The following is a 288,358-nucleotide window of genomic DNA, read 5'->3' on the forward strand; positions in this document are numbered from 1 at the left end:
CCTTTCCAGACATTTATGGGCTACGATGGGGCAGACGTAACTGTGAACAGCAAATTACACAGAGGTGTAACCCATACGTCCCACTTTGGAAGGTCTTATCTGTGAATATGTCACAGTACTGCATACCACTGCATCACCACCCTTCAACACACACACACACACACACACACACACACACACACACGTACTTGTTCTCACGCAATCTTTCTATTACCCACAAGGTCAATGACAGGCTTCTTTTACCTTTTTATACATAATCTTCAGTGCACACTCCATAAGGGACATTCATCAGTATCTGACATTTATTTGACAAGCTGAATTCAGCTGCTCTTCATGACACACCATCCCCAATGATTCATCAAAGCTGCCCGTTTCCCAAAGTGAATCGTGTCCCCAGGTAGTCAGTGTCACACATTCTGCTACCACCACCCATACCAATTCCTAGATTCCTTTTTTTATTCCTGTAAGGTGCAGGCTTTTTGAAATAAAATGTTGCCTAGAAAGAATAAACATGAGACTAAATTCAATTCATGAAGATTATTTAACACACGAACTTTTCCAAAAGAAGACTATTCGTATGCAGCTTCAACAACATGTTTCTTTTTAAACATTCTTAAAAGCAGTATTAAGAACTACTATCGGTAAGTTTTGTTCACAAAGAAAAATATTCCATTATATCTCTACATAAAATCCTGTCCATATGAAAACCAAGAATCAAGATGCAAAGGGATGGACAAACTATCCAGTGGTTCTCAAAGTGTGTGCCAAGCATCCCTGCAACCTTTCAGGGGACCCACAAGGTCAAAGCTCTTTTGATAATAATACCAAGATGTTATTCACCTTTGTAAATTTCACTGTGCATGTATGGTGATATTTCCCAAAGGCTATATGACCTGTGATATTGCAGTCATCTCATTTGACTGAATGCAGAAGCAGATGTGAGGATCCAGCTCTCTACTCTTGGGCCAGACCTAAGAGATTTGTAAAAACAGAACACATTGCTATTCTTCTCCCTCTTTATTTTTGTTTTGGAAAAGACAGTTATTTTTCATAAAAGTATATTACTTATGTTGATGAAATGGTTTATTATTGTTATGTTAAATGAATTAAGTAAATATTAAAAAATTTTCCCAGTTTTAATTTTTAATAGAGTAAATATTGGTAGATACAACCTACACTTTAAAAAGCTCTTTGAGGTCATTGATCATTTTTAAGAGCGTAGGTTTCCTGAGACCAAAAAGTTTGAGAAGGGCTGAACTATACAAATAGGTGGGTACATTACTGTCAATTTGGAAACATTCTCTGCTCCAAAACATTTTTCAAAACAATGTTTCAAAAAGATGTGTTCAGTGACTCAGAGAGGAGTTTTCCATGTAGAAGCCTCTTGACTGGCTATCAGCTGGCTGCACCTGCACTAGTTTCCACCCCACTTTATCTCTAACATCCTCTATAGCTCCCTTTAGGTCAACAACGTAGAAGGGGCGTTGGGGGCCCTTCAGTCCCCCAGTGAGTGATGCTTGGAAAAGGCTTGCTCTGGGTCCTGAAGCTTTAGCTGTTTAAGCAAATGCCACCAAAGGGGTTTCACCTCTGTCTGACTATCTAAACCTCATCCTGTTTGAGCTCTCCTGGGACTAAAAGCAGCCGTCCAAAATATGTATCTGATTTCTGATTGCATAAGAATTACCTGGGACACATTTTAAATGTAAAGGTTCCAGGCCCCAATCCAGACCTAAGGAATCAAAAGCACAGGGCTGAGAGGAGCACGTCAGTTCTCTTTGACAATCACTCCCCGTGATCCTTGGCATACAGTCTCCAGGAGACCACTGTTGAGGTGCAGGGCACCCAGAAAAGAGAGGAGGGTCCCTGGTGAGGGCATCCCCTCCACACAGGAGCGCAAAGCAGGTGGCATGTGCCTTGAGATACAGGGAAGCCCTTGGCTGGGGCAGCTCCCAACACCTGCCAGTGAAGTCAGGCCAGGGTGGGGCGCCCAGGCACACGCGGGCCCAGCAAGGAGAGGAGAGGCGGGTGCCGCAGAGCCTTGTGGGGAGTATTTGGGTTCAACATGGTGACTGATGGAGAAGAAGAGAAAGAAAGGGAGATGAAGAGGGAGGTTCCAGAAGTGAGGGCCCAAGAATGCTGAACTATCATTTTCCACCCGCAATTTTGCTTAGAGCCAGCCCTAAGCTTTGGTGTAGTCAAAAGCCAATGCAAACTTAGTAAGTCCCCAAAAGTCTGGCTCTGATGAAGACTCAGAAAGTATAAACAGAGAGAATTTTAAAAGCCGGAAAGAGTGATCACATAAATAAGACCTAAAAAGATCATGTAAATAGGCACTAAAGTGAGCCTGGAAAAAATCAGATCTAAATGAAAGCCTTTTCACCTACAGAGGGTGTTTGAAAGAAGAAAGCCCGTGTCTCCATATTCTTCCATCTCGGGGTGCAGGAAGCAGGAGGCAGAGGAAGAAGATGCTCAGCCTGGTTATTTACCATTACCCTTTGCTGGGCACGTTATAAAAAAACCCATTCAGAAATGACCCAAGAGTATTTATGGCCTTTATTAATCTTTTCTTGGCTGTTAGTGCCTCAAATTAGAGTCAGTGAAGCTTCAGTGCAAAATAGTTTGAGGTATAGCCAGGGGCTAAATCCTAACCCTCTCTGATCTTTCCAGTTGTCCTCAATTCAAGTTTCTTTCAAAGAAGCGTTCGACCTGGCATCTCTTTCCTTGGCTCTTTCTGTACCTGAATGACCTGAGAACATTAGGCCATTCACATATTGATGGTTTTTAAGATAAGCTTGCATTTCAGCAAAGGCCTAATGAATTTGGGAGGGACGGTGAACAGGGTAAAATCTGACTTATTGGGATGATTTTTGGTTGCCTGAATACTTTCAACCTTCACTTATTTTTATTGCACCAACAAGATTGGACCATTCTAGCCAGTCTTACCCAAGTTTTGCAGCACAGTTACAAGTTGAAATCTGTGTGGCAAAGAGCACTTTTTGTACCATAGGCAGCTTTGATAACAAGCAGGGGTAGGAGGAGGTCAGTTTAGTCCAACCCATAGTGTCTTTGCAAAGCTCTTTGCTTTCTTTGCCTCAACCTTCCCCATTCTCAAGATAAGATAGGAAAAGAAAGGAAAAGAAAACAACTACTTACCTTGTACAGGTCTTTCAGAAGATGGACTGCAGGATTATAGAATGCCTAATGAAATGCATAATTCCTTCTTCGTTGCCTTAGTGCTGAGAAAGAAGTCCCTTGCTCATTTTTGGAAGATAGAATATGCTTTCGATTACATCAGTTCTATTTAGTAAATAACCTTTCCTGTGCTTTCAGCAGTAGATACTCTGAAAGCATTCTGAGACATCTTCCGTAAACACTTTTTTTCTTTCCAAATCAATTCTTAGCATGCTTCACATATCTGTAAGACATCACTACTTTTGTAAAAGTATGCAACACTAGTGATCCAGAGGGTCAGAACCATCCGTGCCTCACTTGAGGCCGAATTACTTTTTATCTCTCTTTTTATCTTTCCCCTCCCATCTCAAAGGATCTTTCGCATGGTAGGTCCTCATGGAATAGCAAAGGACTGTGCACCAGTGCCGTATATAGTGACCTAGTTGAATGTGACCTGAGGATGAACTCTTCTGGGTTATTCAGAGTTCTCTCCAGATTTCACATCACATGCTCAAGGCGAGTGCGGTCCACAGCGTAACAGGGATCCTAGCCTATGTCCACTGCGGGGAGGTAGGGAGGGACCCTGGGGCACCGTGAAGTGGTCTGCACTCCACAAGGGCTCATCCACGTAGACACCGTGGGGCAAGGAGCACGTGAGAACTCTATGTCTGTCTCTCTTGAGATCACCCTAGAATTAGTTATATCTTCTCCCAGATTTTTTTTTTTTTTAAAGGAGACTCATTCTCTTTTTTTTTTTTATAATTTGTTTATTTATTTATTTATTTATTCTTGGCTATGTTGGGTCTTCGTTTCTGTGCGAGGGCTTTCTCTAGTTGCGGCAAGCGGGGGCCACTCCTCATCGCGGTGCGCGGGCCTCTCACCGTCGCGGCCTCTCTTGTTGCGGAGCACAGGCTCCAGACGCGCAGGCTCAGTAGCCGTGGCTCACGGGCCCAGCTGCTCCGCGGCATGTGGGATCCTCCCAGACCAGGGCTCGAACTCGTGTCCCCTGCATTGGCAGGCGGACTCTCAGCCGCTGCGCCACCAGGGAAGCCCCTCTCCCAGACTTTTAACATCTAATAACATTTTTTCTCTAAAATTTTAGTTTTTAATTGTTTCTTTATATCTTATATTTTATTATTTTTCTAGCCATGCATTAACTTATTCACTCACTCAACAAATAAATATCTATTGAGTACCTACCCTGTTGTGAGATGCGGAATCTGTTCATTTCTTTACAGCTAGTATATATTTGATTCAGGCAGGATTCTGGACCTATGTTTGTATTTTATTTGCATATTTACTTATTTTTCTATTTGTGAGTTTATAATTTGCTTGAGGGTAGAAGCTATATTTTACTTACCTTTGTATCTGCAGATCTAATAGATAGTAAGTGCTCAATAAACACTGAAATAATGTTAAACAAATCACATCAACTTCCATAATGAAATTGAGGCAAATTATAATTAAAACGTGTCTCATCAACATAAAACTCAAAGTATCAGTAAAATCTTGCAGGAGAAATGGAGAAGAGCATTAACCTATAGCTAATGCAAATTAGATTGTAAATTAGACTCTAAGCTTCCTGATAGCCAAGGTTAAAGAAAAATTTGCCAAGATACGTCAGAAATTGGGCTTGTAGATTCAAAGATGTTGGGTCCTAGATTTTTATATATTTTAGATACTAATAAACATTTTATTATTATTTTATTACATTTCTGAAATTTTCCGATTATAACTATACATTTTTCTTGAGATAATTAACATTAATTCCATAGAAAAATTACTTTTTTGTTTTTACATACACTAGGTACCTGAAAAAAATGGAAAACATCAAATAATCTTATGACAAAATAAAAGTTAATCTTTTCCAAAATGAAACTTCCTTAGCCTTTTTCATTAGAAATGATCAGATTAGTTATTTCACTCTTTTTGAGATTACGAAGTTTACACATAAAATGTGCCAAAAGTAAATCAAAAGCCTACCCCAATCCTCTACCAATGAAACCTACCTAAGACAAGATCAAAATACCTGGAGCAGTCAGGTGGGCGAATCCCTAGAGTGAACATGGGCATCAGGTCTGAGGCATTTTCAGCAAGCAGTACTGTACCTGAGTAAATAGAGCCACTTATGAAGACTCAAATGGGGAAAATAGCTAAACATTTCGATTAACTAAGAGCTCTGATCGCTGATTAAGAACGGGCAGTCATGTTGTTTTTCCTATTATTTCTTTGAGCCTCTTGAACACTTCAGAGTCAGAGACGGGCTCCAGGATCACTGACTGTCCTGTGCTCCTAGGGGGTCACTAACTCTATTAAGCCTCAGTTTCTTAACCTGCAAAACGAAGATCATAATACCTCCCTCATGAGATTATTGTAGGAATCAATGCAAATAGGTGGGATTATGTATGTGAACAAACTCTACAAACTGTAGAGATACAACTTTGGTCCTGTAGATTCCAGTATTAACATGAGTTAGTTTGTGAGTTGGGAAGTGGTTGATTTCTTATAATGACCCAAGTGTGATTAGTCAAATTCATGTAAGTGTAACTAATTTCATCTACTGCTAAAAACACTGAATTTTTTTTTGCTCCATAAATGTATACATTTTTAAAAAATCTGTTGAGTTCAGTGGTTCAAATAAATCTGTATTGCAGTACTGATTACAGAATTTGATTTTATTTAAAAGCCCTCTTTCTGTGAGAAACATGAATACACAGTGGGTAGCTATAGATTTAATGCGTATTTATGTGTTATCATCACACAGGATTGTTCTATGTGTGATGAAGTTCTGCTCCTTTTTTCCAGAACATTCTTTTCTTGGTTTTATTTACATTTTGCCTTGATAAGCATGTTTATATCATTTAATAATTCAAGTGATTACACCATGCTTTTGAGGTTTTTATGAGGAAAATTGGAGTATATACTTATGTTTTTAAGTGAATTGATTTGACTATCTTCAAAGCAAAACAAAACAAAAACCCTGGCTCTCACTAACTTTTTAAATAGCTACATCGACTTGTCTAGAAGCAATCAATCAGCAACAATCACATTTCAGATAAACCTCAGAGCTAAGATGTCACCAAGGTGATTGGAAGGAAATAATCGGCCTCAGTGGGCAAACAAAAAGGAACCTGTTAAGTGAAGGCAAAGATCACAAAGCAGCCCATCCGTCCCCTTGGGCTACATAGCAAAGGAATGCTGGTGAGAGTGGGAGAAATACTGCAGGAGGAACCACAATGTCCCTTCCAGATCTGCCATGCTGGCCCTCGGGAAGAACAAGAGAGCAGTTCCAACCCGGCGGAGGCACAAACTGGGACAGGGCATGAAGGACTGGAGAGTACCCGGTGGCAGGCAGGCAGACAGGCAGGCAGGCAGGGGAATGAAGAATCACCTTCCTCAGAATCCCCAAACAGGCCCTGCCACCACAGGGGAACAAGCACAGCAGTCGTGGTATCCGGACACCAAGACTATAAACTCTGTTCAAGGCTCTTTCCCTCCCAAGCACCCACTGCCCTCTTTTGTTGATGACTCTCTACAGGGCAAGGGATAGAGTGATTAACACCCTCCTGACCCCTCATTTCACTCCTTGATGCTCTTCCAGTGAGGGAGTAATAGCTGGGATTACAAAGATTTATTTTTTGTGCTATTTCATTTTCTTTAATCTACTTGCTTGTGTCCAACAAAAACCCTACACACCCATATGGAAAAAACTACATAACTACATACATAATTTCTCTTTCTACATATATGACCAAAGTGTGAGCCAGTTCCTTCCAGATGAATGAAGAAGGCAGAGATTAATAATAGTGCCTAAACACATGTGCAGCCTGGTGTCCAGGCTGCATGTATTCAGATGTTTATGTTTCTTCACTGAGTTGTAAATTTTAATGCACTGTAAATTGCACAGGGTATTTATCTGGCAACGGCAAAAGAAAAAAAAACACATCATTTATGGTGTTTCACAAAATCTCAGTCCCACTGTTTATAAAGATCACAAGTTTATGAATGGCAACTAGAGATTCCTAAGGAATTACCTTATTATAAGTAGAACTCATCTGTGACTCTTCAACAATATTGATTTAATAAGAGTATATATTTTTGGTTCCAGGAGTCACTGAAGTGCTAATCTTATGTGATTAATACACTATCAAAGTGTTAGTTTGATGGAGACAGTAGTGTGTATAAATATTTTATTTGTTCTCCAGCTTTTCCCAGTTAGGGCCGTGTAATGGGTTTGAGAGGAAATGAAGTGTGTCACTACTAGCCAGGGGCATGAAAGATCTTGAGCAGTTCTCCAGTCTCTCTAAATCTGCAGGGTTGACAGAAGAGTAAGAGGTGAAGACTTGACATTGAAGCAGCCTACATTGCAAATCACTGCACTGAGCGTCTCCCAGACCCAAGTGGATATTATGTGAGTGAAATATAAACGTTTACCATGTTAAAATGCTGAGATTTGGGAGATGTTTGTTACTGCAGCACAGCCTGCCCTGACTAATATAGAGAATAAGAATGGATTTCAGTCTTGAAGGTTAAATAAAAATCTAGAGTTAGATGTGTTTAGTCTTTTAATTAAAGGCTTAGTAGGATACAGCAAGAATTGACAAACTTTTTCTGTAAAGGACCAAACAGTAAATATTTTAGGCTTTGAGAGACAGAAAGTCTCTCCACGATTACTCAGCTCTGCCACTGGAGCACAGAAGCAGGTGTGACAAAGCATAATGTGCATGGCTATGTTCCAATAATTCTTTGTTCAGAAAAACAAGAAATGGCCAGGATTTGGTGCATAGTTCCTGGCCCCTGTGTTAGAGAATCTATTTTAAATGGAATTATGTTGAGTACTTGGAATACGAGGTTCCTGGGCCTACCTTAACAAAGTACCACAAACTGGGTGGCTTAAAATAACAGATATTTATTCTCTCACAGTTCTGGAAGCTAGAAGCCTAAGCCAAGGTGTTGGCAGAGTTGGTTCCTTATGAGGGTTCCAAGGGACAATCTGTTCCATGGCTGTCTTCTAGAGTCTGATTGTTGCTGACAATCCTCGACATTCCTTGGCTTGTTGGATGACATCACTCCAATATCTGCCTCTGTCTTCATGTTGCCATCTTCTCTCTGTATGTCTCCCTTATAAGGAGGCCAGTTATATTGGATTAAGGGCCCACCTTAAGGGCCCTTAATCCAATGTGAGGGCCCACCTTACATCTCTTAATGAATTATATCTTCAACGACTCTATTTCCAAATAAAGTCACATTCTGAGGAACTGGGGGTTAGGATTTCAACAAATCTTTTTGGGGTGCACAATTCAACCCATAGCATTTGGTTACTTAAAGAACACTTTTCTCTTAGTAACTTGACAATGATACAAGTGAATTTTAAATAAGTTCGTAGGCCTTACCTTTACTCAGAGAGATCAATTCATGAACTATTTTGACAAGGTTGAAATCTTAGGTATCTAATAGAGCAATTAAAAGAAAAACCACGCTCATAATTAAAATAATAAATAGAACGTTGTAATGAACATTTATAATTCAGTACTATTTTACAGGCTTCTACTTTTTCCAAATCATTGATTGATGCTTAAGATGAGAAAATTAGATTTGATTTACATACTTTATTTCTTGGGACTATCATTAAAGCACAGGATTGATGAAATGATTATTCCTTGGAGTCTGAATGCAGACATCTATAAGGATTTATTAAAGACAAAAACCACAATTTCCTTGGCAGGTTTTGGAACCCTAAAATGTGAAAAAGCAGCACACAGTTAAGTAATCAAGTAAGTGCTTTAGATGTACGTACAAGGAGTTCAGAAGAAGGAGGGACCACCAAGGCCTAGGAAGGGGGTGCCCTCTGAGGGATGAGAGTTTGGATAGACTGGCAGGGAGCATCTGATATGAGCAAGGGCATAAAATGATGTAGCTTATGGGGGAGGATCAGCCTGATTTGAGGCAGCAGGGACTTGTAGAGAAATAACATTAGTTATAACTGCAAAGAGTCATCAAAACTGATATAACAGACCCTGAATGTCAGCCTAAGGAGAGTTCAGATTACATTCATGAGTAATAGGTCTCTGAGCGATAAGTTTCTGAACAAATAATCAAAGCTGTGTGGTGTAGTCCACAAGATAAACAAAGCAATGGATTGATGAGGAATTAGCTAGGCATTATCTAGGAACGTCTAGGCATTATGAAAAAGAGATGGTAAACACTGTGGCAGGATCATCAAGAATGGTTCATAAGAGTTTGATGGGTCTTGATGATTAGACTTCTGAGAGAAAACCATGAAGCAGAAAAAGATAAGTCAATGCAATCTCAAGAGGAAGGAAGGGAGGAAAAAAAAAAAACGGGAGGAAGCTGATGTAAACACGAGGAAGGAAAACAGGTCAAATTCTAGCTAATTACTATTAGAATGAAGACCAATTCACTAGTTCTACTCTAATTAGTCAAGATAGGATAAGATATGCACGGTTACATATAACCCCCATATTTCAATAGCTTAGCGCAACGAAGATTTATTTCTTGTTCATGTTGTATATCCAGTGTTTACTGGAAGGGAACTCTGTCCCACAGATCCATTCAGATGACGAATAATGGGCATTTCACCATCTCGTGATGCTGCTTTCTCAACGTGGAGCCACATGAGGGGAAGAAAGAGTGTGGACAGTTTCCACCACTCTTAACTGCCTTCAGTTCATTTGCCAGAACTAGTCACATAGCCCCAGCGCAATTGAAAGAGAGGATGGAAAAGGCACAGAAGCTCAGGTAACATATGATAAGTATTACCATCTCTACTGCGTTATTGTTTTCCCTTCTACTTCAAAAATAAATTGTTGTCTGTGAGTTTCTGTTCTGATTTTGCCTTTGGTAAATTGAATCTATTTCTTTCCACACATTTCCACTAACTAACCACCAGGAAATCTTGTATATTCTTAACCATAACTGTAACAAAGGGCTTTACTTTCACAATCGTTCTGAACTACAGAGATATAGACAAAAGCAGAATGTTAAAATCTGCTAATTGTTTTTCCCTGCTGCCTGAAAGAGAACCACATGAAGAGCACGGTTACCCGGGAGTTTGGTAGAGTCAGAGACTAACATCTGACTCGTCAGAGAATAACAGAGACTAACTTGACTCATTCTCTAGGAAAGAGGCTATGGCTAAAGAGGGGAGCCCTGGGCTGCCAGAGTAAAGAGGACTGTCACAGGAGGGGTTTGCCTATAGAGAGAAAGTTATGTGTGTGTGTCCTGTAGACAGATGTGGAACCTACAGAAGGTCAAGCTGTGGGTTATCTTTAAAAGGATTCTGCCTAAGAGCATGTCTTGCCAGGGACAAGATAATCTTAGCATGATAGAGGCTGGAAACAAATCATCAGATGCAGGAGCTGAGGGAAGGGCCTGACAGCAAGTAGCCAGTTAGAAAAGCCATCACCTGGCTGAGAACTGGTGAGTGATCCTCAGAGATAGGTGGGGATTGGCAGGGAGCAGGGAGTCTCCAATAAATCCCAAAGAACAACCCTTAAGTGATAGAGTCAGCATTTGGTGTCTATGAGAGCTAGAGGTCACAGAGATGACCAGAGTACTAAGCAAGTACGACTTTCATGCCCCATCCTCTCCTGGCGCTGACCTTGGAGGGGCCCCAAACAGCAGCAAGGAGACAGAGGCCAAAAGCAAATGAGAAGACGCTGACAACACCTTTACACTGCATATTGTAAGAAGTTCTAGTCAAATAATGAATCCTTGTGAATTGTTTTTGTTGGCGATAGGTTTGATGGGGGATTATGTTTTTAGGAATTTAAAGTATGGGTAATCAGTAATCCATTAATTCAAAACTGTTTAATTGAGTTCCTATAACTGAGAACGTGCAGTACCTACAAGCTGCTATAGGATGTACAGAAGACCCTCATCCTACTTTTTCAAGTTTTTTACATATTAGTGAAAGAAACAGACAAAAAAGTAATCTTAAGACAATGTGATTAGTGCTGAAAAAGAAGAAGAAAGACTGCAATATTAGAGCCGAGACTAAGGGCATTTTATCTATCTGAAAGGATCTAGAAAGCTTCCCTAGAAGGTGATACTTAATCTGATATTTAATGTGTTTATTTAACCATTAACCAGAAGGTTGAAAGAATGGAAGTTATTCTCAGAGGCAAAAACAACTTAACACAAAGGCATGAAACAGGAGAACCCAACTTGCTCAGAAAACTGCAGATTTAGCAGTGTGGTTATAGTACTAAGTACCATTGGATGGTGGTGGGGAACTCGTCTGGAGCTTATTCAGAGCCCATGTGACATGGTAAGGAATTTAGGGATATCTTTTAAGCCATTGAACATTGTTAAAGATTTGGTCTTGCTCTTTTTTTACATATATGCTTTTAAAAGTAGACAGTAGTGGAAGATTTTTTAAAATTATCTATAATTTCACTATCCAGAAAGGACTACTTAAATATATTCTAGAGTATTTTCTTGTATTATTTACATATTTAAAATTTTTTATCCTATTTCAATTTTGTAGCCTGTATTTTTTACTTACTATTATACTGTGATTATCTTCCAGGGTCACTGAATAATTTTTGACAACCTGATCCCTGATCTGTGACAAGTATTACAAGAAATGATTCCACTATTTTTTATTTCACCATTCCTTTACTGTTAACAGTTGGGTTGTTTCAAATGCTTTGCAATTACCGTCCAAGTATTTAAATCTTTCAGTGCATTTTTTTTATGCTTTTAAGATAGAGTCCAGTACATTGAATTGCTAGATCAAAAAGAATAAACTCGAGGGCGGCCGCCGCGAGCGTGGGACAAGCGTGGACCGCAGCGCGGCGGTGCGACTCCTTCCCCGGCCCTCCTCCCCGCCCCAGGCGAGGGCACCGTGTGGTGGCGGCGGCAGCAGCAGGGCCAGCGAGGCCGGAGGAGGCGGCCGTGCCCAGGCATGGTGGTCTGGGGCAACGCGGAAGCCGTGTGGATGAAAGGCTCTTGGTGCTCCAGCCAGGCATCAGGGCTGTGCCTCTGAGGTGGGAGAGCCAACTTCAGGACACTGGTCCACAAGAGACCTCCCAGCTCCACGTAATACCAAACGGCGAAAATCCCTCAGAGATCTCCATCTCAACATCAAGACCCAGCTTCACTCAACGACCAGCAAGCTACAGTGCTGGACACCCTATGCCAAACAACTAGCAAGACAGGAACACAGCCCCATCCATTAGCAGAGAGGCTGCCTAAAATCATAATAAGGCCACAGACACCCCAAAATACACCACCAGACGTGGATGTGCCCACCAGAAAGACAAGATCCAGCCTCATCCACCAGAACACAGGCACTAGTTCCCTCCACCAGGAAGCCTACACAACCCACTGAACCAACCTTAGCCACTGGGGACAGATACCAAAAACAACGGGAACTACGAACCTGCAGCCTGTGAAAAGGAGACCCCAAACACAGTAAGATAAGCAAAATGAGAAGACAGAAAAACACACAGCAGATGAAGGAGCAGGGTCAAAACACACCAGACCTAACAAATGAAGAGGAAATAGGTAGTCTACCTGAAAAAGAATTCAGAATAATGATAGTAAGGATGATCCAAAATCTTGGAAATAGAATAGACAAAATGCAAGAAACATTTCACAAGGACGTAGAAGAACTAAAGAGGAACCAAGCAACGATGAAAAACACAATAAATGAAATTTAAAATACTCTAGATGGGATCAATAGCAGAATAACTGAGGCAGAAGAACGGATAAGTGACCTGGAAGATAAAATGGTGGAAATAACTACTGCAGAGCAGGATAAAGAAAAAAGAATGAAAAGAACTGAGGACAGTCTCAGAGACCTCTGGGACAACATTAAACGCACCAACATTCGAATTATAGGGGTCCCAGAAGAAGAGAAAAAGAAAGGGACTGAGAAAATATTTGAAGAGATTATAGTTGAAAACTTCTCTAATATGGGAAAGGAAATAGTTAATCAAGTCCTGGAAGCACAGAGAGTCCCATACAGGATAAATCCAAGCAGAAACACACCAAGACACATATTAATCAAACTGTCAAAAATTAAATATAAAGAAAACATATTAAAAGCAGCAAGGGAAAAACAACAAATAGCACACAAGGTCATCCCCATAAGGTTAACAGCTGATCTTTCAGCAGAAACTCTGCAAGCCAGAAGGGAGTGGCAGGATATACTTAAAGTGATGAAGGAGAAAAACCTACAACCAAGATTAATCTACCCAGCAAGGATCTCATTCAGATTTGATGGAGAAATTAAAACCTTTACAGACAAGCAAAAGCTGAGAGAGTTCAGCACCACCAAACCAGCTTTACAACAAATGCTAAAGGAACTTCTCTGGGCAAGAAACACAAGAGAAGGAAAACACCTACAATAACAAACCCAAAACATTTAAGAAAATGGGAATAGGAACATACATATCAATAATTACCTTAAATGTAAATGGATTAAATGCTCCCACCAAAAGACACAGACTGGCTGAATGGATACAAAAACAAGACCCATATATATGCTGTCTACAAGAGACCCACTTCAGACCTAGGGACACATACAGACTGAAAGTGAGGGGATGGAAAAAGATATTCCATGCAAATGGAAATCAAAAGAAAGCTGGAGTAGCAATTCTCATATCAGACAAATAGACTTTAAAATAAAGACTATTACAAGAGACAAAGAAGGACACTATATAATGATCAAGGGATCTATCCAAGAGGAAGGTATAACAATTGTAAATATTTATGCACCCAACATAGGAGCACCTCAATACATAAGGCAAATACTAACAGCCATAAAAGGGGAAATCGACAGCAACACAATCATAGTAGGGGACTTTAACAGCCCACTTTCACCAATGGACAGATCATCCAAAATGAAAATAAATAAGGAAACACAAGCTTTAAATGATACATTAAACAAGATGGACTTAATTGATATTTATAGGACATTCCACCCAAACACAACAGAATACACATTTTTCTCAATTGCTCATGGAATATTCTCCAGGATAGATCATATCTTGGGTCACAAATCAAGCCTTGGTAAATTTAAGAAAATTGAAATCGTATGAAGTATCTTTTCCGACCACAACGCTATGAGACTAGATATCAATTACAGGAAAAGATCTGTAAAAAATACAAACACATGGAGGCTACACAATACACTACTTAATAACGAAGTGATCACTGAAGAAATCAAAGGGGAAATCAAAAAATACCTAGAGACAAATGACAATGGAGACATGATGACCCAAAACCTATGGGATGCAGCAAAAGCAGTGCTAAGAGGGAAGTTTATAGCAATACAAGCCTACCTCAAGAAACAGGAAACATCTCGAATAAACAATCTAACCTTGCACATGAAGCAATTAGAGAAAGAAGAACAAAAAAACCCCAAAGCTAGCAGAAGGAAAGAAATCATAAAGATCAGATCAGAAATAAATGAAAAAGAAATGAAGGAAACACTAGCAAAAATCAATGAAACTAAAAGCTGGTTCTTTGAGAAGATAAACAAAATTGATAAACCATTAGCCAGACTCATCAAGAGAAAAAGGGAGAAGACTCAAATCAATAGAATTAGAAATGAAAAAGGAGAAGTAACCACTGACACCGCAGAAATACAAAGGATCATGAGAGATTACTACAAGCAACTCTATGCCAATAAAATGGACAACCTGGAAGAAATGGACAGATTCTTAGAAATGCACAACCTGCCGAGACTGAACCAGGAAGAAATAGAAAATATGAACAGACCAATCACAAGCACTGAAATTGAAACTGTGATTAAAAATCTTCCAACACACAAAAGCCCAGGACCAGATGGCTTCACAGGCGAATTCTATCAAACATTTAGAGAAGAGCTAACACCTATCCTTCTCAAACTCTTCCAAAATATTGCAGAGGGAGGAACACTCCCAAACTCATTCTACAAGGCCACCATCACCCTGATACCAAAACCAGGCAAAGATGTCACAAAGAAAGAAAACTACAGGCCAATATCACTGATGAACATAGATGCAAAAATCCTCAACAAAATACTAGCAAACAGAATCCAACAGCACATTAAAAGGATCATACACCATGATCAAGTGGGGTTTATTCCAGGAATGCAAGGATTATTCAATATACGCAAATCAATCAACGTGATACACCATATTAACAAATTGAAGGAGAAAAACCATATGATCATCTCAATAGATGCAGAGAAAGCTTTTGACAAAATTCAACACCCATTTATGATAAAAGCCCTGCAGAAAGTAGGCATAGAGGGAACTTTCCTCAACATAATAAAGGCCATATATGACAAACCCACAGCCAACATTGTCCTCAATGGTGAAAAACTGAAACCATTTCCACTAAGATCAGGAACAAGACAAGGTTGCCCACTCTCACCACTATTATTCAACATAGTTTTGGAAGTGTTAGCCACAGCAATCAGAGAAGAAAAAGAAATAAAAGGAATCCAAATCGGAAAAGAAGAAGTAAAGCTGTCACTGTTTGCAGATGACATGATACTATACATAGAGAATCCTAAAGATGCTACCAGAAAACTACTAGAGCTAATCAATGAATTTGGTAAAGTAGCAGGATACAAAATTAATGCACAGAAATCTCTTGCATTTCTATACACTAATGACGAAAAATCTGAAAGTGAAATTAAGGAAACACTTCCATTTACCATTGCAACAAAAAGAATAAAATATCTAGGAATAAACCTACCTAAGGAGACAAAAGACCTGTATGCAGAAAATTATAAGACTCTGATGAAAGAAATTAAAGATGATACAAATAGATGGAGAGATATACCATGTTCTTGGATTGGAAGAATCAACATTGTGAAAATGACTCTACTACCCAAAGCAATCTACAGATTCAATGCAATCCCTATCAAACTACCACTGGCATTTTTCACAGAACTAGAACAAAAAATTTCACAATTTGTATGGAAACACAAAAGACCCCGAATAGCCAAAGCAATCTTGAGAACGAAAAATGGAGCTGGAGGAATCAGGCTCCCTGACGTCAGACTTTATTACAAAGCTACAGTAATCAAGACAGTTTGGTACTGGCAGAAAAACAGAAATATAGATCAATGGAACAGGATAGAAAGCCCAGAGATAAACCCACGCACATATGGTCACCTTATCTTTGATAAAGGAGGCAAGCATATACAGTGGAGAAAAGACAGCCTCTTCAATAAGTGGTGCTGGGAAAATTGGACAGATACATGTAAAAGTATGAAATTAGAACACTCCCTAACACCATACACAAAAATAAACTCAAAATGGATTAAAGACCTAAGTGTAAGGCCAGACACTATCAAACTCTTAGAGGAAAACATAGGCAGAACACTGTATGACATAAATCACAGCAAGATCCTTTTTGACCCAGCTCCTAGAGAAATGGAAATAAAAACACAAATAAACAAATGGGACCTAATGAAACTTAAAAGCTTTTGCACAGCAAAGGAAACCATAAACAAGACCAAAAGACAACCCTCAGAATGGGAGAAAATATTTGCAAATGAAGCAACTGATAAAGAATTAATCTCCAAGATTTACAAGCAGCTCATGCAGCTCAATAACAAAAAAACGAACAACCCAATCCAAAAATGGGCAGAAGACCTAAATAGACATTTCTCCAAAGAAGATATACAGATTGCCAACAGACACATGAAAGAATGCTCAACATTATTAATCATTAGAGAAATGCAAATCAAAACTACAATGAGATATCATCTCACACCGGTCAGAATGACCATCATCAAAAAATCTAGAAACAATAAATGCTGGAGAGGGTGTGGAGGAAAGGGAACACTCTTGCACTGTTGGTGGGAATGTAAATTGATACAGCCACTATGGAGAACAGTATGGAGGTTCCTTAAAAAACTACAAATAGAACTACCATACGACGCAGCAATCCCACTACTGGGCATATACCCTGAGAAAACCATAATTCAAAAAGATTCATGTACCACAATGTTCATTGCAGCTCTATTTACAATAGCCAGGACATGGAAGCAACCTAAGTGTCCATCATCGGATGGATGGATAAAGAAGATGTGGCACATATATACAATGGAATATTACTCAGCCATAAAAAGAAATGAAATGGAGGTATTTGTAATGAGGTGGTGGAGTTAGAGTCTGTCATACAGAGTGAAGTAAGTCAGAAAGAGAAAAACAAATACAGTATGCTAACACATATATATGGAATCTAAGGAAAAAAAAAGGTCATGAAGAACCTAGTGGCAAGACGGGAATAAAGACACAGACCTACTAGAGAATGGACTTGAGGATATGGGGAGGGGGAGGGGTGAGATGTGACAGGGTGAGAGAGTGTCATGGACATATATACACTACCAAATGTAAAATAGATAGCTAGTGGGAAGCAGCCGCATAGCACAGGGAGATCAGCTCGGTGCTTTGTGACCACCTAGAGGGGTGGGATAGGGAGGGTGGGAGGGAGGGAGATGCAAGAGGGAAGAGATATGGGAACATATGTATATGTATAACTGATTCACTTTGTTATAAAGCAGAAACTAACACACCATTGTAAAGCAATTATACTTCAATAAAGATGTTTAAAAAAACAAAAAAAAGAATAAACTCCTTTGAAGCTATTTTTTTATACATTTCTAGATTAATTTCCACAAAAATTTTGCTAATTTACACTCTCATCCCTTGTTCAGTAACAGTGTAAAATAGTCTCTGCTTCTTTATAGGTTTATCAGTGGGACAAATTATTTGCTTTTATAAATAATCTTTGCTGTATTTTTTAATAAAATAAAATCTTAATAAACTTTTTATAAATGATCTTTGGTAAATAACTTTTGTTTGATTTTTTAATAAAAGTTCACCGAAGAAGTGTTGGGAAATATAGAAAAATGCAAAGAAGAAAAGTTACGTAATTTTAATTCTATTTCTTATAATTAAGGACTGGTAACATCTTGGTATATAGACTTCCAGTTTCTTTTCTTTTTTTTTTTTTTTTTTTGAGTATAGTTGATTTACAATGTTGTGTTAGTTTCAGGTGTACAGAAAAGTGAATCAGTTATACATATACATATATCCACTCTTTTTTAGATTCTTTTCCCATATAGGCTATTACTGAGTATTGAGTAGAGTTCTCTGTGCTATACAGTAGGTTCTTATTAGTTATCTATTTTATATGTAGTAGTGTGTATATGTCAATCCCAATCTCCCAGTTTATCCCTCCCCCTCTTGCCCCCTGGTAACCATAAGTTTATTTTCTACATCTGTGACTCTACTTCTGTTTTGTAAATAAGTTCATTTGTACCTTTTTTTTAGATTCCAGATATAAGCGACGTCATATGATATTTGTCTTTCTCTGTCTGACTTACGTCACTTAGTATGATAATCCCTAGGTCCATCCATGTTGCTGCAAATGACATTATTTTGTTCTTTTTATGGCTGAGTAATATTCCATTGTATATATGTAACTCTCTCTCCCTCTAAGTATATTTAACAAAATTGAGATCTTACTTATTTGGACTAACTTATATTTTGTCTTTTGCATACAATACTGTAGAGCAAGTGGTGTATCAGTTCATTAATTAGGCTTGGCTTTCAAGAGCTGCATAACATTCCCTTACACGAATGGGCCCTTATAAATCATCATTCTTGTATTGGAAGTTAGGTTGGTTCTAATCTTTCATCCTCACATAAGTATCCTTGTGCATACATCTCTGGGCATACCTTGAATTAATTTTTTAAGATCAATTGCTAAAAATGAAAATGTTGAGTAAAAGATTGGAACATTTTTAATGATTTTTAATTCACTTGGCAAAGTTTCTTTCCAAAAAAGATGTTCCCATAATTAGTGAATGAGAGGTCTTGCATCACAATATTTGAGGGTTAACAACATTTAAATTGTCCTTATTTGACATATAAAAATGGCTTTTTATTTTAATTTGCCTTTCTTTGATTATTTATAACATTAAATATCATTTTAGGTCTTTATGGACAATTTTTTTTTTCTTATTTTGAAGATTTGGTGCCATTCTTTGGCACCAAAGATTTGGTGAACATTCTTATGGATGTTCAAAGTCTTTTTATGTACCTTTAAGAACATTAACCATTTATCTGTAATATTTTTTCATATAGTCCTTTTTTCACTCTGTTTTCATATTGCTGAGTTTTTGGATTTTATTTGCATCTTCATTGGTTGGAATACATCTTTAAGTAGGTTTATCAGGACACTTACAGGGGCACTTTCTAAGCCTTTGCATAACTAAAATATCCCTTCTGTTGCCATCACATGTGAATGACATCTTGTTAGGATATAGAATTCTTGGACCACAACCTTTTTCCCTCACTAATCTATAGCTATTGTCTTCTGATACACAGCATAGCGGAGAAAAATTATGAGGTTGGCCTTTGGATATATGATGGTTAATTTTATATGTCAACTTGACTGGGCAGTGGAGCACCCAGATATTTGGTCAAACATTATTCTGGGTGTTTCTGTGATGATATTTTTGGATGAGATTAACATTTAAATCAGTAGACTGGATACTCTCATGTGTATGGGCCCCATCCGATGGTTTGAAGGCTTGAATAAAACAAAAAGGCTGACTTTCCCCTGAGTAAGAGAGAATTCTTCTGCCTGACTGCCTTAAAAGTGAAACATCAGCTGTCCTGGAGACTGGTCACCACCCTAATCATGTGAGCTACATCCTTAGAATAAGTCTGTTTATATATATACATCTTATTTGTTCTTTTTCTCTGGGGAACACTGATTAATGCAGTATGTTACCTGGACTTTTTTCTTCTGCTTTCATACTGATGGCATTGTTGTCTTTATCTATGAAATTTTTTAAATGTTATCATTACATATCTAGGTGTGGGTCTTTTTCATTCTGTTTGGAACACAAAATGATCCTAATACACAAGACCCTGAAGGTGCTCCCATGTAATAGCTGTTCTTTGTGGCATATAGTACAAGGAAGGTCATCTGCTAGGAGAAAGGAGGAAGGTGGTGAGGATGTTAAATTCTGTGATTCAATGCTATGCCTTTAAAGTACACTTCCTACTCTCGGTGTCTGTCAACCCATTCATGCTGGCTGGAATCCAACTATTCTCCTAGCTTAGTGTGGACCTTCCACTGTTTTGATTCAGATGTGACCTAGGTCCAACTCTCCAATCTGAACCTCCAGCCCTTCACATTTAGCAATTATTTATTATTAGTTTTTTATGTATTTAAGTCTCTTTACCCAGATAAGCACAGGAATGATCTTATATGCACCTTTCATTTAGTAGGCTTTTGATATTTGTTCTCTGATTTAAATTGAAAAGACCAACAAATATTACACACACTGCAAAAATATTCTGTTGAATATTTTTAAAATCTCTACCCTTTTTGGGCCACTGTTGATGATAATCAAACTTATGCTTTAGGCTGATCATCAGGCTTTGTCCTTTAAAAATGTATATATTACAAATATGTATATGGATTTGTTATAGACAAGAAGAACACAAAAATAAAAATCTTGTTGGAAAATGTACCTATTCTAATGTAAATGTTTTCAAAGTGATTTTGTTAGGGATATAAGGGAGCATATAATTAGTTCATTGATACTAAAATTCCACAGTTGAAGATTTCTGTACGATTACCTACAACTTCACTTAACAATAAATAGTTAGACTTACTAGGTGTCAGGCACTGTGGTATGTGAAATTTATCATCAGTTTTATCCATATAAATTTTTAAGTTCATGGCACAAAACCATGCTACCTATATAATACATAATAAAACTCACATATTCCTGAATTTAACTTAGTGTTCTATCAGTTACAATAAAATTGCTGACTTACATAAATGATATTATGCTTCAAGATTAATAGTTGCTTAAGTGGCTACAATCAGTATAACTCAACTCATCTAAACTGCATTTTGTAGTCTATCCTCATTTTGTTAGGGTTGCTTCTGTACACTTATTTCTCTCATATCATGTACAGTATAATCCATAGGTAGGTGTGTGCACACATCCATACATATCCACACTTCCTGAAAAAACCTGGGGTCTGATGTGATTCTATAGCTCTCAACATTCTGTTCACCCACAGTACCTTATGTTCCAGAGAGGTTGTGTTTCCTCATATTTAACTCATTTTCTTATGTCTCCAACTTCTACCTCACTCCTGAGGGTCTTCAGGCAGCATCTGTCTGTTTCCCACCCATGTACTTTATTCAATCATCAGTCATTCAAACAGTCTGTCAACAAATATTTCCCACAAGCTCCGTACCATAGTACTGGGTCTAGAGAAATCAGTAAGGCTTAGTCTTTTCTCCCAAGAACATCGTGGTTTAGTATCATTCAGGGGGCCATTTTCTACTGTCCAAGATGTCAGTGGGCTTGAGGCAATGGATGATCTGATCCTTGAAAAATTGTAATAGCTCCATTCGGTAAAAAAAGGAAAGGAAAGATAAGAGGGTACATTAACTAAAACAATGGGTTTTTAATTGATGGAATCTGAGTCTTAGGGGAGAAGGGAAGAAAAGTGTAAAAGGAGGTGGTTGGTCTTGTGCTTGGGAAAAAAAGGTGAAAAAATCTGGCAGTCCAGGGAGACTTCTACACAGTAAAGCAGTCTCTGAATCCTGAGGCTGGAACTAGAAAGTAAATAGACGAAGCATCGAGCAACACCTCCACACTCCAGTCATTCCAATTAATAGGCTTTCAATAAATCCAGCTGGACCAGACCCGAGATTATTCTTCCAGGAGGAGCAAGGGGAGAGCTGCATATGGAAATAAGCACCATTTCTTCTGACACCCCAGTATCCCCATCACTCTAAAACAACCCATGGATTAACCTGAAGTCCTCCCGTAAGTAAGAGTGGTATTTCAGGATAACAAATGGTATAAACACCCTGCTTGTGAAAAAAAAATTTTTTACACCCACCATTTTGTTATCCTAATATCATATATTGGACAGGTCCTTCATTATAAATTTGGAGTTAAGAGACTTAAAGAAAACCCAGTGTTAGAAAGCTACTTGTACTTAAGTGGAAATTGTCGGTAACAGAGCCCCACTTGTTTACATGGGACGTGGGAATGAGACACAATGGAAACAAAAGGTCAAAGAACTTGGATCTTCATGGCTCCAAAAGCCAACTCTGCCCACATCACAGTTTGGTCCCCACGCTGTCATCTGTGAATTGCATATGGACGTGTAGAAGCTGGGTCTGAAGTATTTTAAATCTAGTCCTAGACGCTTATTGAAAATATTGTTGAAGAAAGTGTGTTACTCTGCTCACCCTACAATAACAAAGTTCCGTAGAATAGGCGGCTCAAACAACAAGAATTTATTTCTCACAGCTCGAGAGGTTAGGAGGCCAAGATCAAGGTTCCAGCCAATTTGGTTTCTGGTGAGAACTCCCTTCCTGGCTTGCAGATGGCCACCTGCTCGGTGAGTCCTCACATGGCTGAGAGAGAGAGAGAGAGAGAGAGAGATCTTCCTCTCCTTATAAGGCCACCATTCCCATCAAATTAGGACCCCACCGTATGCCCTCATTTAACATTAACCACCTCCCTAAAGCCTTCTCTCCAAATCCAGTTACACTGGGAGTTAGATCTTCAACATAAGAATTTTAGGGGAAGACAATTCAGTCCGTAGCAGGTTGTATAATACCTTACCATAATTTTGTTTTTGTAACTACATTACTCTTAATTTTCTTAAAATAGCTTCAAGTTTGCAAGAAAACTAATGCATGACTATTTAAATAGTACCTAGCAGTCAGAATAACACTAAGTGTTGTAAGCTCCCAGCAACACAGATAATTTTATTGAGCAGCTGCCCGCTTACCCTAATTCATTGAAATCCCAAACCTAAAAATATGCCTCATTTTCTGAAGCTTAGGTAATACACAAGCTCCTTTAAAAAAAACTCACACAATTCAGTATATACTTAAATTTTTTCTAACGTTATTTAAATATTTATAGTATATGTAAGTATAAATATGTACATAAAAGTACATGTAAGTCCCTAGGGTTTATATCTTGAATCCATCTATAAAATTAGAAAAATGTAGTAATTAAATAGAAATGAAAAATGCATCAATAAAATTAAAATTGAAATACTTTTGCTAAGTTGCATGTGCTGTTATGCTAAATCACTGCTTTAACATGATTGTATGACTAACTGCTATGGCACAAGATTGCTTTTTTCCCTGATTTTGAAGGTTTTGATGGCTTTATATTTTATAAGTACTTATTTATAAATCATTTTATTATATTTATATAATAAATATGTACATTTCATAGATAATAAAATTGTACATAATTAAACATTTACATTTTATTATAAAAACTAAAGTACAATTTATATCATAGATCTGTATCTTATAGTTTTTAAAAAAATTATAAAATACCACGGCATATAAAACCAATTAAAATTATCCAAACATCTAAAACTCAGAGACCAACCCAGTTTAGTGTATTTCTTTTTTCTCTTTAAATGCATGATTCTGGAAGGAGGAAGTGGGAAAGCAGTTCAATCTATGTGTGAATTTTACATAACACCCTATACTTTTGGCTAGAGTGACCAACCGCCCCAGTTTGCCTGGGACTGAGTGGTTTCCTGGGAGATGGGACTTTCAGCCCTAAAATCAAGGCAGTCCTAAGCAAACTGGACAGTTGATCACCCTACTTTCAGCCTTATATCTTATTCCCTGCCTTCTTCATACCTTAATCTGTATGTACTTTAGGTTGTAGCTGCTTCTGCCTTCCATCATCAGTCAGCGCTCTTCATACAATTTTCCAAATTTTGTTGAAATATCTTAACTTCAATGTTGCCCCTTTATTCTGTTTTTGAAGGTGTTTTATCCCAACTCCGTTACTGCCATTTTAATAGGCTCTCAGGTGAGCTCTGTCCACCATCTTGAACCAGAAGGTGCTAGATTCTTTCAAGTTTTACATTGTAGATTGTTGGTGACTCTGTCCTAGCCCCACTTCTTAAGAAACCTTCCTATGTACAACTTGGACTTCACTTGCCCTGAATGCATCATCTATGGCCTGTCTTCAGTTGCTTTTAACAATCAAAGCAGAACTACTTGGCTCTAATGTGGTCCTAAATATAAATAGAAACACTAGGTTAACATAGGATGTTTGGTTATTAAAAAAGTCATCCAGATGTTATTGAATAGTCACTTTTTAGACTATCATTAAAATAAACACATATAAAAATATAACACTCATAGAAAAAATCACTTGAACCACCAAGACTATATATCCAGATTCAGGAATGATTTCTCATAGGTAATTTTAACCCTGCATGTATATTCATATTTACAGGGAGCACCATTTTAAAATATGGAAAAATTATGATAGTGAATTAGGTTTTATTTTAAAATGTTAGAATCTTGGCAAGTCCTTTTTCATATAAATTGTTTAAGGTTCACTCACTTAGGTCTATAGAAGAGAAAATTTCTAAGAAACATTCTAAACAAGATTATATGAAAAAAAATGTAGAATGTTCACCTGATTTCTCAGCCCCAGGATTTTAATTCTTAGGTCAAAATTTTTTTCCTTTTAGGACTTGAAATAGTCTCCTCCTGAATATGTTCAATTAACTGTGGCCTATCAGCTCTAGCTCTTTTAAGGATCTATACTCCATCAACAGGTAAACTGTTTTTACAGATGTTTTTATTCTAACTTAATTTCTCATTTCAAATGTGAAGTGGATCAAAAATAAGATACCGTAAGATTTATAGGACTCATTTCAGAAGGTCATTTAGACATACTCTGGGGACTAGTCTTCTTTCACCATGAGTGAAAATGTATGTGTTTGAATCAGTTCTTCATCACCCTCCACAACTCGTCTTGGTTGATTCCTCAAAATAAAAGTATCTGTTTTTTGTCGCAAGTTTATTTCTTTTGTTATGAATGTTTTGACTTTGTTGGATTGAAAGTAAAGACATCTTCTGAGAAATATTTTTGCCCTTGATAACTAAGAAAAAGAGTTCAGTAAAAATTCAAACATGAAAAATTAGTACATTTTCTAAAAAAGTTTTATCGTAATGTCTTCTGCAGTATGAAGATCATCTTTGAGGATGCTAGTGCTTCTTCCATGGTAAGACTTTTTGTTTCATGATTAGTTAAGAAATAAACCCGTCAATGTTTTGTGAGATGGCAATTTTATAGATCTCTTTTTCAATCAGACAATTCAGAAATAATTTCTAGTTGCTTAAATCACTCAGGCGCATACTTCCCACGTCTCTTAATTTAATATCTATGAACATCTTGAATCAAGGTAAAAGAATGTGCCTAATTCATGTCCCCAGAGTGTGGTCTTGGTTATAATCATTCTACACACTGATCTCCATTTAAATATTTGATTATAAATGAAGATAAAATATATATCAAGTACAAATGGAAGGAGAAAAAAATTTAGAAGGGCAACTATGGAGGTCTGAAATGGAAGAAGTAGTTGCTTTGAAGATAATTTGTGAGATTACTGTAGATGCATGAAGTTTTTTAACTTCGCTTGGGTTCCTATGTTCTTCTTCCCACAGAATAAGAATCCTACTCACCAGCTTTGCTTAGCTCATCAAAGCCCAAGGCAGTGACTCAATTTGCCATTTCCTAGGGCTTGTTCTAGCCAAGGCAAGGGTGAAGTGTGTTCAGAGTCTGAATAAAGATTCAATAATTAACAAATACAATGCTTAGCAATTCAATCCTTCTATAGACACAAGAGCTCGACAGAGTGTCACCAACGTGTGAGTTCAGTTCCAAGTTGATTGCTTGGAAATATTTGCCTGCAGAATTAACATATGTAGAATTTAGGTTTATTGTACAACATACATACATTGTATTACTAATGAACCTTAGACCCTGACCATCACACGTGACATTGTTTTACAGAAAAAGAAGCCCATGTTTCAGTTCCCAAGGTGGCACGTCTTTCCCACTGCCATCTTGACGATGAGGGCAAACTCCTCCTCTTCTCCGGTCTAGCACTGGGCTGCTCAAAGAAAAACCAAGACTCTGAGGGATCAGTAACACAGACATCTCAAATCTCCATTACAGAGAGGAGACAAAACACTGAAGGGGTTTGATGATCGGTTTTCAACATGTGGCATATAATTGTCAATTTTCAGGCTTACAAACAAGTGGTTTTCCAGGAGGCTTAATAGTCTGTTCATCTCAACTTTAGAAATTTCAGTTCCTGTGACTGAAATACAGTCACAAAAGACAAAATATTGATGACGTTCATAACAGAAAGAAGTAAAATCCTTCCTTTACATCTACTTCATGTAATAAGATCTATAAACTTCAATAACCTCTGAGGACTTGGCTGTATCCATAATTGTAGAAATTAGACATGGTAATAGAACAGTTGGTTCTTCCATTTTCCAGAGGCTGTCTTAACACCACATGAGTATTGTGTCTTATTTTCCTGGCCTTTGGCCATAATATATACACAAGCCATGCTGACCAAATGTCTCACTTTTTTAGCCGGATGGTTTTACTTGTATATCAGTAGTGGGGGAAAAAAGTGAGTTAATGCTTCTTCTTAGCAGTTACCTGACATTACATTTCCTGTCCTTTCTAAACCCTCCTGTGATATATACACAATATTAAAATTTTAAATCCTAACATTTATAATTCTTCTCTTCTAGTAATTTGCTTCTCTCCTTTGGCAACTTAATCACCAGGGGCCTGGATTTTCTTATTTGTAAAATGAGGGAATTATACCAAATAATATCCAAGAGTTTTTCTAACCGAGAAAGTCCGTAGTACTACTTACGTTTATACTAGAATTGAACAAATACATAAATATATTGTGGATAATGAGAGCGAGGTTTTTCACTTTTGGAGAAAAAGAAAAGTTACAAATAAGTAAAGGAAAGAAAAGAATAGACTCTGTGGTGCTGGATTGAACTGAAGGTGTTAGTATGAATTCATGGTTTTTAATATATATACTGATGGATAGACAAAGAAATATAGATATGTGCACATGCATAGGTTAGTATACAGACATATTTCCCAGCTCTGTCTGCTGAGAGGGCCTAGAAGCAATGACAACCCAGTAGCAATTAGCATACCTAGAGCTCAGATATTGGTTCTAAATACTATCTTCTAATAAAAGGAACCAAGCCTCCTTGCAGAAAATATTGATTCCAGGCCTGTGGCAGTGAACGTATAAGACATGCTCAGAACATCTTGTGGTGCCAAAAAGTAAAGATGTGCTTAAAAAATGATGGGGCCGTGTCAGAAGAACACAGGAGCCAATTTGGAGGAGCTCCCAATGGCCGAAGCTGGAATAATTTGAGTGACAAAATATATAATAATAGTATCAAGTTATAACCCATAGACTAAAATAAATATCCACAAGTCCATACTTACATCAACCAATCAATCAATAGTGGAGAAGAGACTACTCTTCTTTACAGTAGAATTCCAATTAATTAATATGAAAGAAATGAGGTAGATAGAATACAACCAACTTAGGCAAACACAAGAGCCATGGAAGAATACTAAAATGAGTGGGCAGAATTATGATGAGAAATTGAGATGAATATTTACATAGCCTTAAAGTATCTCCCAACAAGATAATTATTAATTAAAAAGAGAAAAATCTTAATTTTGCAGTGGAGAAAGCAGCAAATACCACCTTAATCAAGTGGTCAAAGTTAACGTCATCAGTAATAAGACATATCCACAACATGTACTCCCTGATATGATTCATTGAGAAGGGCATAAATCACTTCTCCATTCTCTCCAAAGATATATAAATAACCCCGATCTAATCCTGAGAAAATATCAGATGAATATGAATTAAGAGGTATTCGAAAAAATGACCAGTACCTTTCAAAAATGTCAAGGTCATGAAAAACAAAGATTGGGAAATTGTTACAGACTGAAGAAGATTAAGGAGACATGACAATTAAATGACATGTTGATTTCAGGATTGACTCCTGGACCCCAAACTGACATGAGTGGAAAAACTGGTGAGATTTGAATAAGGCTTATGAAGTAGTTCATTGTACTGTATCAGTGTTATTTCCTCCTTTCAATAATTGTACTATGGTTATGTAAAATGCTTATAGAAGCTGGACAAAGGTATTGATATATAGAAACTCTTTGCAAATTTTTTGTAAGTCTGAAATCATTCTAATTTTAAAAGCTAGAAAAATGACACAGTTGTAGAAGTTTACAGATTTTAAATGATAATGACATTCATTTAACAAATATTTATTGAATGACCTCTCAGTGCCAAACACCATACTAAGAGACATTTAAAGATGCAAAGTACACACTCATGCACACACATGTATATATTTCCACTTATTTTAAGTAATTCTTAATCACCAATATTAAGACAAGAATTCTTATTTTTCCAGAAATTAGGACAAAACATCTCTAATTATAATGACGGTATTATGACAAGAGTAATAAAGAATAAACATATTTCAAATTAATCTACAAATTCTATGTGTTTCAAGTAAAAAAAATCCCAACAGAATTTTATGGAGATTCATAAGCTAATTCTAAAGTTCATCCAGAAGATAAAATATGCAAGAATATCTAAGGAAATTTTAATAACTTGCTCTAACAAATATAAAAACAAACTTCAGGGCTTCCCTGGTGGCGCAGTGGTTAAGAATCCGCCTGCCAATGCAGGGGACACGGGTTCGATCCCTGGTCCGGGAAGATCCCACATTCTGTGGAGCAACTAAGCCCATGCGCCACAACTCCTGAGCCTGTGCTCTAGAGCCCGTGAGCCACAACTACTGAGCCCGTGTGCTGCAACTACTGAAGCCCACACGCCTAGAGCCTGTGCTCCGCAATGAGAAGCCACCGCAATGAGAAGCCCGCACACCACAACGAAAGAGTAGCCCCCGCTCGCCGCAACTAGAGAAAGCCCGCGCACAGCAACAAAGACCCAACACAGCCAAAAAAAAAAAAAAAAAAATTAGTAGTAATTAAAGTGGTGTGATAAGAAGTGATGTGACAAGAAGAGATCAATGGACACGATAAAAGACCAGAACCAGACTCATCCATCCATGAGAATGTGGTGTATGAAACTGATGATATTTTAATCTGGTGAAGAAAAGGCTATTTAGTCAGTAATTTCCACTGGGTTATTAGAATCCTTTTGGGAAAAAATTAGTCTTATTTATTCATTCAACAAATATTTAAATGCCTACATGTTTTAGAAATAGGAATTAGTTCTCTGAGCAACTTCATGTACAAAAATAGATTTCCAGAGTTAATAAAGAGTTAACTTTTTTAATCTATAAAAATATTAATATAAAATATGAGAGAAGACCTTTCTACACAGGATAGAAAATCTATATGCCATAAAGGGAAAATTTGAAAGATTTAATTTCATAAAACTTAAAATTTTTGCATGATAAAAGATACCATAAACAAACTAAAGAATTGGGACAGGCTAGAAAACATTTACATGTATAAAAATGATGAATTAAAATATAAAATATATCAAGTTCCAATAAGTAAACAAAAAGACAACTCAATAGAAAAGTGGGAAAAGAATATGACTGGCAATTTACAAAAAAAAGATAATGGCAAAAATATATGCTCAACCCCTTAAATAAAGATATTAATAAAAATGTAAACAATAATGGTTTATCTTCACAAAATTGGCAAATAGTTTTGAAGACTATTAATACCCAGTGTTGATGGTTAGATAGATGTGAAGTCAAGAACTCACATAGACCGTTGGTGTAATGAAATGCCCATATCTTTTGACTCAACAATTTAATTTCTATGAACCTATCAAAAATAAATGTGTACAGAAGAAACATGTATACAAAAGAACATTTGAATTATTTGTAACAGCAAAACCTTTGGAAACTGTCGTAACATCCTTTAAAAGGGGAATGGTTAAAAAATAATAGAACACGCAGACATTGAAATACTTTCCAGTTATTAAAAAAGAATGAGGTAGTGTTGATGTATAAACATGAAAATATCTTCAAGACATTTTATGTGTAGCAGCAGGTTGCATAGCAATCGATAAAGAGTATGATAGAGGATAGATGGATAGATAGATAGATGAAAGAGAATTTACATATTTTACCTGTAGCAGTTTCATATAATTCTTGGTTTGAATTTCTACATTGGGAATATATTCATTTATGACATATGTAGCTAAAAATATAAAGTGAAAAAATAAGCTTCCATAAGATTTAGAGCAGCTTAATGTAAATATACTTATTTTGTCCAACTTTTAAGGTCACACTTAAAAGAAAAAAAAATGGGCCAGAAGTAGAATATTCAACCAAAAATATGTATTCCTGAGATTAACCTAAGCATAGATTTTCTTAGTAAAGGTTGGGAATGTGAATGATTTCCTCCTAAACACAACTCATTGAGCTATAGGTCAGGTAAGTTGTTGGAAGGAATATTTTTGCATCTTTATTTCAGAGGATGAGATCAGGAAGGAGGTCAGGAATCTCCCCAGCTATAGTTAATAGCCTAGCTGTTCACACAGTATACTCTGGGGACCAGTACAGCCTCACTCTTAGAGTTCACTAAATTAGAATGGTAACAGCAAAACAAACTTACTCATTTGAATGTATTTCTTATACTTAATGGAAATAAATGTTAGGATGAATAAAGAAGGAAGAAAAAAGATATAAGGTCTACAAAGCCAGGTGTAAAAAAAACTATTGGGTAATATGAAAGAGAGTAAGACTATACAACCAAAACAAAGTTAGAGGAGATACTTGAGAAGCTGCGAATGAATGATGAAGCTATGAGTTACACCATTTTAAAACAATTGTTTGAGTTCTGATAATGTAAGTAAACCTATGGAGGAAATATAGAAACATAATTTTCCAGCCATCAACCAGTTGTTCCAAACCAGAAACTAGAGGTCATTTTTGATATTTCCCCTCTCTCACTGCCACATCCAATTCATTACTACAAGAAAAATAATCCCATCAATTCAACATCCAAAATAGCTTTCAAATCTCCCCTCTGTGTTCTACCTTCAGTGCCATCACCCTGGTGTCACCACTGTCCAGGACAACTGCAATGACCTCTTAACCATTCCCCAGCCTGCACTCCTGTCCTACCAACCCATCCACATAGCAACTAGGGTGATCCTTTAAAAACTTAAATAGTCCTGTCCCTTTCTGTTTAGGACTCCTTACCTACCAGGGCTGCCCTGCTGTGACCTTCAAGACAGCAGATACTTGCCATGCTCCCCTCCCCCACCCATCCATCTTCATTGTAAGTCTCTCTTCTTGTTCACTAAGCCAGTCTTGCTTCCTTTCTCTCCCTGCGTCCCTCTTCAGGGCCCTCATGCTCTCCTTCCCCAAATTGTTGCCTGATTGATTACTTCTCACCATTCAAGCCGCAACTTAAACGATATTTACCAACAGATGTTTCCCTGACCACACAATGTAAAATAACCCCCCCCTCCACCATTTTGGCCTCTGATCTTTTTCTTCACAGTGCTTACAGAAATGTGTAATTATATGTTCATTCAAATACATGCCTGTTTAATGTACATATTCCCCACCATATAGATTCAAAGAGGGCAGGAACTATGTCTACCTCATTCACTTCTATATTCCCAGTGCCTCACTTAGTACCTGGCATGCAGTGTGTGTTCAATAAATGACTAGGTAAACAAGCCAGCGTAATCATGTCCGGACATATTTTGAAGGGATGGAAATACCAAAGAAGATGAAGATTGATAGAAATAATTATTATTTGTGTGATTTAAAGATAGAAATGATACAGGAATAGATACAGTCTCCTCTAGGGAAGGCAAATGGCTGCCCAGAGAGTGTGTGAGGAGCTCAATGTAGCCGCCATGTCTGCTTCTCACTTACTGGGTCTAGAAATAATTTTATCAGTGCACCCATGGTGATTAACAACTGACTCATACTGAGTAAACCATGTCAGATTTATGTGTACATTACAAAGCCAACTCATTAACTTACAGTAGAAAGTATCACCATCAAGTTAACCTGACTCTCAACCCTTGTTTAGCTCTGTCCATCACTCTCCATAGGAGAGAGTCAGGTAGCTAAATTATATCCAGATGATAACTGCAGCTCAGAAAAGATTCCTGGCCACAAATAACTTATGCTACAGAGGCACCATCACCATCGTCTTAGGCCTGAATTCTTACAACAGTCTCCTGTTCTCTGTACGTCCCCCTCTCCAATCTATGAAGCACACAGCAGCAAAAGTGTTCCATTTAAAACATACATCCAGTCACCTCACTTCTCTATTCAAAACCCTTCAGTGGTTCTCCATTACATTAGAAGGAAATCCAGCCCCCTACTCATGGTTTACAAGGCTCTGTGTGATCTGGGCCCTGCCACCTCCCCAGTCTCATCAGCAGCCCCTTTCCCACACTCTGGATGCCCCAGTACACTCATGTGCTTTCAGACTGAGAGACGGAATATACAAATGGATAACAGCCAGACCGTGTATAAAAATAGAACTCTGACCCACAGCCTGCAGTAACCAGCCCAGGAAGCCAGCCTGCTATCTGTAAGTCAGACTGGTAGGAAGTCAGACCACTCTCTGGATCAGAACAACTGATCCAGGAAACCAAACAATAATCCCTCAACAGGCAGACCAAAACAACCAAGACTTGTTAATAACTGATAGCCTTTGAATCTCTGCCAAAATATAAGTGACAATGGCTGACTGCCTCGCTATAGCCAGCTCTGAATAAATGGCCTTCGCTTGTTGTCTTTTGGTTGGTCTTTGTTTATTTCCACAAGACGCTTCACTGTGACAAGCTGCTTCCTCCCTTGGATGCTTTCTAATCCTGCTCCGTCTGCCTGGAATGCTTCCTCAAACCTTCACGTGGACGATCCCTTCCTGTTTTCTAGATTTCAACTTATGTATTGAAGATGCCCTCCCTGACCACTCTTTATGCACACCCCTATCCCAGCCTCTCTTTTGCTTCCCTTACAGCACTTAGCACAACTTGCAATAATTTTGTTTGTCTTTTCAGTTTACTTCTTTTCTACCTGTCACCCTTACTAGGATGAAGCTTTATGAAAATAGAGACTGTCTGTCTCCTGTTTACTCTGACCCTTGAGGACCTAAACTAAAACCCCCAAAATACCAGGTACCGAAGAAATACGTTGAATGACTGAATGGGTAAATAAATGATCACACGCCTAAAGTAAATGGAGACCCAGTGTAAGGAACAACTGTGCCTAGCCACCCACTGAAATAACTAGATGTTAGATGAGTCTGTGATGCTGCAGGTTTGCCAGGCTCTTTCATGGACCAGCTTTGGGGCTGGAAGTTGGTTTCCCTTAGACCTGCCTTGATATGGAAAATCCCACTTCAGCGAGGTGGATGAGGGAGGGGCATGGCCCAAAGATACATGGCTGGCTCACAATCTCACAAAGTCTATGAACTTTGAACATCTGAGTTACACACCTCTAGCCATCAAATATTAGATCCCCCAGGCCTTCCCAGAATCCAGCCCTTAATGTCAGCTGCTTCTATTCAAGTTGCTGAGACAACAATTGGAATTTGGTGACTTAACAAACCACCGGCCTTGTCCTCAAAGGTGTCATCAAATTGAATTATTGGCCACAACTTCATTGTAGCCAAGCCTATCAGTCAGGGTTTATCAGATAAACAGAACCCACAGGAAAGACAGAGCTAGGGATAGGGATAGGGATAGGGGTAGAGATGATAGAGGTAGAGGATAGTAGAGATAGAGATGTAGAGATGTGGATGATATGTAGAGATAGATGGATGTGTAAAGTGGTTTAATTTTAGCAGGTGTGGGAACTGGCAAGTCCACAATCTACAGGCAGGCCAGCAGTCTGGAAACTCAGGCAGAATTTCTGTTTGAGTCTTAAAGCAGAATTTCTTCCTCTCTAGGAAACCTCCCCTTTTCCTCTTAAGGCCTTCAAAGGATTGGATGAGGCTCACCCACTGTATGGAGGGTAATCTACTTAGAGTCAACTCATTGTGCATGTTAATCACATCTACAAAACACCTTCATAGCAACATCCAGACTAGTGATTGACCAGACAACTGGGCACCATAGCCTAGCCACAGGGACACAAAATTGACCTTCACCCCAAGGGTTCAACTTAAACCCCTCATTTTTAAAATAAGAGAATGTCATTCCTCTACTTAAAACTGTCTCAGGCTTCCTACCACCCTCAGCTTAAATTCCCAGTTCTCTACCATGATGGAAAGGCTCAGCCGGTTATGATTCAGGCCCACCTCTCTGGCCTGGTCTCCTGCTGCCCTATTCATCACTGTTCTACAGTCACTCTGTTCTCCTTTCAGTACCTCAGTCATACCAACCTCTCTCCTGCCTCAGAACCCTTGCAAGTGTTCTTCCTTCGCCCGGAATGCCTGCTCTCCTGCCTTCTCTGTGGTGAACTCATTCTAGAATTCGGGTCTCAGCTATCTGTTCTCTCCTCAGAGAAGCCTTCTTTGACCACCTACGTATCACATGCTTATCTCCTTCATCAGCTGATCACTATCTGTAATCACTATTTATTCACTTGTCTATACCTAAATCAGTGATTCTCCACCCTAGGCAAATTTGCTTGGCAATGTCTGGAGATATTTTTTTTAAACATACTCTATTTTTTTTAATGGACTTTGTTTTTTAGAGCAGTTTTAGGTTCACAGCAAAATTGAGTGAAAAGCTCAGAGACTTCCCACATACCCCACACCTCCACATGTGCACAGCCTCTTGTAGGATCAGGATCCCCCACCTGAGTGGTACATTTGTTACAATCAATGAACCTACACTGACACATCATTATCACTCAAAGTCCATAGTTTACATTAAGGTCCACTCTTGGTGTGGTACGTTCTGTGAGTTTGGACAAAGGTATAATATGTATCCACTGTACATATGATCCACAGTATCATGCAGAACAGTTTCACTGCCTTAAAAATCCTTTGTGCCCCACAAATTTATCCCTCCTCCTACATAATCTCTGGAAACCACTGAACTTTTTACTGTCTCCATAGTTTTACCTTTTCCAGAATGTCATATAGTTGGAATCATACAGTATATAGCCTTTTCAGATTGGCTTCTTTCACTTGGTAATATTCATTTAAGGTTCCTCCATGTCTTTTAATGGCCTGATAGCTGATTTTTTTTTTTTAGCATTGAGTACTATTCCATTGTCTGGATGAACCAGAGTTTATCGATTCGCCTAACAAAGGCCATCTTGGTTACTTCCAAGTTTTGGCAATTATGAATAAAGCTGCTATAAACAACCATGTGCAGGTTTTTATGTGGACGGATGTTTTCAACCTATTTAGGTAAATATATACCAAGGAACATGATGGCTGGATCGTATGGTAAAAGTATAGTTAGGTTTTTTTTTAAACATCAAACTGTCTTCCAAAGTGACTGTATCATGTTGCACTCCCACCAGCAATGAATGAGAGTTCCGGTTGCTCCATATTCTCATCAGCATTTGGTGTTGTCAGCGTTTTGGATTTTGACCATTCTAATAGGTTGTAGTGGTATCTCATTGTCATTTTAATTTGTAATTTCCTAGTGCAATATGGTGCTGAGCATCTTTTCATATGCGTATCTGCCATCTGTATATCTTCTCTGGTGAGGTGTCTGCCCAGGTCTTTTGCCCATTTTTTAATTGGGTAGTTTGTTTTCTTATTGTTGAGTTTTAAGAGTTCTTTGCATATTTTGGATAACAGTTTTATCAGAGATGTCTTTTGTAAATATTTTCTCCCAATATATATGTAGCTTGTGTTTTCATTCTCTAGATCTGAAGACATTTTTGGCCATCACAACTTGGGGCTGCTTCTGGCATCTAGTGAGTAGAGTCCAGGGGTGCTATTAAATGTCCTACAATGCACAAGACAGCCCTCCAAAGCAAAGAATTATCCAGTCCAACATGTTAATAGTGCTGAGATGGAGAAACTCTGAACTAGATAATTTCTTGGTTGAGATAGATGGTGACTGTTGAAATTGGTAAGCTCCATGAAGGTAGGAACTTTGTTTTATGTTTTTCATCTCCGTGTCCCAACATTTCTCTCAATGAACATTTGATGAAGTCTTTGTAGGGTTTTGAGCACAGGAGAGATGTGAACTTGCCTCGCTTTTAAAGGATCACTCCAGTTGCTGGATTGAGAAAATACTCTAGGGGAGCAAAAACAGAAGCAGTGAGATTGGTTTGGAGGTTATTGAGTAATTCAGGCGAGAAATGATGGTACCTCAACTTTGGGGGTAGCCGTGGAGGTGGTGAGAAGTGGTAAGAATCTGAATGTCTTTTGCAGATAGAGCCGAAAATACTTTCTGAACAATCAGATGTAGGGAGTGAAAGAAGAAATGGAGTCTATTATCAGCTAAGATGGGAAGACTGAGAGGGAGCGGGTTTGTGGCAAAGATCAGTTCATGTTTGGATATGTTGATGTTGATGTCTTTATTAGACATCCAAGTAGTGATGTCAAGTAGGCATTTGTTATAACAAATCTCTGGAAATATGCTGTGGGAGCCATCAACATGTAGAGGGTGAAGCCATGACACTAGATGAGATAAACAAAAGTGTGAGTGTGAATAGGAGACAGAGGCAAGGGCTGAGCCCCTGGGACACCCCAACTGGAAGAGGCCTGGAGAAGAGGAGGAACCAGCAAAGGAGAAGAAGACAGAGCAATTAGGAGCATGGAAGGAATAAACAAGAGATTGTGGAGTCCTGGAAAGCAAGTGAGGAAAGCGTATCAGGATGGAGTTATCTACAGTGTCAAATGCTGGTGAGACATCAAGTCGAAAGAGCCCCAAGAACTGACCATTGTATTTAGCAACGTGGAGGCCCCTGGTGACCTCGACAGGAGGAATTTCAGTGGGGTTGTGGGATGAAAGCCTGGTTGGATGTGTAACGAGGGAACTGGAGGAGAGGAATGGAAGACAGCAAGTAACAATAACTCAAAGAGTTTTGCTGCAAAGGGGAGCAAACAAACAGGACCATAGATAAGAGAGGAGGTGAAGAGGGAGCTTTTGTCAGGGAGAAGAAATTACAGCAGAGTAACCCAGTGGAAGGGGGAAATGATGTTGGAAGAGAGAGAAGAGAGACTTGCTGGAGTAGATCAGAGCAGATGGGATTTAGTGCAGGAGAAGAACGACCATCTTTACAGAGGAGTTTGGCTAGTTCAGCTGTGGTGAAGGGCAGTAACACTGCAGAAATGTGCTGCCTGTAACACTTGATGTACTGCTGTGATGCTGTCGAAGGGCTGGCTGCCTTTACAGGGTCAGAGCAGGCAGAAGTAAATGTTGTTGTGGAACTTGTCCTTTGGTAACTTCAAATGCTCCTTTGTTGATGTGTTCAGAGGTCTGTTCCGTAGGCAACCTTTTCCTTCATGAGAAGGCAAAGGGCACATATGTTTTCACCTTGACTGTCTCCGAAAGACAGACACCACAGGGGCATTTGAAGCAATCAGCTAGGACCCTCTCTGTGTTTGGTTTCTAAGCTACTTCTATTCCATTTCCATGCTACCAAGCTCCTGCCCTTGGTCTTCATCTCAAATTTTGGTCATCTTTTGGCCCTTCAGAATTGGCACTTGGATCCTGTTTCCCTGGTTGGATTTCAATACTGCCTACTAACCTTGGCCAGGACTCCTCTCCATAGCAACTAGCTCCTGAGAGTTGCATGACCTGCACTATTTCCAGCTCTTTCAGGCCCAGCCCCTGACTTTCTTGGCTAATGTACTGGCCTGGATCTCCTCCGTCATCCCTCAAAAGGAAATAGATACATTCAGTGATAGCTGGGATGTTGTGGTAAAACACAAATTCAGGACAGCAGAGTAAATTACCACTGATAAAGAAATAAGTGTATAATTGTTTAGCAGAATGTAGCCCAGGCTCATTAATCAATAACAGATGAAAGCATCTTACTGATGAAACAAATCACATGAGATGCTGTGATAGGCGGAATTCCAAGATGGTCCCCCAGATTTCTCCCTCTCTCCCCAGTGTACGTACCCCAGCATAATCCTTGGAACTGTGAAGATGATGGATTTTACTCCCATGATGAGGTCATGTTATATGGCACAATTGACTTCACAAAGGGAGATCATCAAGATGGCATTGACCCAGTCACATGAGCCCTTTAAAAGCAGACAGTTTTCCTCAGCAGGTCTCAGAAGAAGAGTCAGAGAATAGAAACACAAGAAAGAGTCCATGGACATGCTGTTGCTGACTTGAAGATGGAGGGGGCCTTATTTCAGAACTGCAGGCAGCTACTAGGAACTGTGTGTGACCCCCCAGCTGACAGCCAGCAAGGAAGTAGAGACCTCAGTTATAAAACCACAGGAAATGAATTCTGTCAACACTAAGAATGAACCTGAAAGCAGATTTTTACCCAGAGCCTCCAAATGGGAACTCACTCTGGCTGACACCTTGATTTCAGCCTTCTGAGACCCGGAGCAGAGAACCTAGTTATGCCATGCTGTACTTTTGAACTACAGTCTGTGAGCTAATAATTGGGTATTGTTTTAAGCCTCTAAATTTGTGATAATTTGTTACATACACAGCAATAGAAAACATACAGATGCCGTTGGCTGATAGCAAGGGGTGCTTGGCAATTAGGCCATAGAATGCCCTCCCAGACAAGGTGGGTAGCCTGTAGAAAGTAGCTACAGAATATCCCTGCAGCCTCTGGGAAAGGCAGATTCCACCTTTTGCCCTCTACTCCAAACCCTCAGTCTCTGTGGTCCTATTTCCCTAGTTAACAGCCCCCCCTCTACCTTAGCTCCTCTGACTATTAGCCGAGATGGACATTTTATGTGTTTGGGCTTTGGTTTCTCACGTGGAGGCTGCTACTCCTTGAGTCGCTCTTGATTCTGCACTTTTCACACCAGGACTAGACTAGTCCCTTACCTGCAACAACCAACCCGCTCCTGCCACTTCCCAACCCAGGACCAGGCTAATGTTCTTAGAACTCTGAATCCCAATCTGTACCGAGCATACTGGGTTCCTGTTTGGGGGTGGGGGAGATGGGTGGGACTGGTCAAGGCTTAGTTTTATGTAAGGAAAACGCTGCAGATATGCAGTACCCTTGCAAAGCTGGAACTTCTGCTCCGGTTTTTGAATTAGGCTCCCCTCTTCCTTACTTTAAAAGGAATTAATACCAACAGCATTGATGTGAGAGCCCAAAATGATGATATTGGATGTTGCAAATTCACATTTTTTTCTCTTTACCTTAGATGTCTGATGTTTTGAAATGACAGAAATTCTTTAAGTTCCATGTCTAGAAATAGACCTTTAGATATTTATAAAATACAAAAGTTGTAGGGTCTTTTCATTCCCACTGGGCTATGCTAGAAATAGGCCCAGTGGAGAAGCCTGTAGATTATAGGTAGAGCAGCTGACAGTGCTGACCCGAGGCAATGGCATAGCAAGGCACTCACTACTGCCAAGATCAGCCAGGTATGAAGAAGGGGCAGGTGGAGCCTGGGCAGGAAACACCCGCAGTCACAAGAAGACAGCGCCTCCATCTGTGATATTGTATGAGTGGGTAAGGGAGGCCAGGGCTGGATGAAGGCCTGGCAGGAGGAACGAGAATAGCAGTAGCATGCCTAATTGCTGTCCAATGCTGAGAGCCACTGAGCTGGCTTACCAGGGTCCAACAACATAGGGGGGCTGGAAAGATTGGGGACCACGGAACAGTTGAGAAAAACCACAGGAAGTTAGGGTGGGGAACTTCATATAATTATTGAGTTTCTACATCTTACCAAGTATCATCACAGGTTCTTTGCATAGGCATTTTCTTCTCAACCACCTTATAAGATTAGGTACCATCATTTCAATTTTACAGATGCAGAAATAGAGATGACTCAGAATGGATAAATGACTTATCTTTGCTCACATCCCTAGTAAAGTGACAGAGTTAGAATTAGAATTCATGTGACTTCAGTTGGCATAACCTTGTCTTGCTGTTTCCTGATGGCTCCTCCATTGTTTAACAGAGGCAGCCCTGAATCCATGACAATTATACTAATTCTATTCAGTAAAGTTTCTTGAGTGCCTACTACATACCAGGCACTATACACAATGCTAGAGATATCTGCTTCTCTTTGCTCTGTCATCCATGGTCTAGTGGGCACTCATTATAGAGAAGGACTAATGGTGAACAGGGATTTTTTTGAGCTCTAGAATATGGCAGCAGCAATAAAGACACATCCAGCATACCGAGCGCCACTGTGCTTCAGGCACCGTGTTAAATACCAGAAATGCCAAAGGCAATGAAACAGTACTCTTGGTTTATGACTATGCTAGTTTCCTTGTTGTCTTGCTCTGGGGGACAGCCTTTACAAACTTGAGAATGGTCTTAAATGGTCTCAAAATCTTTAAAGGAGGTATCCTGAGGACTTGTTCCCCTCTAAAAGTGAAAGTAGATGAATTGGCCTGAATGGGATCAGTGAAAATAAGCCAAGAGATTTCCAGTAAATACAGGACTGGAGAGTTTGGGCAAGATCCAAGCTCAAAAAACCTCTGTCAGAGTCATATTAATCAAACAAACAAAAATTAAATTCAAAGAAAAAATATTAAAAGCAGCAAGAGAAAAGCAAAAATTAACATACAAGGGAATCCCCATAAGGTTATCAGCTGATTTCTCAGCAGAAACTCTACAGGCCAGAAGGGAGTGGCAGGATACATTCAAAGTGATGAAAGGGAAAAACCTACAACCAAGATTATTCTACCCAGCAAGGATCTCATTCAGATTCAATGGAGAAATCAAAAGCTTTACAGACAAGCAAAAGCTACGATAATTCAGCACCACCAAACCAGCTTTACAGCAAATGCTAAAGGAACTTCTCTAAGCAGGAAACACAAGAGAAGAAAAAGACCCACAAAAAGAAACACAAAACAATTAAGAAAATGGTAATAGGAATATACATATCAATAATAACCTTGAATGTAAATGGATTAAATACTCCAACCAAAAGACACAGACTGGCTGAATGGATACAAAAACAAGACCCATATATATGCTGTCTACAAGAAACCCACTTCAGACCTAGGGACACATACAGACTGAAAGTGAAGGGATGGAAAATGATATTCCATGCAAATGGAAATCAAAAGGAAGCTAGAGTAGCAATACTCGTATCAGATAAAATAGACTTTAAAATAAAGACTGTTACAAGAGATAAAGAAGAACACTACATAATGATCAAGGGATCAATCCAAGAAGGAAGATATAACAATTATAAATGTTTATGCACCCAACATAGGAGCACCTCAATACATAAGGCAAATGCTATAAAGGGGAAAACGACAGTAACACAATAATAGTGGGGAAATTTAACACCCCACTTACTCCAATAGACAGATCATCCAGACAGAAAATAAATAAGGAAACACAAGCTTTAAATGACACAATAGGCCAGATGCAGTGCACACCAAACATTCTCCAGAATAGATCACATCTTGGGTCACAAAGCAAGCCTCAGAAAATTTAAGAAAATTGAAATCATATCAAGCATCTTTTCTGACCACAACGCTATGAAACTGGAAATCAGTTACAGGAAAAAAACTGTAAAAACCATAAATACATTGAGGCTAAACAGTGTGCTACTAAATAACCAAGAGATCACTGAAGAAATCAAAGAAGAAGTAAAAAAATACATAGAAACAAGTGACAATGAAAACACAATGACCCAAAACCTATGGGACGCAGCAAAAGCAGTTCTAAGAGGGAAGTTTATAGCAATTCAAGCTCACCTCAAGAAACAAGAAAATTCTCAAATAAACAATCTAAGCCTACACCTAAAGCAACTAGAGAAAAAAGAACAAAGAAAACCCAAAGTCAGTAGAAGGAAAGAAATCATAAATATCAGAGCAGAAATAAATGAAAGAGACAAAGAAAACTATAGCAAAGATCAATACAACTAAAAGCTGGTTCTTTGAGAAGATAAACAAAATTGATAAATCCTTAGCCAGATTCATAAGAAAAAAAGGGAGAGCATGCAAATCAATAAAATTAGAAATGAAAAAGGAGAAAACACAACCACAGAAATACAAAGGATTATAAGAGACTACTACAAACAACTATATGCCAATTAACATGGACAACCATGAAGAAATGGACAAATTCTTGGAAAGGTGCAATTTTCCAAGACTGAACCAGGAAGAATTAGAAAATATAAACAGACCTATCACAAGTAATGAAATTGAAACTGTAATTAAAAATCTTCCAACAAACAAAAGTCCAGGACCAGATGGCTTCACAGGCAAATTCTATCAAACATTTAGAGAAGAGCTAACACCTATCCTTCTCAAACTGTTCCAAAAAATTGCAGAGGGAGGAACACTCCCAAATTCATTCTACAAAGCCACCATCACCCTGATACCAAAACCAGGAAAAGATATCACAAAAAAAGAAAATTATAGACCAATATCACTGATGAACATAGATTCAAAAATCCTGAACAAAATACTAACGAACAGAATCCAATAACGTTTTAAAAGGATCATGATGGATCCTTAATCACCATGATCAAGTAGGATTTATCCCAAGGATGCAAGGATTCTTCAATATACTCAAATCAATCAATGTGATACACATATTAACAAACTGAAGAATAAAAACCATATGATCATCTCAATAGATGCAGAAAAATCTTTTGACAAAATTCAACACCCATTTATGATTAAAAACTCTCCAGAAAATGGGCATAGAGGGAACCTACCTCAACATAATAAAGGCCATATACAACAAACCCATAACAAACATCATTCTCAATGGTGAAAAACTGAAAGCATTTCCACTAAGATCAGGAACTAGACAAGGATGTCCACTCTTTCCACTCTTATTCAACATAGTTTTGGAAGTCCTAGCCACAGCAATTAGAGAAGAAAAAGAAATAAAAGGAATACAAATTGGAAAAGAAGTAAAACTGTCACTGTTTGCAGATGACATGACACTATACATAGAAAATCCTAAAGATGCCACAAGAAAACTACTAGAGCTAATCAATGAATTTGGTAAGGTTGCAGAATACAAAATTAATGCACAGAAATCTCTTGCATTCCTATACACTAAAAATGAAAAATCAGAAAGAGAAATTAAGGAAACAATCCCATTTACCATCGCAACAAAAAGAATGAAATACCTAGGAATAAACCTACCTAAGGAGGAGAAAGACTTGTACTCAGAAAACTATAAAACACTGATGAAAAAAATCAAAGATGACATAAACAGATGGAGAAATATGCCATGTTCTTGGATGGGAAGAATCAATATTGTGAAAATGACTATACTACCCAAAGCAATCTACGGATTCAATACAATCCCTATCAAACTACCAATGGCATTCTTCACAGAATTAGAACAAAAAATTTTACAATTCGTATGGAAACACAAAAGACTCCGAATAGCCAAAGCAATCTTGAGAAAGTAAAACAGAGCTGGAGGAATCAGGCTCCCTGGCTTCAAACTATACTACAAAGCTACAGTAATCAAGACCATATGGTACTGGCACAAAAACAGAAATATAGATCAATGGTACTGGATAGAAAGCCCAGAGATAAACCCACGCACATATGGTCAACTAATTTACAACAAAGGAGGCAAGGACATACAGTGGAGAAAAGACAACTTCTTCAATAAGTGGTGCTGGGAAAACTGGACAGCTAGAATGAAATTAGAACACTACCTAACACCTTACAGAAAAATAAACTCCAAATGGATTAAAGACCTAAATGTAAGACCAAACACTATAAAACTCTTAGAGGAAAATATAGGAAAAACACTGTTTGACATAAACCACAGCAAGATTTTTTTTGACCCACCTCCCAGAGTAATGGAAATAAAAACAAAAATAAACAAATGGGACCTAATGAAACTTAAAAGCTTTTGCACAGCAAAGGAAACCATAAACAAGATGAAAAGACAACCCTCAGAATGGGTGAAAATATTTGCAAATGAAACAACGGACAAAGGATTAATCTCTAAAATATACAAACAGCTCATGGAGCTCAATATCAAAAAAACAATTAAATTAAAAAATGGGTGGAAGACCTAAATAGCCATTTCAGCAAAGAAGACATACAGATGGTCAAGAGGCACATGAAAAGATGCTCAACATCACTAATTATTAGAGAAATGCAAATCAAAACTACAATGAGGTATCACCTCACACTGGTCAGAATGGCCATTATCAAAAAATCTACAAACAACAAATGCTGGAAAGGGTGTGGTGAAAAGGGAACCCTCCTGCACTGTTGGTGGGAATGTAAATTGATACAGCCACTATGGAGAACAGTATGGAGGTTCCTTAAAAAACTAAAATAGAACTACCATATGACCCAGCAATCCCACTACTGGGCATATACCCTGAGAAAACCATAATTCAAAAAGAGGCATGTACCACAATGTTCATTGCAGCACTATTTACAATAGCCGGGACATGGAAGCAACCTAAGTGTCCATTGACAGATGAATGGATAAAGAAGATGTGGCACATATATACGGTGGAATATTACTCAGCCATAAAGAGAAATGAAATTGAATTATTTGTAGTGAGGTGGATGGACCTAGAGTCTGTCATACAGAGTGAAGTAAGTCAGAAAGAGAAAACCAAATACCGTATACTTACACATATATATGGAATCTAAAAAAAAAATGGTACTGATGAACCTGTGGCAGGGCAGGAATAAAGACGCAGACATAGAGAATGGACTTGAGCACACGCGGTGGGGGGAGGGGGAAGCTGGGGTGAAGTGAGAGTAGCATCGACATATATACAATACCAAATGTAAAATAGGAAGCAGCAGCATAGCACAGGGAGATCAGCTTGGTGCTTTGCGATGACCTAGAGAGGTGGGATAAGGAGGGTGGGAGGGAGGCTCAAGAGGGAGGGGATATGGGGATATATGTATGCATATGGCTGATTCATTTTGCTGTACAACAGAAACTAACACAGTATTGTGAAGCAATTATACACTGATAAAGATCTATTAAAAAGAAAAGACACATGTACCCCAATGTTCATTGCAGCAGTATTTACAATAGCCAGGACATGGAAACAACCTAAATGCCCATCAACAGATGAATGGATAAAGAAGATGTGGTACATATGTATAATGGAATATTATTCAGCCATAAAAAGAAATGAAGTTGGGTCATTTGCAGAGATGTGGATGGACCTAGAGTCTGTCATACAGAGTAAAGTAAGCCAGAAAGAGAAAAACAAATATCATATATTAACACATATATGTGGAATCCAGAAAAATAGTACTGATGAACTTATTTGCAGGGCAGGAATAGAAAGGCAGACGTAGAGAATGGACGTATGGACGTGTGGACACGGAGGGGAAAGGGAGGGTGGGATGAATTGGGAGATTAGGTTTGACATAAATACACTACCACGTGGAAAATAGATAGCTAGTGGGAACCTGCTGTATAGCACAGGGAGCTCAGCTCCGTGCTCTGTGATGGCCTAGTTGGGTGGGATGGGGAAGGGGAGGGAGGTCCAAGAGGGAGGGGATGTGTGTATGCATATGGCTGATTCATTTCGCTGCGCGGCAGACACTAACACAACATTGTAAAGCAATTATACTTCAATTAAAAAAAAAATCAGGGAAAGAATAGGATTGTAACTGTGAAAGCTGGAAACTTATCAGTATACCCAGTTTGCACAAAGGCGTTAAACGAGAAGATGGTCTGACTAGAGCTTAACAACAAAATATTATAATAAAGATCATTTTGTTAGTGTTAATGTAATACAGCCAACTGAGGCAGAGATTTAAGTCATTTAGAGAGATATAAACCACTGGGATACAAAGATGATTTTTTTCCTGGTCCATAAGAAGTCTCTCTTAAAATTACCCCACTTTTAAAATTTCTAATTCCATGTACCTCAGCAATGTTTGATTAATATTTTGACTTTAGTATCAGAAGTTGGGGTCTGGATTCTAGACAGTTTATTAAATTGGAAGTCAACTTAGGAAAAATCCTACAAGATGCTAAAATTTAGGCATAGTTGTATCCCAGGGTCTGGTCCCTAGATTTAAAAGAGTGGTAAAGAAATTAGATTTTGAAGCTAAGGACCAGAACCTGGGGAAAGGGGACAATGTCCAGTATTACCATCATCGAAGAGATTGTTCGGCCCCTTTCTATGAAAGCATTGTGACTTTGCCAATTGCAAAAAGCCCTAAGAGAACATTCTTTGAGAGTGGGCATACTAGTAAATAGGTCATGACTGAAATAACTCCTTCCTTAGCCACGTTAACTTTTTAGAGTATCATGAGGCTTCTCACCCTGGGAACTACAAAGAGTACAGCTCCTAGACTACGCTTGTTGATTTTGTATGACATCTTCTTTTTTACAACGGTCTTTCTTCTTAGAGAATTGGCTTTCCCCATCCTTGAATTTGCAATCAGAAAATTGAATCTGCCCCCGTGGAGCTGAAATCAGTTATCTGTGTTGATTGGCAAAGCCTCTGAATTACGTTTTTCTTGTAACTTCCTGTCCCTATTGGAAGCCTGCTGTTTAGAGGCAGTGTTTATATTAGAAACAAATGCTTTGATGTCTTTGGCAGGGAGTAAAGCTTTCTTACTGGCTAGAGTCCAAAATGAAGTGGCATTTTGGGGGACATGGATTCTAAAAATAAGGATGCTCTAAATATGTCTTGTAGATTTAAGTGATGAAGTAGATGCCCTCCACATAAGAGCAACAGGCTGTGGATTCATTTGATAGATAAAACATCTAAATGATGAATGATAGAGCTTATCAACATTACACTTTTAAAAAATATTTTATTTTTAATTGTGGTTAAAAATGCATAATATAGGGCTTCCCTGGTGGCGCAGTGGTTGAGAATCCGCCTGCCAATGCAGGGGACACGGGTTCAAGCCCTGGTCTGGGAAGATCCCACATGCCGCGGAGCAACTAGGCCCGTGAGCCACAATTACTGAGCCTGCGCGTCTGGAGCCTGTGCTCCGCAACAAGAGAGGCCTGCGCACCGCGATGAAGAGTGGCCTCCACTTGCCACAACTAGAGAAAGCCCTCGCACAGAAACGAAGACCCAACACAACCAAAAATAAATAAATAAATAATCCTACACATTTAAAAAAATAAAAAAAAAAACAAGTTCCTTGGGCAGAATCAAGGTTTCAGTAGATATTTGGGGAAAAAAAGCATAATATAAAGTTTATCATCTTACCCATTTTTTAAGTATACCGTTCAGTAGTGTTAAGTACATTCACATTGCTGTACAACCAATCTCCCCGACTTTTTCATCTGGCAAATCTGAAATTCTGTATTCATTGAACAATAGTTTTCCATTTCTCCTCCCCTGGTTCCTGGCCACCTCCATTCTGCTTTCTGCTTCTATGAATTTGACTTCTTTAGATTCTTCATATAAGTAGAATAAGTAGAATCACACAGTCTCTGTCTTTTTGTGATTGTCTAAATATGCTTTTAATAATAACCCCAGTCCCTAACACCAGTTCCTCAACTGCACATTCCTTCAGTTGAGAAGCAGCCGAACACTTTATTTTGTCATCATGATAATAGTTAACATGTACGTGAGTGTGCCGGTCAGTGTGCTAAGAGCTTCATATTTGAGATCTCTGTTGGTCCTCACAACAGCTCTGAGAGGTTAATACTAGGATTAGTTCCATGTTAGAGATGAAGACACAGGACTAGAGCAGTTAGGCAACTGGCCCAGTGTCATACAGGGAGCAAGTGTTCAAGTCGGCATTCACGGCCCAGTGGTCAGAGCCCTGAGCTTAGTCACTAGACCACACTGCTTCTCCCCAGTGTCTGTCATTTGCCAGGGATGCAATGGTCTTCTCTGCCGAATCCCTTATCTTTTTCCTTCCAGACAGGACAGGCGTTTCTTAGATGAGTACCCTTGTTAAGCTAACATCCAATTTTGCAATGACTTCCAAGTAGTCGTCATAATCCTAAGATTTTTGTGAGGAAGGTTATTATCCTCAATGTACCTGAGCTCATCTGCATCTGCAGTGATCAGTTCCTGGGCTCCTGACAGCTTCTCTTAGCTGGTCTGCTGGAGACTTTCTCAGATGCCCAAACTGTGCCAGCTTGCCCAGCTGGCATGCAAGGCAGCTGGAAATATTGGGGATGTAACACCCCCGGGGGAAACTCAACCACTCAGGGGTGGGAATAAGGGGATAAATTACTTCTCCCCCTGCACTCTTTTCTTGCTCGATCTCTCCCTTTCACCTTACCCTCATTTGTACCTTCTGCAATGACTCTGTAAATAACCCCCAATTTCTTATCTCAGCTGTGCTGGGGAACCCAAACTAAGACATTTGACAAACATGAAAGTGGAATTGCAAGCCAGCTACTGCCCAGTTCGTTGTTTTTGCTGTTGTTGTTTTTAACCGAATTGTATCCTCATACCAGATGTTTGTTGGAGTATCAAGGGATGGACAGCCTTGACAATGGGACATTGGGCAAATATGACTCTGAGATAATTCACCAGAGTATGGAAGTACTGGGATTGAAAAGGAACTGGCCAGCCTTGTACAATAGGCCCTGGTAAACAGAACAGACACTGTGAAATTTTAAACCACAAACAGCATAAATTAAATTGGAACTAAGGTGTATGTGTCATTGTTGGCTCTTTACAGAATAAATGAAATGCAAGCTGAACAAATCTAAAGTGCATCTTGTTTCCTCTCTTTCTGAAAGCCACCCATGGGTTTCTGTTCATTGGTACTAAGAGCACCATAAGTGGTTATACAATGTATTTCCCATGTGTACTACTACTGAGCTAAACAAAGCATTCAAGGGAAAATAAAACAGTAAATGTATGTTAAAAATGATTTTATTAAAGAAATATTTCACTTCATTAAACCACAATGAACTCATCAGAAAATCATGAAAACATTATTTTGTTACACTCCAATACAGCTGGTTCTAGTCTAAATGATTAATTATTTATAAGTTAATCCATCATAAACAATCAAGCAAATACCCTGTTGCACACTTACCTTTAATAAGCAGTCATGTGCAATTCACCCTACAGAAACATGGCATCCAAAACTTTATGTAGGATGAGAGGGGACATGCTTTCTTGTTTCAGGAATCCTGTATATAATCTATGCTAAACACAGGAAGTTTGGCTCAAGAAACTCACAAGCGACTCAACTACTCAAACCAAATACAATAAAGTGATTCCAGAATGATATTTAGTGCTTTTGTTTTCTCAAAATAAGTTTATTTCAAGGGGGAAATATGAACAATGGAACAAAGGCAACGAAAATTAAAATAAGGGATGGGGACTTCCCTGGTGGTGCAGTGGTTGAGAATCCGCCTGCCAATGCAGGGGACACGGGTTTGATCCCTGGTCCAGGAAGATCCCACATGCAGCGGAGCAGCAAAGCCCGTGCGCCACAACTACTGAGCCTGCGCTCTAGAGCTCGCGAGCCACAACTACTGAGCCCATGCACCACAGCTACTGAAGCCCGTGTGCCTAGAGCCTGTGCTCCGCAGCAAGAGAAGCCACTGCAATGAGAAAAGCCCGTGCACCACCATGAAGAGTAGCCCCCACTCGCCACAACTAGAGAAAGCCCTCGCGCAGCAACGAAGATGCGACGCAGCCAGAAATAAATAAATAATTAATTAATGAAAATAAATGATGGTTCCAAGTGATAATGAAAGTTTTAAAAAAAAGAGTCAAAATTAGATGGAAAATTACCACAGCCTCACTTGCACTGAGAAATTCCACTTAATCTCTTTCTGCCATGACAATAATGGAGGAAAAAGAATGATGGAAGAAGAATGGGATTAATGAAAAGATAAAAGGTAAAATTAAAACAAATGATTCTCTTTCTGTCCATGAAAACGAATCAACAACAACAACAAAGCTTTGAGAAAGAAGAGAGTTAGGAGTTTCTAATTTAGTTTGGAATGTTTCCATTGGAATGAAGTCAGAAATATTCATTTTGTTTGGCTACACTCTTACCTATCTCTAGGTGTGTCTGTCTCATCTATTTTTAGAACAGAAGATTCTTGAGCCCAAGGATTATAATTTACTTATTATATGTTAACAGAGAAATTTGGTATATAAATCTAGAAGCAATTCTCTTTGCCCTAACCTAGAGTTATTGATTAGTTTTTGCCCTCTTATGCATAGTGCTGAGTAATTATTGGAATGAATGTGTTTGAGATCGTCGATGGTCTGAACACATCCCAACTTGAGGGGGCACCATCCACAGGCTAGGATGACATTGTGGGGTGTTACCTGCCAGTGAATGTGGCCATGTGGCCTACAGTGTAGCAGAGGAGAGCTCACTAGAGCACCAGAAAGAGTCCCGTAGAACGGAACTCTGCACAGCGGTTAGGGAACAAGCCGTACATAGAGACCAGTTTCGTTGATCTTTGAGTATTGACATTTTAAATCCTTGACCTTTATAAAAAACATAATGTGAAAGTGTTTGAATGCTTAAATACATTATGTAGTATATAATGAACCCTTTTAAAGGTATATAAATATTATTTCAGCTCACAAAACGTTTATTGTTTTGTGTTTAAGGCAATGCATAAGCATTGGACAAACAAAAATGGGAATTAGGCTTTTTCTCAGTGATCCTACACTCCAATGGAGAAGACATAGTATCAGTCTTTTATGGAAAGTAGTAGATAACGATATGTATATAGAAAACAAGTTAAAAATAGTCCAGAGGTTAGAGTTGAGGTACAAAAGAGAGAAAGATCTAGAAGGACTCTGGGTTTCTAGTCCAAGTTTCTGTGTAGATTGTGGAGCCATTTGCTGAGAAGGGAATGGGAACGCTCCACAAGGAACAAGAATTTAGGGGATGATAACGAGCTTATTTGTGAGTTGTTGTCAATGACAACGAAGATAGTGTGGGATATATGGCCCTGAGAGTGGCCCTAAAATTGAAAAAGTCACTGATGTTAGCATGCATTTTGGGCATTTGACTTACTGTTATAAAATGAAATGTAGTCATTCAAACACCACACACACACAGTCACACACAGTCACACATTACTCCTGTCCAAAGGACATTGTGTCTGTAGTTCAGTGCAGGTGGCTGTTTGTCCTCTCAGAGTACGAAGCAGCTGTTCTAACTTCTGTGTCTTCATCGAAGGTTGTCATCTCCTCTGTGGTCAGAGTACCGTCTATTTACTGCTCCCCGACCACATTTAAGTTGCTGCCAGGGCTAGCTAAAGTAACCACTTATCTCTTCAGCTCTCTACTGAGTCATCTTTTTTCTTGACCTGCTTCTCACCAAATCTTCAGTAATGTTTCTTGGCCTCCGAGCTAACGCACAAACCAATACACATAGGTTTTTCTCAATATCACCATCAACCACAGTGCTCCAGGGGACCTGTCACAGCAACAGGGCTCTTGCTCTGCTCAGCGGGTTGAGAGTTGCAAGTTGTGAGTGCTCAGCCCCTGGCTCTTGCCTCCAGGGAGGGTGGGCTGGGGGTTTTGTCCTGGCCATTCCCAATTTCAGTCACTTCTGAAGTCTGGAGTTTTCAAATGCCTCAACTTCTGAAACATGCAACTTTTGTTACATGTTATTTCTGAATTTGATGGTTTTACTAAAGGCAAGCATGTTCAAATATAAAAGTTATTTTTTACCTTAGCTTCTGCCAAGAAGTTCTTGAAAGGATGATTTTTCATGCCATAATAAATCTGGAAAAAACAGTGAGTAGCTACTACCTTAGTCTCACATTATGAAGGGACTTGTGAACTGAGTTCAGGAGGCTGGACTGTATTCTGAAGGCAAAGAAAAGCCCCAAAAGGTTTTGGATAGAAAATGACAGAGTCTTCCTCTTTCCCTTGTTCCTCTCCCCCCAAGATACAAGAAGCAGGTTTAAGAAATTTCACTCTGAGAAGGAAAAACTGTTCTCTGGCCTCCACTGATTTTCTGAAAGTGGCTTCAGTGTGCCCTTGGTTTCTGTAGAGTCAAGAGGATAACCACTCGGAATGAGTGTAAGACTAGCTCACATTGTTTTTGTTTCATCCACACTAGAACATTCCCTGAGTGCACTATGGTCATCCACTTCCATTTTTCCACTTCCTGTGTGCCTTTCTCCCTCCTAGTGGGCATGTGATACCTTATTCTTTTACCACACAGCTCAACTACGGCCCTTTAGAAAGCATTCTCCCTTTCCCTCATCCGAGTTGTCGTATCATTGACAAGATATCTCCATTATAGTTCTTATCGTACGGGATCGTGGTTATTGTGTGTGACCGTCACGTGGACAGGGAGACCTGCCCTATGTACCCCCAGAAACCAGCAAGGGCTCTGACGCTTCATAGATTCAATAAGCATTTGTGGAATGGGATGGAACTAATTGAATTAATTAAGGGTAACTTGGCCAGTGTTCTTCTTTCTTCAAACCTGTCAATCCCCTGTGGGGGAAAGTGTTATCACCGGCATTACCAGACCAGTGACGGTGGACAATGAAATACCAGAGAGGCGTACTCCAACTCCCTACATCTCAGCAGTTGTACACCCTACAATATACCAAAGGATATACAGTAAAAAGAGAAAACCAAGGGAAGGAATCAGTGATTTACAGAAAGCAAATATCAGGAAAAGAAATAAACGTAGATGAAAGGAAAAGGAAAATAATTACTGGCATGCTACTATTTATTCCAGCTCAGGTCCTGTCTTTTTCCAAAACTTGCCCTTTAGTTTTTGTTTGAGGATCTTTCTGATACATATCACAAGACAACTCTTGGTTAGGCCAGGCCTTCCCTCTGCCATCAGACACACCTCTCCTGGCCAAGCCTGGACAGCACAGTAACGAGTTTGGTTGGTGTACACCTGTTCTTGCTTCAATTCTCAGTCTCTGATTGTCTTTCTCTACATGTTCCTGAATTGCATTTTCTGTCATTCTCTCTATGTGACTTTGTCCATTTCCTCTTCAATTTCGATGTGTTGTTTTGTATATGATAATGGGCTTTCTTTATTTCAAATTGACTAATTGGAAAACTCAGAATTTTCTATACATCATTTTTGAATAATGAGTTCAAGCATCTTTATACAGGGTTTACCAATTACTTTATACATGTTGCTCAAGAAATAATGTGTTCATCAAAGAAAAAGGTAGATATGTGAGGTGATGCTGTGTTAATTAAGTCAATGGGAGGAATCCTTTCACAATGTATATGTATGTCAGATCATCATATTGCACACTTTAAGTATCTTACAGTTTTGTCCATTATACCTCAATAAAGCTGGGGAAAAATAATTAGTAAAATAATATCTCAAGTAATTTATATATATATATATATATATATTTTTTTTTTTTTTTTTATGGCTGTGTTGGGTCTTTGTTTCTGTGCGAGGGCTTTCTCTAGTTGTGGCAAGTGGGGGCCACTCTTCATTGCGGTTCCCGGGCCTCTCACTGTGGCGGCCTCTCTTGTGGAGCACAGGCTCCAGATGCGCAGGCTCAGTAATTGTGGGTCACAGGCCTAGCTGCTCTGTGGCATGTGGGATCTTCCCAGACCAGGGCTCGAACCCGTGTCCCCTGCATTGGCAGGCAGATTCTCAACCACTGCGCCACCAGGGAAGCCCTCAAGTAATTTAAAGTTTTAAAGGCAACATACCTTTATTTTTTTAAGAGATAATTGTAATCTATTATGATACAATAGATCTAAAGATATATTAAGATCTTTAAAAATTCTTACGTTTGTCGTTAGTTTAGATAGACAAATAGATGAATATAGATATGATCAAATGATCAAACTGGAGAACAAGTAATCTATATGAAGTAATTGTTCATTTTTAATTGATGTGTTTTCTTCTGAATTTTATGATCTATATTCAATATTATATTATGATATGAATTATAACTTGTCATATAGGTGGCAAAAATTTTTCCCATCTGAAATTTGCCTTATAACTATGAATGGCATACTTGACTTACAGTTATTTATAATGCTTGTGTTATTTAACTGATGAATACTATTCTTTACTGGCTTGCCTTTATGTCATAGGGAAGGCTTTGCCATGAAGCTGTAAGCTTCAGCCTCCTCACTTATATATGCGTCCTTTTCAGAGTTCTGGAAGGGAACCTAATAATATGTTAACATGGTCATAAAACTTTTCAAAAATCAAATGCATTAATCATATTCAGTCTCTTTTCACTCTCATTTCCTCTCCATTACATACACTAAACTTCATGTCAAAATGCAGTCATAGAGACGATATACATTTAGGAATCCAACCAAGGAAAGTTGAGTTCCGGACACATTGAGCTCAGCAGGACTCAATGTGCTTATGTGGTTTGCTCTCATTTCTCAGCATAGTTTTGTTACTGCTACTGTGTCTCTGTAGGAATGGCTTCCAGGAATAGGCACAACATGTTTGAAATGTACAGAGCCAGGAACGAGTCTGTGGAACATCCTTCCATGTAAAATGATAAGCACCGAGTTTGGTTCTCAGCAGTGCCCGGTCATAACAGAAAATTTCTCCTGGTAATGTGTATAAATAATTAAAAATTGATAATGCAGAATATGTAATTTTAAGAGTCCAGGCAATAAAATTATGTGTTGCATATTTCTATATGATATCAATAGAAATTATTCTGACATTAAGAAGCAAATTGTAATTTTAAAAACTCAGTTAATATTAAAAACATCATTCACTAACACAAAGAAATAGAAGTAGTGAATAAGCCCTAGGATTGTTCCTGTTAAGGAAGAGAAGTGAATAATATTAACAAATTGGAAAAAAGATTTATGTTTTTTGCTGTTTCTATAGGAAATACTAACATTAAGAAGATAACATAATATGACACCACAATGCCATCAAGTACAATTGGTTAAATGAGTGTAACCAATTCAAAAAGTGTTTTTAGATTATACCCTACAGAAAAAAACTTGAAATATCCCATGCCTTCCAATTTATATATGAAATAAACTTGTTAAATGTTTTCCCAAATTCAACAATACTAAAAATTTGCATGATGTTATCCATTATGAGTTATGAAGCTAAAAGAAATTTTTCTAACCTATCAATTTAAGGAAAGCGCTCTGATCGGCCATGATGAAAAGACTGGATTATCTTTTTCTTCTTTCTTTAGAAAATGATATTTTAAAAGTTATTGGCATATGAAGAGGCAATACAACCCAAAAAATGTAAGAGAAAGGTGTTACAGACTGTGTCAAGCAGTTAATTAATAAAAATCTTACTTTTTTCCAGATTTTGTGATGTCTATGGTATTTATCAATTTTGCTTTCTTGTTCATACAGGTATTCATTTTTGTTCCTAATTTTGCATTCACATTTTTACATTATTTTGTTTAATGAAAACTCTAAAATTGATTAAGCTTGAAGCATCACAAAACTTGGATACAACCTCTGTATCATGCGTGGAGAATTCTTCTTGACTATAAACATGATTTTCTATATTCAAAACCTTTAATCTATCAGGAATTTATTTTCGATTATGGTACGGGGTGGGAAATTTGTCTTTTTTTCAAAACGGTTAACCAGTTGTTTCAACATCATTTTAAAATAATATGTATTTTTTTCCTGTTGCTAACAAAAGTCACTTTAGCATATGTTAAATTCTTAAGTACGCTTGAAATTCTAGGATTCTTATTCTGTTCATTGTTCTTTCATTCCAGTACCACTGTTTTAATTATTATATTTTGATAATTTATTTTGAAAAATATGAGAGAAAATCTCATCTCTTTCTTAGTTTTCAAAACTTTCTTGGTTATTACAGTTTGTTTATTTTTCTAGTTGAATTTTGAAAACACTCAAGTCATGTGTTATAAAAAGTTCATTATAATTCTGATAAATTTGTAATTAATTCAGCAAAAACTGATATCTTAATATTGAGTCTTCTTATCTGGGAGCATTATTTTTTGTAGTTGTCCATGTTCCTTGGAAAATGTTGTAAATGTTTTCCTGTGGATCCTATGTATTTCTAATTAAGTATATATCTAGATGATTTACTCTTGTTGTTGCTGTTGTGAAGGGCTCTCTGCTTGGTTATTGTTGGTTATTATTGGAAAACTGTTTCGTAATTAATATGTCTGTGTGTGTGTGTGTTGTAAATGACCATTTTACTGAACTTTCTTGTTTATTTAGAGAATTTTCCAGCTGCAAACATTGATATCAATGATACTCTTTCATCTGAATATTTTACAATTTTTTTAGCTTTTCTATTATATTGGGTAAGATTCCAGCATCACAAAGTAGTAATAAACTGTTTACATCAAGTATTTGTGACTTCTATAGGAATGCTTCTGAAACAGAGAGATAGACAGAGAAAGAGAGAGATCCATCTAAGTATCTGTGTATCTGTGTATATGTTTGTATATGTATGTATGTATATTCACACATATGTATGAAATGTTGAAGGAATTATTTTTTTCTAGTTTCCTTAAATACTTTATCAACCATGGATGTTGAACTAAACTGGGCACTTTTGGAGGATATCTTTTGATATAATCATTTTATTTTTATCATTTGCATCTATTACGTTAATAGATTTCTTGCTAAACCATCCTAAGAATAAACCCTACTATGGTAGTAATTTGTTGTTCTTTTAATACATCTGGATTGATGATATTTTATTTAGAATTTTTTCTCCTCTATAATCATAAGTGAAATTTAGCTGTAGTTTTCTTTCATTGTGATAATTTTATCAGGTTTGGGTATAAGGTTAAAATAAACTGGGAAGATTTCCATCTTTCTTTATTCTCTGGGATATTTTAAATTGCAGAAGAACTCTATAATTTCAGAGTCTAAAATAACATCTATAAAATCATCTGGTTTTGGCAAATTTGGGGGCTAATTATCATCTTTTTCAATTTTATTCATGGTGGATCTTCAACATATTGAGCCAATTTTGGTTATTTATATATTCCATGCTGACAATGTATTTCATCATGATATTCTAACTGACCTGCATAAAGTTTTATAAAGTGTCTCCCAATGTTTTGTCCATGTACCCTATCAATTAAAAATATTTCAGTAAGCACCACAACTTACCTATTTAAGAATTGTATATATTTACCACTTTACTCATGGATTACATTCATTATAAAACAAACTTGGTAATAGAAAAATTTAAAGGGTAAGATAAAGGTGAAATAAACTATTTTGAAATAATTTTCACTTTTTTAGCTCCATAAAAGAATTAAAAAAAAAAACCCTCTTTGCTCCTCTAAAATAGTTCCTTTTTTCCCCAGCTTTTTTGAAATATAATTGACATATAACATTGTGTAAATTTAAGGTGTACAAGTGTTGATTTGACACACTTATATATTGCAAAATTATTAGGTAACATCTCCATCCCATCACAGAATTACCATTTTTTTTTTTGTGGTGAGAACATTTAAGATCTCACTTAATGGGCTTCCCTGGTGGCGCAGTGGTTAAGAATCCGCCTGCCAATGCAGGGGACACGGGTTTGAGCCCTGGTCCGGGAAGAACCCACATGCTACAGAGCAACTAAGCCCGTGAGCCACAACTACTGAGCCCGCGAGCCACAACTACTGAGCCCACGTGCCACAACTACTGAAGCCCGTGTGCCTAGAGCCCGTGCTCCGCAACAAGAGAAGCCACCGCAATGAGAAGCCCTCGCACAGCAACGAAGAGTAGCCCCCGCTCGCCGCAACTAGAGAAAGCCCACACACAGCAACAAAGACCCAACACAGCCTAAATAAATAAATAAATAAATAAATAAATCTATTTAAAAAAAAAGATCTCACTTAACAACTTTCAAATATATGATGCAGTATTATTTGCTATAACCGCAATGCTGTACATTAGCTCCCTAGAATTATTCATCTTACAACTAGAAGTTTGCACTCTTGGTCCAACACGTCCCCATTTCCTCTACCACCACCCCCAGCCCCCAGCATAAAGTAGGCTTAATATCTTAGTACAAGTTATGTGATTAAATAGACTTTTTTAAAAAAATCTTGATTTAACACTTTGTGATACAGTGATCAAATATCTTTATTCTAAATTCAATTTATTTTGATATTTATTTTTAAAAAGCTGTCCTAGCTACAAAGATACCTCACAGAATCACATCGGTCCAAATTGGAAAAAAATAAGTACATCATTGGCAAGCTTACTAAATCATTATATTCATCTTTTTGAATTAATTATATACAATTATATAGGTATTGGTTAAAATATTAGGAAATGTTCACCTCTCCTGAAACCAATCAGTTGGTCTTTTAAAATAATCAGAAGTTGTTGAATTTTTATATTTTTAACAAATGAATTTACAAACCACTGGGACTGTATATTTTGAATATTTTAAAGCACGTTAGGTCATTTTGTGTCCAGGTTTTGAGAGTATGCAGATATAAGAAATATTATAAGTAACAAATTCTGTTTTCAGCAACAAAATTACATAATGGTAGAAACATTTCCAAACATTGATTCTACAAAATGCTGTCTCCATTGCAGAAATTTCTTTCAAAAGCAGTCACTTTCTATTTCCTTGTAAAGACATCATCATGTTTACTTTTGAGTGGTAGATTGTGCTAATATGTTTTTCAGTGACTTTTGAGTTGCTACAACTGATGGCCATTTACCTTTGCAGAAATGGTCAGCGAATTTGGAATACTTGTCTCAATAAAGGAAACATGCATGATTTACTGATAGTTTAAATCTGTGTTCTCAAATTTAAATCTCAGGTGTCCTCTAAGAGGAAGTGAAATCCCACCAGTTTTTAGGTTGACATCTTATAGTTTCCATCAAAAGTTCATAAATTTGCAAATATATGATTTGTGGCATTTGGTAACTATCAACATTTTAAAAATAAAACAAATCACATCATATGTAATGGCATCCGAATAGCATAATAATTTGATATCTACCACCATCCATTTTTTAAAAATATATGAATCAACCCAATCAAAAAATGGGCAGAAGACCTAAATAGACATTTCTCCAAAGAAGACATACAGATGGCCAATAGGCACATGAAAAGATGCTCCACATCGCTAATTATTGGAGAAATGCAAATCAAAGCTACAATGAGGTATCACCTCAACACCGGTCAGAATGGCCATCATCAAAAACTCTACAAATAATAAATAAATGCTGGAGGGGGTATGGAGAAAAGGGAACCCTCTTACACTGTTGATGGGAATGTAAATTGGTGCAGCCACTGTGCGAAACAGTATGGAGGTTCCTAAAAAACTAAAAAGAGAGCTACCATATATGATCCCCAATCCCACTCCTGGACATATATTTGGAAAAAAGGAAAACTCTAAGTCAAAAAGATATATGCACCCCAATGTTCATAGCAGCACTATTTATAATAGCCAAGACATGGACACAACCCAAGTGCCCATCAACAGACAATTGGTTTAAGAAGATGTGCCATATATATATATGTATATATATATATATACATATATATATAATGGAATATTACTCAGCCATAAAAAAGAATGAAAAATTACCATTTACAGCAACATGGATGGACCTACAGAATACCATACTAAGTGAAGTAAGTCAGACAGAGAAAAACAAATATATGATACCACTTATATGTGGAATCTAAAAAGTAATACAAATGAATCTATATACAAAACAGAAACAGACTCACAGACATAGAAAACAAAGTTTACCAAAGGGGAAAAGGAAGGGGGGAGGGACAAATTAGGAGTATGGGATTTACAGATACAAACTACTGTACATAAAATAGATAAGCAACAAGGATTTACTGCATAACACAGGGAACTATATTCTATATCTTGTAAAAACCTATAATGGAAAATAATACAAAATATATACATAAATTTTCTTCATACATGTCTGAATCACTTTGCTGTACACCTGAAACTAACACAATACTGTAAATCAACTGTACTTCAATTTAAAAAAATACGAATCATCTTATTTAACAATGGGAAATTGTACTTCATCATTTTTCTCCCTATATTACTATCCTCCTTCCACTACCTCCTCCCCCAGAGCATTTATTTTAATATATGTTTATTTTTGAAACTCTATGTTAATCACCATTATTTTCTCCAATAAAGAATATGCATATAAATTGAATGTTTAATTTTGTAATTACCTGTGAACATAAGGCTCTAAGTGTTAATTGCCTCTTGGATAGAGCTATCATTACAATTGTTAGTAGTACATAATTGGTCAGAACAACTTAACTATATTACAAATTTCCATAAATAATCATTAAACAAAATTTTTTTAATTACTGGGATAAAACTCTTAATGGCATGAATGAGGTTGGGTTATTTTCATGTATCCATGGATAAATATTGCCTATGGCTTGAATGAGACAGGGCTTACATCAGTTCTACTCATGTGTTTCATGTTTCTGTATGTGAGCCCTGAGAAACCTTGTTCATATAAATAGATAGGAATGGAGGTTTTGTTAGTGCAATGCTGCTCAATTTATTTAACCACTTCTGGATCATATGCCAAAAAATCACCTACTGATGAAATTACTTCTAATTATCTTTTGATGATTCTAATTCATTCTTCAACTTTGTTGAAAGCAAAGAATGGATATGTTACCCAGTCATTAGAATTCATTCACTTAAGCTTTATTGAGATCTACCAAATGATGATTATATTAGTCAGCCTTTGCTGTGTAACCAGCAAAGTCTTAGTGGCATATAACGAAAAGCAGTTATTTCTCTCCCTGGCAAGTATGTAGGTCAATGGGGACAACTCTGGTTCACGCAGGGGGTCAATTCTGGTCTGTTCCGTGTTTCTCCTCCTGGAATCCAGTATGAAGGCACAGTGGGCATGACCTCCTCATGTCAGTGGTCAGAAGCAGGTGGTGCATCTTAAACCCTAGGCTCAGAGTTGGCACACTGCCCCTTCTGCCCACATTCCACTGGCCAAAGAAAATCAGGTGACCATGAATATTATTATCATGGATGCCTGGGGTAGAGGAGTGAATGTTTGCTAACCAATAATCTAGTCTACCACACCTCTTAGCTGCTTCTTTATTGTTGTTTGTTTTTATATTGGGTTTAATTTTTGCTTTGTGGTAACTTTGCTCAAAACAATATATTAAAACGTGTTGGTAGATTAAGAAAAGCATGAGGCAGGCTTCTGAGATGCTGGTAAATGCTCTGTTTTTTTACTCAGGTGGTAGATACACAGATGAGTTTGCTTGGTGATAATTCACTGAACTGTACATTCATGATTCGTGTACCTTTTCTGTAAGTATGTTATACTTCAAATAAAAGCTCATTTTAAAAAAAGGAGATGAGACAAACAAATTCTCTTTTATTTTGAAATCTTTTCCAGTGCAAGAGTTTTATAAGGATCTTTTAAAATTTACCACAAGCTTTAAATATGTATTTTATTAATGTCTTTAGAGCTGTAGATTTAAGACATTCAACCTATGGAAAATGTCTGCTCTGAAACCTAATTAGCTAAGTCATTTCTCATTTTCAAATCTATCAACTAAATCAGATTTACCTTGCGTCAGAAAAACACTCACTGCATTTTTCAGTTCAAAGAAATATGCTAATATTTATTTCAAAGAGTGTTATTTAAAAACCACTGTGAAATAAATTCTGAAACACATTTTGTAATACAGTTTACTAAAAGTGATTAAGGTTATAATTGTGTAGATTCAATATGATGAATTTATCTGCTTTATAAGTTAAAAAGCAAGAATAAATCTGTACACTATTTTTTATATTTTAATATCTAATAATGCAGTGCAATGTATAGCTAAAATGATGTTATTGTGAAGGGAGAAATATAATAAAAACATGGTATTTATTAAATGTGTGCATACATGTAAGGAATTTGACATTTCACTTTTGGAATAATTAACTAAAAATCATGTGTAAAAATACAAAAATAGCTTTATTAATTTTGTTCACCTCATGAGCAAACATTTTCTACATTTAATGAAAGAAGTTTTATATACTCCTAAAAGTTAATTATTCTAGCAACTATCCTATTAATTTGAAATTTAATAAGAGGTAGAAAAAAGTAAACAATTTAGACGATGAAAAAGTATTTTTAGGGCATGAGTTGATAAAACAAGTTTTAATCAATAATTGAATAATATATACCAAGTCTAAAAAGAAGAAAATACAGTATAACTTGAAAAATTTGGACCCCAGTTACTTCAAAAGCAAATAGTAGTATCAATCTATGTTGTTCTTTGAATATGCTTCTCTTTCCAGTCAATGACACATCCTAGGGATGGGTGTTGGGAGCAGCTGAAGAAAATTGCTTGTGTTTAAATAAATGAAAGAAAAAAGAAACAGTCATTGTAGCATCCATATGTCTAGTCAATGTCCCCTTTGCTTTGTCCACACTAAACTCTCCCTCAGGGTGCAACGCACTTCGTGACAATCCTTGTGAGAAGTAAGGAGGGAGGTTGTAAAAGGAAATAAGCCTCACTTCCCTCTCCCTGAAAGGCTGGGTTTCAGAACAGCCTACCAAGGGCAAAAAACTCTTGTTTTCAATACACCAGCTGTGTATGCGAGAGGGAAAGACTAGCAGCCCTATGGACTTTTATTCATCCATGGACTAATCATAAAAGGAGGCTTTCAAGAAAATGGTATTTCCAGAAGTCCCTTGGTGTGGTGCCCTGAAGTTTCCTTTCATTATGGGACAATACACCACCATGCTGAAGTTCAGGAGGGCTGAGGGGTAAATCTCCCATGGTAGTGTTAGTGCTGTTCACTGAACGTGTCCAGGCTCTTTACCTTCTAGGCTCATGGTAGACTCAGTGAGACCAATGGACTAGTTCTGCCTACTGCACTGTAAAGGGAAATGATGTATGTCCTTTCCAGGCTGGAGCATTAAGTCTACTGCAAGACCCTCCAGAGCTATCTTTTCCTTCTGCCAGGATGATTGGCAACCTTCCATCCAATGACTACCTGGGTCACAGAGTAAGAACAACATGATACAAAGACCCAAAACTTCCCTGGTTGAATGTACAGCGTACATGAGAAATAAACATCTCTGTTTTAAGCCACTGAAATTCTGCGGTGGCTTGTTTCCCAGAGCGTCCTGACCAATTCAACTTTCTTTTGTAATGTAGGACAAAGCTCTTTTGAAAGGGGAGATAAGAAAGAAGAGAATCCATATTATACTAATGAAGAAGATATATCAAAGTTGTGCTCTGCATATTGAGTCCTTTAAACTATTCACATTGTATGCCCTTTTTAAAAGATAGACCATCAGTTAATAAAACACATATTTTAAATACTTTTCCAAAAGGTAATTGGGGAATCTCTATGGAAAACAAAAGACATTCATGATAATTCCTCATCTCATTTCAGAGAATTCTGAAGATTCTATTATTTTAAATAATCTAGTCTGAACCCCACTTAGCTAAGCATATATTAACCAGGTTTGTGCCAGTACACTGAAAGTGAAGAAAAACCAAAGGCAGCAATGTCAACACCTCAGCATAGTGAAATCCTCACCTCCGCTCTCGCCTACCAAGAAGACACAGGCCTGACATACATATAAAGTGAGGATCCTCTGTTATATACTACTTTCAGCATTAGGAAAGTTTATTTTCATTTTTTTAGATAAAATACCTAAAATTAGATTTTCCGATATTTTATTTGCAGAACACTATGGATCATTCTTAAGGATACATCCACATCACACGAGAGAAAACTGAGAGTATTCACTCCTAAATTCAAATTAAATCTCTTTTAATCTGTAGTTAAGTATTCTCTATCATTACTAATTTTAGGCATTTGTAACTTTGTTCTTGTTTTTCTTAATTGACTTGGTCAGGTACTTATTAATTCTTTTGGACTATTTAGGAAATGGTCTTTTGTATTGATCAATTTTCTTTTTTTATTTATTATTACACTTTTATATTTAATAATTATTTGGTATTCCTTTTCTTAAGTTTATTTTATTGTGATATTAGCTTCTTTTTAAAAAAATTTATTTATCTATTTTATTTATTTTTGGCTGTGTGGGGTGTTCGTTGCTGCGTGTGGGCTTTCTCTAGTTGTGGTGAGCTATATTAGCTTCTTGAGTTAAACACTTTTTTAGTTTCATTTTTTCTGGTTTAGTGATCAAAATATATTTAGGACTTCATTTACAAGATGAATGAGTTCTGAGGCTCCACTGTGCTCTACACTTGAAATTTCCTAAGAGAGTAGATCTTAAGTGTTCTCACCACCCACATGAAAAAATGGAAACTATGTTGGGTGATGGATGTGTTAATAAGCATGATTGGGTAATCATTTCACAATGTATACACATAGCAAATCATCACATTCGAAACCTTAAATACAATTTTTATTGGTCAATTATACCCCAGTAAATCTGCAGGGAAAGCATTTAAGATGATTATATTTTCACTTAGAGTATAGCTTTCATTGTATTGGTAATATATGTTTTCCATATGGTCAATGTCTAATTATATTCATAATGTTTAAATCTGTAATTATATAGTGCATTTGATTTCTTTTTTTTTTTTTTTTTTTTTTTAATTATTTTTGGCTGCGTTGGGTCTTCGTTGCTGCACACGGGCTTTCTCTAGTTGCGGCGAGCGGGGGCTACTCTTCGCTGCGCTGCATGGGCCTCTCATTGCGGTGGCCTCCCCTGCTGCAGAGCGCGGGCTCTAGGCATGCAGGCTTCAGTAGCTGTGGCTCACGGGCTCAGTAGTTGTGGCTTGCGGGATCTAGAGCGCAGGATCAGTAGTTGTGGCGCACGGGCCCAGTTGCTCCGCGGCATATGGGATCCTCCCGGACCAGGGCTCAAACCCGTGTCCCCTGCATTGGCAGGCGGAGTCCCAACCACTGCACCACCAGGGAAGTCCCTGATTTCTTTTTTTTGACTCAAATGATATTTAGATAGGTGTTTTAATACTTTCAATTAGTTGGACTTAGAGAAAGAAGGAGGATTTTGGCTTTTATTTTCAATTTTAAATCTTTGGTTGCATTTATAGCACTATGATAAAAAAAATCTATCTGTACCATTCTGCTTTGGGGAGTTTATTAAGATTGTTTTCAGTTATTGGTTTGGGAAACTGCTTGTCGTGGGTTTGGTGGGAAGGGTCCTGGATTTTGTATTTAATCTCTAGTCCTCTCTTACTAGGTCTAGGAAGGGCATAATTCTTAACAAAAAAACTCTCATGATCAATAGCAAATTAGCTTTACTATAATTTCTTGAGATCACCCTCAAAGAAAACTTCCATTCCCAAAAGAAACACAATCAGCAATGGGAAAATGGGTTCTTCTGCTTCTTGGAACAGGACAGGATAGCCCCTGATTTCCTTGGAATCGTCGCTCTGGCAATTGGCTGAGAAGCCAAGAAAAACAGCAGTGTGGACATCCTTCCTGTGTGCCAGGTTGTTTTGTTTTTACCTTGGAGCCAGGGGGGTTGGGGGGTGGAGAAATGGGGTTAATTCTTGATGACTGGTACCACAGACCTGACGGTACTACTTAGTCATCTCACCCACCTGTAGATAATGCCTTCCCACCTATGACCAGAGTCAGACTGGCCTGGCCTGGAAGGTAATACAGCCTACACATGGCATGAAGATTCTCAAAATCAGTTTTGCTAAAGGAAACAAAAATACAAGCTTTCCAAACACACCTACTCAAAAATTCTATGAACTTAGTATAAAAAGAAACATTTATTTTATTTTTTAAATCTATTTTGTACCAGTAGGAAGTAGGTAACGGAGATCCTTGGTTACCTACCATCCAGCCTGGGGGAAAGAGCATTGACTCAACAAGCCCAGGGTTTCTCTCCTACCAGATCACTACAGGGACCCGATTCACCATAATTGATATAAATGTCCTGCCATTCTGTGGGCACTAGAAAAGCAGGGACACACTCTTTCTAAGGGACAGGTTTTATTTATATCCATTAAACCATCATTACTAATGATATTATTAGGTTCTTCATATTTATTCTTACATCATTGCCTACTTGATGTTATTGCTTTCCTCAACTCAAAGACTGAGTTGAGAATTTTCATTACAACAGTAATAAAGCTCATTGCAAAAGTTAAATAAGAGATCATAGAAAATGAAACGTCTTTACCCCCGCCCCTCCCCTCCTATCCTCCTGCAGTATTAACTCAACGTTAGAAATTTGGGGGTATGCTCTTCCACATTTCTCTTCTAACAAATACATACAAACAAGTATCAAGGTTTTTTAAATGGAATCATGCTATAGATATGAATCCCACAATTTTCTTTGAAGTTAAAATTTTCTAATATTCTTTATGTGTATAACATGCAGTGCTATTTAGCTTAGCATATAAATGTTTGACTAAAATTTTCATTGTATCAGTATAAAATAATTTATTTGAATCTCACCTTATGCTTAACATCTTAAATTGATATTTTTGAATAGTTTTATTGACACATAATTACATATCATAAAGTTCATCTGTTTTAATATACAATTTAATGAATTTTAGTATGTTTACCGAGTTGTGCAACCATCTCTAAAACGTGACTTTAAAACATTGCCATCATCTGAAAAACAAACCTCATGCCATCATTCCCCCTTCCCATCCCCAGTCTTGAGCAATTACTAATGTAGCTTCTGTTTCGAATTGTTTGCCTTTTTTTGGACGTTTCATATAAATGGGATCATACAATTTGTATGGCTTCTTTGAACGTAATGTTTCTGAAGGTTATCCATATTGTAGCTTTTATCAGTACTTTATGCCTTTTTTATTGCCAAATAGTAGTTCTTATATTGATCTTTGCCTAGCATACATTTACCATTTTATTTTTACCCCCAGTAAAATCCTTGTGTTTTAGGTGTCTTGTAAACAGTAAAAGATTACATTGTCTTTTATCAAATTTGAGAATCTTTGTATTTTTTTCTTTTTAACAAACCGGTTTAATCCACTCACATTTTTATTTTGATACTAATAGAATTTCACTTGTTTCTGTCATCTTGTTTAATGTTTTCTGCTTTATATCTGATATCTTCCATTTTTCTTTTTCTGGAATATTTCTCTTGAACTTTTCATTTTTATTTAATTTTGTTTTTCGCCCCTGCTTAACATTTGGAAAATATATAAACTACTTTAATTCTATGAGTAGTTTCTTTAAAGATGAACTTACATTTCTCCATGTTCATGAGTGAGATTAACCTGTAATTTTTTGCTCATTTTGTTTTGTTTTGGATCGAGGTTGTTTTGGCCTTATAAAATGAGGAATATTCCCTTTTTCTATTCTTTTTAAAATTTTGGTAAAATTAATGTCTTTTTTTTCCCCTAAATGATTGGGAGTTTTCTTTACGGGAAGGCTTTTAATTATGGATTCAATTTCCTTAATAGAAAAAGGATTGCAAAGGTGTTCTATTTCTTCTTCTATTTCATATTTTCTCTAGGAATTTGTCTGTTTCATCTACATTTTCAAAAGTATTGGGATAATGTTTTTCTTAACATTTTTACAATCACTGACATTTTTCAGGATTAAATTAATAATTTTATCTTTTTTTTACTTGACATTGGTTATTTCTCCCTTCTCTCTTTTATTCTTGATCAAAGAACTAGCTTTTGGATTTCTTGATTTTCTTTATAGTATTTTTTATCATTAATATCTCCTCTTTTATTATTGCACTACTTTTTTTTTTTTAGCAAAAGGTTAAATTTAAATATAAGAAGATTCTGAAAATAAGGGCCCCATAACATTAGAGAATAAATAATACATTTTACAAATTCAATTATCCTGGAAATTCTAGGGAGAGGCTCTGGAGATGGAGTGAGAGTGACATTGGGAAGGTAAGGACAGGGAGGGACAAGAACACCTTCAAGGGAAGTCTGTGGAGCCCATGGAGCCCTGGGATCACGGGCCAGGCTGCTTGCTGTACATTCCCCTCAGCCCACCCCACATCAGGCCTGTTTGGTGTGAGCTCATCTCTTGCAGTGCATCTCCATTCGGAGAGGCTCCAGGAGGGCAGGACTCTATCCAGCAATTTGGAACTCTGCTTGGATTTCTTCAGTGACCTTTGGGATTTGGGCCATTAGGGAACAGTTGTGAAATCCTGAAGCTGAAGAGTGATGACTGGGTCCAGTGTTGCATTGGACACACTGGGATCCAAAGGCTTTTATTTAGCTTTGGGGCAAGACCCAACCCAAATCTGTCTTTGGAAAGAAGATTCACCTTCCCTTATCATTCATTCACAGTTAAACAGTCCAGTACAGCTGGGGCAGAGCAGGGGAAATAGAGTTTGGGATAGCCTAGACGTATTTTATCTACTTCCACAAGAGTAGGTTCTTGTCCTTCTACCAAAGGTTAAACAAAAACGAGCTTGATTAAAGCAAGGTTCTTTAAAAGCCACATCTTCCAACCCTAGAATCAGTCAACTGAGTGTCCTTTTCACTGGAGAAAGGAAAGGGCAGGGATATGATCTTTGTGTTTGCACAGTTACCAAAAAAGTCTTCTTCATGACCTCTATGACTATTACTGCTCAACTCCACCTCCTTTTGTATTTTTTTTCCTGTAACTTACCTTTTCTTTTTCTAACTTCTTAAGGTAGATGTTTAGCTCATTGATTTCAGCCTTTCTTATTTCTAATTAATGTATGTAAAGCCGTAAAACTCTTTCTAAATATAGCATTAACTTCATCCCACAAGTTTGATACATAGTATTTTATTTTCATTGTGGTGTCTTCTTTGATCCATGTGTTACATAGATTTGTATTTCTTAATTTCTTAGTTTCCAAACACGCAAGTTTTTTCTGTTTATCTTTTTGGGTTGTGTTACCACTTAACTGCCCTGAGTTAGAGAAAATTCACTGTGTGATTTCAATCCAAGTGTCTCAAGTCTTACTTAATGGCCCACTAGATCGTCAAGTTTTGCATATGTTCCACGTGTTTAAAATGAATGTGTGTTCTTAGTCATTTGATCCCAGTGTTTCATATGTGTTCATCAGGTCAAATTTTCGATTGTGTTGCTCACATTTTCTATATTCTTGCGGACTTTTAGTCTGCTTGTTCTATCCGGCATTGAGAGACATGCTAAAATCTCTGAGTACACTGGAAGATTTGCCTGTTTTTCCTTACAGTTCTGCCAATTTTGCTTTATATATTTTGGAGCAATATTGGGTATATGTCTGCTTAAATTTTTTTGTATCTTCCCTGTTAATTGAAATTTTATCATTAAAGTGCATCTCTTCATATCTAGTAAAGAGATTAGACTTTGCCTTAAAGTCTCATTTGACTGATATCAATCTAGGGACACTAGTTTTTTGCACTGACAGTTTATATAGTGTATCTTTTTCTATCCTCTTATCTCCAACCATTATATACACTTATGTTTTAGATGTGTTTTGTCTAAGCAGCTGAGTGTTACATTTTTATTCAGTTTAACATCTTTACCTTTTAATTGGATCATTTAGTCCATCTCCATTTGGTGTAATTACTAATATATTCTTTTAAATCTACTGTCTTATTGAGTGCTTTATTAGTTGTCCTATCTACTTTATGTTCCTTTTTAGCCTCCATTTTTAAAGTTCTTTTGGACTAATTATTTTTATTCTTTGGTTTTTCCGCTACTAGTTTGGAAGCAGTACACTCATTAATTATTCTTTTAGGGATTGGCCTAGAGGTTAGAGCAGTCATTCTTGACTTATCAAAGTCTAATACTAATTTATAACTTTTATTCTTTTTCAGGAAAATACAAGAACATTACAACACTTTCATTTTATTTGTCCTGTTCTCAGACTCTTCCCTTTTTATTACTACCTGCTCTTATTTTAATAGATGTGATGTCTCTCAGATCATACTGAGAATATAGAGCAGAGATTTTTAAAATAGCCTTTTGTTTCTTGCAGTAAATAAAGAAGTTGGTAAGGAAGAAAGGAGACTTGCTCGTCTCAAATTCATCCCCTTTTCTGAACCTCCAAGTCTTTTCGTATGTCTGGTGATTTGTTGCTGTTTCTTTTTAGCTCTTCCTTATAGAGGAAGGTCTTTTTATTTGCCCAGTATTGGTAGTCGAGATGGGTTTTATTGGAAGCTCTGTGTGTTGCTTTGGTAGATTGTATAAAAAATGGAAGCAACTATTTCTCTCACTGAGTACACAGCCTTTTGCTATATGACTTTTCACCTTCTCCTATCAAGGTTTGGAGTCTATCTATCTCCCTACCTCTCAATTTGGGCTGGCCTTTGACTTTCTTTGACAAGCAAAATATGGCAGGGTCATGTACCAATTCCAAGCCAGGGCCTCAAGAGGTTTTGTGCATTTTGGTTCTTTCTCTTGAATTTGGCAGAACCACCAAATAAAGAGCCAGCTAGCCTGCTGGAGGATGAGAGGCCACGTGAGGACCAGGAGGCATCACAGCTGAGGCCTTCCTAAATCAACCAGCCTCAGCCAGCCCAGCAGCTGACAGTACCTATAAGTGAACCCAGCCAAGACCAGAATAACCACCTAGATAAACCAGCCAAACTGCCAACCTGCAGAATTGTGGGCTAAAGAAATATTTTAAGTTACTAAATTTTGGGGTGGTTTGTTATGCAGCAAAAGCTAACAGGCATAAATCCCTATTCAAACCTTTTAGACTCAGAAGAAAGGAGGAAAAAAAAGTTTGGATTTATTTTCTCATGTTTTAATTTGGAGACTTAGGCATCCAGCAGTCTGTCAGGTAGGGAGGTGGTCATGTGGATGGGGAGTTTCAGTGACCTGCTACGACTACATGGTGCTAGGTGATGAATAAACCATGGTAGGCCTTATCCTCAACTAGCAGTAATCAAGTGGTAATCAGGAGAAAGTCAATGGGCCAGAGGGCTGTTTCTATAGCATTGTGGCCTCTGAGAAAGCCCATGCCCCTCCATGTAAACGTCCATAGCATGAACTAATACATCTATTTGATTTGACCTATTGTGCTAGCAAGATCAAGGGAATGTAAGAGCATGGGACCTCCAAACAAAGAACAAAAAAATAGGAGAAACTTTCAAATGATGATTCTTTGTACTGCAAGCCCCTTAAGCCTGAGTTACCTCTACAATGCAATCCAGTAGAAAAGTCTGACAAAAGTTTGGAGCCACTCACTCAAGCCAAGAAGTTTTATTGAATGCCTAATACTTGTGGTATAGTTTTAAGAGCTAGAAAAATAATCATAGCAAATCAGATATTTCCTCAATATGGCCTCAGTGAGGGCTTTCCTCAAGGAAAAAGTGGGTTAGTAGGGAGTAAGGCAAGTATTTTAATATGGTAATATTTTAATATTGGTAATATTATTTTAATAATGTTTTAATAATGGTACTACATCCTCAGAATTGATGGGTACCATCTGGAGGTGTGAATTCCACAGGAATTCAGTGGAAAGTAGGGATCAGTTGATGATTCATCAAGGGGGAGTCATCTGATCTTGAAGGAAAAGCAAGATTTGGATTAAGAAATGACTTCAGCGAGGGGTGGGAGGAGATAGAGGCTATTTCAGCATTGGGAAGGACATCAGCCCAGACACTGAAGAAGGAACCTTAAATCAGAGTCCATAGATCTTATATTTAGGAGGCAACGTGAAGGTTGACAGAAGACCAAGCAGGAAGTGAAAAACTAGCTATGTGACCCAACAAAGTCGCTAAGTCTTGGTTTCCATTTTCTCTCCTGTGAAATTCAGGTGTTAAAGTTGATGTCTAAAATTCCTGCCAATTCTAAAATTCTGAAGGGCTTGGAACAAAACACCGTTGTATTTTAAGTCATTAGAGAGTTGTAGTCATAGTTTCACTTTCACAGCCTATTGTTGGTCACATTCTTAATTTATTTAACATCAAATCCTCATTTGAGAATGCAATAGCTAATTATAACACTAAAATGATGGAAAATACGATTTGCCTTGCAACAATATATTCTGACAGGAGCTCTAGGACGGCCTTATGGTAAACAAAACACAAACTTTGTGCATTAAAAATGTGTACAGTAGAAATTGGAAAATGTGTGAGAGGGAACTGAATTGTTAGATATATCTATAAAATAAGGATTAAAGGCTCTAGGAAGAAAAAAACGATTAAAAAAATAAAATGATACCGTAAGTGTAAAAATGAGACTGATTATAGAAAGAGGAATTAGAAAAGGAAATGAAATTTTTGTTGAAATTTGATTATGCTAAAAAGGAAGCTTCAGAGCTTGTTAATCATGTTTAGTTTTGTCTGAATAAGAATAAAAGCAGATACAGCCACTATGGCGAACAGTATGGAGGTTCCTTAAAAAACTAAAAATAGAACTACCATACGACCCAGCAATCCCACTAATGGGCATATACCCTGAGAAAACCATAATTCAAAAATAGTCATGTACCACAATGTTCATTGCAGCTCTATTTACAATAGCCAGGACATGGAAGCAACCTAAGTGTCCATCGACAGATGAATGGATAAAGAAGATGTGGCACATATATACAATGGAATATTACTCAGCCATAAAAAGAAATGAAATTGAGTTATTTATAGTGAATTGGATGGACCTAGAGTCTGTCATACAGAGTGAAGTCAGTCAGAAAGAGAAAAACAAATACCGTATGCTAACACATATATATGGAATCTAAAAAAAAAAAATGGTTATGAAGAACCTAGGGGCAGGACAGGAATAAAGACACAGACGTAGAGAATGGACTTGAGGACACGGGGGTGGGGGGGAAGGGTAAGCTGGGATGAAGTGAGAAAGTGGCATGGACTTATATACACTACCAAATGTAAAATAGATAGCTAGTGGGAAGCAGCCGCATAGCACCAGGAGATCAGCTCAGTGCTTTGTGACCACGTAGAGGGGTGGGATAGGGAGGGTGGGAGGGAGATGCAAGAGAGAGAAGATATGGGGATATATGTATATGTATAACTGGTTCACTTTGTTACAAAGCAGAAACTAACACACCATTGTAAAGCAATTATAAAGATGTTAAAAAAAAAAGAATAAAAGCAGAAAGAAGTGGAACTCTGAAGTTACACTGATTAAGAACTGAGATATACTTGCATGCATAAGGATTTAATAATCTACCCTGACTGCAGTAGTGTATAAAATCATAAAAATATATTCAAACATTATTTTCAGTACATATAATTTTAAACATTTAAAAAGTATTTTGATGGTATTCTGATACCTCTAAAGGTGTAATTAAATCTCCATTTACCTTCAAGTGCAAAACTTTTATGGTTTAGCTAAAATAGTGGTCATCATCCAGATTGTCTCTAGACACCATCCCTAGGTATATTAAATAATAGAGTCCACATGTATATTAAAATAAAGTAGGATACAGTTTGACATGTTCCTGAACTCCTTCCTGAACCCTGACCTTTTTTCAATAGACTTGGAAGTCTGTTATTTAAAGCATCTCAAGTTAAAATGCTGTCATTTTCCATTAAAAAGTAGGTTATTGATTTTTCTTCCTTCTTCACCCACTGTCACTGACCCATATCCTGTTAAGAGCAAAAGAGCTGTGGCATCAGATGGAGGGTAAGGGTAGTAGAAAGTCTCTGGAAATTCTGTGCTGAAAAAAATGGATCGATGAACATGTACTAGGGTAGAGGATAAAATTCCTAAGACTGAATAACCTAGCATTTCATTCAGACACAAGTTAAACATTACACAAAGGAGCTGGTCTTTTTTTTTTCCCCAAAATCAGACATACAGTTTCTCGGTTCTAAAGCATATTTGTGTCTGCTAGCAGACAAGTACAGGTAATTGCCTCCAGGTGTTTGCCTGCAGGAAGTTACTGAAATTCAGTGCTAGTAATGTCAGTTTCCTCAGCAGCAAAAACTAACCTGCAGGAACCTCGTAGGCACAGGTATATTTTAGAGTAGCAATGCCAGCCGGTTTAAAGGCCATAGACCCAGAAGGCCCAGTGTAACAGGGAACAAATTAACTAAAACAAGATTCAGGGCATATTTTTAAACTATTATCAAAACTTTAAGATTTAAAAAAATACGTTCTTGGTTTTAAAAAAGTTTGTAAACTTGTTTCTTTTTCGTAAATTTTTACTCATTTATGCTAACTGCGTAGTAGATTCCCCCCACCCACAGGAAATTACAAGAATATATGTTTCTTTAAGTTCTGTTTTTGTGAAAGCTCATGTTAAAAAATAATTCATTATTAAAAACTAATCTGGATCTTTATTCCACTGTGAATAGATACCCTATGGTATTTAATTTATCTATTTTTTATTGAAGTATAGGTGATTTATAATATTATATTAGTTTCGAGTGTACAACATAGTGATTCAGTGTTTTCATAGATTGTACTCCACTTAAGGTTTTTACAAAATAATGGCTATATTTCCCTGTGCTGTACAATATATCCTTATTGTTTATTTATTTTAAACATCATAGTTAATCCTATACCCCATCTTGCTCCTCCCCCAGATAAACCATTAGCATTTAGCTCATTTCCTCCACTCAAATGACGATAACATTTTGAAAGGCACAAATCTATGAAGACAGAATAAACAAGAATGACGACAACAGGAACAAAAATTTGGAAGCTGGGAACAGATCTGAGAAAGCTAAATTCTAAGTCAGCTACGGGAAAAGTTGAGAAGTAGCCTGATTTGGGGGAAATTTTTTCAAATAAAGATCCAGGAATGGGCATCATTAGGTACCTCTGGAAGTTCTGTTGCAAGTGAGGTTGTTTAAGGAGGAGCTGGACCTCCAGATCCCCTCCCTTGTTCCATGCAACGGGTCAACTGCCAACCCCAGCAGATGACCGGAGAAAATGATTTCCTGGAGACAGACATGCAGAGGGTACAGTCCTAAAAACAGCAGGATTGAGCTTACATACTGAGTGCTAGGATTTCCTTCTCCTTTTCTGGTCTGAAACGCTGGTGGACACGCACACACACATGCACATTCATCCAGGCAGGTGATTGAAGTCTTCTCTAGAGAATTTGACCAGCCTAAGAGAAAAGGTCTGAAAATACTGACACTGAGGGCTCCACCAGGAAGAGCAAAGCCAGGTCAGCATACAATGAAGTCCCTGGTGAATAAACACTAGTCACACACTCATCTATTGAGCTTTCAGTTTGCAGTCCTTGTGTGAACGTCCAGACAAGGATCACCAGGATCTAATTCTCCTATGAGAGAGACTGAAACAAATCATCAGCAATGGGAGAGACCGCGGGGAGAATAAAACTGGAAAACTAATGTTAATACACTCAGAGAGAAGCTATAGCATGTAGAAGACAAGAAAAAGATGCTATTTTATAAATTTATTTATTTTATTTATTTATTTTTGGCGGCGTTGGGTCTTCATTGCTGCATGCAGGCTTCCTCTAGTTGCAGCGAGCGGGGGCTACTCTTCGTTGTGGTGCGTGGGCTTCTCATTGCAGTGGCTTCTCTTGTTGCAGAGCACAGGCTCTAGGTGCGTGGGCTTCAGTAGTTGTGTCATGTGGGCTCAGTAGTTGTGGCTCACAGGCTCTAGAGCGCAGACTCAGTAGTTGTGGCCCATGGGCTTAGTTGCTCCGCAGCATGTGGGATCTTCCTGGACCAGGGCTCAAACCCGTGTCCCCTGCATTGGCAGGCAGATTCTTAACCACTGTGCCACCAGGGAAGCCCAAAGATGCTATTTTAGAAAAAGAATATTTGGGGGATAAAGAGCCTGTAGAAATTAAAAACAGAATTGTGGAAATAAAAAATTCAATAGAAGAATTGGAAGATAAGGTAGAGGAAATCTTCCAGAAGTGGAGCCAAAATGGGAAGTAGAGGATGAAAGATAGGAAAACTAGAGGGCACGTCCAGGAGGTCAAACACCTGTCTGATAGGAGTTCCACAGAGAAAACTGAGCAAATAGAGAAGAGACGACGCCCAATGAAATAACTCAATACTTCCCCAAACACAAGGACATGTGATTTTAGATCAAAATAAACCCAGCACCAGAGATAATAATAAACCTACACTAAGATACATCATTGTGAAATTTCAGAACTCTAGAGACACAAAATATACCAAGAGCTTCTAGAAAGAAGAGATTTCATAAGAAGAATCGAGATTCAGAATGGCAGGACATTTCTCAACAGTAATGCTCGAAGCTAGAAGACAATGAATTAATGCCTTCAAAATTCTGAGCGAAAATCGTTTCCATCCTAGAATTCTTATCCTGACAAATTATAAATTAAGTGTGAAGGTAGAATAATGACATTCTCAGATGTTCCAAGTCTCAAAAAGTTTTGTTTTTTATGAATCCTTTCTTAGGAAGCCCCCTGGAGGGTGGGCACCACCCAAATAAGGCAGTCAACTAAGAGGAAGTCAAGAGATCCAGGAGATGGTGCCCCAGTTGAGAAACCAGGGGAAGGCAATCCCCAGGATGATGGTAGAGGGGATCCCCCAGGAAAACAGTGACACGTCAGGCCTCGGGGTCACTCTTCAGAACACAAGTCAAGAAGCTCCAGGACAGAGCTAGTCACTAAGACCAAATTAATACTGTACTGAGAAAGTTTGAATGTATTAAGGTGGCATTTACCCATCTTAGAATGAATTAACAAATACAAAGCAAATGCACAAATTAGGCAATTATTTTCACCAGGGAAATAAAAAGAGAAAGCATTGTAGTATGTGGTATGGTTTAGCTGTGAATAGTGTTCATAATAACACACGTAGTCATGTGATAATGTATCTGTAAACACTTTTGGTCCAAGCAAAATGATAATCTCTGTGGGGCAAAAGGGGGGTGGCCATTGTAACCGTTCGTGCTGCAGGATAGAGAGAGTGGTGGTGACAGAGATAAAGGCTCATGTTTCAGAGTGAGAAGTCAATAGATAAGTCTAAATTGAAAGGTCAAAAATTAACAATGTGCATTCATTACTTATAGTTACAAATGTCAATATTAAAGAATTGGCCAAAAGGATTGAGAATATTTGTGTCTAAGGAGTGGGAAAATATGAGAATGGAGATGATAGAAATCTGCTTTTTTTCATAACATGCGTTATAATATTTGACTTTTTAAACTTTAAACTTTGATGAAAAATTGTACATTAATTTAAAAAAAAGTTCAGGTTAAAAAATATACTCCAGAAATCTTTGAGTGAATTATTCCTGGAGATGTGGCTAAAGTGGATCGTTTATCTGACGAAGACCATACCTCCCTACTTCTTAATTCATTCATACAGTGATGCTGTGAATGAACATTTGTTGAATGACTGCTTGTGCAAAGTACCATGTGAGATACCATGGAAAACGTAAATAGGAAGGAATACTACATGATTTCCTTCCTCATGTTGCTTGAAAACAATAGGAAAGATGTGAAACATGTTTTTACATGTTTATATGAATAAATGAAAAAAAGACTAGTGTGGTGGTAGGGGAACTACATGTGATGGTATAAAAGAAACAGATTGGGACATTTTCCTGTTGGATGTGGCAATTTGAGTTGAACACTGAGCAAAGAGGTAGACCAGATAATACTAACATGAGCAAAATCATAAAGAAAGGAAATGTTTCAGCCAGTTGGGATGGTTGCAAATTACTCAATATAATGAGAACAAAGAATGACAGTGTTAACTCCAAGAGAGCAGGGACTTGTGGGTCTTGTTCATCACTGTATTCTCAACACCTAGAACATTGCCTGGCATAGAATAGATACCCAATAAACATTTGCCCAATGAGTGGCTTGGTAGGATTGGAAAGAAAAATTAAGAGTTGGTAACGGAGGGCCTTGAGGCCATGTTAAGAAATTTAGACTGTGTGGGAAAAGAAAATATTTGAAGAGAAGATTTTCAGAGTTCTAATTTTGATGGCTGAATTCAGGATAAATTGGAAACATGAGAGATGTCAGGTTAGTTGGGAAGAAATGAGAAATAAAGGACTAAATAATATACATTAGCCACTAAAGTAGAAGGAAAGAAACAGTTATTGAAGAAGCTTGCCGTGATTTTATGTATATATACTAAGTCTGGGGTTAGAAAATCTGAGTTTAAAACTTGTCTCTGTCATTTAATGTGTGTGAAAATCCTGACAAGTCACAGAAATTCTTTTATGAATATCAGTTTCCTTATTAGTAAAATCAGAAATTAAAAAAAAATCCTTTACCTGTTGTCTAAAGGGTATCAGGTAACTTTCAAGGATATCTAAATATTGGGCTGGCCAAAAAGTTCATTCAGGTTTTTTCCGTAAGATGCTATGGAAAAACCCGAATGAATTTTTTGACCAACGCAATACATTAAGGCAGGATAAATTGAGTGGGACAAAGGAAGAGAAAACCTTAAGAGTGGAAACAGGATATTCACAGGGTTGAGAAATTGAGTCTAAGCAAAGCTTTTTTGAATCTAGGAGGTATTTGAGCAGATGTGTAGCGGAAGAGCAGGAAAGCTATAGAATAAATAGGCGGGAAACTGATGGGTGGAGCCCTGGAAGAGATCAAAGGAAGCACAGTCAGTGGGCCAGCAGATTGACCTTAAGTAGAGAATAGATTCCATTTCCTCAGGACCAGGAATGCAGAAAAGCAGGAGAAGGTGGAGTCACAAAGATTGTGGAGTATCAGGGGTTAAGGGACTTCCCACTTAGTGATCTTAACTTTCTCCACCAAGCTAGTCGAGGGCTTCTGCTAAAAGCAAGATAAATGGGTGGCTCAGGGTAGGAGTTAAGAGTTGGAGAGGAGCAGGAAAGTTTCCAGTCCTGAGAGGCAAGATATAGAGCCAGCTGTGGGAAGGACTGTCAAGTATAATTTCACCAAGCTCGTTGAGACCAAAGAACCAAATTAATATTCAGGCATACCTCGTTGTATTGTGCTTCGCAGATATTGTGTTTCTCACAACTTGAAGGTTTGTGGCAGCCCTGAGTGGTTCAAGTCCATCGGTGCCATTTTTCCAACAGTATTCTCTCCCTTGTGTCTCTGTGTCACATTTTCATAATTCTCACAATATTTCAAACTTTTTCATTTTTATTATGTCTTATGGTAATCTGTGATCAGTGATCTTTGATGTTACTATTGTAATTGTTCTGGCACTTTTTAGCAATAAAATATTTTAAAATTAAGGTATGTATTTCTTTTTAGACATAATGCTATTATTGCACATGTAATAGCCGACAGTATAGAGGAAACATAACTTTTATATGCACTGGGAAACCAAAAATTCGTGTGACTCGCTTTATTACGCTGGTCTGGCCCTGAACCCGCAGTAACTCTGAGGTACGTATGCATTGCAGTTACAGTTTATATAACATATTATGCTTTTTGAACAGATTTTTTAAAAAACATATTATCTCACTAGTCTTTATATGCTATCACTATACTATAAAATAAGGAAATTGAAGCTGAGAAAAAAATAACTTGCCCAAGACGACATGGGCAAGTAGGTTCTTGTATCACATTAAAAGAATTTTAAGAATCATATTTGGTCACTAGTGGGAAGAAATCACTTTATTTAAGTTATGAAATAGGTGTTGTTAGTTGGATAGCTCCTTGGTCAGTGCGAAAGTTGAAAGCTTCACAGAGCTGAGATAAAGTCAAGATTGCCCCAAATATATGAGGGGGGGGTTAGTATTATACAATGTATATGTTTGCAATGAATGAACACAAACTTCTAACAATTGGACAGAAAAAAGTTTTGTTTTGAAAGAGACCATACTAAAACCAACTAGGTACTAAATATATGTAGGATTTCATGTTTGCACAGAAATCTTACTGTCATCTTTCTACTTTGCAGTGCTTCTGTGGTTAATCACACCTTGAGGAAAGGAGATGTTGAAAGCAGTGGCGCTTAATGTTAACTTACTCATACTTGAATCATAGTTAAATTGGAGTAAAGGAAGGTGTGTTTCACCTAAGTTTAGAAAGATTTGCAAACAAGTAAAAAAAGAAGAAGAAGAAGAAATTCTCTTTTGGAGAACAGGAAGCCTTTCTGGATCTCAGCTGAGAGTAAAAAAGTGAAAACCTGGATAAATTAACAAGACAGAGAAAAGTACTGTGCTCTTTCTTTAAAAGACATTAGGGGATAGATTGCATTGAGAAGGTAAGAGTTTTATGTACAGTTCTTACAACATTTATTAGAACCCATCACATTTTAAAAATACTAAAACTATTAATTTTTTACAGCACTTTTAGGTTTACCAGAGTGTTCCTTCTCCTCCCAGCCTCATTTTCCTCTCTTATTAACATTTTGCATTGGCTGGTACATTTGCTACAATTGACAGGCTAATATTGATATACTATTATTAATTAAAGTCCATGGTTTACACTCGAGTTCACTCCTTGTGTTGTACCGTTCTGTGGAACCCATAGCTTTTTAATCTACCATTTTTAATTGTATTAAAGCAAGTCTAAGAAGGTGAGGCTCATGATTAAAGATTATTATCACAAAGTACCTGATTAGAAAATTCACCAGTCTTTGAAGTAGAACCAACAAAACTGTAGATTCTTTACACTAGAGTGGACTTTAGTGAGCTCATCCAGCACAGTCACTTCACAGGTAAAAACTAAAACCCAATGAGGCATCAATGTTGATGATGAAAGTCGCTACCTACCTATGTTTCACACACACACACACACACACACACACACACACACAAAGTATTGGACCCAAAAAGTAATAGCCTGTGGATCTCATTTCCCTGTAAGGATGCTTCATGGATAACATCGAGTCCGTTATTAATTAATTAATAAGGAAGACTAAAGGGGGGGCGGTATGTGGAATTATAAGAGTTGTCTATTCTAAACAATTTAGACCGGAAGATAGAAACCTAAGAAAAGTTAAACAACGGCACTTAGTGTTGCAGACGTGATTAACTACCTAATTGAGAGTATGCCAATTTTATATGAGTCTATTGGCCCGTCTCATTGAGTGGTCACAGGAAGGCTACAGTTCAGCTGGATCTTAGAGAATGGGTAGGGTCTGGATGAGCAAAGGGGAGGAAGGCAGGCACTCCTTGTAGTGACAGTGATTGGAAACAGGGAAAAAAGGAAGCATCAGACTTATTGCAGAAACAGCAAGTGGAACCATTTAGCTGAAATGAAGACTTTATTTAGGGAAGCAGCTGATGATAATGCTGGAAATGCACACTGTGGTTTGAAAGCCAGCTCGGAATATGGGCTTCATCTTGTAGTTAGAGGGGAGCTACTGGGTTTCTTTAGTCAAGGAGTTACATGATCAAAGCATTATTTTTAGGAGATAATTAGTGCCTGATTAAGTGAAGCTGGGAATGTTTGGACTCTAGCCCTGTCTTTGCCAAGTTGTTTTCATGATGGACAACTGTGTTCTTTCCCCAGACTCCAGTGTTAACATTGGCAACACTGGAGTACCACTGAATTAATCTACTATTGAGAGGCTTCTTATTAAACGTAATATAGGCTGTACTTGCTTTTCATCTTTAGCAATCTTTTGAAGAAAAGAGTGAGCAAAAAAATTTTTTAATGTATCACAGTGGACCTCTACATCTTAGGATGATAATGATGAAATCCCAAGTCTTCTAAATGTGGGGGGAAAGGGAGTTAGTATTGGGAAAACAGGCAGGAGGGTGTTGGTTAAGAGAAAATTGAGGGAATTCGAAAATGTGGTTGGAAATGATGTCAAAATTGTGGGTTATGGGTGGTTGTAAAGAGATAATTCTGATTTTAATTAGTCAGAGGATCTATATTCGAGAAGCCTGATGTCAGGCCAAAACAAACTAGAAGAAAAAGAGAGATTGTGCAGTAATCTTCATCCAAAGAATTCAGTGCACTTGTAAATATTAACAGGAGTAATTGTAATTGAATTTAAGAGGGCAAATGTCCAATTCACAGACTTCGTAGAACCTAAAAATAATATTGTCCTGGGTTTAAGAATAAGCCATTCACTTCAAATTCAGAAGCAAAGAAGAGGAGCAGTAGAATGGCAAGTAGTTACAAGTATGGAAATAAATGCTTACTTAAAAAGGAATCCAATTATGTACTATGTAAGCGAAGAAAGAAAGGAGGATACAGTGAAGAGACATGGAAGAATAACATAAAAGACATTACACACTGTGAAGGATAAAGAGAAGGAACTATTTAGATAGATACTTTTGTAGAAGTGGATACATCCAGATTACTTAATAAGCACTCATTGCTCTTTTGTAAAGCATCCCTAGAAAGTAGGTTATGATTATCACCCATTTTACAGATGAGGACACTGTAAAATGCCCCTTAAAGCTTTAGCACATTAATCTTAGGTTGCCGATTGGCAAAGCGTCTAAATAGCAATTTGGCCATGATCAGAAACACTAATATTTCTTTCCATTATCTGGGATCTTTAGTTTAACCTAGAAGAATGGTTCCTTTGATTTATCTGCTACACAACTGGTCAGTATCCCATGATGACATCTCAGTACTACCATATATTTTAGATTACCAGAAAAATCAAGCAAGCTTCAAGGATATCTTAGTAGCAAGAAATCCATACTCATGATTATCTGCTAATATTTCTGCAGCATCCCAGAATTTCTTTTGTAAGTACTGCCCAAATTTATTCTGGCTTTCTTTGAATTTGTGAAAACAGACACAAATGAAATATTTTCTTGTGATTTGTTGCAGGGTAGGAGCTTGGCCTTTTGGGAATATGAATCACAGACCACTGTCATAAAATAACTTGCGTTTGGAAACTTTTTTGAATAATAACTGGTTTTGGACAAGACTTTTTTTTCCTAAATAAGAAAATGCAAAGTTTCTTAATAAGAAATTTCATCAGAGATTTGAGTGAAAAAAGAAATGTGTGATTTTGTTTTAATGGTACCAAAATGGATACAAGATCATCAGATGCTCAGAATAGATACTTGTAAGGAATGATTATTGTGACAGTAAAAAAATATATTTTTGAAGAAAATTCAGAAGCTAACCACCTTCCTTCCCCCAAACAGACTTTAGGGTAATAGAAAACTATGCCTTTAGAATATGACAAATAAGAGAAGAGCTACTGTTAGGGAAATGTCTGATTTACCTTTCTGGAAATCATTTTATTTGTTCCACAGGGGTGGACCATGGAACTTTCTGAGAGAGCAGGCTTACGAAACTGTTGTGTGATCAGAGCTCAGGGAGGGACTGCTTTGACTCTCTTGTTACTACGTGAGGGATAGAATCTTGCAACCAGAAGGTTCCACAACAGTTGGGAACGACAGTTGTATGAGTAGCAAGTGGAAGACAAATGTGTGTCGTGTTACTCCTGCTCGGAGACTACATACCACGACTGTGCCAAGATTTCCTGCTTGCATCAGTATTTTTTATAATTACCGAACCTCGTGTGGACGTAATCCACGAGTAGCAAAAAATCTTACAAATAATATCTACACCTTCTTTAGGTTGGGCACTCTGTCAGGCCGATATTCACACACACACACACACACACACACACACACAGCCTTATTTAGATGACTTATTATAGCCCTTGTTCCATTTCCTATCTTCCACTATAAGTTAAGCTCCACCTCCTCCTGCAGAATTAAAAGAGCGGAAATTTAAAAAGCATGTTAAAGTTTACCATGAACTGTTACTGTCCTCTTATTAGTGGCTAACTCTTGTCGTTCATTTCCTTGCTGATCACTTATCTGGGTACTAATATTATTTTTGTTCTCCTTGGCTTTTATACAGTCAGTTCTGCCTATTGCTCTTTCCCTGACTTGTCCCAATGTGGACTTTGACTCTTGATTCCTGGGCCCCGCTGCACTGATACCCATAGACATTTCGGCATAACAGGAACTACTATGAAAAGAAGATACTGATAAACTCCAAACTGTAAATTAAACCATGAGCGTTTACGAACAAAATTAAACGAAATAGTATAGAGTAGTACAGCACTGAGTTTAGGGGGAAGGAAAAAAAAGGATAGGTTTAAGAATTGTTCACCAGAAGCAATTCAGTTGCAAAACTTCATCCAAGGAGCAGGCATGTAGAGAAAACTTTTTAGAGCCCGACGACGTATGTAGAAAGCCAGAACCTGGTGAGTTTGGGAGCTGATAAGATTTGGGGTGGCAGAGATGGTAGTGTAGCAGGTAAGTATACATTGGCAGTGGACACGTGTTGGAGAAAGAGGGCGCCTTAAAGCTGGTAGGGTTGGAGTTGTGGTGCTGGCAGTTTATTTACAGGAAGAAAAGGTTACTTATAATCAATGACATCCAAGGGAAACTTGAACTGCTTAAACACTGTGTTGAATCCTGTCCTGTAGCCTGGCCCCCATACCTAGTGTACCCCTGTGTTGATGCTGAAATTCCATAATTATAGATATAACCCCCATTACAATGAAAATATGCCAGGAATAACCTAATAACCTGGCATATTTTGAACCTGAGATATAAAATATATTTTTTAAACCTGAAAAAATATATATATATTGAACGTGAAATCAGGTTCTACTAGATAGACCATCAAGGTGGGAATTAAATCTCAAAGAGGAGAAAGGGAACTTGGAAAAAAACACTGTCTGCTGCAGAACTGTGTTTAGGCGCCACGTGCTCTCCCTGCGCCGCGACGGCTCCAGGTGAGAGTGTAAAGGAAGCTCAGACTGACTAGGAGGCAGCAGGTGCGGGGCTTCAGGAGGTGGTCTGCGCTGCACATGGTGGGAGTCCCTGTAAGGCCAGATGTGATTGTACCTTGGACACGTTACTTAACCTCTCTAAGCCTGAGTTCCTTTATCAGTGAGGTGTGGGTAACAACACCTTGCAGCTGCCAGTTATTACTTTTAAAATAACCTTTATTTGAGAATATTTTAGATCTACAGAAAATTTATCAAGGCTGTACAGAGAGCTCTTGCATACCTGCATCCAGTTTCATCCATTGATAACATTTTTTTTATATTACTATGGTACCTTTGATCAAAAACAAGAAAATTCCATCAGTGCATTACTATCAACTAAACTCCAGCCTTTATTTGGATGTTACCAAATTTCTCCATTAATGACCTCTCTCTATTCCAGGATCCCATCCAGGGCACCATGTTCCATTTAGTTATCAGGCCTCCCCAGTCTCCAGAGACTCTTTTCAATATTTATAAGGTAATTAATGTTAAAGAACACTTAGTAGAGTGCTGGGCATGCAATAAGGAATTGGTCAACACTCACATATATATATTTATAACTATATGACAGGCACTATTCTAAACACTTTAGAAATACCAACTCATCTAATCCTCGTGATAATTCCATGAAGACTCCAGTTATATCCACTTCACAGATGCGTAAACCGAGGTTCGGGAAGGTCAAATCCATCGCCCAAGATTATGCATCTGGCACAGCTGGGATTCAGTTCAGGCTGGCTGGCTTCCAAGTTCATGCTTTTAATCTTAGGTTGCCTTTCTCCACAAATGCTTAATACACACTGCCCATTAGTAGTAAATCCTGGAACTGGTGACTTCTCTCCAGTGTAGTAGGGGTATTGCTAACTAGTTGTTTTCTCCCCTCCATTCCTCACTAAGAATATGTTTGTTTCCACATTGTTAGATCATGGATAAGGTTGTATTGTTTTAATTGAATGCTGTTGGCTCTTTCTAGTGTTCCCTAGTATGCACTTGTCAACAATGCTTATGAGGAATTCTTTCAGGAACCACAAGTATCACCTCTATCAATCACTTCCAGTACTTTTTCGCCTCTTTAACAGATAGGACACCAAATAATACTCATTAAACTCTTCTACTAGTTGGCATTGAACTAGGTGCTTTTAAATGGAGTTAGAGACTAAGTTCCTTGTAATAGTGTATCCTGTAAGGTTAATGGTATCAATATCGGCATTAATATGAATTAAGTCATTGTTCTTAAACCTCGACATGGTTACATTTAAAGTCATTTTCTCTTCTCCCCCTCAAGCATCACACCCTACCAACTTCCCCACTTTCATCACACAATCTACCAGGTTCTCAAAACTTGAAACAGTGGACTTTTTTTTTTTTTTCATTCCCTTTTTTTCTTTGTTCCAGAGAGGTACAACGTTATAGAGTTATTGTAATGTTTTTCAGAAAATATGATCTTTAAGCTTTAGCATCTCAGTATTCTCTGGGTTCCAATCACAGCACTACCACTTACTAGCTCTATGGCTGCAGGCAGATTATTTAGCATTTCTAAGCCTCTCTTCATCTGTGGTATGGGTTTACGGGGGGGCGGGGGGTGGGGGGGTGGGGGGGGGAGTAAATGAGTTTATACAGGAAAGCCTGGTAAATCATAAACTCTCAATAACTGTCAATTACTACCACCACCATTACTGCTCTATTCCTCCTGCCGCTGATATAAATACTACTATAACAACTTCTGCAATATAAATGCTATTTACTATTACTGCCCATACAAATGCTACTATTACTGCCCATGCAAATGCTACTATTACTATTTTTGCTGATACAGACACTACAGACAGTCCTGGACTGTATATTTTTTCACTATACAATGGTGCAAAAGCAAGATTCAATAAAAATCATACTTCTAAGTTTTTATTTTATTTTATTTTGATCTTTTCCCAGGCTAGCAATTTGCATGACTATGATACTGGGCAGTGGCCCCAAACCACATCTCCCAGGCAGCCACACCATCCAGAGGGTAAAGAACCAAACACATACAACTATTCAGTTTTTCACTTTCAATACAGTATTCAGTAAATTACATGAGCTATCCAACATTTTATTTTAAAATAGGCTTTGTGTTAGATAATTTTGCCCAACTGTAAGCTAATGTAAGTGTTCTGAGCACATTTAAGGTAGGCTAGGCTAAGCTCTGATGTTCAGCAGGTTAGGTGTATTAAATGCATTTTTGCCTTACGATATTTTCAACTTGTGATGGGTTTACTGGGCGTAACAGTACTGTAAATCAAGGAAGATCTGTGCTATCACTATTTCTGCTGATACAAATACTACTATTACTACTACTGCCAATAAAAATACTACTATGACAGATCCTAAATCCATCAGTAACAATAACTTTCCTTAAAAACATCAGTCTCAGTCCAGATGTCTCCAAATGACATGCAGTATCATGTCTTAATTCCTTCTTAAGGATGGCCAAGAAGGCTTTTCCCAGCCCATTCTGTCTTCACAGCTCACTACTAGAGAACCCATTCTTCCTGTTTGGCTGGGACTGGAGAGGTGAATGCCTCTCATCTGGGTATAGTTATTCATGGCCTCCCACTTCCTCTCAAAAGTGCCCTGGTTTGGAGGCTGCAGTTATATGGCCACCCTTCTTTTTTTCCACATTTACTTTGACTTTCTGCTCTAGCCAGAAAAACCATCACACACAGTTTACTTGCTCTCTCACCTTCAAGCTATTTCCCTTACCTGGAATGCTATTCTCAGACTATTGCCAAATCACGAACTTTCTCTCCTTCAAAATCCTACTCAGAACTCACCCTCAGTATGGAACTTTCTCTGATAATCCTGCCTTCCACCCAATCCAGAAAGCTCTCAGCAATCATGTAAGTAACTGTATAACTTTAATTGGCTCTGTTTATAAGTTGCTTCTTGTATCTTTTCCCCTCTAGGTATTTTTCCATGTGTTTATTCTGTCTCCATTAATTTGTAAACTCCCAGAGGGCAAGGTCTGAACACAGGTTGGTGTTGGCATAAAGTGGATGGACAGTTAGGGCTGAGTGTTAGACTGTGCATTATTTCTTGATTACTGATCTGTTAAAAAAAAAAAGAAAAAAAAAAAAGCATGCTTTGTTAGTGCTTTGTTTGTGATGGTCCTGAGCCTGCTAATCTAATGTAAAAATATATCCAGTTTCTGCTAGTGTCCAGTTAAGGAAGATAAAATCAACAGTTACAAGCTTTCCATAAAGGGAGGGGGAGGGTGCTGGGAGATTCTGACCTGTAAGAATGGTATACGAAAGGCATGTTATTACGGAATTTGTTTTCTTCAGAGGTATCTTGTCTCTTCAGGGCTGCAGGTCTAAGAAGGGAAATAATATTTACTTTCAAAACAGATCTAAAAACCAAACAAAGCTTCAGAAAACGTACAGTACCACCTTGTTGTAAGTTTGTGCTGAGTGGAGGGAAAATGAATCTAACTGAGAAGGCCTCTTTTCTGTGTGTCTAACAGAAAATGCCACATGGTCCAGCGCTCCAGGATTACTAGATAGGCGGATTGTTCATTTCAGTCCAGGTAACAAAGGGAAGCGGGGCAAATGCTCCCTTCTCGCTGCGGGGCTAAGAAGTGGGAATACTTTACCGTGACCACCTGCTTCCCTCTCTTCAACCCAGCACGTAAAGTGCCAAATATCTGTGTATCATTCTCGGCGCGGAGCCCACGGTATAAACCCAATGTAGGCGGTGCACCAGATAACATCAAAGCCCCAGGCAGGGGCCAGAAAAGGGGGGGGCAAAAGCAGCCGAGGGAATGAAGCGCCTCCCCCTAGCATTTCCTCTCACGCCCACTTCCAACCTAGGAGGCTTTTGGTTTCTGCTTTTGTTGTTTTTAAAATTAAAAGTTAAACCCAGGAAGCTTTGGATCAGAGTTTGGCGTGGCAGTTCGGGTAAGTTTTCCCTCGGCTCTTTTGTCTGGCGTCTGGCTGGGGAACAGCCCGGGCGTGGGGCACAGTTGGCAGAGCGTGCGGGGCAGGTTTTGTCGCCGGGTCGCCCCGAGGAGGAGGGGATTCGGCCGGTGGACGGGAAAGCCCAGCGCGCGCGGAGGGCGGAGGGCGGAGGGCGGAGGGCGGAGGGGAGGGACGGGCGGCGGCGTGACCCGGCCGCCAGCTGGGAGGAACCTCCGGGATCTCCGCGTGGCGGAGGCGCTGCCGGGCCGCGCGCTGGGCGGAGGGCCGGGGCCGCGGGGCCGCGCCAGGGGGGAGCCCGAGCCGGGCGGGCCCGGCGGCCGCGTGGGAACAGGGGCAGGGGGCGCGCGGGCGGCGGCGCGGAGCCCCGTGGACGCGGCGGGATGGCGGGGTCCCCCGACGAAGCCCCGCGGAGGACTTGTGCTGGCCCCTAACTGCCCTGCGAGGAAAATGTGTGCGGAGCCTCTCTGTGACGCTGCCCTCGCGTGAACCCCGCTCCCCGAGAGCGCTCACACGGCCGGGAAGGTGCAGCCGGAGAGGAAGGGGGCCCTAGGAGCCCCCTCTTTTTTTTTTTTCTTTTTCAGAGTACGGTCACCTACCCCTAGTGCTGCAGAATTTTTGACAGTTCAAACTGCTGTTTACCATTCCCATTTATCTTGTGGTTAAAAAAAAAAAAAAAGCTTTTCCCCACATTCCGTTTATAAGATACAATTTGAGAAATTGTATTCAATTTGCCACAAAATAATTAAAGCCGAAACTAGCTACTTTATAGTTTAGTTGGATTCCCCTACATTCTGATAACTAGGAAGTTAGAATTGTAGGCAGAATTAGGAAAAGAAATTGCACTTGGAAAATTCGGAACTTGAAAATGGGAAAATGTTCGGTATTGTACATATTTCAAAAAAAGATTAATATTAATTTGATGCTCAAGATAGTTAAATTGTGGATAGTCTATTTAAGAAAAAAGTTCTTTAACAAATTGAAATGACAAAATTAATCTATTACAACTCCAAATTGCATGTTTAATTTGTTAGAGAGTTCACAGCAATGCCAAATCCCATATAAACCTTGTGTTCACACTATGTATTTGTTATGGTAACAACTATTGGGTTAAAAATGTATTCAGTTAGCATTTTTGACTTAGCAGGTGACACAGAGTAGAGTCAGTTATCATCAGCCTACCTTAATCTTTATCGTCTGACAGATTAGGTGTACTTTCACATGTAAATGGATTTTTAAAAAATTATTTATTTATTTATTTTTAACATCTTATTGGAGTATAATTGCTTTACAGTGTTGTGTTAGTTTCTGCTGTATAACAAAGTGAATCAGCTATACATATACATATATCCCAATATCCCCTCCCTCTTGTGTCTCCCTCCCACCCTCCCTATCCCACCCCTCTAGGTGGTCACAAATCACCGAGCTGATCTCCCTGTGCTATGCGGCTGCTTCCCACTATGTGTTTTTTTTTTTTTTTAATTCAAGTTGTAAAGTTACATTTACATACGTTTTGTGATTGCAGTCCATTAGGTGTCATTTAATTTCATACCAGAGTTGATTTTATCACATCGAAAATGAAAAAAATTGCATTATTTCATTGCAAGGTTGGAAGCATAGTGTGCTAAACATTATTTCAAATTTAGGCAGTTGTTGGCTGATCTTCGCTTTTATGACCAAATCTACTTTTTAATGGGCATATTCCCCCCTTTACATGACATTATTTTTGCTTACAAGCTCGCCATTATTGAGTATTCCATTTTTAATCATTCGCATTCTGGTGCATTAAGCTTTTCTTAGCTCAAATGAGCTAGAGGTAGGATTTCCTCAGGGGAATTTTAGGGGTCAACCCTAGGAGGAAAAACCTAGATCTCTTTATGGAAGCCCCAGGGAACAAAACAATTCAAGTTTGCGCAGATGGCCAGCAGAGTGGGTGTACGGTCGTTCAGCATTTTTATTCCTTAAAAGGGGAAAGCACTTTGGTTTTTATATGAGAATTTTTTCTGCATCAAAATTTTTGTTTCACCTTATTCCTCCCAAGTTCAGCGTGGCTCCTTAAACCAGTCATTTGTGCCTGCTTGTTTAGGTGTACATGTGGAATTTCTGAGCCCCAAACTTCTAACCTTCTTTATTTAGGTCTAACCCTGAAAACCTTCATCATTACCCTGGTCCAGCCCCTCCTGATTTCTTTTCCATAGATTTCCACTCCTTGCTTCCTCTGTTGATTTCTAGCAGCCAGGGTCAAACTCTGGTTTATGGTAATTACTCCCTCTTCCCCCTTTCTCTCCTCCTTGCGACCCTGCGGCCAGGTCGCTGCCCAGCCCCGCAAGCCCCTTTTCCTGACCCCAAAGAGCCCTCTCCTCCCTGCCCCAAGCTGTCAGGCGGACCGGCAAGGGTTAACTGCGCTCGCTGCTCCGGCTCTGGGAACCACCAGCGGGCATTGCAGTGGCCTCTGGAATAACCTTGGCTTTCCTCAATCTTTTAATAGAACATCCGCCACCAAAAAGTAGTTTCAGTTCAGGGTTAAAAATATGTCCCCTTCCACCCTTCAACCCAACACCCCGCCCCCCTCCCGTTTTTTTATAAAGTTGTTTTTCAAAGTTAATGAGTTTCAAGTTTCACAATGACTTTCCCCTTCCCTCCACGCGTTGCTGAGGAAACCCCCTTGGGGTCCCCCCGCACCCTGGCCCGCCCTTCTCCCTCTCCCCTCCCCCTTTCGGCCCGGGCGGGGGGCGGGGCTGGGAGACCCCGTGACGTCACCGGGCCGGCCCACATCCTGCTTTAAAAAGTAAAGAGACGGTAAAGAGAAACTATCGCCCCGCCCGTCCCCGCCTCTCTTCCCGGACCAACCGCCCCCAACTGCGCGACCCGGCCAGGCCTTCCCTGGGCCGCGTGACCGGCGGGCCCGCCCCTCCGCCCACGCCGGGCGCCAGTCCCCGAACCGGCGCGACCCCGGGCTCCCGCCCCTCGCGTCCCTAACCCCGCCCCTTCCCCCCTCGGGCCGCACCGCCCCCTCCTTCCGCCCCCCCTCCCGTCCCTGCGGCGGTCGGGCGGGGCTGAGCCGCGGGCAGGCTGCGGGGGGAGGCGCGGTCCCGGGCCCGCCCCGCCAGGGAGACCCGGGACTCCGGGCTCCAAGCGAGCCCGGACCCGGGGCACCCACCCTACCCCTACCCCTACCCCACGGCAGGGCTGGGCAAGCGGCGACGCCAGTCCCGCTGGGCCTCCGCCCCCGGGGTGACCCCGCCCCTCCCCCCGCAAAGCCCCCGCCTCGGTCCCCGCCGGGGGACGCCCCCTCCCCCGCCCCCGCGTCGCAGCCCACGGCCTCCCCGCCTCCCGCCCCCGGGGATCCCCTGCTGCCCCGCCTACCCGCGGGAAAGCCTCCGACCTTCGCCCTCCCTACCCCGCGCCGCCCGGCCCGCGCTCCTCCCGTCGCCCCTAAAGACTCTAAACGTGCCCTACTCTGCCCCGGGGAGAGGTAAAGCCCGCGCCTGCCCTCCTCGCCCCAGACCCCGGGGTCCCCCCGCCCCGCCCCGCCTCCCGCGGTGCGCGCTCCCGGCCTCGCCGCTCGGCCCCCCGGACGCCCCCTCCCCGGCGGCAGCGGTCATGCCGCGGCCCCGGGCGCCGGCGAGCGCTGCCGCCTCTCCCGCTCGGCGCTTGCGGCCCCCGCCCGCGCGCCCCGCGCTCGCCCCCCCGCCCCCCGGCCGGCTCCCCTGTTTAATATTTCAGCGCTGGGTGGTGAGAGTGCCAGTCGCCGGCCTTTAGTGTGGCTGCTGCTGGGGGCGGCGGCGGCGGCGGCGGGGAGGGGGACGGAGCCGGGGGGACCGGGAGCAGCAGCCGGAGGAGGCTATGTTTGTGTTTGGGGTTGTCAAGTGAAGGAGGGATCCCAGGCGCCGCCGCCGCGCGGGGGTCGAGGAGATTTCGAGCTGCGGCCGCCGCCATCAGCAGCGCAGCTCCAGGGCCGGCTGCAGCGGCAGCGGCCCCGCCGGGCGTCCTGGCAGCAGGTTCGGCGCGGGCTCCGCGGCGGGGGCGCTGCAGCTGGGAGGGCGGCGGGGGACCGGCGTGGGGGGCGGGCAGGACCACATCCCTCTCCGCGGGCGGGGGGCGTGCGGGCGCGCGTGTGTGTGCGTGTGTGTGCAACCGCAGACCTTGCAGAGGGGATGGCTGCGTGCGGGAGACACTTGCCACTTCTGGGCGCCCTCGCCGCGCGCGAGCGGCCCGAGCTGCGGTCCTGCGAGCCGAGCAGGTACGGAGGAACCCAGCCTCCCCGCCCGCGTTCCAGCCGCAGACGCATTTTGCAAGAGGGTGGGGGGTGAGGGAGGCCAGGCCTCGGCTTCCCAACCTCCCGGCTTTGTGGCTTGCTTTTCCTTTCGTTCTTTGCTCTAAGTGCCTGTTTACTCCCAGCCACCTGGGTAGTTTCTTTCCGGGTTGGGAGTACGCGCCTGCAGCAGTTGGGAAGAGGGCGGTGGGTTTGGGCGCGGGTCGGCTCCGGCTCGCCTTGGGGTCGGGCTGGCAAAGGAGTTGCTGCTGGAGAGGGGAGGGGGCGACGGCGGAGCTGGCGGCGAGGAGGAGTCTCAGGGCTGCCGCGCTCGCCTCGCCTCGCCTCGCCTCGTCCTCCTCCTCCTCCTCCTCCTCCTGCTCTCCGCATTCACTCTGGGCTCCTTCCTGAGCTGGCACTTCCATTCCCCCCTCCTCCTGGCATGCGAAGCGCTTTGTTCAGTGCAGCGTTGCAGAGGGGTTTTCCCAGGCTCCGCCCTCCACATTCATTCATGTTTTTTCTCCTTGCAACTGTCTTTACGCTTTTTGATCGTGTCATGTTTTTGCTCCATGTAGTATTTATTTCTTTCCCGTAAAGGAACGGTTCATCACTCGTCTTCATCGCTACAACGCTGCGGTCGTTGGAAAGACTCACTCCCCCCTACAAGGATTTAAACATGGGATGGACAGCTAGGGACAGTGGGTAGGCAGAGAACAGGGTAGCGGAAAGCTGTTACTGATTGGGAATTTGCATATTTTATGTGCAGGCTCCGGATCTTGTGGTGTCACGTGATTGAATTACAGTCGGAGTTGTCGCTTTAAAAACTTCTAAATATCGTGACCTTTTAAAAGCGTTAAGTTGGGAGTTAAGCCTTCATACAGTTTATTTGGCCCTGACGTCTCTACATTCTCTCTTGAATCGGAAGCTCCGTCAGTTGGATGGTGGATGTTTTTCGTGCAGGGAGTTGGGGAACTATATCTTTTATAGATCATTTAGCACAGTGCTAGATGAAGTACATGGTATTGAACCTTCATATTTCATATTCTTCACCATGCAGTTAAAAACTTGCAAATATTTTTTATGCAGTGCCCACATGCAGCCTTATCGGGGTTAAAATACTGAAGTTAATCATAGCCTTCTTTCCTTCTGCTGCTTCTCTGCTGTATTGAAACCATAAATTTCTAAAACCTTATACTGGTTATTAGATACAGCCCTATGGTCCCATATAGGCATTCTTAAGGAGGATTAATATTTGATATTTCCATGTGCCAGGCAGTGAGCAAAGCACCTGCATTGTTTAGTTCTTACAACCCAGTGAGGTGGATACTATTTCCTAGTTTTACAGTTGGGAAATCTGATCTTCAGAGAGGTTAAGTACCTTGAACAAAGCCACACAGTAAGCCTTGAACCCAGTGTGATTTGACACCGAAATATGTAGTCATGACTTGTTGTGCTATACAGCCTCTTGAATAAAACCCCCAGAGAAGGTACTATTTCCAGCCAGGAAATAAGCGTTGAGAGTACCTGAGTCAGGTGGTGCCACATTTCTTAGTTGTTGGCCGTGGGCAGGTTCCTTAACCTCTTTCTGTCTTAATTTTCTTATCTTTAAAATGGATAAATGATAGCTACCTAAGCAGTTATCATTAGGATTAAATTAGGTAATGTGCAGGAAGTACATAGGCACACAGTAGGTGCTCTTGTTTTTTTCTGTAGTACTGGATGTTTTAAAAGTATTAAAGCATTCCTATTCCATTCTTGTGTCTTTGCTTAGTGATTAAACATAATTTCATGTTTAACATCATCATCATGGGCTATGCTTATCAGCCTTATTGCAGGAAGTTAAAACTAAGATTTTGTAGCTCAAGGATCCTTGAGGATCTCATGGGGGAAAGAGATGGTTAAGTTTTGGATTGTTACTATTTTGACACATTGTATTTCAAATAGCTGTTTTTAAAATGTGTATGTCAGGACAGGGTTATGCTGCAGTAACAAATAACTCCTAAACCTCAGTGCTTAAAACAACAAAGATCTCCTTTATGTTTCTGCTCCGTGATCACGTTGGGTTGGCGGGAGCTCAGCTCTGTGTTGTCAGACTCACTGTCTAGAACTGTGCCTGTTTCATGGCAGAGGAAGAAGAGCACTGGGGGCATCTTGCTTTGATAACTAAATGCTCCACCCTGGAAGCGATGCCTGTTTCTTCCACTCACAGGTAATTAGCCAGAACTGGTCACGCATTCTAGCTAAACAGAGGAAGGGAGAAAGAACAGTCCTAAAGGAGCCTAGAAGAGAGAACTGGAGTAATTGGGGAACAGCCTCAAAAGCAACCACATGTATTAACTGAATTAACTCAGTAAGACAAAATGAATGAGACATGGTCCATGCCCTAAAGAATTTATAAATGGGCAGACTTGTACTATATACAGCAAAACCCTTTTATAGCCTGATGTTGTACTTTAATTGTACCTGGAAACGTTGCTTTAAAACAGAATTCACTGAATTTTTTCACTCTCTTTTGATAAAGGTACAGTGATTTTTTTTTTTCCCCTGTGTTTTTCACGGGAAAGCCCAGATAGTGGCAATATGATATGTCCTACATCTAATTAAAAGTTAGTAGGTAATCTTTTGCAGTGGCCTTCAGCTTGATTAGATTAGTTGAGATTTTGTTGAGTTTAGATTAGTGCTGTATTAAGCCATAACTTTTGAAGTGTCTTTTTCGTTTGAAGGTAGTAAAAGGTAGTGAAATGTGACTTTTTTTTTTTCTTTTTCAGCACATGGATTAATTGATGGACATTGGGTTTATGGAGCTACCTTTTTGTGACCTGCTCTTCCTACAGTTTCTAAGAAGAAAAAGGGGCCCCTGAATCAAAGAAGATGCCTCGAACTAAACAGATTCATCCCAGAAACCTAAGAGGTAAGGCTCTGCATTAGATAGAAGTAGGGTTTACAATCAGTCTTTAATCAAGTATCTCATTGGTGGCAGGAATGGCAGCTTGTTAGATGGTGACCCTGCTCCATGGTCCGGCGGCTCCAGGACCCCTGTTCTGTTTCTCTGGTTCACTTCCTCTTGCCCTGCACAATTTCTGTCTCTCAGGAGATGCTTTGTAAATATTTGTTGAATGAATTAATTGAATCTGACAAAACTACAATGCCTTCCCAACCATTAGTGTGGGTATTAAAGTCTGAGATTCACTGTCTCTTAACAGGCACCTTGTTTGGAGTGAGGAATCTGAAATAAATGGTTGGATATTCTTTGCCGGCTGGATCACCGAATCCAGGGTGAATTATTTTTCACCCCTCCCCCATACTTCTTTTGAGATTTATTTTTGTACCAGTCTGTACATTAGATTAACAAGAAGTGAAGACAATTGTAGTTGACATTAACTCAGACCATTGTTTGCAGAACTACTCAGGAAATAGGTATACTGATTTATTTTCCATAGGGAAGCAATTGGTTAAAAATGTATATGTATATAATATACATTTCATATAAAACAAAAAAATATGAGCATTTCCTCTTAAATGTGAAGAGATATTTTAATATTAGGAAAGTCAACTTTTTTTAGCTTATTGTTTTAAAAGATTTGTATTATTCTAATGTGCTTTATCCACTGGGAACGGTAATTATCTTTTATATTTAACTTAGTAGATAAAAGTGTGTAGCAGTGTTAAGCAAAGAACTGTTAAAGCAAATAATTCCAAACTGAGTAAAGTATCTTTTGAAATATTTACAATTACAGAAAAAATATTCTCAAGCACACGCAAGGCAAGAAATGACTTAAAAATCAGACAAATTTAATTGAAAATGTTGCTTGGTGAAATAATTTGGCCAGTCCCTGTAAGGTGGTAAGTGAAAATGTGGCCAATTACGTGGCCTACTTGAATCTGCAAACAGTGCTCATTTCCTGCCTAAGCATACTAGAACTCTCTGCTGGCACAGGTGGATGCCTCAGCCTGAGTTCAAATTGATGATTTTAGTACCGGTGTTCAATGAGATGAGGATTTAGATGGAGTGCGTTAAGTGTCGTATGTCGAAGTCTGATTTTCAGGGTCACGTAGAAAATATTGGAAACTGACTGTATTTGCCTGTCTCTTTTACTAGAATCTGAGCCCCCGAAGTCAGGACTTTCTCTCATTTACTTCTATAGGCAATGCCTGCATGCTCACAGCCAGCTGAGGCGGGCCTTTGGAGTCCTGGGCTCAGCTTTTATAGCTCGTCTGTCCAGAGAGGGCGCCCTGTTCCGATGCACCCACGTGCTCAAGGGCAGCCTTGGGGCTGGCAGGGGCCCTAGCCCAGCACAACTCCTGGCAGCTGATTAGGAGCCCAGATACTCACTGAAAGAATGAATGCATGATTGATCTGAAAGTATCATTCATTAGGTCATAAACATTAAATGTTTTTCATATTTAAAATATATCCTTTATTGTATTCTAGGTAACATGGCTATCCAGAGAAATGCAGATTTTTAGGCCATAGACTTTTCCTTTCTGTATCAAATAAATGTACAACTCAGCAGGTATTTGTTTTTTGTTTTTATGAATTTATTTATATTTAATTTTGGCTGCGTTGGGTCTTCGTTGCTGCGCGTGGGCTTTCCCTAGTTGCGGCGAGCGGGGGCTACTCTTCGTTGCGGTGCGTGGGCTTCTCATTGCAGTGGCTTCTCTTGTTGCGGAGCACGGGCTCTAGGTGCATGGGCTTCAGTAGTTGTGGCTCGCGGGCTCTAGAGCGCAGGCTCAGTAGTTGTGGCGCACGGGCTTAGTTGCTCCGCGGCATGTGGGATCTTCCCAGACCGGGGCTCGAACCCGTGTCCTCTGCATTGGCAGGTGGATTCCCAGTCACTGTGCCACCAGGGAAGTCCAGCAGGTATTTGGTGAACGCCCTCCTGTGCTGCCGTTCCATGTGGCAGGGATGAAATGATAATCAGACGTGGACGCTGCAAAGAGAATGTAGTGAGGGAAGAGCAGACGTTTAGAGATTATGCTGGAGTTTGGGGATCATGTTAATTCCAGTTTTGCAGGGGCTGGTTTGGAGAGGGGCAGGGTGGGAAGGAAAGATAACATCTGAACTGGGTTCTTAAGGCTGGAAGATTACCCAGGAAGCTGACAAGACAGGATGAGTGCATTTCATCCTGGGGTAGGAGCTTGTGAAGCAACTTGGGGAATCCAAGCTCCTCTAAGTTACCACCCATGACCAGAGCATCAGAAGCTCTACTCAGGGGGGAAACGAGGGAGGGAGGGAGGAGATTGGAGTGGGAGAATTTGGAGGAGTCAGATTATAAAGATCACGAAATCTGGGTCTAAATTTAGTATGCAAAGTGAAAAGTTTTAATAGGAAAACTTGCTTGTTTTCTGAAATTAAGATGTTTTGAAAGTTTTTGAAGAGAACTTGTGATAAATTGGGTTCTGGCCCATTGGTGAGAGTCTAAAAAGTTGCTTGACTAAGGCAGTTATGAACTCTCAGCCACTAAAGAAAGGATCAAAGTAGATTAGCACAAGATGACAAAAGCGACTTTGCTAAAGCCATGTGGGCGGATGGGCAGATTCGCCAGGCACAGGGGAGGGGGGACTTCATGGAAGGGGTGGTGTCTGAGCCAGTTAGCTCACTCAGCTGAGAAGGGTGAGGACCAAGCTGTTCCCATTGGGAAAACCCAAGTAAGCAAAGGACAAAGGCAAGAACACCTTTACAATTTCCTCTTACCTTCTAAAAATGTATGAGGACTCTATCCCTAGGCACAATTCGGGGGTTAAAGTAAGCAGGGAAACAACAGCTACTAAAATGAATTTTTTACCATTTACTGTTGTCCCTTGAACAGCAAGTTTTGAACTGCATAGGTCCATGTATATGTGGATGTTTTTCAACCACAGGTTGGGTGAATCCTCAGAAGCTCAACCCCTGGATACGGAGGGCCTTAGGCCGTTTTATTTAAGGGACTTGGGCGTCCGTGGATGTTGGTATCCATGGGGGTCCAGAACCAACACCCCGTGGATACCGAGGGACGACTGTATTTTGTATCTCAGTTGTGTGATGCAGTTGGAGTATCATGTTTGCTTGGCTTTACCTGTGACCCACTGCTTTGTCTTGTAGAAGAGCTATCTCATAAAGTTAGCTCTGCCGTGGGGAGAGACACAGTCAGAAGACCAGCTCTGTGTGCTGTCATCTTAGGGGTTTCCATTAAACATGTTGCCTCTTTTTAGTCTTCCTTAGAAAATAGCCTGTGAAGTATTTGTCTTGTGCTTGGTCATCAAGTCAATAATTAAAGCTTTATACTTAAATCTGAAATCATATGTTTATTATGCTTCCATGGCATGTGGAAGGATTGGGGGAACATATGTATACACGCACGTGTGTGTGTGTGTGTGTGTGTGTGTGTGTGTATTCATGTGTTAAAGTATTATACAAGTGTAGAAAAAATACATACAGGCTTCTATCATGGAGGAGCATACAAAGTTAGTACGGATTTAAGTTAGGCACGCAGGCTGTGCTCCCATAAGGAGATGGAGTTTACACCTCTCTGATGCTAGAGGTTCTTTAGTGGAAAAGCATGAGAGGAACTGGTATGTCAAGGGCAGGACACGAATTTGGGGCATAACTGAGTCAGAGTTAGATCTGATGGGTGACTTGTACAGTTTGTGAGAGTGAGGTTTGCTGAGTTCTGGTCTCTTCACCCTTGGTCACCTAAACCAGGTAGAACCTTTGTCTTTGGTGCCCACCTGCACACTGTGGGTGGGTAGCGTCTAACAGTGGCATTTCCTTTGTGAGGTTGAATAGGAATTTCTGAAGAGCACGAGAGCAGCGCTTGGTGTTCAGAAGAAAGGCTTTATGTGTTGTCCTAGGTTCCCCGGAGAGGGGCTCTTGGCCACCGTGCGGCAAACTCCAGGGCCAGCTCCACGTGTGGTCTTGATGAGCGTGCAGCAGGGTGGCACCTTCCTCCCCAGGAGGCATTCCCTACCTGTCGCCTCCTTCCCAGGTCTTTGCTGGGACTCTTGGGTAACGTGGAATGGAGGAACTGGGGACTTGCAGGGGTTCCATCTGTCATTTTAAGACAAAGGGCTGTTTTTGTGCTTTGCCATTCGTCACTGTGAAAGTTGCAAAGCTTTGGAAAAAAAAGAAAATGGGTGTTACCTATTTTGGGTTGTATTTGGGCCTAGGGTTTCAAAGATTCATTGGCTTTAGGATTGGAAATCAGTGTGGAAAATACTAAGTATTAACCTTTGCAAAACGTATTTTGAGAATTTGGTGTGGCTGTTTTTCATTTTTATTGGTTGAGTGCATTTGGCTCTGAACACATTGTGAAAGACGAGAGCTCTTTTCCCCTCTGAGAGCCAGCTTTATTATAATGTGAGAAGTAACACTTGGGAGGGTGATCAGAGCATAGCCGAGATCCACACGTGGGGTCTGTGGATGCCCATCGCCTTAGAAGATGAGGTCCAAAGGCGTGAATTTAGCTGGGACACACTTACCTCGCTCTGGCCTTCTTGTTCTACTGTGTATCTGATGGATAGTCATTTGCCATTTCAGGAGCTCAGCGTGCAAGCCCAGCACTTCTGTGTTGCTCTTCTTTCTGGAAAGTATCTCTTCCCCCTCCTCGCTTCTACTCTGTTTTCTTACTCTGTGTGGGAGGTGTGTCTGCCAAAGAAGATTTCACCACTTCTTTGACTTTTTTCCCCTTTCCTCCTCTCTTCTCCCCCTGTACCCTGCCCCCCCGCCCCCCCTGCCCCCGTATACAGTGGGCTTCTGTTGCTTGTGTCCACAGGTGCCTTATTGTCCTTTGTTATTGCATCATGATTATTCTACAGATCTATCATCTTAGCTGGATATAAATTATGTCACAAGAGACTGTTTTAGTCTTCGATCTGTGCTCAACAAAATAACATTCGTGTTAGCTTTTTAGCCAACTAGAGGGTTAAAGATGATTTGTACTCATGAAATTTGTTTACATTTTTGAACCTTAAGTAGCAAATGCTTCTTATGATATTTGGTTGCCTCTGATTAAGAAACCTATTCTAATATAAAGTTTGAATCGCCTTAAACAGATAAACCAAGTAGTTATTATTAACTTTTGTTTTATGTGAGGTTTTGCCGTTGGATTCCTAGAGTCGATCCCTTTGGTACATTTAGTTAATATAATGGTAAAGAGTTGGGCTTTATGCTGTCACGGACTAGCTGTGTGGCCTTGGGCAAGCTGGGAGTGTTGGTTTCCTCGTCTGTAAAATAGAGACAATGTGTGAAGATTAGATGATATGGCAAGTGTAGGCAGTTGGGACAATCTGACACTGGATAGACACTCAATCCAGAGACCTGTTTGTTACTTTTGGTAAAAAACTGGTTTATGTCCAACTCTTGAGTTACATGTTCTTTGCAAACAGAGGACACCGAGGAATACCTCTGTGAAGCCTTTAACTGCGTTTTGATAGCTGCATAAAGGAAGCTGCCTCTGTGCTCGGCATTGATTACTGATATGCCTTCTAGTCCTGACTCCTCAAGGCTTGGGATTTGGAAGAGAGAGGTCAGTGCGGACGGTCATTTGGGGAGGAAAATTCTTAGCCAATTAGCGGCGCTGCCACTCAACTCTTTCAAACCTTGCCTCATAATTTTGACAGTGTTGAAGGAAGTAAAACATGTTATTTGTTCTGTCTGCATGGAGTTCTCAGGAAACTGATTGTGAGGTCTTCTATTGTATTATAATTGAACTGTTGTTAAAAATGTTGACATCACTGTCACGTGGGATAGAAGTGACGTGCTCTGGTCATCGCTATATGGTACCGTCTCTCCATCCCCTGGCCCCTCCTGTGTGAGACCCCAGGAACCCAGCTGGGATTTCAGAAGTAATCTCATTAATGTGGATATTTTCATTTGCTATCAGTGTATGAACCTACTCCAGTGATTGTTTTGTAAAATCTTACTGTGAATATAATTTTATGTTTTCTTGTTATGTGGGGATTATCTCGTTGAGCTTATCTGTAGAATAGGTTTAATTTTGATGATTTTCAGATGGAATTCCAGCTGCTTATGCATTGCTTTTCACATTTGAATGTTAGGTTAGCACAGCCTTAAGATTTGAGAAGTTAGAAATTTTGTTGGGAGAACCATCCCATGTGTTACAAAAAAAAAATTCTATATATGACTGTAGCTAGAAATAAAGTAAGTAATAAATTAAAATATAGTTTTGATGACAAAGGTGAAAAAGCAGTTGCAGTTATTAGGAACTATTGTGTAAGTAGCTGATATTATTTAGTTTGACGAGGATGAAAATAGAAGAATAGACTTAATATAGCAAGCCTCCGTTTTTTTTTTTTTATTCCAGATAATTGTTTTTTGGCTCCTGTTGAGAGCTTATCTGATGCTTTTTGAATGCTTATTAACATTAACCAAATGCTTTTTTCTTTTTAAAAGCAAATACAAAATGTAATAATATGATTAATCAGAGTAATGACTTTATTTTAGAACATCTTTGCAGAAAATATGTTCTGATGAGGTATAATTTTATCTTACCATAGACTAGAAAAATACATAATATGCATAAAACCCCTGGTCACATGCATAGGTGTTAAAGCTGCACATTTTAGAATGCAGTGTAACGTGAGTAAGTCTGGGCTAAAGTTGACTCTTGTGTTATCTGAAAAAATATTTTATAAATAAATTAAGTGCCTTATTTTTTCATTTATATATTGAATTCTTTTAAAATATTTAAACAGTATTTTTTGCATATTAATAATGTGCCAATTACAAATGATGCAAAGCTGTTCTTGTAAAGCACTGGATATTTGTAATACTGTTAGCCGTCTTTCACTATAGCACAAAAACGTATCACCAGTTAGGGTCCTTTCTTCTCAGTACTCAAATCGTTATGTTAGAAGGAAGTTCTTTTTGACCATTAGGCTTAGAGCTTATACTTGGTGCAATATTGCATTAACTTTGACCTTTTTTAAAATACCTTTAAAATGAAGACTTTTCAGAAGGTTCTTAGACATTTTCTATAATGAATTTTGTTCTAGAAAATATTCTGAGGCTGTGCTGCCATGCAAAAATATTCAAAAAATATATAGTGATCACAAAATAGTTGGCTACTGTGTAATTAACTAGAAGAGCAGTCACAAAATGTGAGGTGGAACCATAGTAGTTTAAGAGTTATGCCCGCTTAATTGATACAAAACTTGATTTTTTATTGTACTTAGGTGTTCACGTGTGTATATTATTTGTGTGTGCTTATATGATTAGAGTATGAATTTGCTTAAACATATTTACAGGTTTGTATTTTGAAGTGTACTTATTTATATGTGCTTATCTTCCAACTCTTTCAGATTCTCCAGTGAAGAAAAAGATACAGTCAGCGTGTAGCTGCTTAATGTTACAGTATCCAAATAGAAGTTGATTAAGCATATTGCTACAATGGGGCAGTGTTTGATAGTTTAAAAATCAATAAAAATGAACTGAGCTGCTACACAGGGACCTGGAAGGTGGTTTAACAGTGCCAAGGAGTTCTCTCTCCAGTTGCTAGTCTCTCATACGCTTCTCCAAGAGAATTATCCAAGTTTTACAGCTGGGAAGGATGGACCTTTGAGGTATTTAGTTCATCTTCCTCATTTTACAGATCAGAAAGTTGGGCAGAGACATTTAGGTGAATTGATCTTGAGCAGCTTATTTGTGTCTTGTTCAAGATGATGTTTGTGGAATAGTCTTTAAAATCTTTTCTTATCATATTGCTTCCCATAGTTACAGTTTGCTGTGGGCCGGTAGCAAGAGGGAGGTTGTGCTGTATCATTTTTATGATGATAAAAATGATAAATAATAAATAACATATTATTTTATTAAATAAATAAATAAATAAATAAAATAAAATGATAAATGATAAAATGATAAAAATGATGATGACGAGCTAGCCTGTTCACAGGTCTGTGTACTAGGCTGTATTCAAAGCGCTTTTTACATGTTTGTTTGTTTAATCCTTACAACCATGTGAAATGGCTGCTGTTACTGCTCGCATTTCATGGACGTGGGACTGAGGCACAGAGAAGTTGCTGGTTGCCCAGAGTCCCACAGCTAGGAGTTTCCAGTGCCTTTGCTCTTAACTATCATGGTTATGCTTGTTCACGTTGATAGCAGAAAGAGCTTTCCTGACTAGAGTAAGAGCTTAGAAATGCTCTCCATCCCAGTTACAAAATAAAGCTTGTCAAGCTTAGCAAATAGAGCTGAGGTTACTCAGCAGGTCAGAATTTGAAGGACCTTTTTCCCCCCTCTAACTCTTTAACTGTTGGAAATCCATTTCGGAGTTGTGTACGTAGACTGTAGTCCAAGTTGGATTTGCTATTGCAAACAATCAAGGGAATTTCCAAGCTCTTCAAGAGAGAAAGTATAGTTGTTCCATCAGAGATGTTTACTTACATGATTTGCTTAGTAAGATGTAGTTGAAAGTAAAGATGTCTTGCTTAAGGTGGAGAGTGGCAGTATTTAAACGGGAGTTTCAGCATAAAGGTTGAAATTTCGGACATAAATGCTTAGAAACTACTTCTGGGAAAATTAATGACAACATTAAAATTCTAAGTAAAATAAAGAACAAAACATTTTATATTTTTTTCTCATGCAGTAGGTACAGAAGAATATAGAAAAGATGTACTATTTTAGATATATGTGGACCTATATCCAGATTGCAGATGGAGGTAAAAGGCAAATGAAGAACCAGTTTTAGGGGTGAGAGATCAGGGTTAGGAGATTTTATTAGTCTTTCATTTTAGCAGTGAACAATAAACCTTGTTACCCTCCTTCAGAGAGTTTTAGAACACATGAAAAAGATCTAAGGGCAATATAAAGCAACACGTATATAATTTCAGATGAATATGATACAAGCAGTATGGAATTCTCAAAGGGAAAATGGAGCAAAAGAAAAATCTGAGGGGGATAAAAGCAATCAGAATATACTTTTTGGAGAAGTTAACTTTGTTCTCCTTGAAAACCTAAAGGAGGCAGAGATTTGAGATGGGTTTTAGAGAAGAGAAGGATAGATTGACAGAGAAAGTCAGTTTTGAGGCTTTTGCAGAAGAACGAATGGGGGGAAATGATACAGAAGTGGTTGTTGGTCTAGTTTGCCTGATTAGAGTGGATTTCTCACTGAACTTGAAACTTTAATGAAGAAGAAGAGAGGAAACTTTTTAGATTTGATATGTGTAGTTCCTATTTATGATAATTGTACAATTACCAAGTTGAGTTCTTTTATACTAAGTTGAATATTTACAGAAGGCTAGGGACAATTTTATAACACTTTGAAATTAAAAAAACAACCTCTCCACAGAGAGTCTTTAGAGCAGTGAGTCTCTTCTGTATGATGCTGTAATGATGGATACATGTCACTCTACATTTGTCCAGACCCATAGATTGCACACCAAGAGTGAGCCTTAGTGTAAACTGTGGACTCTGGGTGATGTGATGTGTACGTTTGTCCTCTGTAACAAATGTACCATCTGGTGGAGACTGATGCTGGGGGGGTAGCCTGAGCATGTGTGGGGATATATGCGAGATCTCTGTACATTCTGCTTAATTTTGCTGTGAACCTAAAACTGCTCCAAAAAAGTGTATTTAAAAAAAAATAAACGCCTCCACCTAGATCCATATGATTTGTTGATATCCAGGAGATAGGGTGATAGGTTAAAAGAATGAGTCTCTCTCTCTCTCTCTCTCTCTCTCTCCCCGCCTGCTTCTCTCTCTCTTTTATTTCAGAAAATTATCTTCATGCACACGAACAAACCAGCAAAAACTAATATGTGACCTCGAGCAAATAACTTGAATTTCGTGTCTTCACTGAGAACACGGCATGGGAGTAGGCAGGGGTCGGGGGCAGGGTGATGTTGATCTGTAGTTTCCTTTTTAGCTGTAAACAGCTGTTATTGCAGCCAGGGGTCAGCAAGCTACAGTCCAGTGGTCAAATCCAGCCTTCCACCTGTTTTTGTAAACGTTGTTGCTGGAACAGCGCCATGCCCATTCATTTACATGTTGTCTGACTGCTTTCCTGCTACGAAAGCGAGGAGCTGCAAATGGCTGAACAAGGCCTAGAATATTTACCGTCTAACACTTTACAGGAAGCGTTTGCTGACCCCTGTCCAGGAAAGAGGAGAAGTAGATTATTTATTTATAAACCGCTTTCTGTTTGGGAGTAAGTCCGAAAGCTCCATCTTTCCGTAGAGTTCTGTAGGAGTGCATCACAGGGGGACCCAGGGCTGCTGCATGAGCATGTCAGGGTCTGCCGCCTCACATCTGTTTGGGAAGGAGTCCCCTTGCTTGTGGTTCTAAGGTGAAGAGAGCCTTAGAGGCTGAGTTGGTCTTGCCAGAAAATTTCTGTTGTTTTTGATGTTCTGATGCCAAGATCGTGGGTCCCCACCCAAAAGGCCTGGGTCGTCAGGGAGGGAGCCAGCTGCTGTGTCAGATAGAGCACCGTCCTTTCTCTGATTGTGTTGTTCCCCTTAGTCACCACTGTATTTAACTCACAGGGTAGAAAAACACCATAAGCAACGATCTCCAGTGCTGGACATCTTGTGAAGGATTGTTCCGCAGAGAAACAGAGCGGTCTGTGAGAGGAGGGCCTTCTGAAAAATGGGCTTGAAAAGGCAGTCCTGCCACTTGTGAGTGGACCTAGGGATGGGACAGGTCGTCTGAGCAATGACTGTACTAACACATGAGGCATTGCACTTTGTGCTTGGGTGTTTGAGAACATGATTAATACCTGGTGGGTCTGAATTCTCCGTATTCCCTACAACACCTTCTCTAATCTCCAAGTGATTCTTTATTTCTGTTGGTTTGGGATAGCGAGTAGGATGAGGGTGAATAGAGGAAATGGTATTTTTGTGTTCTGGTTTCATTTCACTTTATTTTGCTTACGTTTATATACTCTATGTTAAAGGATAGGCTCGATTGAGTTCATAATAACTATTTGAGTAGTTTGAGAAATGCTTTTGAAAGCACTGTCAATTCTCCACAAACACATTGGAACCTTAGTCTCTTTACTTTGGTACCGGCTGATGTTAGCACATGGCTCAAAAATGGTCTGAGAATCGGGAACTGTTAACGCGTTGCCTTTCTCGGTGAAAGGAAGAGCCTGTAGGGTCGTGAAGTGACCCAGAAGCCTCTGTCTGGAGTTCTGCAGGCCCTGCTGTGATGCGTGGGACACACTGTGGAGTTCAACAGCTCTGCCCCTGTCTTCTGGGAAATTTATAGTTGAAGACATTTGAAGACCATAATGGCTTACACATGCAAGTTCAGACAGCTGTGCAAACATCTGATGAGTGAATATGTAAGTAATACTCAATTAACATACATAAGCAGATGTGTGACTATGTGACAAGGGTTAAATGCATCATTTGGCCTCTTATTTGTTGATAGTTTAAGTTGATTTGTTGTGTTTTGATGAAATTAATGCCACATGAGTGATAAGTTACATGCGTAGCATTCACACTAACATCCTGGATGAGCCAGAGTTTGCATTGTTTGTATTTGATGCTCTTTCCTGGAAAGGGTGCCTTTGTCAGTCTCCAGACAGTAGTTTATAATTGCCTCAGTCAAACCACTATACAATATTTTTTTTTTTTACAGATTTGTTAAGATATAATTTACATGCAGTGAAATCCACCCACTGTAAGTGTACAGTTCAGTGATATTTGGTACATTTATAGAGTTGTGCAACCCTGACCACAATCCAGTTATAGAACATGTCCATCCTACCCCCCAAATTTCCCTGAGCTTTTAGTAGTCAATCCTTGCTCCCATTCCTGGCCCCAGGTAGCTCCTGGTCTGCTTTCTGGCTAAATCTTTACGTTTGCCTTTTCTGGACATTTCATATGATGGGATCATGCAATTTACAGACTTTTATGTCTAGCTTCATTCAACTAGCATGAAGTGTTTGAATTTCACGTGTATCTGGTTTTTTGTTACCTTTTATTGCTAAGTAATATTCTGTTGTACGACTAGATCACATTTGATTTACCCGTTCACCAGTTGGTTTTCATTTTTTAGTTATTGTGAATAATGTTGCTGTAAGCAGTCATCCCCAAGTCTGCAGTTAGCTGGAGTTTCTCTAAATGCCACTTAGGTCAAGTTGGTAACATGTTTTACCTGATACAATTATCTCCGATTCCAGCTCTCTTAGGGTTGCTGTTTGCGTAGTATATCTTTCCCTGTCCTTTTACTTTGAACCTTTCTTTGGCTTGTTGAACCTAAGATATGTCTCTTGTGGACATGTTGTTGGAATTGCTTTTTTATCCAGTCTGACAATTTGTCTTCTGAGTGTGGTGTTTATTCCATTTACATTAATGTAATAATTGTTACTGATGGATTTAAGTCTGCCATTTTGTTATTTCTTTTTTGTTTGTCTCATAATCTTGTTTTTCTCTATGTCACTGTCTTCTTTTGTGTTAAATATTTTTTAGTGTACAATTTTGATTTCTCTGTTGCTTTTATTGTTGTTGTTATTATCATTTTGAGTCCATTTCTTTGACCAAGTCATTTGGTTGTTTTAGAGATTATAATATGCATCTTAATGTATCACTGTCTACTTGAGAATCATGCTAACTGAACAATGGTAACTTTGTTCCAGTTTGTCTCTTTCTTTCCCTTTATGCTATTTTTGTCATATATGTGTGATCCCTGTATGTTATAAACCCAGCTATACAGTGTTAAATTATGGCTTTATACAATCTTCTATGTTTTAAAGAATTTAAGGGAAGAAATGAGAAAAAAAAGAATGTAAGAAACAAGAAAAAAATATTAATAGAGTCTTATTTACCACTTCCAGCAATCTTTGTTTCTTCTTGGGGATTTGAGTTATTGTCTGTGTCATTTCCATTCAACCTGAAGGACTCATATAGCGTCTTTGTAAGGCGGATCTTCTAGCAATAAATTTATCTTTTCGAAAAGTCATGGGATGTCTTTTTTTCTCATTCCGTTTTGAAGAGTGGTTTTCTGGTTATAGAATTCTTGGCTGGTAGCTCCCCTTCCCCCCAGCACTCTGGACATCCCACGGCCTTCGGTCTTCCATTGTTTCTGATGAGAAATCAGATGTTTATTGTGTTGGTTTTCTCTGCATGATGTATTATTTTTTGCTTGCTGTTTTCAAGTTTTTCTCTTTGTTTTTGGCTTTCAGCAGCTTGAGTACTATGTGTTTAGGTGTGGATCTCTTTGTGTTTATCCTATTTGGAGTTTTGTTGAACTTCTTGGATGTGAAGATTAATTGTTTTTTTTTTTTTTTTAAATCAAATTTGGGAAGTTTTAGGCCATTAGTTCTTCAAATATTTTTTCCACCCCTTTGTCTTCTCCCATTACAAATATGTTGGTAAGCTTGATGTTGTTTCACAGGTCTCTGAGGCTCTGTTTATTTTTCTTTGATCTTTTTTCTGTGTTCCTCAGATTGGTTAATTTCCTTTGAGCTATCATCAGCTGTACTGATTTTTTCTTATACTAGCTCAAATTTGCTGTTGAACCCCTCTAGTAAATTTTTCATTTCATTTATTGTACTTTTCAATGCCAGAATTTCCATTTGGTTCCCTTTTTTTTTTTTTTTTTTTTTACAATTTATATCTCTTATTTTGAGATTCTCTATTTGTTGAGTTATAATACTTTAATTTTTTTTTAAATTAATTAATTAATTAATTTTTGGCTGTGTTGGGTCTTCGTTTCTGTGCGAGTGCTTTCTCTAGTTGCAGCAAGTGGGGGCCACTCTTCATCGCCGCGCGCAGGCCTCTCACTATCGCTGGCTCTCTTGTTGGGAGCACAGGCTCCAGACGCGCAGGCTCAGTAGTTGTGGCTCACGGGCCTAGTTGCTCCGCGGCATGTGGGATCTTCCCAGACCAGGGCTCGAACCCATGACCCCTGCATTGGCAGGCAGATTCTCAACCACCGCGCCACCAGGGAAGCCCAATACTTTAATTCTTTAAACATGATTTCCTTCAGTTCTTTGAATGTATATTTCATATAATAGCTACTCTGAAGTCTTGACCAGTTAAATCCAACATTTGGGGATAGTAGGGATAGTTTTTATTGACTGCTTTTTTTTTTTTCCCCTGAGTATGGGTCTTGCTTTCTTGTTTCTTTTCATGTCTCCAAGTTTTTTGTTGAATATCTTACATTTCAGACAATAGATTGTAGCAACTCTGGATTCTAATTCTTGTCTTCTCAGGAGTTGTTATTTCCCTAGTGGTTTGTTTAGTGACTTGCCTGCAGTCAATCTGCCAAAGCTTCTCTCCCACATTGTGTGACTGCTGGTGCCTCTGTTCAGCTTGTTTTTTTGTTTCTTTTCTTGTTATTACTTTTAAGCCCAGCTCCCCAGGGGTCACCCTTGAGGCAGCATAGTTTTGTGTTCAGCCAAACACTTAGCAGAGGTCGACCTAGAGTCAGGAAAGCTTTTGCTCTCTGCGGATGGATCCGTGTGTGGGCAGGGAGCACCTTCAGATTTCAGGCAATTATCCTCTCGGCCCGGCTTTTACTTTCAGCCAGACCCCCTCGCATCTTTGTGTGTGTAGGTGCCAGCAGGGGATGTGGGGCAGGGGGAGGATGTGTCCACTCTGGCATCTGCGATGTGTGTGCAGGATCTCTGGTCAGCCTGGGACGTCTGTGGAGAGTTTCCTCACCTCCCAGAACTCCCCGTGAAATCCTGGCTGGTCTGCTGGTCTCTTCCTTGACCCACCTTGACCTCAGCCTCAGGCTAGCTGAGCCTCAGGCCTTTGTGTTCTCTTGCTAATGGCATCACCTCCTTAGCTGACAGTGCCCGTATCTAGTGAGCCTCGCCTGCAGTGGCTTTGAAGCTGTTGGTTTTCTCAACTGACCCCCCCCTTGGCTAAACTGTTGCATCCATAGGAGCTGAGGGCAGGGGGACAGGAGCGGCCCGGAGCAGAACGGCCGTGGGCTTGCATTGTGCTGGTCTTACCTGAAGTTCAGTGCTTTTCACGAAGAAGCATTTCTGTTTGTGTATGGCTTTCATTGACTACCAGAGTGCTGAACTGGTTGTTTTGAGTTTTGTCTTGCTTCAAAAGTTGTGTTTAGGAGGAGAATTTATCGACCTCCTCATTTTGCTGGCACTGCATTTCCTCTGGAGGTGTTCTAAGTGTCCCCCTGTGTCAGGCCCTGCCCTGGGCACTGGGCAAGTCACACAATGTGTTTTAACCAGCTTCTACTTGACTGCTCATAGAGACCCAGCTAGTTGGCTGAAAATCTAACCAGCTTCTACTTGACTGCTCATAGAGACCCAGCTAGTTGGCTGAAAATCTAACTGCTTTTTAAAAGACAGAAAAAGGGAGATGATTGTGTTTTTAGGATACTATTGCAGTCATTATTCATATTTTAAATCCATACTACTCATATAAATATTAGCCCACTGATAACTTTTATATCAAAGCTTCTATCACTGAAAGTGTGGTTTAGTGGGGGGGATAAAAAGCAAGAGCTTTCAAGTTTGGGGCTGTGAAATTGGATTGACTCCTGATTCTATCACTTACTAGGTCCATGAGTTACAGAATGTTGTTTAATCCCTCTGAGCCTATGTTTCCTCACCTTAAATTGTGGCTCATTGTACCTAGCTGATGAGTTCTTGTGAAGATTAAATATGATACAGATGGAAGGTCTGGTGCGGAGCAGGGGTCCAGTCAGCGTTACTGCTCCTGCCCAACAGGTTTGTGCTTGGGAGTGTAGTTTGGGTGGGTTTTTCTTTATCACATTATCTGCTTCTTGCTTTACTTAGCTTTGCTTCTTAAGTTTTCTTCTCCTTTTATTGAATAATTTTGGTATTTATATGGTAATTGAAATGTACAATATATTTTTTTCAGAGTGCATTTTGGTTGAATGCTCTTTCCAGATATCGAAATGTTCCCAGTGTTTCATAGTGATTTCCTTTCTAAAATCTAAACTTTATGTGTCTATAAGTGACCGTGAAACTTTTTACAGCCGCTTTATTGTGAATGAGCTCATATATATATAGATATACATACACACATACATACATATATATGTATATATCAGCTTGTCTTGTGGGGAGGTCTATAAAATGAAAGAAAGTAGATCATTATCTAGACATTCTCAGGACATGATTGGAAAGGGCAAAACAAGGTCTCTAGTAGAGAGTATCAAAGACCTTTACAGAGAAATTTTCTTGGATCTTGCTGGATCAGAGGTCACTCTGTTCAACCTCAGAGGCTCTGTCCTGTGACATTTTTGTTAATATGGAGGAAGTGGTGACTTTGGTTACATCAGGTTTTAGTGTCGTCTTTGGTTTTAGAGAGGATGTGATTGGACTGTGGCATATCCAGATCCTCTTAATAGTAGCCATACTTTCATGTGATTCACAGAACCGAGAAGTTAACAATTCCTCTTGCTTAACATTCAGCTTAGCTCTGACGGAGTACCTTATGCCAGAATATTTTGTAATGCTTTTTATTAAATTTTTTAAAATTAAATTTCTAGACACTGCCTCTTCTTAGAATTCTTTAATTTTCTTCTGAAGAATGTTGGTTATGGATCATGTGTTTATCAAGAGTAATTCTTGAAAATAAACTACTTGGATAACTATAAATTTTTCAATATTGACTTTGCAGAATTTAGAAATACAGGCAATCAGGATTCAGAGCTCCCTCATTGTAACGTGAAGGCAGGGAGTCGCTGGTCACAGGGTGGACGGGGTCAGGCAGACACTGTACGGGTAGTGCCCTCCCACTGACAGACGCAGCCGTGTGCTGTCTGGAATGAGTTCTGATTTAACAACCCATACGTGCCTGTGACATACGTGATACAGCCCAAGTTCTAGAGTTAAATAATGGACTGTGTAAACATGAAATGGTCCTTTAGCATCCGCATCTGTTGCAGGGGTAAAGGACAGAGTGATATATTCATGTCGCTCCTGTTAAACACTGATACAAACGTGTCTCTGGAGACAGGTCTATAAAAATGATTACTTTTTTTTTCCCTTCAGGCTTTAGAAACCATATTTTTGGCAACAGTGTCTGTGATAAAAATTTTAGAAGAGTTTTATTAAATGAAGTAAAAGTTTAGACTTTCTGTTCTGTGTAGATTGGATGTTCTGTCCTGTGTGCTCAGTGAACATTTGATGAATAGGCGTGCAAGGTGCTGGCCCGTTGAGCACTGTGGCGGGTTCCAGAGGGACCCTGGCCTGTAGGACCCAGCCCCCATGGCTCAAGAGGAGCGGCAGGACCGGCCCCCAGTTGTGCAGACAGGTGCAAAGTGGTCAGTGCCATGGGCCCCTGGAGCTGCTGGGGGAGCCTGGGAAGGGAGGCAGTGCTTTCTGGTTCAGAGGGGACGCTACCCCCAAACCCCAAGAATTCCCTTTACCTCCTGTGTCCAGATTGAACTAATTCTCCAAGCCCCTTTTAGTGCATAAAACCTGCATACATACATATATACATATACACACATATATATGTATATAAATATATATGTGTGTATGTGTGTGTGTGTATATATATATATATATATATATATTTTTTTTTAATTTCCTTTCATTGTGGGAGCCTGAAAGAGAGGAAAGAGGAATTCAGTGGTGAGAGACTTGGTTAAGGAGAATAGCTTGGACGCTTGGTGTGGTTTCTCCACTTGATGGGCCAGGCTGCATGTGGCGTCTGACATGACATGTATGTCACTGGAAAAGCCCTGTAAGTGCAGGATCTCAACAAAAATACCCTGGAAAAACAACTCGATACCGTTTGTGTGAATCAAGCCCTTGGTACCAAATGTATGAAGAACTACTGACACCTCATGGATGTGGATATTATTTTTTTCAGTTGCATAAAGAGTGTGTGTGTGTGTAGCAGAGTCTATCTGTGTGTGACACTGTGGCCCTGGCTCAGATTGATCTGTGAGTTTAATCAGTGACAATGAAGGCAGTTCAGTATATTCCCAAGTAATTTGAAAAATAAATAAATTGTAGTATATTTGTTCAGTGGAATCACAGCTTAATCTTTCCAAGAGTATCCAGATTTGTTCTACAGAATTCTGCCTAGAGGAGAAAGTAGAGACAAAGTAGTATTTAAATAATGCCTTACCCTTTTCAAATGTATGGGCATGATTGCAATCATGCTTTCTTTCCTTCCTTTTTAATGAAATAATAAGAACAGTTCAGAGAAGTAGAGTGTTAGGACCCATTTACAGGTAAATCTAGGAGACTGTAATTTCAGTGGAAAATTACATACAGCACATTTTGCTTTTCATGTATCCCTTGCTCTGTGGACTCGTGTGTATATCAGCAAAGTGGGTGTTAAAACCTATTTCTAAAGTGCATCTTATTTTCTGACATTTACAATTTTGGAATTATTCTTCGTACACACATAAATGCATATACACAAACAGAGAAGGATCATTTAAAAATGATGTTGGGTTTAACTGAGAAGGTGCTTGGGAGGGAAGGTACTGAAACTTCACCCCACAAGTCAACATTTAAAAGAGTGGACATGTAGAAAATCAAAATATATTAAAAAAAAAAAAGTAGGAAATGTAGAAGAACATGGCAGACCTCTGGAGAGATTACAGTCTCAGATTTGAAGAGTTAGAATTCAAATAAAAAGCATGACAGATATAAAAGTATAAAATATTTATCTCAGAGCTGATAGACAAAGTTAATGTTAAAGGTAGCTTATTCTAATACGTAAGAAACTATGATAGGTAAATGGACAAAGGAAACTAGAAATGATAAAGTAATATCTGGAAAAGTTACTCTCAGTAATAAAATGTGAAAATGGGATAGAGATAATTTTTATTTACCAATGCATTTGGTATTTAAAAAAAATAACACCTAGGTCTCCTGAGGTTGTGTGGAACAGGTGTAATCATTTGCTGTTGGTGACGTGGAGTAGGTTTCAGGGGTGCAGATGAAGGTGTGATGTGCAGCTCGTGGGGGATGCGTACATATGCAGAAACCGTCTTGTCTCCAGGGTGAATTTAACAGTGAGGAGCGGTGCAGAGGGCACGCAGTGGGTGGGGAGGACCGGGCCAAGGAGGGTGTGTATATGTCGTGAGGGTTGGAAAGGACTGCCTCACTTTCACCTCCCAGCTCCTTCTTCTTTCTGAGTATAGCGTGAGCAACCTGTCTTGTTAGTGGTGCCCCATGCTCCTAAGTGTTGGAACTTCTGGTTGTCTGGCTATTTGCTAAATACCGTGAAGTGCACAGAATCAAAATATACTCGTCCGTGTAAGTTTCTTTGTGTATTTACTGTTGCGGTCATTCCTATATTGAGCCCTGATAATTTTCTTGAGACTGTACATGAATCAGTGGCAAAAATTAGATCTTCTGACTCCTGATTCCCTTTAGCCGTTTATTGCTGAGTAATCGGTTATAGCTAAATCAAAACATATTTGTGGATCATGTGGTTTTAAGTGGTTGGGAAACAAGTTTTATTGGATATTATAGGAAGGAATTTTGTGTACGCAATAGGCAGTGAGTGTTTCACTGTTTTTTAAAAAATATTCTTCAACATTAATATCTAATATGTTCTGACATTTACTGTTTTCCTTTTTCTTTTTTTAAAAGTGTCCTATATAGAAAAAATTAAGGAACATGATATATCTCTTAGGCGTTAATGTCGGGCAACTTCATTATGTTTTAATGATTTGAGCTATTGATGTCCTTTCTGTTGAAGGCAAATAGCAATAGTTATTACGTGCTCTGTTAGAGCTTATATAACATCTTCATAAAGAAGCATAAAGATATTATAATTTCTCAAATGAATTTTTTAAATATTTGATATAATTGGTTTCTTTTTTTTATTAACCTATGTGTTCTATGCATTTAAGAGCATTCTGAGAAGAAGTCTATAGATTTTACTAGACTGCAAGTTGTATACAGCACACAAAAAACGTTAAGAACTCCCCACCCCTTAATCCCTCAAATCTCAAAGCCAGGAACAGAAGGGACCAGGATGAACTATAGAAATTAACAAATAGAGTTTTGAATCTCTACTCTGCCTTTTATGACCCTCATCATGTGGATGATACATTTAACTTTTGAGCTTCATTCTCTGCATTACAAAATGGGTATGATACATACATCACAAGTTTTGATAAGGATTAAAACAGATGCCGTATGTAATATACCTGGCAGGGTAACTGGCACATAGAAGAAATGTTGTTACCTTTGGTCCTAACTCTTACCAGAAACGAGCTGTGTGTCCTTGGGCAAATTCCTTATCATTTCTGGGTCTTTGTTATGTATTATTCTAAACTAAATGGATTTAGACTTGTCTTTTTCTACTTCAACTAAAAAAGTTATGAGATTATTTTGAAATTCAGGGTTGCCTTTTTCAAATTGGAATGATGTACATGTCTCTGTGTGACACCCCTAATGGGAAGAAGACACATCTTTCTTTTGTTGATTAAAGACAGGTGAGCATTATTTTTCGCTTCTATACCACCTGGCTTTTCTTTACCAGTTTTCTTTCATTAGATGTTTGCCAGTCACCTTTGGTTGAAACCATGCCTGTTGCCTCAAATACCAGCTAGAGCGATATGGAGGTTATCCTGGTAAACAAGCCTGTCTTTGGGGTGGGTTGTAGGAATCCCACTTCAGTTCCAACAACCATACCCTTGCAATTTGGGACTGGTCACCCTCTCTCCCTTATCTTCATTTCCAATAGCTCTTTAGGCCTTCTTTTTTCCTTTGGCTCCAAGTTGGTAAAAAGGCCATAGGATCGGTTGATTGTGGGTGGGTGGAAGGCTGGCATAAGCTTATGATAAAGTAGGAGTATACAGTCAGGGTCCTTGATTGCAAAGGTTAGAAGCACATTCCAAGTCAGTGAAGGAATTCATTGGAAGGATATTGGATTGCGCACATAATCACCCACACAAGTGGATAGCTGTGTTTAAAAGACAGGTGGGAAGCTGTGTGTGCAGCCAGAACCTGCAGGGTCGCGGCAAGGAGCAGCGTGACGAGGTTGCTACGCAGGGCACTCCTGGACCCTGGACAGAGCCTGGTGGGGAGACCCTGTGAATGAGCGCCCCAACGGGTGCAGCGTCCAGGAGCCCATGGTGGGCTCCTGCAGCCCGAGTTAGGGAGGCAAGGCACCTGGCCCTGTAGCCCTGGAGAGGGGAGGGAGGACCTCACCCATTGGTGGATTCCCCAACCATGGGGTGAGGATTCAGATGCTGGGCAGCTAAGGGGAGGTACAGACATAAAGAAAGATGAATGTTTTCTACTGCTGGAAGCAGCGGTTGTTGAAAGTGCCTCTGATTTGTGTGTTTGAGTCTGTACCTGCTCTGAGTATGCATGCACGTGCCTGCTTTCGGAGAGGAGAGGACCCACGGCTTTCATCGGAGTCCTAAAAGGGCCTTTGATCCAAGAGCCACCAAGAAACACTCTATAATAAAGAGATTTAATGTGTTTGAATCTTTGCTTTTCCACCAGGTGGTGCAAATCTTTTATGATGTTCACAGAAGTTAAATCTTCTTACAAGACAAGAAAATTTTTAAATTAAATCATTTTCTTTCTTTAAGACCTTAGTTCTACCACATAATGAAGGATCGTTGATCTGATTCTTGCCTTCTTTCTGTCTTTCATGGAGAAATAAGTGGATTTATATAACTTTTTAAATGCTGGCCATTGCTTTAAATTTTCCATAGATTTTTGAGACTGTAACACACTATTTTGTTTTGTTCTTTCTAGGAAAAAAAAATATGAAAACTGGGAAAAAGTAGTAATAAATTCAATATACGGATTGTTTCATGCTCTTTAAGAAGCCAGAAACACTCAATTTTTATAACTTTTTGCTTGACAGAAAATGTGTATGATTTAAATTTTTGAAGATTAAAGGGTATCTTAACAGACATGTCACACTTTAACTGTCTTGTAATGTGGCTGAAATGACAAGTAGGATTGTAATCAGCACAGGAGGGAACGCTGCTGAACGGGGAGGCCCCTTGATTTGATCTTCCATCAGTGTGGCGTAGAAAGAAGGTGGGGGGTAGGTCGCGGTCTGCAAAGTGTAAATATTTCATTCTCAGGGTAAAGACAAGCAAGAGTGGATTTTCAGTTTGAATATGTTTAAGGTTGTCTTAGAAACTTGGAAAACTTTCAGTTTGGACATGTTTTGAATATTTTGGGGAAAAGTATTTGAATATAGTTACTAAATTTAAGTGTTATATAGACTTGCCATTAACAGAGTTGCTTAAGATATACACTGAGATTAATTTTTAATAGTTCAGAGGTAGTTTACCATTTGAATTTGATTATTTGATAGTTTAGATGTTTATACCAACAGCGAGCTAGTAACGGTTTTAATTGATATCTAACAACAGGTGAAAGAGTCCAAGCCAACTGGGTGGCCTCAAGGTCTGTGCTGTGTGTCTCAAGTTTAGATGAGAACTCATTAAATATGCTCTTTTTTGATATTATTATATTTGTAACTCTACTCATTTGGCATGATCAGTGTTTCTCAATTTTCATTATTGCCCCCAGTTTATGGACCTTTTCATGAGCTGGTCAACACACCAACCAACATGGATAATGTTTTTCTAACGGAAAATATATTTGAATTTCTTTTTTTTTTTAATTTTTGAATTTTGTTTTTTTATACAACGGGTCCTTATTAGTCATCAGTTTTATACACATCAGTGTATACGTGTCAATCCAAATCTCCTAGTTCAGCACACCACCACCCCCTGCTCTTTTCCCCCATTGGTGTCCATACTTTTGTTCTCTACATCTGTGTCTCAATTTCTGCCCTGCAAACCGGTTCATCTGTAACATTTTTCTAGGTTCCACATACATGCATTAATATACAGTATTTGTTTTTCTCTTTCTGACTTACTTCACTCTGTATAACAGTCTCTAGATCCATCCACGTCTCAACAAATGACCCAATTTCGTTCCTTTTTATGGCTGAGTAATATTCCATTGTATATACGTACCACATCTTCTTTATCCATTCATCTGTTGATGGGCATTTAGGTTGCTTCCATGACCTGGCTATTGTAAATAGTGCTGCAGTGAACATTGGGGTGCATGTGTCTTTTTGAATTATGGTTTTCTCTGGGTATATGCCCAGTAGTGGGATTGCTGGATCATATGGTAGTTCTATTTTTAGATTTTTAAGGAACATCCATACTGTTCTCCATAGTGGCTGTATCAATTTACATTCCCACCAACAGTGCAAGAGGGTTCCCTTTTCTCCACACCCTCTCCAGCATTTGTTGTTTGTAGATTTTCTGATGATGCCCATTCTAATTGGTGTGAGGTGATACCTCATTGTAGTTTTGATTTGCATTTCTCTAATAATTAGTGGGGTTGAGCAGCTTTTCATGTGCTTCTTGGCCATCTGTATGTCTTCTTTGGAGAAATGTCTATCTAGGTCTTCTGCCCTTTTTGGATTGGGTTGGTTGTTTTTTTAATATTGAGCTGCATGAGCTGTTTATATATTTTGGAGATTAATCCTTTGTCCATTGATTCGTTTGCAAATATTTTCTCCCATTCTGAGGGTTGTCTTTTCATCTTATTTATGGTTTCCTTTACTGTGCAAAAGCTTTTAAGTTTCATTAGGTCCCATTTGTTTATTTTTGTTTTTATTTCCATTACTCTAGGAGGTGGATCAAAAAAGATCTTGCTGTGATTTATGTCAAAGAGTGTTCTTCCTATGTTTTCCTCTAAGAGTTTTATAATGTCCAGTCTTACATTTAGGTCTCTAATCCATTTTGAGTTTATTTTTGAGTATGGTGTTAGGGAGTGTTCTAATTTCATTCTTTTACATGTAGCTCTCCAGTTTTCCCAGCACCACTTATTGAAGAGACTGTCTTTTCTCCATTGTGTATCCTTGCCTCCTTTGTCATAGATTAGTTGCCCATAGGTGCGTGGGTTTATCTCTGGGCTTTCTATCTTGTTCCATTGATCTATGTTTCTGTTTTTGTGCCAGTACCATATTGTCTTGATTACTGTAGCTTTGTAGTATAGTCCGAAGTCACGGAGTCTGATTCCTCCAGCTCCGTTTTTTTCCCTCAAGACTGCTTTGGCTATTCGGGTTCTTTTGTGTCTCCATACAAATTTTAAGATTTTTTTGTTCTAGTTCCGTAAAAAATGCCATTGGTAATTTGATAGGGATTGCATTGAATCTGTAGATTGCTTTGGGTAGTACAGTCATTTTCACAATATTGATTCTTCCAATCTAAGAACATGGTATATCTCTCCATCTGTTGGTATCATCTTTAATTTCTCTCATCAGTGTCTTATAGTTTTCTGCATACAGGTCTTTTGTCTCCTTAGGTAGGTTTATTCCTAGGTATTTTATTCTTTTTGTTGCAGTGGTAAGTGGGAGTGTTTCCTTAATTTCTCTTTCAGATTTTTCATCATTAGTGTATAGGAATGCAAGAGATTTCTGTGCATTAATTTTGTATCCTGCAACTTTACCAAATTCATTGATGAGCTCTAGTAGTTTTCTGGTAGCATCTTTAGGATTCTCTATGTATAGTATCAGGTCATCTGCAAACAGTGACAGTTTTACTCCTTCTTTTCCAATTTGTATTCCTTTTATTTCTTTTTCTTCTCTGATTGCCGTGGCTAGGACTTCCAAAACCATGTTGAATAATAGTGGTGAGAGTGGACATCCTTGTCTTGTTCCTGATCTTAGAGGAAATGCTTTCAGTTTTTCACCATTGAGAATGATGTTTGCTGTGGGTTTGTCATATATGGCCTTTATTATGTTGAGGTAGGTTCTCTCTATGCCCACTTTCTGGAGAGTGTTTATCATAAATGGGTGTTGAATTTTGTCAGAAGCTTTTTCTACATCTAATGAGATGATCATATGGTTTTTATTCTTCAATTTGTTAATATGGTGTAATATTCTTCAATTTGTTAATTTGTTAATATGGTGCGCCACATTGATTGATTTGCATATATTGAAGAATCCTTGCATCCGTGGGATAAATCCCACTTGATCATGGTGTATGATCCTTTTAATGTGTTGTTGGATTCTGTTTGCTAGTATTTTGTTGAGGATTTTTGCATCTACATTCATCAGTAATATTGGTCTGTAATTTTCTTTTTTTGTAGTATCTTTGTCAAGTTTTGGTATCAGGGTGATGGTGGCTTCATAGAATGAGTTTGGGAGTGTTCCTTCCTCTGCAATTTTTTGGAAGAGTTTAAAAAGATGGGTGTTAGCTCTTCTGTAAATGTTTGATAGAATTCACCTGTGAAGCCATCTGGTCCTGGACTTCTGTTTGTTGGAAGATTTTTAATCACAGTTTTGATTTCATTACTTGTGATTGGTCTGTTCATATTTTCTATTTCTTCCTGATTCAGTCTTGGAAGGTTACAGCTTTCTAAGAATTTGTCCATTTCTTCCAGGTTCTCCATTTTATTGGCATAGAGTTGCTTGTAGTAGTCTCTTATGATGCTTTGTATTTCTGCGGTGTCCATTGTAACTTCTCCTTTTTCAATTCTAATTTTAGTGATTTGAGTCTTCTCCCTCTTTTAATTCATGAGTCTAGCTAAAGGTTTATCAATTTTCTTTATCTTCTCAAAGAACCAGCTTTTAGTTTTATTGATCTTTGCTATTGTTTTCTTTGTTTCTATTTCATTTATTTCTGCTCTGATCTTTATGATTTCTTTCCTTCTGCTAACTTTGGGTTTTGTTTGTTCTTCTTTCTCTAGTTCCTTTAGGCGTAAGGTTGGATTGTTTATTTGAGATTTTTCTTGTTTCTTGAGGTAGGCTTGTATTGCTATAAACTTCGCTCTTAGAACTGCTTTTGCTGCATCCCATAGGTTTTGGATCGTCGTGTTTTCATTGTCATTTGTCTCTAGGTATTTTTTGATTTCCTCTTTGATTTCTTCAGTGATCTCTTGGTTATTTAGGAACCGTATTGTTTAGCTTCCAAGTGTTTGTGGTTTTTTACGTTTTTTTCCCTGTAACTGATTTCTAATCTCAGAGCGTTGTGGTCGGAAAAGATGCTTGATATGATTTCAGTTTTCTTAAATTTACCGAGGCTTGATTTGTGACCCAAGATATGATCTATCCTGGAGAATGTTCAGTGTGCACTTGAGAAGAAAGTGTAATCTGCCGTTTTTGGATGGAATGTCCTATAAATATCAATTAAATCTATCTGGTCTATTGTGTCATTTAAAGCCTCTGTTTCTTTATTTATTTTCATTTTGGATGATCTGTCCATTGGTGTAAGTAAGGTGTTAAAGTCCCCCACTATTACTGTGTTACTGTCGATTTCCAGTTTTATAGCTGTTAGCAGTTGCCTTATGTATTGAGGTGCTCCTATGTTGGGTGCATATATATTTATAATTGTTATATCTTCTTCTTGGATTGATCCCTTGATCATTATGTAGTGTCCTTCCTTGTCTCTTGTAACATTCTTTATTTGAAAGTCTATTTTATCTGATATGAGTGTTGCTACTCCAGCTTTCTTTTGATTTCCATTTGCATGGAATATCTTTTTCCATCCCTTCACTTTCAGTCTGTATGTGTCCCTAGGTCTGAAGTGGGTCTCTTGTAGACAGCATATAAATGGGTCTTGTTTTTGTATCCATTCAGCGAGCCTGTGTCTTTTGGTTGGAGCATTTAATCCGTTCACGTTCAAGGTAATTATCAATATGTATGTTCCTGTGACCATTTTCTTAATTGTTTTGGGTTTGTTTTCGTAGGTCCTTTTCTTCTCTTGTGTTTCCCACTTAGAGAAGTTCCTTTAGCATTTGTCGTAGAGCTGGTTTGGTGGTGCTGAATTCTCTTAGCTTTTGCTTGTCTGTAAAGCTTTTGATTTCTCCATCAAATCTGAATGAGATCCTTGCTGGGTAGAGTAATCTTGGTTGTAGGTTCTTCCCTTTCATCACTTAAGTATATCATGCCACTCCCTTCTGGCTTGTAGAGTTTCTGCTGAGAAATCAGCTGTTAACCTTATGGGAGTTCCCTTGTATGTTATTTGTCATTTTTCCCTTGCTGCTTTCAATAATTTTTCTTTGTCTTTAATTTTTGCCAGTTTGATTACTATGTGTCTTGGCGTGTTTCTCCTTGGGTTTATCCTGTATGGGACTCTCTGCGCTTCCTGGACTTGGATGGCTATTTCCTTTCCCATGTTAGGGAAGTGTTCGACTATAATGTCTTCAAATATTTTCTCAGGCCCTTTCTCTCTCTCTTCTCCTTCTCGGACCCCTATAATGCGAACGTTGTTGCATTTAATGTTGTCCCAGAGGTCTCTTAGGCTGTCTTCATTTCTTTTCATTCTTTTTTCTTTAGTCTGTTCCACAGCAGTGAATTCCACCATTCTGTCTTCCAGCTCACTTATCCATTCTTCTGCCTCAGTTATTCTGCTATTGATTCCTTCTAGTGTAGTTTTCATTTCAGTTATTGTATTGTCCATCTCTGTTTGTTCTTTAATTCTTCTAGGTCTTTGTTAAACATTTCTTGCATATTCTTGATCTTTGCTTCCATTCTTTTTCTGATGTCCTGGATCACCTTCACTGTCATTATTCTGAATTATTTTTCTGGAAGGTTGCCTATCTCCACTTCATTTAGTTGTTTTTCTGGGGTTTTATCTTGTTCCTTCATCTGGTACATAGCCCTGTGCCTTTTCATCTTGTCTGTCTTTCTGTGAATGTGGTTTTTGTTCCTCAGGCTGCAGGATTGTAGTTCTTCTTGCTTCTGCTGTCTGCCCTCTGGTGGCTGAGGCTATCTAAGAGGCTTGTGCAAGTTTCCTGATGGGAGGGACTCTATATTTGAATTTCTAAACAAAAAGATTTTCAGTTGAACTTTGAAACTGTGGCATTTTAATTAGGGCCTCAGTGGGGGCACCAAAGTGTACCTCCGGAAGCTTGAGCCCCCCAGCCCCGCTAGCGGCCCCTCAGACCACACATCTCTGACTCCAGACAGTGGAGTTTCAGTTGCCCTGTCCACACCCCCCTCCTCCCTCCAAGCAGACTGGACACATCCCTCCTGTGCCGTCGTTCTGGAGCCTCCGCTCTGATGCCTACCTGTCAGCGTCTATGGAGCGTTTATTTTCTGGTTCTAGGGCTTCTGTGGCTATTTAGGAGAGTTGTCAGGAACTAGACTAGAGACGTCACCAGGTTGATGAGACATTGTGTGGCTCTTGGCACACTCATCTCTGTTCCTAACCCTGGTCGTCCCCTGAGCATTTTTATACCTACCGTTGCTCAGAAGTTAGATTGTGTGAATATGTGTGTGTGGATCCAAATAAATTCGTCATCCGTCTTAGACAAGCAGCTTGGTCCCTGGTCCTGGGAGGGTCCCTTGAATTGCCTGGTAGAGGGAGGAGCAGGAGATTTGCTCCACATTAGAATTGGTTCCTGACAGGTTCGATTAATCTGGAAGGAAGGTGGAGCATGTTTGAATCGATTTGACATGTTAAGGGAGATTTGTTTGGTTTGTATACTTCCTTTAATGTGTCATGAATTGGGCGCACTTTTCAAGGTGCTGTCAGAGTGGAAAGGTGGCCTAGGGGTACTGTGCTGTCAACTCCAGAAGTCCGTGGGGATGGTGCCCCCTGGGGTTGTGCAGCAGGCAGGGACTGGAACTAGCCCCTTAATTTCTTCAGTAAATTCATGTTGTGTTAATGCTTGGTAAGGGAGTGTGTCCCGTGGTCAGTGGAGATTGACCCACCTGAGCATCAGAGGGTGTGTTCATAGCGTGTAAACACCTTTTTATCCCCTCTCAAACAACAACTAAACATGCATTATGATTTTTACAGTGCATGCCTATTAAATGCTTTCTGTAACACCTGTAGTGCTGCAAACATCCCTAATAAAAATTTGATGGTAACATTTGCAGAAATTGGGAAGCCCTGCTTTATAGTTGTCTGTTAAATTCTACTAATTTGAAATCCGGCAGTTAATTGTATTCTTAATACTTGATGTTTCTTTTTATAAATGAATGTGATTTTTCAAAAGAATGTTAAGTATCTTTTGTGAAACATTGACCCAAGAGATGAAATACATATAGTAATTTAAATTACCCAGAATTCACTAGGAGAAGATTTTTAGAAATAATTGTAGCCATATAGAAACTAGAAAAATTTTTCCTTGGTTGCCCTGAGTATCTGAACTACTTCTGTAGATTTTATAGACTTCTGGATTGTGTTAAATTTTTAAAAATGTACTTTCAAACACCTAGGTATTCTAAACTTGAGTAGTAGTTTAAAAATTAACCATGTGGTAATAATATTTTGTGTATGTTGTTAGGGATGGTGGCCAACATTTATTGAGTTTACTGTATTTCTAGACCTGACCTAATCTTATTACCTCATTCAATCCTACAAGAAATTTTTGTAGCAAGTTCGTACTTGCTTGTCACCATTTGAGAAAGAGGAAAACTGAGGTGCTTAGGAGGAAGAAGGCACAGGCCCCAGAGGGCCTGAGTGGCAGAGCAGAGACAGGAGGTAGAGTTCTGGTCCGTCCTACCCAAGGCCTTGTCCCTCATCTTACTGCTGCCACACTTCTAAGTGCATAAAATGCTATTCAGATACTTCTTGCAATAATATATAAATGACATAGTAGTGACATAACTCTGAATGCCTATGAGATACGTGTACGTCTTATAAGATTTAAGTTTGGGGACGTGCTGGTGTACAGTATACCCCTCGTCCAGTGATGTACCAGGATGGCAAGAGACAGTGCAGCTTTAAACAATTGGAGGCACTTTGCCAAGATCATTGTCAAAGGAATCAGGGAGCTGCACAGTTGGCCAGTGGGTGCAGCCGGGTTTAGGGAGGCCTCCCTGGGAGAGAGAAGGAGGTGGGTCGTGTTGCTGCCCGCGCCGTGCGGGCGCTGTGCGGGCGCTGTGCTGAGGAGGCAGGCTCTTCCCAGCCCTGGGCAGTGGCGGTAACCTGTCCCAGGTCCCTCAGGCGCCGGGCGGGCGGGATTGTTAGAGACGAAGGCGTCTCCCCCAGACCTCTTTTCTCCATCTGTCACGTTGCTGATCGCTGTTGCCCAGGCCGCCCTTCCCTCACTCTGCTTTGGGTGCGGTGTCTGAGGGCGTGTTTCCTTCTGTTTCCACCCCTAAGTTCATGGAGCTGTGGGTCCTTCCACGCGGGCCGCCTCACTCCTGTGGATGCACCGAGGAGGCAGCATTTTAACTTGCTCTCTCCACCTGCAGCCAAGGGAAACTCGGAGTTGTCTCAGTGAGCCAGCCGGGAAAGAGTTTCAGACGCTGTCTTAGGTTCATTGCACCTGAGTAACTGAGCAGTTCGTGTAGTTGGGGGTATGGTAGAGACCCTCTGAGTTTATCCCTGAACCCGGCTTACCCTTCACGTTCCCATTTAGGAGTCATGATACACCTGGGACCTCCTTTTCTTACCAGCTGTTGTGCCCATGGCTGTATTAAGCCTTTCCCAGGCTCTCTGTTAAGCAGGCACCCCCATTTGGGGCAGTTATTTGTTTCCCTTAAAAGTCACGAATTCTGGGTACCTCGGGGTCCACTGGTGAGGGCAGGTGGGCTGTGCAGAGCGTGTGGCTAGCCGTGGAAGGCACCTCAACACTATTCCTGAAAAGAGCATATTACAGAGGCCCAAGAGTCCACATTTTTCCACTTCTTTCCATAAGGGTATGAAAATTTGCTTTAATAAAGAATTATGATCATACTTTTCTGAACTTTGTCACCCAGACATTAAATGAGCATTTAGTACTTGGAAGAGGTGGCTTATATTCCCAATACTTCCTCTCTCTACAGACAGCTCTTGGCCTACTTCCAACCGGAAATGTCCACCATCCCTCCCAAAATTCCTACTGTTTTTTTCTTAGTCGTCAAGATGTTACTTGTGATTCACAGCATGTTTCAAAACATGCATCTGAATCTGTTATTTATGGAACCTGGATACCCTCTCTATCTGAAAAGTCAATATGCAGGGTCCAAAATAGAATGCTTATTTTTCAAAATATCTTTCCGGTTGAGTTGAAGAACTCTAGAAGTTAAAAACAGATTTTTCTCCTTTCTAATATTATTTAAATAAAAATGTCCCCAGTCTTTGAGAAACCGGCACCCGGGGTTGCTTTGTGATGCTTTCTTCCCAGGTACTGGGAACGTTGTGTTAGTTTCAGGTGTACAGCGAAGTGATTTAGTTATATATATATATATATTCAGTTATGTATATTCAGTTATATATATATATATATACACACACACACACACACATATATTTATATTCTTTTTTAGATTCTTTTCTCTCCTAGGTTGTTGCAAAATATTGAATATAGTTCCCTGCTTGGGAACATTTTTGTATTATTTTCTCAGCAGTAGTCTGTCTGCTCAGTTCAAACCAGAATCAAGCCTTGAAGTGTTTATGTGATGCCTACTGGCTGCTTACTGCATTTTAACAAGAATGTCAGTAAAAGGATGTTAAAATAGCTGTCCATTGTGTTTAAGATTCTGGATTCGAACATATAGCCAACTCCTGGTTGTCCTTGTCCAAAGGAGGATGGCAGAGGTGAGAATACAAAAAAAGGTGCGTGTGGCTCGGGGCGGGTGATTCTCTCAAAACCATTTATAACCATAGCATTCATTATGGGGTTAGATTAGCAAATAATAGGAGCACCCTTGAAACAGATGCTAAAATATAGGAATCTTTTCATTATTTGGATGTTGGGGATTCATGACGCTTATCATGGCAGAATCCATTTGTCTTTAAGGTGAAAGGCGATTTTGGTGCACGCCCCTCACCGTGAGCAGCGGCTCTCTTTGTCCCCTCCCCCTCCCCCCCCCAGATTCCCATGGTGGGCGGGTCATCACCCTGGGGAAGAGGAGCCAGTGGTATCTGAGGTCCTCAGGCAGCTGTGGGGTGACCGTGCTCATTTTATGTCTTTGGAGGAGCGTGTGTAAGGCTTTTCACAGACCATGATGTCGGTTGCTCTGCCTGAATTGCTTCTCTTTCACTGACTATAGACTATTAAAAATCTAGTAAGTGCTTTGTGATACATAAACTTCACCCAGTTCTCTGTTAAAAAAAATCAACACACGTAGCTAAAGAAGATATTTTTCTGTCTGCTCCCTCGGGTAAGAAATACCACTTATATGTAGGGGAAAAAAAAAAAAAAAAGATGGAAGTAGGATTTACAGATGACTTGGGGTTATTTAAAAACAAATTAAATTTGTTGTTGTCTAACTAAGAAGTATATACTTTCCCGGCAAGTTTGAGTAGTTCTATTGAATAAACTTCCTTTTTCTAGCATGCCCTATTTGGGATTTCAACAATTTTTATTATGTAATGAGGGAACATTTCTTTTGTGAAATTTTGCTTCCTTTTTAACATGTAACTGTTATAATGAGAAAACTGAAATTTGATGACCTGGTTTGTGACATTAAGATGGGGGCGTAAACTCAGGCATTCGTTGGGAGGATGCTCACGATTGGGTGTCGCTGGGTGTAGTGAGCTCCCTGGTGTAGGGCGTAGGTCAGGACACCCTCAGTGTCTGTGGCCTTGTAGCTCCTGAGAAACCTGAAGCCTCCTGTCCCATCAGCTTACCTGGGCCTCTCGCCTCTAACCTGTGCGAACAGTGACCCCATTATCTGCCCTGAACGCAGGGCGCCTGGTCCACCAGCCCAGGGGGAGCAGCCCTGTCTTCAGGAATCTCCAGGCTTGGATCCCTGTTTCCCCCACTTACTGTCCGAGTGATAGATACGCCTTAGCATCCTCATGTGTGAAGGGGAAGGGTCCTGCCCGCCACGGGTGCGGGTTGAACACTACAGTTCCTCAAAGGAGCCGGCACAATGAGTGGGTGAGTATTCGCTGAATCTGAATTGCCTCCCTCCCTCCCTCCCCTTTTCCCTTTGGGTTGAGCTGCATGTCCCAGCGCTCAGGCCGTCCCACTTTCTTCCCCTCCACCAGCCTCACTGCAGTGCCCTCACCTCACACCCTCTGGCCGGGCAGGGCTACGTGCTTCATCCGACAGACTGTGTTCCTTCAGTTTCTCCAGTCTCTGCTCGTCCTTCTCCTCCGTCCGCTGTGCTCCTGCCCTTGGGCTCCAGCGGCTGAAATGCTCTGCTGATGACCCCCAGACGCGGTGGAAGGTGGAGTCTCTGGGAGCCACAGGCTGGGTGCTGGGTGTGTTCATCGCTGCCGGGCTGGCCATTGTTCCCAGGCCTGTTCGGTAGACTCTGTGTGTGTGTACACACACAAGTTACACGTATATAGTGTAAGACAAAAATCATGACTGTAGGGTTTTTATTTATCCTCTTTGATCTTAGGTCTATATCTCCTTTCTCTCACAAGGAGAAACCTGATTCTCAATGACTCCTGGAATGGTAGAATTACATACTTGCTTTATCCCACGATATACCCAGGATAGTTTCAGAATAATGACGCCAACACCACCATCAACATGTTTTTGCATTTTCCTTTTTCCTTAGGGTACCTATCACTAGGGGTATGTCGTTGATGTATTGTCTCTTGATATCGCTGGTTCCTCTGTGTATGGTTATGCCACAACTCAGTACATCCTGAAATTTATTTGTCGCATTTTGTCTTTGAATTTTGGGGATGGTTTTATTTTAAAATTTTCTTTTGTAATTACATAAAACATTTACGTGGTTCCCAAGTGTAATCTAGAAAACAAGCTACTACTGTCAAAGAAGTTCAGCTCTCATCTGTGTCCTCCCCCTGCAGTAAGTAGCCATTCAAAAATATTCTGGTTTGTTCTTCCATTTTTGTCTTTACTGTGTGTATATTATAAAATTTATAAGTAAAATATGAAAATGTAGGTATATACGTGTGTACGCTGACCCATGCTTTGTATTTCCAAAGGAGAGGAAACGAGCCTAGTTACACTTTACATGTTAACACGCAGACTGTAACCATTTTTGGTTCTGTCTGTCTATCTGTCTGTTTTTCCTGCAGGAAGGGAGGATGTGGGGGAGGAGTGCATGAGTCCGTATTTTTGAAGTCACCTCATTAGAGGGACCGAAGCCTTTATTTGTTGTTGTTCGTTTTTAGCCTTCCTAACCCTTCCCGAGTGGCTCTTTCTTTCCTGTGGTTCGCTTCTCTTTCCATCACTACCCTTGCCCATAATTACACTTCGGCAGCCTCGGGAGAGAACCTCTGTGGCTTTCTGAAAATTGTCCTTTTTTATAAACTTGCCCAGATGAGTTATAGGAGGAACTGCCCTCTCTGCTTTGCAAATGAGTTCAGATCCCACGTGGGGGGGACTTGCCGGTGAGCGTAGCGTGTGTGGTCAGCCAGCCCCGCCCTGGGGGCCCGCACAGCTGTTCCTCGCTTGGGAAGCAACCTCTGGGGTTAGGACACGTTTGGAAACTCTACCTGCCAGGTGTGCAGCGCGCTTGAGTAAACCACTGTCTTCTTTTTTTTTTTTTTTTAACAAGAAGAACATTTATTTATTTCATGTGGAGGTAAAGGTATATAAAAGATGACTAAAAAGATTTGCTAGAAGTTAAAAAGACAGCTCAGAAAAGCAAAATCTAAATAAAACATACAAACACAAACTAGGAAAAATGTCATCAATCTGAGCTATACATAATAGGTCTAAATTTCTTTTAAAATACAAATACGGCAGTGCTTTATATCAAAGATGTAAAATCTATCAACTGCTTTCAGATAATAAGCCATAAATGCAAGTGAGCACCAACTATTTACGTTAACAATTTGCTCTATATTTGTTACCTTTTCAAATGTTTATATAATATATATGCATCATATCAATTAAAATAAATAAAATATTTTAAAATGAAATCATGGATAACAATCTATTAAATATTACCTATACAACAGAAAGAACAACGTAAACAGAAAATGAAAGGTAATTCTTAATAAAGTAATACTGATCATAAACCCACTTAAGAGAATTCTGATTATTAATTATTATTATTATTATTATTATTATTCTGATTATTACGATTATTTAATCATACTACTTATAACAGAAAAATAATCAAGAACTTGAACCTGATACAAACTAAACCACATTTTAAGTAAAGGACAGCGAAGGCAGAGAATGGAGTGGGCATTTGGGGCTCTAATAGAGTACTAGGATTCAGAAAAAAATTTGTCATATATTTGTGCCAGTACCATACTGTCTTGATTACTGTAGCTTTGTAATATAGTCCAAAGTCAGGGAGTCTGATTCCTCCAGCTCTGTTTTTCTTTCTCAAGATTGCTTTGGCTATTTGGGGTCTTTCGTGTTTCCGTACAAATTGTGAACTTTTTTGTTCTAGTTCTGTGAAAAATGCCACTGGTAGTTTGATAGGGATTACATTGAATCGGTAGATTGCTTTGGGTAGTATAGTCATTTTCACAATGTTGATTCTTCCAATCCAAGAACAAGGTATATCTCTCCATCTGTTTGTATCATCTTTAATTTCTTTCATCAGTGTCTTATAGTTTTCTACATACAGGTCTTTTGTCTCCTTAGGTAGGTTTATTCCTAGGTATTTTATTCTTTTTGTTGCAGTGGTAAATGGGAGAGTTTCCTTCTTTTCTCTTTCAGATTTTTCATCGTTAGTGTATACAAATGCAAGAGATTTCTGTGCATTAATTTTGTATCCTGCTGCTTTACCAGATTCACTGATTAGCTCTAGTAGTTTTCTGGTAGCATCTTTAGGAGTCTCTATGTATAGTATCATGTCATCTGCAAACAGTGACAGTTCTACTTTTTCTTTTCTGATTTGGATTCCTTTTATTTCTTTTTCATCTCTGATTGCTGTGGCTAAAACTCCCAAAACTATGTTGAATAATAGTGGTGAGAGTGGGCAACCTTGTCTTGTTCCTGATCTTAGTGGAAATGGTTTCAGTTTTTCACCAATGAGAACGATGTTGGCTGTGGGTTTGTCATATATGGCCTTTATTATGTTGAGGTAAGTTCCCTCTGTGCCTGCTTTCTGGAGAGTGTTTATCATAAATGGGTGTTGAATTTTGTTGAAAGCTTTTTCTGCATCTATTGAGATTATCATATGGTTTTTATCCTTCCATTTGTTAGTATGGTGTATCCCATTGATTGATTTGCATATATTGAAGAATCCTTGCATTCCTGGGATAAACCCCACTTGATCCTGGTGTATGATCCTTTTAATGTGCTGCTGGATTCTGTTTGCTAGTATTTTGTTGAGCATTTTTGCATCTATGTTCATCAGTGATATTGGCCTGTAATTTTCTTTTTTTGTAGTATCTTTGTCTGGTTTTGGTATCAGGGTGATGGTGGCCTCATAGAATGATTCCGGGAGTGCTCCTCCCTCTGCTATATTTTGGAAGAGTTTGAGAAGTATAAGTGTTAGCTCTTCTCTAAATGTTTGATAGAATTCGCCTGTGAAGCCATCTGGTCCTGGGCTTTTGTTTGTTGGAAGATTTTTAATCACACTTTCAATTTCAGTGCTTGTGATTGGTCTGTTTATATTTTCCATTTCTTCCTGATTCAGTCTTGGAAGGTTGTGCTTTTCTAAGAATTGTCCATTTCTTCCACGTTGTCCATTTTATTGGCATAAAGATGCTTGTAGTAATCTCTCATGATCCTTTGTATTTCTGCAGTGTCAGTTGTTACTTCTCTTTTTTCATTTCTAATTCTGTTGATTTGAGTCTTCTCCCTTTTTTTCTTGATGAGTCTGGCTAATGGTTTATCAATTTTGTTTATCTTCTCAAAGAACCAGCTTTTAGTTTTATTGATCTTTGCTATCGTTTCCTTCATTTCTTTTTCATTTATTTCTGATCTGATCTTTATGATTTCTTTCCTTCTGCTAAGTTTGGTTTTTTTTGTTCTTCTTTCTCTAATTGCTTTAGATGTAAGGTTAGGTTGTTTATTTGAGATTTTTCTTGTTTCTTGTGGTAGGATTGTATTGCTGTAAACTTCCCTCTTAGAACAAAGCACTGTCTTCTGATGGTAACAAAACCACGGCGTATCCATTCAGATTATGAATGTGTTTGTTTATTCTTTTCCTTTAGATTTTGTTTTGCCTAGTGAGGACACTGGTCTGAGTAATGAAATGTGTCTGACCAGGAGCACCCAAAGTGGACAGATACATATTTAAAGGGATAGCTTTGTGTAGCGTGATGTAATATTTGTTGATTTTTATGAATACTTTTTAACTTCCTGAAACATCATTTTAAAAAATTAATGTTCTAAATATACTGCCCGTGGTACATCAGATAGTTTCAATATTGTCCAACCCTTACGCTTGTGAAGTTATTTGACAGTTTATAAACTGTGTATTTGAGAGGAAGGGAGGAAGAGCTGACTGACGTCGATTGCCCTTCCCCTCGGTGGCTGGTATGTTACATCAGTTATCTCGTGCAGGAATTAAAACCATCTTGTGAGGCAGATGGTACTATTTAATTTTGGGGTTTTGGTTTTAGTTTGGTTTTTTGATGGAAAAGCTGAGGTGTGGGGCCGGGTGTAGAGTTGCTTGCCTGGTGTCACACAGCCTGTGGGTGGCAGAGCCAGGATGGAGCCTCAGTTTGTCTGAAAACAAAACCCTTACTATTCCCACGGCACACTGTTGCCTCAGCTTTCCTTTCTTGTCCTAAAATGAGACCCAAGAATCTCATTTCACCAGATTAAGATTACGTAACTGCTTGTTAGGTAGAAATTTAGTTGACGTAACAGTTGTTAAAAACCATGGTTAGGAAATGTTAGCAAATGGTTAGGAAATGTTACATGAAGACTTGGCACAAATACTCAAACAGTAGTTTCTTGGAGTGAGAGGTGGGGATTCTCATTTTAAAAATAATATTTAAAATAATATTTAAAATAATCTAGTTTTTAAAGTAATTTGATTTTCATTATTGGAAAAGCTGTATAGTTCCTATAATTAGGCCACGTGCCTATTATACTTCACAGCTATAATTTTTCCCTAGATCACAAGACTTTCTGTGCAACTGCTTTAATTCACATACCCATTTTGGGGAAAATCTAAAAGGATATGTGCCTCAAGTATATGGCGTTTTAGAATACTGATTTGCCTGCGATGAGATACAAAAGTACTATAAATACTTTCTAATGTGCTAGGTTTTTTGTGTGTGGATTGGAATTTTCTATGGCAGGTCTAGTCAGATTTTATTTTCTGCTCTTTAAACATTGAGATCTCCTGATACCAATTTATGGTTTATTTAAAAGAAGAGAGTGAGGGTTTCACCTGGTCAAGTCAGAAGATAAAGTTTACCAAGGGTAAAAATAAGAGAAATAACATAGAAATGTGTTATAAGCTCTGGAAAAAAAAAGATTATCATAGGAAAACATTCTTAATTATGAACTCACCCAAATGTTTGGATATAACAGAAAACATAAATAGATGCTGCAAATCTTGGGGCAAGAGACCAATAGAAATGTTCTCAGACCCTGGGGAGATGTTCTAATTCCCTGTAGGGAATTCTCAGACTATTACAGCTCTAGGTAAGGGCTTAACTGAAACTAGTGTGTTGGCAGTAGGGGGATGAGTGTGAGGGTTATGTACTGCTTCAGCCAGGATACGTTTGGAGAGAAAATAAAACACCAGTTTTCCTTTCCCAGTTTTACCAAACCCCAAACAAAACAAGAGATGACATAAGAACATAAGAGATAAAGACACACAGCTCTGTTATGTGGTGGCTTCCCATTCTTTTCCAAAATAAATACTATTATGATGATATGTGGATGCATAGTGCTGATTCCATATTTAAGGTTATTTTTTTTCAGGGAAGAATCTCACAAGTAGGGTAACAGAAGGAGAGTGTACATTTTCATCATTCCCCATTAGAAATAAGAGCTACATCTTGGTAAAATCAGAAAAAATGGGTTATCTTTCTTTCTGCATTGCAAGAAGAGTCTACTATACTTGAAAGCTAATAGCTTTCAAACTCTTAGAGCTCTTAGCTCTCAGCAGCAAGTATAAAGTGTCTGCTCTGTATTCAGTTAACTTTAATCTGATGCTCCTTTACTCAGTTGTGATGCCAGTGTGAGGTATCTTAGAGTATTATATATTTGGTTCACACATTTGACTGATGACTCTGTAAATAATTAGATTGATACCAGTGTTTCTGCTGTGGAAATCAAGATAGGAAGAACAGAACGTAGTCCATCTTTCTCTTTCCCTCTGTAGGTAGAGTTAGCAAAAAATATTATTTGTTGATATGTTTATTGCTGAAAATTTGAAAGATCCACATACAAAAATTGTAGTCACTCATAATTGTATCATCTAGAAATAACTACTAACAATCTGATATATTTCATATGTGTATTTGTATACATGTATCTAGACTCTATACATGCACATTTACACACGTATGCTATGAACATATAATTATATATGTGTAACTTTTAAAACACAGTTAGGATCACATAGTATGTATTCTGTGGTGCTCCCCTTTAATGGTATCTGTCGCTAGTATTTCTCGATGTCATCAGTATTCCTTTTAGACATTGTTTCAAATGGTATCATGATATTGCATCATATTACTTTGCCATAATTAACATTCTCTTGCTGTTCTATGGTTGGTTTATTTCCATTTAATCTAACCATTATTGTGGAACCTCTTTTTTCACTTTTCTAATTGACATGGTTTCATGACATAGCATATTATTTGATCAAAAATGTCTTGCTTCTTGTTCATTAAAAAGTTCATTAAAAAGTTCATAAAAAAAGTTCTTGAGCATTTGAGAAGCTGATTCAGGACTGTAATATTCCATTTCTGTATTTATCCTGCAGTAATTTTAAGAAAAATACTTTGTATTTTAAATACCTGTTTTAGAAACTTATCTTTATAAGTTTCAGTTTGATCTATTGTACTTTCATCCACTCGTTCATGAAATACAGATTGAGTGTCTTCATGCCAAGTGGTCAGACTACAGTGCAAAACTAGATGGACAAGGTTCCTGTTCTTGTAGAGCTTATTGCCTGGTGGGAAAGTATAGTATGAAATAATTACCTAAGTTATTATAGAATTACAGTTGTAATAAATGTTACAGACCAAAAGTCACAGTGGGCTATTAGAACATACACTTGAGGAATCTGAACTGGAAAGAAAAGAGAATTCTTCAATTAAAATTATTCTTATTAATTTTATTATCTTTTATTTTTTTATTTTTTAATTTTATTTTTGGCTGTGTTGGGTCTTTGTTTCTGTGCGAGGGCTTTCTCTAGTTGCGGCGAGCGGGGGCCACTCTTCATCGCGGTGCGCGGGCCTCTCACTGTCGCGGCCTCTCTTGTTGCGGAGCACAGGCTCCAGACGCGCAGGCTCAGTAGTTGTGGCTCACGGGCCCAGTTGCTCCGCGGCATGTGGGATCTTCCCAGACCAGGGCTCGAACCCGTGTCCCCTGCACTGGCAGGCAGATTCTCAACCACTGCGCCACCAGGGAAGCCCAATTTTATTATCTTTTGTGGCTTCTGTTTAAAATAGAAAACCTCTTGATTTGAGGAGCTGCCACAAACCAGAGGATACAATGCAGACACTTTATGTGTTTTCCTCTCACCAAATACCCAGTCTGGGGGAGAAGAAATCATTAATCCTTCTGGTTGCGTATTTGACTTCTGATCTGGAATATTCTCTGAGTTAGCAAACTTAAGGGTATAAGTTGAATTCTTTCAGCCAGCATTGTGGTTTTGAAGTATGAGATTTCATCATCATGATTAAAAAGCGTTGACCTGCTTACAAAGTAAATTAAACACAAAATGAGCAAAATGACCTAGATAAACACGTACCCAAGGTGAGGATCCGATTAAACCAGTGCTGTTTATAAAGGTAATGCAGTGAGACGTGGAGGTCTCAGTACATCTTTTAGGGGAACTGTGCCTCTTGGAATACTCATGGAAAGAATGACTTAACATTTGGTTCTTTTATTATAAATTTGATTGCTCAGCAATTTAGTTAACAGAAGTCATGTATTGGATTAGAAAGGCTGTGGGAGGTTCTAGGGATCCAGATTAGATTTAACCTCCATCTTGTGCAAAAATTGGAAGAGAAGCTGAGACCTAGAGTGATTAGTTAATGAAGAGCCAGAGTGACGAATACAGAGCAGAAAATAAATTTAAATGCCCTCAGATTTATTTGGAGGTAAAACAGGATAAATATACTGCCAGTAGGGTAACTGGGCAACGTGGGAAGATTTGAGGAGGAAGAAAGTGTCTTGAATTTAAACTTCCCATGTTGTACGGAACCTTGCACGGAAGGAGTGTGATATTCTTAAAAGTAATAAGATCAATGTACTTAAATCCCCATGTTTCCTTCACTGAAATGCTCATCTGTTAACATCTTGCCACATTTGCCTTATCTCTCTCTCTATGTACTATTTTTGGTTTTGCTTGTGGTACATTTGAAAGTACATTGAAACTATCTGTCTTTGTGAGTTGACTTTGAATATGGCCACTTTACTGAATTCTTACTCGTTCTTACAATTCAGTTGCTTTTCTTGGTTCTTCTCATTAGATTATCATATCAGCTGCAAAGAAACGATTTTGTTTCTTCCTTTACAATTTTCATGCCTCTTTAAAATTTCTTTTCTTATTTTATTGAATTGTCCAGGACCGCTAGTCAAAGTAGTAAATAGTATCACTGATAAAATTCTGACTTAGATGGGAATGCTTCCGATAGTCTGCAGTTAAATACAGTGGTTGCAGTTAGCTTCTTGTGCATATTATTTATGAAGTTTCAGAAATTGTCTTCTAATTATAACTTTCTGGGCCTTTTCGTAGGAATTGATATGCAATTTTAGCACTGTTTTGACTTCTGTGGTGATATTTTTCCTTACTATTTCTGTGTAGTGAATTGTAGGGATAGATTTTTCTGATATCAAGCTATCTGATATCAAGCTATGTTACTGAGATAAATCCAACTTGGTGTGATGATCTTTTGATCATTTAATATATTTTGGTGCTACTTTACTTTAATTAGATCAGTGAATATAGATGCTGTTGTGACTAGTGAAATACAGATCCATTTAAGAGTTGCTTTTGTATATTTTTATCATTGATAAGATTCCAACATCAACCAGATAGTAAAAGTATAACTACGATCACTGGGAGAACTACAGAATTTTTTGTTAAAAAGAGGTCCTCACACTCGAAATGGTTGGGAATCAGTAATCTAAGAACTTAAAAGCAGGTCTCATGCTCACCCTTGCCCTCCTCATCCTGGTAGTTTTGCTTATGAGTCTGTTGTCTAGAAGATGGTCTTAAAGTTAATCTGCACATCCTACAATCTCAGAGATAAAAGGGATTTTAAGAGGTTATCTCAGTTATCTTTTCTAAGTAGATTAGAATTGTGAATATGAAATTTATTTTTGGAGGATGGGAGGGGTGTTGGTATTTCTTCAGAATCCTTCCTAACAATCAATAGTCATTACATAGTAGTTGTAAAATGTGAAGAATATTAGGTTTTGAGTTAATAACTCCCTGAAGCCCGAATGTTGGATTGTCATGTCTTTTTAGTGTGGGAAGGAAGGAATCCAGATCATCAGATATATTCTCACAGCTATTGTGTCTGTTTTTAAAAATGCCTCCGTATCTCTGCAATGTCTAGGTATATTCCTTTCCCCTTTTTACAGAATCTATAAGCCAAATGCGTGGATTGTAGAAAGAAGATTATTTAAAACCAAAATGCTGCTGTAACGTAGGGGGTTTTGATCTGGGAGCATGTGCTAGTTGTCAGTATTGCTGGTGAGTTGGAAAACGTTGTGTAAAATTTTCGTTTACTGCATTTATAAAGTGCTTACAAGTAATTCTGAAAATTTTAGTTTTTTGAAAATAGCGTTCTCCCAGTCCTGTGTTTAGTGAAATACAGATAGTCAAGAGAAGGTGAAAGAAAGCAATTGGTGACGTAAATTACATTTTAGGCCCACTTGCAAGTTGGCTGGCTCTTTTGAAATTGCTTCTCAAATAAAATTCTAGGATCATTGCTCTTAATAGCTGAAAGGAACCTGGAAAGTATTTTTTCAAAATATTTTGGGACATTTCTGATGGAGCAAATATTTTGTTAGATGTTAAGTTTATAAAAATGAATAAAATATGGCTCTTGCCTGTAAAGTCTAGCCTGAGAGACAGATAACCTGAATCAAGAGCTTACTTGGGGATAGTATGTTCTGGAATGGAACCTTTAGGCTGGAGGTGGATTTCCCAGGTTTTGTGGGTGTCACTCCCGCAGTTGGGCAGACAGCCCAGGCTCATACAGCTCTGGCGTGATGTAGTGATGGTGGCCATGCTGAGTCTGGATTCCTGGTCTCTTGACACACGTCTGATGATCTGGTTCACCCTGGGTTGACCTGTTAGGCTTCGAAAAAGAAAATTTCACTTAGCACCAGGAATCAGTAATCTGGTGATTCTGTGCACCTAACAGAAAGTAGCTTGCTCTGTGCACTTAACAGCTGTTTCACTGAGATGCATAGGCAGTCCTATGTTCTTATCTCACAGTATTTTTTTTTTTTTTTGATGGGGGAGGAATTCCCACTAAACATTTAGAGCCAAAAGCAATTGGAGTGATCATTTGAGTAGTTCTTAATCTGATCATGTCACGTGTTCTCTAAAATCCTGTACTTTCACCATATACCTCAGGATCAAGGCTCAGATCCTTTCTGTGGCGTTTAGTCCTTCCTGATCTTGCCTACTACTGCAGCCACATCCTTCTCTGTGATCCCTCTTTTGCACTTGAACTTCAGAAAGGCTAAATGCCTACCTGCCTGTGGTTCAGCTGATTTGACGTGCTGTTTCCAGCCTTCATGCTTTGCCCAGAACCTCTTGACTCCACTTCTGCTGTGGACTCATACCTCTTTCCGAGAGCTTCGCCTTTGGGAATCTTCCAGAACCCTGGGCCGGTCTAGTTGAGGGACAGCACTGACCACCCCAGAGTGGTCCTTTGTGAAAATGCCTCATGTTTAAAAAGAAAAAAAAAAAAGCCGTTTTAAAACTGCCTTTTTCATGAGACAGTAAAAGTGTTTCCACATACCTGGGTGTATTTTAAATTTTTTACTGATTATTCTGTTGTATTGTTTTTCCTTGGAAAATGCATCTTTTAGAGGATATTAAAGCAATCACATTTTATTCTTCATCAGCCACCAATGGGAGCTTGCTCCATGCAAGTTCAGTTGGAATTCTTATTAATAAATAATCACATGTTGGATGACAGTTTACAGAATTTGATATTTTGTTGCATTCTATGGATTAAAACATGTATTTTAAAATTTATCAGTTGCTGTTAGTCATGGTCTTATGGACAAGAATTACTTCTGTTCTCCAATCTCTGTAGCCATATGAAGTGTAAACTAGCCATTATATATTTTTTTCTTTAAAATATATTTAGGAAAGGAAACTGTTGGATTACAATATAAGCTAAACCTGATAACAATTGAAGGATAAACTGTTCAGCCTTTCCCTTCTGTAGCATTATTAATAGATAATTGACTATTTGGTCAAAAGGTAAAAACAAACCTTAATTTTTCTAAATAAATATGAACTTGCAGAAGAAACAATGCATATGGAGTGCTGAGTGTTTCCTGGTAATCATAATGGATGGTCTCCCTCTCTCTTTCTCTGTTTCTCTGTGTCTCTCTCTAAGGAAGCCAAATTACAGGATAGTTCGTATCTTAAAGGATGCTTATCTCAAATACTAGGATGCCCAGATACAAAAGGGCACTCGCTGAGGTACTGCCTCGCTAAATGAACCTCAGCAAATCATAACTGTCTTTGGATTCTCAGTTACGTTATGTAAGTGGCCATACAGATGGATTTTTAACTCTGATTTTCCTAAATTGCTTTCCCATCCATTAAACGGTGGAAGGTGTTCTGAAATAAAAAATAAGAAGAATGCACTGCTGTTACTTTAAGAAGGAAATTAAGTAGGGAGGGAAGAGGTGAATGTTGTGACTGCTGACATTTGTGGCCTCTTTTCATTTGCGTAAGAGGTGGACTGGCTTGTCTGTAGCTGCGTTGCCATGGAGAGGTAGTGGGGGAGGACTCCCAGGACCACAGCCTGTGCGAGCAGTTCTGTCTCCGCGCTGCTGCTCCAGAGTGTGACGCGCAGGGCAGGGAGCTCAGGTGTGCCAGCGGCACAGATCATGGGGGCTGGCTGACCTGTCATGGCCGGCAACGTGACGGTGCAGAGACCCCTGGGGGTGACAGACAGACACGTTTGTGGAAGTGCCTGTGGATTCTCTATGTGAAGTGAAAGGATTGTAATGTTGTATGTATTCCCACCCTTCATGATTTCTTACACTCAAGATTTGATGAAAAGAGTGTAAACATATTAAACCAAATGTATGCCCTTGTTATAAGAAGAAATGACATAACAGCAAGTCAAATAAATGCTGGTGGGAATAATACACTCAGAAAGATCTAATATGGTAGGTGAGACTGTTACCAGAAATGAATGTGTTACTAACCTGGAATCATTAGTGAACGGATGTTATAGAGCAGTGTAGCTAGATAATATGAGAAAAATGGAACAATGAAAGTTATAAGAATTTTTCTGTGTAACAGGTAGAAGAAAATCAGTTGTGTGTTTTATAGATAAATATGCTTGTATCTTAAGAGATGAATTTTAGGAATTTTGTCATTGCTGTTAATAGATTTTATTGGGAATAGTTTTATGTCAAATAGAAAAGTCTTGTTAATGAGTTTGTAGTATGATCATTTTGTGGGGTCTTACTGGCTTGTTTTCTTGACATCAGTGGTAAATTGAATATGATGATTATATTAGTCTTTGGATTTCTCGTGGCTATCATTGTGGATAACGCCTTTGTTTAAAAACAAATGTGATTGGTAATTTTAGCTTTAAACTCTGAGCTGCTGTTTAAAATATTTCTAAATAAAAATATGTTTCTCTTGAGGAAATCATATAATACATTAAATTTACCAAATATAAAGAAACTGATTTGACATCCCAGTTTTCTGATGAAATCTGAGTGATTGTTTTATAGTAGTTGAGTCAGAAATGGTTTGCGTGAATATACATTGTACGGCTGTGATAGCCATCGATTGCTTAATGCATATTGCAACTTATTTTAAGAAGGATAACCAATTGCCTAATTAAATCCATGAAGGAAATGCCAAACCAAGTCTTTTTTTAAAATAAAGATAGTGTTATTTATGTAAAAATCTAGACATAGTGTCATACATAGAGGTACATAGTACTACTGTAAAGATTTGTAAGATGTACAGCTTTATTACTGAATTTACTTGGAAAGTATCACTTCAAATTAAGGTATTTCAGAAATTGTTCACTAACTGTAGAGATTATATATATATATAACTATTTCTTAAGTGATAACTTTATTTTGCTTACGAAAACCTTCTACTTCTTTTGTGTTTGGAATATTATATATTAAGAATAGATTTCCTTACTTTTTAAATATACTGTTTAAAGGCATAAAAGTTAATAAGTTATTAGGTACAGATGTTGATGGAGTTGACATTTTCTTTATTTTTCTTAATTTTTAAATTAATTCCCAGGTACACCTATTCAACAGGAAACCAAAATTAGTTTTCTTGAGTACTCGTGGAAGCCAAAGGGCGATGAGGTGTAAAATATTTGCATATGCATTAGATAATAATAGGTAATTTTTAATGAATGTTAACTACAAGCTAAGTACTAAACATTTGTGCTTGTTGTCTTTTCTGAATCTCACACACCTTTGCGAGGCAGGTGGTTTTGTTTTGTTTTGTTTTGTTTTTACCCATTTTACAGATGAGGAAACTGACGTCTAGAGGGTAATTTGATGTCATGGAGATAAGAAGGGGTGGTCCAGGATTTGAACCCATGAAAGTTTTTAACCTCACCACACTGTTTGTTGCATGTTAAAACTGTAGCCTGGCATAGTGTGAAAAGCTTTCCATCCAGGTATCCTGGGATGGAATCCCAGCTTTCCACACCTTAGCCAAGTGATAGCAGAAGTTGCACCTCTCCGTGCCTTGGGTTTTTTTCATAGATACTTAACGATAGAATACATGTGAGTACTTTAGTTCTAGTGCAGATGTGAGGCCTGCTTCCCCTCACCCCCATGGTAGTAGTTACTGTTATAATGTATTATCATTCATTATGTTAAAATATAAGATAGTAATCCAAATTATGTTTTATTACTTCATTTGGAAATAATTACTAGGATAAAAGAGGGGTAGAGAATATGATTAAAGTAATATTGAACCTTTTTCAGATACCCATACAAATATGTATCGTTTTAAAGCAGGGTTTCTCAACCTCGGCACTGATGATGGTTTGGGCTGGATAACTCTTTGCTGAGGGGGACTGTCCTGTGTGTCGTAGGATGTGTAGCAGCATGCCTGGCCTCTGCCCACTAGATGCCAAGCCCTCCCCCTCAACTGTGACAACCAAAAAAGTCTCCAGACATTGTCAGATACCCTTTGAGGGGCAGAAACATCCCTGGCTGAAAACCACTGCTAGAGTTATGTAGACATTAATCAAACGAGTAAACATAATGTAATTACAGAGTGTGCTAATAGACAAGACTAAGATGCTGTAACTGAGAGTAAAGTGAGGGAGCGGACTGGCATTTGTGGCAGGTGTGGCTGCATGTGGAGTCCAGCAGGGAGGGGCATGAAAGGCGCGCAGGCCTGAGCGGAGGCTGTGGCCGAGGTCTCAGTGAGAGGCGCAGGCTTGGACCCGCTGGTGACAGTGGACAGTTTAGAGAGGTTTTTAAAGGGAGAATCAGAGGGCTCGGGGTTTGCTGGAATACTACACCCTTAACAACAAAGGGTAAAGAGCAATAAGGTTTGAGGAGTGGACGCAGGGCGGTCTGCAGGCTGACTCACCGGCCCAGTGAACCCTGTGTGCCTGCTTCGCTGTGCACGGGACTCACATGTGTTTCTCGGCAAAGTTAGAAATTACTGAATGTCCTAGACCTTCATGAATATTGGAAACCATGAGTCTTACCGTCTGTGACTGCCAAATGACTGCATATTTAAAACCTGAATGCTTTGCCGTGCTTTACCGAGCAGATGTGCTCTTGAGAGGGATGAGAGCTCTCACGCTTGACTGCGGCGTGCCTCGGTGCGTGCTCCTGCCTCTCCCTGGGCTCCTGCCCCTGCCGTCCCTACCTAGGTTTCTGTCCTGGCCCCAGAGATGTCTCCTCCAAGTGCAGCCGCTTGGAACGCAGTCAATTCTTTGGACAGCAAATGATTATCTTGCTTTTGAGTCACAATTGTGCAGTTTACAGATTACTTAAAGCAGGGCATCCCTATGGCGGCTCCAGTATATACCCCAAATTTAACAAGTGGTAAGAACAGAGCATTCCAGGCCCTTTCTGTGGCACAGCATTGAGGGAAGCCTGATGGGAATTCCTCTCTTTCCACAGCAGATAACTTCAACAGGCTGTTTAATGGTGCTATTTTAGTAAGATCGTCATAAGCGTAATTTAATGATCTTTTGTTAATAATAGTGAGTAAAATCGCTGACTTGTAGTTGCAACTTAAATGTTAATATTACAAGATTGTAATGCCCGTTTCTTCAGCAGTGTTGATAAGACCTTTTTTTCCCCCGCGAAATTAGGTTGTTGAAATTGTGTGTATCTGAGTGTGTCTGTCAGGGATTTCTACCACGGTAAAATGGAAATTCATTTTTGAGCCAGAACTGAGGCCTGTTGATTGTGAAGTCTGTAGCCCAAGGGAGGACAAAGGGGCGAGAGGAGAGAGAGGCTGCGTCTCCTGACAGCTTCCTGGAGTCTTGTTTCTCCGCCCCCCTCCCCTCCTCCACTTCCCTACTCCACTTCTATTGATCAGTTAGATCAGTTATTGGCTGCTTCATTTTCCTCTGGGAAAAGACATTTTCAACTCAAGTTTCCATCCTCCCAGTGGGCCTGAGTAAAAGTAGTCGAGACGTTTTTAGTCTGGTCACTTGTTCTGAAAGATATGAATTCAACCACGTTTGAACACGTGCTGTGTTTCTAGGGTTGCATTTGTGATGTGGGGATCCCTTTTCCTACCATTAGGTAGCTTAAACATCTCAGAGATGGAAGAGAGATTTACACGAGAATTTAAGGAATAAGTGAGACCACAAGTAACAACGGGCAAACGGGATACAATTAAATACCATTAAATAGATGCTTTATTCCATACAGTAGTATGGAATAGATGAACTTCTGTGGGATGTGTAGGAAGGTAAGAAAGTGTTGCTTTTCTGGATTTATGCATAGAAGTTTCAGAGAGTTGGGATTTAAGCTTGGTCATGAAAAATTGGAAAGGTATGGATAAATACTGCAGGCCAGGATGTTGGGTGACCGTGATAGATGTTTATCATGGCGTTTATGATTTTAGCAGGTGATACAGGCCTGAAACGAGCAACCTCGTGCACACACGTGCAGGCACATACACTCAATGCAAGAGGAGCCAGGGTGCTGTTGGCACACACTGGGGTGGCCCCCGCGGGGGATCAGGAAAGGCTTCAAGAGCACGTGGTGTTCAAGCTCAAACATGAAAGATGAGGAATTGCCAGCTCAGGCAGGACACCCTTTCAAATAATACGGAGAAGTAGTATAGTGTAGTGTTAAGTTCACATCCTGGAGGCCATGTGCCTGGGTTTAAACGCGGCAGACAGGCTTCCCCTTATTAGCTCTGTGAAGTTTGCTTCCGTGACTCGTGGTTCGCTCCTCTGTCAAACAGAGGTCAAGGGCGGTTCCTCCCTCCTGGGCGGGTTTTTTGGGGAGGGCTGAATGAGCGAGTACCGTCAGGTCCTTAGAGCAGTGCCCGCACACAGCAAGCACTTAGATTTTAGCTGTTATTGATAGATTATTCCCCAGTAGGGTCAGAAGGAGGATGAGGGCTTCCCAGGCAGGTGTGAGGGGAGCATGGGGAGGCGGGTCCCAGAAGGAACCCGCGAGTTTGAAGCAGCGCTGGGGGCAGGCAGGCGGCAGGTGGGCGCCCCCCAAAGGCAGTGCTGCTTCTCCTCTTAGAAGAAGCTTTTCAGGGGGAAGGATTCTAGCGATGCGTCCAGACGGGTAACTTGTCGTTTCTTCCCCAGCTTTCAGAAATGCGTAAACGTGTTAATTCTGTTTTGCTGGTTTGTTTAACATATCTTTTAGGGAGTTTAAGAAATAGTTAACCTTATCCGCTATCCAAAATAATTGTATCCTGGGTATTCTCATGTGCTACAATGTTACTGAAAAGAGCTTTCAATCATGTTGAAAAGAGCTTTAAGTTTTCTCAAGCTCAATTATATTTCTGCGTGTTTTCACCATAATTTGCCTAACTTGGTCTGTACGATAGAGTTAGCCTCTAAAACAAATGCCTGCAGATGATAAATGACCAGAGCTATTTTTGGCTTGACCAGATCAGATCCATACATACTAGGTTACAAGCCTAACCACTGTTATTTTTGGCCAGAGTCCTTGCCAGTGGGGGAGGTATAGCCAAGTACTTCCTTTGTGGAAAAAATGACATTTGTTCATTGTTTCAGTCGTGATGATTGCTGAAAACATATGGGCTTTTTTTTACTGATTGGTTTGTAGAGATGCAGATTGGGAATTTTATGCATTGTAAAATTTATCATAAATAAATGTTTGTTCGTAACCACTTAACTGTACTAAGGGCCCAATGCTATTATTATCTTCTGTGAGCTGTTATACTAGGTTAACGGTGAAGACAAATAAATAGAGGACATGTGCATGTACACATATAATGGTGTGGTGGGTATATTTCAACCAGGTAATAGATACATACACACTATATATTATACAAACACACACATCCATTATAAACGTGCACTTGCACACGTATACAAAATTGTATGAACTGTTATTTGATTATTTAGGCTAATGGCCTCAAACAGTAATGTGAATGGTTCCTAAATAATTTATTTTCCTAAAGTAAAATTTAATATAATGTAATCAGCAGATTTAATGATGTGTTTTCTAAGTGTTATTTGTTTCTGAAAATCAGTTTAGGGACTTTCTCTCTGAATGTGTTGGCCAGTGATAAAAAGCTAACTTTTAAGTTCATGGTTGACCATTAATATTGTGGGTCACACAGGTGACCACCTATAGATTTCTGCACTTCTTTACATTTTGTCTTTGTAATGAACTAGGTCACTCAGTAGTTCATATCTTTTACATGTAAAATTATAGTATAGAATATTAGTAATTGGAAATAGTTATATGCTATATATTTTCTTCTATTTCTGTTTTTCTCTGTGAAACTATGAAAAGTTGGGGAACTAAGTTCCTCTAGGCCAATTATGAACCTATAGCACAGAAGAGATAATGAAGATTGTTTAAAAGATGTAGTTAATTTAAACTTTTTGAGTTTGGATTTTTTTTAAGGTCTGTTTTTCTTGTGGTTATCAAATTTTAATTCTTCCCTGCTTTTGAGTAGCCTTATAAGGTATAGAATGGTTAGGACTTACGACATTTATCTGATGCCAGTTTTAAGAGTATTGGACAGCTTACGTGCTGTGTGTCCAGCATGATGTGCGGACTCAGTGGTTAGCACCTACCTGCCCTGCCCTCGTGGGCCCGCTGGGCTGGTGAGGAATCAGACCTTAAAGCAAGAATTGCTCACAGTAAAATGAGGTGACTGCAGTGGCAGGGACAGTGTAAGGTGCTACACAATTACTTAGCAGTGGCCCCTGACAGAGTCTTGATGAACGACAGAATGTGAGGGTGTTTTAGTTTATTTTGACTGTAATTCCCGCCATAAAGATCGTATCTGTGGGTGATGACTAAAACTGTTAGACTTTGTCTGTTTTCACTTTATTTGTTTCCCCGCCACCACCTACTTCAAATTTTTCATAGCCTTTTACCTTCTGATTCTTGCTGGTTGGGGAATTACCCTTTAGAAGGGATGCAGATTGGACTATTTTGAGTTGAAAAAACAGACTTTGTAACTGACCTCAGAATATTTTGACTTAACATGTTGAATTGGACAAATTAAAGTGTAAAGAATAGTGGATTGCAATATTTATAATGGTATTATTGCTGATTGGTAAATGTTAAAATAGCCTCAATTTGGAAGGAGGAGACAGGCATCAAATAATTTGAAAGAATACAGAGTTTAAGTGAGAATATTGAAAAAAAGAATCTGAAAGTATGCATATATATTCATATGTATACATATGTATCTACAGATATATGTGTGTGTATATATACGTACACACACATAAGTAATAATATGTATTTTTTAAGCATATAAGTAAGTAAGCACTTATACACTTTTAGGGAATTGAGGCATTCAAGTTTTATTTTTGATTTGGCTACCCATATTTATACATACATACATACATTTTTATACATACATATATATTTAAATGAGTAAGTAATACATCTTCTTCAATATGAGTGATAAACTTAATTTCAAAAATGAACTCGTGTAGAAGCATATGCAGTTTGAAAAATGAGCATTTCCCCCTTTTCCTGCCCCCGCTCTTTATCCTCTTCTCAGAAGTAACCACCCATATTAATTACTTGTCACTTTTTTCAGAAGTGTTTATGCAGACATGGCAACATCATTTTTAAAAATATGCACACATGTCCACAAAAAATTGAACTACATAATATCTACTGACCTGAACCTGATCTTTTTTAAAATTTAAGATTCTCATACTCCAAAAAGTCATTGCCCAAATCCCCGCAGTTAGAAGCAAAAATTGAAAGCAAAATCCATAACCGTAGAAAAACGTCTACTAGTGAACTGATAAAGTTTGGCTCCACCCAAACCTCTTGTGTGATTTTAGGTTCCCAGTTATTCTCACCCAGAAGTGTCTTTTTCAGTTTATTGCCGATTTTTAATTTTTTCACTGATAATAGTGTTATTTACAGAATGCACTTGAAATAGTATGAGAACAAAGCACTTTCAGTGTTCTCTAGTGACCAAACATGATAAAACACAAACCAGAATCTATTAAAATAAAAAGAAGTCTAGACTCAATTCCAAATCTGTATGTCCAGCCTTAACCAGTCAATCGTGTTCTATTTGGCTTCTCTTTAAGCATCTTTCCTGGAATAAGCCCTAATCCCTTCGGTCTCATGTTGCAAATTCAGTATCACGTCTGCAGATGGACTTCTCATCCCTAAAGGACCAGTTTTGGTTCTTTATTCATTTGTTCATATAGGAAGTGATTGAATGATTCCTAAATGTTAATAAAATGCTGACTCTGTCGTATGTGTGTGTTGTGCTAGGTGTGAATACATGGTGGTGAAAACGGGTCATTTGCCTTTATGTCACATAGACTGGTACCCTCTTTGGTCCAGCCATCAAAACCTGAATTTCCCATGTCATTTTAGACTCTCTGATTCCTTACTCAGTTTGCTGACTTTTCACCACATTCTCCTCTCACTCTGCATATTTACTTTCTGCCATGTAACACCTACTCATGGTGTCCCATATATTATATGTTTAGTTCTACTTTATAACTTTCTTCATGCTCTTTCCTCACAGAAGCCTTTTCACTTCCCCTGGAGTTTATGTCAACTCTCACACTTTGCCAGTATTTAATAGGATGAACTAATTAGTAATTTATTTAAAAAGAACTTTAAGAAGAGTGCTTTCAGCTTTTCAAAAGATCTTCAGAGCTGATAATTTGCTTGCTATTTGTAATGTGTACTAGAGAGTAGATTGGGGAAAAACAATCATCTATTTCAGTTTTGTGTTTTTTAAAAAATAATCATTTCAATCTAGTACTTTAAGATTTATTTGAAATAATATGAAATAACTTGAAGGTACTAAGATTCAGAGTTGTGAGTTCATTATTTAGGGATGACCTTGGGCTTGGGGACATTTTTAGGTAAGTAGATGTTTTTGTCATATATTTGGCTTATACATATATTATAAACTCTATAATACGCTGGGGTTTTTTTCTTTGCGCAGTCCACTGTCTTTAAAAACTGAAGAAAAATAAAACCTTTTTACTTGCCTTGTCTTACCCCTCCCTCCCTTCATCCATCTCTTTCTTCTTTCTCATAAATCATGGGTTTGCAATTTTTTTTTGGAAGAGGCCAGATAGTAACTATTTTAGGTTTTGCAGCCTCATACAATCTCCATCACATGTACTTCTTGTTCTTTTTTTTCCTTTTGTTAACATTTAAAATAATGCACAGGCCTTACACAGACAGGTTGTGAGCTGGATTTGGTCTACAGGCCATAGGTTTTTGGTCCCCAGTCTAGATACATATTTTGTTGTCATTTCCCTTCAGGCCTAAATCACCACTTTTAGCATTGCTCATACAGATTTTCTCAACTTTTGTTTATCTGAAAATATCTTTATTTGCTTTTATTTTTAAAGGATGATTTTGCTAGATACCGAATTCTAGTTTGACATTTTTTTCTCTTCCGTTTAAAAATCTGTTGCTGCCCCTCACCACCACCCCCCATCCCCAAGTATTCTGCACATGTCTCTGTGTGGCTTCCTTTGTATTCATCCTCCTTAGGGTCCACGAAACTTCTTGAATCTGTAGGTTGATATTTTTAGTCAAATTGGGGAAAAATTCAGCTCTTACTTCTTCAGCTCTTCTTTCTTCCCAGTTTTCCCTCTCCTCTCCTTCTGGGACTTTAGTTACATGTGTGTTAGATTACTCGATACTGTTCCATGGGTCTTTGAAACTATGTTCTTTTTCAGTCTTTTCTCTCTAGGCTTCAGTTTGATAATTTCTAGTGACTTGTCTTCAAGTTCACTAATCTTTTCTTTTGCAGTATTTCATTTGCTGTTTCGTTTGTTGTTTTATTTTAGATATTGTGTTTTTTGTTATATTATTTCCATTCTTTTAAGAGTTTCTATATTTCTTCTGAAATTCCTCTACTCTTATCCTTCACAAAATCCATCTTTTTTTTTTTTCTGTTAAGTTCTTTACAGTATATATTGTAGTTTAAATTTCTTGTCATTATTTACAACGTCTTTGTCATGTGCATGTCCAGTTCTTTTTACTGCTTTCTCACTCTGTGTGTCACAGTTTCATGATTCACACACCTAGTAATTTTTTATTATATAAAGAACAATGTGGTTGGTTATGTTTTATAGGCTCTGGATTCTGTCATCTTCATCTAAAGATTGCTGAGTTTTGTTTTAGCAGACAGTTGAGTTACTATTAGAGCTTCTGAAACTTGTAGAAGATTGATTTTAGGGTTTTCAGAGTAGTCTGTTTGATTTGCCCTGATTCCAGGATGAGATGTTAATTTTAAGGTGTGGCCTTCTGAGATTTCAGTGGAAATAACAAGGTTTTTACCTGGCCTGTCTATCGTGGCCGGACTTGAATTCCAAATTCTGTGTTCTCTGTACCAATGCTGAAAGCTTCTGCTGATACTTTGCTCAGTTTTTTCAGCCTGCCTCTGTTTGCTTTCCCTCAAGTTCCTTGGAGTCTTACCCTCTACACAAGCAGTGCAAGACTCAGCCAGAGACTTGAAGGGCTTGTTCCCAGATTCTGGACTCTCCTCTGGGCCTCCCTTTTTCTGGGATTTTCCCCACTCAATTTGCAGCTTTTGCAGCACCCCAGACTCTCCCTCTGCCTCCTCAGCCCAGTATACCTGCTGCTTTCTACTTGAGGTGTGCTCTTCACAGATTGGTGACTGCCCTTCTGGAAAGAGTCATTGAAATGTGGGTCTTACGTCATTTGCTTCTCACCCCTCTAGGGTCAAATCCCATCCAATTTTTGCCTGCTTTTGGTCACTCTCCAGGACCTTCCTGTTTATTTATTTATTTATTTAAATATTTTGTGCGTAGTTTTATTGTGTTGATATGAGAGTCCCATATAAGCCACTCTGCGCTTACCAGAAGCCAGAAGTTCTAAATGAGTAGATAATACCTTCTTGCTATCAGTGGAAGTTTTTATAATGTTAAGCAGATGGTTGTCTAAAAGAGTTAAGAGACTCTGGGAAGCCTCCCAGGCTGGTAAGGTGGAGGAATCAGAGCGCGCTCTGATCCTTTGGTTCCTGAGTTTGCTGTCCCAGGATGACGGACACCCAGCGGGAGATCTCACCACTGCAGTGCTTTCCACTGTACACCGTTGTGAGAAGTAGATAGATTATGGTGGGGTACGTACTATGAGAGCTTTGCTTCTTTGTCCTTTCTTCCTTTTGTTATTGTGAGGGTATCATTGTTTACTGTACATTAGAGGTACTTACACACTAATATATTTTATTTCATTAGTGTATTTTCATCTCCGCTAGAGCCTGGGTTGTCAAGGGAAGACACTGCATATAGCTCAAAGCTTTGCACATGGTAGGTGCTAAGGATGGAACGAGATGTAGTGTGCTGAGCACAATGCCTGTGTGTTGATACCAGTACTTTTTTCTTTCTTGTCTACTCTCCGCCACTCTGTTGTTAAATATAATCAGGCTGGTAAATGAGGAAAAGGAACAGATTATTTGTTCCAATTTCCTACTTGTCCCCCTCTTTTTTTCATGTGGCTAAATAAGAATAATTTATACTAGTAAGAGATACATTGTTATATAATTTGGGGAGAAATTAAGAAATTTAACAACTGAAACAATAAAAACATGTTCATTATTACTGTGAAAATGTACCTTCGAATCCTCGTCCAGAATGCAGAAGAACAGTGACAGTGTAGATCAAGTCTCTATCAGAACCTGGATTTAGGGTCTCCGTAGATCCTACGGTTCCTAAGATTGTGTGCAAAGAGTATGTGTGTTTGTGTGTGTATCATTCACTTACTAGGAGAGGCTACACATGGTCATTATGGATTTTTTTTTAATAGAGACATTTTGAAGTTTCATTTTCTTCTTAGTAAACTAGCTTTTTCTTTTTTTAATTGAAAAAGTGATGGATCAGTATTGGAACAGTATTGGAATAGGTTGGAGATGTTCTAATTTTAAAACAAAAAAAGACAGTGTCCGTATAGTTTTTGTGTCATTTTATTTTAAAAAGTGATGTGTGTGTGTGCGTGTGTGGGTTTATGTGTGTGTGTATGTGTTTGTATATGCGTGTGTATGTATTTGTATGTGTATGTATATGCGTGTGTGCGCATGTGTGTCTGTGTGTGTGTGCCCACAAATGTGAAAAATGACTTGGAACGTAAGGTGCCAGTATGCTCAGGTTAATTTGGTTGCAATACTGTTTCCTTCTTGTACCGTATATCATTGTTTAAATTTCAGATCTAAAGTAAATCTCACGATGTTAACTGATTAAAACAGAAAAGAAAGTAAAAAAGTACAGTGAAATATATGTCTTTCTCACCCGGTTCCCTTTCCCCAGGGGTGACTGTAAACGCCAGCAGCAGTGAGTGATTTAAGTATCATTTCCCACACACACAGAGACACACACACACAAACACACCCATTTTTATATTTTGACACAAATAGATGTATACTGTATACATTGTTCTGCTCCTTAGGTTTTGTTTTTTGATTTGTTTGTTTTTTTTTTAACTTTGTATCTTGGAAAGCTTTACAGTCTTCAAATTCTTACCCTCCCCCTGTCCCACCAAAAGGAATTAAGAACACCGGAGATCATATTGCTAGAAATCATTATTTATTCTTTTTATTATCCTTTTCAACTTGGGTGTGTACAAACCGGACTCCTAGTGGTAGCTTAGAAATTATTTAATTTCCTCTTGGCTCCAATTATGTCTGGGGGCAGTGACCTTGATTAAAGACCTACTGTGTGCTCGGCCATTAGCTACTTAGCTTCGTTTACTTCCCACTGTTCTATATTGTTTCTGGCTTGTGATTATTATTTGAACTATAACACTAACAATACGTAAAGAATACTTTGGTAATTAGTTTTTTTAATTTTCAGATTGGGCTCCTTCTTTTGTCCTTTTTTTATACTTTTGATTATGAGAGTTTCAAAATGATTACAAATAGAACGGTGTGGTAAACCCCTGCTTACCTATCATCCAGTTTAGCAGTTCACACCTGATAGCCAGTCTGGTTTCCTTGCCTCCTCTGGGCACGTCCCCTCCCATAGTGTTTTGAGACCTCAGATATAGCATTTCATTGATATGTTTTTATTATATAAGCTCTGAAAGACAAGGAGTATTTTTTTCACATAATCACAATACATTTATGAAACTGAAGAAAAGTATTTCCTTAATATGATCAGTTATCCTGTCTGTGTTTAAATTTCCAGTTCTCTGCAGTGATACAATTTTTTAAACATTTTGTTAGAATCGGGGCAAATAAGGTCCACATATTCTGTAGTTTGATATGTCTTTGTTTCTTTGATCTATAGGTACCATTTCCAGTTCTCTCTTTCTTTGCAGATTATTTGTCAAAGAAACCAGGTTTTTCGTCTTGTGGAATTTTTCATTATTGGTTCATTCTTAAATGGTCAAATATATAAATAGATTTCTTTAAGAATTGTTTTAACTGGTGGCTTTAAGTTTCCAGATATTCTTTAGGTATCATCAGATTATATTTGAACATGCATTTGTTGGCTAACATCACTCTATTTATGGCTTTCTTTAGGGCTTTCAACCTACATTTGTAGATTTGAAATATAGAATGCCCTTTGAAATAAAAATTCACAAGAAAAAATAAGACAAAATAGATAAAATTAAAGACAACTATGAGAGGTGCCCATAGCTATGCATCAGATAATGACTGTATTTTGTCTGCTAAATTTGTGGGAGGGGCTCAAGGAAGAATGTGGATTTCTACATTCATGGATCCCTAGTTGCTATTCATCAATGCTTTTATTTGTCCTTAATATTGGTCGGTTCTTCCATTCCCATCAGTAACTCTAATTTTTACCGGTCTCTAAGACCCCTTAACATAAACGCTAAACTCCTTTTTCTTTGTAGACAACCATGCCTCTTACCTCAATGAAATTGTGAAAGTTGGATATGAACTCCCTCTAACTCATCCTTCTCATCAGCAGACTTTACCCAACACATCCTTCTCCTTCTCTTCCCTCTGACCTCAGGGAATCGCCCTGGGTGTTTCCCTATTCAGAACCAGCCCTCCGCCCAGACTTGACGCTGGCCCCCGCTTTCTTCAGTGCCTTGCCCTTCACATCCCACACTCTCGCCTGTATCTTTACTCCCTTTTTATTGGTTTCTTCCCTTGGGTTTATAAACATCTTTGAAAAACACATCAAATTAGACAACCCACCCTTGACCCTGTGTTTCTCTCTGGCCCCCAAATTCACTCTCTTGTTTTTTGCTGAGTGTTTTGAAAGACAGTTCTGCTCTATTCTCTCCTCCGCCTCCTGTCCCATCACTTTCTCAGCCCTCTGCCCTCCGCCCTCTCATTCCACTGCAGGCTCTGGGAAGCATCACCAGGACCTCTTAATTGCTCAATCCAGTGGAAGCTTTTTCAATCTTTATCAGTTGCATCATCTACTGATTTGATAATGAAACACTGTTTTCTTGACTTATGTGGCCAAATTGTTTCTGGTTCTCCTAATTTTTTTTCAGCCATTCTTTTCCTTTCTTTTCTTTTCTTTTCTTTTTTTTTTTTTTTTTTGTCTTTTTCTTGGGTTTCTCTACTTCTCATCCCAAGGATTCTTAACTGGAGGGTAGGTGGCCCATTAAAACCACTTGGCAAAGCTTTCAAAACTTATACAATCTGGGCCACCATTCCTGTAGTTTCTGATTCAGTAGGTCCTTCTAGAAGCCTATAATATAGTTGTTCTTTGATATTCTATTATATGAAGGTACCATAATTTACTTAACCATTTCTCAAGTATTCAACACATATTTATTGAGCATCTACTATATTCTCGGTGTCATCGGTTATTTAGGTTTTTTTCTGTTATGAAAAGTACTCTGATGAATAGCCTTTGTTCCACTCCTTTCATAGCCTCAGTCTAGATTTCCAATAGTTGAATCAATATATTAAAATACAGAGATGGGTTTCAAGGATCTTGATGCCTATGGCCAAATTACTTCATAGAATAGTTATATTTTTGCTTCCACCTACCCTGTGGTATGGTTTTAGCAACCAGTTATGTAAGACGGTAGCTCTCAGATCCTGTGTGTTTAGACCTGTTGTCTCCGGATTTATGCTGCAAACTGCTGGGAGTGCCTGACTCTGTCTTGTTTTTTGCGTCTTTGCCTCTCCAGCCTCCTCATGCTCCCCTCCCTGAATTTCCTCCTCCTCTAGACAAGATCTCTCCTTTTCTTCTCTGCGTATTCAGCCAATGTATCATTTCTTCCATGAAGGTGTTGCAGGACCAGTCTTCCTATTTCCGAGACAGCGGCATTCACACCCTTCAGTGTTCCCCTAATACCCCATGGACTTAGTCACACAGTTACCGCGTGTAGAGGGATTGCTCATTTACTTCTATAAGTTCCTACCTGTAAGATTATTCATCTTTGTGTATCCTTAGTGCTAGCCCACAGGAGCTAATAAATATATTCTGAACTGAATGAACCAGTCACTATATTAATGTATTTATGTTTTAGAAACTACCCAGAGTCTTTCATATGATCTGGAAATTTGGAATTTAAAACCTATAGCCAGCTGACATTTTTAAAAAAAATAATTTGATCGCATTTTTAGAGTTTTTAGTTTTTATTAAATTTAAATAATATTTATTTTTATATTAAAATATTTATTATAGATAATTTAGTAATTGAAGAAAATAGAAATAACATTAAAACTGTTAATATTCTACCCTCAGATAATCATTACATTTGAGCCTGTTTCTTTATAGATCTGTGTGTGTATGTATATGTGTATGTACATCTATGTGGCACAAAATGTTTTTATGTAATACACTTTGAGCATTTTTTCTGTCAATAAGTCTTTTTAAAACATTTTTAATGGCTAAATAATATTCTATTGTATGGAAGTACCATAGTTCTTTAACTAGTCCTTTATTGTTTTACATGTAAAATTGTCCGCAAGTAATTGTTAATTTAACATAAATGCTACCGTAAATACAGCAATAGCGATTCCTTTATTGAACAAGTATGTGTTGAGGCTCTAGTGATCTAAGCACTTATGCACTCTGTTGAATAAGATATAGTTTTAATGAAGAAAGCGGGTGAGCATGCAGGCTCTCGGAATATCCCGTGATGAATGCTGCTCTGGGCCTTAGAACACTGTGCTGGGGGCGCAGACCAGGGCCTGGGGGAAGGGTCAGGGAAGGCTTCCTAAAGGAAGTGATAGGTTATTGGCTAATTTCTCTGTTTTAGGGTGTTTATTAGAATACCACTTCATTAATATGATGAAGCATATCCTTTTTTATTTATTGTGGAGGGTATTTTGTTTTGTTTTTGTTTACACTAGAGATAGGTGTTTTAATCAAGTACATTTTGGACATTATTTAAATTACCTTCCCCTCACCCCCGTCCTGTTACAAATGATAATAACATGCTTCCTAATACTGAAATGTCTTTGCATGCTTATTGTACACCCTACTTGGACGTGGCTTTCTAATTTTGGAATGTACTTCTGGATGTAGATTGTTACATCCATATTCATTTGTGAGGCTTGTATGGAGTGTTGATTCTTCTGCCCCTTCAGTCACATTTTGATATCAGGGTTATAGCAGCTTTTAAAAATGATTTAGAACACCTTTTGTGTTAGCTTGTGCTCTGGGACAGTTTAGGAAATGCTTTATTCTTCAAAATTGGTAAGAATTTGATAATAAAACTATCTTGGCCTTTAACCTCTAAAAAAGTAATTCTGCGTTATTCTCTGGTAACTTTCTCAATCATCCCTTGTTATTCTAGTTGAGTTTTTCTCTTTCTGGATCAAGTTGAGTAATTTTATTTTTTTCTAGAATTTTTACTAGTAAATCACAGTTTTCAAATTCATTAGTGCCGAGTTGAGTCTCCTTTTTTTTTTTTTTTTTACTTATTTCAAGCAATATTTTTCAGTTTGAAATATTACTAGTCTAGACTATCATTTTGGGCATTATTGTAGAGTCTGACTCCCTGAAAGACATAGGTCTAGAGATAGGAAAGATGTGTAACTTACAGGTTAAAACGTGTTACTTACAAAGGTAGGTTTCCTTAGCTGATTTAGTAGTGAACACTGGGGTCATGGTTTAGACGACCATGCATACGTGGTTATGGGTATTGGATGCATTTTTAACATTACATCATTGTCATATATTTAGTCGTATTGAAATAGCTCTAGCAGTTACCAGTGAGAATAGGGAGCTTGTACTGACGTGTGATGAGGGACATGGGAGTTAGGCTTATTCAGTAGTAAAAATAGTGAAGTCACATATGGTGATCTTTTTTCAATCAGATGGTATCTCTTTCAGTAAATAGAGGTGCCTTTTACAGTTCTTTAGGATCTACTTCATAAAATTTACTGTTAGTGTTTCCACTTTATGTTTTTAGGGCTCAGTGAAGAAGGAGAGCCTCTAGGTGTCAGAGCAGAAGTTATGGGTGCCTATCAGAACAGCAGGAGAGAAGGATGAGCTACTAGAATTAGGGTAGAGATCACTTAACTCCTTGATAATCTAATGGAGTGATAAATAGTTGATTCAGGTGCTTTCAGTGCACTGATGCAATTTCCCAAATGTAGAAATCATTTATAACATTAAGGAAGATAAAACGCCAGGCTCTTACATGAAACCACCTAATGCCAGTTTCAGTTTGTGTGCAGATACTCCTTTTTCCCTTTTTCAGAATGCACCCGTGCTTCTGTGTGTCACTTGGCAGGTTATCGTCAGCATTTTTAAGACCAGTAAATCACTCAGTCCGCCTTACTGTCGTTGTTACTAATGATCACCAGATACATAGCTGTGGAGAGACGGATCCTACATGCAGGGGTGGTGGCACAGAGAAGGAAGCAGTGGCTCTGAGGAGGGTGTCAGAGCAGGTTTCCTGGAGGAGGTGACATCCTGAAGGGATGGGGTGGGAGGGCAGCTAGCTGGAGGAGTCTCAGGGACCCGAGGGAGCCTGCGCAAGGGCGTGGCTGGAGCTGCAGAGGAGGGAGTGGGATGACAGAGACCTGTGTTCACTGCACAGGGGATCAGGCTTTATATTTACCATCAAACTGATGTTAAAATGCTTGTTTAAGAGGTAGAATAATCCGTAAGCTCCTCCAGGGGAGCCATTCTTTTAGCTTTGTATTTCTGGTTCTTCCTTTTGTACCTGACACCAGGTGGACATTCAGTGCAATATAAAACCCTCGGCAGTTGTTGAACGAAATCCTAACAATTTAATGGGTTGGTCCCCAAAGCTATGATGTATGTCCTGAGTCGCAGGGCTCTTGAGGAGTGGTGTCGAGGATCTGAGATGGTACAGGAGACCCATTGCCCCCGCTTCACCGCAGGGTGAAAAGGGTCAGAGAGCAGGCGCTTGCTGTGAGCTCTCATTTGAAGATTGCTTTATTTTTCTAAATGATTTGTTTTTAATTATCTAGTCTTCTTCCCAGAACCCCAAAAGAACGGTGGTTTCCTAAGGGCTCCAGGACTTTTTTTTTTTTTTTGGCTCAGTGGTTTCAGATTATGCTTCACAAATCAACATTTTTTTCTTTATTTACAATTATTTACCTATGATGAAAACAAAATGTTTTGCATTGTTTTCTTGTACAAACAAAAGTTTTAAAATATGTAAGGCATTAAAGAAGATTGTTCATAGCCTTTACCGTTAACAAATAGTTTCTGTGCTTTACCAGAGAAGAAAAACTGTAAGAAGGTGTACATTTTTAATAGTTGCAGAACCAAAATCTAACCTACACTGTCAGTACCCTTCCTCTCAGCCTGCCACTCTTTCAGCCATGGGCCCTTCTGGATCTTAGGGACAATTATGGATCAATTCATGTGTTGCTGGGATCTTTTCCAGGTAACAACTCCAAGTGTATTTAGTAAAAACTTAATTAATTAGAATTACATCTTAATTTAAATACGGTAAGAACTCATTACAGTAAGAATATGTTACTTATTTTAGACTTACCACTGGTGTGAATGTCAATTTTGCATGTATATCTGTTTTTATTTTTAGGCAACAGAGAAACTACTGTTTATTTCTGAATGTGTAGTCTTTGTGAAATTATTACCTCAGATAACAGTGACACTGGGGAGGGCATGATGGAAGATGTCTCAGAATCTGAGATCCCATTATAAACCGCACGCACCCCCCTGCCAATCAGGGCTTACGATGAGATATGTCCTGGCTGGGAAGTGTTGCCCTTGGTTGAGAACTGCTCTTTCTATCAGTGAGTGTCAAGCTGCAGGTTTGCTCCAGCAGTGGGTTGTGAAATCAGTGTATTTGAGCAAGGCAGCATTTTTCATTTTTACTAGGAAAGGATAGAAATTAGAGTGTGGGTAAGTCGGTTTCTGAATTATGTATACGCATAATATATATAGATACACATGTGTAATTGGTTGGAATGTAAAAATATCTTTCTTACTCTGGATCATAGTGAAAAAAATGATAAATGTTGCTTTTAAATACTAGTAAATTGCCTTGTCTGAACCAATTAAGAGCATATAATAAATGAGTACTTTCTCTGTAGTTTTTGACAGTGTCTTTAAAACATCATATTTTACCAGGAGAATTATAAAACATAGGTTAACTATAAACAGGACTTTTTCTAAAAATTGAGGCAAAATCTTACAATGGCTATTATAAGCTCTCTCACTGAAGGTTGTATTTACCTATTGAACTGGAGCTCCAGGTAAAGGCATTTAAGTAGATGCCTATACCTAACACACTAGATATCCTAAATCTACTGATTTATACACAAATGTAAATTGAGGTCATTTTTGCAAGAATTTGTTATGTTAAAGTACAAACAGAAGGTGGCCAAACCTCAATATACTAAATAGAAGCTATTCTTTAAATACATGTCAAGTCATGAGTTTTTGCTGCCTTGAGCCCCAGTTGGTTCTATTAATAAAAAGTTGTTTTATTCTATAATGCCAAATTATGTGTGCATAAACTCTTAAACACAGTCATTACTACTATGAATATATATAATATATATGTATATATTATTTATGGTTCTCAAGTTTGGACAAACTGCTGGCATAGAAATAATAGTGCTTTTCATTTTTATGTTTCTCAGAGACTGTATATTTAATATTTATTTACATTTTGAATGTCTCCAATGTACTTAGTACATTTTATTTTTTGAAAAAGTGGGCCTTGTCTTTTTGTTACTTGTATTAATACAGATTTCATCCATACATTTGGAATTCTCCTTTTGAAGTAAAAGTACTGCTAAGTGCAGGATCTACTTTCTGCATTTAATAAGGGTTTTGTTTTTTTTTTCAGTACTGTTTCCAATTTCACTCATCATTTCATGAGAAATAACTAAAGTTTGTAAATGAGAAAAAATTGTATTATTTCCAAAGATTGTCTCTTCTCCCCTCAAATCTTATCCTGGACCTGGTAATTAGCAGGAAGCCAATAGGACATTGCTGTGGGGAGTGCGTTTGTCAGGACGAAGATGTAGTTACGATTAACCATTGCTTGTTTCCTTTATTCTAAGGCTCCCCCTCCCCCTTGATATGGCAGGCTGGATGGATCGATAGGCAACTGAAAGAAGTTTGATCAGTAAATCGAAGGTTCTGTGGATTTCTGGCTTTTCTGGAAAGGCTGATGGGGAAAAGGCAGATAGAACCAGAGCTTGAAGGGCCTATGGTGGGATCTGTGCCCTATTTAGTTGGGGAAGGATGCCATTTTGGAGGCTGCATCTTCCATGGCCAGTGGAGAGAATTTTGGGAGCTGCTGGTGGACGCTGGGAGGCATGAATGGCTGACATACCAATATTTTGAAAGCGTTTAAACTATACGCCAAGGGACTATCTAAAAGGTTGCATAATTATGGTTACTGTATTCATTTCAGTACAAAATAGTACCCTAGGAATTTTATTACTTTTACCATTATAATTAGCACTTAGACCACTGTATTAAATTTGGAATTGGTTGCTGTCATAATCATCAAATATGTATATCCTTATAAAATTTAAATTAATTGTTACCAAAGTAGAACATGTGCTTACTTACAAAATCGAATTGTGCTCAAAGCTCACATGGGAGACCTACAGGCTCTGGGCCCACGTGCCTCCCTCTCCCATCCACTCCTGAGGCAGCCATCCCAACTGTTCGTTAGTTATTGCTTCTTTCAAAACTGCGTGCATATATAGCACTTCCGTAGTCATTAGTTTTATCTGGTATCTTTAATGCAGTGTTCTACCCTCACACTTCATGGGTAACTACTCTGTAATCAGGGGTTAGCAAAAGTGATGGGTATTGTGTTGCTGCTCTTCAGCCCATCATTTCATTCATTTTTCCATCCTTTCTTTTATTTCTTCCATGTTTGGCTTAGGTCTGAGGCCATCTGTGAACTTTGCTTAGACTTGTTTCTAAGCCAGTAGGCATTTGCTCTATCTCTCTAATAAAATCTGTGTGTCTTCATAAAGAAAGTATTATGTTTACATACTTTTATTAATCAGCTAAACATTTTTAAACTATGGTTCAGTATTTAAAATGCACGAATTACTTGCATTGTGGAAACAATTGGAAGTAGTCCTTGTGACTAAGACATAATTAAAATTATAAGTATAATTTTTAAAAGGACTTTATTATTACTTTGACAGTTTACACATATTTGTTTCAAATAATTCATTCAACAAATATTTATTACTATGTATCAGGTACTGTTTATAAGTAATATATTTGTTTTACTGTATTCTTATGTGTGTATGATGAATTGACTTATAATTTTTTGTTGCTGTTTTTCTTAGACAAAATTGAAGAAGCACAAAAAGAACTCAATGGGGCAGAAGTGTCAAAAAAAGGTAAATTAAAATCAACCCCAGTATAGGCTTTATTCTTGCAGAGATTCCTGTATAAATATCTTACTATTGCAACCTCTCTAAATGAATCAGTGTAAACATATCCCAAAGTTAAAAATCACCTTAAACTGATTGATACCTAAAAGTCTATGGACTTTGCTTTATGAAATGTTTTAACTGCATAGCATATTCTGTAACTGTTTCCCACATATTACTATTTTGCTGGTGGGAATATGAAAGATTGTTGCAGCTTTTCTGAAAGTCCTGTTTGGGAGACTGTCCCATAGCAATCAAGTTACCAGTATAATGGGTACTGATGGTACTGTGTTCACATATGTGTGTGCATATGTGTGTTCACGTGGTGCAGTATTCTTTCTGAAATGACAAAAACCTAAGACAACTAAAATAACCCAAATGTTAGTCATTGCGGGAATAATTGCATCAATTGTAGTACCTTCATATTTTGGGATGTTATGCAGCTTTTAAAAAATGTTAATTATTTCAGTTGACTGTGGTGATTTGTTGCAATGGTGAGAAAAGGAGCAGAGGAAGGTGATTAACTTTTATTTATCTGGATTTTGTTCTTTCACTTGTTATAATGGGTAAATTTTGTGTAAAGAATAAGAAGCTTAAAAGCAAAAATTGGTTTTCATCACAGAAAGCATGCTGATTATTTTCCCAGGTAATATGAAAAAATGCTTTCGATGTACAACAGCCTGTGGGAGGGGAGGAAGAAAGGAAGGTGGGTAGAGTTCCAACACTCTCTGTTAATGCGTAAAATTGAATAGAAGGATCTACGGTTCTCTTTATGGCATTTAGATTTCATGATTTATTATTGCTTTATCCTTGTTGTATCTTCTAATTACAGTGGGATATTTTGGCAGAGTAATTTAGCTACATAGGATTCCAATGGAAAGTCTTTTTTTTAAATCTAGTTAGGTTCCTAACTAGGTATCGTTAGTGGAAATAATTTCCGGTTGTCCAGCTTCTCTATCCCTTGGACCAGCCTGTGAAGTCTCCAGGGTTGTTTGGGGTTGGTCTGAGTAGTGACGCTGTGATGCACGGACACCTTAAAGTGTCTTCCTTCTTTTTTCTCTCCCCTCACCCACCATGGGATCTCTGGGAGGCCCATATCAAATATGACCCTTTAATGACACTCTTGCAGAAACACAAGTCTAAGAAGAGCAGAGAAGTCACCACAGCCACACCGTTCCTTTGAAAGGTTGACTAAATATCCCTTCCCACATTGCTGAAATCATGAAGCATTTGAGACACTCAGGCTATAAGAACCTAACAATTTAAAGTTCTTTGTCATGGTCAATCTTTTCCGCATCTACTGATGGTTTAGAGCTGCTTCAGTTAGGAAAATAAATGTGTTCTTGTCTTCCTTTTCCCTCTTTCCTACCCCTGTGGCAAAGAGCTTTAAAAACCATGAACTAAATGTCTGACAGGAAGGAGGAAATGGAACAGAGAATCTAGAAAAAGAAATTGGATAATGAGGTTGAAAATAGTCCAGTGGGCTGCATTTGGCAGGCTACACTTATTTAAGACCTAGGATGAATACCAAGTGAGCAGTGTTCTGCGCAATTCACTGCCTAGAATTTCTACTCAGCTTTCATTTTTACATACGCATTCTGGGCAAATTAAAAATAAAATAGTTTTCCTCCAAAATATAATTGAGGAGTAACATCAGTTCGTCTTTAACAACCTGAGATAAAAATTTTGAGTAATAAACGTCTTGAGATTTCTCAGATCTTTGCTTGCTGAGCTGTCTGTTTGATGAAAGGAAATTCATTTCTTCTTTTGAAGAATATACTTTAAAAATTTAGAGTTATTTATTGTTTTTATTGATTAAGATAAGTCATCTAGAATAGACCACTTTTCCACTATTTTTTCCAACATGCTTTTGGTTATTTCCCCTGAAATTTTAACTTTTTCTACATCTGCCTTTTTTTCTACATTGCTCATGTTTCTAAGGCTTCATCTCCATTGAAGATGCTGTGGTCCTTAACCTATTCAAGGTTCTTTCTCCCCCTCTTCTTTTTTTAACCATTAGGACAAGTAACTAATTTATCTTCAGAAGCATTTAGCATACCAGTAGGCTCTTAAGGAAAACAAACCTTGCTTATTGGTAGATTAAAAAAGATGTCTTTCCTGTTTTCTAACATTTTAAGGAAGGATTCATCTGTTTAGTATAAGGTGGCAAAGAAACTGACTTGGCTCGTTATACACCAATAGAATAAAGAAGTGCACTAAATTATGGTAATATTTTTTTTTATTCTTTCTCTCTCTTATGAATGAAAGTCAGATGACTAGAATGTGATTTATTTTGATTGTAACCAATTTGGGGATAAATATAGCGTGCAACATTCATACAATTCTCTATAATGTCTTTATTTTCTTCCTTACAGCACTATTTACTTGGTCTTAACATCCACTGTGCTTGACACTATTTCTAAAATTATTGTACGAGATTTAAATAAAATAAATAGTGAATGTCACAGATGTAGTGATGAATATGTATGAAATAAACTGGGAAGAAATAAATAGATCAGTTAGGAAAGCTTTTATATGCTGTCTCATGAATAAACTTTAATTTTAATACTTTGTTTTAAATTTTTATCACACAATATTTGACACATAAAATAATATATATAAGTATATGTAATATATATTATTACATATGTAATATGTAATATCATATATTATCACATATATTATTATATATATAATGTGTAATATATATTATCATGTACATTTAGTACATAATACTTAGTATATGTAATATGCATTATTATAAATCATAAGAATAACATGGTAATCTTTGATTCCAATACCCAATTTAAGAACTGGCACATTGCTAATGTGTACTGTTGTATCAACCTACATGCTAGTCTCCATTTCATCCCACTATCTGCTTGGTAGAGATATTTAACTGTTCTTAAGTTTACATCATCATTTTAGTGCTTCTTAAAAATAATTGTGTATTCTCAAACAATATCCTTTTAGTTTTGTCTGAGTTTGAGCTTTAAAAATAAAATTATATTATTTGCAGTTGGAAAAATTTCATTCTTTTTTATGGCTTAGTGGTATTCCATTCTGTGTATATATATATTCCACATCTTCTTTATCCATTCATCTGTTGATGGACACTTAGGTTGCTTCCATACCTTGGTAATTGTAAATAATGATGCTATGAACATTGGGGTACATGTATCTTTTCAAATTAGTGTTTTTGGTTTTTTGGATATATACCCAGGAGTGGAATTGCTGGGTCATATGGTAGTTCTATTTTCAGTTTTTTGAGAAACCTCTGTATTGTTTTCCACAGTGGCTGCACCAATTTACATTCCCACCAACAGTGTACAAGCGTTCCCTTTTTTCCACATCTTCACCAATATTTGTTATTTGTGTTCTTTTTGATGATAACCATTCTGATGGGTGTGAAGTGATACCTCATTGTGGTTCTGATTTGCATTTCCCTGATGATTAGTCATGTTGAGCATCTTTTCACGTGCCTGTTGGCCATCTGCATTTCCTCTTTGGGAAAATGTCTATTCAGTTCTTCTGCCCCATTTTTTAATCAGGTTTTTTTTTTTGATGTTGAGTTGTATGAGCTGTTTATGTATGCTGGATATTAATCCCTTATAGGTCACATCATTTGCAAATATTTTCTCCCATTCAGTTGGTTGTCTTTTCATTTTGTTGATGGTTTCCTTTGCTGTGCAAAAGCTGTTAAGTTTAATTAGGTCCCATTTGCTTATTTTTACTTTTATTTCCTTTACTTTAGGAGATGGATCCAAAAAAAAATACTGCTGTGATTTATGAAAAAAAGTGTTTTGCCTATGTTTTCCTCTAGGAGTTTTGTAGTATCCAGTCTTACATTTAGGTCTTTAATCCATTCAGAGTTTATTTTTGTATATGGTATTAGAGAATGTTCTAATTTCACTCTTTTACATGTAGCTGTCCAGTTTTCTCAGCACCACTTATTGCAGAGACTGTCTTTTCTCCAGTGTATATTCTTGACTCCTTTGTCATAGATTAATTGACCAAGTCAGTGTATTTAATAATATGAGATTATTCGAGTTTTCTTTTTTCTCTTCAGATATTTTTCTTATAATTTATCCATTTTATTAACTATTCACATTTATTGGCAAAAAGTCATTCATGGTATTCTCTTACTTTCTCTCATTGCTGCTGGATCTGTAGTTGTGTCTCCATTTTCTCACTGTCAATATTGTGCATTTGTGCCTTTTCTCTCTGTCTTGATTAGTCTTGCCAGAGGTTTGTCTGTTTCACTCCCCTTTTATTGTACCAACTTCTGAGTTTCTTGATATTCTCTTGTATCATACTTTCCCATTTCATTACATTTTGCTCTTTATTATCTCTTCCTCTTTTTTGAGCTTATTCTGTTATGAAATTTCTTAAATTGGAAACTGGGCTTATTCATTCTTAAGTCTATTCTTTCCTGTTAGAATCATTTAAAGCTATTGATTTCCTTGTAGACCTAGCTTTAGCTATATTAAACGTGACTTCATGTTTGCTACTTTCATTAATTTCTGTGCTGGTTTCTTCTTTCACTCTCTTGATAGAATTTTTTTCCCTTGGGGATGGTTGGGGATTTTATTTATTTTTTTGTTAGTGATTTCTGACTTAATTGCATTGTTATGTTAATTTTAAAACCAGTTTGTATTTCTAAAATAATTTGCTTTCTGTTTCTGAATACAGTATAGTCAAAAGTTTCAGGGAATGTTCTATAAAAATGCTCCTAGAATTTATGTTAGAAATTTAGAATTCAGCGGTTTACAGATAAATTCACCATTTTACAAAGATGGAAAAGCTGAAGTTGAAAACTGTTAAATAACCTTATCCCAGGGACTGCGTCCAGAAAGTGGCGTGAGGACTTTTCACGTCTGTGCTGTTCTAATATTATTCTGCATCGTAACTGGGTGAGAGCTGTATTCTAGTGATAGTTGAATCTGTAGTACAGTTAGTCCTGTTCTAAATTAAGCCTTTGAGTAAAGAGATCCCCTTTTAAAAAAATATTGTAATGATTCAGGAAAAAATAGGAGTCAAACAATGGGTATAGAAAAAGGTGGAGATTTTAGGTCAGCTTGCATTGGGATTTTTCATATTATTCTGTCTCAAACAGCAAAATCCTGAAATCACCACCATAATACCTATAGTTTCCTTTCAGCAGCCATCACTCTGAAATTATGTACTCTAGCCACCAGAAAATTTTTATTTAAAAAATAATTTCAGTTAATCATCTATTTTACCATGTATATGAGAGTAATGGGTCCTAAGGATATAAGCAGTTTATGGCTTAAGAAATACATTAAGGAATCTGTCCTGCTGAAATAACTCTGTGATATTCAGACTTGCTCCAAGGAGTCACCTGACAAGTAGGATTTTTGTTAACATAGGCATAATGAATGGCCTGGAATTACCCTCGTTATCTGGGGAAGCTTGAGGGAAGTTAGGTTCCTATGTAAAACTAGATTGAGTAATTCAGAAGTGAGTGTGACAGACTAATGAGCAAAAAACTAGATTGTGAACTCTAATTAGTGGGTAAATATGAAAGCCAGAGAGTTTGCTCACCTACTTTCCTAAATTTTTTTAAGCTCCTTATAATATGAATAAGTCTGCAAGGAGTGAAAAATACTCCCCCTTGTTTTTTTCTTTTTTAAATAGCACATGTGATATTAAAAAAAAAGAAATGAAGGTTCATTTGGAATAGTATTTTATGTTAATAAGGTTATGCTTTAATGCCAGTGACATTCTCTTCCTTAAGAATTCTGCTAAGTATACTTAAGAAAATACGAGAGCATATTCCTATAATTAGGGATGATGAAGTCCTTCCTAAGTGAGACTAAACTTTAGGTGGCATACTGGAAAAGCTGGACTGATTTTTATTAAATTAAAATGAATAATGTTAAGATAAGATTAAATATAATATAAGATTAAAATGTTTTAAAACAGCCTGGGAGAAAGTATGTGCAATAAAACAAAACTTGGTTGGGTTACTTAAAATGTTATAAACTTGGAAAGGCATTAGCAATTTATAAAATGAAAGCTCACATGGATAGAGCCAGTGGAAGGGCTAGTTTAATATATTAGTGAGATGTCCGAACTACTGAATTTTTTTAAAGGAATGCAGTTTAATTATTTCAGTATTATAATAATGCTAGCTAGTTTATAAATTAATTACCAGGAAATAATGTAATTAAATGAGCATTAGTGGCTGTTTATTTTTTATTTTATTTTTATAAGCTAACCAAAAGTATGGTTAATCCCCAATATTTCTTATCTTCAATTGTGAGATGAATTCTGGTTAGTGGGAAAGAGAGAGAGAGAGAAAGGGAGAGAGAGCGTAAAGGAGAGAGAGAGAAAGTGTGTGTGTGTGTGTGTGTGTGTGTGTGTGTGTGTGTGTGTGGTTGTTTCCTTTTGGGTTTGTGTCCTCTTACCCATTCTTTTTTTTTTTTTTTAATACAGCAGGTTCTTATTAATTATCTATTTTATACATATTAGTATATACATGTCAATCCCAATCTCCCAATTCAACCCACCGCTCCCCGCCCCGCCACTTTCCCTCATTGGCATCTATACGTTTGTTCTCTACATCTGTGTCTCTATTTCTGCCTTGCAAACCAGTTCATCTGTACCATTTTTCTAGATTCCACATATATGCGTTAATATACGATATTTGTTTTTCTCTTTCTGACTTGCTTCACTCTGTATGACAGTCTCTAGGTCCATCCACGTCTCTACAAATGACCCAATTTTGTTCCTTTTTGTGGCTGAGTAATATTCCATTGTATATATGTACCACATCTTCTTTATCCATTTGTCTGTCGATGGGCATTTAGGTTGCTTCCGTGACCTGCCTATTGTAAATAGTGCTGCAATGAACATTGGGGATGCAGGTGTCTTTTTGAATTATGGTTTTCTCTGGGTATATGCCCAGTAGTGGGATTGCTGGGTCATATGGTAATTCTATTTTTAGTTTTTTAAGGAACCTCCATACTGTTCTCCATGGTGGCTGTATCAATTTACATTCCCACCAACAGTGCAGGAGGGTTCCCTTTTCTCCACACCCTCTCTAGCATTTGTTGTTTGTAGATTTTCTGATGATGGCCATTCTGACCCATGTAAGGTGATAACCTCATTGTAGTTTTGATTGCATTTCTTTAATAATTAGTGATGTTGAGCAGCTTTTCATGTGCCTCTCGGATAGCTGTATGTCTTCTTTGGAAAAATGTCTATTTAGGTCTTCTGCCCATTTTTGGATTGGGTTGTTTATTTTTTTAATATTGAGCTGCGTGAGCTATTTATATATTTTGGAGATTAATCCTTTGTCCATTGATTCGTTTGCAAATATTTTTTCCCATTCTGAGGGTTGTCTTTTTGTCTTGTTTGTACTTTCGTTTGCTGTGCAAAAGCTTTTAAGTTTCATTAGGTCCCATTTGTTTATTTTTGTTTTTATTTCCCTTACTCTAGGAGGTGGGTCAAAAAAGATCTTACTGTGATTTATGTCAAAGAGTGTTCTTCCTATGTTTTCCTCTAAGAGTTTTATAGTATCCGGTCTTACATTTAGGTTTTTAATCCATTTTGAGTTTATTTTTGTGCCTGGTGTTAGGGAGTGTTCTAATTTCATTCTTTTACATGTAGCTATCCAGTTTTCCCAGCACCACTTATTGAAGAGACTGTCTTTCCTCCATTGTATATCCTTGCCTCCTTTGTCATAGATTAGTTGACCATAGGTGCGTGGGTTTATCTCTGGGCTTTCTATCCTGTTCCATAGATCTATATTTCTGTTTTTGTGCCAGGACCATACTGTCTTGATTACTGTAGCTTTGTAGTATAGTCTGAAGTTAGGGAGTCTGATTCCTCTACCTCCGTTTTTTTCCCTCAAGACTGCTTTGGCTATTTGGGGTCTTTTGTGTCTCCATACAAATTTTAAGACTTTTTCTTCTTGTTTTGTAAAAAATGCCATTGGTAATTTGATAGGGATTGCATTGAATCTGTAGATTGCTTTGGGTCGTATAGTCATTTTCACAATATTGATTCTTCCAATCCAAGAACATGGTATATCTCTCCATCTGTTTGTGTCATCTCTGATTTCTTTCATCAGTGTCTTATAGTTTTCAGAGTACAGGTCTTTTACATCCTTAGGTAGGCTTATTCCTAGGTATTTTATTCTTTTTGTTGCAGTGGTGAATGGGATTGTTTCCTTAATTTCTCTTTCTGATCTTTCATTGTCAGTGTATAGGAATGCAAGAGATTTCTGTGTATTAATTTTGTATTCTGCAGCTTTACTAAATTCACTGATTACTATAGTAGTTTTCTGGTGGCAACTTTAGGATTATCTATGTATAGTATCATGTTATCTGCAAACAGTGACAGTTTTACTTCTTCTTTTCCTATTTGGATTCCTTTTATTTCATTTTCTTCTCTGATTGCCGTGGCTAAAACTTCCAAAACTATGTTGAATAATAGTGGCGAGAGTGGACATCCTTATCTTGTTCCTGATCTTAGAGGAAATGCTTTCAGTTTTTCACCATTGAGCATGATGTTTCCTGTGGGTTTGTTGTATATGGCCTTTATTATGATGAGGCAGGTTCCCTATGTGCTCACTTTCTGGAGAGCTTTTATCATAAATCGGTGTTGAATTTTGTCAAAAGCTTTTTTGCATCTATTGAGATGATCATATGGTTTTCATTCTTCAATTTGTTAATATGGCGTATCACATTGATTTGCATATATTGAAGAATCCTTGCATCACTGGGATAAATCCCACTTGATCATGGTGTATGATCCTTTTGATGTGTTGTTGGATTCTGTTTGCTAGTATTTTGTTGAGGATTTTTGCATCTATATTCATCAGTTATATTGGTCTGTTATTTTCTTTTTTTGTAGTATCTTTGTGTGGTGTTGGTATCAGGGTGATGGTGGCCTCGTAGGATGAGTTTGGGAGTGTTGTGTCCTCTGCAGTTTTTTGGCAGAGTTTGAGAAGGATTGGTGTTAGCTCTTTTCTAAATGTTTGGCAGAATTCACCTGTGAAGCCATCTGGTCCTGGACTTTTGTTTGTTGGGAGATATTTAATCACAGTTTCAATTTCATTACTTGTGATTGGCCCGTTCATATTTTCTATTTCTTCCTGGTTCAGTCTTGGAAGAGTATACCTTTCTAAGAATATGTCCATTTCTTCCAAGTTGTCCATTTTATTGGCATAGAGTTGCTTGTAGTAGTCTCTTAGGATGCTTTGTATTTCTGCTGTGTCCGTGTCACTTCTTTTTCATTTCTGATTTTATTGATTTGAGTCCTCTCCCTGTTCTTCTTGATGAGTCAGGCTAAAGGTTTATCAATTTTGTTTATCTTCTCAAAGAACCAGCTTTTAGTTTCATTGATCTTTCCTATTGTTTTCTTTGTTTCTATTTCATTTATTTCTGCTTTGATCTTTATGATTTCTTTCCTTCTACAAACTTTGGATTTTCTTTGTTCTTCTTCCTCTAGTTCCTTTAGGTGTAAGGTTAGATTGTTTATTTGAGATTTTTCTTGTTTCTTGAGGTAGGATTGTATTGCTATAAACTTCCCTCTTAGAACTGCTTTTGCTGCATCCCATAGGTTTTGGATCGTCGTGTTTTCATTGTCGTTTGTCTCTAGGTGTTTTTTGATTTCCTCTTTGATTTTTTCAGTTATCTCTTGGTTACTTAGTAATGTATTGTTTAGCCTCCATGTGTTTGTGTTTTTTACGTTTTTTTCCCTGTAATTTATTTCTAATCTCATAGCGTTGTGGTTGGAAAAGATGCTTGATATGATTTCAATTTTCTTAAATTTACTGAGGCAGATTTGTGACCCAAGATGTAATTTATCCTGGAGAATATTCCACGTACACTTGAGAAGAAAGTGTAATCTGCCATTTTCGGATGGAATGTCCTAAAAATATCAATTAAATCTATCTGGTCTATTGTGTCATTTAAAGCTTGTGCTTCCTTATTAATTTTCTGTCTGGATGATCTGTCCATTGGTGTAAGTGAGGTGTTAAAGTCCCCACCCTTACTGTGTTACTGTTGATTTCCTCTTTTAGAGCTGTTAGCAGTTGCCTTATGTATTGAGGTGTTCCTATGTTGGATTCAGTCTATGCATATAGATTTATAATTGTTATATCTTCTTCTTGGATTGATCCCTTGATCATTATGTAGTGTCCTTCCTTGTCTTTTGTAACATTCTTTATTTTAAAGTCTATTTTGTCTGATATGAGTATTGCTACTCCAGCTTTCTTTTGATTTCCATTTGCATAGAATATCTTTTTCCATCCCCTCACTTTCAGTTTGTATGTGTCCCTAAGTCTGAAGTGGGTCTCTTGTAGACAGCATATATATGGGTCTTGTTTTTGTATCCATTCAGCGAGCCTGTGTCTTTTGGTTGGAGCAATTAATCCATTCACATTTAAGGTAATTATCGATATATATGTTCCTGTTACCATTTTCTTAATTGTTTTGGGGTTTTTTTTTGTAGGTCCCTTTCTTCTCTTGTGTTTCCCACTTAGAGAAGTTCCATTAGCATTTGTTGTAGAGCTGGTTTGGTGGTGCTGAATTCTCTTAGCTTTTGCTTGTCTGTAAAGCTTTTGATGTCTCCATCAAATCTGAATGAGATCCTTTGCGGGTAGAGTAATCTTGGTTGTAGGTTCTTCCCTTTCATCACTTTAAATATATCATGCCACTCCCTTCTGGCTTGTAGAGTTTCTTCTGAGAAATGAGCTGTTAACCTTATCAGAGTTCCATTGTATGTTATTTGTCGTTTTTCCCTTGTTGCTCTTAATATTTTTTCTTTCTCTTTAATTTTTGTCAATTTGATTACTATGTGTCTCGGCGTGTTTCTCCTTGGGTGTATCCTGCCTCGGACTCTCTGCGCTTCCTGGACTTGGGTGGCTCTTTCCTTTCCCATTTTAGGGAAGTTTTTGACTATAATCTCTTCAAATATTTTCTCAGGTCCTTTCTCTCTCTCTTCTCCTTCTGGGACTCCTATAATGCGAATGTTGTTGTGTTTAATGTTGTCCCATAGTTCTCTTAGGCTGTCTTCATTTCTTTTCATTCTTTTTTCTTTATTCTGCTCTGCCACAGTAATTTCACCATTCTGTCTTCCAGGTCACATATCTGTTCTTCTGTGTCAGTTATTCTGCTATTGATTCCTTCTAGTGTATTTTTCATTTCAGTTATTGTATTGTTCATCTCTGTTTGTTTGTTCTTTAATTCTTCTAGGTCTTTGTTCTTTAATTCTTCCAGGTCTTTGTTAAACATTTGTTTCATCTTCTTGATCTTTGCCTCCATTCTTTTTCCAAGGTCCTGGATCATCTTCACTATCGTTATTCTGAATTCTTTTTCTGGAAGGTTGCCTATCTCCACTAAATTTAGTTGTTTTTCTGGGTTTTTATCTTGTTCCTTCATCTGGTACATAGTCCTCTGCCTTTTCATTTTGTGTATCTTTCTGTGAATGTGGTTTTCGTTCCACAGTCTACAGAATTGTAGTTCTTCTTGCTTCTGCTGGCTGCTCTCTGGTGGATGAGGCTATCTAAGAGGCTTGTGCAAGCTTCCTGATGGGAGGGACTGGTGGTTGGTAGAACTCAATGGCTGTTTATTTTAAGTAAATATATTTATAAATTCTAGTTTTTAATATTAAATGCTCAAAAAAAATTTTATCATGTTTTCCTTGTAAAGTTTTTATTAGTTCATTCTTTTATTCAGTAATTTTTTATTATGCATCATCCATTCTTTTTAGCCCTAGGAAATAGATAGGAAAGAAAAAGTCTGTACCTTAACGGAACCTGTTTAACTCAGCTCTTGCCCAAATTATCATAAAATTTGAATTGGTAGAATCAAAATTCATGAGGTTTTCTGTAGTCTGGCAGCAGTGCCTAACAAATTTCCCTTGGGAAAACAGGAACAGATTTTCTGTTTTTTAGAAAAGAAAGTCATCTCTTTTTTCTTTTCATACTATATTACTTGGAATTTCAAATTTAAATATTCAGGTCTCCTGAAGTGTTCTTTTTTAGTGTAATAGGCAATGCTAATGGCTCACGTAACAGGAAAATTAGTATTATTTTATTTATTTGTGCCATGTATGTGAGTTAAAGGTATCATATGTCAATCCTGTCAATATTTCAAGATTTAAAAGTACTAAATCCCAAGAGATGATTGCTTTGCAACTAGACTGGTGCCAGCTTTATAGAAGATGATTTGCATAATGATAAAGCACCTTTTAGTACATTTACGTAAAATAAATGTCTTTAAGTATTCTGTTCATGGTGTTTAAATGCAAAAAGTAAAACTTTGCTTCCTACAAATTATGAGAGGCAAAAACCCTCAGTATATTTCCTAACAGTGTTACTGATTACACTCTATAGAGTAATCATTTATTAAATTAGAGGCTAAAATAGCAAGATTTAACTTTTATAGAATTCATTGAAAGGCTTGCATTCTTTTACAGTTTTATAGCCTATTCTGTTGACTTCAAAATGCTATTGATTATAAGATGCAAAGTGATTTCATGCACCATTTAGGAATGGAAAAAGTCACTGCCAGTTAAGTCAGGACACAGTGCTTTTATAATTGATTGGAAGGTACACCAGGGTTTCAGGGAGATTAAAATGTTCAAAACATATTTGTTTAAGATTCTATAAAGTGTGTGTTTATGTCCACTGCTTCATTTTTTCACAAGAGAGATATGAAATAGTTCAGATTATGATGTATGGATTTGAGCTGCTTTGGGGACAGCATCTCTCAGGACTGTGGAAAACAAAAGAAATGGGTCTCATTCTGTTGGTTCACTTGGGGATTCATGGAAGAATGATAAGAAAAAAAACCCAGATAATGTTTAATTTACCATCTTCACTTTCTTAGATAATTGACCTCATGCATATGCCTCTGTATTATTTTTTATATGAATCGGGTTGCAGGGTGACTTAAAAGGATAATGTGTACTGCTGTTGATTTATTTAAGCTTTTCTCCAGCTTTGCTTCTGTAACCTATGTATGGGGCAAAAGAAAGAAAAAAAAGAGAGGCGGGCTCAGATGTTTGTTGCCTACATGGAGACTTGTTCTTTTTTCTCATGTTTACTCAGATCAGAGAAGGCAGTACACATGTTGCATGGAAATCAGGGATATAATTCTGGGGAAGAAAGAATAGAAAATAAAAGCAAGGGGGAGGCAGAATCAGTTAAGGATAGGTAAACGATTGTGTGAAATTCTAGAAAATAAATCTTAAAAAAATTGAAAGCAAACAGCTATGGAAACAACAGTGTTCCATTTCACCCAAATAGGGCATTCTTTTGCTACTGATTCAGTATTCAGAGTGTGTTTTGTTGGGCTATGCTATATATAAGAAGAATATCAAATTTTAAGGATGGTAATTTAGAATTTTGCACTGACCACCAAGCTACAATAGTAGCTATTTCATTCAAGAAAAGATTTGGAAGAAGAAAATGAGACTCTCTTGATGAGTGAGAAAAGGCAGGAAGAGGACTGAAGAAAATTTAAATGAGAGCAAATGTATATAGTAACGTGTGCATAGTTGGATGTTTAGCTAGTGAGGAAAGGATTTGACAGACTGTATTGGAAGTACAGCTCTGCAAGGGAACCAAGAATGGGGATGTTGCTATGGGTGTTTATTTCTTGAAGCCCACCACCTAGCATGAAGTTAGCCACTTAGTAACTGTTAACAAACCTCCTGTGTCTCCTCAGTGTGAAGACAAAGCTCCCTAACACAGCCTATGAGATCTCGTCCCTTAAGCTCTTCCCCTCACCGCTGCCACACAAGTGTCCTCATGAATGCCCCAGTTCAGTTTGCCCAACATCATATACTGGCACCTTCTATGGTTCCTAGTGCATACAGTAGGCATTTGGCAAATATTTATAAATAAATGAAGATGGATGGCTGGGTGGGTGGATGGGGGTGTGGTAAGGATGGATTCTGTTACACAGCAGGCATGGCTTTTAAACAATATATACTCTTACTTTCTTCTGTTTTTGAAGTGTGTTTAAATCGATATATTTTATTTCTCCTGCTGTAATCTAGACTGCATATCTGAAGTAAATTGTTTGATTATATCAAATTATCTCCATAATTTAATCTATATAATTTAATTGTATATATCTGCAGGGATGTATAAAAATCATTTCTGTATGTCTCTCTAACAAAAATAAAAGCTTCATTCTTTAATCTTTAGTAGAGACTGTGGACATCTAGTACAAATGAATCCTTTCTTTTGATTTTTCTGAACACTAAGATTAAGACTACTCTTGGTGTAGTTTATAATGTTGATATAACATTTTAGTTAACCTGGTGGGAAGTTGTGATGTTCTGAAGAATTGAGGAACTTTCTTAGAAAAATCACCAAGGTTTTTGGAATCTTTCTCAATGAAAACAAAGCAAAAGAATATGAATTTGTATTACCCTTTGGTCAGGGAAGTATGATTGTTATTTTGTAAACTTATTGTTTGAATCAAAGTCTGAATCAGCTTTCTACCAGGTAATCTTTTTAAACCTGCAGAAATATATCAGAATATTTGGTTTTTATTAGTGTCAGCTATCTTGTTAGCAACATTCAGATTTTTATCTTTTGTTTCTTCAACTCACTATTTTCATACAAACCATATTATAAGACATTAGAACAAGTTATAAAAATAGAAAATATACTTATTTTGTAACACCTCATCTCGATTGTTGTCAATTTTCTATTACCTTCTTTGCTAACTTGGCTAGAACATAGCCAAAGAGGACCTGTTTTGAAGTACAAGGTTGTTCTTACCACTTTCTCTGAGGTGCTCCTTAAAAGTCAGGTTGAAAGTGCTTATCAAAATGGCGAATAAGAAGGTTTAAATAACAAATGCTATAAGTATGCACTTGCTCTCCTTCTCTTAGTGGTATCTTTAAAAGACAGAGTTATGTTAAGTAAAAATTATAGCATAGTATTGTTGGAGTGTAATGTTTATGGATATGATATGTATAACAATAATTCCACAGAAATAGGGGGAAAGAGACAGGAGCTATGTAGTTGTAATGTTTCCATGTCTCACTTGAATTAAGTTAGATAAATTAAAATGTAAGGTAAGCCCTGAAGCACTACAAAGGAAATAACTCAAAAAAAAGTGAAAAAAAATCATTGAAGAAATTAAAGTGTTATATTAGAAAATATCACCTAGTGTAACATAAAGCAGTAAAGCAGAAATGTAGGAACAAAAGAGACACAACATGTATTAAAAACAAAAAGTGAAGTGGCAGAGATAAATACAACTATGTCAATAATAACATCACATGTGAGTGGATTAAACAGTCCAGTCGAAAGGCAGAGATTGTCAGACTGGATAAAAAAACAAGATCCAACTATATACTGTCTATGCTGAGACAAACTTTAGATTCAAAGACACAACTATCAATAGATTGAAGAAGACCAATAGATTGAAAGTAAAAGGATGGAAAAGACCAATAGATTGAAAGTAAAAGGATGGAAAAAGGTATGTCATGTAAATGGTAGGCTTAAGAAAGCTGAAGTAGCTATACTAATATCAGACAAAAGAGACTTTAAATTTTAAAATGTTACTAGAGATAAACAGGGGCATTTTGTAATGATAAAAGAGTCAATCCCTCAGGAAGATACAACAGTTATAAACATAACAGAGCCCCAAAATATATGAGATAAAACTGACAGAAATGAAGGGGGAAATAGACAATTCAATAGGACAGTTGGAGACTTCAGTACTCTACTTTCAATAATGGATGGAACAACTAGGCAGAAGGTCAACAAGGAAATAAAAGATTTGAACAACACAATAAGCCAGCAGACCTAACAGACATCCATAGAGCATTCCATCCAACATCAGCAGAGTACACATTCTTCCCCAGTGTACATGGCACATTCTCTGGGATAGGCCATAACCTAGGCCATAAAAATTTTTATCAGTAAGTTTAAGAGGAATGACATAATACAAAGTTTGTTTTCTGACCACAATGGAATGAAATTAGAAATCAATAACAAAAATTGTACTTATCTGAAAAAGTTCTTCTGATGCTATGGTGGTCAGCAGAGTAAAACTTTTATGTGCAGATGATTCAAAGATTTTCAAAACAAGTAGACTGAACATTGCTATGAAATTGATAAAAGGGATTCTACACTAGATTCTCTATCTACACATGAGGAAGCTAACCACAGATAAAGCCCACTGGAAATGCTTTCTTTGAAACAAAAATACAGCTTGCTTTAACAATTTTTTAAAGACTGCAATTTCTCCAAAAGAACATAGAGTTCTAAAGCATTTCCTTAAGTAATGTAGCAAGAAAGGGATTATTTGGTTCTACAGTCCAGAGAAATATATTTGGAACTCTCTCATCTCTTTTCTTTTGAGTAAGATAGAGTCAGAACATCTTAGCTGCTGAAACTTTTAGCGGAAAAATAAACTTGTGACCCAGTTTGGTTACCCTGTCATTTCTTAAGGATATACTACTGAAAGAGGTATAATTTGGTTTTTCTATGTTGATTTAATATTCTTTATTTTAATGGTGTTCAGTTTATTTCAAATAATAATTCTTATTTTATATTCTAATACATGGAACATATTAGAATAATATTAGCTCTTTTATAAACTAAGACATCAAATAAAACATATGTTTATGATTTTTTATTAGAAGAGTATTAAAATTTAGTTTCACTGAAGCTAAAATACAAGTGTTAATCAGTATTATTCAGTATTCAGTTTGGTATTATAGAAAGTGAATGCTAAAATACTGGTTTACGTATTTTGTTCTAGTATCACAATTCAACCGATGATGATGATATAATAAGAATAATGGTAATAATAATATCATCAACAATAGCAATATTAATGAGCTAAAATTGAAGTTCTGGACACCACACCATGCTTTCTACATGTATTATCTCAAAAAATCCTCACAACCCCATGAGGTGCCATTATGTGCGTTTTACAAATAATGAAGCACAGTAACAGAACTTACCTAAGGTCACATAGCTAGTAAGTGGTCAAGCCAGGACTTAAACCCAGGCTTTCTTCTATCCAAAGTCCACCAGGGGACATATTTGAGTAATGATGGTTTGGTGAAAGAACAAGCAGCAGTGATCACTGGGTACAAGAGAAGGATGGATCTAGGATAATTTCTGGCTTTGGAATGGCTGTGCCATGCACTGAGATTGGCCTGTAATGTTAAACCTGTTTTGATGTGTCAGGACTTAATTGATTGTGTTGGGTGGTTTTCCTTATGTTTAATATGAAAGTTTACTGTAAGTTAACTTGAAAGTTGAATGTTTGCAAAGGAAGAAGAGCATGTATATGTCTTCAGTAGATGTATTGTTATTTTCTTCCTTAATTAGGCTTGTTCAAGTTTGTGCCTTCTTGGGTTGATTGTATTTATAACTTCTTTTATTCTATATGTTATACAAGTATCCAAATATTTTAAGATGGAGTATAACCTTCTCTTATAATTTTAAATAGTTTTTTTCTGTTGTTATGTCCTACCCTTTTTCATTTCTTTTTTAAAAAATGTATTTTATTTATTTTATTTTATTTTATTTTTTTATGGCCACACTGCACGGCATACAGGATCTTAGTTCCCCGACCAGGGATCGCACCCACACCCCCTGCAGTGGAAGCACAGAGTCTTAACCACTGGACCACCAGGGAAGTCCCCCTTTTTCCTTTCTGAGAACATTTATTATTGATTAGATTGATTTTTTAAATAAATATATTTATTTTATTTTATTTATTTTTGGCCACGTTGGGTCTTTGTTTCTGCACACGGGCTTTCTCTAGTTGTGGTGAGCGGGGGCTACTCTTCATTGCGGTGTGCAGGCTTCTCATTGCGGTGGCTTCTCTTGTTGTGGAGCACGGGCCCTAGGTCTGCAGGCTTCAGTAGTTGTGGCGCGTGGGCTCAGTAGTTGTGGCTCATGGGCTCTAGAGCGTAGGCTCAGTAGTTGTGGCGCACGGGCTTAGTTGCTCCGCGGCATGTTGGATCTTCCCGGACCAGGGCTCCAACCCGTGTCCCCCTACATTGGCAGGCGATTCTTAACCACTGTGCCACCAGGGAAGCCCTGATTTTTTATTTAATTAAAATTTTCAAACATAGTTGTTACTTATTCTATTTTAAAATTTTTCAATTTGATTTATCTCTGATTTTATTTTTGTTTTTATTTTACTTTTTATTCCTACAGTCAAAATTATTTCTCTGAAATTATACTGACTGCTTAAGAAATTTTATTTTATATATAAAAAAGTTCTGCAGTATTTATTTGCCTTTGATTAATAACACAAATATTTGAGGACCTATTTTGTCTCTATCTGCTAGATTTTGGTCTATATTTTAAATTATTGTTAAATAAGCAGTTATTTGTTGGGTTCTTAATTTGCTAACTACCTGCTTTGTGGTTGAGTATTTCATTACACATTTATTTGTATGTGAATAATACCTGTGCATGATGAATTTAAAAATACGGAACTCCAGGTGACAGAGATATGCCATCTCTATACTCCAATCCCATAGTGTTTTAATTTTTTTGAAACTTAACGAAATTTTTATTTTAACAAAGATTTTGTAATGTATAAAATTTAGTATGTCTTTATTCTACTACATTTTCCTTTTCTGTTAAAACCTATATTCTTTTTCTGTTTCCTGTTTCCTGATTTTCTTTTGCTACATCATAGCCTGTTAATGGTGAATTCAGATTCCCTCCCTCACCCCATAATTATTTTTCTATTTCTTATGAACAGTTCTTTAAAATGTATTCTGTTGCCTATTTGTTATGCTATAAAAGTTTAATGTTGTATCTTGCATTGTTTAAACCCTTGACTAAATGATTCTTGTTGTTACTTTGGAGGAGTTGATCTCAAATTCCACTTTTATCCCATTCCTGCTTTTCTTTTCAGGGCTGTGGTTCTTGTTCAGAGTTGCTGCTATGTTCTGATTGTTTTGCAGTGTATTTCCCCCATTAGGAATATTGTCAAAGCTTTGAATCTATTTTGGTTAGTAAAACTAAACTTATTCTTCACTAAATGCTGCAAGAACCACTCTGACCTTCTTCTCCATGTGCCTTTAGTGAAGCACGGTGATGCTTCGAGAGGTTGCTGTTGTGTCAGATACTGGCTCCAAGCTTTCGGGGCTCTGCATCTATAGCATTTGTTCCTTCCTCTCTTATGGGTGTGTCCATTTACCCTGCTTTTGACTTACATGCTATTATTATCATGTATTTGAATTCCACATATATCTTTTATTACTTTTATGCAGTTGCTATTCATCTTCATTTTTTACATGCATTAATCACTTTGGGACTCATTTCGTCTTACATCTCTAGTTTCCCATGTGGGATAATTTTATTTTACATGAAGAATTGTCTTTAGTTTTCCATTAGTGCAGGTCTGTTGTGACATTTCAAATGACAAATTATTTCAAGTATCATTTATTAGAAAATGTCTATTTCTTTTTCATTCTTGAAAAATACTTTTTCTGAGTACAGAAGCATAGGATTCTAGCTTGGCAGTTTATTTCCTTGAGTACATTGTTGCTGTTGAGTTGTCACATGTGAGCCTAATTATTGCTTGTTTCAAGGTAATCTGTCTTTATAATTAAATTTTCTGTTACTGTTAAGACTTTTGGCCTTGTCTCTGACTTTTGCAGCTTCATAGTGATGTGCTGCATAGGTGTGATTTCTCTATATTTATCTTGCTTGTGGTTTATAGTACTCTCAAATCTGTAGATTCATGTGTTTCATTAGTTTTTGAAAACTTTTAGACCTTATCTCCTCAAATATTACTTCTGCCCAATTATTTATCTCCTCACCTTCTGAGATTCCATTTCCAGCCTTTGAAGTTTATCCTCTTTGTTTTAGATCTAGCTCCTGAATTTTGCATTCCTTTGTCTCCTAGCATTGAGTTGGCCAAAAAGTTCGTTTGGGTTTTTCCATAAGATGTTATGGAAAAACCCAAACGAACTTTTTGGCCAACCCAATACTTTATTCCGTGTTGTTTCTTTTGACTTATGTCTCAGTTTCCTATTGTTTTCAGCTGTTATATTCTGAACTTAAATCCCTCCAGTGAGGTCTAAATTTGATTGTATTTTTTCAGTTCTGTAATTTATATTTGGCTTTTCAAATATGTTGTCTCTCTTTTTATACTTCTCAGTTCTCCTCTGGAATTTTCAGTATGCTTGTCCTTGAACAAAATAAGCACACCTATTTTTACGTCTCTATATTAATTCCAATATATTGAACCCCTGTCAATTTGTTTGTAATGTTGGTTGTCTCATGTTGAATTCTCTTTTCAGGTGCCTGGTTATCTTTGAATATGAGTTAGACATTCTATTTGAAAAACTAATGAAATAGTTTGATGCCTAAGTTGATGATATGTTCCTCCAGAGAAGGTTTTAGTTTGCTTCTACCAGGTTCCTAGGAGGACTAGCCAATACAGTATCAACTTAATCAAGTTTGGGGTTTGTGGATTTTCTGGGTCCCTGGAAGTGAGTTACAGTTCGTGCGAAGGTTGGTCCACATCAGTTCTCTCGTTCCTAGAATGAAGCCCTTCCGGCTCTCAACTGGAAACGTAGGTTTTCATAGGGACTCCATGCATGGCCTGCCCTGGGTTCTATCATTTATACCCTTCACTTCTTTAGATTGTCCAAAGAGCTGCTCAGCTTTTCATCACTCCTTCTGGTTACGCAAACCCTCTCTGAGCAAAAGGAGCCCCAGATGCTGATTTCACTTTTTGGATTTTTATCCTCCCCTAGATCTTGGCCGAGTACCTTTTCATTGCCTTCTTAATGTTTTGGTGCCTTTAAACTGATAATGTTCATATTTTGTTTAACTATTCTGCTGTTCTCAGGGAGGATCATTTGATTTACTTAATTTGTCATTACTAGGAGTCCCTTATAAATGTTATTATAGTTAGAATATTAACTCGTTGTCAGCCTGTATGTTGCAATACTTTTCTCTGTCATTTGCTTTTCGATGTTGAAGTGTTTTTGATATACACTGAGAGAGTTTAACTTTTATATATTAAAGTGGTTTTTCTTTTGCTTGTTTTTTTTCTTGTTTTGGGGGGGTTTTTTTTTTGGTTTTTTTGCTTAGTAAACGTGTTTCCACTCTCAAGATTAGCTAAATAGTTATCCATATTTTTCTAGTTCTTTCTGTGGTTTTATTTCTTACACTGAATTCATTTAACTTATTTTGGAACGTGGTGTCTGCTTAACATCTACTTTACTTTTTTGTCTCATTGTGAAACCTGCATTGCGTATTTTAGAACTACATTATCCTTTTACCAAGATTTTGAAATATGCCACTTTTTCATATACTAAATGCATATATAGTCTTTCTGTGGATTTTCAGTTTAACCATTAATTTTGAGAAAATACTTTACTATTTAATCTCTTTCTTTATATAATTCTTTTTCAGAATTTTATTGTCTAGTTTAGAATATCTATTCTCCCAGGTGAAAATTAGTCATGTCATATTTTTTAAAAAGCAAATTTTAAAAATTGTTTGAAATTGTATAAAATTTAGACATTTGAAAAGAATTGATATCCTCAAAATATTGATTCTCTCCAGGAGCATGGTGTGTTTCTCCATTTTGTAAGTACCTTTTGAAATCATATCAGAAGACTTTTTAGTTTTCTGTATGTTTTGAATATTTTGTGCTAAATTTACTTCTAGGCATTTTTCTATTTTTATTGCTGTTATAAATAGAATATTTTTTCATTGTATTTTCTAACTATTTTTGGTATAAGCCAAAAGATTGATATATGTATGTTTTGGGTGGGCAGCTGACTTACTGAACTCTTGTTAGATGTAGTAGAGTTTCAGTTACTTCTCCTAGGTTCTCCAGGAGACCATTATGTTATCAGCAAATAATGCTGTTTTCTTCCTTACCATCATTTGTATCTTGTTTCTTTTTATTCTGTTATTGTATTAGCTTGATCATCTAGAGATATGATTAAAAATCATAGAGATTATTACAAGAATCTTTTAGTTGTCCCAGACTTTAGGGATTTCTCTTGTGTTTGATTTTGAGTATTGCCTATCATTGGCGGGGTAAATATTCTTTATTGTGTTTTCCTAGTGCTCTGAAGGTTTGTTTTGATTTTTCTAATTCCCCTATGACTTCCTCTTTAACCCCTAGGCTATTTGGAAATATGTTGTTCAACTTCCAAATATTTGGGGATTTTCCTGATGTCTTTCAGCTGTTTATTTCTCATTTAATTTTGTTGTGGTCAGAGAACATAGAAAGTTCTTTTTTTGAGCAACAGACTTTGTTTTTAAGTTTAAATAGTCATATGTGGCCAGTGGCCCCCTATGATAGTTTTCTATTGCTGTCTAACTAATTACCATAAGCTTAGCAGTTCAAGAAACACTTCTTATCTTATAGTTCTGTAGGTCAGAAGCCTGACATGGTCTCACTGGGCTGCAGTCGAGGTGTCAGAAGGGCCATGTTTCTTTCTGGAGGCTCTAGGGGAGAATCTGTTTCCTTGTTCATTAGGCAGAATTAAATCCTTGTGTGCACCTGAGTTCCTCCTCTCAGTTCAAGGCCATTCCCAGCCTCTTGAGTTCACCTGTGTTCCTTGGATCCTGGTTCCCCTCCTCCATCTTCAAAGCTAGAAATGGCAGGTCAAGTCTCTCATACTTCAAATCTCTTTCTTGCCCCTTCTGTCGATTGACTAAGTTTGAAGGGGTCCTGTGATAATCCAGGATAGTCTCCCCATTTTAGTACCTTAACCTTATCACACCTGCAAAGTCCCCTTTGCCACGTAAAGGGGCTTATTCTCAGGTCCCTGGGATTAGGGTGGACTTTTACAGAGCCATTATTTCGCCTGCCAAACTACTGTATTGTGCACTACAACCTTACATGGCATTATATTTTAAAGCAATGACATTTTAAAAATTCTTTTTAAAATTTCCTTTCGTTTTTATCATTTTCAGAGCTCTTTATTTATATGGATAGCTCCACATTAAAGTTTTAACCTTTCAGTACAGGTCTGCTGGCAGTCAATGCTCTCAGCTTTTGTTTTTCCCAAAAAAAGTCTCTGCTTTGCCTTCATTTTTTGAAAGCTATTATTTTTTGATGTAGAATTCTGGGTTGGCAGTTTATTTTTTCTTTCAGTGGTGTTAATATGTCACTCCATAGTTTCTGTTGAGAATTTGGCTTTAATTTTTATCTTTGATTCTCTGTATAATTTTTCTACCCTCTGGGTGCCTTTACCCAGCTTTTCTCTTTACCTTTAGTTTTCAGCAGTTCGAATATGATTTGTCTAGGTGGTTTTTCTCCTTTTCTTTTTTTTTTTTTTTAACTTTTATTGCTTTTTTGTTTCTTTTCCACCTTCTTTCCTCATTCTTAATCTTTCTTATTCTCATTCATTCCATGAGGGTTCTCTAAGCTTTTTGGATCTATGATTTGTTGTTTGTTTTTGGAAGATTCTTGGCCATTATTTCTCACATATTTCTACCTCCCTGTTTGTTCTTTCTTCTCCTCCTGTGATTCCAATTATACATGAGACCATTTGATATTGTCCTGTGGCTCTTAGATGTATTGTTCTTGTTTTTTCCCCCCCATGTTATTTTTCTTCTTTGTGTTCTGTTTGGTTTATTTTTATTGGCCTATCTGTAAGTTTACTTGTTCTTTAGTTTTGTTGAGTCTGTTAATGAGCCAATCAAAGGCTTTCTTTATCTCTATTACTTTGTCTTATTTCTAGTGTTTTTGTGTGACCCTCCCACTCTGTTTAAATTCCCATTTGTGAATGTATGTTGTCAACGTTTTCCATGGGCATTTTAACATATTAATTATAGTTATTTAAACTTCCCTGTCTGAGAGTTCTGACATCTGGATCATCTCTGAGTCTGGTTCTTTTGGTTGCTCTGTCTCTTGACAGTGGGTTGGTAGTGCACATATCTTAACTTTTTATTGAATTTTGGAAAGTGCGTGCCTCACAGTAGATACTGAGTTCAGTAGTTTTTAATGGCTGGAAATGGGCACTGCTCTTCTGTCAGGTCATCAGGTGGGGAGTTGAGGCAACCTGCTCAGGAGTGGGGCTGCGTTAGGATTTTGGTTCACTGTGTTTATCTTCAGTGTACCATGCTGGCCTCCAGTTCTAGCAGTGGCCTGCCCTTTCCCTGTGCTTATAGCAGTGCTGGGATCTGGAGTCTCCCCCTCCTTGCCCCTCTGCTCGTAGTAGAGCGCTGTGCAAGGCTGTGGTCAGGCAGGTGAGGACTGCTCTTTATCCTGGTGCAGCCTCAGTCGGAGGCAGTTCCGTGTTCCCTGCTGCTCTCCCAGGGTAGCCGACCTCTCATTTTACTGGAATGGGATTTTGGTCCCGGGACAGTTTCCTACCTCCCCTGGGATAGAGGTTTCCTCGTCTACTCTCCCCCAAGTCACAGTGGGTTTTACTCAAGGCTGCTGCTCTTTTCCCAGCAGCTTAAGCCTTCAGGCTTTTGCTCCACATCAGAGAAGCGTTCAGGCAGGGCCTGGGGCTTGGCGCCTTTTCTGCAGTGGCAGCTGAGCCCCTCCCGCGTGCCCGCCATGAGCACCTGGGGGAGGCCTACAGAACAGAGCCTGGGTGTGCGTGTGAAGCCCCCTGTGTCCAAGGCCAGGCCAATCCACCCCATGCTCAGCCTCCAGCAGTTTGTTGCAATTTGGGGTGATGCTTTCTCACTCGTTCGCGAGGCTGGCATGTCTTCCTCCACATTCTCCTCCCTGCTTGCCCCAGCAGAGCTGGTCTACACATCCCTCTGTGGAGTTCAGGCTGTTTGGTTGCCTTGTGATTCTGCTTTATGGTGAACTCAACAGAAGTTCTGATTTTTGTGATATTTCTGGCTTTTTCTTACTGTTTGGGTCAGGGCAACGCTTTTCGAGTTTCTATATCCTCAGGCAAGAATGGATGTTGAATTTTATTAAATATCATTCACCCTTATTCAGAATGGTCATGTGAGTTTCTCATTTATTCTTCCTGATGTGGTGAAGTATATCAATAGGTTGCCTGATATTAAATTCATCCCTTATTTTCTCTTACTCGGAGAATTCTTTCATTAGCAAATATTTTTTTTAACACCTATTAAGGGCTGGATGTATAGGGATGAATAGTAAATATAGGATCTTATACATCTTATATTCTAATCAGAAGGTAGACAAAACATATAAGTAGATAAATAGGGCATTTCAGATTGTGATCATAATTATGAAAAATAAGCAGGGTTTGGGCAATATGGGGCAACTAATGTAAGCAGGTAGACAGGAGGTAACACTGATGTTAGGATTTAAAGGTTGAAAGTGACCTCGGCATTTAGAGTTGAGAGTAGGGAAGGCTTTTCAAGAGATGGCGAGTCCAAGTTCCCAGGGGCAGGAAGGAGACAGGCCTGTTGAGGCATCAGAGTTCACCCACGGCTGAAGCACAGTGAGGAGAGGGAAACGGTGTGGAGGGGGCTTGGGAAGCTGGGTAGAGGACCACGCTGTCTTTTGGCCAAGTTAGATGTTTGAATTCCATTCCATGAGGAATGGGAAGAACTTGGAGATGGATATGGCTTTCTGTCGCTTGCTAAGTGAAATTAGCTGATCCCATATCTTACGTGGTGGGTCCCTGGCTGCTATACTTCTAGTGTAGTTCTTCATTGCACATTAATTTATTTGTTATCTGTCTTGCATTTTCAGTCTCTTTCTCTCTGCTGACTTTTACTTCCTGTTTATAAGCACTCTCAACACCCCTTACCCTACAGAAACCCTGCTGTAACCTCCTCTCCTCTGGTACTGGCATCCTGCCTTTCTCTCTCCCTTCACAGCCACATTCCCAGAACGTGGTCTGTATTTGCTGGCCCTGCTCTTCCGCAGGCCCTCCCTCACTCCTTCCCCTTTTGTGATATGGTTTTTACCCCCTGGACCCAAGTGACGACTGCTCTGAGATAACAGCCCCCCAAACCCAGCAGCCTCGTGTCTCGTCCTGTTTATCTGAATGTGATACTTAACACTGTTGCTCACATCTTCCTCCTTGTAAGTCTCTAAACCCTGGCTTCCTGAGCACTTCACTGTCACATATTTTGACTTATGTTTCTTATTACTCCCTGTTTCTTGTCGTTTCTAGCTCACCCTTAAATATAGGGGTTACCCAAGCTTCTGATGCCAGACTTCTCTCTACTGTATATTCTCTGTGGCTTATCATTTCTGTACTTTTATAAAAACAGCACTCACTACGTACTCCCAGATCTATGCCTCTAGCCCAGACTTCTCTCTAGGTAAAGAAAAGAATATGCATATATATTTAATATATCATAATTTTCATATTGCTGTGTAATCTTTGTAATTATTTTAAATGGATGTATAATGTTAAGTGGCTCTGCCATAATTAGCCTAACCATTTCCCTATTGAAAATTTCTAATCCAGGGTCTGCAGCTACAATTTATAATTTTACACATGGATATTGAGTTTGAGATTTGGTGGAATGGAAAGTGAGTTGATTTTTTTTCCCCTCCCAAACTAGCTCAGTCCTCCCAGAGAGACAGGAGACCTCAGCAGAATTTTTGGCAAACCTTTCTCAGGCTTTCTTGCTTTGAATCAGCTAAGAGGCCCATTGTCACTACATGAGTTCAAGGTAGCATTTTAACTCTTGCATGAACGACTGAAAGGCCTTCGAAACGGTCCCCCTACCTCTGATCTCTTGATTCTCTGACACAGTATGCCATCAATTGTTAGCAAACAGGTGGTCCTTGTGTCCCCAAGACCTAAGAGAGATCTGAAGTTTTTCACACTGATGTGTCTTGGAGTCAATTGGAAAAAGAGATTCACCTTCAGTCAAGGCAGGGTTTTAAACACACTGTTAGATTGTAGCTCACCATACTTGAGAATATCCAAATGTGAGAATATCCTTTGTCATACTTTAGCTCCTATTTCCCTAACCATTCACCTTTTTCCAGTCAAGTGGCCTCTGCAATCTCTCCAAGCTGTTCTCGACCTCCTACTTGATGGAGAGCTGGCTTGTTTATAAAGCCCAACAAGTCAGGGATTCTGACAGTGGCTATGCTGCCAATTTTGGTCCCTCTTCTAAGTGCGATTTGTGTCTTTTAAATGAAATCCTATTTGGATTTCTGACCTGTTGATGGCTCAGAATTTCTGCCTGATTGTCAGCCATTTCCAGTAGCATGCTGACCAGAATATAATTTTCAGCAGTTGGTCGACCTTGATTTTGAGCCTTTCCCACCCACTTCCTGATCTGAGTGTGCATTCTCACTGTGTAAGGAAAGAGGGTTGTGCTTCATCATTCACACAAAGAGGGTTATGTGCCCCCAAGGATGTCCAGCCCTAGTGTTGGTAAAAAGCAGCAGCTCTGGAATCATATGGTGCGAACTATAAAGCAGCGTTTGTACCATGAGGCAGAGGGAAGGCCTGTGCACTGGGAGGTGGGAGAGTGAGCATATTAAAAAGGCGTCATCCTTGTACGCCTTCCACCACTGTCTCACGGTCTTTCTTTCTGCTTCCTCTAATTTATTTTCATGTTAGTCTACCAAAATAACAAATTGCCATTAAAAGTATTGAAAAACCTAAGCATTGATGATAAAGAGCTGCTCCCCTCCCATCTTCCACCCCAAGCTGTATTTCTGCTTTGAGGCATTCTGGTCTATACCCTCTCTTAACTCCATGGCCTATGGTAGCTGTATACCAGATGTTGTCGACGTAGCCACAATGTTTGATTATTACATTCTTTCCTGTACATAAGGGGGCGGGAGAAAATAACTCCAGTCATGCTTTGATAGGTTTGAAATTAATCAAGATTAAGTTGAGTTGAAAAAACTATCCTGAGTGTATGATTCTCCAAGACCCGAGGGTCTCCTACCTCACACTTCAGGGCATTGGTTCCCAAGAGGAGGCTTGTATCTCTGATTCCTAGCCAGAAGGCTTAGCCATTCACTCTGTGCACTCCAGCCAAGGGATGGAGAGTAACAATCACATGTAACTTGCCTTAATTCCACCTCTAGAATGATAACGTGGGATTCACCTCAGATGTGCCCGGTACCTTCCCTCTTTACATCTGTCTCATCTGCTCCACCACCGTCTCCCCTCCTGATAGCAGCAACAGCAACAACAAGCTCCTTACCTGTAGAGACTAATCCAGCATCAAAGGTCATCCCCTTCCAAGCACCCATGATGGAATGGACGTTATCCCTTGAACGAGGGGAGTGAACCATGGTAAAGGAGATCCAACAAATCTTAGAAGAGTGAACACAACTCAGAAGAACACTGTTGGGAACATATTCTCCATTGAATGCCACTCCCTGTGATTCCCCATGATCTCAGGCAATAGAAAAGCAGAGAGAACGTGAAAAGGCAGACCAAAAACTCAACCTTAAAGGAAATATTACCTCAGAAACAGAAGCTTTTTTTTAAGCATTGAACTTAATAAGAACATAAATTTATTAAAGCAACAGTTCAAATATAGTATGAGACAGTAAAACGAGATGATATGGGCAATGCGGAGCTTAGGGAACAAAATGAGAACAAAGCAACGTCAGTCCAAAACTAATAAAGGAATTTGAAACAGCAAGGAACTTAATGGCCTGAAAATCAAATTACTGATGTAAGGGAAGAAGCTTTAGATAATTCTAGAAAGAGCAAAGGAGAAAAACAAAAAGATTGAAGCGATTTAGATCATCATAAGGGTGGTCCTGCATAAAGGTCATTTTTTTTTGGCTGCGTTGGGTCTCTGTTGCTGCACGCGGTCTTTCTCTGGTTGCGGCAAGTGGGGGCTACTGGGCTCTAGGTGTGCGGGCTTAATTGCTCTGCGGCATGTGGCATCTTCCCAGACCAGGGCTCGAACCCATGTCCCCTGCGTTGGCAGGTGGATTCTTAACCACTGCGCCACCAGGGAAGCCCCATAAAGACAATTGATGTCAGTAAAGTAAAAGAGCCAAGCCCAAAGAAAAAAATTGGCCAGAAAATGTATTTGAAGAAATAATAAAAGAAAAATTTTCTGAAATAAACTAAATGAATTTCCTTTTAGAGGTCTTTGTGTTCCAGGGAAAAAATGAAAAGTTGTACAGTGGTTAACTCTGAGCTGACTACTAGTTACGTTATTAGACTTTGAAAATAAAGGTTTTTGCAGACACGCTGGCAGAAAAAAGGCAAGTCACCTCAAGGAGGAGAAACTACCAGTCAGGCTGGCTGGCAGCAGGCTTCTCTTTACAAGCTTCATTGCCAGAAAGCAAAGGAGTGTGCAAAGTTTTGAAGGAAAGAAATGGTATATTAGCACCAGGTCTTAAAATTCAAATAGAGAACGAAGAGTAAACAACTATGCAAATAGAATGTAAATGTTATAAACATTCATCAAAGAGAGATGAGTCCGTCTTCATCTAAAATTGAAACATGGTTCGTAAAATCTGTTTAAAATGTGTTTTTTCAAATTCTTAACTTTAGAGGAATTACGTCTATAAAGAAATAGGGATCTTAAGTCATTCCTTCCTTTTCACTTCAGCTTCATTTTCTTTAAGTACAAAGTTGAATTGTACTTCTTAAAAAAAAAAAAATACATAGAATGTTCCCTTTAAAACTTAATGTGGTATTTCTGGTTTTAGCTGTGGGTTGAATTTTTGCATTTTTTTTCTTTGGAGTGTAAGCCATTGTTTAATTTTTTTTTTTTTTTTTTTTTAACATATAACTTTACCTAAAAATAAAATCTTATTACAGAAAGTATGTAAAACATAACAAAATAAACCTATCTACCCCACCCAAGGCTCTGGTTGCATAGGGTTTTGGTTGGGCTTGGCATGGGCAGATTTTTTAAAAATCTCTTGTGTTTCTCCTCTGACAGTTGCCTGAGTTGGGAACTGCCGTTCCTCCAGGTGGCTGCTGGGCTCTGTTTTTGTATTTATTTTAACAGCCTAGTGGCTCTCACTTTTGTTTCTACCCACCTCCAAGCTCCCGGGAAGTGAGTAGGGAAACTACGCACCCGAGATGCTGATTATCATTTTTCGTTTCGCCTGCTTGCTTGTATAGTTAACGAGAGGCATAAAGTACATCACTGACTTTATTGCATTCATCCTGAAGAGGGAAAACCAGTGGGGAAACATCATTTTATAAATGAGTGGGTTGAAGAATAAAAAAGGTTTGCTCAACATCATTTTGTAGAGGTATCAACAATACTGATACTTTTTTTCTATTTTTCTTTAGCTCAAATGGTTTCATCATGAGACCCCCCCACACACACCCTTTTGTTTGCCCTTCTGATTATGGTGGGTAAATGTATCTTTAGTGGATTAGTATGCAATTTTTTTCATTAAATTAGTACATGAAAGCACATAAACTGATGTCACAAGATGACCAGAATATTTTATTTTATGTAAATTCTTCTGTTAATGCAAAGTGGTTATTTTGGTATAGACATTTTGGTCTAATATGAATTTTTAATAGGTACATTGTAATAGCTATTTGAAAATAATGAGGAATTAGAGTATTTGGCTTTTCTACAAGTAAGTAATATAAGCTTGAATAATTTTTGTTTACGTGCCTGAGGATCCAACAAATCGAAACAAACGAAATTATGGCAAGCAGTTATTGCTCAAAAATACAATAGTTGACAGAGATTGTGGTGGTTGATGCCATTTAAATGATTTATTTCAACACAGCCAGAAATGGAGGCGGTTTCATCTCTTCTCTCCTGTTACAAGTTCTGTCTGTCTACCTACTCACCTATCATTAATGGCAAAGAAACATAGCCATTGAATATTTTGTTCAATTAAAATGGTGATTTTTATTTTAAAACTAAGGGCCATTACAACATTATGACTTTAAAATTTTGTTTGTGAAGAACCACAAGTAAGTGTATTATTTTACTTTCATATTTTTCTGTTTATTGATATAACTGCTATATTAACAATTCTTCACGGTTCTATCAGTGAATATCCCATGATCATCTGAGGTATCTTTGTCTAAAAATTATTGTATAGTAACCTTTGTTCTCGTAAGAATATCAGTATTGCCTGTTTTGGAGCAATACTGTTACGTAGAAACTTGCTGAGAAGTTTGCTTTAAAAGATACTAAATGTGATAAGACAAATACCCAGCATTAAAAGGTTGAATTTTCTTCTTTGTGGGCCAGCTCTCTTAAGACTATTGTGTACGGTCCTCAGCTGCAAGGGTGAAGGGGGAGGATAATTTAGTTTTGAAGCATCAGGTTCCAGGACTGTGGTGAGATAGGGGGGTCAAGAAAGGAACACAACGTTCTAGAAATGTACACTAAGGTCTTCGCATGATTGTTTCAACAGATGTTGATGGCCAGCATTCTTAATATTGCCAGAATGTAGGAATGCAGTTTTATCCAAACTGGCTTTCCTTTAAATTGCCTTCTTCAGTTGTCATAACACCCTTGTGATCGTAATGTTAATCTAAAAAATCATAGTTGGTGTACATACCATTTTACCAATTGGTTTTCTTTTTTCTTTTTTGAACAGAAATCTTAGAGGCTGGTATTAAAGGAACTTCAGAATCACTTAAAGGTGTGAAACGAAAAAAGATTGTAGCCGAGAATCACCTGAAAAAAATACCAAAATCCCCACTGAGAAATCCTCTTCAGGCAAAACACAAACAAAATACAGAAGAGTCATCCTTTGCCATTCTTCAGAGTGTGGCGGAGTCCCACAAGAAGCAGAATCACAGTGCTGTAAAAAATGGGAAGCAGTTTACCAAACACAATGGAGAAACCCCTGGGATAATTGCCGAGGCCTCTAAATCGCAAGAGTCTGTCTCCCCGAAGAAGCCCTCGTTTCTGCAGCACCCGTCTGAGCCGCGCCGGTGGAGGTCGGATGGCTCGGACCCCGCCAAGCCCAGTGTCCCCGAGGGAAAATGTGACTCCAGTTCTCTGTCCAGTAAAAGCAGGACTGACCACCGTGAATGTATCTCCTCTCACTGCAGCCCCCCGCCCTCCTCGTATGCAAACACCGCGTTCGATGTCTTACTGAAGGCCATGGAGCCAGAACTGAGCACCTTGTCGCAAAAGGGCTCGTCTTGTGCGGTTAAGAGCGAAAAACAGAGACCAAATAAAACTGTACGACCCCCTTCTCACCTGAACAACAGCCCAATGGATGCCCCCGAGCAGACCCCGCAAGAACCGGCCGCCCAATCACAGCTGCCTCCTCGGACCTCATACGCCGGGCACGTGTCTGCCGCTCAGAAGAACGACCAAGCGGCGCTTCAGGCTGTTTCTCCTTCATATAATCCACACGAACACTCTGTTTCTAAACCTGGCCAACAAAATCAGCAGCTTCCAGCGTGTTCGAGTTTTGCCAGATCACTCACGAGTCTGCAGAATCAGGAGAACGCCCAACTTGAACACGTCTGTAACGCAGCAGTGATGTCATCCGTAGGTGTGACTTCACCCTCCAGTAGAACTCAGGTTTCTCCTCCAAACCAGCAAGTGGATGCTGCCTCGCCGCTGTCAGTGAGCCCTGCCCTTTCCACGCGGTCACCCCCCACGCCAATTTACAACTCAACTCCTGTCGCCTCTGTCGTTAATCACAGTGTGGAACAAATGTGCAATCTTCTTCTGAAAGATCAGAAGCCAAAAAAACAAGGAAAATACATCTGTGAGTATTGCAATCGAGCTTGTGCAAAGCCCAGTGTGCTTTTAAAGCACATCCGCTCCCACACTGGAGAGCGACCCTATCCCTGCGTGACCTGCGGGTTTTCATTTAAGACTAAAAGTAACCTGTACAAGCACAAAAAATCCCATGCACATACTATCAAACTGGGTCTCGTCTTGCAGCCAGATGCTGGCGGCTTGTTCATGTCTCACGAGTCCCCCAAAGCACTTAGTATCCATTCGGATGTGGAAGATAGTGGGGAGAGCGAAGAGGAGGGCACTGCTGACGAAAGGCAGAACGACCCGGGCTCCATGGACCTGCAGCCCGTGCAGATAATGAAAATGGTATCCAGCTCGGAAGCTTTACCAAAATTGGGTTCCATTCCAAGCAATCCAGATCCTGCGGTAGGTGACTTTTCACTACAGGACAGATCTTCAGAACCACAGGCTGTGACAGAGTTGCCAAAGGTTGTGGTCCACCCCATCAGTGTGTCCCCTTTAAGAGCTGACAGCCCGAAGGTTACGGAGTCCAAGCATGAACCTCCTAGTACACAGAAACAGAAAGACCTTCAGGTCACCGGTACACGGTCCCACTCAGCCTGGGTGTCCTCCCTGGAGATGGATGAGAAGTCCCATCAGAAGGGCGACGTGAGTCAGCCAGAGGGAGAACAAGAATCTCACGTGGGAACAGTACATGCCCAGCTACAAAGGCAACAGGCCACCGATTACTCCCAAGAGCAGCAAGGAAAACTTCTCCTGAGTCCTCGCAGTTTAGGAAGTACGGATTCTGGTTACTTTTCACGTTCTGAAAGTGCCGACCAAACAGTGGGTCCACCGACCCCCTTTGCCAGGACGTTACCCACCCCAGAGCAGGACTCTAACAAGAATAATGGGGCCTCTGCACCTCGTGTCAGCACACCAGCAGCTTCGGCTCTTCCAGCAGGTGAAAAAGCGTCACTCCTCCCAGGTCAGATGCGCCCACCTTTGGCAACAAAAACGCTTGAGGAACGGATATCAAAGCTCATCTCAGACAATGAAGCCTTGGTAGATGACAAGCAACTGGATAGTGTGAAGCCACGGAGAACCTCTCTCTCACGACGGGGAAGCATCGATTCCCCCAAATCGTACATATTTAAGGATTCTTTCCAGTTTGATTTAAAACCAATGGGACGGAGAACAAGTTCAAGCTCTGATATACCAAAGTCCCCTTTCACTCCCACAGAGAAATCAAAGCAAGTGTTTCTTCTGTCTGTACCTTCCCTCGACTGTCTGCCCATCACCCGAAGTAATTCTATGCCTACCACAGGGTACTCAGCGGTACCTGCGAGCGTCATCCCTCCCCCACACCCACTGAGAGGAAGTCAGTCCTTTGACGACAAAATTGGCGCTTTCTACGACGATGTCTTTGTACCAGGGCCTAACGCTTCTGTGCCCCAAAATGGACATCCCCGCACTCTTGTCAGACAAGCAGCAGTAGAAGACTCTTCAGCAAATGAAAATCACGTTCTGGGTGCCGGGCCGTCCTTGGACGAGAGCCATCACGGAGGCAGCCCTGCTGGTGAGACCGCAGCGGCAAGAAGCAAGCCCCCGGCCCCGGCTTCACACTTGGAAAAGAAGAAGTCTCATCAGGGGCGAGGGACCATGTTTGAGTGTGAGACCTGTAGAAACAGGTATAGGAAACTGGAAAATTTCGAAAACCATAAGAAATTTTACTGTTCAGAGTTGCACGGGCCAAAAACCAAGGTAGCTCTGAGGGACCCTGAGCACAGCCCGGTGCCCAGCGGTGCCCAGCCTCCCATTCTGCACTACAGGGTCGCCAGCGCCACCGGGGTCTGGGAGCAGACGCCCCAGGTACGAAAAAGGAGGAAAATGAAAAGCGTCGGAGATGACGACGAACTTCAGCAAAACGAAAGTGGAGCTTCTCCCCAAAGCTCCGAGGGCCTCCGGTTTCAGAGCGCGATGGGCTCGGTTCCCGGTTTGTCTCAGCAGAACGCTGCCGTAACTGGTGAGCAGCCGCCTAGAAATATCCAGCTGCAAACCTCCCCGATTCAGCTCGTGGCCAGAGGCCCCGAACAGCCCCCGGACCCGAAGCCGTCCTCCGCCGTGGAAGGGCAGATGAGCTCGGCTGCCCAGGACAGGACAGAGCCCAAGAGACACGGGGCCGGCATCTCCGTCATCCAGCACACGAACTCGCTGAGCAGACCCGGTGCGCTTGACAAGCTGCAGTCTCGTGAAGGCGCTTCCCCCGTTTCTTTCCAGGAGCTGAGAACAGGGAAGCCCGGGTCTCTGCACATGAGAGGGATTTCCCAAGAGGAAGGCCGCCCGCCCCGGAACACGTCTCAGCCCGCCGAGCCTGCACTGTCAGATGCTCTGAGAGGGGAACTTCAGGAAGGTTCCAGAAAGATCTCAGGTGAGCGACACGTGTTAGGACAGCCCTCAAGACTCGTTCGGCAGCACAACATCCAAGTCCCAGAAATCTTGGTCACAGAAGAGCCAGATCGGGACCTGGAAGGCCAAGGCCACGATCAGGAAAAGTCCGAGAAGTTCAGTTGGCCTCAGCGGAGCGAAACCTTGTCCAAACTGCCAACAGAGAAACTGCCGCCCAAAAAGAAGAGGCTCCGTCTTGCCGAGATCGAGCACTCCTCAACCGAGTCAAGCTTGGACTCCACTCTCTCCAGGAGTCTAAGCAGGGAGAGTAGTTTGTCTCACACTTCGAGTTTCTCTGCTTCCTTAGACGTAGAGGACATTTCTAAGACTGAGGCCTCCCCCAAAATCGATTTTCCGAATAAAGCGGAGTTTCTCATGATTCCACCTGGCTCTAATACCCTGAACGTTCCTGGGAGTCACCGGGAAATGAGGCGCGCCGCATCGGAACAGATTCACTGCCTGCAGATGTTGATGGAGGTCTCTGATTTCAGAAGTAAATCATTCGACTGTGGAAGCATCACTCCACCTCAGCCAGCACCACTTGCTGAATTGCAGCCTCCGACATCCCCTTCTGGCATGGGGGTCGCCGGGCACGTGCCTCTCTTGGAAAGACGGAGAGGCCCACTGATACGGCAGATCTCTTTAAACATCACTCCGGAGAGTCATCTATCTCCTGGGAACCCATCCTCTTTCCAAACTATCGCTCGTCTTGGTGTGAACACAGTGCCATTTCAGGGGCCTCAGCTCACTCATGCACCTTCAGCTGAGTTTCCTGCAAATACCTTGCACTGCCAGACTCAGATTAAGGATTTGCGAGCAGAAACTTCAAGTTCCAACTCTCCAAACATCTTTCCTGTTCAACAGCTTCTTGGTATCCATTTGTTAAATCAAATCCACATGCCCCTTAGCCTCCCAGACACACAGATGTCTCTGCAGGTGTCTACACAGAGTGTCAAACCAGATGCAAGCCCCGGTGGACATGTATCTTCTAAAAGTGAGGATTGCTTTGCTCCCAAGTACCAACTTCGGTGTCAGGTGGTCCCTTCGACCCAGCCTTGCACTTCTAACCCTGTACATCCTCTGCCAAAGCAAGTTCTTTCAGACCCAGCTGGGGCCAACCATCGTGCGACCTCGTTGACATTACCAGCCAAGTTAGTAGAAGCCACGTCTGATTCGTGTCCTCTGCCACCACTGAAGGTCGGGCCTCTCGGCAGTCAGGTGCCGAAGGTGCCAGCGTCCTTTGCGCTGCCTTTGCATCTACAGAGTCGGGTCCCAGCGTACTGTTTCACCACAGCCACAGCTCTGCCGCAGATCCTAGTGACCCAAGATCTAACCAGTCAGCCGATTTGCCAGGCTAATCGTAGTATGGTGCCAATCAGCGAAGAACAAAATTCCGTGCCAAAATCACAATACGATCACCGGAATGCTTTGCCAAACCCAGAGGGAGAACTTGTCTGCGAGAATGTTATTTCAGAGATGGGCCAAAATTCATCTCCATCAGAATCCTTGCCTGTAACTCAGAAAATGTCTGTTGGTAGACTTTCCCCCCAGCAAGAATCTTCAGCTTCAAGTAAAAGGATGCTGTCCCCAGCAAATAGTTTAGACATTGCCATGGAAAAGCACCAGAAGCGAGCCAAGGATGAAAATGGAGCTGTTTGTGCAACAGATACTAGACCGTTGGACGCACTGAGTTCAGGAGCTCATGAAGTTAGTAAACAGAAGAAGCCTGTTCTGGTGAGGCAGGTTTGTACCACGGAGCCCCTTGAAGCTGTGATATTGGAACAGGATATTTTTTCTCACCCTGAAGTTAGTAGTGAGGCTCTGCATTTGACTGATGTTTCACCAGCTGATAATTTGTCGCCAGGACACTCCAAGCCTGTGGTTATAGAACCTATAAAAGAATTACAGGAATTTGAAAGCATCCCGTCGGCCACATCGCTGACTCTGACAGTTAGAAATTTAGCTGCCCCTGCAGAGAAAACTCACATTTCTCCTTCGGAACATGTAGACAATAACCAAGAAAGGAAGTCACCAGGGGTTAAAAATCCAGGTGACAAAGCGAACATCCAAGAACAGAGCCAGTCCGCAGCCACCACTCCTTCCGCGTGTAAGGCCGGTGACACACAGCAGCCGTCCTTCCCCAGCCTGAAGACTGCCACCAGCTTCACGTGGTGTTACCTGTTGAGGCAGAAGGCCCTGCACCTGCCCCAGAACGACCAAAAAACTTCGGCCTACACCGATTGGACCGTGAACACCAGTGATCCAAATCCACTCAGCTTGCCTACCAAAGTGGCTCTTTCTCTCCTGAACTCAAAACAGAAGACCGGAAAATCTCTGTATTGTCAAGCAATAACGACCCATTTCAAGTCAGATTTATTGGTCTATTCAAGCAAATGGAAAAGCAGCTTAAGCAAGGTACTTGAAATATCATTTATCTTCAAAAATAGTCTGTGCAAGTTAGTTCCAACATGTCTGGATGCCTTTAAAGATTTCAATTGGAGGTTGTATTTTAATTTTGAATGACAAATTGTACTTTCTAAGTGTACAGTTATTTGAAAGAAAGAATGATAAGTTTACCTAGGGAGTTATACTGATAAAGATTACCCAGAGTCCTCTAAGATTTGATTTTCTTGTTAGGTGAGAGAAGATTATGTTTATGCTTTATCCCTGCTAATGAAGGGGAACAGAGGTGTGAATATTGGAGATTGTTCTATTTCATTTTAAAATATAAGCAGAGACCCATTCATCCTTGTTTCATGCAAATCTGACCACTCTCCCCTCACCATGCTGATCCCAACTCTCTTCCTGTGTAGCTCTGAGAATCATCTTAGTACTAGAGAGAAGATTCACAAAATAACTGTACACTTGATAATTAAGTTAATTTGGTCAGGATTTGTACAGTAAGGTCATAAAACTATAATTTTGGGTTATTTGTGGAATAAAACTATAATTAGAGTTGTTGGCTTTATAAAATGGGGAAAATCATTTAAATGATTAAGAATAAATAGATAAGGGTATTAGGTTGGACTCTGGACATTCAGAATTATAGATTAAGTTCTTGATCTCTACAGGCTCACAAGCACATAATACAGGTTCATAAATATTTATCAATAAGAAAACATCACAGTATCAATATTATAATAGAAGTGCCTACAACTTTAATAAAAGAAGGAAGTGTCTAACACTGCCAGTAACTTGAGGAGGAGGTATGGATACAAGGAAGATATTCCAAAAGTGGTGATACTTCAGCTGAATCTTTAAAAAAGGGATTTTTTTTCAGGCAAACAGGAGTGAGAAATTTTAGTAGTCTGCCAAGTGATGGGGAAGTGAGAATGAACTTAGTTCATTTAAAGAGCCCCAAGGAGTCCAACATGGCTAGAAGGTGTTGGAAGTTTGAAACACTGACGTAGTTTGAAGTTGGAAATGTAGATAAAGACCAAAGAATATGCATGGCGGTAGAGAGCCTTTGATACTTTCTCAGTGGAGGAGGGTGCATCCAAACCATTCAGAATTTAATTTTTAAATGCTCAGACTCTACATCTACTAAGTCAGATGGAAAATGAGACTTGAGCGTGAGAATTTAAACAGCGCTTCATGTTTGTATGTTCCTGAAGTGCCTATGAAAAGTGGCTCTCCTTCAGTACCAAGTGCCTTGGTAGAAATGCCTTGGGAAATGCACATCTGGATTTGGAGCTGGGAGAGAGCTCCGGGTGGAAGGTGTAGAGATCGTTCAGTGCATAGGTGCAATTAATGAGGTCTTTAGAGAGAAGAGCCTGGAATGGATCCCGAGATCCCTACTATTCAAAGGCTTGAGTGGATGAAGAAAGTCCACATAGGAAATGACAGAGATTGTTCATAAAGGAAGGAGGGGGGGGGACTACGAGAAAGTGGTATCACACAGATCAAGGAAGAAGGTATTTTAAAGAGAGCTGTTCAAGCCAAGAGGTCAAACAAAGATGAAGACTAACATGGTTTCTGGACTGAAGGGTTCTAATGTCCCAGAGACATGAGTTATATGGGCAAGTGGCCGTGGAGGACTCGGTACTGGGTTGACTGTTAACTCACAACCCAAATGTGCACGTATTTATAATTCAAAATGGAAGAGAACAGGTCGATGCTAAAGTGAAAGCATTTCTAAGAGAAGCAAGGTGTCAACAACATACAGTGTATAGAGCGGTCAAGCATATAAACTAAGGAAATAGTAAAGATTTTGGCATTTAGCTTGTTGGTGAATAGAAGTAAGATTTGATAGCAAGAAAGTGAGCAAAAGATAAGTGGGAATTTGGTACTGAGAAGAAGGGAAGAAATAGGATTACTGTTAGAGGTATAATGTCAAGGAAAGGTATGTGTGTATTCCAAACCTGATGTGTTTGCCAGAACAAGAGGAGACAGTTGCATTTGTACATGTCAGGGTCAGTGTCATTACCTCTTCACACCACCTTTTTGAGACAGTCAGGCCAGCAGCTTTTCTTTACGCCTAGCTTTGTAAGGACAGGGCCTTCCCAGGGGATTCTTCCCGAGGCCACATAGGCCCCTGGGTCCATGATGCACACACTCTCTTGTCACTTACTGTCATTATTGTCATCGCAGTATGATAGCTGTCTACTTGGTGGTGTAATTTTTAAAGGAAGTTTGTAACAAAGAGGACCTTGATCAGAAAAGTTGTGCCTTGTGTTGGGCTTGGCCAGAGGACTGGAGTTTGAGCCCTTGCTGTTAACACTTGACGTTGGACAAGTGACTTAACCCTACGCGTGTCCTTCCTCACTGGGATGTGATCCACCAGTGCTGGCTGCCTCACAAGGATATGTGAGAGCAGAGTAGGCTGGGGAGTGAGAAAAGAGGTTGTAAACAGTGCGGTTGTATAAAATCATAATGTCGCGTCACTACAGAGTTTCCGTAGGAAAAGCACACACTGTTTATTATTCCGATGTTCACTACTTTTTTCTAGAGGTTTAAGTATTATCAGGCCAAGACCTAACTTTTGACCTGACGTATAATTCACAGTTATCAGTATTCAGGAACTTTTGAGAGGATATAGAGAGGAAACCTAACTATGGTTTAAAATGATGGGAGAAGGGGAGAATAAAATATTGGGAAATGGAGCTTCGGCTCTAACTTTACACTGCATTGATGTTGAAGGGAAGTTAGTCATGTTTTTCAGGAGTGTGAGACATTATACCATAAGGGGGTAACTAGCTCTTTTCCATCTTTAAATAATAAACTCTTTAACAAGTATACTTAAACTGTAGTATGAGTGGTTGGTTAGCTATAAGAAAGAATATTTAGTTTATTAATAAAAAAGGTTCCTAAAATTAAACTCATGGAATACCAGGGTGGAGGGTTGTAGAGTCTTTATTTGGGGGTGTCAGTGGAATGTGGTGGGATTTTAAAGTAGCATAAGATGTGTCAGTTTGCTGTGATTCAGACAGATAAAGGAGGAGATAAAGCAATGACCTTTAAAGCTGTTAAGTCCTTGAAATGCCTTCCATTAAGCTAACCGTATGCACTGTACTCTGCCATGTTTTAATTTCCAAGTGAAACACTAGCATGTTTGTGTTTTCAGTTTTATTAAATTAGTGTCTCTCTCTTTTTTTTTTTTCCCTTTCAGAGAGCATTAGGTAATCAAAAGTCCACAGTAGTTGAATTCAGCAATAAAGATGCCTCTGAAATTAACAGTGAGCAAGATAAAGAAAATTCCTTAATCAAAAGTGAACCAAGAAGAATTAAAATATTTGATGGAGGGCAAGTACAAATTTTCCTTCTTAAATGTACATTTAAACTTACTTTTTAAATGTACATTTGCTTTCATGTGAATGAAGACTTACCAGTGCCGATTTTATATAAACGTTGCAAGGTTTCTCAGCTTATTAACAGAATCTTCATGGCAAAATACATGTTAGGTATTATGTTAAATAATGCCATTTTGATCAAGAAAATGACAACTATTTAGAAAACATTGTAGGTTCTAGGAGGCAGCTAAGCACTAAGTTTTCAGAGTGAACCCTGGGTTTCACGTTGATTCATAATAAGGAGTGACCTGAAAAAATCTGCTCTAAAAGAGATGAATCATTGCCTGTTTGATGTCTTTAGTGAATTCGGTTGTGAGAAAAATTGTAAAAGCCAACTGTAGTTAAAATGAAGCTCAGAAATATTTCAGGACTTATAGCTGTGATTGAATTGAACAATAAAGAAAATTTTAAAGCAGTCACTTAGAGGAACTATTTTAAAATTAAACCTGGTATTGGATAAAGTTGTTTGATTAGAATTAGCTATTAGAATATTGTGTTGATGTGAAAAGCTGGAATATTCTGTTACTTACATGTGCATAACATTTATATTGATTGAGTGTAAAAATTGTGCCTTGTTTTGTTTTTTAGGTTGAATTTCAATCATCAGTATTTTCTCAAAGACGTAGTATCCAATTGCCCTATTCATTTTCCTTTTCTTTAAATTAGATATAAATCAAATGAAGAGTATGTATATGTCCGAGGCAGGGGAAGAGGAAAGTACATTTGTGAAGAATGCGGAATCCGTTGTAAGAAACCTAGTATGTTAAAGAAACACATACGAACCCATACAGATGTCCGCCCCTACCACTGCACTTACTGTAACTTCTCCTTTAAGACTAAAGGTATGAGATGACATCGCTTCATGGTCCTTTATTATATGCATTGAGTTAGTAGAGCTAAGACCCAACTTTACATATTCCTTGACCAAGGATGCAGTAGCTTAAATAGAATAATATAAATTACATCTTGTCAACATCGTAGTCTTATCTCTTTATATATTTCTAGACCTCTTGAGAAAAAGTTTTTAATTACACACTTTTAGAATATACGTAATAAATATGACATTTGAAAAGGAGCAACTGCCCTTTTTTCTTTTACTTCCCAAATTAGAGTTGTATAACATGATGACTAACACGTTTTCAAAAATACTTACTTTGGAGCTAAAGAAGAAAAAAGAAATTTTTATGATCACATTGTAGATGCATTTCAGTGCTAAAAGATTAAAGAAAAAATTAAAATAATAACTACAGTAAAGTTATACTGATTACATTCATGTTTTATTATCTAATTTTAGTCATGCATAGCCATTTCTTTTTCTTTCCCATGAAGCTTTTTTACTGAAGTACTGTTGAATATCAGCTTCAAAAAATTTTAAATTTTGTACTATTTAATGTTTGTGGAACTCAGAACTAGTAATTAAAATTATATTTAGTACCATTTCTGTATTCTTTATATGTTTTTATTTAAATTGTAAGCCTTTATTATAGTTAAGGTAATTTTACTCTCTACAAATTTCCTGTGACATATAATGAATAAATACACTATCATAAAATGTTTGCTTTCTCCATTAGGTTCCTTGTTTATGAATCATTATACAAAAATTTCTTGCTTGAGACTTTAATTTCATATACCACCCTTTAGAAAGTAAGACTCTCGCAAATACAAAGCAATATAATCATAAAATTATTTGTCTGAAAGGACAAAATCTGTGAAAAATATTTAATCAATTTTTTTAATAGAACTCCATTATTTTTATCCCTTTTCAGTTAACATTTGCTTTTTTTTTCTGATTATATTGGTTGTCTCTGCAGTTTTTGTTTTAAAGATTGATCAACTCTTCAGCAAAATTTTTTATATTTTTTGGCCAGTATTTATTGGCATTTAAAGAGTTATAGTATGTAGCAACTAAACAGCTTCAAATTAGCTCTCCTTAAATGCCAGTAAAACCTGAAACAAGAATGATGGGGGAAAAAACAAAACTGTTCTTCAGATAGCCTTGAATATTTCTAAAGTTTCAAGAAATCATAAGTCAGAAGGAACCCTAATTCTGTCATTCTTAGGTTGTGGTATAGTACCTTCTTCTGGAAATGGAGGGTGCATTTCAGGATGATTTTCCTGATCTTGTGTGAAGGCTTTGATAGGATTAAGTGCTTTGATCTTCTAACCCAACTTACTGCTTTTACACTGGTTTTGATCCTATGATTAAGAAACGTCCGTCTGTTAAATAATTTCCAGTGTGAGACCAGGAGACCAGTAATAGGCCAATATTACAAATAAAACATTACCAGTTACAGAATGATGTTACCAAATAAAAGAGGATTCAGGTATAATGTGAAATGGGTGTTTCTCAAAAGAAGGAGGAAAAGGAATCAGGATATTTTATAAAGTAAGGGCAAAGAAAGGAAGGAAAATTTTAATGTGGAAAACAAATGAAACTACAGAGATTTCTTGGCAAAGAAAAATATTATGAATCATCAAGTATTAATCCTAATGAAATAACTCAAGCCAACATCATGTAAAATATTAGATAAATGTTTGTTAAATGGTGGACAGGGCATAATGATCTTTGAAGAGTGAGCAGTATATGTTAGCAGTTTTCATGTCTTTCATTTCTCAAATATGCTGCATACCTGAATTTATATTAAATTTTTTGTTTTGTCAGATAATTCATTGGAATTATGTGATAAATATTTATTTGAAGAAAGCTACCCTAGCTAAGGAGACTGGTGAAGAAAATATTAGAAATTCAGTATTTCCCTATTCTCGGCATGGCAGTTCTCTTTTTTATGGTCGCTTCCTTGTAGAAGTCTACCTTTTATGAATATATGTCAAACAGATTCCATAGTACCTTGTAAAGGTAGCTAAATAATAAAAGACTCGTTTTTAGATTAGGCTGTAAATTTTGCCCTACTCTGATTTACTTTGTTGTCCCATTCTTGAATGTGTCTGGTTATTAACAGAAGGTAATAGTGATGTAATGGCATGCTATATAAATAGGAGTATGCAAAGATAGCATGGTACTATCAAAGGAATGATCTGTCCTCCTAGAAGTTGATGCTTCTGATGGTAATGCTTGTAAGTCTGTACTTCATCGGTTGTCCTCTCGGTTTATTTTATGAATGCATTTTCAAAATAATTTTAATTGATTTGTTTTCACTATTCTGCTTTAAAGGTCAGTCAGCTCAGTCAGTGAGCTTGCATCTCTGCAGGATTTAGTTCCATTTATAGCACAGGAAGCTGGACTTTATATATAGCTATAGGAACCCAGAAACAAAATCTTTCATGCCTTCCAGAGGATTTATATTAATGTTTATTAAATCTGTTGAAAAATTTATCTGTTAAGTTAATGCACAAAGCTTACAGCCTTGCTAGGGGATATTTGCATTTTAATGTGCATATTTTGCATATTGAAATGCAAATTGTTTTATTTTAAATTATTTAAGAAGTTGGTTAATAATAAGTAATAGCTCAAGTTATGAGAAAATATGCTTATTAAAAACTCATATTCCCAAATTTGCCTAGTTACAATTATACATTAACTTCTCAGAAAGCAAATGACCTCCATGGCTGTCTGTTGAGGGAACAAAAGCATTTTGAAAGAACTATTAGTGGACCTTGTGATTTGGTTTATAATATTGTCGTCATACTAGAAAGTGTTTTGACTAATAAGTGGAAATTTCAGCCACAATAAGATGGGAAAACTATTTTTCATAACTTTTGATGTGAAAATTTTGAAGCATACAGAAAAGTAGATATTTGCATAATGAACACCAGTATGCCCATCACGTTTTAATAATTGTTAATAATTTGCCATATTTGCTTCATATTTTATTTTTAAAGTGTATTTAAGGTAAATGTCAGACATGGCCAAGTCATTTAAGCCGGGCGTTATCTCTAGAATCACAGAGGTCAAAGTTTGCTGGATCTTAGACATTATCTGGTCCGGGCCCTCTCTTACACTTGAACCCCTTAAGCATTAAGCTCTGGGATGCTGTGCATACTAACTAGTGCAAGAATTGGCCTAAACGGGTGTGACCAGTCCCACGGACTTAGTGCAGTTTTAGTGGAGGTGAGGCTCTATAAATACTGCAATTTTGCAGGTCTTTCAGCTACCACAGACTCAAATCTGGACCAATGATTCAAACATTTTTAGCTCTTCTGAAGGTTTATTCTGAAATACTAATTTGCCCTGCTCGCCAAACTCAGCATTTAGATTTTATTTTCAAAAGAGATGATTTTCCCCTTCTTGGCAATTTTGTGTGTGTGGCATTAGCTAGTCAAGCTGCTTGGCATCCTCAAGAGGATTTGAGCTCTGCCCCTGCATTAGTGATCACGTGGAGCCAGCACGCCCAGTGGTTCCCAGTTAATCTGGTGATACGTACAGAGGCGCACACCAGCTGCCAGAGGAAGCACACCTCTAGGGATACTATTATGAGACTTGTAGTCAGTATGGTGAAGTAAAATTAATGTAGGAAATTCTTTCTCTTGTTCCAAACACACAGAAATACTATTTATAGTACAACAACCAACTGTAGTTTTAAATAGATAGCCAAGCTTGAAATTTAGAAAGAAAGATTCCCAGCCACCAAAAATAAGGAAACTCCAAACTAGCATGGTGAACAGATATTTAAAAAAAAAAAAAGTCCATAGGGACATCAAGCCAGATATATGCCCACAGGCCTGGGATTTAATGCTGCCAGATATATGCCCACAGGCCTGGGGTTTAATACTGGTCCTGGAATGGCACCTGAGGCCTCTGAAATAAGCATGGCTCTCCTGTCCAGTGACTTTGGACCATGTGGGGAAAAAGCTGCCTGCTAAAAAGCAAAACCCTATACCTGTGCCATGCCAAAAAAACGCCACAAACTAATCCAGAATTAGTGGAATGAAACTGTTAAGGTCCCAGGCAGAAGCAATTGGAAGGCTGACCCATAGAGATGTGTCTACAACCCAGGGTACTTAAGACTCCATGGAAACCAATCTTGCTAAAGATAAGTTTACAATAAAAACTAAAAAATGTGCAAGGAAATAAAGTACTATGAGGGAAAGCCAGCGGACACAACTGGTGGAGAATTCAGAAACCACAGATCATAGTGCAATCTGAAAGGGACTTTAAGTGTATATAAAATGTTCTAAGAAATAAATAAGGACTAGAGAATAATAACCATAAGGCAAAAGTAGACATTATCAAAGTAGAGGAGGCAGATTTGAAAAAGAGAGATTATTACTAATAACAAGGTTATTACAGCATATAGATACCAGTATTATTTTTTTGAGCAAATTTTAGTCATTGGAATTGTATAACCACAATCTGTACTTTCACTTGAAATAGGAATGGAATTTGCCAGTGTTGACAAATGCGATAGCAAAATAATACTATGTAAGCTTAGTAAACATTCTTTTCCCTTAAGGAAATCTGACAAAACACATGAAGTCCAAGACACATAGCAAGAAATGTGTGGATTTAGGCGTCTCAGTAGGTTTAATAGATGAACAAGATACAGAAGAATCAGGTAAGGCTTTATTCCATATTTTTCATAAATGCTATTTACCATGTACTCTTTTTTTCCTTTGCATCCACACTCTTCTTTCCATTCCCACTGACACTGCTCAGTTCCTACTTTCATTACCTCTTATTTATACTATGTGATAGACTCCTAATCAGTTTTCTCACCTTTCCTTTGTCTTCCTTCCTTTGCATCTATCCCCACTGATGTTAAGTTAATCTTCCTGAAGCATGTGTCTGATCATACTATTCCTCTGCTCCAGGTCTTCCATTGGTTTCCATTTGCCTATCAAATAGAATATGAGCCACTTGACCTCCGGTAATTCCTCAGAATCCTTTATAATCTGATGCCTGCCTACTTCTTCACCTTTATCCCTCATCTCTCTCTTTCACCTGCCCTAATGCTTGAATTTCCTGCTTACATGACACTGATCCGGCTCTCTGCCTATAAAGCCCTCACCCTCAATCCCCACACAAACGTGGCTCCCCGTCTGCATTGGTCAAAATCTTATTTTCCTTCAAGATCTAGCTCAAATCCACTGCCGTCATGAAGCCTTCTCTGATTTTCCCTTCCCACACCACTTGCGGGAAGCAATTTTTCCCTTTTCTCAACACCTGTAATATTTTAGAGTTCACTCTCTGAGAGTATTGGATCCCTTTCTGCCATAACTTTTTTTTTGTTTTGTTATTTACATGCTTCCTCCCTTACCTCTTCGCTGATTCTCAAGCGTGTCATGAGTAGAACTGATGCCTGAGTAATATTCGCTGCGCCCGCAGCCCTCAGCGCAGTGCCTTGCTCATGGCAGCTGCCCTGGAAATATTTGGGGAATAAAACATTTGTTTGCTTCCCCAAATTGTTTATTATTTTGAAAAGGTTAACTGGTTGTTTTCTTAACGATGTTAACTCAACAAGTAGAGAAGTATTTATCTCTAACCAATTTTGAGGGGAAATAAAGCTGTTCATCTGTTCTGACTAATCAGACAATAGACTTATTTTTTTGTAAGACTTTTTGTTTTAACCCAAGAATTTATCAACAAGAGATAAGTTAAAAAAAAAAAAAAAAGTTGTCCTATTGCTTTTTTGAAAAACACCCTAAATTAAACATTTACAAGCTTGCTATGTTTTAGTTAGTATGTACTAGTTTGATGTAGAAAAAATTTCCAAAGAGAAAATGGTGAGGACATCTTTCAAAGTACAGGTAAAAAAAGCAAATGCTTTTCATTCCACCTGACAACCAGTAACACACTGAATGAATCAGCCTGAATTTGTTTCTAAATATGCAAGAGAAGTGACTCACATCTTAAGTGCTACAGTTGATATGATTTCGTATTTTAAGCACAAGGAAAGGAGTGCCTTTAACTTTAATTTTGGGAAACAAGTGGATGTATTATTAGTAGAAGGAAAATATAATCATAACAAACTTAGGACAATCAGGAGGTTTTTAGTGCTTCATAGACACTTTGATGCTCTGATACATATCGGGGATGGCAATATCAGGATTTAAAAGTATATATCAAATTAACATATGTGTAACTTCTTTGTCCTAGGAACATACGTATTAAAAACTGATTTTTGAATGGCTAGGAATTGAATTCTGTGTTGATGTCTTTGTATAAAGACACACATTTAATAAAATTAATTAACTAATTTACTTCTAATGTAAATAGTCTGTTTGATTTATTTTCTGCTCTTAGTAGTCATGCAGTAAATTAACTACCATAACTATTTAAGTGAAAAAAAAAATCCCTCTTTATTATTTATTTGCTTTATTGCTATTACGCTGAGCGATTCAGAATTTAAAAGCTAGGAAAAATTAGTAACGCTTTCAGTGAGTATATTTATTACCCAGAGACTAGAAAAGGCACAAAGTAGAGGTTATAATATGAAATACTAATTTCTGAAAAATGTATAAACGTTAAAAGCATTATTATTATAATATATACTCTTAGGTGTTTTACTTCTATAAGAAGATGAGTCTTATAAAAATTAAGTAAAATGTAGAATCTTCTAAACTGTCAAGGGAAGGTAGTGTTTATATCCCAAATTTACATAGGAGAATTAAGTGTAGTTTCCATTAATTATCATGCATCGTTTAGATTGGCCAACTGACCGATGGACTTACGTATCTATCCGTTCATTTTTGTTATTTCTCACCTGATTCCAGAAACGCTTGAAGCAGGTCTTAGACTGTAACTCAAACTTGATAGCCTAATTCCCAATTCAGATGAGATCCTCTGATAAAACTCTAGGTAATTTTACCTGTTTTTTCTGTTTAATTTTTTTTTTAATTACTGTACTTATCAGTAGTATACTTAAAGTTTTTTCACGGTTTTTATTGAATAGTAAATTATAGCACATAGGTGGATTTTGCCAAGTGCTATGTCATACCTCATAGTTCTTTATAATATGCTGACAAAATATATTCCTCCACTTTTGCTTTATTATAGGCTTAGAATGTAGGCATAAATGTGGCGAACGTTGTTTCAAACAAATGGTCTTGTTTTCCCTTTATTATTGTCTTTTGTGTTTTTAAAAATATTTTGAGATGTTTTTTAAAAATACAGAAAGATTACAAAGAGTTTTATTACATGCACTCATGTATTCACACCAGAGTTGGGGATTATAAATATTTTCTCACATTTGCTTCAAGTCTTTTTCATAAATTGTGTTTTTGAACATTGTGTTTTCATAAATTTGTATTTTTGAAAAAGAACAAGCTAAGTAAGGCATTACACATTAGGTGCAGTATCCCTAACTCACCCTTGCCCGTTGCACTCCCTCCCAGAGGCAAACACTAACTGCACTTAGGGGTTTTCTTTCTATTCATTTAACATACGTGTGTATATCCACACATAGCTATGTGGTTTTGTTTAAGTTTGTATTCCAAATTTGCATGAATAGTACCACCTTGTATGTAGATACCTAGAAAATTAATTTTGCTTTATAATATTAAGTTGTTCTCTAGGATAATTTCTATTTCTGCACACCCTTAACTATACCTGATACTACATGCATTTTAGTTTGGGGCCAATTTGATGGATGATAGTCTGCTGTCTTTACTTATATTTTCTTGATTGCTATCCTAAGTTTGGATCTTATTATTCTTTGGGAAGAAGTTTCACTCTATTAAACTGATGGTAGTTAGAGATGGGATCTTGCTTAGCAATTCTTTAGATGTCTGTGTTTTTAGAGAGGAAAGCGCAGAAGCCCACAATGTGATGCTGCCTGTCTGCAGGGTGTACCATTTTCTAGTCCAACACCAGCCTAGAATATTCTAGGCATTCTTTTTTCACTCTCCTTTGCTGGCTCCTCCTCATCTCCCCAGCCTCTAAATGCAGTGCCCAGGGCTGTGGTCTCTAATCTCTCATCTCTTCTGTCTATGCTCCCTCCCCAGGTAGTCTCATCCAGTCTTCCGACTTTAAATACCATCTATATGCTGAGGATTCCAATATCCACTCCAGACTTGCATGTCCATCTTTCTACTCACCATCTCCACTTGGATGTCTAATAGGCATCTAGAGTGTGACGTGCCCCAGACTCCTGGTTTACCCCTTATGTGACTCTGAGAAGCACGCTTCCCTGAAGTCCTTCTCCCATCCTTCCAGCTGCTGGACCAAAAACCTTGAAGTCGTACTTGGTGTCCTTTGGCTCCGATCACCAGTAAAACCTTTGGCTCTTCCTTCAAAATGTATTCGGAAACCTACCGCTTTGAACCACCTGTTCCTCCCAGCCCTGGTCAAAGCTATCATCACGTCTTCTAAGTTGCTTGCAGTAACCCCTCACGGGTCTCCGTGGTTCAGCCCCTGCCTCTTTACAGCCTGCTTTCAACGCAGCAGCCAAAGTGGTTTCTAAAAGTTACGTCATTGCTTTGCTTAAAACCCTCCATCGGTTTCCTGTCTCATTCGGAGCCGTGGTCTGTGTCCCCTGCGAGCACCACGCCTCTGAAACTCAGCTCCACTCCCTCCTCCCCTGCCCCTCAGCTGCAACCACCCTGATCGCCTGGCTCAGTGGGCAGCACACCCAGCTGGCCCCTGTCCAGGGCATTTTCTCTTTTCCTCCCTTTGGAATGCCCTCCACCAGGTGCTCAAGACACCCCGTCATCTCTCAGTGCTCTCGTGCTCAGACGTCACCTTATCAGTGAGGCCTTCCTGAAGCTCCCTAGAGAAAAGAGCACCTCACCCTCTTACTGCCGGCATTACTCATGCCCACGACCTGCCTTATTTTTCCGTATAGCACTTACAACCACTTACAACTTACAGATGAGTGTGTGTATTTATCATCTGTTCCTTTCAACTAGAAAATAGAACATAAGGACGGCGATCTCCCTGTGGTCACTGCTGTGTCGCCAGCACTTGCTGGAATTGAGGCTAGCAGCAAATCATAGATAGTAAATAGTTGTAGATTGAGTGGATGACTGGAAAAAAAAATGACCTATCATCTGTCAGGAAATCATTCAATATTGTTGTTTTTAGAATATGATATACTAGTTTTCCATTAAATTCCTTCACTACAATTAAATGGTAGCTGTAATACAATATTTCATGCCTTTACCTGTGAATAGTGTTTACATGGTTTGGCCGTGGTCGATATAGGAATTTTCAAAGTGATGATGGCCATTCATTTGTTAATTTGTTATTTATTGGTTATTAGATCAGGAGACTGGAAGATATTTTAAGTTATCCTGACGATTCCATTTTTTCATCCTCAGTAATGATCTGTGCAGATTGATAAATATCTGTTCCATTTTTCAGTGGTTCCAGAGAAGAAGAGTTTATTCTCTTTGTGACTGATTATTTATTTAGCACCGCAGCAACTGTCTAGTATGTCCATAGTCACTGCCCTCAGGAGCTCCTCGCCTGTGGCTGTGATGTGGGGACGTTGGAGTGAGCTCAGACTTGGCAGGGTTCGCTCCTCAAGGCTGGGATCTGGGAAGGACAGTGATGGCCTCGTCTGGAACAGAAGGATGACTAAGGGTATCCCAGGAGAACGAAAAGAAAGGAAATATATCAAAATATAATGATCCATATATTGCTTTGTTTGAAAAAGTATTGATGAGGGGGTGGGGTAAAGGAGGGCAAGCGTTCTGGACCGAGAGAGTTGCTGAGCAAAAGCCCAGAGGTTGGGAGAGGGGAATAGGGCATCAGGAGTATAAATGGGGCAGGATGAGAAAGTTGGGCAGGGCGCTGGGGGACAGGTCCTACTATGCAGGGGAGTTTTAGCACCTTCCTTTAAGAAAGTCTGAGGGTTTTTTTTTTTTTTTCTTGTATCATCTAAAGTAATTTAAAGCCACTACCTCTTTAGTCCCATATACATCTGACTTTTAATCTGGATTATTTTCTCAAATGTTTTTTAAACAAGGAAACAACAAATAGTAGGGCTTTTAATTTGTGTCCCCAGGAATTTTCATTGCTGAGCTTTTGTTTGTTTTTTCTTCCTGCCGCTGCTGTTTTATTTTGTAGTGGGAATTTAGACAATAATGACTAAAAGAAGCATGATTTCTTTAAGTGGTTAGTCCCATTCAGCAGCAACAATAATAAATAATACCATAGAGCAAAAATCTTTTTGGGAGGACTTCCCTGGTGGTCCAGTGGGTAAGACTCCGCGCTCCCAGTGCATGGGGCCCGGGTTCGATCCCTGGTCGGGGAACTAGATCCCACATGCCACAGCTAAGAGTTCGCATGCTGCAACTAAAGATCCCATGTGCTGCAACTAAGACGCGGCGCAGCTAAATAAGTAAATAAATATTTTTTTTTAAAAAATCTTTTTCTGAAAGGCTGTTTTTATAAGCAAAGTACCTCAAGGTTTCAGCATCCCTCATTCTCTACCAGATGGAGTTTACAGGTTTGGATGGAAAGTCTGGTACGATTTTTCCCTTGTGACACCCAATTTTGTATGTATATATGTATAATGACTCATTTAGAAATCTTGCTCTTCATTTATTAAATTAGGGAGCATTATTTCTCCTGGAATTCATTTCTACTCTGACCCAGCAGCACCAAGGTGTAGAGCTTTCCCCACAGAATAGACTGTCATAAAAGATAAGGACTTGATTTTTTCTACCTTAATGTTTCCATGTATGTTTTAAAACCTTGCCCTTATCAACTCCATAAGGATGTTATAAGGAGTAGTGGCATATGTTATGAAGTGTTTCATTTTACTATCAATTTAATTTTCCAAGGAAAAATACAAATTATTAGCCATATAGTAGTAGTAGAAGAAGTGACTAACTTTAAAAAAAAATAAGAGGGAGAATAAATATTTTCAACTATCATAGTTTTAATCTTTGAAGTGTACATCTGCTCGTAGAAGGAAGCTTGGGGTCCAGAAGCTGGTCAGTGCCGAGTGATCTGACATGCTGGGTTCTCTCTCCCCAGGCTTCCTCCCTGCCCGTAGGAGTTTCCCGCCTCCCTGATCACACCTGGAAGCCTCCCCCTTCTCAGGGATCAGGCTCATGGCAGCGGTTCCTTCTGAGACTTCAGCCGCCAGCTCGAGATTCCTGCCTGACAGTGTACTCCCTATTTTCCTGGCCCAACAAATGAAAATAAGTGATGAAATTGCATCGTGTAATATAGGGTCTTTCCACACGTAACTTGCTGTCTTTTCCCTTTAATGATGAACAGTTTTGTGGTTTTTTTAAAATTATTTATTTTTTTATTTTTATTTTTGGCTGTGTTGGGTCTTCATTTCTGTGCGAGGGCCTTCGTTAGTTGCGGCAAGCGGGGGCCACTCTTCGTCGTGGTGCGCGGGCCTCTCACCATCGCAGCCTCTCTTGTTGCGGAGCACAGGCTCCAGACGCGCAGGCTCAGTAGTTGTGGCTCACGGGCCTAGTTGCTCCGCGGCATGTGGGATCTTCCCAGACCAGGGCTCGAACCCGTGTCCCCTGCCTTGGCAGGCAGATTCTTAACCACTGCGCCACCAGGGAAGCCCCAGGAAATTTTTTTTTTTTTTAAAGGTATATTTATTTATTTATGGCTGTGTTGGGTCTTCGTTTCTGTGCGAGGGCTTTCTCTAGTTGCGGCGAGCGGGGGCCACTCTTTATCGCGGTGTGTGGTCCTCTCACTATCGCGGCCTCTCTTGTTGCGGAGCACAGGCTCCAGACGCGCAGGCTCAGCAGTTGTGGCTCACGGGCCCAGTTGCTCCGCGGCATGTGGGATCTTCCCAGACCAGGGCTCGAACCCGTGTCCCCTGCATTGGCAGGCAGATTCTCAACCACTGCGCCACCAGGGAAGCCCCAATGATGAACAGTTTTATCAAGTGCTTTTGTGGCATCCTGGGGTCCTACTATCATTTCTCGTACTCTTAATCTAATGTAACTCTGGTGTTAAGCCCATTGCACAGTGCACTGCTAGAAACCGCACTGCGATTCCATTTGCTGCGTGTCTACATAAAATTCAGGAAAATGCTAAGGTTTGGCCAACAGTTAGGTGTCACAGCAGTTTCTTACCTGTGTCCCAAAAGGTAGTGATTCCAGTGGCTCTTCCGATGCCTTTCATTTTGCCCTCACGGCTGCATTTATCCAGGGGCGTTACTGATCTACTATATGAAATATGCAAGTATGAAATTACTGAGTAAACTCTTATCAGCGGAATCTCCTTTGTCACCTAGGCTTTCCTAAACACAGTCGAAGTTTCTCACTTAATTATGCAACTAGATTACAGATGGCTACCAAATAACGGTGATTAAAGAAAAATAAGTAGCCAAGTTCAGGAGCCACGTGTCTCTTGGGAAACCAGTACACTGACACATCGTCTTGATCAATACGAAAATTTGTGACATTAAGTCTTCTCTAGATACTGAATAAAATTCTTAAGTAGTTTTGGTAGCCACCTTCATATTTCACATTGACAGCAGGGCAGTTCTGTCAGAAGTGGAGTCCCACAGCACCTTAGGAAGGACTATTAGATTCATCACACTTGTATGAAAGTCACATACACCTAAACAGCCAGTGCTAACAGGATATGCAAGAACTTGCTCCAGATATTTACACCTTGATTATCTCAGACATCTGGGAAATGGGGTAAACTTTTTAAAGAAAAAAAACCCACAAGGATATTATTTGGGAGCCCTGATTCTAAATGCCAGGCTTTGCAGAATAGCAACCAGAAACCTAAGGATAGCGTTTCTAAGGTTTATAGGAAAAACTGGGGGGCTTGGTCGTTTGATCTTTTCTGTAGCACATACATAATCATCAAGAAATATCATCTCTGAGCTTTCATTTATTCAACAACATTTGTTAAAGGCTCTCCAAAGGCCAGTGTTACTACAGAGTATCCCACCGTATTTATTCTTGAAAAATCATTACCGTTCGGTAATGTCTTGGTCAGCTTCTGGTTTTCTGGGAAAAGTCCAAGTCTTTTTGTTCCATGTTCATATTTAATTTTTCCTTAATATCTGCCTTGTTTTGTTTATTTTCATCAAAGGTTTACCGGAGATTTATTTCTACTTATCTACAGTATTTCTTTTCCTGGTATTATCTTCAATCTTTTTCTTTTTTTGAATGTCCTAAACCTGTTTTCTCCTCTCTACCAACTTGATACTTAGAATGTCATTCACCAGCAGAATGTGCGTGTTCCCTGGTGGCTAGAGTGCTTATTAAAGGTCAGTGTGAAGATGCTGTGATGAAGGAGCAAAGACCCCTGATTTTTTGATTCTGTACTGCCCTTAAAACAGTGGGCTGTATGGCTGCCCATTTTATCCTTCAGCAGATGAATTCTTGTTCTAATTTTCAAATGGAGTAAATTTAGAGATGTTGGGAAACATTTATTTTGAATTAAGCAGAGGGGACTATAAATTTATCTAAGGCAGCCATTAAAATTTGGACATTTGGCATCTCAAAGAAGTTTCCGTGTAGTTTAAAACTAGCAACTCAGCTGTAGTTATAGTAGGTGTTCATGAAAAGTCTAATCCCTCCGGCCAGCTGCACATGTCCCTGTATTCTTGCCATGCAAAACTATATAGTCTCAGGAATTTTGTCCCTGTGTTCTTGGGGTATTAGTAAGTACTTTTTCTTTTTCGCCTTTTGTGTCAGAAGTCATGCTGCTGGCTACTTGCTTTTCATGCCTTGATCCGGAGAATGTTTTTGTCAGCAGACAGCTCGGAGTGTTAGCATGTGCCCTCCACTGCCAGACTGGGAGAACCATTCCGTGTGGCAGGGTGCAACTGGAAGCACTGTTCCTGCTGGCGGTTAAGTACGTAGGATGATGCGCGTAAGAGGATGGCGTTAGATCACAGGATTTAAAACCTGTATCACATTTACCCTTAAAATAAATTTAATGAATTTTTCTAAATGAAGTGCTTTCAAAATGAAACCTGTAGAATATGTTTTTGTCACTGGGATGTTTACAGAAAACATTATTAGCTCTTTTAAGAGAAACTTCCACGCACAATAAGAAACCATGATAGGTCTTGGGACTTACAGTTAAAGGAGTGTGTATGTCGTTAACGAACAATGCAGATACCACTGCCTTTTGGTTTACTGCCTAAAGTTAACAAACGTTAAACCCTGGCTCATTATATTGTTAAGATGAAAACATAGTTTAATAAAAACCCGAAACAAAAACCCATTACTGCAGTAGTTGCATGCTTTCAAAGACTTTTTCCCCAGGTTTCCCTTGTTTGTCTGGATTTCAGAGTAATTTTTCTAAACATGAGGAAAACAAAAGCAGACAGATTACTGCCGTAGCAGAATGTTGAAGAGGGAGGTGCTGCTGACCTCCCAGGGGAGCCTGTCTGACGGAGGCCCCGCCTGGCTCGGCCAGCAGGGGTCACTGTCGGGCAGCGATGGGAGGGCAGCCCGCGGTTCATCCAACTGAAATCAGATTTTGAAGCACATCTTTAGGGAAGTGGTTTGACATAAATTACTTTTGAAAAACAATATTGCTGCATTGTTTACCTTCTTTATCCCTCGTGAATTTAAATTCACAGAAAATAGAAGAATTAATTTTACACATACGTAAAATTGTACTGAGTAGTAGAAATTTTTATTTATAATGAGTTGGGAATGTACCTAGGAGGACAGAAATTAAATAGAAATTTTATAGGCCATTTATTTATGAATTTGTTAAGTAAGTATGGGTTCCTTATACCTGTTCTAGGGTCCTTGGGGGATGCAGAGGGGTGAGCTACAGCCTTCACCCTGCTGGAATAGTACTGTCTACATTGTACAAACCAAGGAAGGAACAATTGTCATATAGTATATCTTACTGGAATAATGACAAGACTCCTAAATACAAAAAAAAACCTGTTTCCAAATTCTGACTTTGATGCTTTCCAGCTGTATTTAAGTCTCTTAACTTCCTGTGTAAAATGAGTTTGGTGTCAGCTCTGTCACGAGTGGCTGTTAGGTTTAAACATAAAGAGTAAAATGTTGGCAAACTTTTTCTGTAAAGGGCCTGATAATCAGTATTTTAGGCTTTGTGGGCCACACAGTCTCTGGCATGACAACTAAACTTTGTGAGTGTGGCAGGAGAGCTGCCATAGACAGTATGTAAATGATGGGCCTGGCCATGTTCCAGTAAAACTTTATTTAAAAGAACAGGCGGGAGCCGCGTGAGGCCAGCAGCTATGGTTTGGCAGCGCCTGATACAATAGGAACTCAGTGTAGCATGCCATCGTAGTTACTATGCTCAGCAACAGGCTGTAGCAAAACGAGCAGTATCACAAAGTCAGAAATGGCAAGTTCTGGAGTAGTTAACAAGTCTGTGTTCTTGACCTTGCTGACTTGTGGTCATGGACAGGTCACTTTTCCTTTCTGGGTCTTCTACCCTGCACAACTTCTGACCGGATAGTAACAGTCTTCTTTGGGGCTAGGGGTTAAGGGGACAGGGCAGTAATACGAAAGGACTTTTCTTAGCATGAATCCAGAGAGCAGAGGTGTCTGGGCTTTGTTTTGGTGCTGTGGATATTTAACAGGATGCCATTGTCTTAGGTTCATCTAAGTTATCCATTGTATCCTGTTCCGGTCACTCTAGAATATCCACCCTGTTTAACAAATATGTAATGACCCAAAATTCATTTTCAGGTTCCCAGACTTTGACAGGGTTCTTCCCCTTCAGGAGTTTTACGACCCAATGCACGTAGAGAGATAAACATTATTCAGTCCTTATCTTGGGGAAGGAAAACTATAGAAAGGAATCCCAGCTCTTCTCAAGTCCTCTGTGAGTTGTAGGCATGTGGCTCTGTCCAGGGAGAAAGAAAGGTCCAGGGACACCAGCCTTTGCGTCTTCCCACCCATAATATTGCAAACCTTGATCTGAAGTGTGGGACGATCAAGGCCAAAGAACATTAAAATGGAGCCAAGTCGTTTTACCCCCTTCCCCATTAGAAAGTGTATGGTATTCTTTATAAATCCTTCTCATAAGTTGCATACACTGAAATTTTATATCTATATGTAAAATAAAAAACTTTAAAGATTTATAGTATAACTAATTATTCTTAAACTTCCATACTTACTGTAAAATACAGTGTATTTGTTGTGAAATTAAAAAGGTTATTTACATTCTCCTTGGGGATTGTATTTTATATGTTCTACTCTTCATAATGAAATAATTACTTGAAGCTTTTAACGTCTGTACCTGTAAATATTCAACTCACTCATGCATATTTATAAGCTAGGTTATTGACTGTAATTCATTGTTGACCTTCTTTCAGATCATTCTGTGGTTAGGTTTTTATAATATGACATCTGAATGTGGAGACCTGGGTTTAAATCTTGGCTCTGACACTTCTGAGCTGCGGGCTTCACACTTTAAAATAATTAACTGCTTTTTAAATTTTTTTAAAGTCATTGTCTGATAAAAAGTCACGTCCTTAATTAGCCCTTGTTTTAGTTGTGATCAGATAGCGCTGGTCTGTCTGTAGTACTAAGCCGGGTTCTCTCGCAGTCTCGATAGCTAGAACCGGAGTAGAGGCATTCAGGCATTCAGGCATCATACGTACAACCAAATAAGAACTGCAAGAATAGGTACAAGATACAAGGTAAGAATAGTGTTAGGTGCCAGATATTTAAAGAGTATGTGTGTGTGTGTGTGTGTGTGTGTGTGTGTGTGTTAGGATGTATTTTGGAGAAATTACCTGTGCCTTTAAATTAAACAAGAGAAGTGTTGGAATTTGTTTCAATTAATAGTTTCCTATTAAATAATGGGAAAGAAAAAAATTGTCAGAAAGAGAAGTCTTGATGAGTATAATAAGAACAGCAGGGAGATGGAGATTGTGCAGGCTTATCTGAATGAGACAGAATATTGGTGTCAGTAGAGTAAAATAAAGGTCCTGGAGCATTGGCAAATAGGTTTTTTCTTAATGTCATTTTTTAAAAAGATTATTTTGGTCTTTGTAGAAAGTCAAAAAACTAGTAGAGAGAGTTCCTGTATATTCTTTACCCAGCCTCCCCTGTGCTAGCATCTTACATAACCAAGAACATTTGTCAACACTAAGAAATTAACCTCAGCTCAGGATTGCTAACTAAAGCATAGGACTTACCAGTTTTTCCCCTGATGTCCTTTTCCTGTCCCAGGCTCTCCTTCAGGATCCCACATCACACTTAGTCGTCGTGGCTCCTCCAGCGTGTCCCTCAGTCTTTCTTGTCTTTCATGACCTTGACATTTATAGAGAGTACTGATCAGTTATTTTGTAGAATGTTCTCAATTTGGGGTTTTCTGATACATGCTCACGGCTGGATTGAGGTTATGTATTATTGGGGAGGCGCCATAGGGTGGTTATGCTTTTCTTAGTGCATCATATCGGGGGTACAGTATGTCAGTATGTATTACTGGTCATGTTAACCTTCTTTACTTGGCTAAGGTGGTGTCTGCCAGGACTAGCTACTGTAAACTTACTGTTGTTCCCTTTATAAATATTAAATATTTGCGGAGATGCTTTAAAACTATGCAGGTACCCTATTTATGCATTGATGGATCTTGCCTGTGGTAAGTATTGCTATGGTGTTCTAATTTATCAATTAGAATTTTTCTGCAAGGAAAAGTTACCATTTCTCTATTAGTTCATTCATCCATTCATTCATTTACATCAGTATGGACTCAAGGTTATGTATTTTATTCTTCGGGTTATAATCCAGTTCTGTTATTTATTGTGTAGCTCAAGTTCTCATTGACCATTGAGAGCTCTTTGAGGTCTGTTCCTGTGCCCTTTCAACATGCTGCTGCTTTTTTTTTCTTTAAGCGGTTCCTTACTTTTTTTTTTTTAATTTTTATTTTATTTATTCATTTATTTTTGGCTGTGTTGGGTCTTTGTTGCTGCGCCCAGGCTTTCTCTAGTTGTGGTGAGCGGGGGCTACTCTTCGTTGCGGTGCGCAGGCTTCTCATTGCGGTGGCTTCTCTTGTTGCGGAGCACGGGCTCTAGGCGTGTGGGCTCCAGTAGTTGTGGCACGCGGGCTCAGTAGTTGTGGCTTGTGTGCTCTAGAGCGCAGGCTCAGTAGTTGTGGCGCATGGGCTTAGTTGCTCCTAGGCATGTGGGATCTTCCTGGACCCAGGCTCAAACCCATGTCCCCTGCATTGGCAGGCGGATTCTTAACCACTGCGCCACCAGGGAAGTCCCAGTTCCTTACTTTTTGACACCCAAGATATTCCAGCCATGAAATTCACCATTTCCCCAGGGACCCCTGGTTCACTTTACTGGAGAATGGTATTTAGGAACCAAGATCTAGCCGCTAGGTGGTGTGTTTCTGGCTACTAACCTGTCACTGCTTCTAGCCCCTTTCGTTGGACAGAGCTGGGAAATATGCATATTTATGCTAACTCGTACATATACGTACATCTGTGTTTATTTCTGTATCTGTGTATGTGTACGCGCACACGCGTGCACACACGCACACACACAAATGAGAACGTGAGTCCACACTGATAATTCCAGTTCTGGTCCAGCCCCACAGAGTTTATTTTAGCCTGCTCCATTTCCTTTTTTTTTCTTTCACCAACAGTGGGAAACCTGGTTCTCATCTACAGTATGTTCACTTATTTGTTCAACTCTAGCATACCAATAAACTAGTTCCAGAAATGCTGACCCACCTGTGAAAAACAGGTTTACAATCACAGCATAGTGTCTGTGTGCAGCTCTTTTTGTCTTTAGCCTTCACATTGTCTGGTCAGAACCCCCTTTGCCAGGGTTACCTAGGTCGTGGTTGTGGAGTTCATTTGTGCTCAGCCATCTGTGTCAGCTTGCATTTCATCTTAGATTTCCACCACATCCTGGTTATGTTTGTATTTACACACCCTACGATTCACCTTAGGGTGCACAGTTCGGTGGTTTTTGACAAATGTGTACAATTGTGTGTCCAGCCCCGCAGTTCCACAGAGAACAGTTCCATCGCCCCAAAATTCCTCTGCGCCACTTCTTTATGGACACCCCCCCACACCCAACAGCCCCTAGCAGCCACTGATGTCTTTTCCTCCCTGTATTCGTATGTTTTCCAGAGTGTCATATGAAAGGAATCAAAATAAGGAGCTTTGGGGGTCTGGCTTCTTTCACTTAGCAGAATACATGTGAATTTGTCCATGTTTTTGTGGGCGTCAATAGTTCATTCCTCTCTATTGCTGCGTAGTATTCCGTCGTATTGATGTGCCATAGCTTCGTAGCCACTGGCCACTTGAAAGATACCTCTATTATTTCCTTCCTGCTCCTTGCTTTCGGTTTAAGTTTGATTGTCTTTTTCTAATTTCTAAGGCTGAGAACTTAGATTATTTATTTGAGACCTTTCTTCTTTTCTAATAGAAGTGTTGGATACAATAAATTTCCCACTAACCACTGCTTTAGCTGCATCCCACGAATTTTGAATGTTATATTTTGGTTTTTATCCAGTTCAAGATATTTCTGACTTTTCTTTGAGACTTTCATTTCTGACTCATGGATTATTTAGAAATGTGTTATTTAATTCTGAAATATTGGGGGATTGTTCAGATATCTTCCAGTAACTGATTTCTAGGTTATTCTGTTTTCAAGCAAAAACGTAAGTATGATTTCTATTCATTGAAATTTGTCGAGGTTGGCTTTGTAGCTCAGAATATACACATTGGTGAATGTTCCACGTACACTTATAAGGAAAGCGTATTCTGCTCTTTGGGTGGAACGTAACTGTTAACTAGGTCTAGTTGGTTGACAGTATTTTTCAAGTCTTCTGTGTCCCTACTGATCTTCTATATACTTGTTTCATCAATTACTGAGAGTAGAGGGTTGAAGTCTTCAACTGCAATTGTGGATTTGTTTATTGCTTTTTTGTTTTAGCCTCATTTGTTTTGAAGTTCTGGTTTCATTGCTACACATTTAGGATTGTTGTATGTTCATGGAAAGGTAACCCTTTTATCATTATGTAATGTTCCTGTTCATCCTTGATAATATTCCTTGTTTTGATGTCTGCTTTTTCTGATATTAGCATATAGTTTTTGCAGCTGTATTTTAGTTAATTTTTAAAGGTATATCTTTCTCCAAACTTTACTTTCAATCTATTATGTTTTTATATTTAAAATGGATTTCTCATCCATAATATATACTCGGGACTTGCTTTTTTACCCAGTCTAGCAGTCTCTCTCTTTAAATTCATGTGTTAGACCATTCCTTTTATTTTTATTTTTCATGTAGTTGGAATAAACTCTATCACGTGCCAGCTGTTTCCTATTTGCTTCATTTTTTCCTTCTTTTTATGCCTTAATTAAGCATTTTTATGGTTCTGTTTTTCTCCTCTGTTGACTTATTTGTGTCTTTTAAGAAAATTTAGTCGTCTGCCTTCAAATAATATTCCATTACTTTACATGTAGTGTAAAGACTTTATATAACAGTGTATTCACAATTCCTCCTTTTCATCCTTTGTGCTATTATTGTCATACCATTTTCATTTACACATGCTATAAACATATAGTACATTTTTACTACTGTAGACATTAAATTATCTTTTAGAACAAGCAACTAAAATTTTTTTTTTTATTTTATCTTCATTTATTCTATTTCCATTGCTTTTCTTTTCTGGGGGGTAAATATGAGTTCCCATCTGATACCATATTCTCTGTGCCTAAAGAGCTTCCTTTAACGTTTATCATCAAGTAGGTCTGCTGGCAGTGGATCTCCTCAGTTTTTGTTTTCTAGGAAAGTTTGTATTTCTCTTTCATCTTTGAAAATTATTTTCAATGAGCATAGAACATAGAATTCTGGGGTTTTTTGGTTTTGGTTTTTCTTTCTTTTCTTATCATTGTTACTGTGTTTTTCATTGCTAGCATTTCTTTTTTTTTTTTTTTTTTTTTATAGTTTCATCTCACAGATGAACTTCCCACTTGGTAGTATATGTTGTTCACCTTTCTCATTAGAGCCTTTAACATATTGGTCAATTATTTTAAATTTTCTGAAAGTTTTAACATCTGTATCATATCTGACTGGTTCCGATTGCTTTTCCTCTTCTGCGTATGTTTTTTCTTGCCTTTTTGTATGCCTTGTAATTTTTGTTGAAAGCTAGACATCTTGCATAAGACAGTAGAGACTAATGTAGATGGTTTTTATGCCTAGCAAGGCCCTTTGTGTGGGAGTTAGAGCCTTTCTAGTCAGGAGTTGGACTGGGTTGGAGAGATTTGTTGTTGTTAAGGTTACCGTCAGAGCACCAAAGGCTTCAGATTCCTATAGAGCCACTTCCTGTTTGGGGTGGGGGTTGGATTATAAGAGAAATGCTTGTTCCACTCCAGTTTTAGGTCTTTCCTTTGTGCTATGCCTCAGAGAGGGTGCTCTACACATTCTATTCTTCTCCTGGTCCTCTTCCAGCAGTATTTTGCTGTTACCTCTCATTTCAAGCTCCTTAACTTGGCATTAGTGGGTGAAGAGGAGGATGGGATGCCACCTCTGTTCTGATGCAGCCTCAGCCTTCTACGTGCACCATGTTCTCAGGTTTCTGGACCGTGGCCCTCTTGTTCTCCTTCCCTAGCTCAGCTGTTGTGGTGGACTCAGCTGGCAACCTTGTCCCTCCTTAAGGAGTAGAGTTGTGTTTTTTCTGTTATTCATTCCCTTTCCCTACTGCAGTAAGTTTTCACCAAAGTCCCAAGGGCAGCAATGCTTGTTGCCCTCCTCTTCACAGGACAAAGTGTTTGTTCCCTAGTGGAGAGAGGGGAGATGGACCTAGGGGGATTTCCTTGCCCCTCCTAAATGCTGCTCCTCTCCCCCGGATCTGGACCACAATGGATACTTAGTGCTCTTTTCTGTGAGTGCTTGAATATGGTGTTCATGACATAGAGCCTGCAAGAGAATGTAGTCCCAGAGGAGTCACACAGCCCTCCCAGCCCACGCTTGGCTCTAACCAGTCTGTCAACCATTTAGCTGACCTCCCCCGACCCGTGTCCTGCTGCATCTGCCCCAGATGACACAAGCATGTGTCTCCTCTCTTCCTACAGACACTGTCTCTAGAGTTTGGGCTGTTTGATTGCCTGGGACTTCAACCTTATGATGGGTTTAAGGAAAGTCATAAATTTAAAGTTAGGCCTGTTATTTTAAAAAAAAAAAAAAAAAAAAAGAAGTAATAGCTTTTACGATAAAGCAAGTCTCACCCTAGTCAGGCTTTGTGGCAGGGTTGGCTCTGATGAAATCAGCCTCCCTCTCCAGTAACCTGTTCCCTCTCATCAGTCATCCGGTTTCTTCTGTTTTGTTTTGATTTTTTTCTACTTTCTCCTTTGAAAGAAAAATTTTTTCTCTTATTAAAATCTCTAAAAATACATCTGATTCGGCATTCATGTGGCAAATTCAAAATATATGGGGGAATGACTCTCTAATTTTAGCATTTCAAACATCAGACAAGGTATCAGAGAGGGATCTGTGAGGCAGGAGGCAGGGCATCTACCTGGAAATCACCCATTCCACGTCCAGCATGGGCATCTGGTGGGATTCAATAGATTGGTGTTATTTTATGTATGATTTTACAGCAAAATAGTAGAACCCATAAATCAAAAGACATGAAATCACATATTAAAGGAATCTAAATGTATATGTTTTGTGTTTGAATGTTTTAATTATAAAAGTAACATATGCTTGAGATAAAAAAACATAAAAGTTCTAGTCTGTTCTATCTCCTAGAAATAATCATCCTCAAATGTGTTGGTGTTGATGCTTCAAGACTTTTCTCTAAGAACTTATCTTTGTAATATAGAAAGAGTAGTAAATTAATATGCAAACCATTTGGAAAACCCAGGAGATATACCTATTAATTATTTCTCTGTTTACATTTTTTTCTCTTCAAAAAGAACATATAAATGCAGTGTGTATCACAGCTAAGTTGAACATGGTCTGATGCCTTCTTTATTATAGCCCAGTGACAATGAATTGGGGTAGAGATTTTGTATTCCTCCTCCATTTAACTTTTTAAACTTTATTAGCTTTCTAAGGGAAAGTACCTCTAATTTTGCAAGATTTTGAATAGATAAGGTTTTAAATCCAATTTCACATGAGCTTATGAGATACTTGAAACTATTCCCTGGATTATCTTGAATATTCCTTGTTAAACATAGTCTCACATGACATTATAAGGCTGATATTAATGACTTTGAATTAATGTTCCCCTTTCTGTGAGAAGTGGGTTGAGTCATTATAGAAAAAAATGATGGGAAAATTTAGTACCTTTCTCAGTTAAAAAAAAAAAAAAGTACAAGGATTAAATATTACAGAATATTACTACTCAGAGGACAGTGGAAATATGCTTAAACTACTATTCAAATATAAAGGAAAATTATTCTGTTTGCAAATATGAAATACCATCATTTTTTTGGTTTTGTTTTCATTTGTTCAATAAAAGGGAGATGCAAACAAGTAGATAGAGAAAAAGAGCTCAGAAAAAGAGTTGCAGTGAACTCTTTGTTAATTTTCTTTATGTAGTTCAGTCTTCTTTTGCAGGTTTTACGAGTATAATATTTGAGGCCTTTATTTCTGGTTTTCGTTGTGTATCACCCTCTGCCTGTCTGCTCCCGTGAGGTTCATTTCACGTTCTGCATCCTTAACAAGCCTCCCTGGCCACGCCCCACTCTGTCGGCGCCTCACTCCTCTGATTCCTGCTGCACAGACCGACCTCCCCATGTCATTCTCCTCGACTAAACTGTAGGCTTTTTATGGGTAGAGCCCTTGCCTTGAACATTCCTCACAGTATTGCCAAGCTTATAAAAAAAGATTGCATTCGACCACTTGCATTCTATAACATACCCTCTCGGTTGTTTTTATCAGATGAAAAACAAAGATTCAGTTACGAGCGGTCTGGATATGATCTTGAAGAATCCGATGGCCCAGATGAGGATGAGAACGAGAACGAAGACGAGGATGAAGACAGCCAGGCCGAGTCAGTCCTGTCGGCAGCCCCCTCGGCCACGGCCAGCCCGCAGCACCTTCCGGCTAGAAGCAGCCTCCAGGATTGTCGGGGTGCTGACGAGGACGTCAGGATTCCTGATTGCTTTTCTGGGGGACACACGGACCCGATGGATGTTCTCCCGAGAGCGTTGCCCACCAAGATGACCGTGCTTAGCACGGTGCAGTCAGACTACGGCGGGAAGCCGGGGTCACCAGTGAGGACCAGGCAGCGGGCTGCGGGGGACGAGGGTGAGGCGGCCGCTCCTGGAGACTCTGCCAGGTCACCCGAGGCTGCGCCCAGGTCCCCGTGTCACCAGATGTCTGTAGACTACCCCGAATCCGAAGAGATCCTTGGAAGTTCTGTGGCAGGAAAGGCTGTTGCTTTAACACAGGTAATAACTTGGTGGTTTTCTTTTCGTTTAACCTATTTAATATGGGGAACCTAATGACTTAAGAAATCAATGCACTTAAATTACTCATTTATAGCTAAGTCAGTTTCTTTAACCTTATGTTTTTGTTTGATTTAAGGCCAAAGGACATTTTTGTCCTTTGGATTCTTGTTAGGTATTTTAGTCAGAGTTCGTATATTGTATTATAAGTGTCTGTAAAAGAACCAGTATATTTACAGTATACTCATTTGTTATTATTTGGTTTTTTTAAAAAAAATCTTGGAATAAAAAATATGTGTGTGCCAACAGAGAATGTGAGTCTTGGGACCTACATATTCCACGGCTTCCTCTGAGATGATCTTCTACTGGCATCGATGTGATGGATTTGCACTAAATTATCTGAACATTTTGCATTTTGCCCCTGTTAGCAGGCAGCTACCAGTTTCCATGGCAAAGTTAATGTGACCCAAAAAACATATTAAGAAGTTCACTTTGCTTGAATGATCAAATTGCTGTGACAGCTTAGGAAAGCTTCCTGCCCAAGAACTAGCTCAGGGCCAGACTCAGGCCTCGGGAAAGTCACCCTCCATGTGTGCTGTAATGATTTCCTGCTTTTACAAACCCTGGTGGGCTTGTGAGGAATCCTTTCTTCTCTCTCATTGACAGTTCTTTTACCTCTGGTATGGATTGATAATTGTAATAGGATCTATTTCTAAATGCGGCAGATTTTGGTTTGCTGGGTAACACTGGAGAAAACTAAGAAGACTGTGAAAAGATTGGATTTCTGTAGCCTATCCTACGTTAATATAATTTAATTAAATTACGTTCCTATTTAAGTAACAATTAAATTAGTATATACATTAATGTAGTTCTATAATACGGATATATCAAGAAAAAGCTAATATTTATATGATAATCTTGGGTGGAAGGGAGGATTGGTGAGATTTATCCCTTCTACTCACATTTCATTACTTTCACATTAGTCACCTGTGCTCTAACCTTCTCTGTCCCCAGATCTCTCACACACCTGCCAATGGCTGGAAATCTGGTTTTCAGTAGACATTTCATACACTTAGAATAAATGAACAAATGAAAACTGCAGACCTTTTCGTTAATGGCAGCTCTTTATTTCATAAATGAAGAGTCCTCCAGTTAATTTTTCCCCGAGTCGATACTCATAGCCAACTAATATCTCAAAATTTCTCAATAACTCCTAATCTCTAAAATAGGGTGGAGCCGGTGGTGCCAGCAATAATAAAAACAACAACGATGGAAGAAGAATTATGGCCCCCTCTCAGGGTTAATTTCAGTATAACTGAGATGATATCCAGGAAATTTGTTTGAAAAATGTAAAGTACTCTACAAAACTTGTTGCTGACCTTTGTAAAGAGATGAAGAGTGTAATAGGTTTTAAGTTGGAAATTTATTGTTTAAATCAAAATACAACTTTTAGCAAGCTTATCATTTTTATAAAATACAAGCGTACATACTTTTACCTCAGGAGGAATAGACTTTACAGGAGCTAAAAATTTTAGCTCAGTGACTAATACGGAAGCTCTGCCATCAAGGACCGTTCCGTCTTGTCTTTTAGGGCCCGTCATCCGTGAGCCTTCCTCCTCGGGGCATTGAGCGCAGCCCTCAGCCGGGAGGGGCACCTCCTTGCACGACCTCGCCTCGGCCCGGCGCTCAGGAGCCGAAGCAGCAAGTCACTCTCCATCCGCCTCCAGGCCTGTCTTCTCCCCAGACGCATCTGTTCAGCCACCTTCCTCTGCATTCCCAGCTGCAGTCAAGGACACCGTATAATATGCTTCCGGTCGGGGGGATCCAGGCGGTCCCTGCCGGCCTCACATACTCCACGTTCGTACCCATCCAAGCTGGGCCAGTGCAACTCACGATCCCCGCTGTCAACGTCATTCACAGAACTTTGGGCACCCCCGGGGACTTGACCGCAGAAGTGTCCGGCGCTACCAGCCCCTCCGGAGTGGCTGAATTGAGCAGCGTGGTGCCCTGTATTCCCATCGGCCAAATCCGCGTGCCGGGCCTGCAGAACACGAGTCCGCCGGCCCTGCAGCCCCTGCCGGCACTGAGCATGGAGACCGTCAACATTTTAGGCCTGGCCAGCGCGAACCTCGGCCCGCAGGTGCGCCCGCCCGGGCTCGCTCTGAACGCCGCCGTGGGGCTGCAGGTGGTGACCGCCAACCCTTCCTCCCAGAGCGGCCCCGCCCCCCCGGCGCCCATCCCGGGCCTCCAGATCCTGAACATCGCCTTGCCCACGCTGATCCCCTCCGTCGGCCAGGTCACCGTGGACGCCCAGGGAGCCCCCGAGAGGCCCGCTCCCCCAAACAGAGCCCGGGAGGCGCCGCCCAAGCAGCCCTCGGCCGCCGGTGCGCACCCGGGCGGCGGGAGCGCGTCGCCGCAGGGCTCGCCCCGAGTCCCGCGGGAAAACGCACCGAAGGGTCTAGATCCACCTGCCCCGGCCAGAGACCACGCCAGGCGGGACGGCTCCAGTCGCCTGGACGCGGGGACGGCCGCCTCCGGGAATCTCCCGAGGCCCCGGCACGAACTCCCTGCCGCGCCGGGCAAACCAGCATCCGGGCCCCTGCCGTCCGGCCGGCAGCCTCGCCCCCTGGACCGGGAGGGACCCGCGGCCCGGCCCCCGGCCACGCCCCCAGCCCCGGCCCCGCCCCCGGCCCGGAGGCAGGCCGCGCAGTTCAGCGATGTGAGCAGCGACGAGGACGAGGACAGGCTCGTGATCGCAACCTAGGGGCGTTTTATTTGGGGGTTTGGGGTTTTGTTTGGTTTTTGGTTTTCTGGAATTTTTTTTTTTTTTTTTTTATAGAACACTTACAGGTTTCTTTGAAAACCCTCCTTTCCTTAAAGCACATTTTTCTGACATAAACTCATGACTAATCTTTGTGCAATCATGAACTTTTGACCAATAATTGTTGTTTTGTGTCAGCTCCAGCCATTTTTGTACATGTTGTATAGACAATTGTGCCTTTTAGGAGTTTTATGTTTAGAAACTGTACAGATTGTTGAATATCTATATACATAAAATATATATTATATATGTATATGAAAACCAGGTAGTTATTTGTGTTTAGCAAAAAAAACCTGTCAAATAAATCCAGTGATTAAATTATATGTTGCACTGTTAAATATAAATTTTTATGGCTGTGGGACAGAGTTTCTGTGTATAAATTAGTACGTGACCTCCATATTTATTGTATTCATATTAGTCTTTGAAAATGGGTCTGTCCTTCTTGCGTAAGACAGTAACTTTACACTTCAGACAGAGTTTCTGTGTTATGTTTCAGTAAAATATCGTTTACTGACTTTACTATTGCTTTAGTTGTGCTTTCTTTATGTCATGTAGGGGCCAGCAACCTACATCGGAAGATAGCCCTAGGTTAACATTCCTTCCACACTCGCCCCCCTCCACCCGTACTTTTGAGAAATGGGGGCTTTATAGTGGTGTTACTGCTGTGTGAAACTCACTGAAATCCATTTAGCCAAGTGACCAATTTTTCCAACTTGTGAGGAATAATTCTGTAGCTATTAACTTACGAGGAGATTCAGTACCTGAGAACACTTTCTGTAAGTATGCATAGCATACGGACAGAAATGGGCAAAGTTCCTAAAGGTGGATATGACAGCTTCTGGGAATTGTAAAATAAGTTACAAAACAGTCTTCCGGAGAGTTCGGCTTGGGTGAGGCGCATGAAACCCCGAACCTCAGGCATCAACCCAGGTCTGGGCTTGAGCCTGGCCTCTTCTTTCCCTCAGCGCTGATCATTATACCCGGAGACCTCTGTCCAGTACCAAACTACAGGGGGTCCGGGATTTACAGAAGAACCAAATTCAGACTTCAAAATTACTTCAGTTGACTCTTTAGAAACGATTACTCTCTGTCCTGAGAGGCTTAACTTATTCAGAAAAATGGGAAGGGTACCCACAATTACCACTGCAGTGCAGTGATTTGCATTATTACCTGAGCATTGTAGATGCTTCATTTGTGAAAAAAATGTTTTAATGTTGGAATTTGAATACTTAGCACATTATTAAGGCAACGTGTTCATGTTTTTAAAGGCCTATGCTGTGAAGATTTCAGCAATACGAAGTTGGTGAGACAACGGTGCATGAGGGAAATATTCTAAGGAATTTGGAGTCCTCCTTTTAGCCAGCCCCTGCTTCAAATCTGGGACTTTGGGAAAAGTGCCTGTCATCTGGGCCTGCGGGCTCTAATCTAAATTATGATCTCTAAAATGTGCCCCAGCCCCAGTAGGCTGTGATAGATCAGTGAAGCTTTTGATGCATGCTTCAATTTACATTTATACTTTTCCACAGATTAAGTAACAAAATTCTCAAAAACAATGAAACTACGTTTTATATTCCAAGATGTATTTGAAAAGAATTCTGGACACTTCTGTCATAGGAATTGTATTGCTCTAACAATAGAGTTGTTGAAAATGAGGTCCATTATCTGTCAGATTTCTCAAAATAAGTTTTAACTTTGTGTCACACCTCTTATTACAATTTTATTGCCTAAAATTTTAAAGCAGTATAATAAACATATTTTTGTTTCCTAATCACATTTTAGGTACATATGACTTATCTAAATTCAAAAGTAATGCTAAGAATTTTGGCATTGAAGTGTTTTTTTGTTTGTTTGTTATTTTTTTTAGTTTATATAAATAGAATTTTCTTAATTTGAAGAATTCCTGTATTTAACCAAATACTAAATGTTGTGATATGCTTGGATGCTCCCTTGAAAATTTCATAATGCCGTAACATACCATAGGCTTATTTTGTACTCTTGACTTTTTAAGATTCATTACATTGTACACATATCTTTAGTATTACTGGCTATAATGCCTTCATGTGGCTTTCAAATATTTTGCTAACATTTGAAATATGCAGCTAACTCAGAAACATTATCAAAGTTTGTGCCATTATATTTTGAAATAGTCCCGCGAACAAAATATAAGGGGATAATTTTGAACTGTTTCTCCAGAGTCTTCTTTTCCCAAGGAGCAAGTCATTCTCAGATATTAATGACTTACAAATAATGACTTGAATAAATTACTTACAAGTAATCCAGAGAGCTGGGAAACTACATTTGACTTTTATTATGTTGTACTCTCATGAAAGACCCAGGTCAGTAGAGAACTAGAATGCAAGGACACAGCAAATCTCTTTAAATTATTATCAAAACAGATGAAAACCATAATGTGAAACAACTTCAATATCTTCTTGTATGAATCCACTGACACCATCAGAAGTGTCGGAAATAGCAAAAGAACAAAAGTTCATTTGTCTAGTTTTTAAAGATTAGTACATCTGTTTTATGAATGTTTGCTATGATTAACATAAATCAATGGCACTAAAGTAGCTTATTTTCTCTAAATTTTAGGCTACAACAATAATTATTTCAGAATGAGATGATCAACTGATAATATTTAATATAGAGATTTTGTTTCTCATCTTTTTTCATAATATAGGCATGATTTTCCTTTCACGGAAAAGGTATAAACAACACTTTTCTTATTAGTTAATCTCTGACCTGAATTTTAAATGGTGGGGCTTGACAAAGATTAGGGATCATTATTTTCGTTGGAAGACTGTCAAGATAGGTAACATTTCTTTCATGATGCGTGCTCAGGGCAAAATACATGCTCTTCTTAACTTCTCTGTTTTTAGCGTTACGTTTTAGGGTGAAGTTTGAGATCGACTTGAGATCATTTTGAGATCAAGCAACACCAAATAGGTGACTTTCGTTGGAGTAGTTTTGTTTCCAAACCATATATAAATTCGAAACATGGGATATTAAGTGTCCCTAAAATAAGAATCTTCTCCCAAACTGACTTCCCATGACTTTGGAGAATTATCTATTTAATATTCAATAAAGGTTATTGTATGTATATAATATATTTAATGTATAATATGAATATGTATTTTAATGACAGTAACTCCTTGCTGTCATAACCCCCCAAAAATATGCAGGGAATAAATTTAAAGCAAGAATAGTAAAATATTTTTCTCTACAGATTATATCATCTGAAAATCATGAGGCTGTTACATATATTGGTTTCATCTAGAACCGTGCATACATAAAATTCTGTGCAAAGCAGTGTAGGCATGAGTTAAAGCAGAGGTACCTGCCCTCAGGTGTTCCCTGTTCTCTGAATCAGGGGTGGATTTGAAGAAGACTCTCAGGCATCCAAAACCCAGTAATAGTTTAAGTATAAACCAACTCCATTACTATGCAAGATACAAAAGGAATTAGAAGGCTCACTTCCTACCCTAGAGGAGCAGGCCTTCTTAAGATTTAGGCCATAGAAACTGGAGAATAATACTAGACCACATACATCTTAGAAACCACAGACTATAAACATTTTGAAAGGTAGGAAAGTTGTTGCCTTAATAATTAAAGAACGAGCTGTGTATGTTGGGGATTGCTGTATTTTTGAAGGAGATGATGTAGGATTTGGGACTCTAGACCAGAGATGATGCCAAGCAGCAGAACAAAAATAGAGTAATGAAGGTGGAGGTGAATATGTTATTTAAAATTATGCCGGGGAACCAGTCTAAGTGGAAGAGAGAGGATTCATTCAGACTTTCAACAAATATTTATTTAGCACCAATGAAGTAAAAAGCACTTTGGAGATGCTAATTTAATGCAAGTTAAATGGTGTTTACCCTCAGGGAGCTCATGTGCTAGTGGAAGAGCACAACTGGACACAAAGTATCGTATCATAAGGGGCATAAGAGTGCTACAACCAAGAGCAGGAGGTGAGCACAGAGGGGAGAGCTCGGGGCTGAGTAGATCCGGGGGATGCTTATGGAACAGGTGACATTACTCTTGACCTTGAAGTGACTTTGCTAAGGTGAAAAATAGAAGGGAAGGGGATTCCAGACAGCAGGGTTGTGGAAGGGGACCAATATTCATCCTTACTATGTGTCATTTGTAATGTCATCAATGCTCCAGGCAGGTGTTATTCTCCCATTTTAGAGACAAGGAGGCTGCATCTCACAATGTTATGAAACTTGGTCATGCAGGTGCTGGAGCTGGTACTCGAATCCAGGATTGTACACACAACAGCATTACACACAAGTAAAGGTGCAAGAAGCTTAAAGGAGTATGGAGACAAAGGGAATAGACAACATTATTGGGACTTAGCGAAGCATCTAACTAAGCCATGATAACATTATAGAGAACAAGGGCTGAATTTAAAGATGATTAGAACGGCGGGGGCTCTTCATGTGAAAAGGGCACTCAGTGGGTCGGAGTTGGTGGGAAGGGAGTGTCATATCATTAATGTGCTGATAATTTATGGGGGGGCGGGGAAATAGGACAGCAAAAGTGAAGAGGAAAGAGGAGTAATGCAGCGACCGTGAAAAGCAAACACAAGTTATCCATTGCCACGCTGGCCACAGTATCTCTTTAATTGGTGAACTCAATATATTATAGGAGACATTTGTTGATCCAAATAGATGAGGATCAGCATCCAAGAAGACTGGGCTTACTGGAGAGATGACATGAACAGATGCTCTGCCACTTGTGTTGAAAAATTAAACTGTATCTTAAAATGTTGCCATTTCCTTTATACAAAGTTCAGTATGTGCCGTCCTCACCCTCTCCCCAAAGCATCATTTTGGAGATATTAGAAATACAATATTTAGACCCAGGTAAAAAGTATCCACACTCTATACCCTCATGAACAGAGCATCACGGGAGTATCCTTCCTGACGGGGATTTCTGGACTCCAAGCTTGAACAAGATAGAGACAAATGAGCGCATTTCCAGGCCACCAAGCCCTGGAGGCAGAACAACCCAGATGGTTCATCCTGACAGCCGAGAAGTCACATCAGGAGAGTCCCAGCAGCAGAAATATAAAGAATAATTGTAGTAAATAATAATAAGAAAGTAGCCTTTTCATTCAGTAAGGGAGAGAGTTTGGGGATTATCAAAAAAGAAGTCAGACTACTAGGGAAATCCTGTGTCTCCATTAATTTTTGTGTAAAACCAGGATTAACCTCACAGCAAGCAGCTAGTGGGCATTCAGAGCTCACAAACTAAAACTCATTTGCATAATAACCAGGCATAAATATTAGGAACATATTTATCTTCAAGGGAGACTGCAAGATTAAAAATTCTAGTATTATTCACACCAGTCCTTTAAGATATATCAGGATCGACCAGGGAGGAAACGTGTAACTGTTCTTCCCTCCAGTATATTCTGAAGCGAGTTCTGAAAGAGCACGACTTCCAAGAGCTCGAGTGCCGGGGACCAGATGTACTCTGGCAAAGCACAGAGGCAGCTAAGCAGAGCCCAAGAGTCTGATCCGTCAGTGATCCACCCATGTTTTAACATCAGGGAGAAAGACCAAGCCGATGTTTCTGTCAAAGTCATGGATCAAGTGTGGCTTAGTTTGTAGTTTGAGTCTTTTCTAAATTAAAAGTCCCCCTGAAAAATAACAAAGGTTTTCTTATTGCCTTGCTTTTGTTGTCTGAGAAGTTAAGGCTCTCTTATTCCATAATGTTTGAGGGTTACATTAGAAAATAAGGATTTATTTCAGGACACTGAAGAATTATTCTTTTGAGGCACTTGATCGTGGCAGAGGTGGGGAGTGCATGTTGGGGAAATGATGGAAGAACGGAAGTTAAAGATCTAGGAAGTTTTAAATTTTATTCCCCCCTCCCACACTCAGGTGATACACCTAATTCCGAAAAGACGTAATGAATTCAGGTAATTATGATGAAACCTCAAATGAAATGTGAAAATCTCCTGGTTTAACAGGATATGATAAATTAGTTTTCAAAATTAGGTAAATTTTCTTTAAAGGTATTCGTATAGATTTAAGTTTTGAGATTATACGCAGTAATGCTTCATTGACACCATAAAGGTATTTTATGAGTAAATCGCATTATATATAACGCAGTATTTCTAATTTTAACAATTACAACGAATACCGTATTATGTTATCCGCATTTTATGTTTGAGAAAATGTCTCAGGGTTACAAAGCTAGTTAAGTAGTGACACTGTGATTTAAAACTAGGTCTGTTTTTTCCACTCTACCATGCTGCTTTCAGTAATGATTTATAGTAATTGGGTTGTATTGTATTCATTTCTAGGTGAAAGTCTACTTAGTATTCATAAATCATCCCATTTAAATTTCTTACTGAAATGAACATGCCCAGTGCCAGGCATATTTGTATAGCTAATAGATTTTATAACCTTTTTCTACACCCTTTCTCATAATTGATATAATAGGAGTCATAAAAAATATTTAGTGAGGAAATATTTAGTTTAAATAGCAGGAGATAAAATGGCAATCTAAAGTGACAATACTAATCAAGCATAAAGTATGTAAATCTCCAAAGTGTGTTAGGTTTCAATTATTAATCATTATTGAGAAAAAAGTCTGTTACATATCATACTATGATGATAAAAGTTAAATTGAAAGGAGGAGAGTTGAGTGTGGATTCACATTGTTTAGGGTGTAGACAAGGTCTGAGCACAGCATAACATAATGTTATCAAGTCTCTGAACTTGATCCTTTCAGAAATATTTCCAGAAAGAAATAGAAAAATTTTCCATTACTTTTGATAGAAAGGAAAATCATTTAAACATATTTCTCTTATGAGAGGGGACATCAAATTGTACTATTTTTCCAAGGTACTGATTTAAAAATAATGTAAAGAAAGCAAAGATAGGAATTTAAAAGGAAATGAAGACATTTATAAATTCTTTTTACAAAAGCAGTGGGGAAAATAAATAATTGATCTATTTAGCAAATGATTCCATATCTCAGGATAAACCAATAGAGGTTAACTATATAAAATTTAACTTTTTTTTTTTAATTTTGGTGTCTGGAATATAGAAGTGAATAATTAGATACCTTTTATGATGTTCAGATATTCGTGGGTTTTATAAAGATATAGAGACCAATAGGCACTTGTTGGAAGTTGGTTTTGTTTGAGACAAGACATCTTGCATTCATTGTTTTCAGTTACTTGAAAGACAGCGTGTTTAGTTATTTACCTATGAATGTTGCCAAATGGGATCTAAGGAAACCGTGTAGGTGAAAGACAAGAAGACTTCACATTCCTGAAGGTCAGTCATGGAAAGAAAAGCCAGCTTTGGGATCAGTCAATTAGCCAGGCATGCCTAGTTTTCTTTGCTAATAGCAAGGCTTATTTTTCCCCGAAGGGTCAAATGTTAAGACTGGGTTTGATTCAGCAGTTGTATCCTTTGATACATTTGAATTTAGTTATTTCAGAACATCTTTATACCTTATACAGTGAGACATTTTTTGTTACTTTGACACTCATATTCCCTAAAAGTAGTGCCCTAGAAGTAGTTTAAGATTTCAAGCAGAGTTTGCTTGTATAACCAACCATGTATAATTGTAATCATTATTGATTGAAAGATCCAGTCTTCATTAAGAGTATATTAACTATTCTAATAAAATAACTTGCATCACTTCATAGTAAGAAAGGGGCTCCAACCTTTTGAATTCATCATTTTGATGATAAGAAACTGAATTCCAAAAACTAATCTATGAGGAGAAAAATAAAATAATTTTTTACACTTACTTTTTTAAAGATGAATTTCAGATCCAAATTATTAATGATTTTTTTTTGTTAATGGCCATGAAGTTAAATGCTTAATAAAATATATTTTTCTTTGTCTCAGCCTCTGTTGGAAATAGTTGTAAAATGTTCAGTACATGGTACATCAATCCTCTTTGATGCTTAAGCAGCCCTGAATGCCTTCAGGTCAATGCTCGGAAGGTCCTTTAAATGGAGATAAAGATCGGAACTGACACAGGGACCCCAGGGGCCTATCCTGGAAAATGTTTTGTTAGTTTTGTTTTGTAGCTAAACAAATTCCTGCGAACTCTTTGTTGTCATTTTTCTAAATCCTTCAAAAAAAGAGGGATTTGGAAGACAAAACAGATTCAGGCATCAAAACATTTAAACTTTCTGCTATAGGTAGGTAAGGACATATATTCTTTAGAATTTCAGCTAAAATAGATTAAATATTTCATAACTGACTTTCATTAATGTCTCTCAGAGGCACTTAAAGCTTTCGTTGCTGTTGTTTTTATGTTGCTATTTAAATAACTGTCTCTGCGGCATGTAGAATACATGCTGAAAGTATTTGTAAATGATTTGTAATGTGAAAGATTTGTAAATAAATGATTTGTAAAACCTCCACATCTCATTAATTCAGTCCAGAGTTAGGGAACACTTAGATCTGTTGGCTGAAGTGTGTTTGAATTTTGGTTCAGTCTCTGTTCAAGGCTTATTTCAGTGGCCATAAGATTGTATCCTTATTGTTGTAAATCATCTCACAAATTTATGATCACATGGGGTATGGACAAGAGAGAAGGGATTTGCAAAAAATATCTCAGGTTCATGATCTACACATTGCAACAATGTTATTAGCACAGATAGTACTGATGTTCTATAGTTTGTCAATCAAAACATAAGCTTAATTTTCTGTTCTTATTTTTAAATATTACATATGGAAACAAGTAACATATTGCATATGGAAACAAACAATCTTAAGAACAGATTGCCTAAATTTAAATTCCAGGTCAATGACTTTTCAGCTAATTGTCAAATTATTTATTTTCTGTGCCTCAAGGTTCTCATCTGACATTTAGGGCAAAAGTGCGTAGCCACCACACAGGGTTTGGGGGAAGATTAAAGCAGACAGTATGTAAAACGGTTAATTCCTGGTGCATAACATTATCTGAATAAATGTTAGCTCTGATTCTTAGAGTTTTTCAATGATTTTGAATGCTTTGCAATAGGACAGATACTGACAGTCATCCAACAAATACTTATGAAGCACTTACCACATGCAAGACCATGGTCAGATCTTTATCTGTGACTGTGTTGAAAACCACTGATACCCATTTTAAAATGCTGCGTTATGCTAAAAATGTTTTCTAACATTTTGCTTTGCAGGAAAACCAGACAAAGCCGAAGTAAAATGAATAAACCAAATAGGTGATTTATAGCAGCTTACATGAACTCTTCTGTCTAAAAGTTCAAAAAGATGAAGTTATTCCTGTTCATTTTCGAGAAGAGGGGCTGTCAGCTGGCAAAAAAGGTGTGTGTGACATTTGCAGATGATGGCGCACAATCCCAAAGGGAAGGTACCCATTTCCCCGGGCGGTCCTGTAGTCGCCTTTATTCTTGGTAGGGTCTAGCAGGAAGTGGGCACCAAGAGTTTTCTTTGCAGACATCACAGCTGGGCCCAGGCGTCCCCAGACCTGCCCCGAGACCAGCGTAGAATAAAGATTAAACCTCCCGGAGGCTTGAGGAACCCATCAGCAGAATTAGGCTGGTGTCTCTCAGCATCTCTAGTTTTCCTGGAATTGGGGCCGTTTTTCATTACCTGGCAACTTACTCCAGAGTGGGATAGGAGAAGATCCAAATTAGTTGCTTAAGTGGGGATTGAAAACAGCTGATTAGTCAGAGAGCTATATGGTTCAATTCTAGGTAATTATTTTTTTTTTTTAAGTCTTGGGTGTGTTTTTAAGAATCACAGAATTTTAGATGTAAAAAGCAAACTCAAGCTAACTCCTTCAATCTCCTCATTTAATAAATGAGGAGAATAATGTCCAAAGAGGAAAAATACATCCTTTAAGAAAAGTACAAAGTGGCCACATTCGCACTGGCTGCCAGCATGGGCTCTGGAGAGACAGTGCCTGAGACTATAGTTGTCCCCCTCCACCTATGAGCTTTCTGAACGTGAGAAGGTCACTGAGCCCTCCTGTATCTCAATTTCCTGATCTATAAAATGGGTACAAGAACACCAGCCTCAGAAGTCAGTGTGAGGATTAAATGAGATCTCATACGGGTGTTTGGGAAAGCGCCTACCTAGCCTGTAATAAGCATTCAATCACAGTTACCTCTTACTATTATTACTATTATACTTATTGGTATTATCTGGGGGAAACGAAAGTTAGAAAGACACCAGAAGACAATGACGGGCAATCCAACATTCCTTCACTCTAAACCTCTAATGAGTTGGCTACATGATAAGGAGAATTTTTATGCTTAGGATTATTTGGTTTTGTTTTTAACTTGTATGTCTCCCAAGTCAGCAAAGTACTTGCGAGAAGAGATATAAAAGTTATGCTTGTGGGACTTCCCTGGTGGCGCTGTGGTTAAGAATCCACCTGCCAATGCAGGGGACATGGGTTTGATCCCTGGTCCGGGAAGATCCCACATGCCGCGGAGCAACTAAGCCCATGCGCCACAACTACTGAGCCTGCATGCCACAACTACTGAAGCCTGTGCGCCTAGGGCCCGTGCTCCACAACAAGAAAAGCCACCGCAATGAGAAGCCCGAGCACCGCAACGAAGAGCAGCCCCCGCTCGCAGCAACTAGAGAAAGCCCGCGCGCAGCAAAGGAGACCCAACGCAGCCAAATATAAATAAATAAAATAAATAAATCTATTAAAAAAATACGTATAGAGAGACATAAACAAACGAATTATAGATTTTTGGAGTCATAGCTCTTTATGTAAAAGCACAGGAAAAGGCATGGCATGATACTTGGCATCACTGGAGAGGAGCTAAGGATTATGGGGAAGGTTTTCAGTGGGTGGTTGGGTTTTATGGGGCCAGCAAAGAACACGCTTGTTTTCTACTATGTAAAAAATTAATACATAGATGGACACAAAAATGTCAACTTTATGACTTATAAAGGCTGGGGCAGAGCGGGTGGCTTAGGTTCACAACCAAATGGGCTTGCTGGGGTCTTGCTCCCTCACCTCCCATCACTTTCACCTCCCCTGCCTGTCCCATCCCCCCCGCCGCCAGGCCAGGCTTTGGGACAGTCCATGAGAAGGGGACTTTAGTTCTGCATAATTTCATCTTGGTCAGAGCCAGAGGGGAAAGTGAAGAGACTGATTCCTCAGTCTCATTGCCGTTTAATAGATGAGCCCCACCTTACTTAAAAAATGCAGGGCTTCCCTGGTGGCACAGTGGTTGAGAATCTGCCTGCTAATGCAGGGCACACGGGTTCAAGCCCTGGTCTGGGAAGATCCCACATGCCGCAGAGCAACTGGGCCCGTGAGCCACAACTACTGAGCCTGCGCGTCTGGAGCCTGTGCTCCGCAACAAGAGAGGCCACGATAGTGAGAGGCCCGCGCACCGCGATGAAGAGTGGCCCCCACTTGCCGCAACTAGAGAAAGCCCTCGCACAGAAACGAAGACCCAACACAGCCAAAACTAAATAAATAAATAAATAAAATAAAAATAAAGGAATTCCTTTTAAAAAAAAAAAATACAGACCAACACTGTCACCGCCAAGCTGGTAATTCATTTCTGCTTCTCATCCCCTGGAGAGGTGAGGATGGAAGGGATGGAACAGGGGGAGCGTGAAACCAAGATCCCCCTCGTGATCGCTGCTTTTATCGTTACTTTTGCTATTGTTCCACGAGGATGGTGGGTGTTTGTTCTAACAGTATTACTAACAAGTCATGTGTTTAGAAAGGAATGGGCTCTTGTAACACAAGTGAACAAAACCAAAATTGAGTAGAATTCTACGATGGACTTTAGGCTTTTCTTCCAACAGTAGTCACTTATAGGTAACGTTTTAAGGCTTCCAAAATGGAAAAGGTATTCATGTTACATTCATGTAATGAAATAAAAATTAAGATAGAAAACAGAATGGGAAGGTAATGAGCTATGACATGAATTTTCTTTGAAAAGACTAGAAATTATGTCTATGAAATTTAACATGTAGAATTTCAATAAGCTTTACATCAACATCAGTGTACGTTCAAGAATGGAGCAGCATTTGTGAAATAATAAAAATAATAATTATTAAAATATATGAACAGTTACTGCATGCCAGGTATTCTGTTATTCACTTTACATGGTTGGTTGGTTTGTTTGTTTAATCCTTTTATTAGCACTATGAGGTCAGCAGTCCTCTTCAGTTAAGGAAACCGAGACTTGGGATGGATAAATATTTGCCCAAGGTTCTAGAAAATGTAAGCCCATTTCAACTGTGTATTTATCTTCCCTTTTCTTCACCCATGTACTCTTCCAGCTGCCAGGCCATCACTGGGTAAGCTGAATATATGCATATGAAATTTAAATAAGTTCAATTGTTTTCTTATATACTTTTGCAATGATTCACAAACTTGAATCTTCATCTACTGAGAAGAAAGAGTCCTTTATTCTTATAAACTATAATTATAAGCATTCAATATTTTTAGAGGGAAAAATGTATCTGTTTATACTAGGTATTTAATAATCACCTACAGATTTGCTCTAATTGTCAGCTTCTCCCAAATTACTATTGTTTTCTAAATTTCTTAACAAGTAATTATAAATAGATGTTTCGGTATGGAAAATGAGAAAAGATATTCAGTGTTTCCTGTATTTCATAAACACCACATAATTTCCATTCATCACAATTTCCATTTTTGATATGGAATAGCATTAGGCTGCGCCAGGGGCCCAATCTATCCTGGAAGCTGCCGCAGATTCTTTTCCTTCAGGATTACTGCAGATCTTCTCTGCAATGTCAGAAATTTACACAGATTTATATTTAAATACATGAACATATCTTTGTTTTCATTTGCAGCAAAGGATTTTTTTTAATTGTAAATGCTGTTTAACGTTGAATAGGCTTGAAAGGCTATATCAAGTACAGGTATAAACAACATATGATTTCCTTAGTAATAGTAAGTATAGTATAGTAATGTTGGCAGCTGGGTCAGATTCAAGGTAAGAGCTGATACTCCGAATGTGGAGACTACTTATACCTCTGATTGTACGTATGTTTAGCTTGGCTTATGAACCTGATCCAAGCTGTTATTGCAGAGAACTGAGGTAATGCAAAGGAAAAGTATTTGGGGACTTCCAGTAGCTTTTGAGCCCACAGAAATACACCCAAACGCCGAAGCACGGACTTCCTCGCTAAAATCAATACATGAGAATGTGAGCATTATCCTGGATGCCATTGTGCTAACGCAAGTGTGCAAAGGTGAGAGTCTATATTTGTCTACTGCAGATTTGATTCTTCTCATGTCATAAAACAGGAAAGCTAACATCTTGATGACTCACCTTAAAAGTCCTTTCTTCCCCCTCTTTTGATAATGATAATGTATTTTGTAGTACAGACAAGAAAAGCTGCTTTTTTTTTAATCTGCCAAAGCACACTGAGATTATGACAAGCCAAGATATAGAAACTATGAGGTACCTCGTGTTTCTTTTCCCAAAACTGGATTCCCTAGATATCCAAATCCAGTAATTCTGTAGTTTATTCACAGCTCCTAAGATTTGGGGATTAGACAGCCCATACACCAGGAACAAAGCGTGAGTGCTTTCTGTATTAACAATAGGGAACAAAATATCACTCAAAGGGGGAAAGCGATTTAAGATGCTGATTAAAGCAGATATTTAGAAATCTGTTGTAGGAACCTGTCAGGCTGAAAAGTCAGAGAGAAAACAATTCACACATAATAGCAGTACCCCCTTTTTTTCTTTAAATTTCCCCTTTTATTTAAAAAAAAGAAAAGAAAAAAGAAGAGCCAAAGAAAGGTATTTGAGGAATCACACTCAGAAATTACTTCCTCATCCCATGCCTCAGGGTGTGAAGCAGAAATATCAGAATCATCAGTGCACTGGTCATAAAGCCGGCAGATTATTGGCACCTCTAAGAGATCTTTTGTTCTTCTTCCAACGAGGAGCAACAGTTCTGATCATGTGTGAATTAATATGAAGCCAAGTATTTTCATAGAGGTGTCAAAGTCTTAATTGAATTCAGAGCTGAAGGAAATGCCTGTTTCTTCAGGGAGGAAGTATGGCTTAGTGGATTGTGTCCCTGACCAGGGGCTGGAGAAAATGGGTCCTCCCTGCAACTCTCCCACTATTTTGATCTTTCATTTCTTCCTTCTGAAAGATAATGCCTGTCATTCCGGCCTCGAAAGAGCCTTGTGAGGAAGAGCTGATGAAGATGTATTAGAATCACCTAATAAAATAAGCAGTCAGACTGTATAAGTAGAAGATGCCACCATTCATATCAGAATTTCCTTGTGCTTACTAATGTGTGGCCCTGTGTGAGTCCTTGCTGCAGCAATGAGGTGTCAGCTCAGATAGTGGCCCTCCCCAGTGACTCAGAAAATGATGTACATCTTAGCACAGAAGGAGACCTAATTTTTTAAAGTGAAGAAACAGGAAACAATGCCAGAGACCAAACTGCAGTATAATATTATCTATGGGGGAGACTTTGTTGCAGGACATTTCAAAAGAGAAAATTTATGTATTAAAAGATGAAGTACTTTCAACTAGAACAGCTAAGAGAATTTTTTTTTTTTTTGCTTTTAGGAAAGTATGAAGCCAAAGGAAAACAAAAGAAACGTTGGGAGGCTACCAAGTCCAGTTTTAATCATTTTGAGAAGCAAGAATACTTGAGGGCTGGTGAATTCATAAACATGGTGCAACAAAGCTGTTGTTGGTACTGGTCTTAACGTCCTCTGCAGTATTAATCATTGACACGAAATTCTCAGGAAGCAAGCTGAGAGAGAGAGAGAGAGAGAGAGAGAAAGGCACATTTAAAGGGTATGACTCTGCCGTGGAGCAAACTGGCTCCAGCAACTTCTCTTGTTTATTAAATATTCTGTGCGAACGTCTGGGTTGCAAAGCTGCATTATGGAGGTCTTGGCTATTATCTTTTAGATAAAAGCCCTCACTTTTTAGATGAGAAGGATACTGAGATAACTAAGTTATAATCACTTAATTTAATTTTGTCCTCCTTGGGCTAGAATTCAGGTTCCCTGAGTCCTAATCTTTTTGCCGACTTTCATCACTTTTCACATTTACAAGATAAGATCTTTAATTATTGGACAGTGATTTCAGCTCATTTCTGGAAACCCTGTCTAACCACCGCCACTCAAAATTATATTCCAGCACACACTACTTATATATGGATATGAATAAAAATGAAGTATAATCCTAATAATTTTCTTATATCCCTTGAAATCAGAGATACAAACACAAGGGGGTAGAATCTATGCTCATATTTTTTGATGTGAAGTGAAAAAGGTTTGAAATACAGATTGCTAGCAAAAATAAATTTTAAAGAATTTCAGATGATTAAGCTCGGTATAACTTTAAGAAATTACACTGGCAGGGATTGTAGACTAAATCACACTGCTGATATGAATTCATTGATAATCTTTTGGGGATGTGTGAGCTATTTGCCAGAATTTAAAAGGGGACTGTTAGCATCCTTCTGTCAGGTACTTGCACTTGGGAAACAGTTACAAATTTAATGGGATTGCCTTTCTTTTTTTGCCTTCGAGAGACTATAGGCAGAGTGTTTTCAGCAAAGATCCTAGTTTGGGATCTCTGCAAACCTTTGTATTGAGAAGGCAGCTGATCCACTTGTGGGCTAATCTGGAATTTTCTAGAATGTTAGCTACCCAAAGTTGACATATTAATCCCTGTAATAACATTTGGCGTAAATATAAAATTTTTTTCTTTACCACCTACTTACAATCATATATCATCATACCAAATACGGACTCGGACAAACATCCACTATTGCAGACGTGCACGCGAAGTCTATTTTGATCTGTATTCGTGGCCCTCTATTAGTATGGCATTCACTAACAATCCAGTTTTGGCAGACTATATTTACATTTTAATTTCATTATGATCAGAATAATGAGGCTATTGATGTTTCCATTTTCTCTTTGAACGGCCGCTTCAATTTGAACTGTGGCCCTTTTGTGCATCAAACTGTTGTCACAGATGGAATATTTTAGCATGCATTTTTTGTTTCTATGAAGCAGTTAGAATAGGAAAAAAAATCTCTTCACACTCACTAAATTCCATCAATAAGACCAAAACTTTTATAAGTGATTATTTTATCGTTCCATACAGTAGACTTTTCAGCGAAAGGTGATATGTATTATTAGTTTATTGCATTAAAATAATTAAAAATTAAAAATCTAGGGACTTCCCTGGTGGTCCAGTGGTTAAGACTCTGTGATTCCACTGCAGGGGCATGGGTTTGATCCCATATGCCACGCGGCATGGCCAAAAAAAATTAAAAATCTTCCTAGAAGAAAGTATTATTTATTTAAAAATGAAAAGCAGTGGAGGTCTTCAAAATATTTCAGGCTAAAGATTAATGTATGTGGAGATGGAGAAACATATATATATTCTCTATGAATACATACTTTTAAAGTAAAATTTCTGGGATAAACATAAACCTTTTAGTATTTAAAAAGAAGGGACTTCTGGTTATGGATATGACTAAGGAACAGGTATTGGATTTAATTCCCTGAGTAATCAACTATCAACCTGGACAAAATATATGAAATAATTGTTTTCAGACATTGGACAATATACCACACAGGTCTACTGTTCTTAGGAGAAGAAAAACACAGGACTGTAGATACATCTTACATTCACCTTATCTTTCTGCCTGGGGCACTTTCCAAACTGTAGTACAAGGAATTTAACCCAGGCTGAGAGCAGTGGTCTTCTGGGTGGAGGAAACAGATACCAGAGTTCAGGGCTGCTGAGTCATCTGTAATTCATGGAGGAGAGTATCCAGAGATGAAAGCTGCACAGAGAAGTGGCTTTAGAAATCTGCGTAGACATTCCTTTGAGTCTCTCGCCAGGTGCTAAACTGGGCGTGCTCAGAGCGACACTCCATGATTACCATCAGAGAAGAGCCACTGACAGGCTGACAGTTGCAATGGGTGGGCTCCTGGAGGTACCATTATGCAAGGGGGTACTGGAGTTCTGACCAGAGTGGAGTCATTTCACTGAATCCCCCAGGCATTCTGTTGAAATCATAGGAAAGCCACCTTAAAAGTAGGGCTAACAGCTGAACGAAAAAGTGAGCAAAAGATTTGATACACATTTCATTTTAAAAGATCCATGAATGGCTGATAAGCACATGGTGAGTAAAATTTGCCATTAGGGAAATATGTGTTGAAACAAAAATGACATACCACTACACACCCACTGAAATGGCTGCAATAAAATGTCAGACAATACCAAGTGTTGACAAGGATGTGGAAAAACAGGAAACTTCATGTGTTCTGGTGGGAATGAAAAGGCACAGCTACTATGGATAACATTTTGGCAGTTCCTTAAAGTGTTAAACATAAATTTACCATTCAACCTAGCAAATCCACTTCTAGAAATCTACCCAAGAGAAATAAAAACATAGGTCTACACAAAGACATGTACGCAAATGTTCACAGCAGCATTATTTATAATAGCCAACAAATGAGAAACAATCTAAATGTTCTTCAGTTGGTGACGGGATAAACAAAAATGAATATATCCATACAATGAAACTGTATATTCAGCAACTAAAAGGAATGAACTGCTGATGCATGTTACAAAATATATTGTTAAAAATGTGCTAAATGAAAGAAGCCTGAAACAAAGGGCTATTTAATTTATATGCAATGTCTAGAAAACGCAAATTTATCATCAGAAAGCAGGTCAGTGTCTGCCCAAGACTGAAGATAGAAGCTGGAATTGACTGTAAATGGTGCAAAGGAGTTTTTGGGGATGATGGAAATGTTCTTAAACTGGATTGTGGTGATGGTGACACAATTCTATAAAATCATTGAATTGTTAAAAAAAAAATCGGGCTATACTAACCATAGAGTAAGTGCCATTCTAGAGCCATCCGAGTAAAGCCAAATTCAAGTTGATCCACCAGTAAATTAACTGCCTTTGAAATAAAACTCACAATTGTTTAAAGGGAGGCAAAATCCAGTCTGTAAGCAACATAGCAGCTGCACTGTCCAACATGCAATAAACAGTTACTAGACATGTAAAGAAGCAAGAAAATGTCACCCATAACCAGGAGGAAAAAATGTCAATAGAATCAGACGTGAGATGACTCAGATGGTGGAATTATGCAATAAAACCTTCAAAGAGTATTATAAATCTGTCTGAGGTTTAAAAGAAAAACACAGACATTTTGAGTGAAGCCACAGTGAATTTCAGCAGAGCAATCAAAACTATAAAAATTAAATACATGGCAAATCTGGAACTAAAGAAAAGTCAGAAATGAAAAATATACTGGGTGGGTTGATCAACAGATTGGAAAATACAGAAAGAAGTAACAGTAAATTTAATGCAGGGCAACAGAAAACTTAAGTACAGAGAAAGATTTCTTAAAAATGAAGTGACGTATGAGACATATCAAGTGGTATAACACGTGTAAGTATGTTTAATAATATGAGAGTAAGACAGTCCTTTCTAAACATAATACAAAATATAGCAACTATAAAAGAAAAGACTAGTGAATTTGATGATATAAAAATTAAAAGAAAATTTTGCTTGGGTAATAAAATACAACATGCAAAGTAAGTTATAAACAATAAATGGAGAAAACACCTACACATTAATTAGAAAAAGTCAATAACTTGATGGAAAAAGCAGCAAAAAAACACGAAGAAATGATTAATCAGAAGAGAAATACATATAAATTTTTCACCTATGAAAAATGTTCTACCTCACTCATAAGTGAAATGTCAATTAAAATGACTATATACTCACAGATACAGAGAATAAACTAGTGGTTACCAGTAGGGAGAGGGGAGGGCGGAGGGGCAAGATACAGGGTAGGGATTAAGAGGTACAAACTACTGTACCTCTTAAATAAATAAGATACAAGGGTGTATTTTACAACATGGAGGAATTGAGCCAATATTTTAAAATTTTAAATGGAGTATAATCTATAGCAATATTGGATCACTATGTTGTACACCTGAAACTAATGTAATATTGTAAATCAACTATAATTTAAAAAATAATAAAAATAAATAAATAAAACTACTATACACTACATCCCACAAATGATTACCGATAAGAACAAAAGTATTTGATAATGCACTATGAAATAAAGATCTTAAAGAGATATTAGCACTCATTCATTACAGCACTGTTCACAATAGCCAAGGTGAGGAAACAACCTAAACATCCATCCACAGATGAAAGGATCAAGAAAATGTGGTTTATACATACAATGGGATACCATTCAGCCTTGAAAAAAAGAGAAGGTGATTCTTCAATATGTGACAAAATGGATAAAACTTGAGGACATTATGCTAAGTGAAATAAGCCAGTCAAAGAAAGACAAATACTCCATGATTCTATTTATAGATTCATAGAATCAAAGAGTAGAATGATGGTTTTCAGGGGCTGAAAAAAGTGGGGAAATGAGAGTCATTAATCAATGGGCATAAAGTTTCAGGTGAGTAAGATGAATAAATTCTATAGCTCTTCTGTACAACATTTTACCTACAGTCAACAATAGTGTACTGTATGGTTAAAAATTTAAGAGAGTACATCTGATGTTAAATGTTCTTACCACAATAAAAAAAAAAAAATTAAAGAAAAAAGAATGCTGATTGAGGGAATATATGGAGAAAGCATTAGTTTCCTACATTGCTAATTAGAATAAAATAATTGTGCCAACCAATTCAAAGGGCAATTTAACACTAGATATCAACATTAAAGATACCATGTCTTGGAATTTATCCTATTTCTAGGAATTTATTCTTACGTATTCACACATGAAAAAAATTGAACAATGATATTTGTTGTGTCCCGATGTGTAATGGCAACAGTTGGAAACAACTGAAATGTCCAAATGAAAAACAGACTAAGTGAATGATGAGATATTGTTTCAATAGAATGCGATTCAGGAACTAGAAAAAAAATGAGGCAAATCTATATGTATTGATATGGAACACTCACTAAGACATATTAGATAAAAAAGAGAGCAAAGTGCAGAACAATGTACATATTATGCTACCATTTGAGAAAAACTATAAATATGTTTGTATGCCCACATCTCCACCCCCTGCCCCATACACAGATCCAAAAAATCTGATAGCATTTGTACCTTCTGGACCAGGGACTCAGGATTGGGGACAAGGAGAAATGGGAGAGGCTGGCTCTTTACTCTATAACCTTTTGCTCCCTTTGAATTACAATATTTACTATTTGTATGCATTACTTACTTTAAAAAAAATAGAAAATAAAAAATTTCGAAGTTGAATAAGCAGGGTGGAGGGGTATTGCACCCAAAATAAAAGTCAAACTTCTTTCCAGAGTTACAAACCCTCCTTGAACTGACTTTTCCCCCATTTCTTCAATCACTTCTTATTCCTTTGTCCTACTCACACTCTGTGGTTTCCAGCTATGCGTTAGTCCCAGGACCCCCTTGGATTCCAAACTCTACAGATGCTCAAGTCCTTTATATAAAATGGCGTAGTATTTGCATACAACCTACATACATCCTCCTGTGTATGTGTATATATATATATATTTTTTAAAATAGATCTTTATTGGAGTATAATTGCTTCACAATACTGTGTTAGTTTCTGTTGCACAACAAAACGAATCAGCCATATGCATACACATGTCCCCATATCCCCTCCCTCTTGAGCCTCCCTCCCATCCTCCCTATCCCACCCCTCTAGGTCATTGCAAAGCACCAAGCTGATCTCCCTGTGCTATGCTGCTGCTTTCCACCAGCCAACTATTTTACATTTGGTAGTGTATATATGTTGATGCTATTCTCACTTCGCCCCAGCTTCGCCCTCCCACCCCATGTCCCCAAGTCCATTTTCTATGTCTACCTCTTTATTCCTGCCCCGCAACTAGGTTCATAAGTACCATTTTTTTTTTTTTTTAGATTCCGTATATATGCGTTAGCATATGGTATTTGTTTTTCTCTTTCTGACTTATTTCACTCTGTATGACAGACTCTAGGTCCATCCACCTCACTACAAATAACTCAATTTCATTTCTTTTTATGGCTGAGTAATATTCCATTGTATATATGTGCCACATCTTTTTTTTTTTAGCCCTTACTTTTATTTTTAGTTTTTTAAACATCTTTATTGTAATATAATTGCTTTACAATGGAGTGTTAGTTTCTGCTTTATAACAAAGTGAATCGGCTACACATATACACATATCCCCATATCTCCTCCCTCTTGCGTCTTCCTCCATTCATCTGTCAATGGACATTTAGGTTGCTTCCATATCCTGGCTATTGTAAATAGTGCTGCAATGAACATTGTGGTACATGTCTCTTTTTGAATTATGGTTTTCTCAGGGTATATGCCCAGTAGTGGGATTGCTGGGTCATATCGTAGTTCTATTTTTAGTTTTTTAAGGGACCTCCATACTGTTCTCCATAGTGATTGTATAAATTTACATTCCCACCAACAGTGCAGGAGGGTTCCCTTTTCACCACACCCTTCCCAGCATTTATTGTTTCTAGATTTTTGGTAATGGCCATTCTGACCAGCATGAGGTGATACCTCATTGTAGTTTTGATTTGCATTTCTCTGATAATTAGTGATGTTGAGCACATTTTCACGTGCCTCTTGGCCACCTGTATGTCTTCCTTGGTGAAATGTCTATTTAGGTCTTCCGCCCATTTTTTTAACTGGATTGTTTGTTTTTTTGATATTGAGCTCCATGAGCTGTTTGTATATTTTGGAGATTAATCTTTTGTCTTTGTTTCATTTGCAAATATTTTCTCCCATTCTGAGCGTTTTCTTTTTGTCTTGTTTATGGTTTCCTTTGCTGTGCAAAAGCTTTTAAGTTTAATTAAGTCCCATATGTTTATTTTTCTTTTTATTTCTGTTACTCTAGGAGGTGAGTCAAAAAAGTTCTTGCTGTGGTTTATGTCAACAAGTGTTTTTCCTATGTTTTCCTCTAAGAGTTTTATAGTGTCTGGTCTTACATTTAAGTCTTTAATCCATTTGGAGTTTATTTTTGTGTATGATGTTAGGGAGTGTTCTAATTTCATCCTTTTACATATGGCTGTCGAGTTTTCCCAGCACCACTTATTGAAGAGGCTGTCCTTTCTCCATTGTATGTTCTTGCCTCCTTTGTCATAATTAGGTGCCCACATGTGCATGGATTTATCTCTGGACATTCTGTCTTCTACCATTGATCTATATTTCTGTTTTTGTGCCAGTACCACACTGTCTTGATTACTGTAGCTTTGTGGTATAGTTTGAAGTCAGGGAGCCTGATTCCTCCAACTTCGTTTTTCTTTCTCAAGATTGCTTTCACTCTTCAGGGTCTTTTGTGTTTCCATACGAATTGTAAAATTTTTTGTTCTAATTCTGTGAAGAATGCCATTGGTAGTTTGATAGGGATTGCATTGAATCTGTAGATTGCTTAGGGTAGTATAGTCATTTTCATAATATTGATTCTTCCAATCCAAGAACATGGTATATTTCTCCATCTGTTTATGTCATCTTTGATTTCTTTCATCAGTGTTTTACAGTTTTCTGAGTACAAGTCTTTTGCCTCCTTAGGCGGGTTTATTCCTAGGTATTTTATTCTTTTTGTTGCAATGGTAAATGGGAGTGTTTCCATAATTTCTCTTTCTGATTTTTCATTGTTGGTGTATAGGAATGCAGGAGATTTCTGTGCATTAATTTTGTATCCTGCAACCTTATCACATTCATTGATTAGTTTTAGTAGTTTTCTGGTGGCATCTTTAGGATTTTCTATGTATAGTATCATGTCATTGTCAAACAGGGACAGTTTTACCTCTTCTTTTCCAATTTGGATTACTTTTATTTCTTTTTCTTCTCTGATATGCTGTGGCTAGGACTTCCAAAACTACGTTGAATAAGAGTGGCGAGAGTGGACATCCTTGTCTTTTTCCTGATCCTAGTAAAAATGCTTTCAGCTTTTCACCACTGACTATGATGTTTGCTGTGGGTTTGTCATATATGGCCTTTATTATGTTGAGGTAGGTTCCCTCTATGCCCACTTTCTGGAGAGTTTTTATCATAAATGTGTGTTGAATTTTGTCAAAAGCTTTTTCTGCATCTATTGAGCAGATCATATGTTTTTTATTCTTTAATTTGTTAATGTGGTTGATTGATTTGCATATATTGAAGAATCCTTGCATCCCTGGGATAAATCCCACTTGATCATGGTGTATGATCCTTTTAATGTGCTGTTGGATTCTGTTTGCTAGTATTTTGTTCAGGATTTTTGCATCTATGTTCATCAGTGATGTTGGTCTATAATTTTCTTTCTTTGTGATATCTTTTTCTGGTTTTGGTATCAGGGTGATGGTGGCTTTGGAGAATGAATTTGGGTGTGTTTCTCCCTCTGCAATTTTTTGGAAGAGTTTGAGAAGGATTGGTGTTAGCTCTTCTCTAAATGTTTGATAGAATTCACCTGTGAAGCCGTCTGGTCCTGGGCTTTTGTTTGTTGGAAGATTTTTAATTACAGTTTCAATTTCATTACTTGTGATAGGTCTGTTTATATTTTCTAATTCTTCCTGATTCAGTCTTGGAAAGTTGTACCTTTCCAAGAATTTGTCCGTTTATTCGTGGTTGTCCATTTTACTGGCATATAGTTGTTTGTCGTAGTCTCTTATAATCCTTCATATTTCTGCAGTGTCAGTTGTGGTTTCTCCTTTTTCATATCTAATTCTGTTGATTTGAGTCTTCAACCTTTTTTCTTGATGGGTCTGGCTAATGGTTTATCAATTTTGTTTATCTTCTCAAAGAACCAGCTTTTAGTTTTATTGATCTTTGCTATTGTTTTCTTCATTTCTTTTTCATTTACTTCTGATCTGGTCTTTATGATTTCTTTCCTTCTGCTAACTTTGGGGTTTTTTTTTTTTTTTGTTCTTCTTTCTCTAATTGCTTTAGGTGTAAGGTTAGGTGGTTTATTTGAGAATTTTCTTGTTTCTTGAGGTGAGTTTGAATTGCTATAAACTTCCCTCTTAGAACTGCTTTTGCTGCATCCCATAGGTTTTGGGTTGTCGTGTTTTTGTTGTCATTTGTTTTGATGTATTTTTTAAATTTCTTCTTCGATTTATTCAGTGGTCCCTTGGTTATTTAGTCATGCACTGTTTAGCCTCCATGTATGTGTGTTTTTTACAGTTTTTTTCCTGTAATTGATTTCCAATCTCATAGCATTGTTGTCAGAAAAGATGCTTGAGACGATTTCAATTTTCTTAAATTTTCAGAGGCTTGATTTGTGACCCAAGATGTGATCTATCTTGGAGAATGTTCCATGTGCACTTGAGAAGAAAGTGTATTCTGCCACTTTTGGGTGGAATGCTCTATAAATATCAATTAGATCTATCTGATCTACTGTGTCATTTAAAGTTTGTGTTTCCTTATTTATTTTCTGTTTGGATGGTCTGTCCATTGGTGTAAGTGGGGTGTTAAAGTCCCCTACTATTATTGTGTTACTCTCAATTTCTCCTTTCGTGGTTGTTAGCATTTGCCTATGTATTGAGGTGCTCCTATGTTGGGTGCATAAAAATTTATAATTGTTATATCTTCTTCTTGGATTGATCCCTTGATCATTATGTAATGTCCCTCTTTATCTCTTGTAACAGTCTTTATTTTAAAGTCTATTTTATCTGATATGAGTATTGCTACTCCAGCTTTCTTTTGATTTCCATTTGCATAGAATATCTTTTTCCATCCCTTCACTTGGAAAAACACACCAAGACACATATTAATCAAACTAACAAAAATTAAATTCAAAGAAAAAATATTGAAAGCAGCAAGGCAAAAACAAAAAAAACATACAAAGAATCCCATTAAGGTTATCATCTGATTTTTCAGGGGTAACTCTGCAGGCCAGAAGGGAGTGGCAGGATATACTTAAAGTGATCAAAGAGAAAAACCTACAACCAAGATTAGCCTACCCAGCAATGATCTGTCTCAGATTCGGTGGAGAAGTCAAAAGCTTTTCAGACAAGCAAAAGCTAAGAGAATTCAGCACCACCAAACCAGCTTTACAACAAATGCTAAAGAAACTTCTCTAAGTGGGAAACACAAGAGAAGAAAAAGACCCACAAAACAAACCCAAAACAGTTAAGAAAAAGAACATACATATTGGTAATAATCTTGAATGTAACTGGATTAAATGCCCCAGCCGACACAGACTGGCTGAATGGATACAAAAACAAGACCCATATATATGCTATCTACAAGAGACTCACTTCAGACCTAGGGACACATACAGACTGAAAGTGAAGGTATGGAAAAAGATACTCCTGTATATTTTAAATCATCTCTAGATCACTTAGAATACCTAATACAACATAAATGTTATGTAAATAGTGGTAAATACAATGTAGATACTATGCAAATAGTTGCCAGCATGTGGCAATTTCAAGTTTTGCTTTTTGGAACTTTCTGGAATTTTTAAAAAATATTTTTAATCTGTGTTTGGTTGAATGTGTGGATGTGGAACCCACAGATACGGAGGGTTGATTGTACTTATCTTCTTTCAGTTGCTTGAACAGAGTCAGTCATCCCCCTCAGAGTGTCTGCACTTGCTTTCTTTCTGCCTCAACTCCTTTCCCCCAACTCTACATGGCAGGCTTGTCTCTACCTCCTTGTCTCATATCTGGTGGTCACTTATTCAGAGAGGCCCCACCTGAACCATCCACTCTCAAGTAGGGGTCTTTTTCTGTGTGTATGGGGCACCTAATTCCTTGTAGTCACGTTTATCACAGGTAGTAGTTTTTTACTCTTTATCTGTGTGTTGGCTTGTTTAGTATCTTTCTACACCCCTCCTCAAGACTGTAAACTCCTTGTGGTACCATGTCTATTTTATTCTCTGGGCAACTTCTATGATAGTGCCTGAAACATTGCAGGTTGGTTGGAATGCAAATGTCTCTTGAGTCAATTAACTCATTCATGAAAAACCAAAAGTTTTATTACAAGTTAGAAAAACTGTCTTACTGATTGGTATTTAAGTGTAAAAATGTGGCCCCTATGTTTAGTATTTAAAACTCTCATGATGTCAAATATTTTCTACTGCTTTATACATTCAACTTTCATGCACATTGCTCATTTTTCTTAACAATCTCAGTGCTTTGACAACCAAATCAGAAAAAAAGAAAGCACAGAAAAGTGTAATTTTAGCAACTACTAAATGGACTAATAACTCCAGTGGTGATTTTAAAAAATTCTTAAGAAGCATAATTCTCAACTAATTTTTCTTATAACAGTAAACTAAGTAAGAGGCAAGCTGATGCATATAAGATGTGGAGGAACCACACTTGTGTAGGGGGGCTGTTATTTCATCTACATCAATTTGTTGAAATATCTTCCACGTGGCCCAACCCATAAAGGAAACCATAAAATTTGTACATAAGTTAACATGCAATGTCGTTTGATTATTTTTGCCAAGTCCAACACACAGTGTAGTTATAGGGCTGAATTTTAATAGTAGTACCAATGTAAATGGTATGATGCTTTTCATATTTTAAATTGCTTTCATAAATATTATCTCATTAGATCCTCATTATAAAAACACAACAGAGATGATTTTGGCCCTTGCTTTTGTAAAATCATACAGTTTTAGACCTGGGAAATTTACAACATCATGTAGTTCTGTTCAGTTTATAAGTAAGAAGACTGAGGCCAAGAAGCATTAGAAAGGTGTGTTCCAGTCTCACAGCTCATTAGGATCAGGACCCAGGTCCTTTCTTGGGCAACTGGAAAATGACTGAATATGCTCCTGCAACACCTTAACATCATACAAATGACCTTAAAAATGTACAAATTTATTTATTTAAATAAACTGCACCCTTTTCTCTTAAAACATGGAGCATGGTGCAATAAAAAACATCATCTATATCCTATTACCCAAAGAGAACCATAGTTTTCATTTGGGGATATTATTTTCTAGTATCTTTCTTTGATTTGCATAAATATATTAATATCAGTAACATTATATAACAATGTTATATATTATATATTAAAAATACATATCTTAAAATATATATTTAAAAAGTATATAAAATTTCATTCTATGCTTTTCACTTAACATTTTATTCTCTCATTTTTATTGCTGAAAAGTCTTCATAATCATAATTTTAATACGTATTTAATATGCTGCCTAATTAATGTACTGTAATTTACTTATCCCATTTCCCATTTTGGACACTGAGGTTGTTTTTACTTTTTGCTTTTATAAATCATTCTGAAGTAAACATTCCGTGTAAATACCTTGGTCAATATCTCTGATAATTTCTATAGGACATATTCTCTGAAGGATGATTACAGGACCAAATAAAATGAATATTTTTAAAGTCGTTGACTCACATTGTCAAAGGGTTTTCCTTCAAAGGATGTAACAATATCGCCAAGAGTGTGTGAGAAACATTTCACTAGGTTTTATTCTCACTGGGTATTTTCATTTAAAAATACGTTTCTAATTTAATAGGCAAATAGCTCCCAAGTGTTCTTTTATTTTGCATTTATTTGCTTGTTATTGAGATCAAACATTTTCCAATTTGTTTACCTGATATCTTTTAAGCCTAGATTAATCTAATCCTTTTTTTAAGGCAAGCTATGACACTGAAGATGAAAAAGAATGAAGAGCAAGAAATGAGGAAAACAGAGGCAGAAGTGACAGCGACCCCTACCAAGGTGATGATGATCTCAGATGATATTGTCAGGTACATTAATAGTCAGGTTATGAGAAAAAGAGGAAGCAAAAGTCACAAGACGTGAGCTCGTAGTGAAAAACTACTTCACCCTGGCTCAGTTTTAGATCTTAAGGGACTTTTATCCTTTGTTAAAGTTTTTACAAACTAAATGAATTAAAGGGAATTAATTTAATATTAAAAGGAAATAATGAATAGCATAAATATTAGAATAGCATGAACAGCATAATACTCTGCACGATGGGTCTATAGCTGTGCTGGGTGATATGGTAGCCAGTAAGGCACGTGGTTATTGAACATTGGAAACGGGGCTAGTCTGAACCGAGATGTGCTGTAAATATAAAATACATGCCTGATTTTGGGGACTTAGCACCAGAAAAAAAATGAGTGTAAAATAGCTCAATAATTTTTTTATGGATTACATGTTGAAATGCTAATGTTTGGGATATAGTATTTTAAATAAAACATTATTAACATTAATTTTACCTGTTTAATTTTGCTTTTTAAAAAGTGACCTTGAGAAAATTTATAATTGCATATATGGCTAACATTGGCCAGCACAGGTCTAAAGAATCTTTACGATCTTAGATTTTAGGAAGACCATTATAAAATTTCAGTGTTTTGGCCAGAGATCTAAAAGGATATATGATGGGAGAGAGAGAGAGAGAGAGGCTGCACCATGTAATTAAATGAAGTAAAGACAGTGGCACTGCAGCAACCAATATGGCCAGCCAGGAGGTATCTGATGAGCTCAGATATTTATTCATACATTCAGTTTTTAAAAGACCTACTACAAAAGACAGAAAGGAGTATAATCGCTATTGTCAGGACTGTTATAAAGAATGAGCTAGAAGCAACCAAAGGGCTAAGAAGAGCAAAGAAAGACAGACACTGCTTAGGAAAGCTGGGAAAACATTTCCACATGAGAGAGAAGATAAAATTATGCAATTCCTATTTTGCTTCTGTTCTCTCTATAAGGAATAATGATCTTCTAACTGGAAAAGAAAGAAAATATATCGAAAGAAAAAAACCCTCAAGCTAGAAGAGGAGATATTCACGAATATACAGGTGTTACAAATAAGTGTTCATCTCCAACTGCAGATAAATTTTATTTCTGGTTAATGAAATCATTGGTAGTCTTTGGTACTTGACTCGTTCCAACACCGAATTCATCTCGTTACTAGGTTGTCAGTTCCATGAGATCAGGGACCTGATCTCTTTCATTCACTTTTGTATCCTCAGTGCCTAGAACATTGCCTGGCATGTAGTAAGTGCTCAATAAATACATACAGAATAAATGAGCAGGGAACACAGAACGGCAAGATGATTTAAATGGGAAAATATCTAGGTCCTCAAAATGGGAAAATGAGGATTCTGAGTTGTATAGATACCCAAGCATCATGCAAGCAAATGTCAATAGTTGAAAAAATTGTAGAATGGACTAATTTAAAAATTAAAATTAACAATGTGCCAGGATTCCTCTAGAATTTTACATCTAGTTTAATCTTCACAATAACACAATTAATTGGTGTTATACACATTTTACAGACAAGGGAACTGAGGCCCAAAGACGTTAAATAATTTGCCTAGGGTTCATATAGCTGCCAAGCAGAAAAGCTGGCACACAGAACACATCTATCTGACTCCAAAGTCTTGTTATTTTCCCTTTTCCGAAAGGGATATCATGATTACTTTAAACCAACATGTATATAATGAGAATGATTATGCTAAACACTCCTAATTTTTAATCAAATTGCTAAATTCGTTGATACCATAGGCGACTGGTTTGCACACTATTTTTTTTTTAAGCAGTGAAACCCTTATTCCAAATCTGAATATATAAAGAAGTTCCTAGTGGAATTTCCTAGCTATTCTGGGTGACCCAGAGTTTTGGAGAACTATAAAAATAGCCATCCATTCAAGGTCGCAGAATGGTATAATCCACTGTCATAAACAACATATAATCAGATTTCAGCTGGGCATTTGATAAAGGTCGCTTATAATAGTTTTGCAACTAAGGCTGGATTATGACATTCAGACCAATTAGCAGTATGTGGAACCACTGATCTGAGTAGTGTGAATTAATAAGTTGACATGAAACGCATAGGAAGTCATGTGAATAAAGCTCTGTTCCTGATCTTTTTGTGTTAAAAAATGTCAGTGGCTTGGAGAAAGTAATAACATTCCCATTTTTATCTGATCACACGATTTTATATTAATTCCTACACGTGGACAATTAACCAATACACTCCCATTACACATGTCCTCTTTTCTACTTCTTCTTCTAGTAGAACAAGAAGTGACCTCAATGTGTTATATTTGGGCATTTAATCCATTTATTTTAAAGCACACATTAAATGGAATTTTTCACTCTTTAGCCCTCAAGAAAGAATCAGCACAATCGTAGTTTCCTCATTTTGATCATTACTCCAAAAAGAATTCTTGGGTGTGGACCAGGTGTTGTCTGAGGTAAGCATTCACATTCTCTTCAGGCACTGGTCCTGTTCTCTGTATCACACCACTTTGGAATATCTTCACTACTCTGTTATTCTTCTTGCTAAAGGGAACTGACATCAGACTGACTTTGGGTTTAGTCGCTGTCACATCGACACAAGTCCCTGCTCCAAATCATTGCTTCCTCTCCCCTTCCGCACCAGCACTTGCCATCCCCATCACAGCTCTGAATCACTCTTTCCATTTCTGACGCGTTGCCCCGGTAGAGATAGAGGACCAGCGGTCGAATCCTCTTCCCAGACTCCTGGTGAAAGTAGCCTCAGTCTTTTACTTAATCTCAAGCTGCTCTGTCACAATCCATTTATTTCATTTAATTAAGATTTATTTAGCTTTATACTGTTCTGGAAACTGACAAGAAAAGCAGTTATTTCATTTAAATAAGATTTATTGAACACTTCTTCTATGCCAGGAATGGAGCTAAGAACGAGGGATAAAAATATAGAAAGACATATTCCTTGCCCTCAAAAAATGCTAAGTTTAGGAAGATGGAGTTAGTGAGTAAATCAACTTCAATTCAGGGTCATAGATCCTAGATACTATGAGAAGTGTATAGGTGATGCTGTGAGCGCTCCAGAAAGAGGATCTAAATCATCCAGATGAGGGAGTTACACAAGGTGAATGTTTAGCAGTAAGTACCAGTTGGCTGCGTAAATAGAAGGGCGATGGGTGTTCCAGGCAGAAGTGTCAACGTGAATGAAGGCAAGAAGGCCTGAGGAGGTGAAGCTTTGGGAACTGCATTCTGTTTGGCTCAGGGAGGGTACAGAGCAGGGGGGATGTGGTGGGAAAGCAGGTGAAAAAGGTAGATTGGCTTTGGATCCTAAAAGACTTTAGACTCTACTTCTTAATGCTGTGGGGAACCAAGGGAGGGTTTTAGGCTGGGGTACCACAGGGTCTGATTTGCATATTGGAGGGACCACTTCTGGCAGCCATGCAAGGTTGAGACAGTAGGGAAAAGGCAAGAGGAAGGAAGGACGATTAAGGGGTTAGGAAGTAATGTTAACAAAACATGGTGGGGGTCTGAATAGGGCTCCTGAAGAAAAGATGGATTTGAGAGTGACGTAGGAGGTAAAACAAAGATCTTCATGAAGATTTGTCTACGGGGATGAGGAAGAGGGAGGAGACAGAAGGCAACCTGGATTTCTGGCTTCGGCAAGTTGTGTGGACCAGGATGTCATACAGAGAGTATACACGAGAAGGGTAGGTTTCGGGGAATGACAATGGCTTCAGTGTTGGAAATGTTGAGTTTGAGATGTTCGTGAAACGTGGGGTGTGAGGCTGGGAAGCGTATCAGGCAGTTGTCTTAAAGCATCTGCAGCTCCAGATGAGTGGACTGGGCTAGAGAGCATGATGGCCAGCGTGTACATGGTGGCTGGAACCCTGGGTTTTGATGACATCACCCAGGGAGGTGGTAGAGAGTGATCAGGTCAGAAGACCTCTGAGGATGGAGCCCTAGGAAAAGATTTGTGGTTGGTCTCTATTGTTTTGTTTTATTAAAATGGGTCCTCTTGAAGATTTTTTTTTTTGTAGTTTTTTTTCTTTTAATGCTGAGAGGAAAGAGCCAAAGGAGGAAGTCTGAAGAGGCAGAAGAGAGCAGGTAAGTGCAGAGTGATTTTCCGGAGGGAGCAGGAGGTTTTCATTCATTTGTTCATTACAAATATTTGCTGAAGTCCTCCTCGAAGCTGGGAATCAAAGATCCCTGCCCTCATGCAGCTTACATTCCAACGGTGATGAGAGACAGCCAGAAAAATTTAGTAAGTGATAGAGTATGTTAGAAGGTGACAAATGCTACAGAGGAAAATAAGGCTGCATTAGGAGGATGGGGAGGTGGGGAGAGTATATGTATGTGATTTAAAGGAGGATGGGGAGGTGGGGAGAGTATATGTATGTGATTTAAAGCATGATCAGGGAGAATTTCCCGGGGAGGTGACAAAAACTTGAAGGAGGTAAAGGAGAGAGTCATGCAGACTTCGAATGTTCTGGGCAGGGGAAATAGCAAGTGCGAATAACCTGAGCCTCAGAGAGCAGCAAGGAGGCCAGTGTGGCTGCAGCAGAATGAGGAAGAGGAAGGGCAGCAGATTAGACCAGGGAGGTCCCTTGTAGACAAATCACGTAGCTGGCGGTTTGTAAGTCTTTGTAAGGAGCGTGGCCTTTTCTCTGAGTGAGATGGGAATCTACTGGAGGCTTGTGAGCAGAAGAGGAACAGGGTCTGACAGCTTTTAAAGGGTCATTTTGAGGCTGAGTTGAGGACAGATTGTTGGAAGCTGTGTTAGTCCAGGTTCTTCAGGGAAACAGAGCCAGTAAGGTGTGAGTGTGTGTGTGTGTGTGTGTGTGTGTGTGTGTTTATATGGAGAGAGAGACAGAAAGAGAAAGAGGGAGAGATTGATTTTAATGAATTGGAGCACACAATTGTGAAGGCTGGCAAGTCCAAAAATCTACAGAGTTGACCAGCAGGCTAGAGACTCAGAAAAGGGTTGAAGTTCAAGTATAAAGGAGTCTGCTGGCAGATTATCCTCCTTTTCTTCAGAGATGGTCAGTCTTGTTTGTCAGGCCTTCAACTGATTGGATGAGGCCCATCCACATTATGGTAACTTGAAGAAAGCTTAGTTTGTGGAGGTAAAAAAATAACTCATATATCTCCAATATGAGAAGTTACTTTTAAAAAAAGTTTTTTCTAATTGTTTCTTTCTAAGATTTTTTTGGTAAACTTTTTATTGTTTGGTTTTATGGCTATGTATAGGGGTCTCATGAGAATGACACTAAAATAAGCTTTTGCTGACTTGGAGGATAAAAGGTAGTGGGAAGAAATCCAAATGTGTCCAACAAAAATGGTCCCCTCTGCACTTAAGAAGTTATTTTTCTATAATTCAGATATTTGGAAAAACACTGATCTAAATCCATATTTTCTCATATTGCCTTGGAGTCAAAAAAATTTTAAACAACTTTAAATACTACAGTAGACAATTTTTATATTCTACTATCTTCTATCATGGAGAGTCTTTTCTTCCATACTTTATGACTTTGAAAGATTTATTCTATTTCATAACTTGGAGCACATTTCTCATTTTCTTGCTATGTTTCCAGTAATGCAAAATTATTGACTGTTTTAGGTATTGTCTGTTCTTAATTTACCCCCATAATTGAGTTAGGACATTTCTGGATCACTTCTCCCCTTCCTGCATTTTCTCTCTTTCTTTCAAAACCTTCTATGTCAGCAGAGTAGGTTGTAGGTAAATGCTTGCTGAATATAAAAGAGTTGATGCATATCCAGAATATGCAAATTCATTGTAATATTAAGTTTAAAAACGTATCCCAGGGAAGGTAAGTGCATTCCACCCTACCACTTGCACCAAACACGCTGGATCTCTCTGTCTCCCTTGATCCATCGTCTACAGTGTGAACCTTGAATTAAATGTCAGAAAAGTTACAGTTACTAGGAAATGACGTGGAAATCAGAGCTCCCTCCTCCTTCAATTTTCTGAAAATGAAGTAATCACAGGGACACCCCTTCAAATCTCTGTAATGAATGTAAGTACAGAAAGTGCATTTGTGAATTGCGAACCCCAAAGATTTGGCTTTCTAAATTCCAAAAAAGGGCATGCATTTTTGGATGTCAAATGTACATTGATGTCAGACATCATTAATGGCAGCACATTTTTGCATTTTGCAGTCCAATTCCCAAAAGATCTCATCGAAGAAAAAGTCTCTCCCTCTTGCCCTTGATTTGTGGGGAGGATGGTCTGACACATGAAGCTTTGTCACTGAGAGCACCGCTTTGGCAGCTGGAAATGACCTTATATAGTAGCATCGCTTCACACTCCCAGTGTTGGAAAGATCGGTTTGGAATGTGGTGACTTCGATTGCTGATAAGGACATTCCACAGGAGGATGGATGCTGGGGTCGGCTTGAGGAAGGATGGCTGCAGCACCGTCACCCATTAAACACAGTCCTTGTTTCAGACCTGTGAAGAGTAGCAGCCGGCAGAGTTTTCATTCATCATAGACACTATGACCTGGGCTGGGCCCATTTTCCTTTGAAGCCTTTGGAATTGCCAGCCAATATGCATCCCGTGGAGTGAGTGTGCCTTTCAGTGTGGCCGTTTATTATTATAGGGGGGACACTGGTACACAGAGTCACTAATGAGCTATTGTTTCCTTTGCTGAGAACAGCAGGAGGAGATAAAAAAGCCCTTCAGAAAATAATTTATCTAGACATTGGTAAACCAATGAGCTGAGCGACTGTGTCCTGAGGACAGAAAATGCCTCTGAAGGTGACCGCACATCTAGAAACTTCATTGCACATCTTGCTACTATTGGGCAAGTGAAGTTCAGGGATTCAGAGAATATCCTTTCTCCTCGTAAATGAGAATGAAGAACAGGGGCACTCAGAGCGCTCGTCCAAGCAGACAGCCAGACCAACAGAAAGTAAGGTGGCCTTGTCATTTTGTACCATCTGGGACAAGGACCCATCCCAGGCTACCAGACTTCTCACGGGCGCCCCTCGTTTCTCATCTTTGTTGCCACCTTCTTGGTACACCACTCAGTGCATCGCGGGTGTTCAAACTTCCTCCCTTCCCTTTCTTCCTCCTTTGCTGTTCTCGCCCTCCCTCCCTGTTCTCTCCTTCCACGCCCCCACCCCCCACCCCACCAAGCCCACTCCTTTCCTTCTATCCCAGGCACTGTGCTCAAGAAATTTGCAAAGCCTCATGCAGGGTGAATTTCAGCAACAGGCATCCTCCTAAATCTTAAGAAAAAAAAAAAATCCCTTGCCAAAGCAATTTATTTTCAGCCCACTTCTGTGCCACTTTCAATACATTTTGGTTTCTGCATTTTAAAAATGGCAATGATTATATATTCAGCATGATCAGGCCCAGTCGTAGCCACCTAATTCATTGCTTCATTTCTCCATTCACAAATATCTATCGTGCCCCTGTTATCCACTAAGCTCTGGGATTACAACAGTAGATAAACAATAAAGACTCTGTCCTCATGAAGCTCTGGGGGTGGGAGAGAGAAGCAATATACAAACAAACAATCAGTAAACATATATCACATCAGGTGGTAATGAATGACACAAAGAAAAACGAAACTCTCTATGCATGAGATGCATAGAGAGTGGCCGGTGGAGAGATGGATGCCTTTGGAGCGAAGACTGGAACAAGTCCTGTGGAAGCCGAGGGGAAAAGCATTGTAGCCAGAGGGAGCAGCAAAGGCAAAAGCCCTGAGTCAGAGGGTGGCTGGGTGTTCAAGAACAGCAGTGTAGCCAGAGCGGGAGGGTTGAGAGGGATACTGGGAAATGAGGTCACGAAGCGGGCAGGGGTGAGATCTCCCGCAGTCCTGTAGGCCATGGTAAGGACCTTGACTTTCCCTCTGAATCAGATGGAAAGCCAGTAAAAATTTTTGAGCAAAAGCAAGTAGGATATGATCTACTGTATCACACAGTGGTTAAGTCCTGAGGTCTGAGGCCAGGCTGCCAGTGTTGAATCATGCCTCTGCTTCTTGCTACTTTTGTGACTGAGCGTAAGTTACTTTAGTGCTTTCTGTATGATAACTTTACCCCCCCCGAGGGTTGTTATGATTCTATAAATTAATGTGTATATAAACTATGCATTTGTTAAATATATAAGCTAAATGTATTTTTAAAGGATCTCTTTAAAAATTTTTGCAGGGTAGTTTTGACCTATTTTTCAGCAATTACTACAAGTGACTTTCCTAAGGCCAAAACTTGCAGATGACCAGGTCAGGATTTATATACAGGTCTGCATGACCCTGAAGCCCTCATTTTACCATACAACACGGTACCTGCCTCTTTCCCTCAGCAACCCCAGCTGCTAGAGCCATCATTAATGGGGTAGTAACACTGCATGTTATGAGTTGAATTGTCCCCCCACTGAAATTCCAGTGTTGAAGCCCTAACCCCCAGAACCTCAGAGTGTGATCTTATTTGGAGATCGGGTCTTTACAGAAATTATCAAGTTAAAATGAAGCCATTAGGGTTGGTCCTAATCCAGTATGGCTGGTGTCCTTATACAAAGGGGAAATTCGGACACAGAGACACACACACAGGGAGAAGGCTGTGTGGAGATTGGAGTTTTGCAGCCACAAGCCAAGGAACTACCAGAAGCCAGGAGGGAACCTGGAAAAGATCCTTCCTCAGCAGTTTTAGAGGGTGCACATCCCACCGACACTCTGATCCTGACTTCTAGCCTCCAGAATGTGCGACAATACATTTCTGTGGTTTTAGCCAGTCAGCTTGTGGTACTTTGTTACAACAGCCATAGGAGACTAATACCCTGTGTTTAGGCTATCTTTAATATTTTATATACTCGAATTAAGCCTTGCCAAGTTTCTAGCAAAGGCCCAGTGCTGGACTCCCTGCCCAGCTAAGAGGCCTGAGTTGCATCTAACTTCATTGTTGTCCAAACCCTTTGCCCAACAGGTGACTGAGAAGTTGTAGCCAATCATTTACAATTAAAGGTGATGGTGAGTCGCATCACTCACCTAGGTCTCTGATGTGCGCTCATTTCCTCCTGTAATTACCCAGTCAACACCACCTGTTCATAAACCTAGGGGGTTGCCAACATTGATCAAGTAAAATGTGAGGAAATTGGATCCTATGGAAAAATGTCACATCAAAGTATCAGAAGCATTTTAAAAAATCTGTTCTGATTCTGCTGACTTTTTAAGTAGGACAAATCATCCCTGATGAGTAGAGATTGCCAGCACCTGGGTAGATAGCCTGGTAAGTTGCTTCATTTTAATTGCCTGTTGTGTGGTTTCATTTTAGCCTGAGATCTTAATTCCCACAAATGATTTCCACAGCATGCACACTGAGAGGTAATGCACCTGCTGAAGATGGATTTAACCACACTAAACTCTCCATTAAAAAGACCTAGTCAGGGACACTGCCTTTATTTAATTTTTAAATGTTTGTGCAGTGTGGTGGCATATGAGTGCTCAATAAATATCATTTTCATTATTACACTTGATGTTTTCCCTCAACCTTGATCTCTTCCTATAGATAATTTAAATTCCCTGTGTTAATAATAAACCAGAGGTTTCCACTGAATTCCTACAGTTTGCACACTCTTCTACAAATGCTTGCTACATTGCCCATAACTGCTGAGAAGCAACCTCTGAAGCAGACTGGGGCGGCCAACTTAAGATCTGATCTATTGCTTAGTAATTTCATAACTACTTCGTAATCAAGAATCTAGATTTAAGGATCATGGTGTGGAATACGGCAGGCCTTGATTTGAATTCAGCTGTGCCACCCACGAGCTGTTGGTCAGGTTATTGAATCCCTCTGGGCTTCTGTTACTTCAAATGTAAAAATAAGGATGATAATAATATCTCAGTCGGGATTATTTTGAAAATTAAATGAGATAGTACACATAAAGTGCCTGACACCCAGCAAGCACTCTTCAAATGGTAGCTAGTGCAGCTATTACTCACTACAGGGTGTTACTACATGATTTTTTTAGAAATACCTTCTGAGGCCATTGCTCCCCTCAATAATAATAATAATAAAAGACTATAGATTTTTTTTTTTGCCTCTGAAGAAGCAATTGTTGATTCCCTGAAAGAAGGAAAGTCCATAAGGATATTTAAGTCAATGCTTCATTAATACTGATATTTCAATAGGAGACACAGGACAGTAGTAATTACTTTTTTCTAGTTCTTGATTTACACCTTCCATTAACTTAGATGAGTGCTTTGAATCACCTAATGTCTCCCAATCTTTTGAGCAATTTCCCAGAAAAAGGTAATAATGATAATAATGACAACTAACATTTACATAGTGCTTGCCAGGAACCAGCTACTAGTCTAAGTACGTATACATATTTTTTTTTCTTTTAATCCTCCTAAATCACCCTAAGAAGTAGGCACATCTATCCCCATTTTTCAGCTGAGGAAACCGAGGCACAGAGAGCTTAAGTAACTCACTCGAGATCATATACAGCTAGCAAGGGGCAAAATAGCAGAACTCAGAAGAGGAGATACTGCCAATCCATTGGTCTTCGTGTTCTTTTATCATGTTTTATTATTATTTTAAAATATATCACGAAACATTTCATATATACAAAAAAGCCCAGGTGATGTAATCAAGTTGTTGCTGGTGAACTTTCTAAGACGTAAAGCAGAGCAGAAAGGGACAAGAGCCCATCTTAGGGTCAGGGCTGGGGGAGGAGGAGGAGGCATACAGAAAGGAATCACCTACCATGGAGTACACACTATAGCTATCTGATAGTCATAGGGTATTTTGAATTAAGTTTCATGAAAATGTTTATATTCTTGATTTCATAATTCACCTCTAGGAATTTATCCTAGAGAAACTATTGGAGGAAAATACAATTTTCATTGCATTGTTATTTATAACCAAAAAGTAAAGAAATAGCTTAAATTCTTGGAATAATAGATTACCTAAGTAAGTTGTGATATATCCATGTGATGGAAAAATATGTAGCCCTTACCATCGGGGTCTATGGGGTGTCCATCATCCCCTTTGAACCCTCACCATCCACATTTCTATTTGAGAAAGTATCTTTCTTTAGTGCAGCAATATATCAGGATTTGGATGTCAAAAACAAATTATATATATACAGTATGAAGAAAATACAACACTCTTATTTTTACTACCCAGGTGAAACTATAAAACATTACCAATAGCATTGAACAGCACTATGTAGCCTTCCCAACTGTAACCCTAGATAAACACTATCAGAGCTTTGTGCTTGTCTTTCCTACTCATGTCTTTATTCTTTTATTTGTAGATCCCTCTACACAATATTGTTTAGTTTTGCATGCTTTTAAGTTCAAATTTCCTAGCACATTGACTGTGTTTTTTGATAACGTCCTTTTATTTTCCCTTCCCTAGTCACCTCTCTTCCAGTTTCTCTTTCCTTTCTCCTACCCCCATTTCACCATTCACACCAGCCTCCAGAATCACAGAGTTCGGGGGGGATGTCAGGTTGAGTTTTGAGCATTAAAGCTCCAAATAGCAGTGCAGCAAGTGGGGGAGAGAGCAGGAGAGCTAACACTTACATTGCAACATTAAAAACGTCGTATGATTTCCTCCAATTTATCTTTCATTGAACTGAAAGGCTTTGTAGAAATTCTCCTCTCTGTTCCTCTCTCCCTCTGCCTCTTCCCTTTTCTCTACACCTTCCACTGGACATTTCGCAAACAAATCTCTGGAGTGGAGTCTATTCTACTTAACAATAAGCCCCTCTAGCAGTTGGAGTCACAAAACCACAGTCAGACGCGGAGACAGCTGTAAACCCTGCTTTCCCAGATGGAGAGCAGCCCGAGCAGGGATTTGGTAGAGGGAGTTGGGAATACATTAGGCAAAGTCTGTGATGAGAACAAAAGAGGCAGATGACTGGTCACCACTCCATCATAGTGGGCACGACTGTAGCATTCCAGATTTGTCATCGCCGTGGGGTCTGGCAGGGTCATTAGCATATTTCCAATAAGCACAAGAAAGAAACAGAAAGTGACATGTATCTGGGGGTGCGCCTGCCTGCCTCTCTCTTGTGCAGACACCTGGAGAATATGACTCCCCCCAACCCCACAGGGGAGGGAGAAATTTGGAACCGTTCTGATGAAAGAGATGATGAAAGAATGGAGCTGGATGAGGAGGTTGAAATGCTATTCCTGGTCTGAGGAAGAGAAATGATTCATTTTTAATAAGATCAACTGCAAAGAGTACGATCGTCCGGATAGAATCCTCTCACACCGGCACCCTGGCGGATAGAGAGGGGAAAGGATGTCCGGCACACATATGTGTGCACCAAACAGCAATGCAGTGGACTAAGGGGAGTCGTCCGTAAGCCCCCAGGTAGACAAAGGGTGCAGGTCAGCCTGGCCCTGCCCAGGCCTATGGCCACTGCCTGGGAGAGTGTATTGCAAGCACCACATCACTGATTTGCATCACCTACAGATATGTTTATGGATACATTTATTTTATTATTTTATTTTTTTAACATCTTTATTGGAGTATAATTGCTTTACAATGGTGTGTTAGTGTCTGCTGTATAAAAAGTGAATCAGCTATATGTATAATTATATCCCCATATCCCCTCCCTCTTGCGTCTCCCTCCCACCCTCCCTATTCCACCCCTCTAGGTGGTCACAAAGCACGGAGCTGATCTCCCTGTGCTATGCGGCTGCTTCCCACTAGCTAGCTATTTTACATTTGGTAGTGTATATATGTCCATGCTACTCTCTCACTTCGTCCCAGCTTACCCTTCCCCCTCCCCGTGTCCTCAAGTCCATTCTCTACGTCTGCGTCTTTATTCCTGTCCTGCCCCTAGGTTCTTCAGAACCATTTTCTTTTTTTTTTTAGATTCCATATATGTGTGTTAGCATGCGGTATTTATTTTCCTCTTTCTGACTTACATCAATCTGTATGACAGTCTATGGATACATTTATGAACAAAGTGTCTAAGTAGCACAACTACACAGGAAACAAAAATGATCGATTTATGCAAGTGTGGATTTATTTAAACCATCCCATTCCATGCCTTTCTCTAGCCAGCTGAGTCTAGGCTACCATCGCTCTTGTCTTGGTCATCTCTAACCCTGGGATGCTCATTCTCTGTGGATGACCCGGGTGTAGGGCGGGTACTGTTGTAATAAAATCCCGCTCTGGCATTCGCTACAGGTCCCCATCAAAACCACTCCTTCCTCCCTCGTTCGTGGCAGAGTGTTCCCGCCACTACAGTGTCTGACAATGGCAGATAATCATTTTCCCGGTGTCTTTTGCAGCTCAGCAGAGCAAACGTACCCAGTTCTGGCCAAAGGACCTTGAATGTTTCAGGAAAATATCTTACTTTTCCTAATTCCAAAGAGAGGTTTCTCCTTGTTTTTTTTTTTTGCTTCCGTGGAAGGAGCATGTGATGCTTGGAACTGCAGCCACTGTCTTGTGATCATGTGGAACCAGCCCCAAGATCACGAAGAAGCTGACCCAGACCCTGGACATCACGGAGCAACTGAACCAGTCTTGGAAATCCCCGTCTCTAGGCTTCTTGTTAGGTAAGAAAGATGACCTTGTCTAAGCCCCTTTTAGTCAGATCTTTTATTTCTTGCAGCAGAGAGTATTAATGATAAATTGCAACATATTATGCCACGTAGTAATGAAATGTGTAATCACAATGCCCTTTTATAGACCCCTTGGGTGGGCTTCCATTGCAGGTGGAATAAAGTATAGAGTCCTTACCTGGGTTGCCAGGCCTTGTGCATCAACCCCTCCACCTCTCCAAGGACTCTCAGACTTTGTCCTATGTTCCCTACCCACATCCTCCTTTTCTTTCTTGTTTTCCATCCTGGCCAAATTTCTACCACAGGGCCTTTGCACACACTGACTCTATCCTATTCTTTTCTCTACACTGAGCTTTAAGCTTTAAGGCAGCTTCTTCATAACAGCCTTACTTTGTCACCCAATCTAAAGCAGATCTCGCATGCTATGCCTTCTGACTGCTCCCTGCTCTTTCCTCGGTGACTATGGCTGACAGGGTGGGCTCCCTCAATGTGCATTCCAACCTCCTTCTAGAAGGCAGGGACTAAGACTGAAACTGCCTTTTCCGGGCTCCCTGGAAACTCGGTTCTAGAAGTGGTTGAGATTCTGCCTATCAGACATACATGCAGGGATGGTTTTCACATGCTGTTGCATGAGCAGAGAGAGGTGGGTAGAGGAGCTATTTGCTGGCTGGGAACCTGGAGGAGGAGATGTGATTTTCACCTTGACAAAGGCACCAGGTCCCTTCGTGGCCTAGTTTTGCAATATGGTTTGGGGCATTGATATTGGAATTTTTGCAAAGAGTTTGTTTCCTTAGGCCTCTTTCAAATGTGGAGCCAGCTATAATTTTTAACACATCCCTTTCTGCTTAAGTTGTCTAGGGTGGATCCTGTTGTCTGTAATTAAGAACCTGACCCATAAAGAAATACTCACCGTGATTGTAATTTTACATCTATTGATACATTGCCTTGTTACCTGGTATCTCCTGCTAGCCTCTATGCCCTGAACACTCAGCACGGGATGTGGCACATGTCTAGGGCCACAGTTATTTATTGAGTGGGTAAATGACTGATTTAAAAACACCAGACATTGCATATAAAGCTATAAGAAAAAATAAAGTCCTGAAGTCACATGTTTGATATTTGAAACTCTAGTCGTTTGTAAGAAGCCAGGAAGCTAACATTTACAGTGAATTTCCAACTTGCTGATTTCACCTGGCAGACTCATGGGTATGACAGCCAAATTAAAAAAACAAACAAAAAAACTGAAGACCAGGGAACATGAACTCTGTTATGAAATGGAATAATAATCCTGACCATAATGATTTCGTTTCTCAAGGTATGGAATTTTACTCAGGGAGATTTCCCTGGCCCTTTCCAATCCCTCCCAAGAGGGCAAGCTTCACTCTGATCTGAGACGCTGGCATAGAACCATGGAACTCTCCATCGGAGATGCAGCCTCACCTTCTCTCTTGGGTGATTCCCTGATTAGACACTGGCCATGCCATGCCCAGTAGACCGTCAGATCCATGAGGGCATGAACCCATGTCTGGCTTGAGTAATCACTGTTCCTGATGCTTCCTAGCACAATGCCTAGCACACAATCAGCACCCAGTAAATAAATGGATTGTGCTGCATGCTATTTAAGCATCAATTTTGAGGAGTTTCATAAAGGACTAAAGTTAGTGTTATATTTACATTAATGAATCAGATATCTCTTTTTACATCTTATTGCTGTATGTACATTATAAACGCACAATCCCTGTCTCATACATGTAAAATTATGTTTTCTACAGCCTACACAGTCTTTTTTAATTGTAGTAGGCTCTCCCTTTTACTGTGGTTTTTTCCATCAACTACTAAAAGTAGCAAATAAGTGTATCTCTTGTTCTCTTTGCCCTCCCTCCCTGTAGCTGGGCTTGTTCCCTGAGTCTGCTCTCTATCTGGTATTTCAACTGAAAGCTCATACTCTCTGAAGTTGCCCATTGTTTGGAGTTGTTCCTGGGTGACTGACTCTCACCATTATAAATATTAGAGAGGAGAGAGTGGGAACTGAGGGGACAGAGGGAAAAGGGGAGAAACCACAGACCTCAGAAAAGCCCTCCAGAAAGATTATCTCCCCAGGAGACAAAACAGAGGTTCATGTTTCTTCACTGTGGCCACATGTTCCTACTCAAAGGCTGGTGTTGGCTGGAAAAAACCATATTTCTGCCATGTTTTCTTGTGTTTAATTCTGTTTTGTTTACTGATCTATAAATTACATTAATAAGTATAGATTTTACCGTTTTAATCCAATACAATTTGCAGTACATTTCATCCTACACACAGTAGGCATATATGACGTGGAGATCATTTATGCAAATCAATAATGTATTTTCTCTTCTTTGATGTCTATAATTGGCTTTTGTGTCCCAAATCGCCACTGAGTCTAGGAGTTTCCATTAATGCACAGATTATCACATCCTCACTTTATGCCACCAATAGTTGAGATTCCCTAGTCCCGAAATGCTCTGATGCTCTTCCTTGTGACCCAGAGCTGAGGACCCTGCATCTGCTCTTGTCCTCCCATTGCATCCATTTTCTTGCACATGACTCCCAACACATACACACACACACACACACACACACACACACACACACACTCCACCTGTCCTTGAGTCCATGCTCCCCAGGGATCTGGGAATCTAGAGGGTGCTCTCAGAAGCCTGTCTGAGGGCATGACACACACATGCTGAGCTGCAGGAGTGAAGGTAAAATTCAGACACAAGGAAGGGGGCACAGAGACCCTGAGCCCCGGAGCCCGGGGTGTTTGGGAACCAGGGAGAGGGAAGGGAGGGAGCAGTGAAGGATGATGGAGAGGAACTAACGAGTTAGTCTCCAGTCCCTGCAGCTCATGACTCCCCAAAATCCACACCCTTTTACCTTGAAATTGCTAAACCAAGATTGCCTTCAGGCTCTGGGAGTCTTTTCATTTAAGAGTTGTATCTTTTGTAGTATTCAAGTCATGCAAAAGAATATGTGCAACCCGAGTAAGTTTTGTCACAAAATGATAACCTAAATACTTGCGGGCCTGAGGTTCACATGTCCATGGGGGACCTTGTAACTCAGTTTCCACTAACTTTTCACAATTACTTGAAATTCCTTTTGTAGAAAACAAAAGCTTTCATGCTAGACATTGACAGGAAGGCTAAAAACGCAGCTACCAGAGAGAGGTGACACATTGGTATGAATGAGCTTCAGGCAAAGCCTAAATGGTGACAGCCGGTGCTTTGTAGGTGCTGGGGGCTAGGTGGAGGGGCAAGGGAGAAAGGGGTCTCAGAAACTCTAAAAGCAAATGCCCTGAGCTGAGCTTCACAAGATTTTTTCCATGCCTGTGCCCCTTATTTCTATCTATTCAGGGACACATGAAAATTGTGGACAGAGGCACTTCAAATCCCGTGCTGTCACAAGTGAGCCTTCTAGAAGCTGTTTCCAAGATAGCAATATTGCTATTAGTAATATTTATAATGTACTGAGTGCATAGAAGTGTATTGTGCTCAGCTCTGGGGCTTCAGCTCTGAGAAAAAGTGAAATTTAGAGCTCACAAACACTGTAGTCTACCAGGGGGACAGACAAGAAATCAGGCAGTTATCACACAGTCTGAAAAGTGTGATTTTTATTCCAGTTTAATGCACACTTTCACAGCATCCTAGAGTCTCCTCAAAATTGAAACCAAAGACCTTTTTTGTGCAGTGATTTGCTTAATACTCGCCTCCCCTGATCTACTGTTATTCCAAGAGGCAGAAGACTTGAGTCCGTCCTGCAGACGCTCTACACTAGCCTCATGCTGGCAGGCACTTAATAAATAATCGCTAAATATCTGAGCGAGGAAATGACCAAATGCTAGAAGAGAGGCAAGCATGGAGACCTGAGGGACAATTAACTCTATCCCGGGGCTCAGGGAGGCTTTGGGGAAGACCAAAGCCTGAATCCTACAAGGAAATGGTGTCGAGTCCGGGAAAAAAAGAGCAAACCCCTTAAAGTCTGGGAGGCAAGACCGCTCAGCGCATCCGGTTGGAACTGGGACCCACGCAGCTGGAGCTCAGAACTGCCGCTCTTTCTATGGATTTTAGTGCAAAACAGAAAACGGTGCCATCACCAGGTGGATAAGTTGCCAAAAGTTGCCCCCTCTCTAGACCAACCAATGAGAAAAAGAGACTTTTCTTCCAGGATGATTGACTGTGTCTTCCCCTTGTCCGGGACCACCTGCCCAGCTGGTCCAGTAGCCTTGGCAGTGGGGAGGTGGGTGGCCAGAGCCGAGCTAGCTCTAATAAGCAGGGGAAGACTCACAGGCAGCTTTTCTGGCCCCATAAGGAGTTTGAACTTCATTCTGTGAGCAAAGACCTTTTGAAGAACTTTAACTTGGGAATGATGCTCCAACAGAACTTTATTCAGCAGAGACTTCTTGATCTCCTGCTTACATGAGAGGCTCACGTTGATAGGGTACCTGCGCTGGTGGAAGCTACAGTTTAGTGGTGAGAAAATGGGCTTTGGGGCCAGCAGGAGGTAGGAAGGGCTGCTTGAACTAGAGAGAGAAAATCTCATAACCAACCCTGTGAGGCAGACATGGTGATCCCCATTATACAGATGAGAAAACTGAAGGAAGCGAGGTGAACTAACTTACCCACTGCCACACAGTTTCAAACTCATATCTGTGTGATCATAAATCCCACAGGCTGGCACCACAGAGAAAAGAGCAAAACGCTGAACAGTATGTCCTTACAAAAAATTGAAACGTGAAAATAAGAAAGATAAATCACTAATTGAGCACACACACACACACACACACACACACACACACACACTAGTGAAATACAACCTCACTTTCCAGAAAATGCAGTCTGGAAAATATTGGTCAGAATATGGCCAGGGGCCTAGCTTTAAACCCTATATGGGCTTATTCAGACAAGTTAATTCCGTCCTGGGTAAAACCATTCTATAATCACAGACCTTGCCTCTCAGCTTAGCAGGGCCCCTCGAAAGTGGATGCTATTCATAGGATCCCAGGGCTGTAAAAAGCCAGTCGGAGTACCCGATTTGGAACTCTCAAATTCAGTTTTGTGAATTAATGTCAGTTTTCTCTTCTTTTCTGGAAGCTCTCTAGGGGAGGAACTCCGTATTCCAAAGTTTCATCACCCTGACCAGTAAAATGTTCCACTGACAGGGTGAGAGAGTGTCATGGACATATATACACTTCCAAATGTGAAATAGCTAGCTAGTGGGAAGCAGCCGCATAGCACAGGGAGATCAGCTCGGTGCTTTGTGACCACCTAGAGGGGTGGGATAGGGAGGGTGGGAGGGAGATGCAAGAGGGATGAGATATGGGAACATAGGTATATGTATAACTGATTCACTTTGTTATAAAGCAGAAGCTAACACACCATTGTAAAGCAATTATACTTCAATAAAGATGTTTAAAAAAAAAAAAAAAAAATGTTCCACTGAGTTCAAACTCAATCTTATCTGCTTGAGTATGGGACCATCTCTCCCTTCTTTGGTCCTCTATTGGAAAGGAGGTCGGAAAGGCTCTTAAGCGCATTTCTTCTCTGAACTGGACAAACCCCAGTTCCTTTTAAAGTTTATCCTAGGATTCATTTTCTCTCTTTATAAATTATTCATTTCTCGTCTCTGAACTGTCTCCTTTCCAGTTTCCTTTCTGAAAAAAAAAAAAAACAAAACAGGAATACGCGTTTTGGGAAACAAAAGCCAGCAATGGTAGTTACGACTGATTCCCGTTCTTGGTGGTATTGTGTTCTACAGGGTTGCTGTGAACATTGAATTGGTGAAGACTGAACCATTGCTCCCAGGGGAAATAAAGGTTAGGTTCCTGTGAGCCTCTGGTCACATTTTCATCAATCGACCAATATCTAACCTTGTTTTATGTGTGTTTTTGTCGAAAGACAATTTATGTCAAGTATCACGTTGATTCATTAACATTGAATTCATGGCCATCAGAGCTATAACTCACACCTGAATGAAACTTATGAAACACACAGATTTTCTCCGTAAGGCACATCACACAGCCTCTGTGCTTAGGACACTAGACGGCCCTTCGGCATTATGCCTGGGGGACATTTTAAACAGTGAAATCACTCCAAAGACACAGAAATGCAAAGAACGTGGCACTCAAGAGATAGCAAAGACGACACTTTATCAGTATGGGAGCTGAAACAAGAAGCTGGGAACATGCGCATCGGTAACTCATACGCTTCCCTGTCCTGCCTGCGTCCATAAATCACCGTGAAAGCGCTGCGAGTATTGCTTTGGGGGTTACAAATACATTTTAGCAAGTAGGTAGATTTGACTGTATTTGTTCCTTTCTATTAAGTGATCGGGGCCTTTTACAGATGGTAGAAAAAAGGGTGAGAGGAGGGAACTGGGCATTTTTTTGGAGATCCAGAAGATTGTTGAAAATGATTTTGTGAGAGGTATTGTACCTGGACAATGGCTAAATGGCCTAAGGTGGAGACATATAATTCCTCACGTCTCCAGCAATCTGCCTGCAGATCTCCTAATGTGAAAAATGGCTTGCTATAAGATGCAAGTTTTGTCATCCTGTACGTGTAATTATATTTTAATAAAAAATAGATTTATAGCTCAACAGTGAGCCATGAGATTATACAGCCCAGAAGCTGCTGTGAACTTTCAGCCATCAAACCCTGGCCCTCCTGCCCCTACAGCAGCCCTGAGTTTCTGCCCGGTGGTGGGTGATCAGACACCCACCATTGTGGCTGACCCACAATGGGCTGTGAGGGCTCCTGTGAGCCGCATTCTTTGCTGGGCACTTTCACTTTAAAGACAGTGCATCAAAACTCCAATTCAATAAGTCAAAAGCCAAATCCATACTTAACAGGAAAAGACAAAAATCACTGATTTAAATGGATGACCCAAATCTAAAAACTGATGGAAAAGTCATGTCATGAAATCCATTCAGAACATGTACTTCTCGTAGTTCCCATATGCATTTGCTGCTGAAGCTTGACTAGTAAAAGTGATTTTTTTTCCTCCTGCTGGAACTAGCCTATAATTTGAGTTCTAGATTCTTCCAGGGTTGTGCTCTGAACAGAAACAAAATGAAAATATTTCAGGGGCTTATTTGACAACCACTGCAAAAGAAAACACATGGTTATCTGTGGAGTCATAGGTTAGAGCTATAAATTTATTTTATTAAGCAGAAAGGGAATGGGTGAAATTTAAAGACACTGTAACCCTGACCCTGTTTTCTTGGAATAATATTCTTGTCTGATTTATTCCTTTAGTTTTTACTTAGAGATATCACATGTACACCAGTGGTAACCCCTTCTTTTTGGTAAGGTTTTATCTCTCATAAAAGTCTGATGTATTCAGTGATGAATTTGGATTAAAAGAAGTTTTTCCAAAAAATCCATAGACTTAAAACTACAAAGAACACATTAGCATTTGCATTAAAGAAGGGAAGGGCAAAACCTTGACATTTCCTCCAAGAGAGAGCAGTTCTTCACCTTCTTTATATAATCTCTTAGAATATAACATCTAATATATATATATATATATATATATATATATATATATATATATATATCTTATTTTATATATGTATATTTTAATATATACTATATGTATCTCAATATATATTATATATCTTAATATATGCCATATATATGCAATATATATATAATTTCTAGTAACATGATCACAGTCTCCACTAATACTAGACTAGATCACTGTTTGGGAAGTCTGTTCATATTTTTAGTAATTGAGTTTATTTTTTTTTCGCAGACACTAAAATGTCCAGTATCAAATAAATAAGGGTCAGATGATTCCCAAATAACATGACCAGAGTGTTCATAAGATTCGAAGAACCTGAGTTAGATCATTTCAAAAGGACAAATGCAGCTCTCCTCCAAATTCAGTAACTCGTGGAATGTAGCAATCTTGCCTTGTCTTTCCTCTGAGCCAAGCAGCCTGGTGCTGTCACGCTCATCTTTCATCTCCTGTGCCTTCCACCAAGTGTTGTTAGTCTTTATAGTTAGGAGAAAAATTTATGAATTTCTTAATTAAAATGAAAGTGAGACTATGAAAATGAAGTTGATCCTAATTGATCCTGATTCTCTCACTCAAAGTATGAATAGACTAGAGGAAACTGCTGTAAGATGTGAATTAGTGATGCAGCTTATTGACTGTAGCTGTTGTGACTCATTGGATCGGCCTTTCTTTCGTTATTTTATAATGAAAGGTTGTTGGGTGCAGCCTTAAAAGCAATGAGAAAATCAACAGAATGTTCTTGGAATGACTGCTGGCAAACTTTCTTTTATTTGTCTCTGTTCTCTTCAGGGAAAAGAGAGGGCACGTCACTTTCAGAAGGATTAAAAGGTCAAAGGTCTTGGTGAAGGGACGTCTACACAAGTCTTTAGAACACTGTTATCAGAGGATCAGCTAGAAAACAATCTTCCAGCTAATCCTCTGCCTGGATCCAAAGAAAACCCTTTACCTTTTTTTTTCCCCCCCATTTTTTTCCCTTTACAGAAGCCATTTTCCACAAAAGCCTCTCACTTTGCCTTGATGTCTTAGCCTAGGTTTACGGGATCCGAATTCTTCTCTCTCCAGCTCTCTGCCTTTTTCTCAGTACCATCTTGGTCTCCAAGGCTAGCCCTTCCTTCCTCACTCTGTCCTCTTCCTGCCTTTCTCTGACCTCTTACTGTCTTTGCTTGGTTTTATCTGGGATTCCCTGTAAAGCCCTCCTAGCCTCCACAAGAGCCCAAACCTTAGCTGATGCAGAACCTCTTCTGAGGGAGAAAAGACACTGACTGCCGGATTGCTGGTGTTAAAGATCATCTGGTCTACCTGCCTTCTTTGTCCACCATGTTATAGGTGAACAAAATTCATGGAATCGCCCGAAGTCACACAGCCAGGTAGTGGCTGAGCCAGGACTAGGACTCAGAACTGTTCATTCTCCATGGCCTCTAATAATGGCTGCACGTTGGTTGCAAAGTCCTTTGGATAGTCCAGCTGCCCTCCTAATCTAAGGTAGTTAACCCAGTGGGCAAGATTGCTGTTCTTGTCATGACGCCAACTCAATGAGACCAGGGTGGCATGCATGTTGGCAAGCTGCAAATGAAGAAGGGTGGGCGTCTGCTTTACACCCAGAGCCCCGTGATCTGGACTCATGGCCAGAGGCTCCAGTCACTGCACCACAAGGGGGAAGCGGACTTCTCACCGCCTCAGGGTGGATGTCGCCAAGTGACCCTCCTTCTCTCCCTCATCCCTGCACTTTGTGGACCACCGCTCACCAGGAGATTGAGTAAGACAGAAACTGGGGGAAATCACACAGTGTGTGTGTCGGTTTGACAAGAGTTTACATAACGCTATAGGAAAAGAAACCCAATAAAGCTGTCAGCTTTGCTGGGGCTGTCTTCCCCTCCCTCCCAGCTGGAGACGGAAGAATGGGGAGGACCTGGTGCTCCCTGGTGCCCTGTGTTCCTTGGTCATCAGTCACAGAGGACAGGAGCCTACCTGGATGTTTGTATTAGGTTTGGGAAGTTGACACTTGGTAATGATGCTGAATGCACTTTGCTGTTCACTTTTTGTGGTTGGAAAAATCCTCCTAATATCATACATTAGAATAAAGCACCACCTTGTGGTCTGATGCATTTATTAAAGTGGCAAAATCTGAGAGCTGAGACTGGAAATGCTCCCCCACCTGGCAGCAGAGAAGCCAAGGTCTGAAAGCTGACTCCAGGGTGGCTGAAGGGGGCAGGAGCCCCAAAGTGTCTTTCTGCTCCTTCTGGGGGTTCTCGGATCAGGTAACAACAGCATCACCTTCCATGGTGTGAGTTTCATGTTTCTGACACTAAAATACTATGCTATTTACGTAGAGTAACCAATTTAATCCTTTCAACACCACAGGGAAATGAGTCTTAATATTTAAACTTTAGAGGTTGCAGCTGAGGTCACTGGGTGATCCAACCACACTTAAGTGCAGAGCTTAGATTAGAGGTCAAGCCCTTCGGACACAAAGTCTCTGCTCTCAACCACTGCTCTGCTGATCCCCAAACCAAGACCAAGACCAAGACCAGGGTCCACTTCAAGCTCTCTCTCCTAGGGGACTGTGGCTCTGGACTCTAAATCAAATCAGAAACAGCTAGAGTCTTACCTGAAATTCACCCAGGGGGCTGGAAGTAACCCATTCCCCAAGGTTTACTTGGTAAGGAAAGTCTGTACTCAGAGGTGGAGACTCCACTGGTGCCCATCCACCTTCTGAGATGGCCAGAGGTGAGGGATTTTGAGGATGAGCCAGAAAGTGGCTGAGCAAGCAACCAGACCCGAAATCATTTCACGAAGAAACAAAACCAGGAAGAGATATTTGGCAAATATTCACTTGTACAATTATAGTGCTTTCCTGAACCATGATATTTTATCTTCTTTAAAAAGCAATTATTTTATCATGTAGTTTGTTTTAAAGGGAGGGTTGGACAGTCTGTTTGGTTAGTATATAAGGTGAGTAGGTAGTAGTAATATAGGTAAAATACTTTTAGAAGGGAGACCTGGCCCCGGTCTTGTTCCTGTGACATTGTGAGTATCTTTGGGCAAGTCACTTCCTTGTCTCGGGGTCTCAATGATCTCATTTGTAGAACAGGGCGTTGGACTTGACTAAAAGGTAGATGGTTCTAAAATAGCGCACAACGCAACTGTGGAAAATCTGAGTCAAGACCTCAGCTTTCTCCATTTCCTTAGAAAGTCTATCCTGCCCATGCTTCCTTCCTATTCTCAGTTGAATCTGCTGCTAATTTTGGTAGCACAGTGACCTGCACACAGAGATGTTCAATTACATTTTCTAATGACGATGACTGGGGAGATCTATGCTTCTCTGTTTTTCCAGAGGAGGTAAATCCACAGAGTTCATGACTTCCTAGTCCCTTTCCATCCACCAAAAAGAAATCCAAACAGTGTTTTAAAATTCTATAAAAAGAGGAAGCACTGCTATGGATTTTCTTCCCTTGGAGGGTCACTATGTGACACCAAGACAGTGCCTGTTTGTTTCAAAGCCTCTCACCTTCTATTTCCTTCCTGTGCTCTCACTCTGGATGTCTATTTGTTGAGCCCTTCTTTTAACAGATAATCTGTACTAGAGTAGACCCCAGAACAGGGCTGTCCAATAGAACTTTCTGCAACATTGAAAATGTAATTAGTGCTTTGCAATGTGGCAGTCAGTCAACAACCAACAGTTGTAGGTGACTACTAAGCATTTGAAATGAGGTTCGTAAGCCGATGCACTGAATGTTTAATTTTATTTCATTTTAGTTTATTTAAATCTTAATTTAAGTTGCCACATATGGCTACTGGTTACCACATGGATGAGTACAGCTCTATAACATTGTTACGACACAGATCTTTGCTGCAGACTCTGTGGATTTTCTAGGACATCAAGCACATATTATAACAGAGCTATCCTTAATCCTGGCTCTATAAACAGACCTTTAACAGATTCTTTTTCTGTGTTGTTTTTCTTGAAAACAGGGTCTCAAAAATATAATGGTATATCAGTCTTTGTAAAATATCTATCTTTGAGATAACTGAATTTTTCTTAATTTGACCCTAAATGATAGAAAAAGAATTCTGGTTTGATTCCATGGAAATAGAAATTATTCTTTAGTTTAAGTAGAAAAAGAAGTATTTTCTCACTCTGTAGATTTTTTTCCAGTTAATAATGGAATAAATTTGAATGTAATCTTAGAATACCTTCCAGTTAATGAGTATTTTTGATGTCAAACATTTAATAATAAACATAGATCCTGTCCTTAGAAGTAGGGATTTATATATAAGTGTATTTTTTTCCTAAAATATTTGATCTGTAGGATGAAATAAAAAAAAAAAACCTGGTGAAATTCTCAATGCTTTATTGTATAACTCCTATCCTGAATAAGCTCACGTTACATTCCAAGTATGTTTCTAATTAATTAGCCCAGTATTTCTCAACTGGAACAAAGATTGGGTAACATTATACCCATTAATCTCAAAATAAAGCCTTTATCCTCAAAAATATAAAGAGGTTTTCAGATAGGTGACAGTCCTGAGAAAGTGACTCCTATATTGGAAGAGAAGACTAAAAAGTCCTGTAAATAATTTTGATAAACGCACGGAAGCTCTCATGAGAAAGCATGTTGATGCATTTCAGAATCTATGGTGGCAGTGAGCAAACAAGAGATTCTGTCACCTGCAATGAAGGAGCGGTACCCCTAGTGTCTTTCCTTGTCCCCTCCATTACGAAGTTGTCAAGCTGCTGCTCTGGGCCTGTCCTGGCTTTATGATGATGATACGCAGACACCGTTATCCTAGGGGACCAGAGCTCTATTATTTGAAGCATTCTTCCTACACTTTTAACCTTGGTGCAGAAAATCATCCCCACTCCAGAAAGTGACTTAAAACCCCCAAACTGCATTTCCTGGGATTAAACATGTATTATGTGCCCAAATACAAATGAATGGAAATCAACTTCAGGAGTTTAAAATAAGCCAAAGTGCTGCAGAAAAACAAAGGTAGCCCATGCTTCTATTGCTTTGTCATTTGTTTTTCAGGAGAGTTTGTACTTGAGAGGATGTAGAAGTTTCACTGGGGTCTGAAGGCACATTTACGCCATGATAAAAACCAGTCCATACCCCAGTGGGGTCCCTTCCCAAGCCCTGAGTCATTTGTCCCACGTAGAGGAAGCGGAGAGCCCTTCAAGCCCACTCTACACCCACTCACGTGGCTGCAGCGGATGAGGGAATATTCAGCACCATCGCACGGGAATTGCCCTGGACTCCGTGACCCTCAGGGCCATGAGGAAGTTGGTCAACAGCATTTGTCAGAGACTTAACCAGAGAACACACAGGGAGGGAAAACCCTTTCCAGGGTTGACTAATATAATCCTCAGGTCTCTGAGTGTCCTTGTAGGAGGAGAGGAAACCTCCTCTGAGAACCGTGGTTGATGCCCACTGTGGGTAAAGCAGAGCCGTTTAGCTCTCATAGGAAGAGGTATTGAGACTCTTTTGCTGTAATCAGTTTGCAAGCCTAGATGTGAGGAACTCACCAGGGTTAACACAGAAGTGACGTCAAAGAGGAAAATGAAACACCATGCCAGCAAGAGCTGCAAGAGGCATTTCCTTCAGGTCCACGTGACTGAAAGTTTCCCAATTCCTCAGTGAAGATGAATTAGAACTTACATGAGAACCATACTCTGTATCATTTCTCGATGAATATATGCAGTGCAGAGGCCAATTGTCTGGAAAACTGTATATCTCAATTAGGTCAGCTGAGCCATCCCCAACTGATCTTTGAGTAGTTGGCATAAAATTCCAGCTTTTAGAAACTTCTTCAGGATAAATTAGATGCATGGCAAGACCCACGTTGGCTGAAGAACCCCAGTCAACCATTACTGTTAAATTCTGGGCGCAGATTAGGCAAACTAAGTAAGCAGCATCTCTTTCAGAATGTCACCTCAATACTGCTTGCTATTCTCTTGCTGTGATACACATGAGACTCTCTGTAATAATTGTTCATTTCCCTAAACTCATTTTAAAAAGACACATAGAACTGCTAATCTTTCCTGAATGTTCTTGTTCCCCTTCTTCCTCAATAATAAAACCTCTGAATGCTAGTAGTCATGACCACCTAGGAGACAACCTCTATGTCCTTGTCTTCCAATATCTGTTTTCCCCGTCATCCTCAGGGAAAGAACCAAGGGTTGTAAACAGCATTAATGTGTATGATATCTAGGAAGTGTCACTAAAGGAGATATTGTAGCCTTAGCCTGCCTCCTTTTTTTGTATCCTGCTGCCTGGAATGCAGATATGATGGCTGGTGCTGGGTCCTGATGAGACTAATGGAACATCAAGGTAGAAAGTACTGGATGCCCTGATTATGGTGGCGTCATCATTCCAGTCCTGGATCAGCCGCATTCACAAAAGAGATTATACAAATTTTCGTCTCATTTAAGCCACTTTTATTTTAACTGTTCAATCACTCTCAGTTGAACCTGATCCCAACTCCTCCAAGAAAACATTTTCATTATGAAAACTTGAAGATATACATATTGAGCAGACACCTTGAAAAATCATGGTGGGAGGAGAGATGGCTCAGAAGAGGAAGAAAGGGGTGCAGGCTCAGCACTCACATTATAAAAATTATTTGCAAGAATCATGGCTCTACATTCTTCCCTGATGAGATTGCCCATTGCTCTCTGGTGAGTGAAATACCAATATAATTGCTCACCCGTTTTCTTTCTTCAGAAATTAAATATAGTTCAGAATTGAAACCAGGTCTTTCTTCTCTTGCTCTTTCAATAGGAGACAATCACATGAGTGACACTTTTTTGAAGACTCAATCCTTGTTTCCACTCTCTTACATTCCCTAGCAAAGGATTATCTTAAGCAACTTCTGCAAATTGCATCATCACACATGCTTGAAACAAATTTAAATTCAGTAAACCAAAGAAAGCAAGGGCGTGGTGGTGGGAATTGCTCCTGAAGCAGTCAAGTGTATGCTGTGGGCCGCCCCCATCTTTACTGCTTTCCCATAAAAGGCTTGAGAAAAGGAAGTTAAACCGCAACCCCATTAGGTAATAGGCTGTGCATTAATATAATTTATGGGGAATGAGGAAGGGAAAGACTCAGCTTTGAAAGATTTTCCTCAACAGCATATTTCTCTTTGCTGCAAAGCTATCCCTGAAACATCAGTTGAGACATAGGAGGAAACCTGGAATCCCTCACCCATCTTATACCAAGCACTTTCTGGAGGTGGGCGATCTTTCAGGATATTGAAAATGTTTCTCAGTAGATGGTGCAGTTTGACAGTCAGTCTTCACCAGGCTGATTTTCGACCCAGGGAGCAGAAGTGGACATAAAGAAGAGTGGTGAGGGGCTTTGACTTAACCCAGAATCCCTCATATCCTTAAAAATTATTGAGGACCCCCAAAAACTTTTGTTTATGTGGGTTATATTTAACATATTAGAAATAATACTGAAGAATATTTAAAATATTAATTTTTAAAAATAACAACGAGAAACCCAATACATTAAAATAAAATAATTTGTAATGCTATTAAAACTGAAAGAAATTTAAGATATTTATTTGTTTCAAATAACTGACAAACTCAGTGCGTGTTAGCAAAAAATAACAGTTTAATGAAGTTAATTATTTTTCCCTAATGGATCTTTTGCCCAAGCATGATTTTGCCATATAATGCATCGATCACTGGAAATTATTGTTTCATTGGATGAATATTTGAGCTTCCAAATACGGGCTATACAATATTTTTTATAACTCACATTTGTTAATATCACTGAGCTCATTAGAAAAGTCTTTAAGCATCAGGAGGCTATCAGGTTTACATTTAGCAGATACAAGTTTTCCAAAATTCCAAGTTTTGCTTGAAAGCTCAAATTTTATCTTTGGCAGCAAAGAATGTCTGTCATTTTCCTTGAAGTGACAAGCTCTCTTTATGCACTCTCAAGAAAAATCTGTCAAAAGACAAGTTCAAATAACAATAGTTTGCTGTCAGCTGTCTTTCAGGGAAAAATGGTGTTCCATGAAAAAATAGGCTATTTCAGCTTGCAACTCAAACGATTGCATACATGATGGAGTATAGTTGTCGAAGTGCTTTATGCATACTTCTTATTTTATCACATAGAATATTGAAAAGACATCTGGTCAAGGGTCAAGATTAACTAAGTTAATCATTTCCCTGTTTTATTGAGGACATGAAATAGTCCCCCCACCGTTTTTTCCTGCAAGTTTGTGGTGATAAAAAAAATACAGTGACTACTGATGCAGGCTGGAGCCCCTGCCCCGGTTGGTACAAAGGCAGCAGCTATTATACCTAGTTTTGCTTTTGCACAATTAACGCAAATGTCAACACAATGAAAAAGGCAAATAACATTGTAGTATTATTATAAAAATAGTTTTCCTCTCCTGGACCCACACAAGGATCTCAGGGAATCCCAGGGGGAAACAGACTACACTTTGAGAATGGCTGTGGTAGGGCATTCTAGCATTAAATTAAGATTCATCAACAGTACATGGATGAAATTTACAACAATAGGGTCTTTTAATTAAGTGTCTTTTCTGCACTATCTACCCCATCAGGAACAAATCAAGAGCAAA

General features: G+C 38.9%; 1 protein-coding gene across 9 annotated transcripts; it reads left to right on the forward strand.

The window, feature by feature from the left end:
• The first annotated feature begins 88,323 nt into the window (after positions 1-88,323).
• On the forward strand, positions 88,324-231,248 carry HIVEP1 (HIVEP zinc finger 1). Of its 9 annotated transcripts, none has more exons than XM_061195718.1 (11): positions 92,281-92,429; positions 93,281-93,385; positions 94,811-94,892; positions 95,452-95,594; positions 162,098-162,151; positions 193,621-199,589; positions 202,783-202,916; positions 203,630-203,805; positions 208,375-208,476; positions 227,659-228,170; positions 229,759-231,248. In XM_061195718.1, exons 4-11 carry the CDS (start codon positions 95,555-95,557, stop codon positions 230,929-230,931), a joined length of 8,160 nt encoding a protein of 2,719 aa, XP_061051701.1. In that variant the 5' UTR covers positions 92,281-92,429; positions 93,281-93,385; positions 94,811-94,892; positions 95,452-95,554; the 3' UTR covers positions 230,932-231,248. The 9 variants fall into 9 exon arrangements, with proteins under 9 accessions (XP_061051707.1, XP_061051706.1, XP_061051701.1 ...); XM_061195720.1 differs by lacking the exon at positions 92,281-92,429 and adding an exon at positions 92,635-92,671; XM_061195727.1 differs by lacking the exon at positions 208,375-208,476.
• Positions 231,249-288,358: the final 57,110 nt, after the last annotated feature.

The sequence above is a fragment of the Eubalaena glacialis genome, chromosome 7 (genome assembly GCF_028564815.1).
Source record: "Eubalaena glacialis isolate mEubGla1 chromosome 7, mEubGla1.1.hap2.+ XY, whole genome shotgun sequence".
NCBI classification, from domain to species: Eukaryota; Metazoa; Chordata; class Mammalia; order Artiodactyla; family Balaenidae; genus Eubalaena; species Eubalaena glacialis.

Coding starts and splice junctions, on each gene's coding strand:
- HIVEP1 (XM_061195724.1), top strand. CDS start 95,555: ATGCCTCGAACTAAACAGATTCATCCCAGAAACCTAAGAG. Junction 202,917..203,629: donor ATTAAAATATTTGATGGAGG/GCAAGTACAAAT, acceptor TCTTTAAATTAG/ATATAAATCAAATGAAGAGT. Junction 203,806..208,374: donor CTTCTCCTTTAAGACTAAAG/GTATGAGATGAC, acceptor TTTTCCCTTAAG/GAAATCTGACAAAACACATG.